Consider the following 277,714-nt stretch of genomic DNA (forward strand, 5'->3'; position numbering starts at 1 on the left):
CCAGGAGAATAATCCAGATGATTTTACCTCCGGATGACGGACCCCTGCTTTCACCAACTCTTGGCATTGTTGACCCCCTATATTAAGAAGCAGGACACATGCATGAGGCTTTTATTTTATTTTTTAGTTGAATAATGATTTGATTTGTTATATTTTTTATATTTTTGGATGCATAGAATGCACTTTTTGGTTCTATTGGCAGATATTTTATTTGTTTTCTTTTTTTAATTCACAATAAAAAAAAAAAAATTGTGGAGAATAATACTTGGCTATGTGTTTACTTCAAATGACAGTTTGGGAGTAGGCAGTTACATTTAAAGAACACAATGTAAAATTAGCAAGAAACACCAACATAGTTGTATCTTTGATATAAAAAACTACGGGATAATGGTGCTGTGGTAACTGTGACAGACTCACCCGGGACAGAGGCTATTGGAGGGGACTGAACGCAAGCCTCTTGCCCACCGATTATGGGCCCTAGCATTTGGGGGAATGGTGCTCTCTGTGAGCTGTATGCCTGGGGACCCTGGGGTTGGTGTTACTTTGGATTCAGCTCCATGTCCCCCCAAAACACACAGACTCTGGGAACCCTTTATATGCCATATTAGAATGATAAGACTGAATTATACTGTTGGGACACATCCTGTGAGGAGATGCTGGTGTCATCAACTCCAACTACCTGTGTTTATGTTAATTGAGTGAGCTGATCACATTAGCCACCAGCACTGGCTAGGAGACGAACTGTTGATGACTAGGCTGAGGAGGGGGGAGATTGTTGTTTGTATTGTTAATTGTAATTAGCTCCAGCTATTATGTTTATACTACTGTGTGACGCTCGGTGCCCACAAGTCTGTCATCTGGTCTGGGTAAATGTTTTAGTAAATTAGCTCATGTTAATTAGGTTAGCTTTGAGTCAGCCTGCTGTATAAATGTGTGTGAGATCTCAAATAAAGAGTTAGTTCTGATGTACTCCAAGACTGGTGTTGTCTAGTTCTTGGGGGTTCCTATAGCCAGATCCATTGGACTCGTGTTCCAGAACTTAGGAAGCGGTATACTGACGGAAGCACTCAAGCGGAGTGTGGGACGTTCCGTGACAGTAACAAAAAAATTTAAAAACATAATAATATTATTCTTGATATGACTAGAAAAAAAAAGCCCTTTTAAATACGTTTGGCAGAACGCCATCAGTATCACCAGCAAAGCAGGTTCATTATTATCCCATTAAAGAAGAAGAGAATACGCGCTGAGTTTTGACATAATTTGCCACATTGTGAGTGACAATTCTCCATTACGAATGCTAGTTTACAAGACTGACCACTTCTGGTTCATCCTTGCTTCCGAGCATGCGTGTTTGTACCTTGGACTTTTGTCCAACGTACTTATGTACACACGCTTGGATATTCCGACAACAGACATTTGTCCACAGAAAATTTTAAAGCCTGCTATCCAACATTTGTCCGCGGAAAACCCGACAACAATTGTCAGATGGAGCGTACAAACGATCGGATTTTCCGCCAACAGCCTGTCATCACACATTTCCTGTCGGAAAATCTGATCGTGTGTATGAGACTTTAGGCTGGACAAAAATGAACAAGGGCTCCAGTGACCATCTCACTTGATCACCCTAGATGAATTGCTGGCAAAAACCAACTGATCGCTACACATGGGAAACAATGGAGTGTAGCATGTAGTAGTGATTAATCACTAATGATAGCCCAATCCTACAAATCTGTGTGATCGATTGTTACCACATGTAAATGCACCTGGAAGCAATTGCAAATTATTTTGGTAGCACAATTGCACTAGCGAAAATTTCCTTTGTATGCTCAACCTTACAACCTTATGTTCTCACTGCCACGACTTGTCATGCGACAAAAATCGCATGACAAGTCGTGCCCTATTAACTGCAATGGAACTGTTCTAATCGGTGCGACTCAATTCTCTCCGACTTAGAAAAAAGTTCCTGCACTACTTTTAGTGCAACTTTGGCACAACTTGCATTAACTTCAGTTCCAGACCACCCACCTCACATTTACTGTGGGAGGGTGGCCAGGCTGCGCGTTACAACGTACCTGTACGTTGTGGCTTCTTCTGGGTCTAGGGCGCATGCATGCGGCGACCGACAACCACCGTGATTGGACACAGCGGGAGCCAATCAGTGGGTCCGGCAATCCGCCGATTGTTGACAGGAGAGGCAGAGCAGTGGTCTGCCTATGTAAACAAGGTAGGCCACCTTTCTGTCAGAGAGGAAGATGGAGATCTGGTGTTTCTGCTAAGCAGAAACACAGATCTCTCTCTTCCTCCAGTTAAGCCATCCCCCACACAGTTAGAAAGCACTCCCTAGGAGCACACTCTGCAAAGCAGGGACTAGGATCCATGTCTTCCCCTACTAAAAGCACCTCCCACAGTTTAGAAAAACACAGGCTAGGAACACAGTTAACCCAGTGTCATTAGTACAGCGAGAGTGCATTTTTTTTAGCACTGATCACTGTGTTAGTGTCACCAGTCCCAAAAAGTGTCACTTGGTGTCCGATTCATCCACCACAATGTCACAGTCCCACTAAAAAACGCTAATCGCCACCATTACTAGTAAAAATAAAAATGCCCGAAAAAATATCCCATAGTTTGTAGACACAATAACTTTTGCACAAACCAATCAATATAAGCTTATTGGGATTTTTTTCACTAAAAACATGTAGCAGAATACATACTGGCCTGAACTGATGAAAATATTAGATTTTTTACATTTTTTTATTCGATATGTTTTATAGCAGAAAGTAAAAAATATAGTTTTTTTTCAAAACTGTCTTTTTTTGTTTATAGCTCAAAAAATAAAAACCGCAGAGGTGATCAAATACCACCAAAAGAAAGCTCTATTTGTGGGGAAAAAGGACATCAATTTTGTTTGGGTACAGCATTACATGAACACGCAATCAGTGCCGTATCGTAAAAAATGACCTGGTCATAGTTACATAGTAGGTGAGGTTGAAAAAAAAGACACAAGTCCATCAAGTCCAACCTATGAAAGGGGGTGAAACCTTCCGGGGCTTAAAAGTGGTAAAGAAGTGGTTAAAGAAGTCGTATGCAAGTAACGGTGAAGTCATGCTGGGATGTCGGATTCAAAGTCGCGGCAGTGTGAACCGGGGCTTAAGGACACAAATTAATGCAGCTCTGTAATCAATAAATTGTATGTGTAGGACAATTTTTTTTTTATTAGTTTTCGATCAAGTGAGGAAGAATTATGTTTGAATTAAGCTTGAGCTTGTCAATGTGCTGCTCCTCCTGTTTTATCCAGTCACAAGGTAGGGAGGAGACGTGTGTGTGTGTGAAAGTGAAACTGTTGCAGAGAAAGGGGCCTTTTCTTGCTAGAGAACTAGCACTAGAACAAGGCAGAACTGTGTAAATCTCAGGACTGCATGGATAGAAATACAAATCATTTGGCAGGTAAAAAAAGTTCTCATACAGTATATGTATTTCATTTGCCTGTTTAGGTGCTTTCATAGTTATGCTTTATTATGTCGTTCTTTCAATAAATAGCCTTAGGGGCTCAGAACTCTTCATTTATAATATTACAAACATACTTATGGTTGACGGACTGGTTCTACAGCTTTTGTAGTATTTAGAAGAAAATATGCTTAGAAATATGTGCTGCAGTAATACCTTCTAGAAAATTGCAAAATGCGATTACCAGAACATTTGTGGCAAAGGTGGTTCTAATCATTTTGCTTCCTGAAACAGCAAATAACCTGAAGCACGCTCTTTACTTTTAGCTGACTTTGGAGAGAGTAAAAGCAAATGCCTCCAGGAAGCATTTGTTTGTTAGAAGAAGTGATGGAAAAGGCCATGACTAAACTATGTGCAAAGTGGCATAGCCCATAATTCACTTCAATATTTACTATGTTGTACACTTGTGGACAATTAATAAATCTGACTTGTTGCTATGGGCCATTGTTGAAAAGGAGTGCCATTTTGAAAGAGAATGCCTCCAGGTCCTTAAATTGGTCCTTGCATTAAAATGCAAGGTCTGCTTTAATTGCCCAGGCCCCTTTCCAAATCACCTATTGTTAGTAGGAGTAAAATGTACTTGTAGCGATACCCCCAAAGAAGCTGCTTAAGTTTCTTCAGTCCGTTACTCTGTCTCTCAACCCTAATAACTAGGGATGGGCCGAACACCCCCCGGTTCGGTTCACAGCAGAACATGCGAACAGGCAAACATTTGTTCGAACACACGAACACCGTTAAAGTCTATGGGACATGAACGTGAAAAATCAAAAGTGCTAATTTTAAGGGTTAATATGCAAGTTATTTTTATAAAAAGTGTTTGGGGACCTGGGTCCTGCCCCAGGGGACATGTATCAATGCAAAAAAAAGTTTTAAAAACTGCAGTTTTTTTCGGGAGCAGTGATTTTAATAATGCTTAAAGTGAAACAATAAAAATGAAATATTCCTTTAAATTTCGTACCTGGGGGTTGTCTATAGTATGCCTGTAAAGTGGCGCATATTTCCCGTTTAGAACAGTCCCTGCACAAAATGACATTTCTAAAGGAAAAAAATAATTTAAAACTACTTGCGGCTATAATGAATTGCCGGGTCTCGGCAATACAAATAAAAGTCATTGAAAAAAACGGCATGGGGTCTCCCCAAAAATCCATACCAGGCCCTTTGGGTCTGGTATGAAAATTAAGAGGAACCCTGAACCAAAATTTAAAAAAAAAATTATGTGGGGGTCCCCCCAAATTCCATACCAGGCCCTTCAGGTCTGGTATGGATAATAAGGGGAACCCTGTGCCAATTTTCTTTTTTAAAAATGGTATAGGGGTCCCCTCAAAATCCATACCAGACCAAAAGAGTTGCAAAAGAGTCTTTTTACAAAATTTCAGAATACCTTTCAGTATTGTCCAGGATTTATGTGAACATAGTGTGATGCCATTCTTGCCCAGGTCCTTTGGACAAAATATGGGGATCAGGTACGTATTATTCCTTTTTTTTTTTTCTTTATTGGAACATTTTATACCTATTAATAGTAGATGATTGGTGAAGAAGTAGATCCAAACAGTGGATCCCAAAAAAATCCAAATAAGCGTATATTGATTGGTTTGCGCAAAAGTTAGAGCATCTACAAATATATACTGGAATTTGTATTTAATTTTTTTAGTAATGGTGGCGATCAGCGACTTATAGCAGGACTGCAGTATTGTGGCACACAGTCTGACACTAACTGACACTTTTGACACTTTGTGGGAACCAGTGACACTAATTCAGTGATCAGTGCTAAAAATATGCTCTGTCACGGTACTAATGACACTGGCTGGGAAGGGGTTAAACATCTAGGGTGATCAAAGGGTCTACCCAGTGTTTGTGTATACTTTGTGTGCTGTTTTCACTAAGGGATGTGATGGATTTTATACCCTGCTTTGCAGGGAAAGAATATCCCTCACCCCTCCCCTGTCAGAACGGAGCTCTACATTGTTTTCATATGCAGAGCTCTGTCCAGCCTCTCTCCTCGACGATCTGCAAGTGCCGATGAGCATCCTTTGGCTGGTACCCACTGATCAGCTTCTGCTGTGACTAATCATAGCAGAAGCAGCATGCCCCCTACCCGGAAGTGAAGAATCACGTGTATATATATATATATATATATATATATATATATATATATATATATACATATACAGGGCTTTTTTTCAGCAGGAACTAGGGGGAACTCAGTTCCGCCACCTCTGACTCAGATCTTCTGCTCCCTGCTCACCACTATCACTTGGTAACACTGAAGTCTAGCTTCTGCATTTACAAGTGATAGCTTATCTCCCTCTGTGGTCTCCATTTTTTCCCTGGCGACCAGTTGTTGATGCTCCTACTGCATGATCTCCCTTGCAAGTGACTGTAGTATAGTATAGTATAGTATGCTGGGAGGTACTACAGCTGGATAGGTGTTTCAGCTTAATATTGCAACAAAGGTAAGAAATATGACAGATGATGAAGCTTTTGAGGAGGGGGGGGATGAGGGCAGTGAAGGGAGGGGGTTGTATGCAGAGGGTAGAGGCAAGAGCTACTATTTAATGCCATTTGGCAGGTATGTGTGTGTGGTGAGCATCATTGAGTTCCTGCACCTATTCTCTGAGAAAAAAAAGCCCTGTATATATATAAACATGTTTCTGCACAGAACGGCCACCTTGTAGCAGTAAATCTGCTATGGGGAGGTCAGCAAGTGGTTAAACAGTGTCCTAGACTTAAAACTATGGCAGCCACATACCGACCATGCATATGGTTGGTATGTGGCAGTTTCAGACAGTGCTGAAATTTGAAAGCAGGCCTAGGCAGGAAGGAAAAAAGTATCTGGTACTGAGGTAGTTAAAGAACAATGTAGAATTCACAATAGTGGGAGAAAAATAACATAAGGATCAGGGAGATTGGAGCTGGTCGTCTATGCACATTTCCAGTATAGCCCGAAGCAAATAAAATAAAAATGAGAGCAGGGCTAGCATGATATGGGACTCAGGGGACTCAGGGGAATCTGGAGGTGACAGGGTTAACAATTTTGTAGTGAAGGGGACCTTTTAGGGGATTGGTGCGGATAGTCATTTAGGAGGGGTTTCATGGGGAGTTTTGGGAGGAGAGAAAAGAGAACTTCAGACATCCAGTAAAGAAACATGGGGAAGAATGTTCCCTGCAACAGCGCGCCATCATACCGATCTCTTGGCTTACCTGCCTGCCCGCTCACCCCCACCATCTCTACGATGGTTGACCTGCTATAGCTGCATGAGCAGCTCCGCTCCATGGCGGCGATAATGGGGACCGACTGGCTGCAGGACCAGGTAGCAGCTTTGCTGGGAGCCTCTGCCACGGCTCCTTAGGTATCTTCCCCATGGCAAGCTCAGAGGGCACGTCCCCCGGAGCACTTTAGCCCTTCCAATTCCCCCCCAGCACAGTGCCATGCAGGGAAGCCGGGATCGGACCCTCCAGCCCTGCCAGCTCAGCCTCTCATGGCTGCTCGCGCGCAGCATGCTGAGAGGAATCCCCGGCGGGCGCAGAGCTCCACGGGACGGTATCACAGCTCTGTGATGGCCCCGGTTCACACTCGCCAGAGGGATCAGGAGTGGGCGGCCGCAAACCCGGCCGTATGTGTCGGCAGGTGCAGCGACCCAGCGTGGGAGGATGCAGTCTGCGGGTCCCGGTCAGTCAGTCAGAGCAGCCGGTGACCCCAATCAACCCCAGATCCAGGCATGCCCAGCAGAGTTTGGGAGCCAGCCACAGCAGCAGGGTCCCTCCTCCCAGTGGTGGGGGGGGGTGAAGAGGAGACAGCCAGTAGCAGTCAGGCAAGCAGGTATAGTGAAACAGAGGAGCAGGAGGGACAGTGCGCAGCTGCACCAGATCTTCAGCATCCAGGTGACCCACAGGATATCTCTCGATCGGAAGACGATGCTACATTCCGGTCGGCGATGGTGAATTCCGGAAATGCAGCTGTGGGATCCAGTCCTACTCAGCCTGGTAAGTCCCTGTCTAATATTGTCTCTTCTTTGCAGCTAGCTTTGTCTTCAGTAGTGGGGAGTAGAGCAGGCCAGGCTCCCGTGGGTGATCCGGGTATTCCTCCCCCTCCAGTTGTCAGGGCCCCACCCCCCAACCCCTCCCGTCCAACGGCCCCCCGGGCCCGCTGTGCAGGGTGATTCTGCAGCAGTCCATGAGTTGTTGACTGGACTGCGCTCCTTGGTGCATCATTTTGAAGCAGCTGCTTCCATGCCGGTGTCGACTTGGGTTCTGGATCCACTGGGCACTGGGCAAGCTGTGGCCCAGGTTCCGGTTGTCTCCTCGACTGCGTTGAGTCAAGGGCAAGTGGTTGGTGTGACATTGGGGGACACAGCTAATCAGGGCATGTCGGCGAAGACCTCGTTGGACTCGCCGAGGGACATTGGAAAAAGTACGAATACGGTTCGCTTGTCCAATTCGGCCAAATGCGAGGTCTATGTTTGCTTTGAAGGGCCTCTAGGAGCCCATCTTAAGTCCAAGGTGTGGGATAAGTTTTGGCGCAGGGACTATGTGGAGATTTTCACATTGTTGCCTCTAGAGAAGTTTAATCTAGATAGCTTTAAGCCCGAAGAATCCAAGAAGGAGGACGAGGAAAAGTGCGTCATTTGATTCCACAGACATTTAGCAACTGGCTCCAGGCCTTCGCCATCGTGGCAAGTGTTATTGGGGAAAAATCCCCTGAAAACTGTTCCCCCCTTTTTTGTTATCTAGATGCCATTAGCGAGGCCCATATAGTGTATGGGGGTGTGGCTTGCCTGCACTATGAAGAGAAGTTCCGTCAACGTAGGGCTATTCGGCCGTCTTTGCACTGGGATCATAAGGACATCCGTTTATGGATGAAGCTTATGTCCTCTGCGTGGGCCTCCACTTCATTTTTTCCAGCAGGGGCCGTGAGTCTGACTGACCCCGGACAGCCAGCCGCAAAACGGCAGGGTTGTTGTTGGCAGTTCAATGAGGGTTGTTGCAGATTCGGCACCGGCTGCCATTACAAGCATGAATGCTCCCACTGCGGGGGGACTCACCCCTTGTCTCGCTGTTTCAAGGCCGACAGGGCCCGTCCCAGCGATTATACAGGAAAAAGGCAATACGCCGGTGAGGGAGGACCGGATGGTTCCCTTTCTAAGTAGATATCCAGATCGGCCTGCAGTCCGTTTGTTGCAGGCCGGTTTCAAGGAGGTATTCGTGATCCCTTGCTCCCTTACTTGGATCTCTCCAGTGGCCGACAATTTGCGGTCAGCTCTTTTACACTCTGCCATGGTTTCTGAGAAACCCGCAAAAGAGGGGTCATTGGGCCGCATGTGCGGCCCTTTTGTTCACCCCCTTTGGCCAATTTAGTAGTCTCTCCTTTGGGGGTCATTCCAAAGAAGAAGCCCAATAACTTCCGCCTGATTCACCACCTGTCATTCCCAAAAGGTGGGTCGGTCAACAATGCTATTAACCCTGAGGCATGTGCGGTGTCGTATACCTCCTTTGATGCTGCAGTTTTTTGGGTACGGCGTTACGGTCAGGATGCCCTCATGGCCAAGACAGATATAGAGTCTGCCTTTTGGTTGTTGCCGCTCCACCCGAGTAGTTTTCAACGTTTAGGTTGTAGGTGGTTGGGTGCTTTTATCATTGCCTTCCTATGTTTCATTTCCTGTGCCCTTTTCAAGACTTTCAGATTTTTCCTTGAGTGGGTGGTTTGGTAAATCTCACCAAATGTGTCATAAAAAAAAAACTGTGATGCCGAAATCTTGATGATATGAACAAGTGGGGTACTTGTGCGCTACTCAAAGTGTTAGAGATTAAAATATAAATAATTAAATGTGTAAATAAATTTGTATATAGCTGCTGGACTTCTGAAGTGTCACCAGCACCAAAATTATATATTAGCAATCAAGTGAAGCAGCGCTATATATATATATATATATATATATATATATATATATACACTCTTAGATAACCAATAAAGTGCAATCTGCAAAAATAACAATATAAAGAGCAAAAGAATGCATAAAAACAGTCAAAGTACAAATGCAATAATAATATTCAAAAAAGTGCTAGATCAAAGTACAAATATGCAGTAATGTATAATGTGAAATTCAATGGCAATAATAGTCCAATCTGTAGAAAACTGTGCATAGAGCTTCACAAATAATTAATAGTCTCTTTAACTGTGCAAATTAGTGCAAAAGAGGATGGGAAGGGAAGAAAAGTGTCCAAGTGCAATAAACAGGATCAAATGTGATGAAAGCTTGTAGATCACTTTTTTCAATCTATTATAAGCACTTTTTTGAATATTATTACTGCATTTGCACTTTGACTGTTTTTATGCATTTTGTTTTTCTCTTTATATTGTGTTATTTTTTAAGCTTGTACTTTATTGGTTATCTAAGAGTGTGTGTGGCGTTGTTTCACTTGATTGCGAAATCTTGATGATGTGACTGCTCCCATGTGTCTACGTGGGAGTGGCTTCATCGTGGCCTGGACATTCAAGCGGCCAGAGAGAGCGAACCCAGAAGAAAGACCAGGAGAAAGAAGTGCCTGTGACCAATGGGAGCAGTGACAGCTTAGCCCTGGAGGGCTTTGTTTGACAGGTTACTACGGTTGTCATGATGTCCTAAAATGCGGTGCATAGTGGCACATTATGGCATAAACCACTTGGGTGCTCATTTAAAAATAAAAATGTAGCCTAATGCTGCTTTGGGGCTGGGTTCACATTTAAGCTGCATGCGGCTCACAGCAGGAGTCCAGTGCGTCTCCATTCACCATTTCAGGTCCAATTTCAGCCTGAATTTTGGGCTGAATTCGGACCTGAAACGGACCAAAAGATGTACCGGGCTACTGTGCAATTCGCACTCAAGCCGCTGCGGAGATCTGTGAATTGGCTCCATAAAGAGATGGTCACAATCTCCTGCTATGCGATTTGGATGCCCGGAAACCTGCTTCCAATTCGCAATAGTGTGAACACAGCCTAAAACTTGTGTTTATTCCATATGCAAAACCATGACTGTAGCAGCAGGGCTTACTGCAGTGATTTCCAGCTATAGTTGGGATCCCACAGGTATGACACATACATACTTACAAAGGTGCAAGTTGGATCAATGTAATTATGCAAAAATATTCATACTTGGAATTCAGCTTTATTGGTTTTCACCAGGGGCGACTCCAGACAATTTTTGTGGGGGAGTGCTGCACTGGTGCTGGGAATATAAGTGGGGGAGTTAAGTACACGCAGTGTTGAATCCCATACTATAATAACAGAATGATAAATGCTGAGAAATGCAGGCACAATGTATGGAAACCATTCCCAGAGTCCCAGTAGTCATAAGTATGCAGCAGTATTCCTTATGTTGCTGATCAACAAGCTTAAAAATTAGTTTTATATTAGGTGTCAGTAGGTGTAAAAATTAAACCATGGATGTCAATATTTGAAAAGAATTAGGAGTGACACCTTGAAGGAATTAGGAAGTTGAAAAAAAGGTGTGCTGGGTGGGCTGCCTGCTACCCACAACACCCACTGTGTGCATGTGGGTGTGGTCAAAAAAAATGGACGTGGGCTAAAGTGTAGCTTCACAGTGTATGGCTTTTAGCATGCCCCTTTACTTTGCTAGGGTATAGGGCCTGGGCATACACTGACGAGAATGTGGCAACAACATTTAACCTCTGCATTGGTGTCAGTGCCAGCAATGATAACTCTCAGCATGTGTCAGGGCAAGCAATAACCCCCAGGAGGGGGCAAAACTATCAATAACAATACCCCGCAAAAAACCCCAGCGAGTTTAAAAGCCAGCAATAACACCCAGCAGGCGACAGGGCTAGTTATGATAATCCCAAGCAATAACCCACAGCAAGTGTCAGGACCAGCAATAACACCCAGCGGGTGACAGGGCTAGTTATGATAATCCCAAACAATAACCCACAGCAAGTGTCAGGACCAGCAATAACACCCAGCAGGTGACAGGGCCAGCAATGATAATCCCCAGCACGTGTCAGGCCAACCAATAACCCACAGCACAAAAAAAACACAATAACAACCCCCGCAGCACAATAATAATCCCAGCACAATAATACCTTTGCAGTAGAATAATAACCTCAGCACAATAATAACCTCAGCACAATAGCAACCCTAGCACAATCATAACCACTGCAGTGCAATAATAAACCCAGCACAAAAATAACCCACACCACAATAGTAACCCCTAGCACAACTGCAAATCCAGCACAATTATAACCCTTGCAGTGCAACAACCCACACCACAATGCTAAACCCAGCACAATAATAACTCCACAACAGAATAATAAAACTACAGCACAATAATAACCTTCAGCACTATAATACTGTCAAATTCCAGAAGTAACCATAAGGTGGAGTCACCTGTTGGACACATTGGGGGGGGTGTTACTAAAAATGCTTTGCACAGCATATGGCCTGTGTTGCAGCTTTCCCCCAATGCTTTGCTATGTTATAGACAAAATGGGGGCCATAGAAAACACTTGTAGCTCCCTGATGTTTAGGCAGGGTTGCTCTTAAAGTTATCTGCCAAGTGATAGTTGCCTTGGCCAATTGCTAGGGGGTCAATTGATTTCACCCTAATTCTGGTATTGCTGCACTTCTCTCTTCTTTCACTAGTTGACTGGGTATCTGGTGACTAGGGATGAGCTTCGTGTTCGAGTCGAACCCATGTTCGACTCTAACATCGTCTGTTCGATCGTTCGCCGAATTGTGAACGATATGGGCCATTCGCGCAAAATTCGAGTGGCGCTTTGCGGCCCATAATTCATTGCAGCATCGCAGTGCATTGCTGGCTGATGATTGGCCAAGCATGCACTATGACCCGCATGCTTGGCCAATCACAGCGCCGTCTGTACAGAGAGCTGTAATTGGCCAAAGCCAGGGTGGCTTTGGCCAATTATGGCTCAGGGGATTTAGTACACTCCCCATACTATATAAGGCCGCCTGCATGTCGGCCCTGTGTAGTGTGTTCCGGCATTGAGAGACAGAGACAGAGAGACAGTGTCATTTGATTTAAGTTAGATAGATTAGGCAGGACAGTCAGTCAGTTAGCTGCACTTACAGTGTATTGTGTATATATATGCATCCCAGGTGTTGTATATATATATATATATATATATATATATATACACTGTATTCAGTTTAGCTAGATCCGTTCCTGTTATTATCTTCTTACTGCCAGGCAGGCAGGTGTTGTTACTGTAGTTGAAGAAAATTGCTGGTGTTCTGATCCTATTAGTCTTATTAGCTACAGTATTTACAGTTAGTGTAGTGCGTCCTCTGCACAGTGTGCACCTAAAACTACCTGTAGTAGATTGGTGGTGTTTTTCTGATCCTATCACTAACGCAGGCAGCTACATTATTTTTTAGTGTAGTGCGACCTCTGTACAGTGTTCAGCTAAAGATACAAGTTAGTGTAGTGCAACCTCTGCACAGTGTTCAGCTCAAGCTCCAAGTTAGTGTAGTGCAACCTCTGCACAGTGTTCAGCTAAAGCTACAAGTTAGTGTAGTGCGACCTCTGCACAGTGTTAAGCTAAAGCTACCTGTAGAAGGTTGGTGGTGTTTTCCTGATCCTATCACTACCGCAGGCAGCTACATTATTTACACGTTGGTGTAGTGTGACCTCTGCACAGTGTTCAGCTAAAGCTACAAGTTAGTGTAGTGCGACCTCTGCACAGTGTTCAGCTAAAGCTACAAGTTAGTGTAGTGCGACCTCTTCACAGTGTTCAGCTAAAGCTACCTGTAGAAGGTTGGTGTTGTTTTCCTGATCCTATCACTACCGCAGGCAGCTACATTATTTACACTTTAGTGTAGTGCGACCTCTGCACAGTGTTCAGCTAAAGCTACAAGTTAGTGTAGTGCGACCTCTGCACAGTGTTCAGCTAAAGCTACAAGTTAGTGTAGTGCGACCTCTGCATAGTGTTCAGCTAAAGCTACCTGTAGAAGGTTGGTGGTGTTTTCCTGATCCTATCACTACCGCAGGCAGCTACATTATTTACACGTTAGTGTATTGTGACCTCTGTACAGTGTTCAACTAAAGCTACCTGTAGAAGGTTGGTGGTGTTTTCCTGATCCTATCACTACCGCAGGCAGCTACATTATTTACACGTTAGTGTAGTGCGACCTCTGCACAGTGTTCAGCTAAAGCTACCTGTAGAAGTTTGGTGGTGTTTTCCTAATCCTATCACTACCGCAGGCAGCTACATTATTTCCTTGTTAGTGTAGTGCGACCTCTGCACAGTGTTAAACTAAAGCTACCTGTAGAAGGTTGGTGGTGTTTTCCTGATCCTATCACTACCGCAGGCAGCTACATTATTTAAACGTTAGTGTAGTGCGACCTCTGCACAGTGTTCAGCTAAAGCTACAAGTTAGTGTAGTGTGACCTCTGCACAGTTTTCAGCTAAAGCTACAAGTTAGTGTAGTGCGACCTCTGCACAGTGTTCAGCTAAAGCTACAAGTTAGTGTAGTGCGACCTCTGCACAGTGTTCAGCTAAAGCTACCTGTAGAAGGTTGGTGGTGTTCTCATACTAATAATACTACAGGCAGGCAGTTGATTTTGCTAGCTGCAGTATCAGTGTATATATATATATATATATATATATATATATATATATATATATATATCCCAGCTCAGTGTTTCTCAACTCCAGTCCTCAAGGCGCACCAACAGGTCATGTTTTCAGGATTTCCCTCAGATGAAAGGGCTGTGGTATTTACTAAGGCATTGAAACTGATCAAATCACCTGTGCAAAATTAGTGGAAATCCTGAAAACATGACCTGTTGGTGCGCCTTGAGGACTGGAGTTGAGAAACACTGTCCCAGCTTAGTGCAGCTACATCTCTCTGCAGGCCATTAGTATGTCTGGAAGGCCAACAAGGAGAGGCAGACAGTCACAAGCCAATAAAATAGGGAAAGCAGGCTCTGTGTCTAGAGGCAACAGTGCTGGTCGTGGACACTGTGCATCCTCATCAGCATGTAGCCGTGGGACACGCTTGGCCTTTTTTGCAGCAGCTGGCCGTGTTAAGCAGCAACATACGGAAGACTTGATCGAGTGGATGACCAAGCCATCATCATCCTCCTCATCCTCTCTCATCCATGCTCAGGGTACTTTGTCTGGCAAAGCAGCTGCCAACGTGGCCTCTTCCCTCGGCTCAATGGCATCAGTGACTCCTTCCCTAGCCCCACCATGTCCTCCTGAGGAGTCCCTCGAACTGTTTGACCACAGTGTTGGGTACATGCTCCAGGAGTATGCCCAGCGTTTAGAAGGCTCTGATGATGATACTGAGCTAGATGAAGGCAGTAACATGAGCACGGACAGAGGGGGTGCCCAAGAAGGACAGCAATCTGGCAGTCATGTTCCCCCTGCTGCAGCATACTGCCAGGTTTGCTCCAGTGATGAGGAGGGAGGGGATGATATGGTCACTGACTCAACGTGGGTGCTTGATAGGAGAGAGGAGGAGGAGGAGGAGGAGGCACATCACTGACGAGGCAGGATGCCCTCCAGGGGCAGCACACTGACTGCATCACACCTCAGAGCTCCGCATGTGCAGGGCGCTGCTGTCTCTGCGCGTTATTCCAAAAGTTCTTTGGTGTGGGCTTTTTTTGAGACGAGTGCATCAGATGGCACTGCTGCTATTTGCAACATATGTCTCAAGCGTATCTCGCATGGCCAAAACATCTCCCGCTTAGGCACCACATGCTTGACCAGACATATGTTGACCTGCCATGCAGTTCGTTGGCAAGCGTACCTAAAAGACCCACACCAAAAAACAAAGAGGACCTCTCCTTATTTCTCATCAGCTGGGATCTCCAACCCCACTGAGACCTGCACTGAGAGGAATGAAGGTGTAGAATTAGGTGTGTCACAGCCAAGTACTTGCGGACAATCTGCTATCGGTACACCGACGTCAGATTGTACCAGGCAAATTTCCCTGCCCCAGCTGCTGCGCCGCAAAAAGAAGTTCGCTCCCAGCCATCCACATGCCCAGCGGTTGAATGCTAGCTTGGCACTTCAACTGCTACCTTTTCAGTTGGTAGACTCCACTCCTTTCCGTGAGTTTGTGGAATGTGCGGTTCCTCAGTGGCAGGTTCCCAAATCCCACTTTTTCTCATGGAAGGAGATTCCGGCTCTCTACCGGCATGTGGAAGGCAATGTCTTGGCCTCGCTGGACAGGGCGGTCAGCGGTAAGGTGCATATTACCGCTGACTCATGGTCCAGCAGGCATGGACAGGGATGTTACCTAAGTTTCACGGCACATTGGGTGACTCTTCTGGCAGCTGTGAAGGATGCAGGACAAGGGGCAGTAGTGTTGAAGGTTGTTCCGCCACCACGCCTCCAAAATGCCACTACTAGTGATTCTGACACACCTCTCTCCTCCACCCCCACCTCTTCTTCTTCCTCCATGCCCTCTTCCTGTGCTTTGTCCTTGGAACCAGTGGTGCTCCATAGGCGTTCAAGGGACTACGCAAGTACGCAGGCCAAAAGATGCCATGCGGTGCTTGAGCTGGTGTGCTTGGGGGAAAGGAGCCACACTGGGGCAGAGGTTCTGTCAGCTCTGCAGGGGCAGGTTCAGAGGTGGTTGACGCCATGCCAACTTAAGGCAGGAATGGTGGTTTGCGACAATGGCACCAACCTCCTCTCTGCCCTCCGACAGGGACAAATGACCCATGTTCCCTGTTTGGCTCACGTCCTTAACTTGGTGGTGCAGTGGTTCTTGGGCAGGTACCCGGGCTTACAGGATGTCCTGAGGCAGGCCAGGAAAGTCTGTGTGCATTTTTTCGCCGGTCATATAATGCCAGTGCTCGGCTGGCAGACCTCCAAAAGGAATTTAACCTGCCCAAGAACCGCCTAATCTGTGACATGTCCACCAGGTGGAACTCAACGTTGGCCATGCTGCAGCGGCTGCACACGCAGCAGAGGGCCATCAATGAGTACCTGTGCGACTATGGCACCAGGACAGGTCAGGGGAGCTTGTTTTTTTTTCTGCACGCCAGTGGGCCATGATCAGGGATGCATGCACTGTCCTGTCACCATTTGAGGAGGCCACGAGGATGGTGAACAGTGACAGTGCATGCATCAGTGACACTGTCCCCCTTGTCCACCTGCTGGAGCACACGCTGCGTGGAATAATGGACAGGGCACTTGAGGCAGAACAGAGGCAGGAAGAGGAGGACTTCCTTTATCCAGACAGTGTTCCTGCGTGCCCGCCGATCACACAGGAAGAGGAGGAGGAGGATTGTGTCAGTATGGAGGTGGAGCCTGGCACTCAGCATCAGCAGCAGTCTTTAAGGGATCATTTACAGTCCCAAGAAACACATGGACTTGTACGTGGCTGGGAGGAGGTGGCTGCGGATTATGTCGTCCTTAGTGACCCAGAGGACTCCGGACCAAATGCCTCAGCAAACCTACGCTGCATGGCCTCCCTGATCCTGCAAAGCCTGCAGAAGGATCCTTGTATTTGTGGTATCAAGGAGAAGGAACAATACTGGCTGGCAACCCTCCTTGATCCACGTTACAAGGGTAAGATTGCGGACGTTATTTTGCTGTCGCAGAGGGAGCAGAGGATGAAAAATCTTCGGGAGGTCTTGCAGAAAGGTCTTTGCAATGCGTTCCCAGAGACTGGGAGGTTACAAACTCCTGTTTCTGGACAATCTGTTGCTGAGGCTTCTGTCAGTCAAAGAAGGAGCGGTGGAGAAGGTGGCCATCTGACTGATGCGTTCAGACAATTTTTTAGTCCGCAGCCCCAAGGTATGATCGGTTCCAGCAACCATCGCCAGCGTCTGTTTTACATGGTGCAGGAATATCTAGGGGCAAGATCTGACTTGGACACCTTTCCCACCGAAAATCCTCTGGGTTACTGGGTCTTGAGGATGGATCACTGGCCAGAGCTTGCACAATATGCAATTGAACTACTGGCCTATCCTGCATCCAGCGTTCTTTCGGAACACACATTTAGTGCTGCTGGAGGCTTTGTAACCGATCACAGGGTGCGTCTGTCCACCGACTCGGTCGATCGACTGACCTTCATAAAAATGAATCAGTCTTGGATCACCACCAGCTACCAAGCACCTGATGCTGATGTAACCAAATAATTTTTTTTGAAATGTCAGATCCCTTCAAAGACTATGCTGATGCTGAGTGACTATCCTGTTATGCTGAGTAATTATCCTCTTCCTCCTCAATGATCATGCTGATAGCTTGTAAGAACATTTTTGGTTCTGGGCACCGCCACCAGTGCCTAAGGCCCAATTTTTCAGCCCTTGTTTAACAGGGACATGTAATTAGAATTGTTGATGTAATATTTCACAGCAGGGCCTGTTTCTGCGCCCAACAAGAGTAACTGTGAGGACTTACAGTGTTGTGGCACCAGCACCACCACCACCACCAGAGGCCCAATTTTTCTGCCCCTGTTCAACAGGGGCATGTAATCACAATTCTTGATCTAATATTTCACAGCAGGGCCCTGTGAGGGCTTACAGTGTTGTGGCCACAACAACACCTAAGGCCCAAATTTCTGCTGAGTATATAGGGCAGGCCCCTACTTTCAAACATCCAACTTACAAACGACTCCTATTTGCAAACAGAAGGAGACAACAGGAAGTGAGATGAAATCTACCCCTAGGAAGGGAAATTCTTTCCGGTAAGAGTAAATATGGGAAAAACTTTTCTCCTTTACACTGATGCTTTATCACCAATCCTTGTTTCACTAAAAACCCCACATTTTCAAAAAACATTTGTCATTGGGACAAAAAGTGAGGTGAAATCTTCTGAAGAGGAGCACAGACAGCAAAACAAATGTCACAGGGGTGATAACCCTTTCCTATGTTTTCCAAAAAGCTTAAAATAGATTTTTTGGCTGGAGCTAAACACGTTAAAAATGCACCAGTTCAAAATTACAAACAGATTCTACTTAACAACAAACCTACAGTGCCTGTCTTGTTTACACCACCTGTATACTGCTGTTCAGAGTATATAGGGCCTGGGGGCCCCACACCTTTCTTTTTTTAATTTGGGTGCGGGGTTCCTCTTAATATCCATACAAGACCCAAAGGGCCTGGTAATGGACTGGGGGGTACCCATGCCGTTTGGCTCACCGATTTTCATCCATATTGCCAAGACCAGACATTACATTAAAGCCACAAGCAGTTTTAAATTACTTTTATTCCTTTAAAAATATAATTTTGTGCAGGGACTGTTCTAAGCACGGGAAACACGTGCCACTTTACAGGCATACCATAGACACCCCCCAGGTACGATATTTAAAGGAATATTTCACTTTTTTTTTTTTTTACTTTAAGCATCATTAAAATCACTGCTCCCGAAAAAACGGCAGTTTTTAAAACTTTTTTTGCATTGATACAAGTCCCCTGGGGCAAGACCCGGGTCCCCAAACCCTTTTTAGGACAATACCATGCAAATTAGCCTTTAAAATGAGCACTTTTGATTTCGAACGTTCGAGTCCCATAGACGTCAATGGGGTTCTAACGTTCGTGCAAATTTTCAGTCCGTTCGCAGGCTCTGGTGTGAACCGAACCATGGATTGTTCGGCTCATCCCTACTGGTGACATTAGATAAGATAAAGGCATTGCAAGGACAGATTAGGAATGAATGGGGTGTCTGAGCCAATGGGTAGGAATTTTCTTGGGTCCCTTGGCCTGCTGGGAAAACCTATTTATTTAGGTGGAGTCAGGTGATTGGGGTTCTGTGCCACCTGGACCGCTGTCTGAGTGGATATGTGTCATATTGCCCCCGGGCTGCTAGGCCAGAGACCTGAGGCCTATGCCGGGGACATCTGGCTGCTAGGCTATCTGAGGGCCTATCCAGAAGTAAGAGAGCAGTGTATTGTTGGGATTGCAGCTTGCAGTCCAACCAGAAGTAATGGTTCTGCCGGCCGGAGAACCTGTCGTGGTCGGAGGTAGAGGGGAAGCTGTCGCAACTAAGGGACCATCCACCTTGTTACCAGGGATCACTGTGTGTAGCTGAAGCAAGTTCCTGAGCAGTATTCTCAACAACCGGGGATGGTGAAGAATTGGGAAACTTCAGCAGAGGTCAAGCCAGGGACGCAGCCAGTGGAGGTGACGCTTGCAGAGAATTATTGTGTGCCAAGCCAGGGACCGAGCAGGCCAGTGGAGTGAAGATTGAAGAGTGTCTGTGAGTGTCAGGCTAGGGACCCAGCAGGGACACGGGAGGTGGCGCTTGAAGAAGATGCTCAGTGAGAAGATTGGAAGAGCTCAGGAGATCCAGTGACAGTGGAGTAAGTGAAAGAGTTCATTACAGCTTTTGTTAGAAACTGTTTGTTGCCATAGGAGACAGCGTTTCTACTCATGCAGACGTGGTGTCCGGCTGGGTGCCTTTCTCTGCATAATTGTTTACTTATAGAAGTCAGAGTCTGCTAATTAACATGGCCCTAACCCTCTCCCCCACAGTTCTGTTTAATAGAAAATAAATCTCTTTGCATTCAAAAAGTGTCTGGCACCCATTAATCTACCTTACATTACACCCACCATGCCTCATAACGCACTCTACACAGAAGTATGTCAGCTGTCCCTAACTCTGGAGGTCACCATTAGGCCTGGAGAGGCCTGGGACTTGGGTAAATTTGGGACCCAACATGGGGCAAAGGCGTTATCCTCGCAGCAGTCGCCCATAGCAACCGGCTATAGTTCCATCTGGATTTTATCTGGCTCCATGGGAAAGTGGCAAGTAACATCTCTACTTCTTATAGACTGTGTTATTATGCATTCTAACAATGTGGGGAAGAACCCCAATGCTCATGGGAGAGTACCAGCCTGGTCTTTTGATACTTCCCGCCAGTGCTGCTAGGGTTAAAACAGACTCCATTACAGATTTGGTGTGCTGCAGAAGACAAAGGCAGGCGCTAAAGTTTCCAGAAAATATCTGCACCAATCCGTTGGCAGTGGGAGAAGCCCCCACTCTGCAGAGGAGGATAAGAAAGTGTTGCCATGTGTGCCTGGTTGTGGGTTGGAGAAGATGGCGCAGTTTGGAGGTGCAATTGCGGATTGGAAGATGTGCATGCTCCGGGTGTTGGCTTTGGTCTGAGCGAGTCAAAAAGCGATCTGACTGACACCGGAGTGCGGTATACACCTAAGGGTAGTCTTGCCCTGTACACGGCAGGAGGCTATGAGGCCTTGGGACTGATCTGCGGGAAATGTTCCTGTCTGGCCATGCATCTGAGGCCTTGGATCGTCTGCGGATGTTGCGGGGAACATCTGCTTGAGGTTGTCTCACCAGCTCAACCTCCACAGATACTACAAGCAGATTGGGACAAGAATGTCGCTATCCTGGCTGGGAGTGACATCAAAAGTTCACCTGCCATCACCCGAGTTATGCAGGAACTTCTCCTCCTAGCTCAATGACTGCCCCAGCACCCAGCGCTCCAGTCGCTCCTTGAAGCCAGGGTAGGGGCCAGCTGCTCACTTTGAAGTCAGAGTGACCGAGGAAAAGTATACCGGAGTCGAGTAAGCCTGCAAGGGGTGAAAGCAGTGTGCTTGTAAGGGAGGTGATACCTGTGGCCATTAAGGGAGACAACACAGTTGTGCCAATTAAAGCCAGTGCCAAGAGCAACTATCTCCCGGCCGAAGAATGCTCCACCATTTCAGATTCTGATATCCCCTCTGACGGGATCTTTGAACTGTTCTCAGACACTTTTTTGTGGACTGGAAAGGGGAGTGAACGTTAAGAGAAGCAGTTGTGCGATTTGGGAGAGGATGAGGTTCTTCCGGGGCCTAACACAAGTGTTAGGATTGAACTATCTGCTAACACTGCCCCAACTGTGTGTTGCTCAATACTTTGAGGAGGGTCGCTGGGAGCAGTGGGTCCCTAAAGTGATTCCCTCCAAACAGATAGAAGAAACAAAGTCTGATTGGAAACCTGATGCTGTTGCAGGATACACGATTCAGTGTGCCCCAGGCGCGTGGGTTCTACCTGGATACGGAGATCCCAAGATCCTGCCTTGGTTGTCCAAGGTGCAGCGAATTATCATAAAGTAAATGGCTCAGGAATACAGATACCTGTACCCCTACATACCGGCTCACTTAGAAGAATAAACTCTCGATAAAGAGACCCAATGGGCAGATGATGCTGTGCACAGTTTCCTCCGGAACCCTTTGCGGGTGGATTTTCCAAAGCTTCACCAAAGATTGCTGAGAGATATGTTTCAGTGTTGCACACCTGGGGTTATGGTCGCAGAATCCACCTAGATTGCATGATCATCCGAAGGCCAGACAAGAAGGACATTAAACGCTCTATTACTACGGTAAATACGAAAGGAGAGGCCTTAAACTTGCCCGACCCCGGGTATTACTGGTGAGAATATTGAACTGTGTTTCCCTAACACCTCTGGATTACAAATGTGCACTTTGTGGAGATAGGACGCTATGCTGAGAAGCACTCCACCTTTGTACAGAAGTAACGAGAAATTAATTGTCAGTGGAAGAACATTCCTGTTAGCTGTACTGCTTAGATTGTGCTAGACTGAATGCTTCCGGCAGATACAGGGAGTGACCACTTGAATTGCGCTGGCCAGTACTGTGGAATTGCCAGTGTGGTTCCCGCTAAAAAGTGACCTGTGATTTCAGCAGGTTATTTTTTCAAATAACGAAGAGATCTTTCTCAGTCCCCAGCTGTCGTGCGGACAGACTGAGACTATCATTGCCAAGGACCTGCGTTCAGAAGTGCGGTCCTTTGCACCATGGCCTGGCTGCTTGTTGCGTGCTTGTAGCTGTGCCACCTGTCCCAGGAGTTATCTCTAAGAAGGGAGACTGCTGGGAAATGTGTTTCACCCAAGTGATAATATAATGGACTCTGAAGATTCAAAGACACTGGGATGTCAGTTACATAGATAGAATAGGCTATGGTAAGGAAAGGGGTGAAAGTTCTTACCGTGTATTCTGAGTAATGGACTGTTTATGATCACATATTGGCCACTAGGTGGTGTGAGAAGTGCAGGCTGAGTGAGCCTTCATATACATTATGTGTTCATCTATAGGAAACGTTAAGAGAATTTGAAGGATAGTTGTGGAAGGGGTGGCATTCTCGAATGAGAGTGGGGCCCACTTTCATTCATATATGTAGGGTTTAGATATATTATAGGGTGTACTTACACTGCTATGCTGTTCTCGGCTGAGGACAATTATCATAGGGATAGTATGCATTTGAATTGCAGTTTCTCTTTCAGGTGTTCCTGCACCATTGCGTCTTCCTTGGACAAGGAGAGACAGTGACCCGACATGGATGAGAACGTTAATTGCTCATGCTCTTAATTACTGTACATATTAGGTAGATAGTCAGGATATAAGGCTACTGTTTATGTTTTCCCTTAACCATTTGTGTGGTACACCACACATTAAATTGTGTATATATAATTTCTGGTATTTATCTACCCTGTGTGTACTGCCATTTGAACTACCATTTGCTCATGTATGTGTTACACATGTTTGCTTCATGTGGTACGCTACAGTTGCAATAAAAAGTATGTGAACCCTTTTGAAATGATATGGATTTCTGCACAAATTGGTCATAAATGTGATCTGATCTTCATCTAAGTCACAACAATAGACAATCACAGTCTGCTTAAACTAATAACACACAAAGAATTTAATGTCATCATGTTTTTAATGAACACACGATATAAACATTCACAGTGCAGGTGGAAAAAGTATGTGAACCCTAGACTAATGAGATCTCCAAGAGCTAATTGGAGGGAGGTGTCAGCCAACTGGAGTCCAATAAATGAGATGAGATTGGATGTGTTGGTTACAGCTGCCCTGCCCTATAAAAAACATTTTTCAAAAGAAGCATTGCCTGATTGTGGATTATGCCTCGCACAAAAGAGCTCTCAGAAGACCTACGATTAAGAATTGTTGAATTGCATAAAGCTGGAAAGGGTTATAAAAGTATCTCCAAAAGCCTTACTGTTCATCAGTCCAAAGTAAGACAAATTGTCTATAAATGGAGAAAGTTCAGCCCTGATGCTACTCTCCCTAGGAGTGGGCGTCCTGTAAAGGTGACTGCAAGAACACAGCGCAGACTGCTCAATGAGGTGAAGAAGAATCCTAGAGTGTCAGCTAAAGACTTACAAAAGTCTCTGGCATATGCTAACATCCCTGTTAGCGAAGCTACGTAACGTAAAACACTAAACAAGAATGGATTTCATGGGAGGATACCACAGAGGAAGCCACTGCTGTCCAAAAAAAACATTGCTGCACGTTTATAGTTTGCACAAGAGCACCTGGATGTTTCACAGCAGTACTGGCAAAATATTCTGTGGACAGATGAAACCAAAGTTGAGTTGTTCGGAAGAAACACACAACCCTATGTGTGGAGAAAAAGAGGCACAGCACACCAACATCAAAATCTCATCCCAACTGTGAAGTATGGTGGTGGGGGCATCATGGTTTGGGGCTGCTTTGCTGAGTCAGGGCCTGGACGGATTGCTATCATCGAAGGAAAAATGAATTCCCAAGTTTATCAAGACATTTTGCAGGAGAACTTAAAGCCATCTGTCCACCAGCTGAAGCTCAACAGAAGATGGGTGTTGCAACAGGACAACGACCCAAAGCATAGAAGTAAATCAACAACAGAATGGCTTAAACAGAAGAAAATATGCCGCCTTCTGGAGTGGCCCAGTCAGAGTCCTGACCTCAACCCAATTGAGATGCTGTGGCATGATCTCAAGAAAGCGATTCACACCAGACATCCCAAGAATATTGCTGAACTGAAACAGTTCTGTAAAGAGGAATGGTCAAGAATTACTCCTGACTGTTGTGACGTCTGATCTGCAACTACAGGAAACGTTTGGTTGAAGTTATTGCTGCCAAAGGAGGTTCAACCAATTATTAAATCCAAGGGTTCACATACTTTTTCCACCTGCACTGTGAATGTTTACATGGTGTGTTCAATAAAAACATGGTAACATTTAATTCTTTGTGTGTTATTAATTTAAACAGACTGTTATTGTCTATTGTTGTGACTTAATTGAAGATTAGATCACATTTTATGACCAATTTGTGCAGAAATCCATATCATTCCAATAGGGTTCACATACTTTTTATTGCAACTGTATGTGCAATGTTTGTTATTATTGTTCCTTTCCTGTTTCCTCACCCAACCTAGCTCAAATTATTTTCTGCAAACTCTGAGACGTTGTTTTTGTAGGCAGGGGGAGGATGTAGCACCCTGATGTTTAAGTAGGGTTGCTCTTAAATTTATCTGCCAAGTGATAGTTGCCTTGGCCAATTGCTAGGAGGTCAATTGATTTCACCCTAATTTTTGTATTGCTGCACTTCTCTGTTCTGTCTCTAGGTGGCCGGGTTTCTGGTGACATTAGATAAGACAAGGGCATTGCAAGGACAGATTAGGAATTAATGGGGTGTCTCAGCCAATGGGCAGGGATTTTCTTAGGTCCCTTGGACTGCTGGGAAAATCTTTTTATTTTGGTGGAGCCGGTTGATCGGGGTTCTGTGCCACCTGGACGGCTGTCTGGGTGGACGTATGTCGTATTGCCCTCGGGCTGCTAGGCCAAAGACCTGAGGCCTATCCCAGGGACATCTGGCTGCTAGGCTATCTGAGGGCCTACCCAGAAGCAAGAGAGCAGCGTATGGTTGGGATTGCGGCTTGCAATCGAATCAGAAGTAATAGTTCTGTCAGCCGGAGAACCTGTCATGGTTGGAGGTAGAGGGGAAACTGTCGCCATTAAGGGACCATCCACCTTATTACCAGAGACCACTGTGAGTAGCTGAAGCAAGTACCTGAGTAGTATTCTCACCAACCGAGGATGGTGAAGAATTGGGAAAATTCAGCAGAGGTCAAGCCAGGGACCCAGAGAAATATAAACCTTAGCGCCTTTGGATAAAAAAACTGATCGTCAAACTCCAGCTGCAGTGAAAAAAAACTCGCTAATAAGCAAATGGCAAAGAAGCAAAGTAGGAATGTAAAGACAGTTTGCTGCGCTTAGGATTTATCAAATTCATGTAAAACCTGCAGAACACGCAAAAAAAAGTGGAACACGCAAAAAAAAATTGCAGAATACACAAAGGGTTAATAAAGTCCCATTAGGTGATGAAATAAAGTGCTCGTGCTTAAATTGACATCTCCTGTGCAATGGTGTTCAGACTGGGTGCCCCACATAGATGTACACTCACCCTGGATGTTGACCAATTATCACTAGTATGGTCTAATAGACATGTAGGGATAACCCTAGGGAGCCTGTTGAAATGACGTCTCTTGCAAGCCAGAGACCCAGTCAGTGGAGGTGACACTTGCAGAGCATTATTGTGTGCCAAGCCAGGGACCGAGCAGGCCAGTGGGGTGAAGCTTGAAAAAGGTCCGTGAGTGCCAAGCTAGGGACCCAGCAGGGACGCGGGCATGACGCTTGAGGAAGTTGCTCAGTGAGAAGATTGGAAGAGCTCAGGAGATCCAGTGGCAGTAGATCAGCGGGTCTAAGTGATAGACTGGGACCTCAGTTGAGTGACGATCTAAAAAGAAGATTGTGGAGGAAGTGAAAGAGTTAATTGCAACTTTTGTTAGAAACTGTTCAAGATTGCTGCCATAAGAGACAGCCGTTCAACACATGTAGATGTGGTGTCCACCTGGGTGCCTTTCCCTGCATGACCGTTTACTTATAGAAGTCTCGGAGTCTGCTAATTAACATTGCAACTACTAAAAGGTGTCCTGGCCCTAACCCTCTCCCCCACCGCTCTGTTTAAGAGAAAATAAATCTCTTTGCATTCAAGAAGTGTCTGGCGGCCATTAATCTACCTTACCTTACGCCCACCATGCTTCGTAACCCACTCTACACAGAAGGATGTCAGCTGTTCCTGACTCTGGAGGTCACCATTAGCCCTAGAGAGGCCCGGGACTTGGCTACACACTCACTGATAAAAGAAAAGCACTGGGTTTCAAGCAGAACTAAAGTCTGCAATACTTACCTCTCCAGCAACAGTCTGAGGTACTTCATCGGTGTCGGCATCTTCTACCCAGCTTCTTCCAGGTGTCAGGCTGCAGCCATCTCCATTGGCCAGCACAGGATGACATCACTCTTGTACTTGTGCAGGAGTTCAGGATCTGTGGTGAAATGTAAACTGAGCTGCGCAAGTGCAGCTCACATACATTCCAAAGAGAACTGTGAGCAGGCAGGTGGGTTCATTTTACAGCAAAGGGGACATTGCTTGCCCCTTTTGAATTAAAGAGCCTGCCTGTTCACAGTTTAATTAGACACTTTAGTTCCACTTTAACCACTTCCTGCCTGCCATATAACAGAATGATGTGTGCAATGTGGTTAAGTTATCCTGACTGGACGTCATATGACGTCCAACAGGATAAGCCTCGATCGCGCGTGGGGGCGCGCAGCGCGCCGATCGTTGGTGTGTCAGTCTGACACACCGCATCAATGATCTTGGTAAAGAGCCTCTGATGTAAGCTCTTTACTATGTGATCAGCTGTGTCCAATCACAGCTGATCACAGTGTAAACAGGAAGAGCCGTGTATCAGCTTTTCCTCCACTTGCGCTGACAGATGCAAGTAGAGGAGAGCTGCTCTGCTGATGGGGGGTCTGCGCGGATTGATTATCAGTGCAGCCCCCCTGAGAGTGCCCACCTAAGACCACCAGGGATGCCACCCAGGGCCACCCAGGACCACCAGGTATGACCACCAGGGTTGCCAATCAGTGGCCATTAGAGGTGCCAATCAGTGCCCAGCAGTAATGCCTGCCAGTGCCTCCTTATCAGTGCTGCCTATCAGAACCATCTATCAGTGCCCATCGTGGCCGCCTATCAGTGCCGCCTTTAAGTGCCCATTCAATTTTTTAAAACAATGTAATATGAGGACACACCTAAACAATGCATTGTATTTGTGTAAAATTAGCAGGCCCTTACACAATCAGAGTGTGTAGTGTCACCTTAATGTATAACTAAAAGAAAAACAGTTTTTTTTTTGTTTTGTATAGAGTGGAGATGGATTAGAAAACATGACAGTTTTTATCACTCTCTCTATCTGTCACATTTACCATTAACATTGAAAGTGAAAGTAAAAGAAAATCCCAAATTTTGGGTTTTTCTCAGAAAAGTAACAGAGGGGAAATCTTCCAATGGGGACACTAGTTCTGGTGACCTGAGATCCCCTTAATTTGCAAGAATTTCCTCTCACTTCCTGTTTTGGCTATGGAACAGGAAGTGAAGGTGAATCTCCTCAATGGGACAAAAGTGGGAAAAAACAACCCTTACAGGAATTGTAACTCTCCCTCACTCTATCCAAAAAAAAAAAAAAAATGCCTATAGTTCTACTCTAATGCCGCGTACACACGAGCTGACTTTCCGGCATACTTGGTCCGGCGATCTTTCCAACCAACTTTGTAGTGTAAGTGCGCTGGACTTACAAACGGACGGACTTGGACACACACACGATCACTCCAAAAGTCCGATGGTTTTGAACGCGGTGACATACAGCGCGTACGATGGGACTAGAAAAAGGAAGTTCAAGCCCCACTACGCCACCCTTTGGGCTCCTTCTGCTAATCTCGTGTTTATCTCGTGTTAGTAGAAGTTTGGTTAGAGACGATTCGCGCTTTTCACGCTTCAGCTTATTTCGATCATTTTCTGCGGTTCAGTTTGTGCTTGTGAGGTTTGTATCTGCTTTTCAGTGCGTGTTGGTCAGTTCGTAACCTGCCTAGTAGGCCGTTCTGGTCCGTTCATTCCTGATTTTCAGGTCGCTCTTCATAGGCCTTGCTGTTCTTCAGTGCGTTTGTTCTAAGTTTGTTTGTCTGACCAGTGACCGTTTTGAAGCCATGTTGTGTGGACGTACTCGTTCTCGAGTTTGTGCTGTGTGGGGACTTGGTGTTGGGGTTAATACTTTGACCCGAGTCCAGTCCATGAACAGGGCGAGGAGGAGTTCATGGATAAAGAATTGGTTGCGCCAGCGTGACCAATTCTCGCACATGCCTTTGCTCCGTGAGATCCGTGAGAATAATCCTGAGGATTTCAGGAATTATCTCAGGATGACGGACCCCTTTTTTGAACGTCTGCTGGCTATGCTGACCCCTTATATCTGCAGGCAGGATACCTGCATGAGGCAAGCCATCACTGCGGAGCAGAGGCTAGTTGCCACTTTACGTTACTTGGCGACTGGGAAAAGTCTTCAGGACTTGAAGTTCTCGACAGGCATCTCCCCCCAGGCTCTGGGGATCATAATCCCAGAGACCTGTTCTGCTATAATTCAGGTCCTGCAGAAGGACTATATGAAGGCAAGTTTTAACCTTTAACATTACATGATATGTATTTAATGTTTGCTAATGTATTGTCTAAATGTCCTTGTTACCTAATTACCATGCTTGGAATATGCTGTGAATGTTCCCTTTATCTTCATGCATGCCTGGTTTTTTACATTAATAATTTTTTGGCCTACATGCATATTTACCTTCAATAACCTCCCCACCATGCAATCCTGGATCCATTTATACCTCTAGCCTATAGTCCCTTGAACAATGTATATTGTCAGCTCCATTGTACTGTTTTACCCTCCCCCACCCCCTCAAATGTTTGCAACTGTCAGGTGTGTTCTTGGCCCAAATTAGAACCCCTCCCCCCACATACAAATTGATCAATGGTCCATCAGAGGGGGTGAGTAATCTTATAAGCGGGCATTATGTTTTTTTCATTTTTTATAAAAATCACACATATTAATAATGTTCGACTGCTGTTGTTCAGCAATGTTTTTGTGTAATCTGATATCAAAGTTATGTTTAAAAGTACTTATATATTTTTTTTCTTGTTTGACTCCACAGTTTCCTTCAAACGCACAGGAATGGCAGACTGTGGCCTCCCAGTTCGCTGACTGTTGGGACTTTCCCAACTGTGTCGGGGCGATCAATGGGAAGCATGTCCGCATTGTGCCACCACCCCATTCGGGGTCTTATTACTATAACTATAAGGGGTTTCATAGTGTAGTTTTGATGGCGGTGGTCTCGGCACAATTGGAATTTATGTTCGTGGACGTGGGAAAGTACGGCCGGATGTTGGACGGAGGAGTCTTTGCACAGACCGAGCTGTGCCAGCGTCTCCAGACTGGTGGCCTGGGATTACCACCTGATGACCAGAACGTGGATGGACTCCCCTCAGTTTTCATTTCTGATGAAGCGTTTGCTCTCGGCGAGCACTTGATGAGGCTGTTCCCCCAAAGGGTCCTCACCCCTGAGAGGAGGGTATTTAATTACCGTCTGGCCAGAGCAAGAAGAGTTGTGGAGAATGCCTTTGGGATTCTGGCCAACCAGTTCCGTTTGTTCCTCTCAGCAATAAATCTTGCAGAATACAAGACCAATTATGTCATCATGGCTTGCTGCATTCTGCATAATTTTTTGAGACGTCATTCATCGACATATCTTACCTCAGTTGGGCCTGAGGCCGGACTTAGTGGGGAAGATCCACTCACAGGCCTGGATAGTGGCCGTACTGGCTTGGCCCCCCAAACCGCCTGTCAAGTGCGTGACAGATATGTCAATTATTTTAATGGTCGGGGGGCCATGCAATGCAACAAGAGCTTTAATCTTTTATTTTAAAAAATTTACAAAAATGTTGGCAAAAATCTCTTGTTTTGATTCTTGTTTGCATTTAGTTTTGTCTGTCTCCTAGTGCACTTGTAGTGGCAAGTGCATTTCCCTTTAGTTAATAAGGCCCTTTGTCACTGTAACCACACAAAAAAATAACAAACTGTTATTGATAAATAATAAGCCACACACATTGTAGTAGTAAAAACATTTTACCGTGGCAGATTGAAAGGTGCATTTTGTTTGAACGCGTTGATGTTTTTTTTTGTTTTTTTGGGGTTTTTTAGGAAAAATATATATTTTTTTTAGTTTAGGCATATTTGTATAAAATATACATTGTTTACAAAATTATGCTTGACAACAGGGTTTTTAAAAACATAAGAACCAAAAATAACAGGAACTTACAAAGTTCAACATGTTAATAACGGTGATGTCACCCATGTACAACAAAAAATTTGCAGATGCTCACAATTTGGGAGTAAAAAAGGTTCAAGTCAACATGTGCTATCTCCCATCATGGGGGAGCAATGGACGTGTTTTGTGTGTGCAATCCCTTTGTTCCTCTCACAAACTAACACGATTCTGATGAAGGGGTTGCAAACACAAAACAAGTACATTGATATCCCCTGATGGAAGATAGCACATGATGACACACCGCGTGCATCTGCTAAATTTTTAGATTAGTATTTAACAACTTGAAACATTTAAAAAAAATAAAACTTGACAATGAAATGAAGAACATGATTGATGTTTTTAGGCAAAAAGTTATTAGATTCTGCCCAAAAATCAATCATGTTCTTCATTTCCTGTTGCATGCTGTTCAGCCGATTTCTCATGGTGTCAATTTGTCCATTCCACACCATTATCTGCCCAATCAGTCTTTGTGCACTGTCTATGCTAAATGGCTCCGCCGCTTGGCCTTCCACAACCAGAACATCACCTAAAATGTGTGTAAAAAAAATTTTTTTTGAAAAATATGCACGCCTAAATAGATTGACTTAGTCACTGACTTGGTGGGGTGGAAATATCGCACACTTCCTCTACCTCTCCTTCCTCCAGCTCGTCGGGTGGGCGTGGTCTTGGGCTGGGGCTTGGGGTAATTCCTGCTTCAGGCTGGTGACTTGGGGGGGTCCTGGGATCCTCGAACTGTTGTCTGACTCTTTTCTCCACTATGAGAATTAAACAAAAGGTATAGTTAAAACAAAGTGATATTTCAGTCATGAAAAAGGAATATGAAAGGTCGGTTAGAAGTTGGGGACAATTGTCATTTTGTTTAAAAAAAAATTTGGAAGACAGGATTAAAATTCACTCTGACCAAAAATGCTAAACAATACACATTTTCATGCAAGTTTCACAGATGCAGACACCTCAGTTATCCCCTATGTGTATTACCCTCAAAAATTTTATCTGGTGTCACATAGCACACTAGTGCTCGTGAGTCCAGATGTGGAAATAGCTGCTGTGTCCTGTCCTTACATTACGCTGAATCATTTTTGAAGAAGCATTATAGTTTCAAACACATCTACACAACATCACCACATTTTTGGAATATGACAAATTATCAAGACCTAAATGTATGTCCAACCCTGTACCATCGTATTTGGCAAAAAAAAACGTCATTTTCTTAGTATCGTATGTATTTTCAAAAGAACGGTCTTTACGAACGATGCTGTATAAACGAAAAGCATATGGATCAGCATGCAAGTTAAGTATCTCAATAGGAACACACAAGTACTTACTTTTTTTAAGCAGCTTCTTGATTCGCCAATATTGTTCAGGCTCCCTAGTTTTGAGGTCAGACCACCGCTTCCTCAATTGTTCTTTAGCCCGTTTAATGCCAAATTTTTGGTCAAGAGCGGTGACAACTGAGGCCATTATTTTGTCCTTCCGCATATTGGGTCAGGTGTACGGTCCTTTTTTGCCATCATAGTCCTCCCTTCTCAATATGGACACCATCTCCACCATCTCTTCAAAGGCCATGTTGGTGGCCTTATATCTCCTCCTGGATCTGGATGGTTGTGGCTCCGGGCTTCCCTCCACGCTAGTTGCAGATCATCTCTCCGCCATCTTTCTCTATATCCTGCCACTGCGCAATGAAGAGTGAAGGGGCGGGGACAAATCGTACTAAAGAACATCAGGGACGGGTGACCAGGCGTAGCATGACACATGCGCAGTGTATATAAAGCTATTACGCTGGCCTATGTATGTCCGAGCGGAAGTAGCGAGCGTCAGAAACGAAGGTAAGATTAAACGTAGGTGTGTGTTTGGGGAATGTGTTTGGTGTGTGTGTATATATGTGTACCCTAGATTCTGCAAAAAATAATACAGGGAGTTTGGACTGACATTACAGTTTTTATCTTGTGTCTTGTCTTTCAGAACAAATGAATTCCTTTAAGGAGGCTGAATTTTTGACACGTTTCATTGATCTGTATCAAGAAAAAAGAAACCTGTGGGAGGTCAAGCACCCATTATATTCTAATAGAGATGTAAGGAATGCAACACTGGGCACACTTTTGGAATTTGTGAAGACTCGAGTCCTCCGGGCAGACCTTAAGTTTCTGGACAGTAAAATTGGTATCTTGCGCAATATGTACAGGCGGGAACACAATAAGATCCAGGATTCCCGCCGATCAGGAGCAGCAGCAAACTAGGTTTATGTCCCCAAGCTGTGGTACTACCAAAAACGGCGATTTCTGGATGACCAGATAGAAGCAAGGCAATCACTTTCGACCCTTCCCTCCACCCTTCCCTCCAGCCTCCTCTCCACCTCCACCCTTCCCTCCACCACAGCTGAGGAGTCCCAGGAAGAACTGGGCCCTATCATCCTTGATGAAGTGGATGCGCCCAGCTTCAGCCAGGTATACTTTTTTGGTGAATTTGGGATTGTGTAAATATTAATGATGTAAACGTAATGTGCTTCACCAAAAATGACTTCATCACAATTATTAATATGTAGACATATCACTATACAATAGTGGCCAAAAATATACTTCAAATATTGGTGAGCAGCTACAATAATGGTGGGGTCAAAAAAAGATAGCCTTTACTATTTATTTAGAATTATATTTGCAAGTCATGAGCTGAAAATTGTGTGTGATTGCGTAACCAAAAATTACAACTACCAGTCCCTTTTTTTTTAACCAGGATGAGCTCAGCCAGGAGGAGGCCGTGCCCAGAAGTATAGAGGAGGAGGCCTTGCCCAGTGGGAGAGGAGGAGGCCGTGGCTGGGCCCAGTAGAAGGCTCACGGAATGTCAGGTGCCTCCCCACCGCATTACCACCAAAAGGCCCAGGAAGATGATCCGAACAGAGGAGGAATCACTAGCCCTCATTCGCGAAGCCAGCCAAATCCTGAGTACACCACCCTATGCTGAAGAGGCCTATGGAACATATATGGCCACTAGGTTGCTGGAACTAGAAAAGGGGCAATGCCTCCTCTGTGAGGGTCTTATTTTTCAAGCATATCAGAAGGGCTTGGGAGGGGAGCTTACTCAAACAACCTATATAGCAGATGAAGCTACTCCTCCTGCTACTCCTCCTCCTCCTGCCCCAAGTACACCACCAGAGGCACAGCCTCCAAGGAAGGCTGCAGAGAAGCGTGGAGGGAAGGCTGCAGGACAGCGTGCAGGGAAGGCACCATGGAAGAGTCGAAGGTGATTGCCTGGCTTCTGTCTGGTCTGACTTCTGACTGTGCTCCCTAGTCGCAAGATACCAATTTTATTTTAAAAAAACCTGATGTGTGTCCTGGGGGACAAAAGGCTTCACACATTCCAAAAGTGTCTCCAGTGTTGCCTTCCTCATTTCTTTTTTTACCAAAATAAATGGATAAATGGATTTTCTTTACCTTACATTATTGACTGTGTGTTTTGATTCAAAAAGGACATTTGGTTTGTGAGTAGGCAGGTACAGGTCAAAAAGACTATGTGGGTTATTTACAAAAGGCTAAATCATTTTGCAATTCAAGTGCAAAGTACTAGTGCAAAGTGCACTTTATAAATTGCACTGCAAGTGCACTTGTTGGAAGTGCAGTCCCCGTAAATCTGAGGGGAAGATCTGAAATGAGGGGAAGCTCTGCTGATTTTATCATACAATCATGTGCAAGAGAAATGTTTTTTTTGGGGGGGTTCCTTGCATGTGCCCCTCGGATCCACAGCGAATGCACTTCCAAATGCTCTTTCAGTGCAATTCCAAGTACAATTTGCACTTGTAAAATAACCCCCCTATGTCTAATTAACAAGGGACACTAACCTCATTAAGGTTCATTAAAACAATACAAAATATTAAGGTTATTGTGGTAACTTGAAACTCCAAAAAAAAATAAAGAAAGAAACTAACATTTTGTATAATTTAGCACACATTGTAAAATAGATATTGTTTAAATCTAAAAAAAATAAAGATGAGTCCAAAAAATAATTTTCTACTTTATTTCTGGAGATCTGGCTTTTAAAAAATATAATATTAGTCATGGCATGAGGATAAATCATCAAGAAAGTAGTTTGTGAGAACTGTGTGAATATAAGCAGCAAAACAACTTCATTCCTCTCGCATTATAAATAAAAAAAGAATGCGCTGTATTAAAAGATCACAGAAGAGGAATGTGCTAGCTTCAATACGAAGGCTAGTTTTACCATACCGAGCCCTTCCGTCCTGTACTTGCTGCAGAGCATGCGTCAGTTTTGGTCCGTCAGACTAGCACACAGACGACCGGTTTGTACGCTAGAAAGCCGAGTCCATCGGACAGATTTGAAACATGTTTCAAATCTAAGTCCGTCAAACTTTTGAGAAAAAAAAGTCCGCTAGAGCCCACACACGATCAAATTGTCCGACGGACTCCGGTACCCCGGACCAAGTATGCTGGAAAGTCCGCTCGTGTGTACGCAGCATAAGTCTTGACCTGTGAGCTTGAAATACTTGCATTACAGCTTGTTGGCTATTGCAGCCTGTTTGACAGTACGCCCCATGGATGCTGTCTGAGTAAAATATGTCAATCTTTGCCATCAGCAACAAGTATAACTCCTATTGCTTTAACTAAAGTAAAGTAAACCCCTTTTTGGTGTCAGAACCTCTTCCTCTCCCTTCTTATAGGGTGCTTCAAAGTCTTCCAGTTCCCAAGCTGACTACAATGGTGGGGGCTAAGAGGCCGTAGCATTATGTGGCATTATTGCAGTGCTACAGTTACCTCTCCTGTATGCAGCCACAAAACATTTACCCCCATGCAGACACCATAGCACTACAGACCCCCCAGCCAATTCCATGCAGCCACCCCTCATCTCCCTTCACATTAGCCATCTGCATTACAACACAGAAAAACACCTCCTGAACTTCAGTGCAGACTCTGGGCATTCTCTGCTACACCTGAGGAGGGGGCATGCTGAGCCAAGACTGAGGTGTTCCTCTTTCTTCAGTGAATAAGGCCTATTTCACATGGTCTTCAGCCTGTATAAAGCTTTGACAAAGCATTTGCAGAGCTTCCAGCAAGCTTTGTGTAAGCTTTTAGCCTGGGTTCACACATGTGCAGTGCGAATTGAAGCTCAGGTTATACTGGGAAGATAAAAATCTGTTGTTCAAAGGTTCATCTGCGTTTCAGCTGTGGATCAGTGAGCAGGGAGAGGGGGAGGTGTAGTGAGGAGAAGGAGAAAATCCTTGTTCAGAACGCAATGCATCTGCGAATCAGATGTGTTCCCATAGGAGATAATAGGCTTGTAGTTCGCACCGCAATGCCCAAAAAACACACACGTTTTTTGTACAATGCGCAGTGCGAATGCAACGCACATATGTGAACCAGATACATTCAAATGAATGTATTTAAAATGTCCTGTCAATTGGATGCAGTGTAAGCCGCATCTAATTCGCATAGGTGTGAACGGGGGCTTAAAGTACCACCCCAATGGAAGTGCTAATTTATAGTTCCCAACTGCCCTTGATTTCGAGGGACTGTTCCCTGATTTGGAACCAAGTCCCTCTTCTCTCCTCATTTGTCCCTCATTTTGGTCTGATCTATATAGTTAAATATAATATGCACCTTTCTTCTTTTATCCAATTTCTAAATTGTTGCATTTGTGAATTTTAAAAGCCAGTGTAAAGGAATAGTAGTGGTAAGAAAAAGCACTTGTGGGTTTATATAATATTTTTTTTTGTATAATTCTCCTTTAGGGGGAGTCAATGTGGGTGCTAGGAGAATTTTTGGGGGTGCTGAAGAAAACCAAAGCACTCCCCTGGCGCCAAATCCTGGTTTTTACAAATATAACTGGATTAGAAAGTATTCATTTTTTTCTGTGCCTTGTTTTCCTCTCTAATGTTTAGATAAAGAAATTATCTTTTCAGATCTGGTTCAGTGTTCTTGCTAGCAGAGAGCTGTTTTTTTACTTTCCAGCAAACCATCGAGGCAGCATGCCAACAGAACACAGAAGAAACTGGTAGATGAATGAACGTAATTTACATTCACCATGAATGAATACACCAACAGCAGGAATATAGTCAGAAACCTTTCCAGTTTCGACTGATAACCAGTACTTGAGATATATTACTGCGATTTCCCAAAGCATCGTTTCATTTTAAGCAATATTTTAGGCAGCATGACCAATAAGACAAAGATCTATACCTCACTCAGCCCCCTTTACATGGCAAGGTATACTAAAAAATTATAAAAGCACATAGCACCACCTACAGGCTAAACTACAACTGTGCAGTACAAAGAAATACATTTTTTTTTGCTACAAAAATGCATTATGTGTGGAAAATTACAAAAGGCCTTTGATTTGCACTGCAAGGGTAATTTTTTCACTTAACCTGCAGTTCAGCTTTGAGCTAAACAGGGTGTATTGCTCAATATTTCTATATACAGTATATCTTTATATGTACTGTATAAGTATTATATTTTTGCACAATATGTTGCATTTTTTACTATATTATAGAGCCATTCATTGGACTGTGCATACCTTTAGACTTTAGGTCAGGTACACAAGTAGGGCATAGTTTTTAAAGCGGACCTTCACTCCCTAAAATTAATTATTTGCATCTGGCTCCAGCTCCATCCCTTTCCCAGAATTGGATCATTTTATTAATTAACTTTTATTTATTTTTTTTGTGCTGCAGGGCAACACTTCTGCCTCTCTTGCCTAGGCAAGATGACAAATGACATTGCATCCAATCTAAAACATGCGCAGGTGTGCTGAAGGGTTGTGCTAAGCCATAGCTCTCAACTGTCCCTGATTTTGAGGGACTGTCCCTGATTTGGAACAAAGTCCCTCTGTCCCTCTTTCCTTCTCATTCGTCCCTCATTTTGGTCTGATCTATATAGTTGTATATAAAATGCACTATTTCTCTTTCAAAAAGTGTGTCCCAGTGATAAACCTTTCATCCCATTTCTAAACTGCTGCATTTGTAAATTCCAAAAGCCAATATAAAGGAATAGTATGGGTTAAAAAAAAGCACTGGTGGGTTTACGTAATAGTTTTTTTGTTTGATTGTCCTTTAGGGGTGTGGCAGGGGGTATGTCCTATGCCTACATACTTTTGCTAATAGGTGTCCCTCATTCCCATCTCAAAAAGTTAGGAGGTATGGCTAAGCCTTCAGTGCCCTGGAAAAACCTTCTGCATAGGTGCATCTGCGTGCTTGTGCAAACATGTCATGATAATGAAGGCAAAGAATTGGCATGTGTGCAGACTAAACATATATTGCACCTTGGTTTTGCACTTTCAAATGCACAGATCTGGTGCAGAGCTCAGCCATGGCCCAAAGGATTATTCACATCTGCATATGCGATGGATCATCAAAGATGGTGGTTGGTGCTAGAAAGGGGGGGGGGGGCAGTAGTAAGGGGACTAAAGTTCCTCTAAAGTCCCATACACACTATTCGATTTTCTGCAGATTTTTGTCTTCAGATTTACCAAAACCATATAATTAGAGGTCAAACCATAAGAGTTTAAATTTGTCTACAATCAGGCAGGCCCTTGCACTACATGGTTTTGGTAAATCTAAAGACAAAATTCTGAAGAAAATCTAATAGTGTGTATGGAGCTTAAGTTTGGTGGGTGGCACCAAATCCCCCAACATCTGTGTTGCTCTGCAAGGCAGAAAGTGAAGCCTGATTATGAAATGAGAAAATATGTCTGACTCCATGTAAACATGAATTCTCTGTGTTAATTGGGCTGTTATTTTAATGCAACCACACATTTAATTGCTGGTAAGCTCAAGTATATTACATTTTTGTTCTAGGGTTTAGATACACTTGTATCAATGTAAAGTCTTAAGGAAGAGGTCTAGTTTAATATGAATGTAGAATAATGTTTTAAAATGAGGAACTGATAAAGCACACCCTGTCTTAACCGCTTAAGGTCAACCCTATAGCATCTTTGCTGCTACAGGGCGCCACCTCTGTGGCAGATCCTGTATATATAAGTGATCTGGCTCTTCTGAGTAGGGGGCTCACTCCTACTGTGATCACACACAGCAGGAGCCCAGAGGGAGGTACTGCGGACTCGATGTCTGCCGGCACCTGACAATCATCCAGCAGAGAGGCAGAACAGCGGTCACACAAAGGCTACAAAACACAGTTAACCCTTCTATCGCCTCTGATGTTAACCACTTCCCAGACAGTTTTATTAGTACAGTGACAGTGCATATTTTTTAGCAATGATCACTGTATTCAGGGCCAGATTAATATAGGGGCTATTGGAGCTGTAGCCCCAGGCCCCTACCTTAAGATAGGCCCATGCCAGTGAGTTATGAATGCTGTTTAGCTCTGCTCTGTGTGTGTACACAATTGTTATGAAAATCGTGGGTGGTATTGTTATCTAAATCGTGGGCAGCAGGCGGTATTGTTATGTGGGTGGAAGGAGGTATTGTTATGTAAATCGTGGGGGGCAGGCGATATTGTTATGTAAATCATGGGCGGCAGGCGGTATTGTTATGTAAATCGTGGGTGTCAGGCGGTATTGTTATGTAAATCGTGGGTGGCAGGCAGTATTGTTATGTAAATCGCGGGCCGCAGCTGAGTTCCACCCACACAATGTTAGTGTAGCACAACATAGTGGCTGACACTTCTTCCTTCCCCACACATTTCACAAAACTCCCATTTCCTCCTAACTCCTGCCCCTATAGTGACAGTCTCATTTGCTGGGCACCCACACTTGTCTTTTGCTGGTGAAGTGTGAGGAAGGATCTGATTGGCCGAGGGTACCATCAGTGAATTACACTAGCTCCGCCCCCTGTATCTTGGCAGTGCATGTGGGGGAGAACGACCGGTGTCTTGTCGAATACTGTCCCCTATCCGATAGTGTCCGCCCTGTACTGCACAGGCGCAGTACAGAGGACAAACGAGAGCCGAAAGTCTCCGAAGTTCAACAGCTGATCGTCAGCTGTACACAGCACCTGCGCTTTTATTCTTACCCTGTGTCCAGGTTCATTCCCTACTATCCAAGTGGACATAGAGTAAGAATAAATAGATGCCGAGCGCAGCGAGGCTGTGCCCGAAGCGTGGCGAGCGAAGCGTGGCGAGCGAAGCGAGCCCGCGAGGGGCCCTCTTACACAGCCATCACTAATAAGTGCCCAAGCGCCGTGTACAGCTGATGGTCAGCTGATCAACTTCGGACACTTTCGGCATCTCCTTCTCCTCCGTACTGCGCAGGCGATGCGCCTGCGCAGTACGGGGCGGACACTATCTGATAGGAGGACAGTTCTCGTCAGAACACCGGCACAAGCAAAGCAGCGCCCCAGGAGTGTTGGGAGTGGGTGCGGTGCCCAGTCTACTTTTTATGCAATCAACAGATCTATCTGTTCTATGAGCAAGAGCATTCTACAGTACTAGATGGTGAGCCACAAATGCTGATTGTTGTTACTTTACCACACTGCAAAGTAAATGATGTGTTTTGTGCAAACATCTTCTAGCTGAAAAGGTGACAGCAGCAATAATGAATGATCACCATAGTAAAGATATGAGAAACAAAAATCATGACATCTGAACATCTTCCAGCAAATTTTAACTTCATTCCTCCCTTACTATATTAGCAAGCTTTGTACATACTTTGTTTACCTTTAGCAAGAAGTATGCAGACTCACCATAAGTACAGAGAGAACTCAATCACTCTGTATGTGCTCTGTACACACCATGTATGGGCTGTGGTGTGCTGTGTAAAAATGCAGCATGTCTACATTTTTATTGCAGCACAACGTACGTCACGACAGCACATAAAGTGCAATGAATTGTCTTTCATTCATTTTGACTAGATTTAAAAAAAAAAGAAAAAACTAAACAATGCAAAGCATTTAACCAATTGCACACAACAGCCCACTGGTGTGAACAGACCCCAAGTGCTAGCAGCTGTGTCAAAGTTTCCTCTTTCCCAATGAATTGATTATCTTTATAGTGAGTGTAATGCAGGCCAGACATTACTATTTTTTTTATTTTATTCAACCAGCATGTTGAATGAAAAAAAAAAGAGCTGATTTCCCCCATCCACACAATCACTCCTGTTGTGCTTTTATATTCTGCTGGCGGGGAGCTTCCCCTGCCATCAGAATACAATGATCAGTGCTGCCGGCTATAGCACAACCCAACAGGCTGGTTGCACACAAGACGATCGATTTTGTGTACAACAAGCTAGCATGTACAGTGTACATCAATCGAAATTCACCCAGTCCCTGATGAATTGGCCAAATTTCGATCCATGTACGGCCGGCTTTAACACCCCCCCCCCAACCACAGCTAACCAAAGCAGAGGGAAGCCACAGGGCAATGAGCTGAGGGGGCCCTGTCATATGGGGTCCTGTGACTACTGCAGTCTGCCTGCTGCAATATCAGTCCTTGCACTGTGCAACTAAATTGTAGAAGGGGGAAAACAATGTGCCCAAAGACATTTTGTTGATGGCGTCTACTGATAGCAAGCTTCCTGACAAAGGTGTGCTGACAGCAGCTGTGGTATCAGTTTAGACAGCTGGCAGCACAGTGCCACTGGCTCTCCAGAAATGAAACCACCACACACACACTGAACCCTTTCCCGCACTTTGGTCACAGTGCAGGTAGTGATGTCACAGCAGGTGGGACAACAGCAAGCTCTATCATTGGTCCGGGTTGATCAGAAGCACTAATTACTGCAGGTGAGGGTAGTGGATTTGCTGGCATTCTCTGTAAAAAGTGGGATCAGCAACCCTGAATCTGGAAGAGGAGCTCCTTGAGTCAGGAGTCTGCCGAGCGAAATATACCTCTGGAGGAAGCTAGTGGTAACATTGACAAGATCCCATAATCACAACACCTCTCTCCAACCCCATCTTCATTACAATCCACCCCATCTCCTAGTCACAGCGACTCCCTGCCACCATAAATCCCCCATACCAACTCACCTTCTCTACACCCACCTCTCTCTAGTCACTGTGCCTCTCTACCAACTACCGGTACTTTAATTTACAGATCACAGCACCTCTAAATGCAAACCTCTCCTCCCCCATTATGCTACCTCCAGTCTACCCATCATTTACCTCTTCCAGACCTTCCCTCCTATCCATCTCCCCCTACCCTGTTTAATTACACTGTCTTTGTGCCATGCATCTCTCACCCTCCAGGTCATAGCACCTACCTTTCACCTCATACACCCCCCACCCACCCCAGACATCTCAAGTCTCCCGCGATGTGCGGGAGATTCCCGCATTTCGAGGGCGGCTCCCGGACACCCGCAAGTGCTGCCCAATATCCCGGGTGCGGGGCTGATCCTGGATGGTCCCCTGGTTCACAGTCGGGGATGATCGGTGCAGCAGGAGGGACAGCTGTGAACACTGATCTCCCTGTATAGCCGACATCTGCTTCTCCTTCTCTCCCTCCCGCAGCTGTCGGCTAAAAAGCTATACAGGGAGATCGGTGATCACAACTGTCCCTCCTGTTGCACCGATCATCCCCGACTGTTCCCTGTATCCTCCTCCTCCAGCCCCCTCCGTGTCCTTCTCCCTGTCCTCCACAGCCGGCTTCCCTCCTCTCCTCTACTGCCGGTTGTGGGGATCTGTCATGATGGCGAGCGGAGGAAGGGACCGGTCATTTACCGGTCCCTGCCTTTTCTGAATTGGACACAGTGAGCGAGATCGCTCCTGTGAAAACTAAGCAGAGTAACCTGTGCGTTTACTCTGCTCAGTTTATGAATGGACAGGAGCCACTGTCTTCTGTCCATCCATCTTCAATGCTGAGAAAGGGACTGGGAAATTTGTGTCCTCAGTCCCTTTTCCTGTTTCAAAGAGGAAATGTCAGGGGTCTGTTTAGACCCCTGATATCTTACCAAAGCCCCCCAAACAGGGTTGGTTAAAAAAAAAATTTAAAAAATATAAAAAAAAAATTGTAAACAAAAATTATAAAAAATTAAATTATAAAAAAAATATATAAAATAAAAAACTACTGACACCACCCCCCTGCCTTAGCAACACTGTCCACTGTCCCAACCCCCTCCCCCCAAAAAGCATTAAAAAAAATTATATTGTAAAAAAAACAATATATAAAAAAAAAAAAACTACTGACACCATCCACTGCCCTACTGACACACCGCCACGTACTCCCCACCCCTTTCCCTGAAGCACTGTGAAAAAAGTATTTAAAAAAATTATTTAAAGAAAATAATAAACAATAAAATTGTAAAAAATAATAGAGAAAATAATAACAACAAAATCTGACACTGTCCACTACCCCCACCCCAATCATTGTGAAAAACAAAAAAATAAATTGTAAAAAATAATAAAAAAAATAAAATTGTAAAAAAATAATGATAAAAATAAAGAACTACTGACACTGTCCACTGCCCTACTGACACCATCCTGCACATACTACTCACCGTTGTACATTCCACACTCCTCATATGCATATTATACCCACCTACATACACTGCGCACTCCTCTCCTGCACATACTAGCCACTTCCATACACTCTGCACTGTACATTTCCTATTTAACATTACTACATTCCATTCTGCACTGTGTAGGTCATCTCAGACTCTATAAAACCATACACTATTTAAGCCACCCTCAATATGTAGCACGGTTTAAGCCACGCCCACCTCCCTGAAATGAGTATTTGCAGGTTGGGATGTCTTCACCCCAACACCCACTTGCCAACCCTTCCCCTTTCCCTGTGCTGTGTGTGTGTGTGACGGGGGGGGGGGGGTATTGCAGCTTGGCATCTTTGCCTTGGGCACTGGATGGCCTTGTCCCAGCACTGGTGACAGGCGGCATTGATATGTAAAACGTGGGGCATATTCATAGGTATGTCATCACCACTGCTGAATGCTACTGACATTGGGGATGTAAACATGCCCTGCCTGCCACTGTCACTGAGCCTGCCATCAGTCTATACTGCAAAGGGGAGCAGATGGGGGAAGGGATGTGTCCAGAGGTTACAGAAAGGATTACAGTTTGGAGTGTTAGCGCTCTATTTTCAGTGTACATAAAATCATAAGTAATGGCAATGTTTCGTTTTTAAAATAATGATTGTGCTGAGGTTTGTATATGTCCCTGAGACTCTGGCTTACAGGATGGCATTTTCTGTATATTTTATGAGTACAAGAATGCTTTTGTTTAACTATGCCTCCTTAAGCCTCTCCCACTCTTATCCCATTGTGGACCCATCCAGTTTGCCATGGCAGGCTACAAAAGCCACATTACTACTTTACTTAAGCTACCCAGAGGCATCTTCTCTCTCCCTGTCTCTTACCCTCCTCTGTTTCATCCCCCCGCTTTCTCAGGCCTCCTCTCTCTCACCCGCCCTTACCCCCATCTCAATTTAATTTACTTTGTTTTAATAATTTATTTATTTTGACAAAAAAAATTTTGTGTTTTCATTTTATTTATTCCCAAAAAAGGCCCACCAAAATCCTCAGCACCAGGCCCACGATGCTCTTAATCTGGCCCTGACTGTATTAGTGTCACTGGTTCCCAAAAAGTGTCAGTTAGTGTCCAGAATGTCAGCCGCAATATTGCAGTTAGACTGATCGCCACCATTACTAGTAAAAATAAAAAAAATAATAAAAATATCCCATAGTTTGTAGATGCTATAACTTTTGCGCAAACCAATCAATATATGCTTATTGGGATTTTTTACCAAAAATATGTAGCAGAATACATATTGGCCTAAGATTATGAAGAAATTTGATTTTTTCAATTTTTTTATTGGATATGTTTTGTAGCAGAAAGTAAAAAAATATTTTTCTTTTTTTTTCAAAATTGTCGGCCTTTTTTATGTTTATAGCGCAAAAAAATGCAGAGGTGATCAAATACCACCAAAAGAAAGCTCTATTTGTGGGAAAAAAGGACATACATTTTATTTGGGTAGAGCGTCGATTTGCAAAAAATGGCCTGGCCAAGAAGGGGGGTAAATCTTCTGGAGGCCAAGTGGTTAAAGTGCATACACAGGCAAAATTTTGAATTAAGCAATAGAAAATAGAAAACATGGCAGCTTTACAGCCAAACATACCCACAATGCTTTATGGATAAGGGTGACAACACTGTATATAGCCTAATTATTCACAATGTTGTCACTGTTAAGTCTGCACAGACACTTCCAGGCTACAAGGCTGTGCAAGGATGCAGCTCCAGCCTTATATTAGCACAGAGGCTGTATAGGAAATATAGTGCCGGACATGTCTTGTTGTCTGATGTTGCAGTGCCACTACTGCCCCAGCCACTTACCTAGTGACGCTATAGTAAAAGAGAGAGGAAGTGGCCACATCCTAATGGGCTGCCATTTTTGGCCATATTGTTGAAATGTGAGTTGCCTGGCTGTCATGATGATCCTTTACCTCTGGGTCAGGGACATGAAAAAAGTGAAGCCAAAGAAACATCTAAAAAAGTTTAATTTAAACAAAATGATGACAAGGACAAACAGGATAAGGTTGACAACGCTCACTGTAGCCATTCTAATTCCTCATGATGTTGTCACTACTAAGTCTGCACAGACACTTCTAGGCTACAAGGCTACAATGTCGCAGCCTCAGCCTTATCTTAACACAGAGGCTGTCTAGGAAATATAGGGCCCCATTCACTAAAGCAGATTGCATGTGGTATTTATGTGTCTGGACACATTTTCCCTAAATATCGCATGCGATCCTGAAAGTATCAATTCGCTATGCCGTTTTGTGGTATTTACCGCAAAACACGAAAACGCTCGGTAAATAATAATAATGAAAAAGGCATTTAACTCAATTCACAGAAGAAAATAAATAATGAAATGTATGCGGTAATAAGTAGTGGTCCAGGCATGCAGGTAATTAAGGAATGTAAAAATTAGTAGTCTCTGCCTTTTTGGATCAGTTCTCTAAACAGCAATGCATAGAAACCTAAATATGGAAATTATTGGGGTTGATTTACATAAAGCGGTAGTAAAGTCTGCTTTGTTATTTTTACCTACATGTAAGCCTATACTAAGGCTTACCTGTGGATAAAATGTACAACTCCTAAATGTGCACCGTTTAGGAGATATTCACCCTGCATACAGCCAGTGACATCACTGGCGCATGCGCTCCAAAGGTTGGAAGAAAGACCGGGAGAAGATGTCAGGTAAGTTTTCCATAATTTGTCAGTATACGATGCATACTAGCATATTATACAATTGCATTACAGGTGTTTTTTTGTTTGGTTTTATTATTTTCTTTAGCAGCCGCATTTTACAACCACTAAACCACTAACTAAAGGAAAACATTTTTTTTTAGTTTTGGATAGAGTGAAGGTGGATTAGAACACCTGTCAGGTTTTTATTGTTATCTGTGCCCCCCAGATTCATCCTCTCTGTTTGTCCTGTTTACCATTATCATTGAAAGTGAAAGTAAAAGAAAATCCCAAATTTTGGGTTGTTCCCAGAAAATATTCAATAGACCATGCTGCGCTATAAAAAACCATCAATAATAATAAAAGTGTAAAAATGGTAAGCAATAAACATATATTGCTGAAAGTTCATATATAATATCTGTGACTGAAGTGAATTCAAAAAATCAATACATCAACAGTGCAAAAATCCAAAGTGCTTTCCTCCACCAGTCTCACAGGAACTTACCTCACATGTGAGTCAAATCAGCAGTGTTCCCCTCTGAGGATAATAGAGAAGGCTGGCGTGGTGCTGGTAATCACTTTCCTCCTCCAAATCGCTTATTCCCATGGGATAAAACCCTGATCATCTCACCAAATATGATGGATATGCAAAAGAAGGAAGGCAGAATCTAGTGCTTGCCATTTAAAATGTTTAACTAGTTGCCATCCGCCCACCATCAAATGATGGCAAGGCGGTGCGGCTCACGTTCTGGGACGCCATCTAATGACGGCGTCCCAGAACGGCAGCTCTCGCGCGCCGTGTTGCTAGGACACGGCGCGACCCGATGTCTGTAAAGAGCTGCGTCCAATCACATCCGGTCACATGTAAACACGGAGATGCTGGTAATCGGCGCTCCTCGCCTCACACTGACAGAGTGTGTGGCGAGGAGAGCTGAACAGAGGCATCTCCAAGCAGGGGGACATCTACACATGTAATCAGGGCACTGATCATCAGTGCCCTGATTACAATATAGTGCCAGCAGTGTCGCCAATCAGTGCCCACCACTTCCCACAAGTGCCACCAATCAGTGCCCATTAGCGATGGCAGTCAGTGCTGGCTATCAGTGCCGCCTATCAGTGCTGCCCATCAATGCCCATCACTGCTGTCGATCAATTCCCATCAGTGTCGCCCATCAGTGCCATCCATCAATGCCCATTAGTGCCCATCAGTACCGCTTATCATTGCCCATCAGTGCCACCTATCAGTGCTCATCAGTGCCCATAAGTGTGGCATATTAGTGCCTCCTCATCACTGCCACCTAATCAGTGCCCATAAGTGCCACCTCATCAGTGCCCTCCAGTTCTGCCTATAAGTGCCCATCAGTTCTGCCTCATCAGCGCACATCAGTAAAGGATAAAAATTACTTAGTTACAAAATTTACTGACAGAACCTAAAAAAATTCAAAAATTTCAACATTTTTGGTCTTTTTTTTTTTTTTTTTTAGTAAAAAATAAAAAACCCAGAAGTGATTAAACACCACTAAAAGAAAGCTCTATTTGTGTGAAGAAAATTATAAAAAAATAGTTTGAGTACAGTGTAGCATGACCGCGCAATTGTCATTCAAAGTGCAACAGCGCTGAAAGCTGAAAAATGGCTTGGGCAGGAAGGGGGTTAAGTGCCCTGCAGGCAAATGGTTAATAATATACAAAAAAGGGTAAGATATAAACTCACAGAGATGGCACTATAAGCCGTGCAAGCTGAAAACACACTTCAGACACAATGGGTCTCAAGATTGCCACAATATAATGTCAATACGCAGGCTCCATTCCCTAGACGCGTATCGTCAAAGCATTGACTTCTTCAGTAAGATGTCAAAGAAAAGTAACTGAGGGGACATCTTCCAGTGGGGACACAGATGGCAAAAAATTTTTTTAAACAGGCAGGGGTTATAACCCTCCCTTATGCTATATTGGGTTTAGCGTAAGGGAGTGGGTACGCTCCCTTACGCTTTATCCAAAATGAAAAAAAAAGTTGTGCCTATAGTTCTACTTTAAGGCAAATAGAGTGTGCAATTTGCAAGTTGCTCCAGAGCTTAGTATATGAGGTAAAGCTTCACTTTACAAAGAACACCCAATCATATGCAAAGAAACAAAAAACAAAATTTTTGCTTGCACATGATTGGATGATGGAGGTCGCCTTCATTTACTAAGCTCTGGAGCAACTTTACCAGCAAAGTGTCAGTCTGTGTGCATTAACCACTTGCCGACTGCTGTCAGCACATATACGTCGGCAGAATGGCACAGCTGGGCAAAGTAACGTACCTGTACGTTACTTTGAATTTCCCACTGTGCACATGCACCGGAGGTGGCCGTGAGCTCCGTGACCGTGCCCGCGGGACCAGCGGACTCGATCGCTGCTGGGATACCCGCAATCGTGTCACGGAGCTAAAGAACGGGGAGATGCCGATGTAAACAGCATCTCCCCGTTCTGCCTAGTGACAGGACACCGATCGTCTGCTCCCTGTCATCGGGAGCAGCGATCAGTGTCATGTCACTGCTAGCCCATCCCCCCCCCCCCACAGTTACAATCACTGCCCAGGACACACTTAACCCCTCCCCGCCCCCTAGTGGTTAACCCCTTCACTGCCAGTGGCATTTTTACAGTAATCAATGCAATTTTATAGCATTGATCGCTGTATTAATGTCAGTGGTCCCAAAAATGTGTCAAAATTGTCCAATGTGTCTGCAATAATGTCGCAGTCACGATAAAAATCGCTGATCGCTGCCATTACTAGTAAAAAAAAAAAATTATTAATAAAAATGCCATAAAACTATCCCCTATTTTGCAGACGCTATAACTTTTGCGCAAACCAATCAATAAACGCTTATTGGGATTTTTTTTTACCAAAAATATGTCAAAGAATACGTATCGTCCTAAACCGAGGAAAAAAATTGTTTTTATATATATTTTGGGGGGGTATTCATTATAGCAAAAAGTAAAAAATAATGCGTTTTTTTCAAAATTGTCGCTATTTTTTTGTTTATAGCGCAAAAAATAAAAACCGCAGAGGTGATCAAATACCACCAAAAGAAAGCTCTATTTGTGGGAAAAAAAGGACGTCAATATTGTTTGGGAGACACATCACACAACCGCGCAATTGTCAGTTAAAGCGACGAAGTGCCGAATCGCAAAAAGTGCTCTGGTCAGGAAGGGGGTAAATTCTTCCGGGGATGAAGTGGTTAAGTAAATCCACCCCATTACATGTAGTAAAATATGCTTATTTTTCTCCTACCATTTTACCAGATTTTTAAAGACTTTTTTGTTAACATACAAGCATATACATCATTTACTGCAAAAAAAGCTGTGTGAAGTTGGCACCCCATGTTTGTAAATCCTGAATAAAAATATACCATTCGTTTGTGCCACGTTTGTGCTGATTTGTGTCGCAAAAACAAGCGTTTTTGCCGGTTCGATTTCTGAGATATTAAACATTCAATTCAATGTAAGCCTCACCCACTTTGCACCCCATGTTGCTGAATTTTAAAAACATACACGCCATTCGTTTGTGTTGCGTTTGTTCTGGTTTGTGCCGCTTTGGTTTCGGAGATATTGTGCATTATAGTTGCTGAAACCGCGCCCACTTTGCACACCATGTTGCTGAATTTTAAAAACAAACACGCCATTCGTTTGTGCCCCGTTTGTGCTGGTTTGTGCCGCCAAAATAAATGTTTGTGCCAATTTTGTTTCGGAGATATTGTGCGTTTATATGTTGACAAACCACACTGACTTTACACCTCATTATTAAATCTTACATACAGCTAGATTTATTTGTTCCCGGTTTGTGCATATTTGCTGGATATTGTGCATGATGTTTTACTTCACATGCGTAGTTTTTCCACCCCCCGCAGGGATCCCCCCTTCCCGATCCTCTCCCTGCAGGGATGCACTCCCTCTTCCGATTCTCTAGCTCTGACTGGAAGAACAGGTGAGGGGGAACAGACGGGGGAGGGCACAACTGGCTCTGGCTGTAGTGAGGCGGAGCCAGCTGTCAATCAGGCGGCAGGGTGGATCTCAACAGTATTGTCGGGATCTGTTTCAGGTGCAGCGCGGCCCTGCACTGTCAGCATATAGTGGGCAATAGCCCACAACATGCTGAGTTTTTTTTTTTTTTCACAGGAGAACATACTTTATGTCATCTTGTGAACAAAAAGAGAACACCATACTGTAACCTAAGTTTTACAATTTATTTTCTAAACACATTTTGCACAGTGCATACATAGAATAAAAGGTGTTTAATGTACCCTAATACCCTGGATAACCCTGTGTGTAGGCAGGAAAGGTTTAAAGCATTTTTGTATGTTACTACAATGATTTTACCCTCTGGCTAACCCTGAACACAGGATGTATACAGTACATGGGGACATTAGTTATTAACACAACTAGAGTTGCCACCTGACCACTATATTAGGTTGTCTTGCTAGTGCTAGTATTGCATAAAAAATGTTTGTATACACACTGACACAAACAGCAAACACACAATCACCTATTCCAAATGTATTGTTTTCACTGCAATTGCGTACATTGCAAAGTTATTAATAAAAGGAAATAAAATTAAAGAGGTTAAAAATGTATTTACCCTGGATTCTCTGAGCTAGCAGTGAAACCATCAAGCAAATAGTTGTTCGAGCTCTAATACAGAGGACTTACTTGATTGGGGGGGTAGCCCGAGGGAGAGGAGGGGCTACATGCATTTAAGGAGAGGTGGTCCCGCCCTGGCGTCCAGAGGATCTCGCGGCACAGGTAGCAACTTGGATCCCCTGCGGGTGCTGGACGAGATGGCGGATGTGGACAGGATGCTTTCCCAGCTTAGGGCGGAGGTGGCATCCAGAGGAGCGGATTGGCTGCAGGAGCAGCTCTAATCTGTCCTGGGAGATTGAGCCTCCGGGTCAGGGACAGGGGGGCAGGAGTCCGTATGAGCTCGGAGGTCTGGGCTTCCGGAGCGCTTCTCGCCAGACTCCTCCCCCAGAGCTCAGCACAAAAGATTTTTTACCTTAAAGCGGAGTTCTACCTATTTAAAAGTCAGCAGCTACAAAAAGTGTAGCTGCTGGTTTTTAATAATCAGACACTTACCTGTCCCACAGTCCAGCGATGCGGGCAAACGAAGCCCCACTCCTCTCCCCCCTTCTCTCTGAAGCGCTGGCATTGTCACTGTGGGCGCCCGGCTGTGGCTTTGCAGCGGGCATGCACTGCCCAAGCGCGATCCACGCGCTGTGAATGGCTGGGCAATCTTCTGGGACCTGTGACGTGTCCCAGAAGATTGCAGGGAGGGAGGGATGAACTCCCTTCTGGCGCCGCGGAGCCAGAAGGAAGTGGGAGCTGGGTGCCTCTAAAAAGAGGGTATCTGCTCCCCCTCCCCCAAAAAAAATGACATGCCAAATGTGGCATATCAGGGGGTCACCATCACTTAAAGCGGAAGTTCCATTTTTGGGTGGAACTCCGCTTTAATGCATAGAATGTATTAAGGTGAAAAACAGTGAGGGTTTACAACCCCTTTAATACATATGCTGCAGGGACTGCACTGACTTGGTGAATTGGCATATTTCTATGGTTTAAACAATTGCACCTCTTTATTAGAAATAAAAACTAACAGGGGCTCTAATTCTTCTCCACTGTAGCTATTCCACTGGATACCGCATGTGATAAAATACTACATGGTTTCATAAGATAAATACTGCATATTTCAGAAGAAAACTGCAAGCAGTATTTAAAAAGAAATTTTGAGTGAAAAATGTTATGCGGTATTTCACTGCATTTCTTATATATCACTTTGTGAATGGAGCCCAGTGTGCTCAACATGCTGTCATGCTGTCTGATTTTGCAGTGCCACTGCTGCACCAGCACTTAGTGAGACCGTATCAAAAGAGAGAGAAAGCAGCCATGTTACTGCAAACACATAGACAAAAAGGAGGTATTTGCAGCCATTAAAAACTGAAAACAATTAGACATGAGTGGGTGTACAGCTTGCCCTCTATGTGAGAATATTTGTATTCAAGCTAAACGTCCGCTTTAATGGACAGCAGAGTAAAATTTTTAAATGAATAATACTTTAGCTTTTCTTCCTTCTAATGACAATGCTTTTAAAGCATAAAATATTAATAAGTATCTAATACCTTCATGTATGTGTCCACTCAAACTACATGTGGCTGCCAGAGCATCTCAGGCAAACCAACTGCATTTAGCTATGGTATATAAAGAATAGCCGTAAGGAAAAGTATAGAAAAGGAAAGATATAATTCTGCACTAGAAGGTACTGTTTTAGGGACATAATAAATAATTCTTATTTTTTTTTCAAAGAAAGGGTAGTAGTTATTTAAAATATAATGGTGCTAGGAAAGAGACCATCATATATACATGCTTTTGTAACTAATTTAAGGACATCTACAAAAAGGTTAACCCACCCGAACTGCTAAAGTACTATTAAAGAATACATTGTAAACTACTTCTTGATGTTGTCAGGTCTTCCTTTCTATTAGAACGAGCTGCTGGTCCCCAGCTGGCAATGATACCCAGATGTAGGGTGGCTTCTTAACCTTTGCAGGGTCCTCTGGAGCCACCCTTTTGTGTGTCCTATCAAATACACAGTCCCACAGTAAGCCACTTCCCTGATCCTTTCTCCCCTATCCTCCGAGCCAATTGAGGGACAGCTGCTGGCGGCTGCACCGTCTTTCAATTAGCCAATAGGAGTTTTTAGGAAGCTGCACCTTGGGACTTAGGGACACTATGTGCAGGTGCAAGTTTACCAGAGGACTTCTATTTCATTTTTTAAAGAAAAATAAAAAATAAAATCTGCTTTAATTGTTATTACTGTAATGTAGTCATTATAATAATTAATTATTATGCATAAATAATAAAGGATGTCAGTGCTTTTTTTTCTTATTCTACTAGTATGATGCAGTCATTATTACAATTCCCTGTGGTGGCACCACACTCGAGATCCAAATAGCTGCTCAGCACAGCGCACAGCAGTCTGGATCTCTAGCGAACTAACACGCCCCCTGCCCAGTGCTCCAATCAACAACACTGCATAAGGAGCGTGAGTATTGTTGATTGGAGCCCTATGCAGGAGTGTGTAGGACCTTCAGTGTGCTGCTACTACAGGGAATTTAATAAAGGCTGCAGTACACTAGTAGGTTCAATAAATAAAAACCAATAACACATCCATTACAGTTTATGCAGGTTGACTGCATTACCATAATTAAAGTAAAGGTTAACCTAAGATTTAAGCCAAATAAAAAAAAACATGTACGTCATAATGAATTGCAATCAATACTGAATTATAATCTGGACCTTAAGGTCACAGTGGTGTCATGAACTGTTCCACAACCTCAATCGGTAAAACTAGCAAATAAGTCTGAATTGTAAAAGTTACACATCTACAACTAGGTTTGTTTTACATGTGCATTCACACTTTTCCTGTAACACATACCCCTGCCAGCAAAATATGCACTTTCTACTTACATATTTCAGTTGAAGAATTGAAAATAAAGTATGACAATGCACTCGTTACCCAAAACTGGTTTTTCCTGAACTCTCAGTATCGTTTGATCAGTGAAACAACATAAGGCAAAAGGTATTCAAATGAATTTCCACAAGACTGGTAGCACTAGCAGGTACACTGACCATGTGCCTAAGGACTGTCCACAGGGAAGTTTAATTTTCTTGCACTGGAGAGGGTGGTAAAATCACTTATCGTAAGTAGGCTGCTTCTGTCCTGGGTCATTACTTTTGCTGCAGTGTTCAGTTCATTGGTGTAATTCTTCTTTGTATCACATTTCTGAACATGTTTGTTGCTCTGACATATATGATTGAGGGTATTCTATTGGAAGTGGTGTGGATGTGTTGACTGTAGCCACCAGTAATGTATTTGCTAATAGTTTCGAACCTATACTACAAAAGGCAAGGGTGGATTTTGGTTGCTATGGGCAGCACCTGAATTTTCTTTTTGCTGCATGTTTGAAGAATGTATCTGCTAATGTTTATTTTTGTCATGTTAAGATCATTGCTGTGACCACTAAGTTTTCCTCTTCTTTGCAGTCTTGATGTCATTATAGCAAGTATGTGATTTCATAAAAGGTAAAAGTTAGTGAGAGAACAGTCTTCAGCACTACATGAGAATGGAAATGTTTAGTGATGGGGGAACTGCCTTGGCTTAATCTGCAGAAGGTTCGAAGTTTTGGTAAATCTAGTCCAAAGTTCAGAAAATCCCATTGAAACCAATGGGGGCGAATTTTGGAGGGTAATACACAAACCACTGTAAAAGAAAAAAAACAGGCACAAGGAGCTGAGCACTGCTATAGGAGACATTTAACAAAAAAAAAAATCATTTTTAAAAATACCATGCAGTGGGGAGATGGCTCTTTCATTGTGACGGGGTGTGACATGGAAATTAAAAAAAAAAAAACAATCCTATAAATTACATGCTTGGAAGATACCTTTAAGATATATGTGGTGTCAGAGAACAGTACAGCCACATCACAAATTTTGGATGTGTAATCGGCATCAACACTTGATTTTTCTGTCAAGCAGTAATAGGCCCAAGGTGGACGTAGGTGCAACAACAGATCTAAAAGCTATAGGGAAGTTAAAGAGAAAAACAAAAAAACAATAGACTTCAACTTTGACAAGTTCTTTTTCACAATACCACATACAGAGCTTCGAAAAAGTATTCATACCCCTTGACATTTTTCACATTTTGTTGGGATTTTATGTGATAGACCAACACAAAGTGGCACATAATTGTGAAGTGGAAATAAAATGATAAATGGTTTTCAATTTTTTTTACAAATTAAATATGTGAAAAGTGTGGTGTTCATTTGTATTCTGCCCCCTTTACTCTGATACTCCTAACTAAAATGTAGTGGAACCAATTGCCTTCAGAAGTCATCTAATTAGTAAATAGAGTCCATCTGTGTGTAATTTAATCTCAGTATAAATACAGCTGTTCTGTAAAGGCCTCAGAGGATTGTCAGAGAACCTTAGTAAACAAACAGCATCATGAAGGCCAAGGAACACACCGGACAGGTCAGGAATAAAGTTGTGGAGAAGTTTAAAGCAGGGTTAGGTTATAAAAATCCCAATAATAGGTTAGGTTAGGTTATAAAAATATCCCAAGCTTTGAACATCTCACGGAGCACTGTTCAATCTATCATCTGAAAATGGAAAGAGTATGGCACAACTGCAAACCTAAACTGAAAGGCCCAACAAAGAAAGCATTCATCAGAGAAGCAGCCAAGAGGCCCACTATGGTAACTCTGGAGGAGCTGCAGTGATCCACAGCTCAGGTGGGAGAATCTGTCCAGAGGACAACTATAAAGCCTCGTACACACGGTACGATTGTTGGCCAGCCGAGCATCTGATTTTTTGTCAAAAGGGCATGTGCCAGGATCTTGTCTTGCATACAAACGGTACACAGTTGTTGTGCCACAAACACAAACGTAGTGACATACTATGAGGAATTTCAGCTCTTGAGCACCACCCTTTGGGCCCCTTCTGCTAATTTCGTGTTTGGAGAGCATTGATTCTGAGCATGCGTGTTTGTACTTTCGACTTTTGTGTGACGGATTTGTGTACTGACCATGCGAAAATCTGACGTCAAGCCGCTGTCCGCTGAAAATTTACTAGCCTGTCATGCAGCATTTGTTGGCCAAAAAGTGTACAATTGTCAAAAGGAGCGTACTAACGGTAAGCTTTTAGGAGAACAGTCTGTCAACAGACAATCTCCTGCCAACAATCGTACCGTGTGTACGAGGCTTTAGTCATGCACTCCACAAATCTGGCCTTTATGGAAGAGTGACAAGAAGAAAGTCATTGTTGAAAGAAAGCCATAAGAAATCCTATTTGCAGTTTTCGAGAAGCCATGTGGGGGACACAGCAAACATGTAGAAGAAGGTGCTCTGGTCAGATGACACCAAAATTGAACTTTTTGGCCCAAAAGCAAAATGCTATGTGTGGTGAAAAACTAACACAGCACATCACCCTGAACACACCATCCCCTCCATGAAACATGGTGGTGGCAGCATTATTTTGTGGGGGTGCTTTTCTTCAGCAGGGACGGGGAAGCTGGTCAGAGTTGATCGGAAGATGGATGGAGCCAAATACAGGGCAATCTTAAAAGAAAACCTAAACATACAGCCAGAGCTACAATGGAATGGTTTGGATCAAAGCATATTCATGTCTTAAATAGGCCCAATCAAAGTCCAGACCTAAATTCAAATGTGAATCTGTGGCAAGACTTGAAAATTGCTGTTCACAGGCCCTCTCCATCGAATCTGACAGAGCTTGAGCTATTTTGCAAAGAAGAATTGTCAAAAATGTCACTCTCTAGAGGTGCAAAGTTGGTAGAGACATACCCAAAAAGACTTACAGGGTGTAATTGCAGAGAAAGGTTGTTCTACAAAGTATTGACTCAGGGGGGCTGAATTTAAATGCATGCCACATTTTTCACATATTTATTTGTAAAAAAAAAAAAAAATTGAAAACCATTTATTATTTTCCTTCTACTTCACAATTATGTGCCACTTTGTGTTGGTCTATCACATAAAATCCCAATAAAATACATTTACGTTTTTGGCTGTAAAATGACAAAATGTGGAAAATTTCAAGGGGTATTAATACATTTTCAAGGCACTGTAGCAGTGTCTTAAAAATTTAATAAAATGCCAAAACAGAGTGCACAAAAACACTTCAAGACCACAACCCCACATTCCCTAAACCCCCTCCCATCCCCGCATGATCAATTATTACTAAACTTTTCATATTATAAGTTCCAGGTATTTGATTGGTATAAATTGGCTAGCATCAGCAGAGTATACAAGCACAAATAGAAAAAGACAAGGCAGGTTTTTTCTTGCAATAAAAATGTTTTTATTTGAGAGACAATAGCCACAACTACTGTTCAGTGGCTGGACAGTATGCAAGCATCTTGGTTAGGCCATAATATAAGATGAAGAGATGAGGCAAGTTTTATCTTGAAATAAACATTAATGTGTACTATTGTTCAGACAAATATTTGAGTCCCAGAGAACCAGAATGGGCTGCAAACTATAAGCCAATTAATATTTGCTATTGTTACACTGATTCTCCTCCCAGGCAATCAGGAAGTGGGTCCGGAGACCAGTTTCCCGACTGGTCGAAAGGAGAAGCAATCCTATTGGCCTAGGAGGGAGGAGATGCAAGGGAAGCCTGACCGACTGACCCACCAGCTGCCACTGGACGACGGAGGGGGGACACGGAGGCTGGGACACAGAGAAGACGGAGGGGGGAAGCCGATGGGCACCCTCCAACATGTCAGTCCGGGGGCAGCACAGGGTAAGTAAGCTGGCAACTGGGGAGGAAGTGTAGGTATGGTGCGCGGTGTGGGCTGGAGCGACAGGGGGTCAGGTCCGTTTGCTGCTCCCCTCAACCGATATAGCACCAGCCGCCACTGAAGTACTCTATACACAAGAATTTAGGTTAATCTGTGCCTAGCAGATATCTTCTACAAATTTCAGCTCATTTGCTGCTTAATTTCTTGTTTATGATTTTTTTTTTTAATTTATAGTAACAATTATTGAAAATAAAGATTCTCTTCCTTTACACCCCCTGGTAACCTCATAGCGATGAGCCAAAAGAACGTGGATCCTCTGCAGTGTTAGTGCTAGCCTTTATACCCTTCAGCACTGGGCATGCGTCTCAATGGGAGACCACATAAAAGAAGCCTAATACTAACTGGCTCTTCTACACTATAAAGGATCTTGGAAAAGGTTGTGGGCAATTAGGCAAAAAAAAAAAAAAAATGAATCTCATAGTTATGCATTCTAGTAACTGAAATATAGGACTTTGGGAGATTCCACAGTTCTAGTCCTTATTCCCTTATTCCTTCATCATTTTATTTGAATTTCATACAGGGGCATGTAAGGTAAAAAAATAAAAAATAAAAAACCTCCTCGAATACCTGCACATTTTCTTGAGCACCAGATGTACCAAAGAGCATAGTCTATCAGCACCAGTTTGCTGTTTTAAGATGGGGGCTTATAAGAGATTTTAATGAAGCAATACACTTGTTTCTGTCAAGTGTCAATTCTATAATTTCAATATACTTTTCAAAATACAGCCCACGGTGGTCACTGGTCATTCTCAGGGCTTTAATTTTTAAGGCAATCACAAGCTTTGAAAAGTATACACAACTCAAGGTATAGTGAGACGAGACAGGTAAAGTCCCCACTTTGGCAAGGTGGCCCACTGACACTCACAGACACCTGTTTTTCCAAAATCTGCTTTTGGATTATACCAGAGAAGTGACTTTTTCCATTTTGACATGTCTGCTCATAGCTATGGAACTCGCATATACATACATGAAACTTACATACACACATGCATAAAGCATACATATACACTGCATACACATACATGCAACATGCATGCACATGCATACAAAAAGCATACACACTGAATACATATGTATACAAAATGCATACGCATTGCATACTCATAAAACTATACATGCAACATACATACACATAAACGGAACATACATAAACACTGCATGCATACACATACACAAAACATACATACATATAATCCTTGACTCTGTAATACTTGACTCTGACTTCTCCTTCAGCCCCCACATCCAATCACTGGCTAAATCCTGCCGCCTTAACCTCCGGAACATCTCCAGAATTTGACCCTGCCTGACTAATGACACCACAAAGCAACTTATTCACTCCTTGATTATTTCCCACCTTGACTACTGCAACTCTCTCCTTAATGGCCTACCCTTACGCAGGCTATCCCCCCTTCAGACTTTTATGAATGCTGCTGCTAGAATAATACAGCTCACTAACCAATCCATGACTGCTGCTCCTCTCTGCCAATCCCTTCACTGGCTTCCCCTACCCCACCGTATAAAATTCAAAATGCTAACCACAACATACAAGGCCATCCATAACATTGCCCTCAGCTACATTACCAACTTCATCTGCAGATATCGGCCAAATCGTCACCCCTCGGCTCCTCCCGGGACCTCCTGCTCTCTAGCTCCCTTGTAACCTCCTCCCATGCTCACCTTCAGGACTTCTATAGAGCCTCTCCCATCTTCTGGAACTCCATGGCCCGCTATGTCCGATCAGCCCCTAACCTGTCCACCTTTAGGAGATCCCTGAAAACTCACTTATTCAGGGAAGCCTATCCCACACCCACTAAACAACTGTCCCCGAGCCACCCCCATCAAATCATTCCCCGTATCTATTACCTTTTGTACCACCACCCCCTCCCTTTAGAAAGTAAGCTCTACGAGCAGGGCCCTCCCATCCCTTCTGTATTGAACTGTACTGTAATTGTGCTGTCCCCCTCTACATTGTAAAGTGCTGCGTAAACTCTTGGCGCTATATAAATCGTGTATTATAATAATAATAATAACATAATAATATAAGCATACATACACACCACATACAACAAACATACACATTCATATAAATACATGCAACATGCATACACACTGCCTGCATATACATGCAACATACATTCTACATACACATTCATACAGCATACATACACTTTGCATACACAATTAAATACTTACCTCTTTGGTGGCATTCTCAGTTTCCTGTGTCCCAGCTCTAGCTGTCGAAAAAGCCTGGGGTTGGCAGCTGTTTGTTTTCATCCTAGGGGCATATTACCCCGGTCCTGTCAATGGCACAGCTCCAGCTCCTGCTGCTCCTCCTCACCTGGCAGCTAATATTTACTGGTATTTATTGGCAGGGCCCAGCGTGCATGACTCAGAAAAATTCCATGCATGCTAAAATAGCTTTATTTCCTGGTATTATTGGGTCATAGCCGTTAAGTCCCCAGGTATGCTTGTAACTAGCAGCATAACAAATGGTGGTGCCTCCAAAAAAAAAAAATGGAGCACCGGGGTCTTTGACCTTCATCTTGAATTTTACTATTGAGTTCTTCACTATTCTAAAACCATTACCAACACCACAGCATACCAAACACTTTCATGGTCATCTAAAAGAGCTTGCTAAGCTACTGTATGCAAACATCCTTATTTGTCTAATACTATTGCTACAGGTATTCATTACTACAGTTAGACACCATTAGTCACTCTGTGGTGCCAGACCCTACAGTATTTTCATAAATGCTTTTACCCTTGTGTACCTCCATTTTAAAATGCAAGATTTTCAGCAGATAGGAGATACGGAAAGTGTGCAAATTATTCTCAGCTTTGCTTTGCAGCTCACGACTCAGCATCCAACCAAAGCCCTGTATTCTTTAATAAAGCATAAGTAAACCCCCACAATGAATGTGTTTTATTTGGTCCCTTTTGGTTTGTTAATAATATTATTAAAAGAGTTTTGTTATATCTGTTCTGTAAGTGTAAAAAGACCTGTTGATTTTGCCAGAAACCTTGTGAGCAATTCACTTCCTGTGCTGTTTGACTCTGCTAAACTGTTATCAGTTACATTCAGTTCTGAGGTGTCTCTGAGGCCTGCAGAACCTCTCTGCACTGTGTTATGGAAAGGAGGAGAGTAGTAGAATTCTTTAATCCTATCCTAAGGTGACAATGCTGCTTTTCCACAGATATAGCATGGTGAGACAGAAAGTGTGTCAACTGGCAAGATCACCAGGTGGAAAAAACTAATGCAGCCAACTCATCTAAAGACTGGTAAACTTCAATATATTCAATTTTTGTTCTTGATATTTTATATGCTTTATCATTGTTCCAATATATCCTCCTAATACTAGTCCTTGGAAAGATCTACTTTTTATTACACAAGGCAATCACTAGTCTTGCAAGTAGTCTCACTAGTCGGCAACACAGAATTGACAGGTTTTTTTTATACCAAACCTTTTTAGCTCTTCACAAATGAAAGTAAACTTTATTATACTTTTGCAACAAACTTGACTATGTTCAGAATCATAGCCCCTATCAGGAAAGAACATAGTCCCATATCACCTGAAGATGGCAATTGCAAATAAATGGCATAAAAACTGGTCATGACCCTGTTATATGTTTTTTTTCTTCTAGGTATGAATGGCTGCAAAATAAAGAATGGGAGTTCTGCATTTCGCTAGAAACTGTGCCTGTGATTATAAAATCAACATTTCAGTCATAGTTTTTGGTGGAATGAGGATCTTAAAGCTACTACAGGAAATCACAGCCCATGAAAATGACTGTGCATGTCATGTTTCCCCATGTAGTATAGTGAGAAGCAGCGTGACGCACAGGTAAGGTTGGGCTCACTGTGCATTACAGTGCTTTTCACCATATTGGTGGGGTCCCGTATCACATTTCACCACCTCTTTGTTCTCTTTATAAGTTTCCCTCTTAATTAACTGTAGCAGGGTTGTTAGTGCTTTTGATCTAAAAAATACAAACCAAATAAATGGTAAGTAGGCTTGTACTCCACAAATTTAGTTGGTGAACTTCCCATGTTAATCAGGAGCAACTGGGAACATTGGTATGATAGCTGAACAGAGGCAGTTTATGCTAGTTTTAGTTGACAAAGGCATCTCAAACTAAAATGAGACGTGATATCTGACACTGTGTCAAGTTCAGCATAACTATGGAATACACATAAACAGTGCTGGCTAAACACCACTTTAAATTAAACCAGTCAGGTTTTTACTAATCTGTAGTGCACCATGAACCCAGTTGCAGCTCCTACTTCAGGCTGGAAGGATACTGTAAATTTCTAGTTACAGATGTGCAGGAGCATGACTGCATTGGGAGACAGTCTCTTGCTGGCTCTTGAACAACATATTTAAAGTGGCTTACGAACATCTTGCGTCACCTCCAACCAGATGAACACAGGATATTTCTGACGGCTTTTACATTTGATCTCTGATTCCTTCATGCTTATACTAACTATAAAAATGTGAGCAACAACTCTGTTTATACACAAAATAAAATTTTTAAAACGGTTTTACGCTATGGGCATCCCTTCTCTTCCACATGTTTACAATCGATAAACAACATTAAAGACACGAACCAGAGCTGCCACAAGCTGCTACACAGTGGCAAATACTGTGATCGCGCAATACCCCTGAAGGGGTGAGGCTATGTGGTGAGTGTATGCACATTAGGAGCACGATTAAGAAGCATCATCACCCAGCCAGTACTTGAACAAGAAGATTCGATTTTAACCATATTGCTTTTTTTGGAAGGATTAATCTCTCCTTGTTTTCTTAATTTATTTTTATTTTTTTCATAAAAAAAGACCTTCAAAAGCAATATCACTTTCTCAACAAGGACTGGTTATTTGTTTTTGCTTTTATTCTAGCACAAGTCACTTTGTTAACTAGCCTATTGTTGTTAATTAGCATACTTCTTTTCACTAAGCACATTTTTGCATATGCACTTTTACTAGATTCACAAATGTATTGTATGTTACATTGGTTTTTTACATATAATTAGAATTGAACATTAGCATGTCCACAGGGATGATTCATGATGGAGTACTAGAACCATAAAGAATTAATTTTCTGGTCACTGAAACCACTTCACCAATACAGCTACCAGAGGGTGTAACACCATCATAACACATTCACATTCTATCGGTTCATCCATACACTACATGTCACATTGGGCATATGTTTATACACAATACCACTAAAAAACTGAATATCAGCATGTTCACAGGGATATTCCACATATGAAATACTAGTAACACAATGAATTATGTTTTTTGTTTATTGAGATCACACTGCTAAACAGCCACCAGAGGCTGTAACACCATTCAGACCCATTTCATAACCATTGCTAAGTAGCCACCAGAGGCTGTAACACCATTCAGACTCATATCAAAGTGGGTTTACCACCAATTACCCACTCAGCTAGAACAGCGCCACACCTACATTCTTCTTACTCTCATATTTGAAGTGGCGCTGGGAACTTTCAAACTTGTAGGTGCAGTCAGATGAAGGAAAACTTTAAGCCCAAAAGCCCTCATTGGGCACCCAATAGTAGCTCAAACCAAACCATAGAAATACAGAAAGGAGCACCAGACCAAAAACAGATGAAACCGTCCAAAATTATTTTAATTGTTGGTAAATACAGTAAGTCATTTAAAAACAGACATCCATCGTTACAGTTTCAGTACAGGATAAAACTTGGATGGACTTGTAGAAAACAACCTCACTGGTGTATATTAGAACCAGTATAAAACTCTCCTCATTAGGTAGTAATGTGACAGTTGCTGCTCAGCATCATCTTGGTCTTTTCATTCATTTTTGGCCTGGCACACCTTTTCTATTTCTATGGTTGCTGCAGGTTTTCGGTGGGGAAGTTACTGGCAGTAAAGCCTATTGTGTTGAGCCAGAACCAGACCAACATGGAAATCTGAATTGCATACACGTGGTCAGGCCTAAACAGAACTTTCTCAGACAGAAGGGTTCATGAAGAAGGTTGTGACTGAATAACGGGTATACTAGACACTGTGCACAGGTGAAATTGTTATAGCATATATATGTATGCAAGGATAATACAATGAAAAAGTAAATATTTTATTGCATGGAAATTTTATTTATTATGGACCTGCCACAAGGATCTGTGGTCATTGCGGGTCGCAAAATTATGCTCTGAAAATATTCTGAAATGTCAAATAGTGTAGACTATAGATCTCCACTGTAGATGCCAAAAATATTTTGTGCTACCTATAAACAGGGCCGCTGAAAAGGGGGTACCAACAGTCCTCCTGTATGGGGCCCTGCAGTAGGAAGAATCAGATGAGGGCAGGACAGGGAGGATTATCGGTGCGGTGCAATTACATGTATCATGCCCTGTGTGTCTCTCCCTGCAGCAGCTGGAAGCTGGTTTCTCCACCTCTCCCTCCAGCCTGCTTTCAGCTCCTGCAGGGAGAGACACATAGTTCCTGTAATTGCACCCCGCCTCACCAATCATCTTCTCTGTCCTGACCACATCTCATTCCCCCTGTTGTGTGCCCCTCGCAGTGCTGCCAGTTTCCCTCTCCCGCTGCTTCAGGATCACGGGGGTGATGGGGGATGTTCAGAATTGGGAGCAGGGGTAGGGGTTGGTAAGTAATTCCTTTTCTGAATGAATGAGTGATCAGTATTGTGTGCATTCATAAGTGAAGCATAGTAAACTGTGACAGAACTTTATTAACTCAATACAATTTTATCTTTTAGATTTAGCAGGAATTTTGTAAGTTATGTTATTCATGTGGCAGCTAATAATGATTTTATTTTTAGTGAAAATATTGGTTTGATATTTTCGGTGGGGGGCTTGTCAGGTAGGCAGGCTGTTTGGGGCTCAATGGTTGCTAACAGCAGCCCTGCCTATAAAACATTTCAATCTCTGGAACGTTGGCTAATTATTCATTAGAAAAAATGTTCATAAAGCAGATCTGAAAATACTTTGGAAGTTCCGAACATGGTCTCTTTTAACTGAGTTGTTGGAGATTACTGTCAACTGCATGTACTGTTATTCCATAAATAAAATATATTTAGAACAGATTTTTTTCAATGTCTGAAAGTTTCCTTGTGTAGATGGAGCTTTTCCAGTGATGCTGACAGTTCAGAAAACTGCTTTCTTTTTTTTTATGCTTTAAATTGTTAGAATTTCTAAAGCAGAAACCCAGGCACGCAGCTATATTCACAGGTAAAATATGGATTTAAGAGCTTTTTACCTGCCAAAGGATTTGCATTTCCCCACACTCAGTTACATAGTTACATAGTAGGGGAGGTTGAAAAAAAGACACAAGTCCATCAAGTCCAACCTATGTGTGTGATTATATTTCAGTATTACATTGTATATCCCTGTATGTTGTGGTCGTTCAGGTGCTCATCTAATAGTTTTTTGAAACTATCGATGCTCCCGCTGAAACCACATCCTTGCCGCTCTTACAGTAAAGAACCCTCTACATGAGTGGCCACATGTCTTATTAAACTCCCTTCTGCTGAAAAGTTTTATCCCTATTGTGGGGTCACCAGTATGGTATTTGTAAATTTAAACCATATCCCCTCTCAAGCGCCTCTTCTCCAGAGAGAATAAGTTCAGTGCTCGAAACCTTTCTTCAGTCCTTTTATTAGCTTTGTTGTCCTTCTCTGTACTCACTCCATTCCCATCCTTCCTGAGGACTGGTGCCCAGAACTGGACAGCATAATCCAGGTGAGGCCGGACCAGAGTCTCGTAGAGTGGGAGAATTACCGCTTTATCTCTGGAGTTAATCCCCTTTTTAATGCATGCCAATATTCTGTTTGCTTTGTTAGCAGCAGCTTGGCATTGCATGCCGTTGCTGAGCCTGTCATCTACTAGGACCCCCAGGTCCTTTTCCATCCTAGATTCCCCCAGAGGTTCTCCCTCCAGTGAGTAGATTGCATTCATATTTTTGCCACCCCAATTGCATTATTTTACATTTTTCCACATTTAAACCTCATTTGCCATGTCGTTGCCCACCCCAAAAATTTGTTCAGATCTTCTTGCAAGGTTTCCACATCCTGCAGAGAAGTAAGTGCCCTCTTGATGTTAGGCTAACTTGTCTATAATTCCCAGGGATGTATTTTTGGCCCTTTTTTAAATATTGGCGCTACATTGGCTTTTCTCCAATCAGCTGGTACCATTCCCGTTAGTTGACTGTCAGTAAAAGTTAGGAACAATGGTCTGGCAATTACTTGACTAAGTTCCCTAAGGACCCTTGAGTGCAAGCCATCTGGTCCCGGTGACTTAGTAATGTTAAGTTTTACAAGTCTATCTCTAATTCTGTCCTCTGTTAGCCATGAGGGTGCTTCCTGTGATGTTTCATGAGGATAAACACTGCAGTTTTGGTTACTGAAGCCCCCTGATTCCTTTGTGAAGGCTGAGAAGAAGAAATTCAATACCTTCGCCATCTCCCTATCCTTTGAAACCAGATTTCCTTCCTCATTCTTTATGGGGCCAATATGGCCTGTCCTCCCTTTTTTTACTGTTTATATACTTAATGAATTTCTTGGGATTTTTTTTGCTCTACTCCACTATGTATCTTTCGTGTTCTATCTTGCTGCCCTAATTGCACCCTTACATTTTTTGTTGCATTCTTTGTAAAGTCTGAATGCTGATGATTCCTCAGCCTTGTATTTTTTGAAGGCCTTCTCCTTTGCTTTTATATGCATTTTTACATTGGAGTTAAGCCATCCAGTATTTTTGTTCGCTCTTTTAGATTTATTTCCCAATAGGATGCACTTGCTCATGCCCTTATTTAATATGCTCTTAAAGCAAGCCCATCTCTCCTCAGTTTTCTTTATTCCTAAGATTCTATCCCTATTTATATCTTCTAGCGAGGTTCGTAGCTTAGAAAAGTTGGCTCTTTTGAAATTCAGTGTCTTTGTATTCCCCTTATATTTCCTATTTGTATGATTTATACTGAAGCTAATTGACTTGTGATCGCTGTTTCCTAAATTGCCCCTTATTTCCACATCCGTGATCAGGTCTGTATTGTTGGTAATCAGTAGGTCTAGTAATGCTTTGTTTATAGTTTGTGTCTACCATCTGACCCATGAAATTGTCCTACAAGACATTTAGGAACTGGCAAGCCTTAGACGAATGCGTGGTTCCTTCCACCCAGTCTATGTCTGGATAATTAAAATCCCCCATTATGATGACACTTCCCATCCTTGCTGCTAATTCAAATTGTGATAGGAGGTCCTTCACCCCACCTCTCTCAGGTTAGGGGGCCTACAGCATACTCCCAATATTATTTTCCCCTTTGTTTCATCCCTTTGGAGCTCTACCCATAAGGATTCCACCTCCTCCCTTGCTCCCTTAGTGATGTCATCTCTCATATTCACTTGTACATTATTCTTGATATACAGGCATACCCCTCCCCCTTTTTTACCCTCTCTATCCCTGCGATAAAGGGAATACCCTTTATACTTGCACACATTTACAACCACTGGCAAGAATCTACCGATTCCTCCTGGGCTGTCCCTGGCTGCTGCTATTTGGCCATCTGAATGTAGCCTAAAATGAAGTGCCCCAACAAGGACCTTTATGGTAGGATCACAATGTAATTATATTAATGAAAGCTGCAAAGAAAAAAAAGACTGAAAACAACTTTGGAAATAACATTGCCATTGTAAAACATACATGAAGTGTTAGTGATCGGGTTCCTCTACTTGAAGCCTTTATCCAGTAATTAGTCTCCCTTAGAGTCAGTGCCCCCGCGGATCCTCTGACTCACCTGCAGTGCCAGGCAGCGGGCATCATTGCTCTGCAGTGCCATCCTCAGGTCCTCCAGCAGTTCCCAGAGATGTCGGTTCTCATCCTCCAGCTTCTTTAGCTCCTGGTCCTCCTCTGTCAGGGTCATCCCCGGACTCTCCCTCCTGTTCATCTTGCTCTCTTGGCTCCCAGGCAGGCAGAGGGCCCCAGCTTTGGCGTTAAAGTGCCTGCAGAGCTTGGCATGGAAGTGTCGGAAGGTGAGGTGCTCCGGCAGTTGCTCCAGCAGCCCCTCGCATTCATCCATACCGGGCTCCAGGTCCAGGACCCCGCAGAGGGTGCAGAACACTTCCCCGGAGATGGTGCCATCTCCCCTCCAATCCAGGTGATGGAAGACCTCCTGCAGGTATTGGTCCAGTCTGCCGGCCAGCACTATGATCTCATTGTCTGTCCCATGGTCCAGACCGTAGTGATGAGCCAGGATGCTGAGCAGCCACTGAGTGCAGCGGGCCAGCCCTGGGGGGAGGTAGGGGGGGGGGTCGGAGGTCTTCTAACTATGGAGAGCTCGGGCAGCAGCAGCGGTGGAGGTGTCCACTCCTCTCTAGACATGTGCACACTGAAATATTTCGTTTCGGAATTTCATTTTGTCCGAAAAATACATTTATTTAGTTACTCCCGAAATTCGTTTTTCTTTATTTTGTTTTTCGTTAAAAACTTGCATTTGTCCGAAAAGCGAAATGAATTAAGGTCGAATCCGTCATTAAAGGCTTATGGTGTCTGTCAAATGTTCAAAGTAGATTCGACGGAGCAGCTAAACTGTACGACGTCGCAATCGTACATTCCGGTCGAATTTTCCGGGATGCATTTGACCGGAAATGTACGATAGCAGCATCGTACAGTTTGTTTAGCTGCTCCGTCGAATCTTCTAACTTTCGACAGACACCATAAGCCAAAGATTTACGTTTGCATGTTTTTGTTTCTGTGTCGAATCTTCATCGTTCATGCTCATTGGTCTACTCTGCCCCAGCAGTCAGCCAACCAAACTTTCACATTCGTTTCTCAATCGGAAGTGCGGAAGTGCGGCCGCAAAATTCGGCGCTGTGTCTGGCTTAGAAAGAAAGAGATAATATGGCAATGGCAGCACCAGCAGCAACCCATGAAAGCATGGAGGAGGACTTCCTGGGCCTTCTATGGAGGCAGCATCCAAAAATGGGCGCAGGAGGGGGACACAAGCTGCAACCAGCAGGAAGCGTAACCTTATGTGGACTCACATTGAGTCCCAGGTCCTTGTAAGGGAAACGCTTCCTTGCTGGATGCAGCTGTGTGGCCCCCGCTCCAGGGAAACCACTGCGGAGTGGAAGTGGGAGAAGTGCGAAGAGATCTCCAGGAAGGTCGAGGTGACCTATCGCCATCGGCGTGACCCGACTGCCTGTCGCAAAAAATTCAGCGACATAAAACGGTAAGTAACGTGTCTGATTATTTATTTTTTTTTACATTTTAACCACTTCAGCCCCGGAGGTATGGCTGCCAAATGACAGTGCCACTTTGTGCGATTCGGCACTGCGACGCTTTAAGTGACAATTGCGCGGTGGTGTGACGTTGCTCCCAAACAAAATTGACGTCCTTTTTTCCCCACAAATATAGCTTTCTTTTGGTGGTATTTGATCACCTCTGCGGTTTTTATTTACTTTTTGCTATATAAGTATCCCCAACAAATATATAAAAAACTATTTTTTTTCCTCAGTTTAGGCCGATATGTATTCTTCTACATATTTTTGGTAACAAAAATTGCAATAAGCGTTTATTGATTGGTTTGTGCAAAAGTTATAGCGTCTACAAAATAGGGATAGTTTTATGGCATTTTTATTAACAATTTTTTTTACTACTAATGGCGGCGATCAGCGATTTTTATTGTGACTGGGACATTATGGCGGACACATTGGACACTTTTGATGCCATTTCGGGACCATTGTCATTTAAACAATGATAAAAGCTCCAAAAATGCACTGATTTTACACACACACACATAAACATATATTATTGCTATCACATGTGATGTCAGTAAAGTTAAGTGAAATTTTTTTTTAAAAAGGAATAAATAATTTTCAATTGATCCTCCCTCCTGTGAAAAACCAAATTTGCGCATAGGTGTGCCTAGCCTACACATAGTTTGCAGTTGCACATGTTATATATTATCGCCACGATCATTTTAAGAGGAATATTTCCATGCCCGTAATTTGTTCTTAGTTAGTTATCACTAAACTGAGCAGTAAGTGCTTTTAAGTTCCACTTGACCTGACCACCTGTAGGTTACGCCCCCTTTCTGAACAGGCCATATTCTGCTATTTAGCGCGTTGCAGCTTTAAATTAAACTGCACGCTCCTGCGATGTACTACCCAAATGAAATGTATGCTCTTCTCCCGCCACATATAGAGCTTTTATTGGTGGCATTAGATCACCGCTGGGTTTTACGGGTTTTACATTTTTTGTTATTGAAAAATAAAAAAGTTAAATATATATATATATATATATATATATATATATATATATATATATATATATATATATATATATAGGAAGGCCAGTATGGTGGCCTGAATTTATGGGAGGAGCCCGGGGGGGTATTTAAGCAGCCCGCTCACCTGTGGTGCTTGTCGGTTTCCTGTGCGCGATATACGTCAATAGGCCGACTATTCGTATACCAGCGTCCGCAGTTCTGATCGTGCAAGTTCCCGCACTCGCAATTTCTCCGCTCGAGAGTTTCGAAGCCCGCGTTTACCGAGTCGTACGTTCGGACCACGCGTCTGGCTTGGCTGTCGCAGGTAGGGTCCCGTCGGACTTTTGTTTTTACGCATTATAGATATCATGTCACTAAACCGTGATATCAAACTTACGAATCACTCGCAAATTTCACGAACGTACCGCAATGTATATCACTCGTACTATCGTTATGTTACCATTTCGCGTTATCTGAGAAAACCACCGCGACGCAGGCGTTGCTTCATTTCAGGCATGTCTAAGTTGTTAAACATGTGTCAGTAGACAGCCATAGCGATTCGCATCCTTATCGAACCACGTCAGTTTGATACCAATCATTTCTCATTTTTGAACATTTCTAAATACATTTCAACATTTCAAACCATTTCGAATCATTTCTTTCATTTCAGTCATGTACCGCGCTCCGATTCGAATCTAGTCGCATCTAAAGATGCACCGATTCGCTCCGGTGTGCCCCAGTAGTTACGGCCTCATTTCAGTACATGCTCCAGAGTCACGTCATTACCAGCCGCTTTCGACTCACCGATTCGTACCTCTGTCATGGTTATCATGCCACGTATCACGCTCCGTTACGAATTCAGTCGCATGGAAATGCACCGATTCGTCTCGGCGTGCCCCAGGTATTGGCCACATTTCAGTACATGCTCCAGAGTCCGATTCGCAGTCAGTCGCTATAGCGGCATGATCAATTTGCGCCTCTGTCATGGCAACAAATGTTACACCTGCACTTACCGCGCTCCGGTTCGAATCCAGTCGCATCTTCGATGCACCGATTCGTTACGGCGTGCCCCAGGGCCCGGCCTCATTTCTGGACATGCTCCAGAGTCCGGTTCATTGTCAGTCGTAGTTTGCGGCTCAACGATTCGTGCCTCTGTCATGGGAATCATTTCAACTGTCACGAATCACGCTTCGATTCGAATCCAGTCGCATCCATGATGCAACGATTCGTCCCGGCGTGCCCCAGGTATTTTCGGCCACATTTCAGTACATGCTCCAGAGTCCGGTCGTTGTCAGTTGCAATCGCGACATGATCGACTCGTGCCTCTGTCATGGCACGTGCCTCTACCATGACAAATCATTTCATTCATTTCATCATTTCACTCATCTCACTGTCACGTACCGCGCCCCAATTCGAATCCAGTAGCATCCAAGATGCACCGATTCGTCCCGGCGCGCCCCAGTTGTCTTGGCCTCATTTCATTCGTACTCCATAGTCCGACTCGTCATTTGTCGCAGTCGAAAAAAAAAAAAAAAATATATGTATATATATATATATATATATATATATATATACAAAAAAAAACATATATGTATGTATATAAATATATATATATATACATATATAAATAAAATAGTATAAATAAAACGCTTGGACCTCAGCCAACACCTGCATCAGAACTTGGTTAGCTATCAGTTGCGGCATAACCAATTCGTGCCTTTGCCAGGGCAAACATTTCACGGTTACATACCACACTCCAATTCAAATCCAGTCGCATCCGTGATGCACCAATGTAATCCGGCATGCACCAGCGTTTCTTTTGCCTCATTTCAGTACATGCTCCAGAGTCCGGGTCGCTGTCAGTTGCAGCTGCGGCACGACCGATTCGTGCCTCTGTCATGGCGAAACGTTTTTCATTCATTTCACTCTAAGGCAAACATTTCATTTATTTCATTGTCGCATGCCGCGCCCCGATTCAAGTTCAGGGCATCCGTCAGACATCAATTCATCCTGGCAAGCCCCAGTTGGCGCGGCCTCATTGGCGCAGTCATGGCACACCTATTCGTGCCTCTGTCATGGCACAAACAGTTCACTCATTTATTTAATGCCATGCACCTGTCGCTTAAACATGTTACAATTTACCTTTCAAACCGGGTAGTCAAACCCTCCACCGTTCTCATCTGTCATTTCCTCTAGGTCAGTCAAAAAAAAAAAAAAAAAGGGGGGCCCCCCCGTCTTCCTTCGAAGCTCAGTCATGGTCCCGATTCATTCGTTGAAACCTTCGCCTCGCTGCTATACCCCCTCATAGTCACAGCACATCCAACTTTTGCAATCGTCGCAAATACGCATCCAAACACAACTTCTTGCATTTCATTGCAAGCACACATCGAAACATAGCTTCTTGCTATTGTTGCAAGCACACATCCCATCATGACTTCTTGCAATCGTTGCAAGTACGCATCCAAACAGAACGTCTTGCAATCGTTGCAAGCACACATCCAAGCACAAATTCTCGCAATCATTTCAAACACACATCCAATCATAAACTTCTTGCAAACGTTGCAGGCATGCATTCAAGCATAACTTCTTGCAGTCGTTGCGAGTACGCATCCAAGCTTAAACTCTTGCAGTCTTGCAAGCACATGCAGCAATACGAACTTTTCACAGTCACTACAAACACATCTCCACCGACAGAAACCCCCTTGCAGTCGTTGCAAGCACACATTCAAGCACGAATCTTACAATTATTACAAGACACGCATCTTAGCACAACTTCTTGCAAACGTTGCAAGCATGCATCCAAGCATAACTTCTTGCAATCATTGCAAGCACGCATCCAGTCACAACTTCTTGCAAAATGTTGCAGGGACACACCCAAGCATAATTTCTTGCAATCATGGCAAGCATGCATCCAAACACAACTTTATAATCGTTGCAGACACGCATCCAAGTATAACTCCTTGCAGCCCGTGCAAGCACATGCAGTAATACGGACTTCCCGCAGTCACGGCAAACACATCACCATTGACACAAACTCCCTGGCAATTGTTGCAAACACGTATTTAAGCACAACTCTTGCAATCGTTGCAGGGCTCGCATCTTAGCAGGACTTCTTGCAATCAGTACACATTTCCAGTGGCACACAATCAGTCACACATCATTCTTCTGTGGCACCTAATCGGCCACTTGTCTCCAGTGGCATTTCATACGAGCCACTCATCAATTTCTGTGTCATTTCTCGCTTAGGTCAGTTGAGTTCAGGTTCCATCCCCGCACCAGGTATCGTATTCCCACACACAGCTGGCTCCTCATAACATCATCAGGCTATACCTAGCCAACATCCAGCATTTCTTGCCCTCACAGGACCCCAGAGAGTCATCCGTGTTTACGGCTCATACAGTAGGATCCTTTCTACGTGGCGTCCAGAAGCATCAGCCCATAGCTAAACGGCAAACGCTTGCCCATCACAACTGCCATCTTCAGGGACATGTCAAAACCTCAGACATTCCCCAGTCTAGCCATACAAGCAGCCATCTACCTGGCCCTCTGTGGTTTTCTACGGCCTAACAAATTCACTTCACTGGCACAGGCAGCCAGGTACTACGTAGACACAACTTGACTCGCTGGTAATTCCATTATGTCCTTCAGCTTGTAGTCTCAAAAAACTCAATAATCCGGAACCGAGGTCTACAATAACCTCCTCCGAGTTAACGAATACCACGCAGGCCAGCCTCCCCCTTGACAAACTGACCCGTATCAGGTTAGTTCCCCAAGACTTCACCCATACACGGGTGTGTACTAACAAGTAGCTGCAGTCTTTCCTAAAAATGTGGACCTATCAATGTCGGAAGGTCCCGTACTACGTGGATCGGTGTATCAACGATTATACCTTAACTCTAGGGTCTTATCACCACGTCGCCCTTGTCACCCCAGGTAGCGACAGATGCCACAGCCACCACAGGCATCGCGGCAATTTTTGGCCATTCATCGGTTACAAGTACATGGCCCCCAGAGACATTCCTAAAACCCCGGGTTTACCCGGACTTCCTCCCTCTTCAAGTTACACCCGGTCATGGCAACCGCTTAACTCCAGGGTCTTAACTGGACAGGACAGGCCGTGGCTTTGCCACCGACATCCGGTCCGAGGCGAGCCTCTTAATGAAGCCAGGTCCGCATCGCTCTGTGATGTCCTTCCTGCGCACGCTGGTGTAATTATCTTGGCAACACCAGTTTAATGTCCACGGCATGTTCGTTCCAGGCTGCCATCTTCTGGGACATGTCTACTATATTAACCAGTACGCTATTGGGCCTTCTCCCCAGTTTGGCCATACAAGCAGCCATTTACTTGGCCTATCACGGGTTCTGGCGGCCCAGCGAGTTCACCCGCAGCAATCCCGCAGGCCAAGTTCTGTGTAGTTGGCTCGCTGCCAACACCATTTCATCCTCCACCCTGCAGTGTCCAAAACCCAGCAATCAAGCTCCAGGATAGACATCCATCTCCATAAAGTAAACAACGTCCGGTGGCCAATAACCATACTCGACCGCCTACTGTCACTCCTACCGGAACACTCAAACTCTAGTCCCCTATTACCTTCGGCCAACCCTCGAGTGCCTGCCAGTTCATCAAACACCCGGGGTTCTTCTACGCTGCACAAACCTCGACCCCAGTCAGCACTCCAGTCACTCTTTAGTATTGGGGCAGCCTTGGCAGCATGTCGGCATGGGTCCCAGACCACGTCATCAAGAGACCTAGCAGGTGAAACTCTGCCTACCTCGCCCGGTACGTCCCCACTCCTTAGGTGGAAACAGCACAAGCATTCACCAAACTTGCTCAAATAAATAAAGACAGAACTCTTAAAACCACACCCCTACCTGAATGTTTTTGCCCCCTTATTCTGGCATACCGACCAGCAGACCAAGGCACACTTTCAGGTCCATTTCATATGGTAAGTCCACACTTCCAGGTCTATTTCCGATGGTAAGTTTTATGTTAACTACAAATGTTATCTATGTCCATATCGGACATAGGGCTCCACCCATAAGTAGGAAGGCCAGTATGGTGGCCTGAATTTATGGGAGGAGCCCGGGGGGTATTTAAGCAGCCCGCTCACCTGTGGTGCTTGTCGGTTTCCTGTGCGCGATACCCACCCTCCCATCCCCATTTCAAGGCATTAATTTCATTCATTCATTTCATTAATTTCTCTCTACAGAATAATCATTTCTTAAACTAGGGTATGCCCCCTTATTCTGGCATACCGACCAGCAGACCAAGGCACACTTTCAGGTCCATTTCATATGGTAAGTCCACACTTCCAGGTCTATTTCCGATGGTAAGTTTTATGTTAACTACAAATGTTATCTATGTCCATATCGGACATAGGGCTCCACCCATAAATATATAATATATTATATATATATACCATATTTATCGGCGTATAACACGCACCGGCGTATAACACGCACCTCAATTTAGGAGGGAATTTTAAGGAAAAAAAACTTTTAGGAGGGAACTTGAAGGGAAAAAAACTTACATTTAAATGCCCATCATTGCAGCCTTCTCAGTAAAGCCTTGCCCCAGTGCAGCCATGTCAGTGCAGCCATGTCAGTGCAGCCTTGCCAGTGCAGCCATGTCAGTGCAGCCATGTCAGTGCAGCCATGTCAGTGCAGCCATGTCAGTGCAGCCTTCCCCAGTGTCCAGTGCAGCCTTGCCCCAGTCCAGCCTTGCCCCAGTCCAGCCTTGCCCCAGGGGAGTCTTGCTGAAGCCTCTGAGCTTCAAAATCGCCGACCGCGATTTGAAAATGGCGCCGCCGGTGCCGAAATACACAGAGCCAGTCCTCGGCTCTTCTCGGCGGCTCTCGTTCACTTTCGGCTCCACTCGGACGGTGAGCGGAGCTATCCGAAACTAGCCGAGTATACTCGGCTAGGTTCGAGCGGCGCTCGAGTGAAACCGAAAGCGGCCGAGAAGAGCCGAGGACCGGCACTGTGTATTTCGGCGCCGGCGGCGCCATTTTCAAATCGCGGTCAGCAATTTTTTCGTTCTGACAGGTCAGGATCGCAGGGGATCGGCGTATAACACACACCCGCGATTTTCCCCTGATTTTAAGGGGAAAAAGTGCGTGTTATACGCCGATAAATACGGTGTATGTATATATATATATATATATATATATATATATATATATATATATATATATATATATATATATAGTGTTACGGTGGCTGGACTTAACCAGCTTGCAGACCCGTCATATGTTTAGTTACTATGGGGGGGGGTCCACATCCGCAAGTGGGTTTATGCTTTGCAAAAGAAACAAGAAAGGAAATTTTACACTATACACAGTTCACACAAGCGCGTAATAGAAAGGTGGACTGGAGTGGACACAATGGACATTTACTCGGCACAATCCCAATCCTGTCTTTTATTATTTATTGTGCACCAAAAAAGCATACGTTTTTCTTACAATAAATTTGGTTAATAAATAAATGTGCAAACCTTGTGCTACATGAAAAAATGTGCCTAATCCAAAAATTCCATTTGCATTGTTTCATTCTACGGGTTCATTCTACATGTGTTTCATGTGTTGATGTCATTTTCAGATTACAATTGTAGTTTAATTGTGGAACCCGTTTCTCTTCTCTTTTTGTTTTGCAGTTCCATAGCATATAAGCGCAGGCAGTCGGGGCGCAGAGGAAAGCAGGTACCTCTCCTCCCCCATGAGAAGGAGCTCTTAGCAGCTGTAGGAGAGGATGAGATAAGAAAGCTGCTGGCTCATCAAGGTTGGTGTCAGCATTGCATTGTGTGCAGGACATTTTTTTTGTCAAGCATGCGACGCGACATAGTCATTTACCATGATGTGTTTGATTTTATTTAAAAATCATCTCCAGGCCCAGCGCCACCGAAGGCAGAGGGCAGAGGAGCAGTTCTCCACGTCATCAACATGCAGTAAGTACTGTAGTAGTGACACTAATACAGTGGTTCCTTTTCAATTTGTCCAGCTTTCCATTGTTGATTCCAGTGTCATTGCTTCTCGCTCATGCAGTGACAGGTAGAGCCTCTGCGACGCTCTGTCAGGTAACGCAAGCGATTGCATAAATTACGTAATCTGACAGAACGTCACCGCTCTGAACTGAGGCGCCTGATCAGTGGCGGTGCACCTAGCACTCGCCGGCGCCGCTGGAATCAGGACAGGTAAGTGCCTTGTATTTGGTTTTTTTTAATGATTTTTTCTAAATGATGAATGCATGTTCCTGCCTTGTAGATAAAGGTTAGTGACCTGCCCTGTATTGCCATGCTAATGGATAATTAATTTTATCTATTTACACTACAGTATATTTATTTACGTTTATTAACGTTCATCATTTCTCCTTTATAAATAGGTGTCATCCAGTCAGAGGGGAAGACTGAGGAGGAGGCTGAGGCAGCAACGCCCACATTAAGTTAGTATAATCTTGCTGGTATCTGCTGAGTGATCATACATGTTTCAATGTTCTTGTACTAATGTGTGAGATTGCTGTACACTGCAGATTGTAATGTTCTTTTCTATCATTAATCAACAGCTACTGAGGCTGAGCAGGAGGTGGAGGAGACCTGCCCTGTAGAGGCTGCTGGGGATGCGGCAGAACAGCCAGACGCGGCAGATCCAGGGAGTAAGCATAACTTTTTTTGTATTTTCCAGGCAAATATAGTATTTTAAATATGAAATGCTGATGGCATACCTTGTCTAGAATAGCTTGTGATTTATTCTGCAAGGCTTCGGTTTAGCTCGAATTATTAATTATATTAGTTCCCCTCTGCAGCTGATTCCAGTCTACCTGTTAGCGTGACTTGTGCTTGTTAATATTTCCTCAATGTCCCTGATCACGCCACCTTCTTGCTGCAGTTCAGATTCCCAGTCTGAGCCAATCACTGTTAATTCATTATGAATAACACAGCAGGCTGGAGGGGGTGTGTCAGAAAAGAATCTCCAGCTATTGGCTGGCAGTCCCTGGACATGTTCAATCTCTGGCATGCCCCTAATGCATGCATTAACACTTTTCTCATGATGTTATACCTCCTAGCCTAGACCAGGAGTGAGTAACCTACCGAGCCTAGAACAGAAGTGGGGCTTATTCAACAATCAGTGGCCTTACAAAATTATCAACTTTAAAAAGTAGCCTGCTATATTTTATTAAACAACTTTTTATTAGGTCATCCCAAATGCAATGGCTTGAATGGCTTCTCTTTGGTGAGTGTAATGTTAAAAGCCGGGTTTGCTAATATGTTTTTCTGCAAGTGCAACTGATCTTCCATATTTGCCAAAGTCAGCCAGTCTGGATGAGGTAGATTAGTTAGCAGTAGCACTTAGGCGTCCATTACACCTTAAGATTTTCTCCAGCCGCCCGTGCGACCAAGTGGATAAAATCTTTGGGAGATTCCCCTTTGCACTGCTCGATGTGTAGAGGGGAATCCCTTTGTACTCTGACACTCAGCTCCACCCCGGTCAGAGTACAGTAAAGTAGTACTACACCTTCCTGCACAGCTCTGCAAACTTGGTATGACGCAGCAAATTGACACAGACACCACTATCTCCTACACACAAATTGATTAGGCGCATCTCACTAAGTATCAAAAATGGAAAACTGGTATGGAAGTGAAAACATCTCAAGATGTTACAGGATTGTCTACAAGGGCTGGGAGATCTTTGCCTTTATATAATGTTAGGGTGAAGAAGCCATGTGTATTGTATTATCTATCTAATGTATTTTCTTTTCTTCACAGGTGAAGTCTTCACCCTTCAATTGCACCCTGTGGACGAAGGCCTGGACCTGCCCACGTCTGGTTGAACTGACTGTCCTTCCGAGTCCCCAGTGGTTTCTACAGGGCATGTTCTCCTCCACCCTTCAACATCCCCCCACCTGGACAGTGACACACCCATTGTTGTTGCTGCCTCTTCCCCAGTGCATCCTTCACCCGCTCCAGAATAAGCAAACATCCCCCACCCTCCAGAGCCACATGTGTCAGATTATCTGGAGGCTAGGCGGTACCTTGGTGACCAGTTGGCTGGGATTAATATGTCCCTACAGCGACTGGTCACCAGGTTGGGGGAGAATGTACTTTAATTTTTTTTTTGTTTTAAGTTTTTGTTTGTTTTGTTTATGTTAAAAATAAAAAAAATTTGTTCAGAAATAATTGTTTTCTTGAGTTTTGTTTTCCTTGTTAGATTTGTGTGATGTTTATCTAAATGAACTAGTCCATATATTGTTACTAACTTACTAGAGGCCTTATAATTGTAGTTTTTCTACATTTAACCATCAGGCTGAACTTAGAAAATTGATGAGATTTCTCTCTACACTATTTCAATGTGCAAAGGGTAATCTCATGTATTGTGTCCAGTCACGCCGTTCAGCTTTCCCTCCACCAGAATACACAGCAGATAGTTACAGCAGGGGTTACTATACAGTCCTCAACAGTTCACAGGACATAGGTTGCAGGCTTGCAATCATGAGGGCAACAGTTAACTGGACAGAGGTTCACAGGCTAACGCAATCACAAGGGGCAACAGTTCAAAGGGCAGTGTCATGGTTATGCAATAGAGTTTGTCTGTCAGCATACCTATCTCCATGTGTTCATCTCTAGAGACCAGCTGACCCTCACCTGACTGCTTTTGCAAGCTCTCCTCTAGCATGGCTCCACCCCAGCTCCTATCAGGGAACCCTATATTAACCTGTGCACTGCAAGCCAGCAGTGCTGATCAACCATTGTGTGTTAGCTTTCGTGTGTACTGGCTGTGTTTCCTACGTCTGATTCCAGTTAACCGACTTTGGCCTGTTCTCTACTATTCCTGTCTGCTCATGAACCTGACCTTTGGCGTGTCCCTGACCATCCCTGTTTGCCTGTGACCCTGAACCTTGGCGTGTACTCTGTTGTCCTTGTCTGCTTGTGGCCCCGACCTGGCTTATCCCTTACTTGCTTGTTGTTCCAGCCTGCTGCCTCTTTTCTCTTCTCCTGTAGTCTACCGTGAGCATGAGCTGTGAGACCCTGGGGGCCGCGACCTGGAGCCAGACTGCAGCGCAGTCCATCCTCACCACTAGAGGCTCTGGTGAACACCTGCTGGCTCTTAGACTCCGCGCCCTGGGGAATCTATGCTCTAGCTCCCAGTGGGATCTGTGTTAGTGATCCAGTAGACCTGCCTCCTGAACCTCCCAGGGTTCAATCCACAGCAGTCAGTCCTAGGGTCCACTACCTAGCGGTGCACTTCCGATTCCTACAGAGTGCATCTGTCACATAGCCTCAAGGTGACCTGACAGGCAGTCATCATTTCCAGGGCTTGAGTAACATGGCAGCAGGGTAGATAACTCACTCACACTGGTGACTTTGGACAATTGCAGATGGTCATGAAACAGGCAGAGGATCAGAGAGGGCCCTGGTGTCCCCAGGGTCAGAGATGGTAAATGGGAGGGGTCCTGGGCATCTGGATGCAGCTCAGCGGTGACCAACTAATCTATCTTGGATAGAATCACATTTCCAACTGTATGCTTCTTTGTGCTATGTTGTGTTGGTAGCATATTCTGATCCTTGAGTTGACAGTCTCTCCATCAAGAGGAACTGTCATGCTGTTGAGGTCATCTTTAATCATTGTCTCTTATTTCCAGACCATCAAATAAAAATGGTTAAATTAGCACATGTTGCTATTTGTATTTAAAAAGACAGCAACATGTGAGCAGTAGCGCCACGTCAAGGCTTCAACCCTTGCTACTGTCCATTCACACAACATTCATTCATGCAATCACGCACACTCTAGTCACTCTACACAACATTCATTACAAAAAAGGGTGATGGAAGGAATAAAGGGAAAAATTTGGATTGCTTAAAACAATATAATTCTATTTAAATCTTGGGGTCATACCAAAGTCAAGTAGACAACTGCTATTGTGTCAAGTGGTAAGAAAATAAAAAAAATGATTTTCCTCAACATTTGGATGGTTGCTCTGAGTCCCATCTATCTTCACTGTCCATTCACACAACATTTATTCATGCAATCACGCACACTCAAGTCACTCTAGTCCCATCTATCTTCACATGGTAACAATGATTCAGGTCTCACAAGTTAAGGGTAGGGTAACCCAGCTTGGGGAGGTTAAATTTGAGGAAAGTTATTTGTTCCATCAAATGGGGTGTTAGTTGTGAACGGTGTGGATTAAGGATATTCCCAGTAATAGAGAAAACGCTCTCACTTTGCACAGTGGTTGGAGGACAGGATAGTAGTTGCTGGGCATCCAGGCAAAGACCAGGCCACAAACTTTTCTTACCATCCCAATAGGTCAAAGGGTCCTCTGTAGGAAGCAAAGGTGCTTCATATAGGTAGGCCCTGACCATTTCAGAGGCACTGCTCTCCTCTCGATTACCTGCTGCTTGACCTGCATCCACCAGATTGTCAAGTGCCTCTACCCAACATGCACATGCTCTACTCTGTTGTTTTTGAGTGATGGTGCCAGGCCTTGGAATAGCAGACATGGCAGGTGAATCTTCCAAACCGGCCTTATCCGTCGTACATCTCTGTTGCTGCAAATTCCGGACCCTTTCAATCAATTTTTCTTTCCAGTAGGAGAGGCTGTTGTCTCTGAGTGCCAGTTTACCTTTGATCCTGGGATCACACAGGGAAGCCAGCATGAGTTCAGGGCTTTTGCGAACACGGTCATTTAGCCGATCTTTTAAGTTAGCTTGTAGCTTTCTGATGAAAGACGCTACATCGGCATGAAGTGGGCTGCCACAAACAGGCTCACTGTTTTCTAGGAACGATCCCATCTTATCTATGAGACAGGTAAACAAGGGTATGACCTGTCCTAGGCTGGCAAAGCTTGATAACCCTGCTGGTCTTGCGCTGCAGACCTGCTTCTTGATGGAGTTTGAACTCTTACACCAGTTCCACCACCAACAGGCACAGTGGCCTGCCACCAGTGTGCAGTCAAAGACAGGAAAGCGTGTTGACCGCTGGGAGCTGTCCACAAATCAGTTGTCAAATGAATTGTCTGACCCTCCGCTTTGGCCATTTTTTCCTTCAATAATCCAACGCAAGAGTGGTATAGTGATGGAATAATCTTTCTGCTGAAAGTTGTTCATGCAGGAACAACGTATCGTGGAGCAAGGGCATGCATGAGCTGTTTAAATGGCTCCCCTTCAATCATGCGAAAAGAGGCTCCTCCAACAGCAATGAATTGGCCAATGAGGCGGGTGATCTTGTTGGCCTGCTGTTTTGACATGCCCTTGGAACTAAAGCCAACAAAACTATCGAGGGTAGGCTGATGATGTCCTTGGGAGGATGAGGAGCCTGATTGGGTCTGCAGTGGAACTACTGCAGGTGGATGGGTTGTATTGATTGAACCCGCTCTATTGCCTCCTGTGCTCTGAGTAAGTGGTTTGCTTGAGGAGGTACCACCAGTATAGTCAGAGTCCGTTATGCTGCTTCCTGCTCTACCATCTTTTTTTTCTGCCTCTGCCCGCAGTAAAGTAGAGTGGTGGTAATTTTTAAGGTGTAGGTTCATACCAGCATTGGTTAAATGACCTAACTTTTTACCCCTACTTACTTGCTTCCCACACAATTTACACTTGGCAAAGAACCCGCCTTCCAATGTTTGAAAGTATTTCCAAACGTTGCTGCAGCGAGATGCAGCCCCTTGACCCTGTTGATATCTATTTAGGGCTGATATAGCTGCAGCAGGTAGCACACCAGTGGTGGAAGCTGTTGCCACTACAGTTACACTTGGTGAACTAGAACTAGTGCTGCTAATGGCAGGGGTGCTGGGGACTGGGAGGTCAGTGATATCATCATCACAGGATTCTTCCATAATAACAGAGGGAGAAGGGGAGTTAGCAGCAGATGAAAAAAGTGGACTGCTACCTGTCCTACTCCTCACAGAATATCCCTCTTGCACTTTCTCCAGGTCAAGCTGTAAGTCCTGTGGGCTAAGATTGTAAAAAACATCCCCAGTGTTTGGGGAAAGAGGAGCATCACATTCTAAATCATCTTCTTGGGCCAATGAAGAAAAAGTCTCACACTCTGTCTCAGTGCAGTGGCACTGGTAGTGTGATTGGTGGTGGTGACTGTAAAGGCAACTCCACTTTACTAGGTTTCTTGCCTATTCCATAAAAATATGCAGCCATGACACCTGTAGAAGTAGAAGGAGGCGCTGCACTGGCAGTGGAAGTGGCAGCAGATGTTGGTGGTCTGGCAGGAAAAGTAATATTAGAAGAACTGTGGGTGGTGGAACTAGCTTTGCTAGTGGCACTGGCGGTTACACCCACTGCTGTGGACAGCATGTTGGTGGTGGCAGAAGTGTCATTGGCACTAGTAGCAGAGACCTTGCCACTTTTTTTAACAAGGCGTCCACCGCGACCGCGACCATGACCACTACCTCTACCAGCCTTCACCTTTACATTAGAACGGTACATTTCTGAACTTTACAGCAAGTCAGAAAATGGACTGGAGTGGAGATAGGGTATATAGAATCTCAATCTATAAATCACCCCCCCCACCACAACACGGGCAGCCTCTGAGGCTATCACAACACTAGCAGCAACACTAGTATCACTCGGATGAAAATGCATTCGGACAAAAACAAATGCACATGTCTCACCGACCTGCTTCCTGATTGGCGGGGAGGCACTGTAGTGTGAAGATAGCGAAAATTGTGCTTCACATGCTTCAAAAAAAAAACACCCCCGCCATAGGAATCCATGTGTCCGGCATCCTGAAAGGGGCCGGGCATATGGATAGGGAGGCGGCAGCAGGGAAAGGGGGGGCGGCGCCCGTGCGCCCTCAATGCACGGGCCGCCACTGTGATATACACTTCCTTCCCTTCCAATACCAACTTATTCAATAATGAAAAAACATTCAAAAAGAAATGTCTTATAAAGAATGACATACAGTACTTGTAATTATGTGAAAAATCACTTTCCTCCCAAATGAAGTGTCTCCAAATCAAAAGTCCAATGTTAAAGAGTTTAGGTTCGTAATAAGTGAAATTCAACGGTGATAAAATTGTACTTCAGTGCCAAATCTTCTAATATGTCACCAATCTACCACTAAGTGCAATGCGGGCCCACCTTAATACTTTGACCTTTGTAGGTCACATGCGCTTTAATCTGCAATTCCTGCCGGTCCACCTTCTGACTATTAGCATCCACTTCACACGTAGGGTCCCTTTAAGGGGCTGGACCTTGCCATCTCCACTTACAGTGTAGCTCAAATAAAGAATGGTAAAATATTAATTGCACAACACAGCATGTATGTTTTGGCAAATTATTATAGCAAAAATGCACACGCAAAACAATAAAAATCAATGCGCAGTGTTATATACAGACATCCAATTATTACCACATTTCCGGAAGTGACATAATCGGCTGCCGCGTTGTGTCACTGATCTTGCAACTTCCTCAAGGTCTGGCAGGACTAAACTTTTTTTTGCACTGCAGAGAATTGTGCTGCTTTTTCATCTCCTTTTTCAGTTCTGCAATACATGGACTGAAGGTGTTTGATACCAATTTAAATTATGGTTCTTACACTTTCTGCATGTAATGATTGCAGAGCTGCATTGATATGCACCTTTTCTATTTGCTTGGAGCTCAACTTTACCTATCAATTAGTAAAATACCACCATGGACATCAAAGAAGTGGGGAATGATCCTCTCTCTTCTGTCCCTCAACAAATTCAGTAAATGCTGCAATACAGTGCCCACAAAGTGCATTGTCTGCTGTCCTATCTTCACATACTTGAACAGGTTTTGCAGTTAAAGGGCACTTCAAAAAGTACTGGGTGTGAATTAAACTTTCATTAATGGCTGATGAGAAAAATTAAGAAAAGATTGCACAAGCCACCATACCAAGCCCCCCTGGTGGTGGGGGTTAGGGTTCAGACTTGCTCTGGAGTCCAAGACATTTTATATCACACGTCAGTGGCGGCTGGTGGTTTTTGTTTTAGGGGGGGCAAACAACACACCTACCGCCACCGCCCCCCCACTGGTCGAGTCACAGGTGGCACCCTCACCCCCCATCGGTCAGTTGGTCAGTCAGGGCCTCTCACTTACCCCATATCGTGGGCAACGCTCTGGGCGGCTTCACCATCCTCTTACTGGCGGCCTCTCCTTTTCAGCCAATCCGCTGAAGGGTCTCATGACCCACTTCCTGATGGACCAGGAGGAGAATCGGTGTTACAATGGCGAATATTCATTCACTATTGTAACACAACTCGATGGGCTTGAAGAACAGTGTTCTGCGCCCTGGGCCCACCCTTTTTTGAAGCCTATTAGAGCTTCTGGCTCTAATCACATGCTTCAAACCCATATAGATATATAGATCATATAGATCAGGGGGCCAGACGCATGGATGGGGGGGTAGAGCCTGTGCGCCCCTAATGAACCGGCCGACACTGACCCATGTATAGGTGTGTTTGTAAGCATAGGGAATCATAAAACTGCACCCATATGATAAAGATTTTGCATACTATACTTTGCACAGCATTGGTATGACCCTCATATTGAGCACTTTCACTTACACATAGCGGTTGGTATGCTTGCTAAAACGGAACCACTCCCTGAATTTCAAGTAATTGATTTAATCAGCATAACATAGTTAATAATTTGACACAGAGCCACAGCAAGGCAAATGTAATAGACTGTGTATGCTTTAAATGAAACTGGAACAAAGCCGTATTTGATGGCTCTTCTGAAAACACTTTAAACATGTTTGTGTGCAACTAATTTAGGAAAATCACAGTCTAAATGTTACAAGATTAACAAGCCTCCCAGTTTTGTAGTGGTGTGTAATTATATCATACTACAACCTTCAGTGTTTATTTCTTGCTTATTCTGTGAATTTAAATTGAACCATAACATAACAACCTTGGGCCAGTAATTGAGATAAACTTACAGGATGCCAGCTCTGCAAATCTCTGAATGCACCATAATTCACTTATCAGTTCTTCAGTAAACACATTACATCAGATTTGTTTAGTTGCTCTGCTCTGCTGAATAATATAAATCATATGTTATTTTAAACTACAAAGTGCTTCTTCAGCAGACTTTAATTATATGATAAACCTAAGATCTGTGTACCATATTGCCAGAGAAAGAGAAGCACTTGACGTAACAGAGTAAACACCACATTACAGATTACAGAGGAAGTATTGATCAGTTGAGGTTAAAACCCCAACAAATCACAAGCTGCTGTCTGCCATTTAGTACAAACAGCCTACAGATGGCGCACTGTCCATTTAGAAAGAAATGACATACAAGTAACTTGTTTTCACAGTGGCTCCCTTTCTAATCATACACTGAACAAATGGACAGATACAGGTAACCAAAACTACCAACTGTTTCAAGATTTGAGGATTTGTCACAGTTTTCCATTCTGACTACTTTAAAATGGTAATAAATGAAAAAAAAATTGAATAAAAAAATGTGCTAGCATGCATTGTATACTAGCACATTATGAAAGACTTACCACGGCTGTCACTGCTGCAGAGGCCTCCATCTTCACCCTGGTTTGCGGGCTGCGGCTGCTTGAATGACTGAGCCATGCAGGAGTCACGGCCACGGCACAGGTATATCATTCCTTTAGAGCACATGCGCCAGTGATGTCACCAACTGCCAGCCAAGTGAATAGCTCCTAAATGGTGCATGTTTAGGAGATATTTGTTTTACCTACAGGTAAGCTTTATTATAAGCTTACCTGTAGGTAAAAATCAAATTCAGGCGTTTACTACCAATTTAACGTGGTTGTAAACCTCAGACATGAAATATGAACAAAGCATATCCCTCTATAGGGTGTACTTGTCTCAATTTAGAGCACTACGTGTCATTTCTGTCTGCTGCTTTGTTCCTTTACTATCAGCATGAGTCACTTCTGACAAGTTTTCCTGACAACAAGAGAAAAAATGTGACAGGGGAGGGACCTCCAGCAGATTGTCAGCCTCAGCTTTGTGTTTGTGTGTGTCTGTGGGGGTGTCTCTTCCCTCCAATCAGCTCTCAGAGCTCTCCTCACCGAGCTCTGCAGAGTGGAACTTCAGCTCTCCGCCTCCTTTTTTCTGAATTCTCAGACAAGCTTAGAAATTCAGCACTTTGAACAGATGTAGAGAAGATAAGACTGCAGATAAACAGGTATTGTTTCATCTCTGTGTATCACTGGAGGCCAGTGACTTCTCTGAGAATATGTAAGGGTTTACAACCACTTTATAATTAATATACAGGATTTATATAGTGCCAACAGTTTGTTCAGTGCTTTACAAAATACAATTTAATACAAGAGGGTTAGGAGGGCCCTGCTCCTGCAAGCTTACAATGTAATAGGGAGGGGCTGGTGGAACAAAGGGTAATAACTGTGAGGGATGAACTGATGGGAGAAATAGAAGATTTGGTTATTAGCTGAAGGCAGGATAGGCTTTCCTGAAGAGATGAGTCTTCAGGGATTGCCTAAAAGTGGACAGAGTAGGAGATAGCCAGACAGATTGGGATAGTGAGTTCCAAAGGATGGGAGAGGCTCAGGAGAAGTCCTGGAGACGAGCATGGGAGGAGGAGACAAGGGAGCTAGAGAGCAGGAGGTCATGGGAGGAACAGAGAGGAAGGTTTGGGTGATATTTGGAGACAAATTTGGTGATGTAGCTCAGGGCAGAGTTGTAAATGTTTTTTGATGTTATTGTTAGTGTTTTGAATTTTATTCATTGGGCAATAGGAAGCCAGTGGAGGGATTGGAAGAGAGGGGTGGCAGACACTGAGCGGTTGGTAAGGTGGATGCGTCTGGCAGCAGCATTCATGATAGCCTGCAAAGAGGTAGGCCAATGAGGAGGGAGTTACAATAGTCAAGGCGAGAGATTACAAGGGAGTGAATAAGCTACTTAGTGGTTTCTTTCAACGGTTAAAAAGAGGCATAATGTGGAGATGTTACGGAAGGGAGGTTTGCAAGATTTGGACAGTGGTTGGATTTGGGGGTGAAAGGACAGGTCAGAGTCCAGGATTACACCTAGCACCCTGGCATTAGGGGAGAGACTGATGGTTGTATTATTAAACTTGATGGAGAATTCAGGGGAGGGGGCACAGGAAGAGGGGGGCGGGCTTTTATGAGCTCAGTTTTAGAAAGATTGAGTTTGAGGAAGTAGTGTGACATCCATGCTGATATGTCAGTTACTAAATTAGTAATCCGAGAGGAGACTGAACGAGTGAGGTGAGGAGTCGAGAGATAGATTTGTGTGTCATCAGCATAGAGATGATACTGGAAGCCATGGGTTTTTAATAAGTGGCCAAGGGAGGTGTTGATGGAAAAGAGGAGGGGTCCGAGGACAGAACCTTGGGAGACCCCTACAGAAAGAGGAAGTGGAAAGGAGGAGACAGAGTTATAGGTAACACTGAAGGAGTGCTGTGGTAGCTAGGAGGAGAACCAGGAGAGAGCAGAGTCTTGAAGGCCAAGAGAGTAAAGTTTTAAGAGGAGGAGGGGATGGTTAACAGTGTCAAAGGTCGCAGAGAGGTCTAGTAGTATGAGTATGGAGTAACGGCCATTGGTTTTAGCAGGTAGTAAATCATTCGTTTTAGTAGGGCAGTTTCAGTGGAGTGTAGTAAGTGAAAGCCGAAATGTAAGGGGTCAAGAAGGTTGTTGTCAGTGAGGTAGGAGCTCAGATGGTTGTAGACTAAGCATTTTAAAAGTTTTGATGTAAACAGGAGCAAGGAGATGGGTCTTAAGTTGTTCAGGCAGGTGGGGTCCGGTGAGGGCTTTTTAAATATGGGGGTTATCAGTGTATGTTTTAGAGGGAAGGTGCCAGTAGAGAGCGAGAGATTGAAGATGTGAGTGAGGGAGCATAGGATAGAAGAAGAGGGTGACCGTAGTAAATGTGAGGGGACAGGTGGTAAGACGGGCTTCTGAGAAAACTTTAGTCACCTCTTCTTTAGTAGCAAGGTCAAAAGAGGAAAGTGTTGAGGGTGGTTTTGTACAGGGAATGTCAAGTGGGATAGATGTCTGTGCAGTGGAGATGCCCCCCAAGAATTGCATCAACCTTGTTTTTGACGTGATTGGCTATCTTGTGAGCAGTGAGTGGATTACTGGGTGGAGGTGGTGGTGGAAAAAGTAGAGAGTTAAAAGTAGAGAAGAGGCTGGAGGACAGGGTATTAATGAGAGTGACAAAGTAGGCTTGTTTGGCAGCATGGAGGGAGGAACTGTATTTTAAGAAGGCGGATTTATACAAGGTGAATGCTTGCTGGGATATGGTTTCATGCCACAATTGCTCCAGTGCGTGGCTATGTCTCTTAAAATTTCAGGTGTCGTCAGCCTGCCAAGGTTGTAATGGGTGGGGCCCGATAATTTGTGTAGTGAGAGGAGCAAGAGAGTCCAGTGTGGATGAAAGTGAACCATTGTAGACAGAATTGGCCAGGTCAGGGCAAGACAGGGATGCAATTTTGTCACAGAGATGGTCAGTTGCAGAGTAGAAAAGAGAAAGATTAAAGTGGCAAAGGTTTCTGTGGGTAATTGTTTGCTGCTTGGAGGGACAGGTGGTTGCTTTAAGACTTACATACTTGCTTAATGCAAAAAAACTAATTTTAGAAATCAGCTCTGCAGTCAAAATGAAGAATGGAGAGGCTTGTGGTTACGGTATTTGAAATGGTGCTCAGCATTGAGATTCTGTTGCCAGACCATCCTTTTAAACAAAAAGCTTTCCATAATAGCATCCGCTACTGTTGATGGCCAACTTCGATGTGATGTCTGCAGCCCCAGTAAACTCAGAGAGGCCACTTAAAGTGTTACTAATTCAACAACAGTAAAGCATGCTGGTTATACTCACCAAGGAACCTAAGGGGTTAACCCTCTGCACTATGTAAAAAGGCTGTTTGATCCTGTCTTCTCTGATCCTTATACGAAGAGAATGGCTGCACACAGATAAAGGCCTTTTATTGAGCTATCCCATAAAAATGCATGACGCATACCACAAGTACAGCAGCTGGTACAGAGGTTGATGAGTTTCACACAACTACATTGTGCTTACTTATAACCTGATCCTCCCCTTCTTTTGCTGTCCCCAATCCATCTGCTGATAGATCAGTGCCTTGGAGGCATTTTGCATATGTTGTTTGGTGTGTATTGCTAGAGAGTTTTTTTTGGGAGAGTACATATGATCAGCACAGGGCCAATCAGCACTGCCCAGACAGAAGGTCAAGGGTCATGCAGCCCCATAGGACAGGCAGATTAAAGTTAAAATCCTCCTACAAGCTTTACCAACTTCCAGTCCGGGCCTTTTTTGGCACTTTTTGGTCACATGTAACAATCAGGTTTTTTTTTTTTTTGCTAGAAAACTACTTAGAACCCCCAAACAGTATACATTTTTTAAAAGCAGAGGCCCTAGGGCAGTGATGGCGAACCTTGGCACCCCAGATGTTTTGGAACTACATTTCCCATAATGCTCATGCACTCTGCAGTGTAGTTGAGCATCATGGGAAATGTAGTTCCAAAACATCTGGAGTGCCAAGGTTCGCCATCACTGCCCTAGAGAATAAATTGGTGGGTTTTGCAATTTTTTTTTGCCACACGGTATTTGCGCAGCAGTTTTTAAAATGCAATTTTTGGGAAAAAATACGCTTTTTCAAATTTTATTGCACAATAGGCAAATGTCCTGGCCCAGACGGGTACACCCCCCATTTCTACAAAACCTTTACCCCGCAACTAGCGCTACTTATCACTAAAGCTTTTAACACCATAGACAACTCTCATCTACCCTCTAAAGACCTGCTATCCGCTAATATCTCTATAATACCTAAACCGGGCAAAGACCCATCCCAATGTAGCAGCTATCAGCCGATATCTTTGCTCAACATAGACCTCAAGCTGTTCGCCAAGGTGTTGGCCAATCGTCTATCCCCCCTAGTCCCACGAGTGATCCATAATGACCAGGTGCGATTCGTTCCTGGCCGCAAGGCCAGGGACAATATCACGAAAACGATCCATCTCATCTCTTTTATTCAGCGCAAAGACTTAAAAGCCTGCCTTCTGTCCTTTGACGCCGAAAAGGCATTCAACAGAGTTAACTGGTGCTTCCTACGGCTTTCACTGGAACAACTTGGGTAGGGAAACACCTTTGTCTCTTGGGTGATGTCCCTATACTCACAACCTTCAGCCTCGGTCCTGGTGAATAGCACTGCCTCGGAGCCGTTCGACATTTCGAATGGCACCGGCAGGACTGTCCCCTCCCCCCCTCTTATTTGTCATAGTTAGAGCACCTAGCCTGTGCCATTCGTCAGAATGCCTCCATCCAAGGTATCCAAACACCGTCCTCCCATCATAAGCTGTCCCTCTATGCTGATGACCTCCTGGTTTACATGCAACACCCCCATACATCCCTACCGTCCCTTTTCCTGGAATTCCGCCACTTTGGCTCCTTCAGTAATTTCAAACTCAACATATCTAAAACAGAAGCCCTTAATATCTCCCCCTCCCCCCCACAATGACCTCACTACAATCGAACTTCTCCTTTCAATGGCAGGCGAAGGGTATATCTTATCTAGGGGTTACTATTCCCGCCAACCTTTCCAACCTATTTACTTTGAATTACGTTCCCCTTCTCTCTTGCATACGGAAGGATCTGGAAGAGTGGGGTGGCTCCACCTTACTGTGGTTCGGGCGGATCAACATCATTAAAATGGACTTACTGCCCAAACTTTTATACCTCTTACAAAACGATCCCTATTATGATTCCCAAATCTTTTTTTGCCTCCCTACGCTCCATCACCATCAGATTTATGTGGAACCGGGGATTACCTAGAGTAAAAAACAAGCTGCTCACTCTCTTAAAGCTACAAGGTGGGGCGGGTCTACCGGACTATGAGACCTACTATAAAGCCACACATATTGGAATGGTTCCCCCACCCCTTCCTAAAGGCTTCAGTTATGATAGAGCAGGACTTAGCTCCTGTGGACCTCCGAGCTCTCCTCTGGGGATATCGCAACGACCTGGCCCTCCTACATGCTTCCTCACCACTCACACTTGCCTCCCTCAGACTCTGGTACCACAGAGGTCTATATTCTACTTTGTCCTCTGACACCCTCCCCATTGTCCTCTCTGTTTGACAACCCCGCTTTCCCCCAGGGCATAGGAGTGACAACTTTGGGATCCTTCAAACGCTCCGACTGGCCCCAAGCGCATTCCTTTGTACACCCACAGCACGGGACACCGTCTTTGTCGGCGGGACACCGCGATTGGCTTACCACCCTCCACCTATCCACGTTCTACAAACACTTACACTCTTCCTCCCAGGTACACCGTCCTTATACTGAATTTGAAAGACTGCGCTCCCTCTCTGAAACTCCTAGACACCTTCTTTCAACCATAGTTAGTCTCCTACAAGCTCTTACACACGATGACTTGCCAGCTTATGCCAGGATGTGGTCTGCAGACTTAGGAGAGGACATATCCATGACCGGAATTGCAGACTTCGTTCCACTTCACTCCAAGAAAAGGGACAGGCGAGCCCAAGAGAGACATGGAAGATGGTGTGTGTGTCCCCCCTCCCACTGCTTGTAATGGCAATCGAGTGGCTTGTTGGCCATTCTGACTGCTATTACAAGAGCGCTGACCGTCGGCTCAAAAAAACGGTACCGAAGCGATGCCTGCAGCTGCAGGCATCATCCTGATGCAACTGCTTGAAGTCAAATGACATTCCAGGTACGTGATTTGCGGGCAAGTGGTTAGCTGGTGCTCAGTTGGACCCTGATAGAAGTAATAAGACTGCTATATACTGATTTTGAGAAAAGGTATTTAGCAGTTTATATTTACTAAAATAATTGCATTTCTATGTTCTGTGTACTGTGGAAGACCAGATATAGTTAATGCAGGGTCCTGGGTTTAGTAACACTCTATAGCAGTGTTTCTCAGCTCTAGTCCTCAAGGCGCCCCAACAGGTCATGTTTTCAGGCTTTCCATTATTTTGCACAGGTGATTTGATCAGTTTCACTGCCTTGGTAATTGCCACATCTGTTTCTTCAAAGGGAAATCCTGAAAACATGACCTGTTGGGGCGCCTTGAGGACTAGAGTTGAGAAACACTGCTTTATAGTATTCATTCACCCTCTTCTCCTCCCCCAACAGCTACATAAAAGGTTATGTAGGGAGGTGAGAGGAGGGGCAGAGTAGCTTGGCCAGCACAGAGAATAATTAGACACTTCAAGAAGTGGAAAGGGTTTTGATGTGAAAAGAGGGAGTGGGCTGAGGGCTTTCACACTGGAGTGACAGGAGAGGCGATTTGCAGGCACTATTTTTAGAGCTATAGCGCCTGTAAAGCACCTCAGTGTGAAAGTGGCCTAAGGCTGTTAGCAGATCGGCCTCTAAAAATCTGGCACAGTGCCTAAAAATATAGAGCAACTGAGCATGTGCAGAGCAGGGTGGGACAGTGCATTACTGGATTTTAAACAGTATAGGCACTTATTTTTAATGTTTTACATAGCTATACCTACAAAAGGGGCCAGCCTGAAGTTATCTAGGAGGACTTCATTTTTTGACTAAATTTCCACTTTAACTTTGCTTTTATTTGCTTTTTTTAGGTTGGTGAAAGTCTTTTTAATTGTCCTTTTTAAAATTAATATTAAATGAATATCTAAAAATTATTGAAGCCAGATACAGCCATGCATCTAGCATTTTCAAAGGGGGGGGGGGGGGGACACAATAGCAGCCCTTATTATATTTGGCTTAGTAAAGGTTTCCTTTGAAGAGACACCGTCACCTTGCCTGTGCATGGCTCAGTGGCAGTATCTCTGCAAAGGACATTTGCCAACCCTATTATACTAACCTTACCTATGCTCCCTTAAAGTTCCCTGCTCATCAACAGGTGACGGGAACCAGAGGCACTTCTGTGTATTGAGGAGCAAGTGACCTGATCTCATGTGATGGTTCCCAGGCTTAGTATCCAATCACTGGGCTAGAGCACGGTTACATGACCACAAGAGTGACCTCATCACTGCTTTGGGTCACTAACACAGGTTTAGTGCCAGCCGCAGAAGTAGTAGCAGTGAGGAAACACTGTGCTGGTAAGATGGATATACGTGGACTGGAGGATGCCCTTTGCAGACATAGCCACTTCAACTTGCATGGGCAACATGAGTGTCTTTTACACTCATATTGAGTCATGTTTGGACAGTTTAGCCACTTGACTTCCGAAAAGATTTCCCCCCTTCATGACCCTGCTTTTATTGCTATTCAGCCCTGAGCTACTTTAACTGGCAATTGCATAATAATGCAACATTACGCAAATTAAATTGATATTTTTTCACACAAATAGAGCTTACTTTTGGTGGTATTTGATGACCACTGGGTTTTTTTTATAATATAAACAGAACCTGCCACCCGCTCAAAGAAAATTTACTGTGAGCGGTTGGCAGATGGTTAATTTTTGTATTTTTAAATAAATTTTGGAGCTTCAGAATACTGGGCTTGTGTAGCGTATATGGTTCTGTAAAATAAAAATATTTTCACCTGCTTTTTTTTTTTTTTTTTGCATACATTTGCCATTAAAACAAGTTAGCTCTTTGTCAGGTCTAGCAGTATGTGAATGGAGCCAGTATTGTTTTGGTCCAACTTTTATATTTTACTGAGAGTTAATGCACATTAAAGCGTGTTAAGGCATGAAAGCAGTTCTAAAGAAAAGGCTTCCTATGACTGCTACAGAGGGATATAATACAACCTCATTATCATGAAAAATATTGCACAGTTGGGTACTTTTAATAAAGGTTTTTAATTTCAGCTTTTTAATTAAAAACAAAAAAAAAAAAAACAAACAACTCAGTTCATGTCTTTTAATAACAAATTATATATTTCTTTCACTTGAATAACAGTTGCATACACAAAGCTTGAAATGCATTATATTGAGTCTAACCAATAAGATTTGTTGATCAGGACAAGCTACAGTTAACATTCAATAAAACATTCATGAGTTCAAGGTAAGTAAATGAATACATTCAATACATGATGCTTTGGTTAAAAATATTCTGACAAAACCTGTTACATACAGCATGAACAGTCACAAAAGGAATTGCATAGATGACGTCTTGGAAGTGTGCAATTGGTAGTTAAAGGAATCAGTATGAATTTAGTTTAATTTACCATTTGTGCATTAAATACCTTTTACCGCCACTAGAATTTTCTATAAAAATGCAAGATTTCCCCAATAGAATAGCTGCCTAAACTTTGGCTAGACACACAATTACTCTTCATTTTATATTTTTTACTTGGTTGATAACTGATCCATAATTTAGGTAACGACAATCAGCTGTTATACGTTATCTAAAATGTATGAATGAAAGTTACTTTCAGTATACGTACTGTAAATATATGACGCAAAACTTACTTTCCATGCCACATATGCACTCAAACGTTTTTCTTATTTGTACAACACAATCCCCTTGTTTTCGAGAAAATTGGTTAAGGCAAGGTTCACATTGTCGTGGGTGTGGGACAGCATTTAATCACACACATTCCTGAACCTGCAGCCAAAACATGCTGCTGAGTGTGAACCTAGCTTAAAGGGGCACTGCTGATTTCAAAACTACTCATTCCAAAAGTATAGTGCTGTACAATTTGAGAGTACTGATGCTTAAACAAATTTAGAATATCACTAATCTGTAGGAACAGAGTAAAAACATACCTAAACACGTCCAAAGCCTCCTTCAATAAAGGGTTCTTATTAAAGGCTAAGCTCACATTTTGGAACATGTTCCATCTATATGGAGGTGGAACACATAACATGTTCCAGCTCCTGCAGCCTCTCCTCGCCTCAGGAGTGACAGTAGGCAGGAGGAGGCTGCAGGAGGTGAATCTTCTCCCCGCACCTGCTGTGACAATTCAAAAACAGCACGGCTGTAAGGGATTCCACCCACACGGCCATGTCATTCATTCACAGCTTCCAGTGAATGAATAGATTACAACTATCATCAGCAACAGCGGCTGATGGCTTGCATATGAATGGACTGTGAGGAAGCTGCTTGAGCCAGTAGGCATGGTCAGCTGCGAGAGCCAGCAGCCTCTAATTGCTTTCAATGGGGCGGTCTATTTGCAGCTAGTCATGGGAACGCTGGGGTTCTTGCCGCTGTTCACTGACAGGGTACATTTGCAAGTGTGAATGCACCCTTAAAGTGAAAGTAATTATGTATTGCAGACCTTAGTTCCACTTTAGGCAGAGCAGGGACTCTTTTCTTGACAAGGCCAAAAGGTTGCCATGAGGTGATCCAGCCAAGTTTGCGATAGTTATTTAAATGGGTAACTGCTAAATCATGTACAATCATTCTCTGCAGGAAAAAGTTTGTCAGGTTGGATTTTTTTTCAGACAATTTCTAGTGGTCTTCTGAGATGGCAAAATCATATACAGTTGGGCATCTGTGTGCACAAATAGCCAGCCTCTAACAATAAACATTAGTAACGTCTTCATTATGTGCCCTATTAATTGATCCTTCAATAAATTCATGAAAATAACTGCTAAATACCTGCAATTCTATGTAGTATCAGTTTCAGTCATGTGACCTGCACGTTCTTAGAGGAAGAGCTTCTTACTGTTCAGGCCATGGCTGGACTCTAATAGAAAATGAAGGAGACCGAGAAGAATGTGCAACCTGTTTGTAGTAGCACTATATCTTGGCCAACAACGAAAGTGTTAAAGGAGGAAGGTTCTACCAAATGGGGGAGCCAAATTGTGAGATTCGAGGGCCTACAGTGCTAGAAATTCAGCAGCAAGACAATGGTGTTATAGGCTAGACACAGGAAATGGATCAACGGGTAAATACTTTAAAACAAAGGGAGCAGAAAAGGTAGCAGATTTAGGAGAGCCTTAAGGAAGGCATATTTTTTATTTTAGAGAATTTTGTATTTAGCTTGAGTTACACCTTAAAGCGTCAGTAAACAGCAAAATAGAAAACAAAAAATCTTCTACCTGTAAGTTAAGAGCATAATGTGCTAGTAGCATCGCATACTAGCACAACATGAAAAATATACCTGAAAATGAAGCCCTCCTGTGGGGTCACTGTCACCGCTGACAGGGATTCCATCTTCCATTGGTCTTCCTTCTGTTTTAATGGCTGAGCCGCGACGACGTCATTCCCGCATTTGAGCGTGGGAGTCACGGCCGCAGCACAGCTCTCATCAGCATCACTGGCGCTGATAAAGTAAATAACTCTTAAATGGTGCACGTTTAGGAGATATTTACTGTACCAACATGTAAGCCTGATTATAGGCTTACCTGTAGAAGTAAAATCAACAAAAAGGCCTTTACTACTGCTTTAAGGCACTTTTTTTTAATTGCACCTGCATATCAAGCCATTGGCTTAGGTCTATGGCCACTTTTAGATCGCTAAATAAGATTATATGTCCTCTAAAGTTCTGGTGTGGGTGTATGTATGTGTGTGTCTCAACAGGTTTAATAAAGGAGTTACGTACCCCTTGCATGTTCCCTTCTTTAGTCTGTGTACTTGTTACCTGTTTCTATTAGGCGGCCAAGTATAAAAGCTGACTTATATGATGCAGTTGGTCATGCCATAATCCATACAGGTATAACAAAGGACTCTGTGACAAATTAAATGTTCTACTAGCTCACTTTCTGCAAACCATGACAGGCTGCATATCCTAAAATGTATTTATCAAACTTATTATACAATAAGCAACATTCTTAAAACCTGGGAAGCCCTTTTTAAATAGAATAGTAATACAATTTACAAAAAAAAAAAAAAAGTGTGAACATTCACTTCAATTATCCAACCATGTGAACAGCATTGGCACATGACTGGGTATTCTAAACGAACAGAAATTGGCTTTTCACAAGACTGGATACTTAAAGTGAATATTCACACAAAACCTTTAAGTAGTTCAGCCTCCATGTATTGCAATACAAAAAAAAAAAAACTCAGCTGTTGTAATATGAAACGGCAGAAATTGGATCTCAGAACTTGCAAACAAAATGTGAATTTTAAGGCCACATGCAAGCTATTCATCGACAAGATATACAGTATTGATCATTAGTAACAAGTTACAATCCAGACCCACAGTTAAATTCCTTCCAAAGCCCAAGCTAGACTGAAAGCATAGCACAGAATACTCATTAACATCAGCAATATGGAGCTTAGAGTATGCATATAAAACTGACTTAATACATTCATTCAACTGCATATAAAATATAGGGGAATATTGTAAATAAAACCAAAATAATGTAAAAAGAAAAAAAAAAAATTGTATTTATTGCTAAATTAGTATTTATAAGCATATAATAAGTACAGGACACACAAAATTGATTACATTGAAGCTTGCCCATATAGATATGCATAAAAGTCATTCCTGATCATTTGGAATGATAAAAAGAATTTTAAAATGTATATGTATAGGTTACATGCCAAAATGTTCTATGTGGTTACTTATGCACTATGCTTTATTATAGGTCATAGGAGAAAGAGGATAAGAAAGAAGGGGAGGTTCAATCAATTTCTTGCCTGATGTACACTAATCAATACAACTAAATTATATTTCTGGTCAACTGGCTTTCTATATTCTAAACTAACAAATAAAAAGCGCCTTGAAGATAAGCTGGGAAAGAACCATTTTAAAAAACGGTCACCTGTTTTTTCAGACCAAAGTGGCTGGGTCTCCCAATAGCCCACCCCTTATGACGGGTGTCCTCGCCAATCCATGCCCTCTTTGGTCTACACACTGTAGCAGTCTACCTGTATGGATGACGTCACTGACCCCCTCCGTGTGACAGTGAGCACTGTCACATGACAGAGATGGCATGTTCCATCATATCAATTAGAGCAGTAGAGTGAGGGCACCACCGGTTTGGGTAGGCAGCAACAGAGCAATATGTTTAAATTGCTGAGGGGTGGGCTACCAAGAGGCATTCCCACTTTGCCCTTCAGGCCCATTCACACCAGAATGCAGTGTGGAAAAGCCACGTTCCATGCACGTTTCCCACAGCGCGTTCAAAACACACTGCAGTTGTGATCTGCAGCGGGTGTCAATGTTAAAACGAACAACACCCGAATGCAGGTTGCAAACACAGTGCGTTTGCCTGCACCAGATCACAGTGCGTTTTTTAAAGAAGAGACTACACTACTTTTGGTGCAGTCTGGCACGATCTTCAGTTGAATGGGCTGAAATGGCACTGTACCGCGATTGTATATGAAGCACACAAAAATGCACAGCATGCTCCTGTGCGATTTGTGGTGCGAACTGGCACTCAAAGCAGCTTGGCCATGAAAAGTTTTCTATAGAAGCACGCCTGCAAACCACTACCCGCACGAGCAGAATGCTACCCAATTCATTAGAAATCCTTCCCTTACACCTGTATTTAGGGTGTAATGTAGCACGCTCCAAGCCCCCCCCTCTACCTGTGACAGCAGGTGGGGGTTCTTCTCCCCACACCCGCTGTCACATTTCAAAGATGGCAGAGCTGTGCGATTGTGCATTAATTTACAGGAATTTGTGAATGAGAAAACGACTACAACCGCAGCAGATGACTTGTAGCTCCTAATGAACTGCAAGGGCACTAATGAGCACCCTAGTAATTGATTCAAAAGCCCTGTGGCTTTCAAACAGAAAGCCCATACAGAGGTATGGGAATAAAGCTGTTGGCCTTGCTTTGTAAGCTCCTTGGGGAAAAAACAATAAAATGGACATTTTTTTTCTACAAAATATGTACATTTAATATTTTTTACCAAAGGTGAACTTCGCCTTTAAATCAACAGGGAAACCAATACTTAGCTGAGTGCCCTATCCATGAGACTGACAATTCCTGATGATTTCAGGAGATATCAGTTAAAGTCAGGGTTGCATTAAAGTAGAATTCCAGTAAGTTTTTCCTTTTATATATACTAGAAAGGTAAAAACATTTGTCTTTTTTATTGCTGACTGTATCTCTGGTCATAGCAACAAGGCATTGCTGAGCACTAAAATTTTCCTTTTTCCCCTGCCTGAGCTGCAATCTCGATATTCTTGTATGGAATCAACTAGGGGCTGACAGAGACCCTTCAGACACAGACCTTCACTGAACTTTCAGAAAAAGCCAAAACTTACCCACAGCAACCATTTTTTTTCCATCAGAAAGAATAAATCTAATTGTTTGCTATGGGCAAAGCCTCTACTTTTATTGCAGGCGTCTATGCACTAGTAATAAATATTTCCACCATATAAAATAGGCAATTTACCAACCTGTAAGCCATATTAACACAAAAAGGTTAAGGCTATATATTCACATGGTCGTTAAAATGTTACTGATTTTTTTACTCATTTTTTTTTCTATAACAAAAGTTCCTGTGTAATGATCAGTAAATACTTGTGCAAAATTGTCCTATTTTTTTCTTTTCTCTCTCTATACCTGCATCTGTCATACATGTATGTGTATGTCCTCAGACACAGATTTTTGGATTCTGTGTTATGGATCAGAATGCAGTGCATGTTTACGCACCTGCGTGGATGTTTCTATTGAAAACAATGCAGCTACGTTCAGATCCGTAAATAAAAAAAAAAACACTTTTAAATGTGATCAGCACAAAGCCAATCAGCACTGTCCAGACAGAGGGTCAGGGGTCCTGGACCCTGAAAGGACAGCTCAGTGCAGTATGAAAACTCCTCCTACAAAGCTTTACTAGGAATGAATAGAAGTCACAAGGCTGCTATATACTGCTGATGAGAAAAGGTATTTAGCAGTTTAAATTTACTAAAATAATGGCATTTCCACGTTCTGTGTACTGTGGGAGACCAGATATAGTGAATGCAGGTTCTGGGTTTAGTAATACTTTAAGCTGGCTATACACTAGTAGATTATCGAAGGAACATTTGTACAAACACGCGTTTGAAAATAATTTTTACATTTGATGACCGGACAAATGTCTTTTAAAAGTACTTCAAAATTTTGTTTGCTTTTAACATTTGATTTTGGAATAAATGCAATTCCCTGAATGAATACTGTATACACTGGCAAAAATTCATTCGTTCGAGAAACATTTTCCATCCTGCAACTTTTAAATTTTTTACTTAGGTCAAAAAAGGAACGTCGATTTGACCCCACTAATGACTAAAAAAGCGTAATGAACATTCTTTAATATCAAATTCTACCAGTATATACCCGTCTTCAGCAAAGATGTTCCTGACCTACCCCACATCCTTTTCCCGAAAGTCCCTCTTAGGGAGCATGTACAAACAAATGCAGGACAGGGAGCTTGCTTCTATGGAAATAACTCGTATGTGGTCTACACTCTTGTCCTATACAAACCATTCAGTCCTATGTGTGTACCATACTCGATGTGTCAAATGAGCATTGTGGTACTTGCAGCCTTCTAGGGAATAATTTCCTATCTCAAATGCCCATATCAAATCCCTATAAGGGCCACTTTCTTTATTCTTTAAATTATGTTTTCCTTCACATATTGCCAGAATACAAACACATAAAATAAAATATATTAAAATAAAAAAATCATGGGGTTTAACTTCTATTACACAATGAGAAATCTTAGCTTCTTAGCTATTCATTGTTGAATCTTATCCTGAGTGCTTAAGAGTATTTTACAGCCTTTAAAACAGGTTTGTACAAAAAGACATTTGAAATGAATGAATTATTTGGTGTCTTCATTAATATGCCCTTGTAAAACCAAGTATTTTCTATCAGGCCTTGAAGAGCAGGTTTAAAAATGTTTGATATCATAATAAGAGAATAGACTTAACGTAGCTCTGTTACTAAAGCAACAATTTCACCGTAATAGTAAAGGCTTTTAATGGCAGTTGAGTGCTTACAAAAGGTGCAGTCCTTATTTTGAAAGCCAGGGGATGCTTCCTAAATGCTTATGTGCCTAAATGTCTTCTCCTGTGTTTGATTATTGTTGACCCCCCAAAAAAATATAAATGCGCAGAGTGGCACCCTCCTGCAATGTTCCACCCCTTAGCCAATCAGCACCCATAGTTTGAATAAGCACGGTAGTCTGACCTAACACCATCAGTTACTCATAAAATATATGTTTTGCAAGATCTGGTTTCAGTGCATAAGGAGAGGTATTTTCTTCCTGTATATTGAAAATTGTTTTGGCACAGACTGAAATTTGAATTAACTGGTTAAAGGGGTCTTACACTTTCTAATTAGAGTCCTTCCAACAGAGAGCTTCCCAGCTGCCAGATTTTGTCGACAAGGGATCATAGGATCTTGCTGCTGATAGCGTGTTGGCAGGCTGAATTTCATCCATTCAGATACAACTCATGGTCATAGTAAACCTAAAGCTGAACTCCATGCACAAGAACTAATTTCTCTATTTTTTTTAAAAACAGATATCTCTACTTTAATAGCAGAGGATGTAAAATAAAAAAAATAAATAAATAAAAAATGAAGAGTGACAGCATAAAAAAAAGACAAAGTGGTCCATCATGTCTGCCCCATTTTTTATTATGTTTTTGTCTCAGCATAGATCAGGGTTTTTTACCCCCAAGCATGATTGAATCTGTTGACAGACTTGCTACCTCTGCTGGACCCAAGCATCAGCTACTCTCAGTAAAATAACACTTTTTAAGGTTAGTGTGTAATTTACCTTCTGATAGTTTGTGGTTACTTTGTGTGCATCAAACACCTTTGCAAACCCAAATAAAGATTGTCTGCAGAAAATAAAGGGGGGTGGGCACAAGACCAGTCACCCTGCACAAGGAATAAGAGCAGCAGCAGCTGGTTTATTACAAGAAGCTCCTGCACAGGAGCAACATTTCACTGCACAGATCTGGGGAAAAATACACAAAGCATACCAAAACTTAAATAAGAAAACTTGTGGCTCTTATATTTACACAAATTTTCCCCACCTTATAGTTCAGGTTTAAAGAGATTGTAAAGTCTTTTTTTTCCTATTAAAATAACAAACATGTCATACTTATCTGCTCTGTGAAATGGTTTTGCACATAGAATGCATTAAGATAAAAAATCTTCTGCCTTTACAACCACTTTAAACAGTGAAAAGAAGGAAAGATAACTTGGGTCTGGTTACTATGTGTTACAGCTCTGCTCTTTCTTCTATTAACCCAATGATATGTCATGCGAATCAAGAAACCAAACAAATCTGGGATCTTTCCACAAAATTGCAAAAAAGCAGTGACGACTGGGCAGTAGTACAAAGTCCCATCAAGCCAATACAGTTTGTTTCTCATGGGCCATTATGGGTTGTGTCTCTACGCATAGTATTACTGCCCTTCACATTGCTTTACTCAATGACTAAAAGCGTACCATATAAAACTACGATTAGCAAATTGTTTTGTATGGTATGTCTTTAATTTTTGTTAAAGGGTAAGTTAAACTTTGTGAACATGTTACATGTTCCACTCGATTTTAGGGTGGAACATGTCACCCGCTGCCCCCCCTCTCTGTGGCAGCAGTACGGGGAGAAGTTCCCCATACTAGCTGCTACGGTTTGAAAAAACAGTGTGGCCATGCAGGGCTCCTCGTCAGTCAGATACACAGCTCTGTGTCTAAATGAGCTACAAGCCCCGACATCTTAGTGGCTGTCAGCCTGTAGTTCAATGAACTACCACAGTGCTGTGGTAGTTCATTGAGTCTTCCTGTCAGCGAGTATTGGCTTACCCGTATGGGATGTACACTGACAGTGTGCAGGAGACCTGCATGGCACCAGTGATCTGCTGATCGATGGTGCAATGCTTTAGGCCCCTTTCACACGATCGGACTGTTCAGGTCCGCCTGTCAGTTTTGACGGCGGACCTGAACAGGCGCTCCATGTTAGCCTATGGAGCGATGGATGTCAGCGGAGACATGTCCGCTGACATCCGACCCGGTCCGATCCAAAAAAAGCAGACGGATGGCCCTACGTCCAGTTCTGTCGCTGGCGGATCGGATCGGGTGAGATCTGATGAAAACGGACACGCTGTCCGTTTTCATCCGATCCCTCCATAGGCAGCAGAGGTGCCTGACAAGCCCCTCCCCGCTCAGTGAGCAGAGAGGGACCTGTCATCCGCCGGCTCAGCGGAGATCAACGGAGAAATCTCCCGCTGAGCCGGCAGACCGAGGCGGGCTCCGTGGAAGCGGAGTCCGCCTCGTGTGACTGAGGGCTTACAGGCTCCTGCAACAAGAATAAATGCACATTTTTTTTACCTGCATAAAAATGTGCATTTATTTTTTTTTTTACAAAAGTTTAACTTATCCTTTAAAATGTACTTTCGGCAGAGGCTTTTAAAACTCATTCATTTTTTTTTATTCATATGAACTAAAACCTCCAATAAATATTTAACAGTCAATCCTATTTTTAAAGTGGACAAACATGAAACTTTGCAAGTCATGTTTAATAGTTCGCTTATTAAAAAGATACAGGAACATTTGCTTCAAAAACTATTAATTTTCTATTTTGCACAGCTTTATATTTTCTCCACCTTCACTGAGGCTGAAACTTCCAGGAACAGAAATGAGTGGTGAAGACAAAATTCACCATTGCATGGGGTGCTTACCTTTATTTTACATGGTCTACCCCTTTTATTGTCAAGGATGTGTATGTGTGAAGAAATTAAAGATTTGGTTGGAGAGGGAATGGATAAAAAAAAAAAAAAATAGACCCAAAAAAGTTTAGGCCCTATCCAAATCTACAGTGCATTGACCATATGAGCGTTACGTTGCACATTAATGTGCATTATATTAAGGCATTTAAATGGGCTGTCAATGCACCACAACAGACCAAAAATGTGCCCACACTATTTTTCCTGACACAGCACACCACAGACACAAGGTAGCTCAACACAGGAGTGTTCCTTATATGCACTGGTGTGCCATTCAAACCTAATAAAACAACCTTGGTAGATTCAAGTGCCTGTGAACATGGCTTTGTCGTGACCATCTTGCTGCATTTCATGTAACAAATGGGCTTAATATTAAAGAGCCTATTTTCCAATTCTTCTCCCACACCTGGCAACTGAGCGGTCAGTCGCTGCATTATCCTGGCACCTGGCTCTACTCTTTGTCACTTTAGAGACACTGTAAATGTACACTGCACAGTGCATGTGTAGCAGGCAGTGTATATTTAAAAAAAATATTACTGGAAAAAAGCAGGAAAAGTAGTGTTTTGGCAGATAAATGAACACCAGAGGGCGCGAATCTGAGCGTAGTAATGCACAAAAGAAAAGAACTTTAACCCCTTCCCGACCAGCCGCCGCAGTTATACTGCAGCAGATTGGCTCACCTGGGCGAACCTACGTAACTGTACATCGGTTCGCCTTTTGACCACTAGGGGGCACGTGCGCGTTGCCGAAGCTGATGTGCGTGTCCGGCGGTCATTGCCCGTGATCACTCCGCACAGAGGCAGAGCTGAGATCTGTCAATGTAAACAGACAGATCTCCGTGCTGTCAGGGGTGAGGAGAGCGATCTGCTGTTCATACTAAGTATGAACAATGATCGCTCTCCTCACCCAGTCAGTCCCCTCCCCCCACAGTTAGAATCACTCCCTAGGGAACACAGTTAACCCCTTGATCACCCCTAGTGTTAACTCCTTCCCTGACATAAAACAAAAAAACCAAAAAAAAAAACCACACAAAACATTAAAAATTGGGGATATTTATTATAGCAAAAAGTACAAAATATTGAGTTTTTTTCAAAATTGTCGCTTTTTTTGTTTATAGCGCAAAAAAAATAAAAACTGCAGAGATGATCAAATACCACCAAAAGAAAGCTCTATTTGTGGGAAAAAAAGGACATAAATTTTGTTTGGGTACAACGTTGCATGACCGCGCAATTGTCAGTTAAAGCGACAGTGCCAGATCACAAAAAATGGTCTGGTCATTGAGCAGCCAAATCTTCCGGGGCTGAAGTGGTTAATGGATAAAAGCAAAGTGGCAACTCACACGTAGCAGAAAACAGGAGCACATATTAAAATAGGTGTCATCCATGGCAGATAACTCTGCACACAGGAATGGTCCCTGCAGTCACTTCTGGTCGGCTCTGCCCTGTGTTCCACAGCCCGGTCTGCTTCCTGCTTGCCGACGTCCCAATCTGGCCAGCAGTGGTGCGCTACAACCTCTGGACCATGCCTAAGATTCCTGTGTGCAGAATTATCTATTGTGGATTACATATATTGTGATAAGTGCTACGATTTTCTGCTAAATGTGAGTTGCCACTTTGCTTTTATCCATTCAAGGATAAGTTGACCTTTGGAAACATGTTCCCCACTGCTGCAGCCTCTCCCTGATCCGCCGCCTCTAGTGACAGCAAGCCAGTCCACCCGGCCATGTCAGTCATTCACAGAGTTCTGTGAATGGGAAAACTACAACTACTATCAGCATTTGTGGCTGACAGCTTGCATTTTTTAATGAACTACCAGAGCACTCAAGGTAGTGCATTGATTGTTCCTGTCATTGTGTAATCGCCTACCCGTATGAGGTATGAGGAGACAGCTTACAGTGACAGTTTTCAGAAACCCTGCATTGCAACCACAATCTGCTGATCACTGGTGTAATGCTTTTCAGGCTCCTAATAAAAAACTAAAATTAATTTTTTTTTTTTTACTTGCAATGCAATTTAAAAAAAAAAAAAAAAGGTGAACTTATCCTTTAAAGTTTTTTGTGCATTATTACATTCAGATTAATGCCATCTGGTGTTCACTTATATATTCAAAGAGATTTCTTCCGTGTCCAAGGAGTTGCAACAAGTGTGTTAACCGTAATGGACATTATTGGACTATTTTTCCAGTCTTTATTATATCATCTTATCAGCATTTATTTACTTGTGCACCATTTGCATCATTACATGTGCTTTGGCAAAGGACATACACAAAGCTTTTTCTACCAAAAAAAAAAGGATTACGTAAAGCAGAAATTGTTTTTAACAACTTCAGCTATGCTTTAATGGACTTTTATGTAGACTTCTATTCAGCCAGCAGGTGGAGCTCTAGTTTTCTTTTCAGCATTTCAAAGCACTGTATAACTCTTGGCAGCGTTCAATGGATATAACCAAAAAGTTTAAAAACCTTTTACACTTGAATAAAATTGACCCCAAACCATTAAACTTTATCTTTAAGAAGAACTTGGTGCAAACTATGCATCTTTGTTTGCTCACGCCATTAAATAATGTTGAATGAAGCACAGGGATGAAATGTGCTGCTGGTACATAGGTGTGAAAAAATGATGTTCAGGATGAAGACCTGCTCAGCAATGGCACTGAGAAAATCAAACCACATTCACAACAACCCCACTAGCAGAGGTTGTTTTTCTTTACGTTGAATTGAGTTTTTAGAGTGAAAATCCCTTTATACTACCATTAAAAATCAGCTATATAGTTTCAGTGCAATCATGTTTACAGTTCATTATCAGGCTCATATGAAAATATGTAATCATAGACTTACACTTTCAAAAGAGAAAATTTACTTCCTAACCACCCACAAGTAGAAAGCTAATTTCCTTAACTTCTAATACATCAAAGTCAAACCTATTGCTATAAAAAAAACAAAAAAAAACCACATCTTTTAAAAAAAGGGTACTGGCATTAATATAAAAAAGTTAAGCAACATAACGTATACAAGTCTCTTTCGAATACAAAATACATTGCCATCATTACAGGTCACATTTAATGCCCTGAGATCATATTTCCAGGATGTTGTGAGCATTAAAAACAAAAACAAATCACTTTATTATTCCCATTCCCTAATGTGGACGTTCCACTAAAATGCAAGATCTAGCTATTGTATTCGCTAATGTAGAATTGTAAAGAATCATTAAATGAAATGAAATAAAAAGTCCAGAAAAAAAAATATATATCATTAGCTTTTGCACTAGAGCCTCACAGAATGCAGTCTATCCTAAATCTTACGAGAAGAGGCTCATTGCAGAGATTTGAGATCTATAGCATTACCAGAATCTTGCCAAAAGGATCACAACATCCGCTAGGTGCTGTTAGCAGAAGCCATCTATACTTTACCTAGCCAAAGCTACAATTACACATTATGGAGATGTTGCATTTTATTGCAAAGTCTGCTTTGAATGGTTTTGCCAATTGCGCCATCATACTCACATCAATGGGTTTATTTTGGAAAGACAGCACAAAATGCAGTGACAATACTACAATCCAAAACAAGCAGACTTAAGGCCCCTTTCACACATGCAGACCATTCGTTTGATCAGTTCAGTCACTTTTTTTCAAAGAAAAATAAAAACGGATGAAGTTTACATCAGTTTTTTGTTTCTTTTTCATCCGTTTTTTGCCAGCTAGAGTCCTTAACCACTTGAGTCCCGAAGTCATTTTTTTCATGCAAAAACAGACCGTTCATCTGTTTACATCCGTTTTTCGTCTGATCTGTTTTTTTTTTTTTTTTAACAGGTGAAAAATAGGGCTTTCATCCATTAAAAAAAAAAAAAAAAAAAAAAATGTTGACGGAAGCAGATAAAAATGGATGATCATCCGTTGTCATTCGTTTTTCCATAGGAATGCATTGATGTCAGTTTTTCATCCATCAACGGAAGGATAAAAAACAGACGTACCGTGCGTATGTCTGAAAGGGGCCTTATGCTGGCCATACACTATACAAAAAAATTGGCCAAACCCATTTTCGAAAAACGAACATTCAGCCGTGAGCGCAAACGATAGTGCCATCATGTAACGACCAATAAATCGTTCAGTGGACATAAATGAATGCATTTTTTGTTCGTTTTTTTTACATATACCTAGTGCAGACAGTTTGGACCGGAAACACATTAACCTTTCAATTTATCGTTCATTCAGCAGAAAATTTCCAAACTTGTCCTTCGTTTTTTCAGCTCAAAAACAGTCCAACGATTATTGATTTTGTGCCCATTAACTGGCCGAAAGATGAACGAACTGTCTAAATGACCGAATTTCGGACGATTTTTCGTATAGTGTATGGCCAGCATAAGTCTACTCTTTAGACCAGGGATATGCAATTAGCGGACCTCCAGCTGTTGCATAACTACAAGTCCCATTATGCCTCTGCCTCTGGGTGTCATGCTTCTGTCTGTCAGAGTCTTGCTATGCCTCATGGGACTTGTAGTTCTGCAACAGGTGGAGGTCCGCTAATTGTATATTCCTGCTTTAGACCATTATGAGAAGGACTTGGAATGGTCATTATGGGTATTTGTGTTCTGTGCAGTCACTGCAATTTGCATTTTCCTTTCAAACTATATCTGTACACGATAAGGTCAGTCACACGTTAACATTTCCAGCAATATTTGTGCAGTGCAGGGGGTTCATAAACAAATACACATTTGAGATTGAAGAAAATCTGGCGTCTGCAATAATAAAATGCCAATTACACCTGAAAATCTGTCTTGATTCTGGATTAGTCACATAGGTAAGGGCTACACAGGTGAGTAATCACTTTGCTATGGACATTGAATGATTTGTTGGTGATTACTTAATTTGCAACACATTGGAGTCAATGTGCCGCTAAAGAGATGATTGTAGATAAGTTGTTACATCTCTCAGTAGAAAAGACGTTTAATCACTTGTGTAGCATGTGTGTCCACATATGCGTGTGAGTCTGTATATGCTAGTTGTAACATGCCTTAACAAAATCAAGTGTTAGGTGCCATATTGTTTTCTTTTCCTGATCCTAACACACTGACAAGAATAATAAAATCCGGAAGGCTTCGTGTATGAAGGGTGAAGCTATTATTCCTGTCATACATGATGTACTTTAGTGGTTATTTGGCCCAAATAAAACAAGCTACATGATCTGTATCTAGTGAAAAACCTGCAAAGTCAAGTTTCATGAAACAGGATCCTTAAGGCTGAAGTTTAGTTATATCATAGTCATATTGGTTCAAAGCAAGTATGCAATTATTGTGGAAACTGCAAATCACTGTAGTAGCCACCCCTAGTACAGCAATCGCAGAAGCCTTCCAGGTCCACTGCTGTCATTCACAAAACACCTTGTATTTTTTTTCACTGAATACAAGGCATTCTCTGATTGGACATGGTAGCTATCGTGACATCACTGCTCCATCTCTCCACATCATTCAATTAGAGAATGCCTTGCATCCACTCAAAAATACAAGGCCTTCTGTGAGTGGCAGCAATAGCAGGACATTGACCCACTGTGGTTTCTATGCAGAATTGCAGCTGCTCAGCTCTGGACCCGGAAGACTGTTGCTATCATTCTTTGCAGCTTCCACTGGGATAGCTCAGGTATGATATATGCAAACTTACATTGGTTCAAGCTGGACCAATGTATCTATCCAATAAAATTCCTACCTAAACTTCAGCTTTAAATGACGAAAAGGCAGATTGAAAGAAATTAAGTTTCAAAGCAAAACTGCAGCCGTATTTATCTAGTCATCACAAACCCCGAGAGAGACATGCTTATTAAAATACATATTAAATCTTACATCAGACTGGCTCACATTGTAACATTAAGAATAAATATGAATACAAAATATAAAATACATGGTATTTCTGCAGATTTACACAAAACCTGACTGCTAGGAGGATACACAAACTTATGAGTACAAAATCAACAATAGAAAAATGGCACTTTAGATTTCGTTTTCTACCTGTACATGTATTGTGCAGTTTTATTTCATAACACTGGATATGGATTAAAAAAAAGGAAGTGGGATACAAAGACAAACAGAATACAGCATTGACAGGAAGTGACAAGCAGCGGTTTCCTGAGGAGATACACAAGGGAATTCACGATTGTGTAAGCAAACTACAGATTTCGGAAGGAAACCAAGGCAAGCAGCTGATCCGTGATTGGAAGCAGTTTCTACTATAGGTCATTATCTTGCAGCTACACAAACATGCATTGATGGATATGCTTAAACCAATGTGTTACATACTTTGTCATATTCTCAGTGACTGCTGAATTCATACATTTTGTAAGGTCACGCATCATGATCTTTTTAACAATGCAAAAAAAGGAGGATACTTTAAAAAGAACATGCCACTTAAATCGGCAGTGTCTTCATTGGATAAATGGTACAAAAGGAAAAGTATGTGCAAATTGAAGTTTACTAGCAGCAAGCAACAACCAGATTTCAGCCATTGTTTGTCTTGTACAGGTTGAAAACTGAACAGTTAATCTGATTGGATGCTCTAGGTAACACTTCCTGCTTTCCCTGCTTCAGTCTTAATATATGAGCTTCAAATCACCTCTAAGGAGAACTCCAGTCAAATGACAGTTTAGCAATGATTATGCAACATCATTAGCCAATTCACTAGAGAGTTTTTGGATGCATTTTTAGGAGAATAAAAAAAATTCTTAAAGAGTAGCATGAAATAAAGCCCATCCAAGAAAACAGAGGTAGCCATCACATACTGGAGTTGAAGCTTACAGCCCCCCCCCCCCCCCCCAAAAAGCTTCCATACCCAAGACCAAATCATCTATAACCATCACTGCATTGGCACTCCTATGGATATTATATGCATGTATATGTGGATTACCCTGGACTGGGAGTTTTCCTTTAACCTTAATTGTAAAAAGTCAGTAAGCAGTCACATGAAATTACACCTACATTGGCCAACTCTTTTCACTGTGTATATCTCTAGAAAAATGTTACTAAGCTGTATTTTTTATACAGGATATCAATATTTCACTAGGGCCTTCAAAGCTATGACCACCAGGTCAACTTGACCAAATTACTTTCCTTTGCTTTGACAGTGCTGCAAAAATGTTTGTGCAATACTAACTCGGCCAGCTGCTCAGAAACCAGATAATGCTGCACAGTGTTTGTCACATGTAGGGAAGACAATGGGAGGAGTACACTGCCTTGATGCTTCCACGGGTGTTCCACAAGATTCCAAGCTTCACGATCATGGACCCATGACTCACTGTCTGTGATGGGAGCCTGGAAAGAATAACAAAGAGTTACAGCATTTCATTAAATTGCAGATAGAAAAATCCTGTGTATCTGCTTACAGCAATTCGTAGATACAGAAAAGGGGAGACATTGATTTTACCATGGACTGAAAAAGGTTGCAAAATAATGAGATTTTTGTACTTCCTGTAAAATGTATTTCTTTGAGTCCATTGAGGGACACAAAGTCAAATACACTTGGTTTATACTGCTGCCTACAGGAGGATTTGACAACAGGAAAAAGAAAAATTGTAAGCCAGCATGCAATGTAACCAACCATCTCAGCATGCCTCAGTTTAATGGCAGTACTACAAACATGAACTAATAATACAGAGGGGCAGGACCAACTCAGTGGGCCTCAGATGCAAGGAATTGGCCTGTGGGCAAAAAAAAAAAGGGCTCTATAGACCTAAATTACACAGATGGAAACTACCTTTGGACCCACAATAGGGTGACCTGCACATCTGTATAGACACCAGGCCAATGCTGGATATAGGTTTAATGCTTGTAACCGTCTGCCTAAACCAGATATTTGCTCCACCCACTCTATGAAACAGCAGTCCACCTTGACTGAGGAGCGATCCATTTGGAGGGACCTAACCCAACCTGACAGATTAGTGTCGCTGTAGATGCAGTGAGGGATCACTTTGACATAATTGGCCAGCTTGAACACGTAATGCAATATACAGTGGGGATGGAAAGTATTCAGACCCCCTTAAATTGTTCACTCTGTTATATTGCAGCCATTTGCTAAAATCATTTAAGTTCATTTTTTTCCTCATTAATGTACACACAGCACCCCATATTGACAGAAAAACACAGAATTGTTGCAGATTTATTAAAAAAGAAAAACTGAAATAAATATCACATGGTCCTAAGTATTCAGACCCTTTGCTGTGACACTCATATTTAATTCAGGTGCTGTCAATTTCTTCTGATCATCCTTGAGATGGTTCTACACCTTCATTTGAGTCCAGCTGTGTTTGATTATACCGATTCGATTTGATTAGGAAAGCCACACACCTGTCTATATAAGACCTTAGGCCTCTTTCAGACGAACGATCCGTTCAGGTCCGCCAGGTCAGTTTTTTAGGCGGACCTGAACGGACCCTCCATAGACCTCTATGGAGTGTCAGATGTCAGCTGTGACATGTCCGCTGACATCCGACCCGCTCCGAAAAAGTGTAGCGGAGGAAAAACCTACTTTTCCATCCGTTATCGGATCGGGTGACGACGGACCCTACGGGCCGTCATCATCCGATCCCCCAGAAGGGAGAGCGGCACTCTGACAGGTCCGTCGCTGCACAGTGTGCAGAGACAGACCTGTCATCTTCCTGCTCAGCAGGGATAGGCGGAGCGATCCCCTCTGAGCAAGCGGATGTTCACGGGGCGGTTCATCATGGATCCGTTCCATGTGAAAGAGCCCATACAGCTCACAGTGCATGTCCGAGCAAATGAGAATCATGAGGTCAAAGGAACTGCCTGAAGAGCTCAGAGACAGAATTGTGGCAAGGCACAGATCTTGCCAAGATTACAAAAAAAATTTCTGCTGCACTTAAGGTTCCTAAGAGCACAGTGGCCTCCATAATCCTTAAATGGAAGACGTTTGGGACGACCAGAACCCTTCCTAGAGCTGGCCATCTGGCCAAACTGAGCTATCGGGGGAGAAGAGCCTTGGTGAGAGAGGTAAAGAAGAACCCGAACATCACTGTGGCTGAGCTCCAGAGATGCAGTCAGGAGATGGGAGAAAGTTGTAGAAAGTCAACCATCACTGCAGCCCTCCACCAGTCGGGGCTTTATGGCAGAGTGGCCAGCCTCTCCTCGGTGCAAGACACATGAAAGCCTGCATGGAGTTTGCTAAAAAAAACACCTGAAGGACTCCAAGATGGTGAGAAATAAGATTCTCTGGTCTGATGAGACCAGGATAGAACTTTTTGGCCTTAATTCTAAGCGGTGTGGAGAAAACCAGGCACTGCTCATCACCTGTCCAATACAGTCCCAACAGTGAAGCATGGTGGTGGCAGCATCATGCTGTGGGGGTGTTTTTCAGCTGCAGGGACAGGACGACTGGTTGCAATCGAGGGAAAGATGAATGCGGCCAAGTACAGTACACAGCTAAAATAACGAAGGAGAGGCTTCACAACAACTCTGACTGTTCTTGAATGGCCCAGCCAGAGCCCTGACTTAAACCCAATTGAGCATCTCTGGAGAGACCTAAAAATGGCTGTCCACCAACATTTACCATCCAACCTGACAGAACTGTAGAGGATCTGCAAGGAGGAATGGCAGAGGATCCCCAAATCCAGGTGTGAAAAAACTTGTTGCATCTTTCCCAAAAATACTCATGGCTGTATTAGATCAATAGTGTTCTTCTACTAAATACTGAGCAAAGGGTCTGAATACTTAGGACCACGTGATATTTCAGTTTTTCTTTTTTAATAAATCTGCAAAAATGTCAACAATTCTGTGTTTTTCTGTCAATATGGGGTGCTGTGTGTACATTAATGAGGAAAAAAAAAAAAATAAATAAATAAAAAAGGGATTTTAGCAAATGGCTGCAATATAACAAAGAGTGAAAAATTTAAGGGGGTCTGAATACTTTCCATCCCCACTGTATGTAAACTATGAATCCTGTTTTTTTAAGCAAGAGTATGCTATAAATATGTAAGGGTGAATGTGATTAGACCCTTTAGTATTCTATGTGATATATAGAGACACACACGTGCACTAAATGTTATCAAAAGTATTGGGACACCTGCCTTTCAACACACATGAACTTTAATGGCATCCCAGTCTAAAGCCTCGTACACATGATCGGATTTTTGGCAGGGAATTGATGACAGACTGTTTGCCTAAAATCCGACCGTTAGTACACTCCTTCAGACAATTGTTGTCCAATTTTCCGCCAACAAATGTTGGATGGCAGGCTAGTACATTTTTGGCGGACAACAGTCTGTTGTCAGATTTTCGCATCGTGTGTACACAAGTCCGTCACACAAAAGTCCAAACTACAAACACGCATGCTCGGAATCAATGCTCACCAAACACAACATTAGCAGAAGGTGCCGAAAGGGTGCCGCTCAAGAGCTGAAATTCCACGTAGTATGTCACTACATTCATGTTTGTTTGCTGACAATTGTGTGCTGTTGGTATGAAAGACAAGTTCCTGGCACACGCCCTTCGAACAAAAGTCTGATACTCTGTGGGCCAATAATCCGATCGTGTGTACAAGGCTTTAGTCTGTAGGGTTAAATATTGAGTTGGCCCACCCTTTGCAGCAATAACAGCTTCAACTCTTCTGGGAAGGCGGTCAACAAGGTTTAGGATTAGGTCTATGAGAATGTTTGACCATTCTTCCAGAAGTGCATTTGTGAGGTCAGGTACTACTGTGCACGAGCAGGCCTGTCTCCACTCTAATTCATCCCAAAGGTGTTCTTTCAGGTTGAGGTCAGAACTCTGTGCAGGCCAGTCAAGTTCCTCCACCCCAAACTGGCTCATCCATGTCTTTATGGGCCTGCACAGTCTTGACCTGAACCCGACAGAACACCTTTGGGATGAATTAGAGCAGAGAATTACATGCTACTGACCCTATCCTCAGTCTTCTTGACCCCTGCCCACTGCTCTGCCAACCCTTATAATCTGCCCTACATCCTACCAACCACTGTACGCTGCCCTACATCCTACTAACCGCTGTACGCTGCCCTACATCCTACCGGCCACTGTACGCTGCCCTACATCCTACCGGCCACTGTACGCTGCCCTACATCCTACCGGCCACTGTACGCTGCCCTACATCCTACCGGCCACTGTACGCTGCCCTACATCCTACCGGCCACTGTACGCTGCCCTACATCCTACCGGCCACTGTACGCTGCCCTACATCCTACCGGCCACTGTACGCTGCCCTACATCCTACCGGCCGATGTACGCTGCCCTACATCCTACCAACCACTATACACTACCCTACATACTGCTGACCGCTGTACACCAACATTCCTACTACTGACCCCTGCACTCAGCCCTACATACTATTTATACTGGGCAGAACTTAGAGCAGACAGCAAAAACTAGCATTGAGCCAAGCCAGGCAGTCAAGTAAGCAGGCAGTTTCAGCTGTTTTGCTTTCATGATGGACTCCGGTATCAGACTTGAGGGGCAGCCAATTACTCTCCAGACATGAGAAACAATTTGGAAATGAAAGTGAACGGCGAGTTTCTCGCTGAAGCTAACTTTTAAAAGGTAGGCCAAGTTTATATTTTTTACAGTATTGTTTTTATACATTTTATAAGTTTTTTTGCACGTTATCCTTACTTTTTATTTTTCCTAGTTAATTTCTTTAAAACAAAAAAACAAAAAAAACAAAAAAGAAAAAACAAAAAACAAAAAAAATGTTGATCAGGTAGATCACCTCTGAAAGGTTGTGTACTTCTGCTCTAAACCGTATAATGGTAGATAGATTTGAAAAATTCACAAAATACAGCAAGAAGTGGCTTATTTTTTGCTTGTGCTGCGTATTCATTCCCAAGGTGAGTATGGGAGCAAATATATAGAAAAGACCAATAGGTGCCAAGGCTATTGCATAATAATCAAAATTAGAAAACTATGAAGCAACACACAGACTAGTCAACCTATAATTGCCTTTTACTTTTAGAATAAAGACATGAATTTGCATAGGCTAGATCATTAGGATGGAAAAATCAAATGAGAGTAGTACTTTTTTTTTTTTTTACTTTAAAATGTTTATTAATTTTTGACAAAATACAGATGGAGTAGCACTTTTACACATAAACAGAATCAGATATAGCAGCTTGACCAATGCCTCTGAAAATAATCAATTCGAATAGATAGATAAAAAAATAAATAAACTGGCTAAGGAGAGCAAGGGACGGGGCTCATTGGGATTAACTGCTTGTTAAATAGGAGATAAAATAAAAAATAAATAAAAAAACGGCAAAAAAGGTTTCACTGTACGAGTCTGCTGTAGCTGAAATTATGGGAATAGTCTGTCATCTGCATCTAACAGCAGCCCATAATCTGCATTTAACAGCAGAAACAAGTTAAAAAGCTAAAAAAGTCAGCGATATATCTGTCAATCATTCCTCTAACACAGGCATGTCCAAAGTCCGGCCCACGGACCAACTGCAGCCCGCCTGATAATTTGGACATGTATATCTTTTGTGGCCCCTAACGAATTCCCGAACACCAGGGGCCACAAAAGATATACATGCTGGCTGCCTTGGAGGGAGGAGGCGGGATGAGTGCCATACATACAGGTGAATTTCCTGTTTGCACGGCGACCTCTGTAATAGGAAGTCCCGTCTCCTGCGCTGCCATTGGACGACTGTTCTGTCCATCATAGGAGGAGGGACTTTGTATTAACTCCTTTAGATCCGCGCTACAGCCAAATGACAGCTACAGCGTGGATCTGCTTTGCTGGGAGGGTGTCAATAGATGTCCTCCCCTTTGCAAGCTGGCCGCAAGTGCTGTGATCACCTGAGTCACTGAGACTCGGGTGATCGGAGTAAGGGGTCGATCCCGACCCCTTACCACATGATCAGCTGTCAGCCAATGACAGCTGATCATTTGATGTAAACAGAGGATTGGTAATAGTTTTTTTTTTCCTTCTCACGCTGACAGAGTGAGGAGAAAAAAAAGTTGATCACCGTCTTCTGTTGAAGGGGCAGCAGTCCCGAGCAGGGAGAGGCGAAGCCGCCTCATGTGTCCACAGTGCCCACAAGTACATCAGTGACGCTCAATCAGTGCCCACCAGTGACACCCGATCAGTGCCCACCAGTGACACCCGATCAGTGCCCACCAGTGACACCCGATCAGTGCAGCCCATCAGTGCAGCCTCATCAGCGTACATCAATGAAGGAGAAAAATTACCTGTTTGCAAAATTTATTAACAAAATATAAATTTTTTTTTTTTTTTTTTTTAATTCGGTCTTTAATTTTTTTAACAAATAAAAAACCCAGAGGTGATCAAATACCACCAAAAGAAAGCTCTATTTGTGGGAAAAAAAATGATAACATTTCATTTGGGTACAGTGTTGTATAACCGCGCAACTGTCATTCAAAGAGTGACAGCACTAAAAGCTGCAAATTGCTCTGGGCAGCAGGGGGGTTTAGGTGCCCAGTAAGCAAGTGGTTAAAGAGGCCGCCGAGAAAAAAAAAAAAAGATTCTCCTGTATGTAATCTGTTGGCACTCGTCCCGCCCCCTCCCTGTCCCATCCAAGGCTGCAGATGGGCATCAATCAGGCTGCACTTATGGTAATGGGGGAGCTGCATTCCTGGCAATGGTAAGACATGACAACGGTGGGGCTGCATTCATGGCAACGGTGGGGCTGCAGATGGGCACTAATTAGGCTGCATTCATGGGCACTGGTCCTTATTTTGCTTCACAGTTCTTTATTTAAAATGTCAGTTTTTTCCTGACACTTCCCTCTTAAAGTGAAGGTGTGTGTTATAAATACGGTATTTCCAAATAACACGCCCAAGCTCATCTCTTCACCATACATAGCCACAAAAGCAAGAGAATTCTTGTTGGGCAGTGTATTAGTGCTCGGACGAACACACTTCAGGCAAAATGGTCGGTCCTCATGCACGTTCACTTCATCAAATCTGGCCCTCTTTCAAAAAAGTTTGGACACTCCTGCTCTAACATAATGCACATGCAATGTTCATGATTTTGAGAATCACTTGTGATTATCATGCAGTTATGTTAGATGGAGGATAAGTGCTTCAGCAGTTCTAGCTGCTCATTTTGCAGGAATATTTTAATCTTCCTGCAAGCAAGGCCAACAAAGACTGAAGGATCAGACGTATGGTCCATGTGCTGCTGTCACCATTGCATAGGGATTATATTTGGTACCAGAACCGAGCATACTTGTGCAAGGGTGGACAGATCTCTTCATTATTCTTGTAACAGGTGTTCACTCTGCATAATGAAGTTAAAGTGATACTAAACACACACTGTTTAATTTAAACACATCTATTTCTGTATATGGATGATGGCACTGTAATTATTTTAATAAAAAAAAAAAACACGTCTAAGTACATCTAAGAGCTTCTAGTTCTCTGCTGCTGGTCACGTGTTCAAAAAACAGCCTTTGGAGTAAAAAAAAAAAAAATAAAAAAAAATATTAAAGTGTTTGTAGTCCCAAAAAAATAATAAAAGAAATATATACATATGTGTGAACTCCTGTTCTCTTATAGCAGGTTAAACAGCACACTGCTTGTGATGTCTAATCTGCCCCTCTCTAAACTGTGAAAAAACCTGGCTTATCCTGCAAGTTCCTGTGTTGCCCTCTGTGTTCTGACCACAATCATCATGGCTGCTGAGCCCTAATTACCATGGTCAGTTTATGTGCCTCCGTCATCCGCTGCTCTCCTGTCCCCCTCACCCCTTCCTGCTCCGTGTGTCTCTTAACCACCACCCCCCCACCTGACGCTGTTCGTAGTTAAAAAAAAAAAAAAAAAAAAGAAGATTAATTATCACTGGCAGCCCCTTTATTTTATCCAGGCATAATGCACTCTGTTTTTTTTTTTTTTTTAAAACAAAGCCTATAAATACCTTTTTTCAGCTATAGTCAGGCCTGTCACGTGACTCCTGGCTGCTTTGCTACTCCGATCCAGGGCTACAGTGGGAGAGGCCGAGCAGCCACGTGACCTCCCAGCTGACATCAGAAGGAGATCTCGGCCCCTCCCGCTGTAGCCCTGGATCGGTGTAGCAGAGCGGCCGGGAGTCACTAGACCAGCATGAACATAGCTGAAAAAAGGTATTAAGAGGCTTTGTTTAAAAAAATAAAAAATAAAAAGTAAAAAAAAAAAAAAAAAACACTTACAGAGTGCGTTATGGCTGGGTACAAGAGAGGAGCTGGAAGTGCATTTTTTGTAAGGTAACAACCACTTTAATAAACGGTTTGTATTACATACAAATATTTATTTGAATTTAAATCTTTATTATTTTGTGAAAACAACATGGTGTGGCCGGAGTTCTGCCAGTCACAGGCAGTCCCGCCCCTCCAGCCTTAGTCTTAGAATAAGAGGGAGGTGAAGCCCCCGTTAATCTACAAGTAATAACCCACCCCCATTGTGTTTAGCTGGTTAGTGGGCATGGAAGAGAAGGCAGGGAGTGAGCTGTCATTTACCACTGTACATAAGCCCACATGTGTGATGGTATAGTCACATGGGCTGCTCAGATGTGACAGGGAGGAAATGTTCAGCACAGAAACTCACTGAAAACTGAGTTGCCACCACAACTGTAAAATCCCTAGCTGAATGGACATGAACTGAAGGGGAAGATAGAGAACAGCCAGCAAGATCAACCAGGTTTTGTGCAGAATACAGTGCCAGGAGGGAAGTTATAGGCGTCCTCCCGTGATCGCGCTCTGTGATCGTTAAGTCCTTTGTACTTGGCTGATCACAGAGCAGGGTAAAGAGCCAATCACAGCAGCCCTTTACCACATGATCAGCTGTCAGGCAACGACGGGTGACCACGGAAGTAAACATACAGTGGGGACGGAAAGTATTCAGACCCCCTTAAAATTTTCACTCTTTGTTATATTGCAGCCATTTGCTAAAATCATTTAAGTTAATTTTTTTTCCTCATTAAATGTACACAGCACCCCATATTGGACAGAAAAACACAGAATTGTTGACATTTTTGCAGATTTATTAAGAAAGAAAAACTGAAATATCACATGGTCCTAAGTATTCAGACCCTTTGCTGTGACACTCATATTTAACTCAGGTGCTGTCCATTTCTTCTGATCATCCTTGAGATGGTTCTACACCTTCACTTGAGTCCAGCTGTGTTTGATTATACTGATTGGACTTGATTAGGAAAGCCACACACACCTGTCTTAATAAGACCTTACAGCTCACAGTGCATGTCAGAGCAAATGAGAATCATGAGGTCAAAGGAACTGCCTGAAGAGCTCAGAGACAGATTTGTGGCAAGGCACAGATCTGGCCAAGGTTACAAAAAAAAAATTCTGCTGCACTTAAGGTTCCAGAGATGCAGTCGGGAGATGGGAGAAAGTTGTAGAAAGTCAACCATCACTGCAGCCCCCCACCAGTCGGGGATTTATGGCACAGTGGCCCGACGGAAGCCTCTCTTCAATGCAAGACACATGAAAGCCCGCATGGAGTTTTCTAAAAAAACACCTGAAGGACTCCAAGAAGATGAGAAATAAAATTCTCTGGTCTGATGAGACCAAGATAGAACTTTTTGGCCTTAATTCTAAGCGGTATGTGTGGAGAAAACCAGGCACTGCTCATCACCTGTCCAATACAGTCCCAACAGTGAAGCATGGTGGTGGCAGCATCATGCTGTGGGGGTGTTTTTCAGCTGCAGGGACAGGACGACTGGTTGCAATCGAGGGAAAGATGAATGCGGCCAAGTACAGGGATATCCTGGACGAAAACCTTCTCCAGAGTTCTCAGGACCTCAGACTGGGCCGAAGGTTTACCTTCCAACAAGACAATGACCCTAAGCACACAGCTAAAATAACGAAGGAGTGGCTTCACAACAACTCCATGACTGTTCTTGAATGGCCCAGCCAGAGCCCTGACTTAAACCCAATTAAGCATCTCTGGAGAGACCTAAAAATGGCTGTCCACCAACGTTTACCATCCAACTTGATAGAACTGGAGAGGATCTGCAAGGAGGAATGGCAGAGGATCCCCAAATCCAGGTGTGAAAAACTTGTTGCATCTTTCCCAAAAAGACTCATGGCTGTATTAGATCAAAAGGGTGCTTCTACTAAATACTGAGCAAAGGGTCTGAATACTTAGGACCATGTGATATTTCAGGTTTTCTTTTTTAATAAATCTGCAAAAATGTCAACAAATCTGTGTTTTTCTGTCAATATGGGGTGCTGTGTGTACATTAATGAGGACAAAAATGAACTTAAATGATTTTAACAAATGGCTGCAATATAACAGAGTGAAAAATTTAAGGGGGTCTGAATACTTTCCGTCCCCTCTGTAAGCCTGTTTTTTTTTCCTCCTCACAATTTCTTTCGTGGAAGTAAACAGAAGCTGGCTATTGGCACAATTTTTTTTAAAGCAAAAATAAAAACCCAGTGGTGATTAAAAGAAAGTTCTATTTGTGTGAAAAATTTTAAAATAAAAAAAAAATTTAACAAAAATGGGTATAGCGTTGCATGACAATTGTTATTCAAAGTGTGAGAGCGCTGAAAGTTGAATTTTGGTCTGGGCAGGAAGGGGGTACAAGTGCCCAATAAGCAAGTGGTTAACATTGGAGGCAAAATCATAAAGGAGACGCAGCTTAGGCAGTGCAGTTAAAGATCATTTTCTAACGCATACCTTTATTGGAGGACTGAGACTTTGAGCTGGGACGGGGAGAGCTGTGGGAGTTACGATTTACGTAATCATTACCATAATCATCATTGTAATCATCATCATCTGGAGGGGGAGGGAGAGGCCTGTTTGAAAAGAAATACAATGTGCATTATTTCAAGTTTACATTTAAAACAAGGATTTACATAATAACAATACATTACACAATTGTGACTACCTAGAGCAGGGGTCTGCAACCCCCGACACGTGTGCCAGACATGGCACACAGCTGTGTTTATGATGGCACGCGAGCTGAGTATTTCTGTCTGCTGCTGCATGCAATCCCAGCCTCAACCATTGATTCCTGGTTAAGCTGGGCCTATTGGCTTTGCCTGAGTCCCAGGATGAAAGCGCACGTGCAGTGGCCGGTTCCAATTCCCGCTTAGCCACGCTCATTGGCTGTGCCCGAGTCCCGGGATAGCAGCGCGTGCGCAGTTGCCGGGCGTCCGCAGTTGCTGGTTCCAATCCCCGGCGCAGCTGCTCTCTTTGGCTGGGTCCCGGGATAGCGGCACGTGTGCAGTTGCCCTGGCGCCCCCCCAGAGTGACTGCCCTCTCCGGTAGCTGGTGTGTGTAAGCATTTTGTCTGTCATTTTTGTATTGTGTACTTGCTGGCTTGACTTTTTGCTTATGTTTTTTTTTCCCTACCTCTTCACTCTGGGTCCATGGGGTTTGGATTGTTTGCTCTTGGTGTCTGTTGGTTTTGGGTATGTGGCTAAGAGGCTATGAATGCAGGTGGACAGAGGTGCTTGGCACTGTATTGTTTCATGAATGGGGTGTTGTGACTTTGCAAGTTTAGTGGCTGCCGTGTGGGCAAATATGTTACGGTGTGTGTATGTATGTGCGTGTGCAGTTGTGTGTGGGTATGTGTATGCATGTACAGGAATGTTGTGCGTGCAAGTTTTATATGTTGGTGTATATGTGGTTCCGGTGTGTGCATGGGTGGGTGTGTATGCACGTGCAAATGTGTCGGCATGGAAGGTGGTGTGGGTGTTGTGGTTGGCGTGTAATAGTGCAGATTGTCACGGATGGGGTATGTGTATGTGCATGTTTTTGCGTTGGTGATTGGGTGTGGGTTTGTATGTCAGGATGCATGTGCGGGCATGGGTGGTTTGGACATGGTCATGATTATGTGGTTATGGGTGGTGGAGTTTGGGGCATTTGAGGTAATGCTGGGTTGGATAGAAGATAGGATATGCTTGGTAGAGTTATGGTTTGATGAGTGAGATTATGGTTGCATGTGGTACATGATCTAAGTATGGTGGAGTTTTTAGGGGGGCACTGGGGAACCTGATGTAATGCAGGCAACTCTGGGGACCCTAATGTAACGTGGGGAGACTCTGGGGACCTGATGTAATTGGGGGGGGGGACTTGAGGTCTCAATGTAAGGGGGGACCCTGGCGATTGATGCAAGTCTGGGAAGCCTCTGGGGACCCTAATTTAATGGGGGGGGGGGGGGGCTCTGGGGACCCTGATGTAATGGGGAGACTCTAGGAAATATGGTGTTATGGGGAGAACTCTTGGGACCCTGATGCAAGGGGGAGGGAACACTGGGGACCCTGGTGTAAGGGGGTGGAGAATCTCTTGCGACTCTGATGTAAAGGGGGGGGCTGTTATAAGGGAGGGCTCTGGGGATCCTGATGTAAGGAGGAGGACTCTAGGGACCCTGATGTAAGTAGGAGAGGAGCTCTGATGTAAGGGTGGGATTTTGGAAACCCTGATATAAGTGCTTAGTCTGATTTCTAAATGTAATAGTTAGTGAAGGTGCAGGAATAGGGGTGATCTGAGGTGTGAAGGTCTAGGAATAGGAGTGGTATGAGGGTCCAGGAATTGGGGTGATCTGAGGTGTGAAGGTGCAGGAACTGGAGTGGATCTGGGGTGTAATGGCACTGGGACTGATAGCGCAAGAATTGGGGATAATTTGGTGTTTAGAGGTGCATTCATTGGGGTTTGAGATCTAAAAGTGCAAAAATTGGGGGGGGGGGATGTGAGGTGTGAAGGTGCATGATATGAGGTGTGAGGGTGATAGGGGTGATCTGTAGAAGTCCTTAGCTGGCATATTCATTTCAACCTTACATGCCTTGTAGCACAAGGGTAAGTTATCATTGATCTTTGAAAGCGCTAATTGGAAATGTTAATTTCTTACTATTATTCAAGTAATTTTTTCTATTTCGTCATGGAGAGTGACGTTGACTGTTTTTTTAATATATATATATATATATATATATATATATATATATATATATATATATATATATATATAAATAAAAAAAAAAAAAAAAAAAAAACAAAAAAACTTGCTCTCAATTTTCTTTAAAAGAAAAGAAAAGAAAAGAAAAAAAAAAAAAAAAAAAAAAAAAGAAAATTGGCACACTGTGCTCAAAAGCTTTCCTACCCCTGACCTAGGAGTATATTAAAGTGTATTAATTACACAAGATAAAGAGTGTGATTTTAAAGAGATTTTCTACTTTCCTTAAGAAAGTAGGAAATGCTCTTGCACACATACAGATAATGATCGTCACCTACTACCGCCTTAGGTCCTCTTATCGGCCGTTTCCAGAGCAGAGAAAAATCAGTTCTGAAACTGGCATAGCGCTCAAACTCAGAACAACTTGGAATCTATTTGGCATAACACAACTGCCAAAAGGAAAACTGGATGCAGTGGATTGCATGAATACACTTAAAGCATATCTACAGTGAGGGGAAAAAAGTATTTGATACCCTGCTGATTTTGTTAGTTTGCCCACTGGCAAAGAAATGATCAGTCTATAATTTTAATGGTAGGTTTATTTTAACAGTGAGCGACAGAACAAAAAAAAAAAAAAGAATCCAGAAAAACGCATTTAAAAAAAAAAAAGTTATAAATTGATTTGCATTTTAAATGAGTAAAATAAGTATTTGATCCCCTATCCATCTGCAAAATTTCTGGCTCCCAGGTGTCTTCTATACAGGTGACAAGCTGAGATTAGGAGCATTCAAAGGAGGGAATGCTCCCAATCTCAGCTTGTTACCTGTATAAAAGACACCTGTCCACAGCAGCAATCAGATTCCACTCTCTCCACCATGGCCAAAACCAAAAGCGCTGTCCAAGGATTTCAGGGACATGATTGTAGACCTACACAAGTCTGGAATGGGCTACAGGACCATCGCCAAGCAGCTTGGTGACAGAGTGACAACAGTTGGTGCGATTAATCGCAAATGGAAGAAACACAAATGTCAATCTCCCTTGGTCTGGGGCTCCATGCAAAAAAAAAAAAACAAAAAAAAAAAAAAAAAAACAACCCACGGCGTGCCTCCCCCCCAATCCATGCCAGACAAGCCAGCGCCCCTCCTCCTGAACCATACCATGCCACAGGGCCTCTTCCCTACAACCCTGGCCGGTGGTTGTGGGGGTATGCGGGCATGGGGCTTATTGTAATCTGGAAGCCTCCTTTAACATGGGGGCCCCCCAGACCCTAGTCCCACCATGTGAATGAGTAGGGGTACATTGTACCCCTACTCATTCACCAAAAACAAAACAGACAGGTTTTTGACAATTTCTTTATTAAATATAACAAAAAACAAAAACAATGTCCCCTCCGGTGTAAATCCAGCGTCAATCTCGATGAACGGTGCCGCTGACCCAAAAAATTAAAAAAGTAAAAAAAGCTCTGCACCCGTCGCTGGCTCCTGCCATCTGCCCATGCCTTCATCTGACAGTTCTTAAATAGCTAAAGGGCCAAGCAGCGACATCTGGGGGCCCCACCCACTTGTGACATCACTGACCGAGGCATCCTGGGTCGATAAATGGATGAGGGGGACATCCCCCCCATGAAGTAAAGAACTGTGAGATGCCGGAGCGGGCATGTGGCAGGGAGCCAGCAACAGCTGAGGAGCTCGTTCATCGTGATTGACGCTGGATCTACACCGGGGGACATTGTTTTTTCTAATAAAGGAATTGTCAAAAACTGTCTGTTGTCTGCGTTTCTTAACCACTTAAGGACCAGCCGCAGTCATACTGCAGCAGATGGCTCTCCTGTGCGAATCGCCGAAGGTGTACGTCGGCCGCTTTAAGAGTGATAGGGGGCACGCGTATGTCGCCGGAGTCGATTCACGTGGCCAGCGGCCACGATGTCCGCCGGCCACCCACAATCACTCCACAGAGAGCCAGAATGGGGATCTGTCAATGTAAACAGGGAAGGAGAACCAGATCTGCTGTTCCTAGTGATTAGGGACAGCGATCTCTCTCCTCCTCCAGTCAGTCCCATCCCCCCACAGTTAGAAACACCTCCCAGGGAACACATTTAACCCCTTGTTCACCCCCTAGTGTTAACCCCTTCCCTGCCAGTGACATTTACACAGTAATCAGTGAATTTTTATAACACTGACCGCTGTATAAATGTCAATAGTCCCAAAAATGTGTCAAAAGTGTCCGATCTGTCTGCCGCAATCCCGAAGAGAAGGAGAAGGGGAAGAAGAAATAAATCTATCCCCTATTTTGGAGACACTATAACTTTTGCGTAAACCAATCAATATACGCTTATTATGATTTTTTTAACCAAAAATATGTAGAAGAATTCATATTGGCCTAAACTGATGAAGAAACTTTTTTCTTGATATTTATTTTAGCAGAAAGTAAAAAAAAAAATATAGTTTTCTTTAAAAATGTCGCTCTTTTTTTGTTTATAGCACAAAAAATAAAAACCGCAGAGGTGATCAAATACCATCAAAAGAAAGCTCTATTTGTGGGGAAAAAAAAAGGACATCAATATTGTTTGGGTATAACGTGCCGTATTGCAAAAAACGACCTGGTCATTAAGGTGGGGAAATCCTTCCAGTCCTTAAAGAGTTCCACCCCCCCCCCCCCCCCCCCCCCACAAAAAAAAAAAAAAAAAAAATTAATGTGCTTAAAAAAAATAAAAAAATAAAAAAAAAAGTTTGTAGAAAATGTTTTTTTACTCACCTCTAAATGCCTGTTGCTTCGATCCCCCGCATCGCTGAACCCTGGGACAGTTAAGTGTCCGATTATTAAAAGTCAGCAGCTGCAGTATTTGTAGCTGCTGACTTTTAATTTTTTTCTTTTCTTTTTTTTTTTAAGTGGGAACCCCGCTTTAAGTGGTTGAACAGCTAAGGAGCAGGGCCAAATATTGGCCCTGCCCCCTGGTGACGTCATCAAGCAGTGCATGCTGGGTCGATGAGGTCACAGGAGGGGTCCGCCCCTTTAATATTTCAAAACTGTGAAACGCTGGAGAAGGCAGATGGCGGGAACCAGCGATGGGCACGGAGCGATCTTATTTTATGGGGTGTGTGGTGGCATTCGTGATTGATGCTGGATCTACCCCGGGGGGACATTGTTTTTTTTTTTTTTAACTTTTTGTTGACAAAAGAGTAGGGGTACAATGTACTTTATACTCATTCCCATAGGGAAGGGGGGGAGAGCTGGGATCTGGAGGCCCCCATTAAAGGAGGCTTGCAAGTTCCGATAAGCACCCTACCCGCAGAGGCCCACAACCACCAGCCAGTGTTGTGGGGAAGAGGCCCTTTCTCATGGTGCCTTGAGGTGGGGCCTACCCCCTGCCAGGCTGCATGCTCAGATAAAAGTCTGGTATAGATTTTGGGGTGGGGAGAAACCCTACACCATTTAAAAAAAAAAAAAAAAAATTGGTGTGGGGGTTCTCTTCGAAATCCATAAGGATCTGGCATGGATTTGGGGGGTGGGGCCCCATGTATTTTTTTTTTTTTAACATTTTGGCATGGGGATCCCCTTAAAATCTGTACCAGAACCTAAAGAGCTTGGTATGGACTGGGGGGACCCCTACGCTGTATTTTTCACATTTTTTTATTGCCAGCAATGGTTTTCTTTTACATTCAGTTGTCAGCGGGGAACCTCGTCAGCTGAGGAGTCATCCGTTGTTAAGGACGCGGCAACCGGCTTCCCGACCTGATTCTTAAGAACCAGATATTATTAAAGATGCCGATGTCCGCCGGCTCCAAAAACTCATTTGAACTGTATCTAAAATCACAGCTAAACAGCTGCTTTGGAAATTCGCTGTGAAAAAGGAGGGGAAATTTGCACTGGACGTGTGTGAACCTGGCATTGCAATAGACAGAAAACATTTTTTCCTAATAGTAAATATGTTTTAATTATATACTGCACATAATGCAAACAAATATAAATAAGGTTCCTATACCTATATGGTTTGTCACTTCTGGAGCGGTGATGTTCATCCTTTGACCGTAGTCGAACACGTTCAGGTGTATTTAGCTGAAACAAAAAGCATGTTATGGTTATGAACTAAAAGTCCACTTTAAATATGAGTATACGCATACCCTTGTCAATGTGCGAGTTTAAAAAGTAATAGTACTGTGTTCTTATGTATGCATTCTGATGTATTGCTATATATACACAGTGCCTTGCAAACTTATTCACCCCCCCCCCCTTGGCATTTTTCGTGTTTTGTTGCCTCACAACCTGGAATTAACATGGATTGTTTGAGGATTTGCATCATTTAATTTACAGAACATGCCCACAACTTTGAAGATTTTTTTTTTTTTTTTTTTTTTTTTTTTAATTGTAAAGCAAACAACAAATACGACAAAATAACAGAAAACGTCAATGTGCATAATAATTAACCACCCTAAAGTCAATCCTTTGTAGAGCTACCTTTTGCGGCTATCACAGCTCCAAGTCACTTTGGATAAGTTTCTACGAGCTTGCCACATCTTACCACTGGGATTTTTGCCCATTCCTCCTTGCAAAACTGCTCCAGCTCCTTCAAGTTGGATGGTTTGCGCTTGTGAACAGCAATCTTTAAGTCTGACCACAGATTTTCTATTGGATTGAGGTCTGGACTTTGACTAGGCCATTGTAACACATTTACATGTTTCCCCTTAAACCACTCAAGTATTGCTTTAGCAGTGTGTTTGGGGTCATGGTCCTGCTGGAAGGTGAACCTCTGTCCTAGCCTCAAATCACACACAGAGTGGTACAGGTTTTGCTCAAGGACAACCCTGTATTTAGCACCATCCATCTTTCCCTCAACTCTGACCAGTTTCCCAGTCCCGACTGCTGAAAAACATCCTCATAGCAAGATGCTGCCACCACCATGTTTCACTGTGGGGATGGTGTTCTTTGGGTGATGTGATTTGTTGGGTTGGTTTTGTGCCAGACATAACGTTTTCTTTGATGGTCAAAAAGTTCAATTTTAGTCTCATCAGACCAGAGCACCTTCCTCCATACATTTTGGGAGCTTCCCACATGCTTTTTTGCAAACTCAAAACGTGCCATTTTGTTTTCTTGCTGAAAGTAATGGCTTTTTTTCTGGCCACTCTGCCATAAAGCCCAACTCATTGGAGCGTATGGCTTATTGTCGTCCTATGTACAGATATTCCAGTCTCTGCTGTGGAACTCTGCAGCTCCTCCAGGGTTACCTTAGGTCTCTGTGCTACCTCTCTCATTAATGCCCTCCTTGCCCATTCCGTGAGTTTTGGTGTGCAGCCGTCTCTTGGCAGGTTTGCTGTTGTGCCATGTTCTTTCCATTTGGTTATGATAGATTTGATGGTGCTCCTAGGGATCAAAGATTTGGATTTTTTTTATACCCTAACCCTGACTTGTACTTCTCAACAACATTGTCCCTTACTTGTTTGGAGAGTTCTTTGGTCTTCAGTGTTTGGTTAGTGGTGCCTCTTGCTCAGGTGTTGCAGCCTCTGGGGCCTTTCAAAAAGGTGTGTATATGTAATGACAGATCCAGTGACACTTAGGTTGCACACAAGTGGACATCATTTCACTAATTATGCGACTTCTGAAGGTCATTGGTTGCACCAGAGCTTTTTATGGGCTTCATAACAAAGGGGATGAATACATACGCACATGCCAATTATCAGTTTTTTATTTCTGAAAAATAGTTTTATGTATGTATTTTTCTAATTTTACTTCACCAACTAAGACTACTGTGTTCTGATCCATCACATATAATTCTGTAATGTAACAAAATAGGTAAAAAGCCAAGGGGGTGAATACTTTTGCAAGGCACTGTATTTACCCAAAGTCATTTACATTGTGACCGTAATGATGAAATTACAGGGCCCTTGCAGAGCCCACTCCTCCCGATTATATGGCCAGTGTATGGTGTGGGAAAAACGGTCACAGGGCACAATATGTTCTGTCAATTGATTTTGTTTCTTCTCTTGCCTTACTGAAAGTTAAAAAGTTGCACGTTCCACGGCAGATTCCCAACTACTTCAGCAGAGTAGTGTAAATGAGTTCAGAGGCGGTTTAACTTGCTTTTTTTTTTTTTTGTTTTTTTTTTTCCCAGATGGAACAGGTTCTACTGAGGTATGGATTGCAGACAAAGCATGTTAAACACATTTTCCTGCAAAAAGGTGAATTTTGCATTCAAACCCATCCCTTTCAACAGCTCTGCAATCAAATGGAAAATTCTACGTTCGACAAACACCTGTTTACACAAGCCTAGCTGCTACTTTCTGAAAGCGCCAATATTTTTAACAGGTACGTGATAACATTTGTCTTCATTTCTGCTACCATTTTATAATTTCTAGAGATTTAAAGGGGTTGTAAAGGTAAAAATTTTTTCACCTTAATGCATTCTATGCATTAAGGTGAAAAAACTTCTGACAGAACCGCCGCCCCCAGGCCCCCCGTTTTACTTACCTGACGCCTCGAAAGTCAGCTTCGCGTTCCCGACATCTGTTCCTCCGCTCACCCTGGCCGCTGATTGGCTGCAGTGGATGGATTGAAAGCAGCGCAGCCATTGGCTCGCGCTGCTGTCAATCACATCCGATGACGCGGCGCGCCGGGAGGCGGGGCCGAGTGATACAGCGAGCGGCTATAGCCGCCGGCTGTATCACGGGAGCGCGCCCGCAAGCACTCACCACCGTGCGAGGGAGCTCGCATTAAGGTGGTGAATGCTTGCGGGGAGGAGCTGAAACAGCCGCCGAGGGACCCCAGAAGACGAGGTTCGGGGCCACTCTGTGCAGAACGAGCTGCACAGTGAAGGTAAGTATAACATGTTTGTTATTTTTTAAAAAAAAAAAAAAACACCTTTACAAACGCTTTAAAGATTTACACTCACCTCCTGTTCATCTGCCCTTCTCCTTTCTTTTTCACGCCCTTTAGATTTCTTATAAGATTTCTCCTCTTTCTCCATTAACCAACGAGCTATTTCCTGTATAAAAAAAAAAAAAAAAAAAAGTAGGTTTATCAAATGAAATGTATGCATCTTAATATACAAGTAAGGCATTGTATTTGAACATCAGGCAGAAGCATTTAGTACATACAATTTGCTGTACACTTATTAAAGTGGTTCTAAAAGGCAGAAGGTTTTTTTACCCCAATGCATTCTCCTTTTTTTTTTTTTTTTTTTTTTTTAAACAAAGTTTTTTATTGAGCATATTGACATGTTAGAGCTCATACTTCAAGTATTAGGTTGGCATACATTACAATGATGACATCAGATTGTCTCCGCACATGAATAACATCAACGTTTGTTACTAATAGTTCTTCCGGGTTCTGTTAGACTCTCCTTCAATTCCTCCAACCTGAGTTTTAGCTCTTTTTTTTTTTTTTATATATACATATAAAAAAAATTACCAAAGAAAAAATAAGTATAATGTCAGAACCGTCGACATTAACCATAGAAACATAGTTTCAAGCATGTAAACAGTTGAATTCACTCCCCCCTTCAGTATTAATCTGTCCAGAATAATGTATGTATCCTCTCATCTATCACAGTACTGTTCATGTTCATCTTTGCCTACATTCATCCATCCCCATTGCCCCCTTCCCCCTCATCTGCTAATGTGTTTTTGGAGTCAGTCCACCTAAACTATACCTTTCTAAATTTCTTGGGGGCTCCCCTCACCTCATATGTCATTTTATACAAGGGTATATCTGTATTTATTATTTTCATCCACATTCCCAAAGTAAGTTGTTCGTCATTAATCCATCTTCGGGTTATCAATTTTCGCATTCCGAAGTACAGAAGTCTGAGAAACAATTTTGTATACACATTAATTTCTTCTTGGTCAAAGACACCCAACAGACATCTCAAGGGAGAGCATATATTTGGAAGGTCAAAGTGGTCGGATATGAACTCACCTGAGACCATAGTGGCCTTATCTTAGGACAGTCCCATACCATGTGAAAGAAAGTTCCCCCACTTCCCTGGCATTTATGGCACTCTGCAGTGTCTCTTCTATGCATTTTGAATAGCCTAGTTGGAGTGTAGTACACCTGATGTAAATATCAAAGCTGTATCATTCTATCCGTGGAAGAAATGACCGAGACAAGGTATGTATCGAGCACCTCCTGCCACATTTCCTCAGTCAGTTCTGGTATAATCGCTATCCATCTATTTCTAGTCCTAGCAGTCAGGTCGGGGCCTCCCAGTCCTATCTCTCTATAGTACCTGGAAATATGTTTAGTTGGTTCCGAGTCAATCAGGACCTTTTCCAAAGTGGTGTTTTGCACTTTCACCTCCCCCCTCCCAAACTGGGCTGTCGCTGCATGTTGCAGTTGAGCATATCTAAATTGCCAGGTTCTAGGTATGCCAAACTGTTCCCGCAGACGTGTAAAGGAGGACAGCTTACCATCTTGGTATATCTGGTGAAGATATTTTACCCCATATTTGACCCATCTATACCCATCCTCTATTTTGTAGAACTCTCTTAGGGATTTATTGCACCACAAAGGACAATTAGGTGACATCCATAAGGGGTCATCCATTATTCTCTGCGCACATAGGTGAAACACCCTTCCTGGTAACGCCATAACAGACCCCACCTTTCTCCCCGGTATCTATTTTCTAAACAGCATATTCGTAGTGTTTCCTGAGATGTGGCCACCGCAAAAATGTCAGTTAGGACGCAAAAAAATAGGATCTGATATCTGGCATAGCCAGCCCCCCCCCCCCCCCCCCGTGCTATTGGTAACTTCAGGACTGCCTGAGATATTCTGGGGGCTTTAGATCCCCACAAGAACTCCATCACAATAGAATCTATGTGTCTGAACAGTTTCACCGAGACATACACGGGCGAGTTCGAGAGAATGTACAACAACTTTGGAAGAAAGATAATTTTAAACAGGTTTATGCGACCAATCACTGTCAATGGCATGTTTCTCCAACGCTGTACCCTCTCCCGAAGAGCCCCCATGACCGGTCTCAGATTGAGGTCCAGATACCCAGAAATGGGGAGTTGAATCACCACCTCCAGGTATTTAAATGACTGGGACAGTTGAATAGGGCAATCCACCAGGACCGTCACTATGCTGTCAATAGGGAATAGGGATGATTTGGACCAATTGATACGGAATCCAGAATAGTCTCCAAATTCTTGTATCAATTGAAAAGCCGTGAACAGCAAAGCACCTGGATCTTGTAGGTATAGGAGCATGTCATCCGCATAAAGGGAGACTCGTTCCTTGATTCCTCCCACCCTAAGTCCGGTCATACGAGGATTGTCTTTCAGTTTTGCTGCCAGGGCTCTATGGCCAAGGCAAACAAAAGAGGGGACAACGGGCATCCCTGTCTGGTCCCCCGGAGGACAGGGAAAGGTTCAGATATAATTCCATTTACTCTCACCCTAATTAATGGGTCTGTGTATAACAGCTTCACCCATGAGATGAATGTACCTGTAGGTCCAAATCCCATTACCTCCAGAAGCCCAAACAGGTAATCCCACTCCACTGAATCAAAGGCCTTCTTGGTGTCCAAAGAGGCCACTACTCTCTCCCCAGAATTGTCATGCTCAGTTTGCAGGTTAACAAATAGCCTCCTAATATTCATTTGCGCACAACACCCTTTTATGAAGCCTGTCTGATCCGGGTTAACTAGTTTCAAGATTACCGATTGTAGTCTCCCTGCCAACATTTTCGCAAGAATTTTGGTGTCGACATTCATCAACGAAATAGGCCTATAGGACTCACATTCTTTAGGATCTTTTCCCCCTTTATGTATTAAGACCACTAGGGCCTCCCGCATAGAGGGGGGTAGTCTTCCCTCCCACCTAGCAGTCGTAAACACACGTAAGATTCGGGGAGCTAGTCCACCACCAAAAGTAGTACACCATTCCGAGGGCATACCATCCAGGCCCGGAGATTTCCTAGGAGCAAAGGAAGACATCCCTCCCTCAACCTCCTCCACAGTTACTGTATATCTGCTTCTAGGGTATTACAATCCTTGTTTGTTAGCCGAGGGAGATTAATGTCATCCAGATAAATTTTTCAGTGTACTACCCCCGGGAGGAACGCATGACTTGTAAAGTTCTTTATAAAAGTGGGTAAAGACCCTCAGTATGCCCTCGGAACTGCTCACCTCAACCCCACTCTGGTCATATATACTCATTATACAGGTGGGAACATAGTCTGGTTTTGTCAAGTATGCTAACAGTTTATTTTTGTCTCCGAACTCAAAATGCGTCTACGCTGCGCAAGTCTGAGCTTGGTAGTCTGGTCGGTCAGTATCTCCTTATATGCCCGCGTCTTGTCCTGAAGAGTGCGTAGTCCTTCCTTAGTCGGTCGCCTACCGTATTCTGCTTCCGCTAGAGATACCTCTCATTCCCTGTCCAGTATTGAGGAGGCCAGTTGCTTCTTGAAGCCACTCACCTCCGCTATAAATACCCCTCGTAGGGTAGCTTTGAATGCCTCCCACTTAAGTAGGTCAGATCCAGTGTCCTGGTTTTTCTTCCAGAACAGCTGGATAGCCTCTGTACATTTTATTTTAACATATTCTTCCTGCAACCAGCTAGCCTCCATCCGCCAGTGTCGGATCCCTTGTCTCTGTCCCAATGTGATATCTAAGAGCATAGGTGAGTGATCCGAGTGCACTCTGGGTAAGTATCTCGTCTCGCCCACCATTTGCAGCCCCTCAGGTTCAACCAACACCGTATCTATCCTGGACAGCGTCTTATGTGTCTCAGAGTAACAAGAATATTCCCTATGCCCTGGGTGTCTCACACGCCATGCATCACAGAAGCCATTAGCTGACAGCCATTTTGCCAGTGGTGCTGGAGTCCCCGGTGGCGCCTCCAACCTATCCAGTGTTGGATCCGCCCCCCGCGTTCAGGTCTCCTAAAATGAAAATCCTCCCCTCCGCTATCTCATAGACCGTGTGCAGCATGTCATTCAAATGAGACAAGGAGAAGGGAGGTGGTACATATACATTCACAAATGTCAGAAATCTACTATAGACTTTTATCACTAGAACAACATATCTACGCTTTGTATCAGTTTTAATCGCATGAATACAAATAGGCAAAGATTTTGCTACTAAAGTGGAAACTCCCCTAGCATATGAGAAGTAGCTGGCGTGGTACGCCCCCGCAACGTGTGCCCTTTTTAGAGAGAGATTCCTGGAGCCCTGCAGGTGTGTCTCCTGCAACAAAATCAAATGCGGTTTATATTTTTTTAGGTAATCAAACACCAATGATCGTTTAAACTTAGAATGAAGGCCTCGAACGTTCCAAGAGACTACTCTAAGGTTCACAGCCATAGTAGATAGAACAAGAGCTTCTCCTCCCCTCCCCTCCCCCCCCCGATCATGGGATAGGGTATCTTCTAGGGCTCCACCACTCCCCCTCCCTGCCCTGCAGGGCAACAGCACAGAAGGCAGATGGTTATATAATATATTTTTAAACATACTTGAGATCAAGAGCATACAGAGTACATAATGACACTTATCCCAATTTCTCCCTCCCCCCCCCCCCCGTCCCCTTCCCCCCACCCCGCACCCAACTTGCCAGGCACTTCATTCCCCAAACCTTAGTCCCAAAAAAGGGTATAACGGATGTGAGAAGAAAAGAAATCTTTTAAGAGGAGAGAAAAAAAACGTTTAGCTTCCTTTCTCTTCTTTCTGTTTCAATCTTCAAAAGAAAAAAACAAAAAAAACAAAAAAAAAAAAACCACACATCCCGAAAGGAGAATCACCTGCAGATTCCATCAATGCTATAGGTAAGATTGAGCAATTAAACAGAAAAAACGGTCATAAACCATCCAGAAAACAAGATACTGTAGTTCCCTGGACTGCCAGTTGAGTAAGGCCACCCCTCATGTCACTAGTCAGTTCATCCTGAGATTAGGGAAATATATCAAGGGAAAAAAAAAAAAAAACGAAAAAAAAACGATAAAAAAAAACAGCCCATCAGTATTTCAGGGTTCTTCCTTGTACAACTTTCAACCTCCAGGACCTTTGCCATAGTTAGATACGTAGCTAAGGGGGTCTCAGGGAGCTCCCTCCTCTCGGACGTCCTCTAGCATTCCAGCCATTCAGAAGCCTCCGTGGGGTTGGTAAAGAAATGTGCCCTGCCATTATCCACAATGCGCAATTTTGCTGGGTATAACATACTGTAAATCAAGTTCAATTCTCTAAGCCGTTTCTTTATCAGGTAGAAGGAAGCCCTCTGTTTTTGCGTGGTGGTTGAAAAATCAGGATAAATCGATATCCGGTAATTATTAAACTTCAGTTCAGGCCCTGTCCTGACCCCTTTCAGGATATTCTCTCTGTCCCTGAAGTGCAATATCTTTGCTATCATGGGTCTGGGGATTGCTCCCTTCGGTGGGGCTTTACCCGGGACTTGGTGTGCCCTCTCTATAGCAAACATATCAGTGAAAGTTCCAGGGGTCATATGCACTTTCAGCCACTCCTCCGAGAACTCCTCAGGATGGTTACCCTCCACTCCTTCAGGGAGCCCCACCAGTCTTCTATTATTCCTTCGCATGCGGTCTTCCATGTCGGCCATTTTGAGAGTGTGTTCAGAGAGGGTTTTATTAATCACTTGGGTGTCTGTGCTCATAGGTCTGACAGTGTCCTCCAAAGCAGCAATGCGGTGATCAGTAGCCTGTGCCTTTTCTCGAAGCTTCTGCATATCGTGCTTCATAAAGGAGAATTCTAACTTCAGCTCCCCAAAATGATCTAGCAGCTTGTTTTGGCACCCCTGTATGGCAGCTATAATTTGCTTGAGGGACGGCTCCTCATCCTCCTCTAAGGCCCTGTCAGTTTCATGCGTGTGCTCATCTCCCGTCCAGTGATTTCCCCCTGCGTATAGTGCAATCTCTTTGCACTCTGGGACTCATCCAATCAGGGGTAGCAGGCAGCTGTCTTTCTGTGTCCATATGCCCCTGGAGCGGTGGCCATTCCTCCTCCTCCTCTCCCTCAGGCACCATCTTGAGATCCCCAGGCATAACGAGCCAACCTCTCTCCCGGCGTTTTTGGCCAGGGTGGCCCGTATTTCACCATCACCGGAGGCTCTCCCGAGGATCCTCCACTCATGCCCCAGCAGTCCAGGTCAAAATTCAGACTTTTAGCTCACAGGATTAGGTCAGGATCCAAAATCTGCAGAGAGAGCTCCTTCCCTGCCGTCCTCACATGCTGCACGCCGGCTCCGCCCCAATGGATTCTAATTCTAATGCTACCCCCTCCCCCCCCCCGTTATACTTGCCTGAGCCAATCTCAATCCAGTGAAGTGCATGAGAGCAGCGGCTCTCCCGGGTCTCTCTCTCCTCATTGACTCACAGAGCAGCGAGAGCCATTGGCTCAATTACAGTCAGTGAGCCAATGAGGAGAGAGTAGGGAGTGGGGACAAGCCACGCTCAGCGTGTTAAAGTGACACTAAAAAGGTATTTTTTTTTTTAAATAACAAACATGTCATACTTACCTCCACTGTGCAGCTCGTTTTGCATAGAGCGGCCCCGATCCTGGTCTTCTGGGGTCCCTCGGCAGCTCTCTCAGCTCCTCCCTGCATCAGATAACTCCCTAGGAGAAGCGCTCTCCCAGCGGGTTACCATGCGGGCACGCTCCTGAGTCCAGCATTTATAGATGCCGAATGCAGGACTTGGCCCCGCCCCCCCGGCGGCCACATCATTGGATTTGATTGACAGCAGCGGTAGCCAATGGCTGCGCTGCTATCAATCTATCCAATCAACAGCCAAGAACCCCCTAGCAGAGAGAAGGCGCCAAGTTTGAGGGTTCAGGTAAGTAAAACAGAGGGGCTGGGGCAGTCACTGACAGGTGTTTTTTTCCCATAGGATGCATTAAGGTGAAAAAACACGAACCTTTACATCCCCTTGCTATTGGGGGCACTCAGGAGGCTGGTGGAATCAGGACCGCTGGTGGGGGACCCATAAAAAGGAGGACTGGGCTGTTCTGTGCAAAATCACTGCACAAAGCAGGTAAGTAAAACATGTTATTTAAAAAAATTCAACCTTTAGAACCACTTTAAAGCTGAACCCCACAGATAATATACATATTTGGGAACCGTTTGACCTGCCAAAAGCACCTTCTGCAGTGCAGTCAGGCAGATGACACACATCTTTCTCACATTATCAATCACATTATCCTTGGCTACTATGGACAGCATAGTTCCCCCCATACACGTCGATGAATACAGTAGCAATTACGTGTTAAATCTGAACTGAAAACCCCAGTAATGAAAACAGGAAAGAGCATGCAGAACATTAATTTTTGTTTAACACAAGACCGTTCTTTTTTGCTCTCATGGTTGAGCATTTTGAGTAAATTCTTACTTCATCTTGTGCCAGTTGTGCAGTTTTATAATCCACAGTGTTCACCTGAAAGAAAAGTAAACAAAGAAGCAATCTAGGTTTAAATTTGGTTCAAGATGAACTAAACAGCAATATGCCAGAAGCAAACACTATAGATCATATTATCCTGCGGTATCAGCTAAGACAATCTAATTAATGGGAAAAATAGACTGCAAGAAAGCAAATGAAATAAACATTGATTCTCTTGGCTAAATGCAGGGACTCTTGCGCAAGACCAGCTTTTGCAACAAATACGGTAATAGCAAAATACTAAAAAATACTAAAAAGGATGTTATTCTCTCTGCCATCTTCTCTCTATTTTCTGGTGCTCTTTCACTTTATATGACACTAGAGAATACTCTAGTGCGCTACACAAAACATTCATATTGTATGGAATGAGAAAAAAAAAAAAAAAAGGAGGAGTATTCTGAAGATCAGAACTCGGAGTACCTTCAAACAGCCAAATTAAATGACATATCGTGACCTCAAAAACAGTCGGTGGCCTTATGCCGCGTACACACGAGCGGACTTTACGGCAGACTTTGTCCTACGGACCTTACGACGGACTTTCCTACACACGATCAACCAAAGTCAGACGGATTTGTACGTGATGACGTACGACCGGACTAAAAACTAGGAAGTTCATAGTCAGTAGCCAATAGCTGCCCTAGCGTCGTTTTTTGCCCGTCGGACTAGCATACAGACAAGCGGACTTTTCGACCGGACTCGAGTCCGTCGACGAGATTTGAAACATGTTTCATTTCTAGGTCCGTCGAAATTTTTTGGGGAAAAAAAGTCCGCTGGCGCCCACACACGATCGAATTGTCCGACGGACTCCGGTCCGCAGGACCAATTATACCGTAAAGTTCGGTCGTGTGTACGCGGCATTAGAAATCACTCAGGTTGGACTTAACGGGGAGATTATTCATAATTAATGCAGGAGAAAAACAGCAGGCTTTCCCAAGCCAACCAATCAAAAATGGGTCTTTTTTTGTAATAGTTATGAAAATGTAACCAAACTATATATAATAAAAGTGATTAAATTGTATAGTATTGTGCACCCTTTTTTACTGAACATACGGTTTAAATCTCTGCATACATCAGGTATCACTAAATGGCAGAGTGTGGTCTGAACCTGAACCGAGTGACAGTCCTATTAGGACAGCAGCCAATGCCATTTAGCAGGCTGGGTGTCCTCTTTCGGGTGTTCTCCCCTCCCCAACTGCCATCATCCTCACTGCAGGGCAGAGGGTAAGAGGTGGGGCAGGTCTGGGCAGAGGGTAGAAGGTGCCCAACCTTTCAAGTTAACAAATGGGTGACTGGTTGCTAGGATCACCCCGCATCCTAGCAACCAATCACCTGCTGTTAACATGAAACAGTAGGTAGCTTCAGCCCTCTGTCTAGACCTGTGCACCGCCTACCTTTTGCCCTGCTGTGTAAAGTATGACTAAAAAGGCAGGCTGTGAAGGTAGGAATGTGATGTAAAAGGTATGTAGGTGGGGAGGTGTTACTGTGATGCGAAGGGGGACTGAGGGTACTGCTTTGGAGGGCGGAATGTGATGAACAAGGGGGATCGTGATGTCAGGTGGGATTGCTTTAAAAGAGCTGTGATGTAAGAGGGGGGGTTGGGGGGTCTGTGATGGGAAGAGAAGAGGCACTGTAATGGGAAGTGGGGACTGAGGACACCAAAATAAAAAGGATGGCAAGAGATGTGAAGGATCTGAGTCTTTGTACAAATATGAGATTTGGACCTCTGGACAGGGCCAGTGCTACTACTAGGCAAACAAGGCAGCCACCTAGGGCGCACTGCTGCCTAGGGCGCTCAGCCACTGTTATTCCTACTCTTCTTCTCTCTGCAGCAAGCAACTAAGTCTCAGCTTCAGCAGGCTGCCGGCGCTCTGTTCGCACATAGTGTCAGAGGCGCTGCAGGGGACTGTGTCTGTGTCCCGACTCCCGAATGAATGGAAGCATGCAAACATTCATTAATGGGCGCTGGTGTGGCTGCATTTGAGGAGCGCTGGTGAGGCTGCATTTGAGGGGCGCTTCATTAAAAAGGTGGGGACATACATGGGCAGAGCAAAGGGGGTGGAGCCGGGGGGGGGGGGGGGGGGCAGCAAAATGAGGTTACGCCTAGGGTGTCATAAATACTTGCACCAGCCCTGCCTCTGGTATACATGATCATATTCCAAAGTCTGACTGGAGATGGGATTCTGTGATCAGCATTAAAATGTTGACATACAGCGCCATCAAGCCAGGAAAACCCATTTGTTGCCTTTAACAGTGTAAGTAAAAAAAATAGGTTTACAGTAGCAAATATGGGGACCGCTTTATTTAGGAGCCCATTTACATTGATGCCCAGGGGCGGACTGACAACTCATAGAGCCCCCGGGCAATAGGAGAAGATTATGGGGCCCCTGGGCAATAGGAGATTATGGGGCCCCCAGGCAATAGATTATGGGGCCACACAGTATACACACACAGATACACAATATACACACACAGTATACACACACAGAAAAGGTACTGGAGAGGCGGGGGCAGCTATAATCTTGGAATTAAAAAAAAAAAAAAAAAAAAAAAAAAAAAACAGATTTTTACATACTGTCCCTGTTTTTTTTTTTTGAGGCTGGCAACTCTGATGGGGCCCCTTAGTGGCATGGGGCCCTTGGGCGGTGCCCGAGAGCCCGAATGGTCAGTCCGCCCCTGTTGATGCCTCATGTCAACACAGGTACAGCAATGATGAATAGGCACCATTGGGTGTGAAAAGCATCAATTTATGATCCCACTGCTTTTTAAAAAGGTAGGTTTGTACAATATAAAATGTCAAAGTGACAAAGTGACAAAAATAGAGCGGGAGCCTGTTTCTTCTTTTGTACCTGTGGTGCTGTGTGGTTTGGGCATGGTTTCCCTAGCAGTAGCAGAATATGTATTTGTCCTAACATGGTATCACAACACACAACTGTGGAGTTTTGCAGGGGAAACTGCTTGCAGCAAGCAACCAGGAATTTGACACTTATGGAAATGTCAGTTTTCCAGCAGGTTTCAATTGAGTAACATTTGGCGGTGCAAGCTGCGAGAAATTTAAAGTAAGTCCACCCCAACACTAAAATCCCTGCATCTACAGACATCCATGATCTAACACTAACCTATCTAGTCCTGTAAGAAAGAAATCAGTATACAAGAGGAGGCTCCGCAGAGGACACAGCCAACAACGGCTGTGAAATGAATGGGGAGTGACGTCACCCATAGACTTACTATGGGGCTTCCGTTGTCAGATGTGTCCTCTGCACCCGCCTCCACAGTGAAGCCCCAGCTGACAGCTCAGCGTGGGATCGGAATCTTAAAAAAAAAAAAAAAAAAAAAAAAAAAAAAAAAAAGGTATGTATACTGATTTCTTCTTTTCAGGGTTAGATAGGTTAGTGTTAGATCGTGGATGTCTGTAGATGCAGGGATTTTAGTATTAAGGTGGACTCTCTTCATTTAAAAAGACAGCTTCGTGCTCAGTTATAGTCATCTGACAGGGTCACTTTAGAATAGAATTGTTAGTAGACAACACCGTAAACTAGACGTCCTAACAAAAATCAAGCATCTTTCTTTGCCTTTACGCACCTTTAAAAACTTCATTCCAGTAGCCCTAAAACGTGTTGTAATATGCAGTTCTTGACTTTCATTATTAGGTTGAGAACTAGCTGAAGGGTTACCAATTCTTTTAGGGGCTTTTGTTTATTGACAGGTATATTTTTTTTTAAAACTCTATATATCATATCAAACAACTTTCTGAATTCTACTACATCTGTATAAAGATAGGTAGGGAGCTGCGTAGAAAACAGTGGTAACATTTTTCAACAGCAAAGAAATAAATGTTCAGTTCACCCTCAGTTCTTCTTCCTGAAGCCTTCTAGCAATCTCCGCATCGTCTTCATCACGGATTCTTCCACCTATATGAAGTTTTCCTTGAGGGCCATCTCGGTGTCCTTTTGGCCTATTACCTATGTTAGAGGCATACAATTAATGAAATATAACCACAAGTTTATTTTTTTTAGTGGTACAGTTTTAGCCTGCACTATATTGAGCAAAAGATAAATTGCCCCAACTAAGGCCAATTTTTTCAAATTTTATATATAAAAATGTCTAAACAATTATAGGTTTTACATATTGGTTGCTGCCTTTTTTGTTGCACTTGTGTTACTACACAAAATCCCCATTTTTTCTGCTGCACAAAACAGCCTAAAAGTGCATTAATTACAGCAAAGGATTTCAGTGGGTATACAGTCTCAGTCTGTACCGATTAGTGTTCTTACTAAATAAATGCATGGTGCAGGGTAAAACTGTACTAACAGCACATAAGGCAAAACCATAAAATAGAAAGATGATGCAAGATGAATCAAACATAGTAAAGCACAAGAGAAAGTAAAAATAGAATCAAAGGCAGAAAAATAAAGCTCATTTAGAAAATATAACCTGAAAAAGAAACTGAATGATTGTGAAAATATTCTTTCAAAAGATTTAGCTTGCAAGAAATGTTGATCAGATGTTTGTCTAAAGAGGTCATTACTAAAACCACCACCACCACCACCACCACCATACTGGAAGCTCAATTATACCTCCATCACTTGGCTGCCTTTCATGGTTAGGAGAAGGTGTTCTCCGTCTGTGCTTTTCATGTGCCGATTTGCTCTCTGCTCTCCTTCTGTGGCCTTCGTGTTCATTCTCACCCTCTGCTCCTTTTCCGTGCCTTTCATGTTCGTATTCACTCTCAGCTCTCCTTCTGGGCCTCTCATGTTCATATTCACTCCCAGCTCTCCTTCTGGGTCTCTCATGTTCGTAATCACTGGCAACTCTCCTTCTGGGTCTCTCATGTTCGTAATCACTGGCAACTCTCCTTCTGGGCTTTCCACGTTCATTTGCACTCTCAGTTCCTCTTCTGTCAGATGGAGAGCTGGGGCTGTGCCGTCGTCTTTGAACATCAGCATTGTTTGTGCTTAATAAGTCATGACTTTGAGACCTCCCTTTTCTTGGTACATTTTCACTAGAATATGCTCCACTAAGCTCCTTATCTTCAGGCTGCTCATGTCTGTTAGTTCTAGGCGGTGGAGGTCTATCAGGTTTTTCTTTTTTGTCAGAAGTCCTATTCATGTGATTTTCAAATTTATGAAGATCGGGGTTTTCACCTTGCCCAGACCGTGGCTCTGCTGATCTTCCACGTTTTCGATCATCATCACAGTGGGAACGCTGCTTAGATTTTGGATGGCTTTCCTCCTTTCTTCTCTCAGGTCTTTCATTTCTATGGTGTCTGTCAAATTCAGACATGTGTTCCTTAGGTCTACCCCTATGATGCCCTAAGCAATGGAGCAGCACCATAAAAGAAAAACGAGTTTAAAATATCTGGACTTAAAGAGGAACTGCAGTCTGCTCACATAATTTGTAATAAAAACATCTTTGCCATTCTGAAGCTTCCCTCCAGCCACTTTGCATATTATTTTATATATATTGTGATTTTGTACATGCCAAATATGCTGCAGACATCTCCCTCCAATGACTCTGGCTGCAACCATTTTAACTGTGGGCAGCTGAAGCTGTGCATGATGTCATAAGCCTAGGCTTTTTACCAGACAAGAAACAGGAAGTGGGCTGTATAAGGTATTTACTGGCAGAAAAAAAAAAGTGTTTTACTATCTAAAGTTAAAACAACAAGGGCAGAGGATTTCATGGAATGGATGGAAAGATGAATAAATTAGATTTTTATAATGGCTTACCTGTAAAATCCTTTTCTTGGAGTACATCACGGTACACAGAGCACCATAGTAATCACTATGTGGGTATATAGGCACCTTCAGGTGATGTATACTGGTATACCCAATACAGGAAGTTTACTCCCTATATAACCCCTCCTACCAGAAGTACCTCAGTTTTTGTAGCAAAGCAAAATACCTAAACCCCAGAAGGGGGGGGGGGGGGGGGGGCCTCTGTGTCCCGTGATGTACTCCAAGAAAAGAATTTTAAAGGTAAGCGGTTATAAAAATCCTATTTTCTTTATTGTACATCACGGTACACAGAGCACCATAGTAATCACTATGTGGGACGTCCCATAGCAATGCTATTTAAGGGGAGGGAGAGACAACCCGTAGGACACCCCCAGACTTCAGGACCTATACTGCTGCCTGCAGCACACTGCACCCAAAGGCGATATCCTCATGCCTTCTTACATCCACCTGATAAAAAAACTTGGTGAATGTATGTACCGAAGACCAAGTTGCGGCCTTACAGATCTGGGCCATGGAGGCCTGCTAAAGCACTGTCCAAGAAGCACTAACCGACCTGGTAGAGTGCGCTTTGACTTGAAAAGGTGGTATCTTACCCCTTAAATCATAAGCCTGAATTATAACTTGCCAAATCCACTTAGCGACAGTGGATTTCGACGCTGCCTGTCCTTTCCTAGGACCTTCTGGCAGTATAAATAAGACATCAGTCTTCCGGATCTGAGCAGTCATCTTTAAATAGACCTTGACTGCTCTCACCACATCAAGACAATGTAGTGATGTCTCTACCCTGGAACATGGTTTTGGAAAAAACGATGACAGGACAATATCTTGGTTCAGGTGAAAACCTGAGACCACTTTTAGCAGAAAACCTGGACGAGGGCGCAGCACCACTCTGTCCTCGTGAATAATCAACTATGGCTCTTTACAAGAAAGAGCAGCCAATTCCGAAACCCTCCTTGCTGAGGATATAGCAACCAAGAACATTAACTTCCTTGTCAGAAGGACTATGAATATAATAGGGAATATGCTGTATCGGTTCAAATGGCTGTTTTTGTAACACCGACAAAACTAAGTTCAAGTCCCAATGGTTCAAAAGGTGATATAACTGGCGGATTAAGCCGCATCACCCCTTGCATAAAACCCCGGACTAAAGAAGGTATAGCAAGCGGTCTTTGAAATAAGATCAATAAAGCTGAGACTTGGCCCTTAGTACTCAAGGTCAACTTCATCTCTACCCCTAATTGTAGAAAGGCAAGAATTCTGCCTACGATATACCTCCGAGGGTGCCAACCCTTGGATTCACACCAGGAAACATAAGCTCTCCAGACTCTATATTATATAGTTCTGGAAGCTGGCTTCCTTGCATGTATCAAGGTAGAGATAACTGACCCGGAAAGCCCACATTTCTTCAGAATGTGGGTTTCAATAGCCAAGCCGTTAAATTTAGAGTTCGTAAAGTAGGATGGAATATCGGCCCCTGTGAGAGTAGGTCTGGCCGTAGTGGAAGGGACCATGGATCCGCCACCGCCATCTTTACGGTTTCCGCATACCAGGACCTTCTGGGCCACGCTGGGGCTACCAGGATTACCGGCTTTCTTTCTAGCTTGATCCTGCAAAGAAGTCGTGGCAGCAACTGAATAGGGGGAAATGCATAAATCAACTGATCCCACTGGGTCACCAACACATCTGTTCCGCATGCGAGTGGATCCCTCATCCTAGACACAAAGTTGACCAACTTCGTGTTGAACCTGGACGCCAGAAGATCTACGGCCGGGGTCCCCCATTTCTGGCAAACAGCCCGAAAAATGTCAGGGTGAAGAGACCATTCTCCCGGGAGCAACTGCTGGTGGCTCAAGAAGTCCGCCTGCTAATTCTCTACTCCCGGAATGAAAACTGCTGATAGGCACGGAACATTCCTTTCTGCCCAAGTTAGGATATGGTTCACCTCCCTCTGTGCTACGAGACTCCTGGTGCCCACTTGGTGATTGATGTAAGCCACAGCTCTGGCATTGTCGGATTGGATCCTGACAGGACAACCCCATAACCTGAATGTGCAGACCTTTAGAGCCAGACCTGCTGCCCGGATCTCTGGGATGTTTATGGGCAAGGTCCTTTGTCCTTGACCACTGTCCCTGGACAGTTGTCTTTTCTAGCACCGCTCCCCAGCCTGAAAGGCTGGCATCTGTTACCACCTTCCAGATAACTGGTCTGAAGGATTTTCCTTTCAGCATATTCTGGGTTAGTAGCCACCAACTGAGGCTTTGAGACACCCATAGGGACAGCCACATTGGAAAGTCTAAAGCTTGAATCATTTTGTTCCAAGCAGACAGGATACTGTTTTGCAACAGTCTCGAATGGAACTGGGCATAGGGAACCACTTCGAATGAAGCCACCATCTTTCCTAACAACCTCATGCAAAAGGCGAATGGAGGGATCTCCTTTAGACCTGACCATCTGCACCAGCTCTCTTATGGAGTTGATTTTTGCCTGAGGCAGGAACACCTTTTTCTGAGCTGTGTCTATGATCAGACCCAAATACTCCAGCCTTTTTAGCGGTTTTAAGGAAGACTTCTCTAGGTTGAGAATCCAACCCAGACTTTCCAGGTAACTGGTTGTAATGCGCATGCTTTGCTCCAAATGAGCCACCGACTGGTCTATTAGCAATAGATCGTCTAGGTACGCCAAGACTGTTATGCCCTGTGCCCTTAACCTGGCTAGAGGTGGGGCCAGAACTTTTGTAAACACCCAGGGTGCTGTAGCTAGCCGGAAGGCTCCAAACTGTAAATGCTGCTGTTCTACCTTGAACCGCACAAACCTTTAGTGAGCGGGAAATATAGGGACATGCAGATATGCATCCCTGATGTCGATAGACGCCAGAAGTTCTCCTCCTTGTAGGATAGAAACCACTGACGTGATCAACTTCACGCGAAAAGAGCAGATCCTCAGGAACGGATTTCGATTGGAAAAATTAGAATCACGCTACCCATAAGATTCTGGTCAAGAATCAAAACAGTATCATAAACATAGCATATGACTGTGAAAAATAATGTGCTGATAAGTCCATAAGTGATCAGTTGATAAATTATAAACATCAGTGTTGGTAAAATAAAGATTAATATATATATATATGTGTGTGTGTGTGTGTGTGTGTGTGTGTGTGTGTGTGTGTGTGTGTGTGTGTGTGTGTGTGTGTGTGTGTGTGTGTGTGTGTGTGTGTGTGTGTGTAATATTGAAAATAGGTTGAATTTGAAAATCGAAATCTGGTGAACAAGCAAATAAGAATCACCAGTGCATTGTGAAATAAAAGTCCATAAATTTGTGCACAAGCCGTCCTCAAAATGCTGTAGGTAGAGAACTGTGTTAAACCCACCACCAGATCAGCAGAAACAAACTCTTACCAGAGTTCCATGATCCCCCATAACAGAGGATCAGGGAATGTGTGCAAGGAATCACAGCTTGGCAGCAAGGAACAGCAAACACGGTCACAAGTACCAGGCAGCCCCTTCCCGGCCAATTAGACCATCACATGGATACCGTAGTGCATAAAAGATATAAACACTCCATAGTATAAAACCTGGTGGTTGTTTATTGAAAAAAAAAAAAAGTATAACACTTACAATGTTGCAGTATTAAAAGAGCCTGAAGTCTGATGTGCCAGCCGATTTCGATTCTTTAGATCTAGAATGGGTCTGACGTCTCCATTTGGTTTTGGTACCGTAAAGAGGTTTGAATAAAACCCCAAACCTTGCTCTTCTGTGGGGATTTGTATAATCACCCCCTGAGCCAGTAATCGGTCTAGTACCCGAAACAGATTGCCTTTTCCCTGGATCTTTGGGAACGTTTGACCTCAGAAAATGAGACAGTGGAAACCTCCCGAAATTCTAGTTTGTACCCTAGAGAGACACCGGGGAGATGACCCATCTGTCCTGAATTTTCTCTTGCCAGACTTCTGAGTATTGCAGAAGTCTCCCCCCCACTCTGGTGAGGGGGGGGCATCCCTTCATAATGAGGCTTTAGAATTCTGTTTTGCAGGTTTCTGCCCCCAGGACTTCTTTTCTGCCTGGGCCTGACCCTGAGGCTTTACTCTTGAGTCTGACGGCGGAGGGTGTTTATTCCTTCTCTTAACTGGCAAAAAAAAAAAAAAAAAAAAGAGTACTTTTTTCCCCACTTGAAATCGTTTGGAAGTATTTGTCCAAATCATCCCCAAATAGCCAATCCCCATGAAAAGGAAACCCTTGTCAGCAGCTTTTTGCATGGTGCTTTGGCTGACCAATTTTTTAACCATGTGTACTACCACAAGCGCAAGGCGGGACACCTGTTGAATATAATCTTTAATGTCGTCTATGGCAAAACATAATGCTCTTGGCAGTTCTGCCAAATCCCAGGCTTGCTGTACAGGAACCTCTTTAAGGGCCTGTCTAAACTGGTCCTTTAGGGAATGACAGATGCCTATTGCAGCGACTGCAGGCTGAGTAACGGCACCTGCTAAATAAAAAGAGGATTTTAATAGGAATTCCAACCTTTTATCTGTTGCATCCTTAAGCATTTGAGCATTGTCTACTGGACAAGTTAGGCTTTTATTCACACTGGAAATCGCAGCGTCAACTGCTGGTACATTGCATTTTTTGGTGAATTTCTCCTCCATGGGATAGAGTACTGTGAATCTCTTTGGAGGGAGAAAATGCTTATCTGGGTGATCCCATTCAGCATAAATAAGCTGTTCTAGTAATGCATGGACAGGAAACGCATGCAAAGGCTGTGAAGGTCTTAAGGAACCCAAGAAAGAAATCGAACTTTCAGCTGACTCCGTTAGGGGTAGCTTGAAAGTGGAATGAACCATTTCCGTAAAGGACTGTACCAGCAATTTCTCAGATTGCGAGTCTGAAAAAGGTTGTTTCCTCTGCAGAGGAGTAATCGATTTGTCCTACCTCCTGATCGCCTGAGGGTAACACCTGATCCTCTATCCACTGTCCCCTTTGCAAAGGGTCTAAGTTGGGGGAGGGGGATCTAACACGCTTCCTATCCTTTTGGATGGAGGATGCGATTAAAGCCGCTTACCTTCCCTCGAGGCCCGGCAGGGCAAAGGAAAAGGCATCTTCAGTCACGTATACAGGGGGCTGAGATGTGAGAAGCAGCTGCACCACCAATTTGTTCCAATGACTCACCCTGGCTTGCCATATCTGGTATTTCAGGCGAGGATGACAGTGTGGAGGCATGACTGGAGTTCCTAGCGCCTGGGGGTGAAATCTTTGGTACCTTTTTGATCTTTGTGGTGTCTTTTTTGGTAGGCATAGACCTAAGCACAAAAAGCAGAGGCACTATTTAAATGCACTAATCGCTGAATATAATCTGACAGTGTAATGCTGCTATACAAGTTCAGCCTGGAAAAAGTGTCCTTTCCATATTAGGAATGCCCTTTGTAGCCCTTACGTGCCCCACCGCTCCTGTGTCCCGAGTGTAGCCAGGCTTGCTTCTCCTCGCTTACAGCCGAGGAGAGACTGCTCTAGTTAATCTCTTAACCCTGCGCTTACACCGCGCGTCCTCGTGGATGCTACATCCTACACGTCCCTAGGCCCCGCCTCCTCAGTTTTAAAATAAAAAACCCCCCAAAAAAAAACAAACGTTCCCGCGCGGCTTTCGGGTCCGCAGCACTTCTTCACTTGTGACCAACACCTTAGACACTGGCGAAAAAACTGAGGTACTCCTGGTAGGAGAAGGGGTTATATAGGGAGCGAACTTCCTGTATTGGGTATACCAGTGTCCATCACCTGAAGGTGCCTATATACCCACATAGTGATTACTATGGTGCTCTGTGTCCTGTGATGTACGATAAAGAAAAAAATGACTGAAGTTCCGCTTTAACATATCCAACTTCTTTGCCCCCCCCTTTTCCTTTTAATGCTTCTTTGTAGCGGATTGGGCAAGTAACATTCACTTTTTTTCCCACTTTCTAACTATGATTTATTAATACTAACTAATACTAATAATACTAACTACCAGTCCCCCTTGGACCCCTAAAACACAGACAATTGTTATATTTAAGAAATATTTACATCTTCAGATACTTTTGTAAATGTATTTAGCTCAGGGTTTCTCAACCAGGGTTCCATGGAATTCTAGGGTTCCTACAGAGGTTGCTAGAGGTTCCTTGAGCAATGAGCAATTTCTGCCTCTCAGTTAAGTTCCCACTGACACATTAATCTTTAAATCTGTAAGGGGGGAGGGTTCTTCCCAATGATCACAGGTGTAAGGAGCTTTCTTGCCACTGTCCATCACACTGGCAGAGGTTTATCATCTATATTTGGTACCTTGTGTTCTCATCTTTCCTGTTTAGTGCTAGTAAATTCAGTCCTAGCCAGATCCTCCCTGCTTCCACAATGTATCCTCTGTATTAGTCAGCAATGGCATAGAAAGTCATTGGGGGTTATTTACTAAAGGCAAATCCACTTTGCACTGCAATGCACTTGAAAGTGCAGTTGCTGTAGATCCAAGGGGGACATGCAAGGAAAATAAACAGCATTTTAGCTTGCACATGATTGGATAAAATCAGCTGATCTTCCCCTCAGATTTACAGTGACTGAATTTCCAAGTGCACTTATAGTGCAAAGTAGATTTGCCTTTCGTAAATAACCCCCATTGTCTTCTTACACTCAAAAGGACCGAAAAAAGTAATCTGTTCTGCACAGACTGGATCTAAGAAGGTACCTGATGTCATTACATGTATCAGCATTCGAAACAGAACACACCTGGTGTGTATTTAGCCAATTAATTTGTGCTTAAATATTTAACTGCTTAAATATACCACTTTCGCTACATGTCCAAAATTAACATAGGCAATGTGATACTATGGCACAACAATTTATCAACGTCAGTGTCAAACCCAAATGTGAGTACTTTGTAATCAGTCTGGATCAAATCCAGGATTACTGGGACTGCACAGCATTTACAAGTAAGCCCAATTTTAAAAAGGTAACCGATCAGCTCTGATGTCCTCTACTGAACATTAAGCATCTCCTTTTAGAATACAAGGATCAGGTAACTAGTCAGAAAAAATAAATTATACTTACTTTCCTTTCTTCAAATGAATTGATCATAAGAATGTTAAGATGTAATTGGGGGAAGACCCGCCAACTAACATTTTAGGTAAGACACTCCAAAATAATTTTCTTGAAGGCGCATGCAACACAGCTGTCATTCTTTTTATTGAGACAAATGAACTCGAACAAATATTGGGTTGCTTTTCACTTTATCTTTAAAAGCCTTTTAAAAAGGTGGGCTCCCCCCCCCCCCACACCAGTCACTAAGGGAAGGACAAGGACAACAGTCAGAGATTGCACCATCAAGAACAAATCAGTAATACAACTGCAATATTTCATCTCGTTCCTTTAAAGTGTAAAAGGAGTACATTGGGAATTGGGTTTAGAAAAGAAGAGGTAGGATTAAGTGTTGGGATGCGATGATAGGGACAGGTTACAGATCAGAGGACATGGATTTGAACAAAGTCATCCACATTTGTTTTTGTCACTGAAAACTACATGCCAAAAAATTTACTGTGTCAGGCTTCCAGCATTAGAATCTAACAAGAAATAGCTAATCAAACTGGTTTGTGCCAAACCAGGTAAGGTACAAAGGCAAGGTTTTCCATCACATTTGAATGGTTAATAGCCAGTCTATTGTATCCACATGCGAAGTAAAAAAATTTAACATTTTGCACACAACACTTCATACCTCCATGGTCAGGATAATATGCCTCCTCTGTGCCGTGTGGTGGGTTATGCTTCTTTCTTCTTTTTTCTTCCCTTTCCTGCAATAATCTTGCAATGTCCTAGAAAGGTAAAAAAAAAGAAGAATTGGCAAACACATTATAGCAACATTAAAAGGATAAAAATATTAACCGTGTGGGTGCTACAAACAAATTTTTTTTTTTTTAACAAATCAAAAAACAGTCTGAATAATGGAAGTCAACACCAACATGGCTGCTCTAGGCTACTGAAATCTACGGCATGTTATAATAGGCAGCAACTTTGATATCTCTACTAGTAAATATATTCTCTGCAATGTGAAAGAACTGAAGTGACCACTGTGTGCACTGCACACTGAATGAAAAAGTCCACCTTTATACAGTTCAGTAATCAAATTAGTGTTCTTGCTGATACCAGTTGAACATGAGCTGACAAGCCAATCTATTCCTGCGCTCAGAGAACACTGTACGTAGAAGACATTGTTAGAAGCAAATAAAGGATAAATAAAAACGTAATGGTCTGACTCCATGGGGAATTAGCATGTGTGTTTTGAGTAGGTTATGAAGTCATTACCTAATGGCAAGACTGAAATCTAATGAAATTATAGACATATGGCACACTGCCCAGACTCAAATACACTAGGAGATGCCAGAGTGTGCAAGTAAAACAGGAGATTTTACTAAGGAAACATTGGATTAAAACATCTTACTGCTCTTCAAGATGCAATAACCTCTAAACACACACACACACACACACACAAAACATTAAGGCTTGGTTCACACTATTGCCGCATGCGGCTCACAGCAGGGGTTCGGTGCGTCCCTGTGTACCATTTGAGGTCTGATTTCAGCCTGAATTTTTGGGCTGAATTCGGACCTGAAAACGGACCAAAAGACGCACAGGACCCCTGTGCAAATCCACCCCTCAAGCCGCAGCGCAGATATGTGAACCGGCTCTATAGAGAGCCGGTCACAATCTCCTACCATGCAAATTGGATGAGGGAAAATCCGCATCCAATTCACATAGGTGTGAACCCAGCCTAATACGCTAAAAGGAATAACACCTTTGTAAAGGCTGTTCAACCTCGGCAACCCTTGCAAGCAGTAATCAAGACCTTCGTGACCAGACTAAATTTGGTATGCAGTGGTTTACTCAAACACGTACCCGCTTTGCGTGACAAAATAGTTTTCACACTATTCGAATATATAGGGCCTTCATTTGGTGACTTGTTTTTAAAAAACCCTGAATGAAATGTTTATAATAAGCACAGAAAATGGACAAAAAAAAAAAAAAAAAAATTATTTCATGGTCATGCATAACAAATTTTGATTAATGCTATTCCAATTTTTTTTCCCTATTTAAAAAAGTGACTGTAAAGTCTTTTTTTTTTTTTTTTTTTTTTTTTTAGGTAAAAATAACAAACATGTTATACTTACCTGCTCTGTGCAGTGGTTTTGCACAGGGCAGCCTGGTTCCTCCTCTTCTCGGGTCCCTCTTCGATGCTCCTGGCCCCTCCCTCCTGTTAAGTGCCCCCACAGCAAGCAGTTTGCTATGGGGCACCTGAGCCAAGCCACAGCTTTGTGTCCATTCAGACACGGAGCCGCGGCCCAGCTCCGCTCCCTTTCTCTCCTCATTAGCTGACTGACTGATTCACAGCAGTGGGAGCCAATGGCGCCGCTGTCTCAGCCAATGAGGAGGGGGGTCCCAGCCAGATGAGTGTTTCGTGCAACATCGTTAGACCTAGATGGGATTCACGTAAGTATGAGGATGGATGCTACTGCACACAGAAGGCATTTTTATCTTAATGCATGGAATGCATTAAAGCAGAACTCTGGGATCAACCAAAAAATTCCCCATTAGTACCCCCCTCCCCACTTACACAAAACACTAAACAGTTATTACAATTGTGAAATTCCTCACATTGAAGAGAAAAGTCTAAATTAATTTCTGCCAGCAGAAGTCCAAATCACACATTTGTGCGAAGACTCCTTCACATCACCCCCCCCCCCCCCCCCACACACACACACACACACACACACACACACACACACACAGTAGTGTGCTCTGCCACCCACAGCACTGCGGTCCTAGCCACCCATCACTTGCTGGTTAATATGAAAAGCAGCTGGCAGCTCTCAATCCCATCCATTGCAGAGTCGTGTCTCCCAAAGTCTGCTTAATACCAGCACTCTGCTGATTACTCGCCCCCAATGCAGAGCTGTGCCTCCCGCTCCCGGAATATTACCACAGCGCCTCCAGACATGCAGAGAATGACAGTGGCCGAGGCAGGGGAAGTGAAGCGGCTCCTAAATGACGCGACCGCTAGTCCAGATGGGACAATGGATTAGTCCAGATCCAGCCCATGGTCCGCCATTTAGTGATGCCGGCTTTATGTAATCATTACTGAACTGTAGACACATGCCAATAATGATCTATTTTACCCGCTGTATGCTGCTGTAATTCAGTAATATAAATATTCCTCCTCTTGCTGAAGCTTTGAGATCTTCCTAACAGGAATCAGTGCTTGTATGTTGTATATGAGCACATCCCTAGTCGCACCACAGAAAGAAAGAGCCAGGCCATGCTGATGTAAAGCCGCATTTGGCACAAGTAAATGTCAGCATGAGAAAAAACATCACATATAATACACATCAAACTGAAAATGAGCCATAAAAAAACAAAACAAAAAAAAAAACAAAAAAAAAACGAAATTTTGCAGGAATGGTGGAAACCTCTCCTACAGATATTTGGCAGTGGACAATGTCCACTGCTTATCAGTGCAGCCTCATCAGTGCCCCCTCAGTGCCCATAAGTGCAGCTTCATCAGCTCAGCTCACCTGTGCCCATCAGCGCAGCAGGGATTGTTAGGAGAGCTCTCCACCTACTATAGCAAGTGGGAACAGAAGTACAAGTCCCTGCTTGCTGAAGAGGACTACAAATGGAATTCTCCTTTAAGATAAAAAACCTTCTGGACTTTACAATCAGTTTAACTTGGGCTAATGTAAGCCCAAATACGTGTAGATTTTGATACATATGCCAGTGTTGCAAGGTCGATAAAGAGGTGTGTACATTTTAGATTTGTAGATATTGTAGGCATTTTCCAGTGCAATGGTAGTAATTCACTGACCAGCCTGGGATGATGTTAATATGCAGTTGGGCCATTGCAAACTTTTTAAGTATAAGAATGTGTCAATTTAAAAGTAGAACTATGGGCAACCCCCCCCCCCCCCCCATTTTGGTTAGAGCAAGGGAGGGTTATATAACCAGTCAGATTTTTTTCCGCCATCAGTAATATATGCTTCTCTTACAATTGCAGATTTCCATTCATGTACTGTCCCATAGCCAAAACAGGAAGTGAGAGGAAATCCCTGCAAATTAAAGGAATTCCTTGGGGACCCCCAGGTCACCAGGACTAGCGTCCTCATTGGAAGATTTCCCCTCTACTACTTTTTTTGGGGGACAACCCAAAATCTGGGATTTTTTTTTTTTAACTTTCAGCGATAATGGTAAACAGGACAAATAGAGTGGGTAAATCTTAACGGGGGGCAGAGACAGCAGAAACTGACAAGCGTTCTAATTTCTCTACACTCTATCCAAAACGAAAAAAAAAAAAGGTTTTGCCTTTAGTTATGTTTTAAGGTACAGCCAAAGCTTGTTTGGCTGTACTTCTCCTGTGGATCATGGGAGTGCAAATCGATTCTGCACTCCTGTGACCCATTTTGAGGAGACAGCTGGCTGAAGCATCACAGAGCCGGTCCAGGCTGGGACAAGATCGCGACAATATGGTCGGGATCCAGCCATAATCCTGGACCCGCACCTGGCTTAGCCTCTTAGCAAGCCGCTTCTGCCCCCTCCACAGCCCAGCGCTCCTCTGAGCTTGGAGGGGGGGCAAAGTAGAGAGCCGGTGACTGACGGTCACCGGCTCTTTGCTCATGGAGCTCTGGGAACTGAGAGAACTTAGAGCCAGTTTTTGGGGCCAGATACATAAACAATGAAGTCAAGATGCTTGACATAAATTCTGGCACTCTGGACACGGCTTTAAAGTATACTTAAATTAGAAAATTAACCTGCAGGTAGACTAGTCCACCTCTAAGTACTGTAGAATTGTGTCCCCAACACGTGTCTGCACAAAATCCTGGACATGTGCACTGACCTGAACACCGCACTCCCAGCTATGCTCTCCTGATTGGAGACTCTGACTCAGCAGGAGGTGTGTTGGGACCACTGCTTCCAGAAAGAGTATGGGGCTCTCTCTACATAATAAAAAACGGAGCACTCACAGCGTTGCACACACATACAAATATGCATACAGATTCCTAGTCGCAGCTATTGGTTATTTCAAGGAATAGCAGCTAGGTACTGGCTTGCCCCTAGGTTTTAGAAATACTATACCATCACCTTGGAGCAAACGCACAGGCAGAGATTTGCCTATAATGGTACTAAATGTAGAACCACAAGTGCATGTGTGTGTTTTTACAAAGAACATAGGTGGCAGTCAGTCTCTTCACATTACAATTTTTAAAGCTAACGCTAGAGCAAGTCTTAATGGTTAGCAGCGACACCTTATTACTTACATATTGCTGAGCGAGTACTTTCCATTCAGACCAGAACATCTTCTGTTCCTGGCAACAATCCAGAAAAGGATACTTGCCTTAGGGCATACAACTTCAAAAATGTATTACAATGAATTATGAGCATGTCAAAAACTCACTGTAATATAGAAGGACAGTGGAATGCCAGCTAGAGCAATGCTTCAATTTAATGGTTGCCAGATATAAAAATCGAACTGGGATGGTCTTCAAAGTCTCAATGTGGCAGCAAGTTTCTACTTGTCTGGGCAGATTTATGTTATCAAGCATCTGTTGGCAGCCATTTCAGCACTCACACCTTCTCCCCTCTTTCTCTTTAAAAATGAAAATGCCCTATGCAGCAAAATACTCAATGGTAGTAAATCAAAAAACAAACAAGTAACCAAAAAAAAAAAAAACCCACATACAAAACCAAGTACAACATTTATTAGTCATTATACATGATTTTTGTTTTACCAGCATATACCAGCTCCTGGCTTTACACTTGTAAATCTATTAACAGCTCATGGAAAAACAAATAAAAAAATAAAAAAAAAAATAAAAAAAACAGTATACAGGCAACATACAGTTAAGTGGTTCTAAAGGTTAAAGGTTTGTTCTTTTTTTTCTACCTTAATGCATTTTCTGCATTAAAGTAAAAAAAAACAAAAAAAAAAAAAAACCAACAACCTTTGTGCAGCCCCCCTTATACTTACCTGAGCCTGATCTTAATCCAGCAATGTGGCTCTCTCGCTCCTCATAGGCTCAGACATTGGCTCCCGCTGCTGTTAATCATAGTCAGTAAGAAGGGAGCAGGGTGCCAGAGCGAGCTCCCATGATAGAGACAGAGGACAGAGAAACTCCATCCTATGATACCCTGTGGGATGGAGTTTCTCCACAGACTGAATCCTCTTCTTCCTACAGCTTCGTCTGCACCAGGGTTTGACTCTCAGCATTATCAAAGTTCAGGTTTCTGCACTTCCTATCTTGGTTCAAGAGACTGATGGATTCTCACTTGTTGATTAGGTCCTTTGCACTGGGAGTCCATCATGTATCTTCTCCTGTCTGATCTACTATGACTTTCTGGATCTGAATCTGGTTCTTTCTGCACATCAGAAGCTGCCGTTTGAACCTATTAATTACATTCTCACTCTGTTCTTACCCACAAGGTGGTACTGCTTGTAGCCATGACTTGTGCAAGGGGAGTGTTAAACTGGCGAATTTATACTGCAGGGAACGTTTTTTGTTTTGCATAGGGACAAGGCAGTGTTGAGGCCCAGGACTTCCTTCCTGCCTAAGGTAGTTTCTGCCTTTCACCTCAACCTGGACATCAATCTTCCATACCTCCGTTTAGCTCCAGATCATCAAAAGGCAAATTTACCTCCATTGTCTGTATGTGGTTTGGACTGTGAGAGTCCATCTCTCAGTCAAGGCTTCTTTCAGACCTCTTTGAGATGCAGGCAGTGACTATTTATCTGTCATTTTCTTGGCCTGTTCAGTTTATTTGCGGTGATGCAAACCCCCAAGACTGCTTTTGGGCATCCCAAAAGATAAAAGATTTCCTATGTCCATCAATGGACGAGGGGGAGAATAGGATTTTTGTGCTCGCCATAAAGTTATTTTCTTGAAAATATTGACTGATACATGTTCCACCTCTCCATGTTAACCACTTCAGCCCCAGTAGAATTTACCCCCTTCCTGACCAGAGCACTTTTTGCGATTCGGCACTGGGTCGCTTTAACTGACAATTGCGCGATCGTGCGATGTTGTACCCAAACAAAATTGACGTACTTTTTTTCCCACAAATAGAGCTTTCTTTTGGTGGTATTTGATCGCCTTTGCGGTTTTTATCTTTTGTGCTATAAAAACAAAAAAAAGCGACAATTTTGAAAAAAAAAAAAAAAAAAAAAAAAAAAAAAAAAAACTTGCAATAAGCGTATATTGATTGGTTTGCGCAAAAGTTATCGCGTCTACAAAATAGGGGATAGATTTATAGCACTTTTATTTTTTTTTACTAGTAATGGCTGCAATCTGCAATTTTTATGGTGACTGCGACATTATGGCGGACACAGCGGACAATTTTGACACATTTTTGGGACCATTGGCATTAATACAGCGATCAATGCTATAAAATTGCATTGATTACTGTTAAAAATGTCACTGGCAGTGAAGGGGTTAACACTAGGGGGCGATCAAGGGGTTAACTGTGTTCCTTGGAAGGTGATTCTAACTGAAGGGGGAGGGGACTGACTACAGGAAGTGACGGATCGTGGTTCCTAGCCGATGGGAACACACGATCTGTCACTCCTGTCAGAACAGAACAGGGAAGTGTGCGTTTACATACACTCGTCCCTGTTCTGTCTCTCCTGCACATGATCACTCGTGGCCGGCGGTCATCGCGACCTTTGGCTACGAGCATCGGCACCCCCACTGTGAGCGCACCTGCTATCCCGAGCAGACGTATAGCTACGACGGCTCGCGCAGGGGAAGGAAGCGGTTGGTTGGGAAGTGGTCAATGATCATGCTCTCAGTACTGCTTTGCTACAAAACGAAGAAATGCTGGTAGTATGAAGGATTGGTCATGGATTGCCTAGTTTTTTGTTTTGTTTTTTTGCCAGTGATCATTCTTTCTGTAGGCAGCAATAAAACCCAAAAAGATGAAAGACTTCCTGTATCCCTCAATAGACTCCATGTAAAGATTTGATAGCAAGTCGAAAATCCAACTTTTTCAATATATTGTACTGCACTTATTCACTTATTGTATTGTGCGGACAGCTGCAGCCTGCCATCTTCAGCTATCACAGGGTCTCTCTCACTTTTGCAGGTAAAGGGTCAGTGAAACCCTCATGTTCGGTTATAAACAAACACTTAGGCTGGGTTCACCCATGCCCAGTGCAAATTGTATGTCAGTTTTCACTATGAATACAAAAAAAAAAGCATTTGTTCAGCGGTTCAGGTGCATTTTTGATGCAGTTCTGATGCAAATTTGCAAGGCTCAGAATGTATTTTTGTCACAGCTGTGATTTCAATGCAGGTCAATACATAATAGATCAAGGGCGTCAACTCCTGTAGTAGAAGAGCAATCTGTGCTGACATCCTGAACCGAATCCTAAACACAACTAAACATGTTAAATTCAGAAGCGTTCCCATAAAACTCAATGAGCCTGGAATTCGCACCGCAGTGCTCAGAAAACGCACAGGACCCTTTTTAAATTCGCACTGGGGATGGACTGCATACATGTGAACAGCTTCAAATGGAAACAGTTATTTCACAAGTCGTGTGACATAGATTAACAGATCCCTTAGCATGCTGAGGAATGGTAATCTATAAATTACAGTCAGGTATGGGTTAATGAGAGTTTAAAGTGGAGTTCCACCCAAAAGTGGAACTTCCGCTTTAACCACTTCAGCCCCAGAAGATTTAACCCCCTCCTGACCAGAGGACTTTTTACGATTCGGCACTACGTCGTTTTAACTGACAACTGCGCAGTCGTGCAACAAGTTAAGGCCGATATGTATTTTTCTACATATTTTTGGTAAAAAAATATATATATATATAAAATATATCGCAATAAGCGCATATTGATTGGTTTGCGCAAAAGTTACAGCATTGTTATTTTTTTTTTTTTTTACTAGTAATGGCTGCGATCTGCAATTTTTATCGTGACTGCGACAATATGGCAAACACAATGGACAATTTTGACACATTTTTGGGACCATTGGCATTAATACAGCGATCAGTGCGATAAAAATTGCATTGATTACTGTAAAAATGTCACTGGCAGTGAAGGGGTTAACACTAGGGGCCGCTCAAGGGGTTAATGTGTTCTGTGGGAGGTGACTGACTAGGGGAGATGACAGATCGCTGTTCATACTTTGTATGAACAGACGATCTGTCACTTCTCCCTTCAGAGAACCGGGATCTCTGCGTTTACACACAGAACTCCCGGTTCTCGCCATGTTACGAGCGATTGCGGGAGTCTGGCGATCATCGAGACCACCGGGCACTCGTATCGGCTCCGGTGGCGAGCAGCGGGCCGCCTTTGGAACCGACATACCATGCCATTCTGCCGCAGTATAACTGCGGTGGCTGGTCGGCAAGCGGTTAAGCACTCCTCGCCCCCTTACATGCCACATTTGGCATGTGATTTTTTTTTTTTGGGGGGGTTTTGACAGGTACCCAGCTCCCACTTCCACTCGCGCTGCCTAGGCAACTCCTCCCTCCTCTCCCCCTCTCTCTCTCTCAAATCTTCTGGACACCCCACAGGTCCCAGAAGATTGCCCGGCCACCAAGAAGGCGCAGCACGACTCACACTTGCGCAGTGCGCACCCAGCCGAGAAGCTGCAAGCTGTCACAGCCAGGTGCCCACACTTGCAATGCCGGCACGTGGAGAGGAGCGGAAGAGGAGCGAGGCTTCCGGCGGCCGCATCGCTGGACCGTGGGACAGTCAAGTGTCTGTTTAAGGTCAGCAGTTACACTTTTTGTAGCTGCTGACTTTTAATAAACTTTAAAATGACTGAAACTCTGCTTTAAGTACACCTGATTATTCACCAATGTCTACGGTCACATTTATTATGCACCCAATTCATCCCCTCTGCCATCACCATTTCATGCATTCTCTAATACCCTTTTACTACAATGAAAAAAGAAAGAAATGCACTTACCTCATCTTTCTCCTCCTGTCTGCGTCTGCTTTCTGCTTCAATCACCAGCTTCTCTTGAATTTCCTGAGCTATTTCACTATCTAAAACTTCACTAGAAGGGGGAAAAAAAAAAAAAACTGAAGCTTTAGTGCCACAATAAGTGTCACTGTAAAACACACTTCTATGACTCAAAAATTCAACACACCAAGGTAGGCCATACGCGGTGCGAATTTCAGGGGAGAAGACCATGATTATTGCTAGCGGCTATAGCAGCTGCTTGCGATAATCGCAAGCGAATCTGGCAGGCTGGTTGTACCCAGGGTGATCGATCCAACTTGGTATATTCAGCCTGCCCATTAACGGTTCAAATCTTGGCCGCTTCCTGCTGAACCAGCTGGCCTTATTCAGGCTTTGATTGGTCATCATAAACTGGTCTATAGCTGAAGTCTCCTTTAACAAATGATCAGAAATATACTGCAGGTGTAATAGCAAAGATTGGGAAGTACCTGGATTTCTACACAAACAAAAAAAAAAAAAAAAAAAAAAAAAAAAAAAAAAAAAAAAAAAAAAAAAAAAAATAGCTCCTTACATGTTTTCATAATAATAATAATAATAATAATAATAACAAACAACAATAAAAACAAGCAGTGTTAAATATAGATGTTAAAATTACAATAATTTAAAAAAAAAAAAACTTTTTCTTGAAGTCCATTATGGGACACAGAAATCTTAGGAGTTCTTAAAAAATTGGGCTATACTGCCACCTAAAGGAGGTTGGGACACTAGCAAACAAAAAAAAATTATAGTCTCCCCCACCTCCAACCGTTATGCTTCAATTTTGTAAGCAGTACAGAAGCCAACAACACAGAGGGTGATACCTGTTTTCCTCAATACTACCTCTTAGAGAAAACCTGCAGCAAGTTTACATTGTGTCTTGCCTACTGACCCTCCTGGACAGTACAGCACCTCACAGTAATGGATACTTCCTTGCAAAGAAAAAAGTAGGGGTATTCGCGTGCAGAACCCATACTGTTCAAAGTGGGGATCATCAGAAAAGAGGATCTGAAAGACAGGATCTTGACTCTAGGAAAAACAAACAGTGTGGTTAAAAACGACACACTTAACACTGCCCAGTGTAGGGAGAAGAACAGCTGGTCTGTTGTAGAGGTAGTCCTCAAATGTTTCCAGAGGTAACAATCATGCAGCCTCCAGATGAAGACCAAACAGAGGAATCCCCTGATAATCTATTCAAGAGAACAATATTCAAGGAGTAAGCCAGAGGATGAATCCATTGGGGAAGTCCACTAAGCATAGTGGGAGGACCATTCCCACCCTGGCCAGAGTCCAGGCAAAAGCGTCCATGACTTTATGGTCTAAAGAGAAAAGCTTGATGTCTTGCCTAAATTCCAGACTCCCCAACACAAAAAGGGAGGGACAGAAAAGTACCGAGACTGCTCGAAAAGTAGAAACCATCATAAAAAGGGAATTCCCTAACAACCTCCAAAAACGTTGAGAGGGAAAAGATCTGCTATACCGCAGGACAGGGTAAAAGGTCAACAGCCATTTTTTTTTATGGCGAAGATTTGAGTCAGATGGGCCCATTCGCAGATGACCCAAGATTGTTTATACCCATCTAGACAAGGATTGCAGATGATAGCACCCTTAAAAAGGAGTTGTAAAGGCAGAAGGTTTGTTATCTTAATGCATTCTATGCATCAAGATAACAAAACCTTGTGTGTAGCAGCCTCCCTAGCACCCCCTAATTACTTGCCTGAGCCCCATCTCTCTCCAGCGATGTACACAAGTGTCTTAACCGTCCGGGACTCTCCTCCTGATTGGCTAAGACACTGTAGCAGTGCCACTGGCTCCCACGGCTGTCAAAGTTAGTTAGCCAATCAGGAGAGAATGGGGGTGGGGACAGCGGGGCTCCGCGTCTGAATGGACACACGGAGCTGTGACTCAGCTCGGGTTCCCCCATAGCAAGCTGCATGCCGTGGGGGCAGTCGACAGGAGTAAGGGGCCAGGAACAGCGAAGGGGGAACTGAGAAGAGAAGGATCCAGGCTGCTCTGTGCAAAACCAACTGCACAGAGCAGGTAAGTACAACATGGTTGTTATTTTTTTCTCTTTTTAAACAAGACTTAACACTTAAACCTTTATGAACTGCAAAAATCTAAGACAACTAGATATTTCTAAGAGGCCACTGAAGCACAGGCCGCCAGACATGTGTTCTAAAAGCTTCAAGACACAAGGGTTTGTTCTTGTGATGGAGGGGTCATTTAGTAAAAGGCCGGTGATGTACAGTGAGATGGTTCCACAAATCAAAGTCTCTGTCAGAGGACAGAGGCTTGCTTCAGTTAATTTAAACTGAGAACTGAGTAGGAAGTCTGACTTTCCATCAGTGAAATCCCAAAAAAGTAAGAAAACAATTATACCTATTGGTAGCATGCTTGTGAAGGTGCATGGCTAGAGCTTCTACAGTAGGCCACTTGACAAAAAAAAACAAAAAAAAAAAAACAAAAAAAAAAAACCACACCTTTAAAAAGGGAAAAAGCTCCTTCACATAAGGGTCCCATGAGTCTACAGGTCGTCTACATTCTTCACAGAGGAATGTTTTAAATACCAAGTGGGAAGATCTTTGCAGCCATGTTTGACTCTAGATTAGAAACTACTTCTTGAAAACCCTTGTCTTAAGGATTTTCTAAAATACTGTCTCTTCAAGAGTAGACTGAGGAATCGGAAACAGAGGTGATAATAAAGGCCTAAGGCAAATTTAGATATGGAGTAAGGTCAGAATTACATTCTGCAGTTCTGCAGTGGATGCTGATGGAGCTGACTTAAAGCTAGAAGTGCATATGGCTTCATTAACTGTGCACAAAGCAACAAACAATCCAAAGTGAACATAAGAGCCTTGTGGACACAGGGAAGATCTCAGTTTCATCTGGTAGAAATATAGAAGACTACAAAGAGGCTGACCCTATAATAGGGGTCCCAGCATCTACATTACAGAAATTGGTTCCTGCTGGGGATACCAGGAATTCACCCCCAACAGCAACAGAGAATCATAGGATAAGGTCTCCCATTGCAGCGAGACTGTTCCTTGCGTGTGAGGCAAGGCCTTACGTACATCAGTTGGTGCTGATGAGTCGTCACAGGTGAATAAGGCTTCTTGCACACAGTACCGATGTCTGAGCTTCAGCTTTTTTTGGAAGCAATTTCTGGTTTCTTTTGTGCATATTTATGCGCATATTTGCGCATTCGTACACACAATACCTTCCTAGGGAAAATTAATTCATATTTATGCTTATATGCGCGTACATTTGCATTAGCGCAAAATAATGAGCGGGAACGCAGATTTTCCTATTTTATTTTTACTGAGGAATACTCGGCACTTGTTTACGATTCAAGTCATTGAAAGTAAAATAAAAAAAAAAAAAAAAAAAAAGAAAAGAAATATCCAGTGTACCCATTAGCTTGGCTGAAGAAAAAATAAAATGAAAGTTAAAATAAAAAGGCTACCAAAAATATAATTGGACTTTATCAGCAGAGCTGAGGAAAGGACAGCCAAACTTCTAAGAAATGGGGTTATATGGGTTAATACAGTTTTGTTTGTAATTACAAAACTTGTAAAAACCAGGCCTTGCACCACATTTACAACTGAGTCTCTTCTCTTCTTCGCTCTCCATCTTATAGCTTACTACTTTTTCCCCCCCTTTAGAAAAATACCTTTTTTGATACTGGTCTATTAAAACTTCCTAATTCCTTGCCTAGGCCATGCTTTGCCCCTGGAATACGTGACATGCATACCAGATGCCTGCAGGACTGTAAATGCCAAACTCCTGCAAGATCTCCCAACACTATGGCAACATTTAACATGAAAGATGTGTCAACAGATCTCGTGCATGTGCAGACAGGGATCTTGTGCATTGCCTTTATCATGTTACAAGAGAGTGTCAGGAGATCTAGCGCGAGTTCAGCACCTACGGCCTGCAGCATTTTGGGATGCAAGATATGTATCCCAGGAGGGAAAAAAAAAAAAAAAAAAAAAATCGCCAAACACTATGGAAACAGTACTGTGAAAGACGTGGTTCCAGTCTTGGGAGGTCTAGCACCACATCATGAAGGGGCCAGCTGCAAGAACCAGGAAAAGACAGCTGGCTCCTGATAACAAAGAAAACGAAGATGGTGGTGAAGGCCGCCGGGTGTTTGCAATGGAAGAGTGGAGTGGAAGAAAGGACAATATAGGATTCACTGAGCTTGTAGGTACGTTTTTCTTGGATAAATGAACATCAAATCCAAGTTGCATATTGGGAATTATTTTCATGGTCGTGGGTAAGGTTTCTCATTAAATAAGCTTGAAAACATTAAAAAATTATATTGAAATTGCTAAAAGCAATTGCAGTATGTCTTCAAAATAGTAACATTTAACACGTCGACAGAAATCTTTAGGAAGTACTCACAGTTCATTGTGTCGGTGCTTATTCTTGGATTGTGCTATGAGGTCCTCTTCTTCCTGAAGCTGTTTGGCCACCTTTAGATCATATTTGGCCAGACGGTTCCTCTGTATATTTGTAGCTAAATGATGTTCAACTACAAAAAAGATAGAATTGTAAAAATTGGGTCTGTAACAAAATTAAATGTCAGACCCACAACTACACCAAAATTGTCAACCTATTACTCACTTTCTTGCTCCTGCAAGGTATGTGCAAGACTGTGATCTTCCAGCACTGCAAAATCACGGCAAACTGTCAAAACAAAAAATTTGAACACTTTTAATATAAAAGAGATAAGCTAAATAGCAAGAAAAAAAAAAAAAAAAAAAAAAAAGAAGTATACTTAACAAGCAATAATATCCACACGTAAAACAAGGTAACGTAAAGAACTTCCTAACATTAAATGCTATCAAATGGTTAAATGTCATAACTGCTCATTTTGCTTAAAAATTAACACAGTTCAGTGGAATAGTGGTGAGGGAATATTTTGAGAAGTTATTGCAACATTTACTTTACAGCTGAACTCTGGGAAAATGTAAAAGACTAAGTCTACCATCCACCTTTGTGACCATGTTTCATGCAACACCCATATTTAGGGTGTAACCTGAAATATGGTCATGTTCCCCCAACCCTCAAACCGCCTACCCACTTACCTGACTTGAGGGTTTTTTTCTACATGCAGTGTTATGTTTTCAGAGTAGTTGTGCTTGGCTCCATCCACAGATGGCCAATCCACAAATCAATACATAAAACAAACTTGTAAGAATACGCTTGTAATGCCTCATTAACTCATTGGACTCTGAGGCCAATACACCATGAAAGGGCCACCTGTTTATGAGTCCCTAAGCTGGGGAGGTGTTGTATGCAGGTGGTGTATTCGTGTCTGAACAGCCACAGCCACTTATCCTAATAGGACAGGCGTGTGGGTGAGCAACCCAGAAAACAGATCATGTACATTCAGGGCCACTCACCTGCACCCCTGTCACATTAGGACGAGCAGCTGCATCCGTGCAGCCAAAACATCCATATACATGAATGGGCTGCCTGCATGCAGCACTCGCTGCCTAGGAGTGCGTCAAACAGCCCACGTGAATGAGGCTAAAAATGTCAAGGCCTCTCTTTTAAAACAATATTTTGGTTAGAATGGTTTACAAATTGATTGCATCTAGGTTTTATAATTTACCATTCAAAGCGAAAGTAAACCCATCCATTTACCAGTTTCATTCTCGGTACGTGCCAGAAATGTAACACTCCCATTGGTTGTGCTCTCAACCAAACCATCCAATGGCTGGTGTCATAACTGATCACATGTGCAGCAACATGGCAGTTGTAGATTAAACAGAGGCAAAGATGGCAGCTTCCCTGACTGAAAATGATAGGGGGGGGGGGGGGTTACTTACACTTTGAAAACATTTACCAAATGGTTTTCAATCTTTAAAATGAAGCTAAATAAAAAGCTTTTTTTTTTTTTTTTTTTTTTTTTTTAAATCAATGTAACTGCTCACTTTTAGTGTCTGTTGCAGCCTTATGAATTTTCAAACAGCACCTATGCTGTGCCAACATATTTGCACCGAACAGTACATACAGGGATTGATTTGCTGAAGGCAAACAGACAGTGCACGTTGCAAGTGTAGTTGCACCAATTTTCCCCAGAGCTTAGGAAATGTGGTAAAGCTCTGCCGATTTACGTCATGCGCAGGTAAAAAGGCATTTTTCCCCCTTTTTCCTTGACCCTCATTGGGTATTCTCTAGTAAAGCTAGAAGTAAAGCTTCACCGCATTCACTAAACTCCAGGGAAAATGAACGAAACTGCAGTTGTAAAGTGCACAGTCTATTTGCCTTTGTTAAGTCAACCCCACAAAGTTGTCACGCAGCTAAGAAGTTCTCCTGATCACTTTTCGATTTAGTGCAAATATACCAAACCTGACGCTGTTCTCTCTGCCCGTTTCTACAACCCCCCCCCCCCCATCATATTGCTCCTTGCCTGCCCATCATTCCATCCCAGTCAGATCGCTCTGCTCCAAGCCTTCTATTCCACCCCCAATGCCTGCATTTAGATTACTCCTCTACCAGTCATTATCACCACCCTCCAGTCAAAACACTGCTCTACCAGACATTTTCCTCCCAGTCAGAAAGGTCCTCTCCAGGCCATGTCCCCCACAGTCAGAATGCTCCCATCCCAGTCATGTCCTCCCAGTCAGAAAGGTCCTCTCCAGGCCATGTCCCCCACAGTCAGAATGCTCCTATCCCAGTCATGTCCTTCACAAATCACAAAGTTCCTCTCCAGGCCATGTCCCCCACAGTCAGAATGCTCCTATCCCAGTCATGTCCTTCACAAATCACAAAGTTCCTTTCCAGGCCATGACGACATGTTCCCCCACAGTCAGAAAGTTCCTCTCCAGGCTGTGACTGACAATGACAATGCTCCTCTCCCAGACATTTCCACCACTGTCAGAAAATTTATTTCCCAGACGTGTCCTCCAAAGTCAGAAAGTTCCTCTCCAGGCTACATCCAACAGTCACACTGCTCCTTTCCTGGTTATGTTTGCCACTGTCAGAATGCTCCTATGCCGGCTGGTGTTTTACCAGAATTTCAATACAGAATTCTAATATACCATTCAGTGATTAGCTCCGGGCTGACCCCAGCAGTTTGAACTCCAGACTTTGCGCTTGAAAAAGTCACGTGTCAGTGATGCAAGGCGTGGGAGGAGCTTAGGACGTTCAGTGCTGCAATACACCTGAAGGTTAACAGCAGCTGTTTCTCTATGGGAAACCTCGTCCACAGCGGCTGACTGCAATCTGCATATTTGAATGCTTCTAATAGACCGGGAGTTTGTGAGTGTATCTCTTGTCCCTGTTTTGCTTATGTACTATCTAGTAAGTTCACTGCACAATGATCTATTTTTTCTTTGCTTGCTTTGCATAACACCTTTATCCTGAGAGCCGAATCACCAGCAGTATTATGGCTAAAGTGGGATGCAAGAAAAACTAAATATCCTGATACAAACGATCTAACCCAGCGAGTCAATCAATCTGGATTAAGGGAAGGAACTGTTTAATTATTTTTACTTTCCCCCACTATTTATCTCTGCCTGGACATTGTACTCAGAGTGTCATTATTATTTTATTTATATTCACCGTCACATCACCAATTTGAAGATTTATTTTGGAAATTTTAACACATGTATTAGCACCATAATTATTTATCTATTTTATTCACATGTATGCATTTTTTATTCCTGGATTTCAGTTTAGTCACAGCAGCATATTGTGCACTATTTATTTAAAGCGCATCAATTTTATACTTAGTACTATTTGTTTGGTTATCTGATCACCCTATATTGATAGCAGCTTTAATTTACTGATTTTATCATAGCACTAACTATATATATATATATTTTTTTTTAAGCACAATTTATTTATATCACACATATTTATCCACATCAGACATCAGCGCTTGGTTTTTATTCATTTTTTTTAACAAAATCACAGCAGCAGTCACACCTTTACATGGTGGGACTATTGAGGCTTTTTCACGGACTGATTACTGGGCCTCATGTACATGGCAGTTGAAAGCTGACAGCTGATAAAGGACAGTGAAAAACATCCATTTAACAAGCTTAGAAGCTTTTTTTAAAGATAACCTCAGGAGACCCTCCCAAATGTCCACAATGCAGGAAAAACATGTAAATTATTAACGATTTCAGCCATTCTGTAAGAGAAGAGAGTGCAGTCTCTCTCCCCATGTGGTGAAAATTGTGTTTCTCACATATCTTACATGTTCCTCTTTAACCATCTCAATACAGTGCATTTTAACCCCCTTCCTGCCCAAGCCATTTTACAGCTTTCAGCGCTGTCACACTTTGAATGACAATTGCGCGGTCATACAACACTGTACCCAAATGAAATTTTTATTATTTTTTTCCCACAAATAGAGCATTATTTTGGGGGTATTTGATTACATCTGCGGTTTTTATTTTTTGCACTATAAACAAAAGAATAGGGACAAGTTTGAAAAAAAAAAACAATATTTTTTACTTTTTGTTATAATAAATATCCATTTATTTTTTTTTAACAAATTTTTTTCCTCAGTTTAGGCCGATACTTAGTCTTCTACATATTTATGGTAAAAAAAATAAATAAATAATTGCAATAAGCGTATATTATTTGGTTTGTGCAAAAGTTAAAGCGTCTACAAAATAGGGGATAGATTTATAGCATTTTTTTATTTTTTTACTAGTCATGGCGGCGATCTGCGATTTTTATTGTGACTGCGATATTGTGGCGGACACATCAGACACTTTTGACACATTTTTTGGGACCATTCACATTTATACAGCAATCTGTGCTATAAAAAAGCATTGATTACTGTATAAATGTGACTGGCAGGGAAGGGGTTAACACTAGGGGGTGATCGAGGGGTTAACTGTGTTCCTAGGGAATGTTTCTAACTGAAGGGGGAGGGGACACACAAGGGGAGGAGACCGATCTGTGTTGCTCTGTACTGAGAACACAGATCGGTCATCTCTCCTCTCTGACTGGACGTGGATCTGTGTGTTTACATACACAGATCCAAGTCCTGCCGTGTTACTGGGCAATGGCGTGTGCCCGGCGGACATCGTGGCCGCCGGGCACGCGCATCGGGTGCCCAGTGACACGGCGGGCGCGCGCGATTGCCATCGGCGGCGAGCGCCCCCTGGTGGGTAGGGAAGGCGAGGGCGTCATACGACGCCCTCCCAGAACGATAGCCGCGCCACCTCACGACAGCAGGCGGGCGGCAAGCGGTTAAGAACGGTTATAAACGAAAATGTGCCTAACTCAGATTACAGATTTCCACGAGTTTACAAGCATTTGGCATTTCAAATGCCTCTGAACATTCGTCCTGAACCCATTTTTTGTGTTCCAAAAAAATGCTTCTAAAACTCAACTGCCTAGAAACATAAAACGACCCTGTGTATAGTGGGGACGGAAAGTATTCAGACCCCCTTACATTTTTCATTCTTTGTTATATTGCAGCTAATTGCTAAAATCATTTCAGTTCATTTTTTTTCCTCATTAACCACTTGCTTACTGGGCACTTAAATCCCCCTCCTGCCCAGACCAATTTTCAGCTTTCAGCGCTGACGTACTTTGACAATTGCGCGGTCATACAACACTGTACCCAAATGAAATTTTTATCATTTTTTTCCCACAAATAGAGCTTTCTTTTGGTGGTATTTAATCACAGCTGGGATTTTTATTTTTTGCTAAACAAAAAAAGATGGAAAATTAAAAAAAAAAAAAAATCATGTTTCATAGTTTGTTATAAAATTTTGCAAACAGGTAATTTTTCTCCTTCATTGATATGTGCTGATGAGGCGGCACTGGTGGGCACGGATAGGCACAGTTAAGACTGCACTGATGGGCACAGATAAGGCGGCACTGATGGGTGGCACGGATGGGCACTGATGGTCACTTATAGGTGACACTGATAGGCACTGATAGGTGGTACTGATGTGCAGCACTGTTGTTGCACTGATGTGGGTGCTGATGGGTGGCACTGGTAGGCGGCACTGGTGCCTATTGCTGTGGGGGCAGATGATCACCGTGATCGGGACTGATGTCCCTCTCACGGCCGCCAGTGATTGGGTTTTTTTTTCCTCTTCACACTGTCAGCACGAGGAGGAAAAATAGCCGATTATTAGCTCTGTTTACATCACATGATCAGCTGTCATTGACTGACAGCTGATCATGTGGTAAGGGGTCGGGACCGACCCCTTACTCTGATCTGTGATCAGGCGAGTCTCATAGACTCGCTGATCACGCGCCCTGCAGGGGGCGTGCGCGGCGCGCTCGTGCACGGGGTGACGTCAATAGATGTAGTCCCGGCAATGTAGATCCATGCTGTTGCCATCATTTGGCAATAGCGCGGATCTGAAGAGGTTAATGTACACACAGTACCCCATATTGACAGAAAAACACAGAATTGTTGACATTTTTGCAGATTTATTAACCACTTCAGCCCCGGAAGGATTTACCCCCTTCCTGACCAGAGCACTTTTTACAATTTGGCACTGCGTCGCTTTAACTGCTAATTGCGCGGTCATGCAATGCTGTAACCAAACGAAATTTGCGTCCTTTTCTTCCCACAAATAGAGCTTTCTTTTGATGGTATTTGATCACCTCTGCCGTTTTTATTTTTTGCGCTATACACGGAAAAAGACCGAAAATTTTGAAAAAAAAAAAATGATATTTTCTACTTTTTGTTCTAAAAAAAATCCAATAAACTCAATTTTAGTCATACATTTAGGCCAAAATGTATTTGGCCACATGTCTTTGGTAAAAAAAATGTCAATAAGTGTATATTTATTGGTTTGCGCAAAAGTTATAGCGCCTACAAACTAGGGTACATTTTCTGGAATTTACACAGCCTTTAATTTATGACTGCCTATGTCGTTTCTTGAGGTGCTAAAATGGCAGGGCAGTACAAAACCCCCACAAATGACCCCATTTTGGAAAGTAGACACCCCAAGGAAATTGCTGAGAGGCATGTTGAGCCCATTGAATATTTTCTTTTATTTTGTCCCAAGTGATTGAATAATGACAAAAAAAAAAAAAAAATTACAAAAAGTTGTCACTAAATGATATATTGCTCACACAGGCCATGGGCATATGTGGAACTGCACCCCAAAATACATTTAGCTGCTTCTCCTGAGTATGGGGATACCACATGTGTGGGACTTTTTGGGAGCCTAGCCGCATACGGGGCCCCGAAAACCAATCACTGCCTTCAGGATTTCTAAGGGCGTACATTTTTGATTTTACTCCTCACTACCTATCACAGTTTTGAAGGCCATAAAATGCCCAGATGGCACAACCCCCCCCCCCCAAATGACCCAATTTTGGAAAGTAGACACCCCAAGCTATTTGCTGAGAGGCATGTTGAGTCCATGGAATATTTTATATTTTGACACAAGTTGCGGGAAAGTGACAATTTATTTATTTATTTTTTTTTTTTTTTGCACAAAGTTGTCACTAAATGATATATTGCTCACACAGGTCATGGGCATATGTGGAATTGCACCCCAAAATACATTCTGCTGCTTCTCTTGAGTACGGGGATACCACATGTGTGGGACTTTTTAGGAGCCTAGCCGCGTACGGGACCCCGAAAACCAATCACCGCCTTCAGGATTTCTAAGGGTGTACATTTTTGATTTCACTCTTCACTGCCTATCACAGTTTCGGAGGTCATGGAATGCCCAGGTGGCACAACCCCCCCCCAAATGACCCCATTTTGGAAAGTAGACACCCCAAGCTATTTGCTTAGAGGCATGGTGAGTATTTTGCAGCTCTCATTTGTTTTTGAAAATGAAGAAAGACAAAAAAAAAATTTTTTTTTTCTTTTTTTAATTTTCAAAACTTTGTGACAAAAAGTGAGGTCTGCAAAATACTCACTATACCTCTCAGCAAATAGCTTGGGGTGTCTACTTTCCAAAATGGGGTTATTTGGGGGGGTTTTGTGCCACCTGGGCATTCCATGGCCTCCGAGACTGTGATAGGCAGTGAAGAGTGAAATCAAAAATTTACGCCCTTAGAAAGCCTGAAGGCGGTGCTTGGTTTTCGGGGTCCCATACGCGGCTAGGCTCCCAAAAAGTCTCACACATGTGGTATCCCCGTACTCAGGAGAAGCAACAGAATGTATTTTGGGGTGTAATTTCACATATTCCCATGGCATGTTTGAGCAATATATCATTTAGTGACAACTTTGTGCAAAAAAAAAAAAAAAAAAAATTGTCTCTTTCACGCAACTTGTGTCACAATATAAAATATTCCATGGACTCGACATGCCTCTCAGCAAATAGCTTGGGGTGTCTACTTTCCAAAATGGGGTCATTTGGGGGGGGTTTGAACTGTCCTGGCATTTTATGCACAACATTTAGAAGCTTATGTCACACATCACCCACTCTTCTAACCACTTGAAGACAAAGCCCTTTCTGACACTTTTTGATTACATGAAAAAATTATTTTTTTTTGCAAGAAAATTACTGTGAACCCCCACACATTATATATTTTTTTAAAGCAAATGCCCTACAGATTAAAATGGTGGGTGTTTAATTTTTTTTTTTTTCACACAGTATTTGCGCAGCGATTTTTCAAACGCATTTTTTGGGGAAAAAACACACTTTTTTACATTTTAATGCACTAAAACACACTATATTGCCCAAATGTTTGATGAAATAAAAAAGATGATCTTAGGCCGAGTACATGGATACCAAACATGACATGCTTTACAATTGCGCACAAACGTGCAGTGGCAACAAAATAAATACATTTTTAAAAGCCTTTACAGGTTACCACTTTAGATTTACAGAGGAGGTCTACTGCTAAAATTACTGCCCTCGATCTGACCGTCGCGGTGATACCTCACATGCATGGTGCAATTGCTGTTTACATTTGACGCCAGACCAACGCTTGCGTTCGCCTTAGCGCGAGAGCAGGGGGGACAGGGGTGCTTTTTTTTTTTTTTTTTTTCTTTATTATTTTTTTGCTTTTTTATCTTATTTTAAAACTGTTCCTTTCATTTTTTTTTTTTTTAATCATTTTTATTGTTATCTCAGGGAATGTAAATATCCCCTATGATAGCAATAGGTAGTGACAGGTACTCTTTTTTGAAAAAATTGGGGTCTATTAGACCCTAGATTTCTCCTCTGCCCTCAAAGCATCTGACCACACCAAGATCGGTGTGATAAAATGCTTCCCCAATTTCCCAATGGCGCTATTTACATCCGGCGAAATCTAAGTCATAAAATGCTCGTAGCTTCCGGTTTCTTAGGCCATAGAGATGTTTGGAGCCACTCTGGTCTCTGATCAGCTCTATGGTCAGCTGGCTGAATCACCGGCTGCATTCTCAGGTTCCCTGTTGAGACAGGAGAGCCAGAGAAAAACACGGAAGACGGTGGGGGGGGCATTCTCTCCCACTGCTTGTAAAAGCAGTCTAGAGGCTAATTAGCCGCTAGGATTGCTTTTACATGAAAGCCGACCGCTGGCTGAAAAGAATGATACCAAGATGATACCTAAACCTGCAAGCATCATTCTGGTATAACCACTCAAAGTCGTGAATGCTGTACCTGAAGACAAAAAAATGGTTAACAATAAAGCACAGTAAACGGTAAAGTATAAACAATTGCAGACCTGAAAAGCAAACATGATAAAACATAACAATAAAACATTGCAGAATAGAATACAGTAAAAAAGAGCAGAACAATAGAGAGAATAGAGAGAGAGAGAATAGAGAGAGAACAATAAAACGGCAACTATTATTTTTTATTTTATATTTTTGTTTGTGTTTTTTTTTTACACTTTTTTTGTAACTGTAACTTTTATAACTGTAACCGGTTCCAGGTTCGGGTCTCTCAAAATGCGATGGCATCTTGGGAGACCCTGTGAAAGTGTGTCCTAGTCTGTGCAATGCTGTACCCTACGCTAATACTCAACTAGTGAATGGTAGCGTTCAAAACATTCACCAAATGCAAAGACCAGGATTGTCAGGACAGGAGGGACAATAATAACGGGTGTCACGCCTATATCCGCGCTTGCTGCAGACACATCATCTTTTTTGGGGGGGGTTCGTTGGGTAGGGGTACTCGGGAGGACATAAAAATGCCTCTCATGCAGCCGACTGCATTTGGTTGGGGATGTGAATGGGGGAAGTACGGGAGCTGCAGAAGTGGTGGGTTCCCAATTAGGATTGGCGAATGCAGCAGGAAGGGCACTATGGGCACGACGGGCCTGTGTTTGTCTTCTTGGTGGCAGCGGGACACTACTTGTGCTTGCCACCTCACCAGCTTGAACTGCACTTATGGGACTCGCCACGTCACCAAGTGTTACTGCAGTGCTGTTTTGACTACGACCGGGGTGTACTAGGCCACTGGCGCTTGCCAGTTCACCAAAACGCTACCAAAAAAACTGTTAACGATCGCAGGGATCAGGCCTGACTCTGCGAACGCTGCAGTTATGCGTTTAGTGTTTTGTAAGTGACAGTGATCAATCGATACTGCACTTGGGTGGGCTGGGCTGGGCCGGGCGGAGGGGCAAAACGCAGGTGCTAGCAGGTATCTGGGCTGATCCTACTAACACTGCGTTTTTGGGAACCCTAAACTGCTGGGGACACCAGTATAGATCTGATATTGATCAGTTCAGATACTATACCACTAAGGGAGGTGTACGGTGCGTGCGTGGGTGTTAGCGCTACTGGCACTAACCTGACGCTGCCTGGGGCTGGTGCTTGCCAGTTCACCAAAACGCTACCAAAAAAACTGTTAGCGATCGCAGGGATCAGGCCTGACTCTGCGAACGCTGCAGTTATGCGTTTAGTGTTTTGTAAGTGACAGTGATCGATCGATACTGCACTTGGGTGGGCTGGGCCAGGCGGAGGGGCAAAACGCAGGTGCTAGCAGGTATCTGGGTTGATCCCGCTAACACTGCGTTTTTGGGAACCCTAAACTGCTGGGGACGCTAGTATAGATCTGATCGGATCAGATATTGATGCGTTCAGATACTATACCACTAAGGGAGGTGTACGGTGCATGGGTGTTAGCGCTACTGGCAGTAACCTGACGCTGCCTGGGGCTGGTGCTTGCCATTTCACCAAAACGCTACCAAAAAACTGTTAGCGATCGCAGGGATCAGGCCTGACTCTGCGAACGCTGCAGTTATGCGTTTAGTGTTTTGTAAGTGACAGTGATCGATCGATACTGCACTTGGGTGGGCTGGGCCGAGCCGGGCGGAGGGGCAAAATGCAGGTGCTAGCAGGTATCTGGGCTGATCCCGCTAACACTGTGTTTTTGGGAACCCTAAACTGCTGGGGACGCTAGTATAGATCTGATCGGATCAGATATTGATGCGATCAGATACTATACCACTAAGGGAGGCGTATGCTGCGTGCGTGGGTGTTAGCGGTACTGGCGCTAATCTGACGCTGCCTGGGGCGACGCATATCACCGCCGGGCGATCAGGGGGCTAAATCTTTATTCGGTAATAAACGGCGGGTGCCCTGACACTATAAAAAATAAACAAACTAACCAGCTTCACCCGTAACGGTTATACAGTGATCAGTGGTGAAAGGGTTAACTAGGGGGCCATCAAGGGGTTAAAACATTTATTCGGTAGTATATGGGGGTCCATGTCGCTATAAAACGCTGACGGCGAAACTAAATATTTACGTCCCTAACTAGCGTCACCAGCGACACTAATACAGCGATCAGAAAAATGATCGCTTAGTGACACTGGTGACGGGGGGTGATCAAGGGGTTAAAACTTTATTAGGGGGGGTTAGGGGGGTATCCTAGACCTAAAGGGGGCCTAACACTCACTGCCCTGACACTGTAACTGTCACAAACTGACACCAATACAGTAATCAGAAAAAAAAAAAAAAAAACCCTGCTTGGTGTCAGTTTGTGACGGGGGGGATCGGGGTGTTTTGTGTGCCTGGCATGTTCTACTGTGTGTGTAGTGTGTTGTGCACTTACATTACAGTCTTCTCTCCTCGGCCCGGAACGGAAAATACCGAGCCGAGGAGAGATGACATCATTTCCTCTGCCTCTGTGTACAATACAGAGGCAGGGAAATGATCCCATTGGCTCCACCGATCGCCGGGGGAGATTTGCCGACCGCCGCAGGCACCGGGGGGGGTCCGATCGGACCCCCCACCCGCGGGCAGGCAAGGACGTACATGTAAGTCCTTTTGCCTGCCCGTGCCATTCTGCCGACGTATATAGTCGTGCGGCGGTCGGCAAGTGGTTAAAAAAGAAAAACTGAAATATCACATGGTCCTAAGACTTCAGACCTTTGCTGTGACACTCATATTTAACTCAGGTGCTGTCCATCCTTGTGATGGTTCTACACCTTCATTTGAGTCCAGCTGTGTTTGATTACACTGATTGGACTTGATTAGGAAAGCCACACACTTGTCTACAGGGCTGTGTTTTGGCCTAGGGGGAGAGAGGGAGAGGGAGAGGGAGAGGGAGAGAACGAACGAACGAACGAACGAACGAACGAACAAGGGAACCCCCCGGGACAGCAGGTAAAGTCATTTAATAAATTATATCAGTGTTATGGGAACAGTATTGGCTTTGGAGGGGCACAGTGAGGCTGCGTTTGGAGGGGCACAGTGAGGCTGCGTTTGGAGGGGCACAGTGAGGCTGCGTTTGGAGGGGCACAGTGAGGCTGCGTTTGGAGGGGCACAGTGAGGCTGCAATTGATGTCTTTTTTTTCTGAATTTTTTAGTTTGTTTGCACCCCTCAAAAAATTTTGAGCACCAGCTGCCACTGGCATGTGTAAAGTGCTCCATGCATGCTAAAATCAATGCAAACCCTTTAAACAGTCCACATTTAGTGAAAGTGCATTAATATGCAGATCATGATATTGCAATAAAGTGCTCCATCAATGCAAACTCATTAAAGAGGAGTCCCGTCCCCACCCCGTGAAAACATTAAAACTCAGCAGCTACAAATACTGTAGCTGCTGACTTTTAATATTAGGACACTTACCTGTTCAGGGATCCCGCGATGTCAACACCTCAGCCAATTTTTGGATTGGCTCTCGGGGGGCATGAGTTTAGTCAGGCCTAGGGCAGCACAAAGCCTAAATACACCACTGCCTGTCTATATAAGACCTTACAGCTCACAGTGCATGTCAGAGCAAATGAGAATCACGAGGTCAAAAGGAACTGCCTGAAGAGCTCAGAGACAGAATTGTGGCAAGGCACAGATCTGGCCAGGGTTACAAAAAAAATTTCTGCTGCACTTAAGGATCCAAAGAGCACAGTGGCCTCCATAATCCTTAAATGGAAGACGTTTGGGAGGACCAGAACCCTTCCTAGAGCTGGCGTCTGGCCAAACTGAGCTATCGGGGGAAAAGAGCCTTGGTGAGAGAGGTAAAGAAGAACCCAAAGATCACTGTGGCTGAGCTCCAGAGATGCAGTCGGGAGATGGGAGAACATTGTAGAAAGTCAACCATCACTGCAGCCCTCCACCAGTCGGGGCTTTATGGCAGAGTGGCCCGACGGAAGCCTCTCCTCAGTGCAAGACACATGAAAGCCTGCATGGAGTTTGCTAAAAAAAACACCTGAAGGACTCCAAGATGGTGAGAAATAAGATTCTTTGGTCTGACCAAGATAGAACTTTTTGGCCTTAATTCTAAGCGGTATGTGTGGAGAAAACTAGGCACTGCTCATCACCTGTCCAATACAGTCCCAACAGTGAAGCATGATGGTGGCAGCATCATGCTGTGGGGGCGTTTTTCAGCTGCAGGGACAGGATGACTGGTTGCAATCAAGGGAAAGATGCATGCGGCCAAGTACAGGGATATCCTGGACGAAAACCTTCTCCAGAGTGCTCAGGACCTCAGACTGGGCCGAAGGTTTACCTTCCAACAAGACAATGACCCTAAGCACACAGCTAAAATAACAAAGGAATGGCTTCACAACAACTCTGACTGTTCTTGAATGGCCCAGCCAGAGCCCTGACTTAAACCCAATTGAGCATCTCTAGAGAGACCTAAAAATGGCTGTCCACCAACGTTTACCATCCAACCTGACAGAACTAGAGAGGATCTGCAAGGAGGAATGGCAGAGAATCCCCAAATCCAGGTGTGAAAAAACTTGTTGCATCTTTCCCAAAAAGACTCATGGCTGTATTAGATCAAAAGGGTGCTTCTACTAAATACTGAGCAAAGGGTCTGAATACTTAGGACCATGTAATATTTCAGTTTTTCTTTTTTAATAAATCTGCAAAAATGTCAACAATTCTGTGTTTTCCTGTCAATATGGGGTGCGGTGTGTACATTAATGAGGAAAAAAAATGTACTTAAATGATTTTAGCAAATGGCTGCAATATAACAGAGTGAAAAATGTAAGGGAGTCTGAATACTTTCCATCCCCACTGTACATGTCCTCATAAGAGGAGAGTTCAGGGGCAGCTAAAAAAAAAAAAAAAAAATGCCCAACTGCTCCTGAACGTTCGTTTACCAGCAGCAGAGTACATGAGGCCTAAAGAACTGACACTAAAATAGTAGAGCAGTTGCACTTTTGCTCTCTGACTGAAACATGCATTGCAAACGTTTACTGGATTGCAAAGGATGAGACGAGAATGATAAATGTCACCCACTGTATGACTACGGATTCTATTTACAGATGCATTGTACTGGTGATTTTTAAGTGGGAGCTAAAAAGAACACACCTGATATTGGAACAGTCATAGGTCTTCCTCCCTAACCTATTTGATTAACAAGATTAACGACTCAGGGAAGGAAAAACACCCCCGGCTGAAATGATTAGAAGGCATCTGTTGATATTTGATGAGGTTCACATGGTAAAGGACATGCTGTTGACAAGGGAATATATGTCATACATAAGGCAGCAGATCATGGCTGTCCATCAATCATCAACAAGCTTCAGAAAACCTACACGTCATGTACACATTGTACTCCTTCAAGAAAGACCTTCCCACACATCTCCATCAAATAAAAGAGAAAGCTTTCTAACTACTGTTACCGAGTTTTACACAAGTGTTCAAACACATCATACGTTTCCCTAGTCATATTTTCCAAACACACACAAAAAAAAAAAAAAAAAAAATTACATTGTGTATTTTTTATCCATGTTGGTCTGGAATGATGCATTTTCCTTTGTGAGAGAGAACAGCTGTAGCCCATCAGTTCCACTGAGGGAGGTATGGTTGAATTGTGACATATGTAAAGTATGAGGAGATCTCGCCGCCTCAGCCCAGCTCCATTTGCTTCTAATTTGCAAACTTGTGCTCTGCGTGTGTTACATTAGTATTATGGTCTCATTAACCATTTCTGCACAACATGTCACTTTTAGGGCTCATTCACACAGGCCCTCAGCCTCATCTTTTGTTGACAGGTACGTAGAAAACGTGTGCATGAACACAGAGCCTAAGCATCCAGGGCTGTGCAACCATCTCCGCATACCTGTCAAATGTGGCTGCGGAAGCGAGTCCGTTAGGCCCCTTTCACACTGGCACGACTTAAAAGATTTTACCATGATTTTAGGGAATGTCTGTGTAAACTTGAGGTCTATAGACCTCAACTTGCATAAAAGTCGGCCTCTAACTTGTTATATTTCCTTTGTTGTGTAACTATAGAGAACACCTATTTGTTTGAGGCTGTTAACCTGTTGCTTCTTTTATTTCGAATGCAATTCAGGGGCAGATTTCCCCATTTGGCATAGTAATTTAGTGGCTATCAAAATGAACATACTTGTGTATATTTAAAAAAAATACTTCTAAGCAGTTTTAAAATCATTGACAGTTCTGTGCTTGAATTAAATCACTGAACCAGCGATAGCACAAAAAAAAAAAAAAAAAAAAAAAAAAAAGGAGGAGGATGATGACAGTAGTCCCTACCTACCTGGTCGCACAATCATGCAAAACTAATATATATTTCTAGTATATTTGTGCACAGAACACACATGCAAAATGCTTATATGAAATGCAAATGCATTAACAAAATGTTCCCCTATGTATCTTGTGGCTTTTTCAATATGATCCCTAGCTGCTGTGCAGTGATAGCAAAAATCACCCAAGACTCTCCAAGGGCTCGTTCAGACATGCGGCTATTATCGACGCCCCTTTCAAAAGCAATCCAGTGCATCTTTTGTTAGAAGGTGCTTTACAGGCAGTGAGGAGGCAATGTCACCGCCTCAATGCTTCTTTTAACCCGTAAAATGCCAACCTACCACACCACAACCACCAGCAACCCAATAGAGTCGTGTTTGGGATGTCAAGTAAGGCCCTAAAATCTGAGTCTGCAAGTTTTATTATTATCCGAAAAGACCATGGACTGAAAAGTTCCTAAAGAAAGAGGCAGCGGTGGTGAAAGATTTGTGTCTCGGCATCTCCTGTCCCTTTGTCACGATCCAAAAACAGTAACAAGTGAAAAAAAAAAAAAAAAAATGGAATATGTCCATTTTGCTTCCAGATTTTTACACCTGATAATCATAAAGTTTGCCTGAGGCCAAAAATGAAAACACTACGCACTGAAATCTTAAAGAGAGAAGCATAATGCCACAGATTAAACTTTAAGCAAAACTAAACTCCTTAGGAAATACAAATGTTCGATTTAAAAACGAAAAAAAATAAATACAAAATGAGTCGTGTTTGGTGGCAGTAATGCCTGGCAAATGTGCCATGCCTTTTTTTGCAGCAGCAGCAGTCGTGAAGCATACCATCGCAGCTGCAGCATGTGTACAGTCCTGAGAGGCTGCATGTCTGTTTAGTTTAGGTGGTCAGAGGCCAGTATAACACACAGATCAACCATCTCTTCCTTTTACCAACCCCTGGCCGCCCATGTGAATGAGTCCCAAGGCCCTTGGCTTAAAGTGTATTTCTATTTTGCAGGCAAATTGGGATAACACCTACTTTATATTTGTTACATATTCTCATTCACATCACATAATTTTTTTTAGATGTTCTGTTCTGGAAAATTCCAACACTGTAAAATTATACATAGTTCTCTTCATTTATGAGGGGGGCTGGGCAGCTGTGTTTGCTATAATTAACCCCGTTTGTTCTGTGTGGGTAGATCTTAACTCCTTCCTGCCCGCCCCGGCATCCCTGAAGTTCTGAATGCCCAGGAGGCAGGAAGGGTTGGTGATCATGTGATCTCTATGACTGGCTGTCACAGTAGAGGGGAGATAGTCCCACTAGCTATCAATCATTAGTGGGGACCAAGAGCGGTCTTAACATGTGTTGGGAGCATGCTCTCAGCACAGAAACCTCAGCCCCCCCAGTGAAGCACACGTGCAGCGTGTGGGCGTTAAAGCCCCCTTTTACCACCACACGTGTTACACCGGTGGCAACAGGTTAAGTATCAGGTTTAGAAGCCAGGCTTCTTCAGTGTGTGTTAATGAGAGTAGACTCTGCCTTTTCTTAGGACAGACTTGCAATGTAATTGTTTAAAAAGCCTCGATTTCGGCCATAAGACTTTCTCCTGAGAAAAATCGAAATTTGGATCAGTGTATTCTGACAGCGGTGGGTTTTCTAGATCCACCCATCTATGGTCAGCTTAAAGTATAACCAAAAAGGCAAAACTTTTTTTCATTTCATTTTTTTTTAAGGGAAGAGGGACACTAATTTTGGTGACAACCAAAATTCCCCTCACTTTGCAGAGATTTCCTCTCACTTCCTGTTCTGCTCATGGCAAAAAAAACCTGACAGGGGTTAAAGCCTCCTTTACGCAAAATGGAAAAAAAAAAAATAAATAAATAAAAAAAAAGTGCCTATATTTCTACTTTCAGGCTCGGTTCACATATGACCTGCATGCGGCTCACAGGAGAGGTCCAGTGCATGCTGGTTTACCGTTTCAGGTCCGATTTCAGCTGTAATTTTGGGCTGAATTCAGACCTGAAACGGACCAAAAGACGCACAACGTTTTATTGCTAAACGCACTGGACCCGCTGCAAGATTTGTGAACTTGGATCCCCACATCCAATTCACAATGGTGTGAACCCAGATTAAAAGGAGAAGTAGGGTTAAAGCTCTTTTGGCCCTACTTCTCCTGTGGGTCACAGGAGTGCACTTAGTTCTACTTTAAAGAGGAGGTCCGCCCACCCCTGCAAAAATTAAAATCCAGCAGCTACACATACTGCAGCTGCTGACTTTTAATAATAGGACACTTACCTGTCCTGGAGTCCAGCGATGCCGGCACCGGAGCTGATGGGTGCTGCCGCCACCACTGCCGGTAAGGGAATCTGGTAGTGAAGCATTACTTCTCCAGGCCGGGTACCTACTGGGCATGCGCGAGGCACCGTTGCATTCTCTTACTGGCCCGACGGCGAGGGAAGGAGGAGGGAGCCGAGCTGTGACGTATTGCGCCGCGGCCTGGACTCAGACACGGGGATAGGATACCTGTCAATTATAGGTATCCGCTCCCCCCGAAAGGTGCCAAACGTGGCACTGGAGGGGGTGGGGGCGACGACACATGAGCGGAAGTTCTACTTTTGAGTGGAACTCCGCTTTAAGGCTACACTGACAATGGCGTTTGAATCACTATGTTCGCCAGCAGTACTGAACACTGCCTGCACACTCTCTTTGAAAAAATGTATATAGGGGGTTGTAGGAACGCTTTAGAATTTTATTTCGGGTGCAGCACCAATAGGGTCGGTGCCTACACCCAAGTCATGTACCTATCACAAACAAGTACATGAATCTGTCAATGTCTGCGCTAGAAAATGAGTCCCCACACTTGATACTCCCTTCCTCAGTGCACGCATTCCCACCCTGGCTATCACACCGACAGGTGCTTGGCCAAGGGATTTTATACTATGGCTGGACTGAGCTGGATGAGGAACTGAGAGACTAGTTCCCCATCAGGTTTGCTCCACTTTGGGAGAGGGTGTATACTGTACATGGCTGCTAGTAAGTCCAATACCAGTTTTCGAATTTGCCCACTGCTGTGCACTGGCACCATCAAAAGTGCAGCGGACAGGATGAGGAACTAGTCTCCCGATCAGTTCCCCATCAGGCACTGCCCACCAAGTGGCAAGTGTTTTCATAAATATGGACATTGACATCAGTTGTAACCTCAGCTCTTTGTTTACATTTAGCCTTTGGCCAGGGAATCTCCTGGATGAACGCTAAGTGAGGCAGGGGATACAGCCCTATGCAGGAAGTTGCCAAATATATGATAGCTTCCTATCACAGGAATGGCCAGCTCTGCATACTGGTGGACTTCTGTACACCAGATCACAGTTGCTTGTAAAATCGCTGCCAGTTTCCCAAAAAGAGATTTTCTTCAAAATTGGGAGGTAGTAAGAACTACCTGAATTTTCCACACGTGTCGGTAATGTTACCAACACTGGCATAAATGCTTGCCTGAATTAGGCACAGGTAGTTCTAAAGGGAACTAAAAATGTCAGATTATTCTGGTTGGGGTTATATTGCATTCCCCGGTCTGTCTGTCTGCAGTAGCTGTCAGTGGCAGCTATCAGATTTGTAAAATTAAAAGCCAGTGTGCATCCAGTGTCAGTGCTTCTGTGAAGTTTTGGCTGCGCACATACTGGCCACAGTTAATCAGCCAGTTTGTATGAGGCCATAGCACGGTTTTGCTGCATTCAGGCAAATACTGTGATCTTCAGCAACTCTCAAGATATCAGACATTCATACCTGAATCTAGCCAAGCTGACCAAATGAAGGTTTGCAAAACATGTAATCCCTGAATCCAAAATGTTGGATTTCCTATAACGATGTGCATTAGTCACAATTGTCTTTATTAAGTATTAATTCTGTGCATCCCATGTAAAATGTAACCAGTACTGTACCTATGGAATATGTAAATGTAATAGTTTATTTTGTTTATTGCTTTTATTCCCTTTTCTGTAGATTTGTTTTTTTTTGGATTGTGAACAAACTCTCTGATCATACAAAAACCTTTTGCGGGTCCTGAAGAAGTGGTAGATTTGCGAAACGCTTAGACCTCATTTGAAGAAAGACACAGATTGCTTGCCTTTGTGATGTATCTAACGTGTCTATATGCTTTTAAACTGTATTTAATAAAATTGTGTTTATTAACTTATATGTTCTGTAGAATTATACATAAGTGACATTAGGGGTATATTTAAAGTCCCAAAGCCTCCCTTGCCTTCCCTTTACTAAACATAATCGGGATAATACCCTGAGTCACTCAACTAGTATATATATAAAATTTATACTCCATTCCACACTAACTTTTCTGCTTAATTTACATGCTGGTAGGCTCCTGTCTAAATTGGCCCTAGTAAGTGTATGTATGAACGCGAGTTAGGGACCTTAGATTGTTAGCTCCTTGAGGACAGGGACTGATGTGAATGTATATATGTAAAGTGCAGCATCAATTGATGGGGCTATAGAAGTATCTGTAATAAATACTAGTTGAAAAACAGCAAATAAAAAAAAATGACAAAGGTTCTATCCAACAATATTTTGGACTTTTGCCTTTAAGTGATTGTAAAGTCTTGTTTTTTTTTTTTTTTTTTTTTAAAGTTATACTTACCTCTGCTGTGCAGTTGGTTTTGCACAGGGCAGCCTGGATCCTCCTTTTCTCGGGTCCCTCTTCGCTGCTCCGGGCCCATCCCTCCTATCGAGTGCCCCCACAGCCTGCAGCTTGCTATGGGGGCACCGCTATGGGAGTCACAACTATGTATCCGTTCAGACACAGAGCCCCGGCCCTGCCCCCTCTCTCCCTGATTGGCTGACTATGACTGACAGCCACAGGAGCCAATGGTGCTGCTGCTGTGTCTCAGCCAAATCGGGAGGAGAGTTCCGGACGGCTAAGTCACTCGCAGACATTGCTGGAGAGTGAAGGGGCTCAGGTAAGTAATTAGGGGAGTGCTGGGGATGCTGCTACACAAAGAAGGGTTTTTTTTTTTTTTTTTTTTTTATATCTTAATAAATAGAATGCTTAAGATAAAAAAAAAAAAAAAAAAAAAACCCACACACCTTCTGCCTTTACAACTCCTTTTAGATACAAATAGCCAAATTTCAACCCAGTGAATCACATGATATGGTATTTTGGGATAATTAGCATGAATGCAAAATAGTCACATCTGAGAATATATTTTAGTTCTATATTAACTATATTGGTAAGCACTATTGCATTCTTCCCAACCCAGAAGACATTTGTAACAGGAACTGAAATACAGATTACATTAAACTTTCTTCCTAAAGCCCCATACACACCATCAGATTTGCTGCTGGGTTTTTCCTTCAGATTTACCAAAACCATGTAGTGCAAGGGCCTGTCTGATTGCAAACACATTGAAACTCTTAAGGTTTGACCTCATACTATATGGTTTTGAAGGAAAAACTGCAGAAAATCTGTGAAACAATTCAAATAACTGAAAGGCAAAAAACATACACAAAAGGGGTTGACAAAGGGAATAAACTAAGTTTGCTCACGGTTGTGCAGATTCAGTTAATGAACAGTCCTCCCCTGGGAAAAACAAACTACAAAACAGGGCCCTTGTCCAGAAAATTCCAAGCATTTATCTATCACCATGAATTAAAAATAGCAACCCAACACAGATCAGCTACTATCTGACAAGAGCTAAACAATCTTGCATATAATTAGCCCACGTAGAAGTCAATATATTTTGACCAATTAAAAGGCTCTTTTCACACAGTCCGTCCGATCCGCCTATCAGTCTTTCAGGCGGACCTGATCAGACCCTCCATTCACCTCTATAGAGCGGCAGAAGTCAGCGGTGTGACATGTCCGCTAACATCCGCCGCTATCCGATCCTGTCTGCCAAATCCTGATGGACCTATATAGGTGGTCCTATTTTCCATCCAACTGGCAGATCGGATGAAAACGGACAGGCGGTCCGGTTTCCCCATAAAGGATAGTGGGGCCCTGACAGGTCCGTCTATGCACAGTGAGGGGAGACGGACCTGTCATTCGCCTGCTCAGCGGGGGGGGGATCAATGGAGCAATCCCCACTGAGCAGAGTCCATCAAACAAATCCACCCCGTGTGAAAGGGGCCAAACACTTTCACGCTGGTTCCTGGGGCTTTAATGCCAGGAGGCAGAGTCGTTTTGATCATGTGACTGTTGTGTTTGGCTCTCACTGTGGTCATGTGATCGGAGGGCAGTCCCACTGGCTCCTGATCTGAAGCTGTGACCCAGAGCTGTCAGAGACAGTTGTCAGTCGAGAAAGAGAGAAAGAGAAAGAGAAAGAAAAAGAAAAAAAGAAAAAGAAAGAGAAGAAAAAGAAAAAGAAAGAGAAAGAAAAAGAAAGAAAAAGAAAGAGAAAGAAAAAGAAAAAGAAAGAGAAAGAAAAAGAAAGAAAGAGAAAGAGAAAGAGAAAGAAAGAAAGAGAAAGAAAGAGAAAGAAAGAGAAAGAAAGAGAAAGAAAGAGAAAGAAAGAGAAAGAAAGAGAAAGAAAGAGAAAGAAAGAGAAAGAAAGAGAAATAAAAAAGAAAGAGAAAGAAAGAGAAAGACATACACACACTATGCAAATCAGGAAGAGGTTAATAAATAGCAGCTGTTCAAAGTGAATGTTTACAGAGCTTAGCAAAAAAAATCAAATGGTGAACACTAGAGTCAACTAATCATGTGCTTACAAAAAAAAAAACATTTTTTTCTTTTCTTGCATATGAACACAGGTTCACCTGAAGTGGACTTTCACCCTCTTTAGTATTTTCTTCCTCCTCCCCCACCTCCTGGTACACAAAAATCGGACATTAACCATTTCCGGACCTCCCACCGTCGTTATACATCAGTACTTTGAAGAGGATTATCGTTATTATGGCAGCAGCTAGATGTCATAACCCCAGTATCCTCTTCTTCAGCGGGCGGTCCGCTTTCAGAATTAAGTGGTCTCTGCGGTGGATTCACCGCAAGATCACTTTTAAAATCGGCAGCGGGAGAGGGCCTCCCGCCGCACTCTGGTGCCCTCCGCCACTTACCGGAGCCGTCGGCAGCGGCGGAGGCGATTGGATGTTTCCCCTTGTGTGACATGGAGACGAGTGAGGGGAAGATGGCCGCCACCCGTCTCCATATCATTGCAGGGCGCAAGTGACATCAAAACGTCATTTCCGACCATAGCATTTAAAAAGGCCTTTTTTTTGTATTTTTTTAAAAAATGACTTTTTTTTTATTGCATTTTAGTGTAAATATGAGATCTGAGGTCTTTTTGACCCCAGATCTCATATTTAAGAGGTCCTGAATGCTTTTTTTCTATTAAGGGATGTTTACATTCTTTGTAATAGGAATAAAAGTGACACTTTTTTTTTTTTTTTTAAAGAACAGTGTAAAAATACAAAATAAGAAAAAAAAAAAAAAAAAAAATTTTGAAACACGGCCCATCCAGACGAACTCGCGTGCAGAAGCGACCGCATACACGAGTAGCACCTGCATATGAAAACTGTTCAAACCACACATGTGAGGCATCGCCATAATCGGTAGAGCGAGAGCAAAAATTCTATCCCTGGACCTCCTCCATAACTCAAAACATGCAACCTGTAAAGTTTTTTAAACGTCGCCTATGGAGATTTTTAAGGGTAAAAGTTTGACACCATTCCAATTTTGAAGTGTGACATGTTGGATATCGATTTACTCGGCGTAACATTATCTTTCACAATATAAAAATTAATTGGGCTAACTTTACTGTTGTCTTATTTTTTTTAATTCAAAAAAAGTGTAAATAGTGTTTTTTCCAAAAAAAGTGCTACACAAATACGGTGTGACAGAAAGTATTGCAACGACCGCTATTTTATTCTCTAGGGTGTTTGGAAAAAAAAAAAAAAGTATAATGTTTGGGGGTACCAAGTAATTTTCTAGCCAAAAAAAAAAACATTTTTTAAAGCAGGATTCCGGCCAGGATAATTTTTTTTTTTTTAAAAGTCAGCAGCTACAAACACTGTAGCTGCTGACTTTAAATAAGTAGACTTACCTGTCCTGGGTGCCCTCCACTTTAACTTGTAAACAAATCTCAGAAAGAGGCTCGGTCCTTAAGTGGTTAATGTGTTTTTTGCATTTAGGAACTCCTTTTCAGGATCTGGCCCCCCCACTTTCAGCCCCCCCCCCCCCCCCAGGTAAGATGAGTTTGGTAAAAATAGGATTTTTATAACAGCTTACCTGTAAAATCCTTTACTTTTGAAGTACATCACGGGACACAGAGCCACAGTAATTACTATGTGGGTTATAGTCCACTTTCAGGTGCTGGACACTGGCACACCCTAAACAGGAAGTTGCCTCCCTATATAACCCCTCCCACTACTGGGAGTATCTCAGTTTTGTAGCAAAGCAATACAGGTGTATACTAGAAAGAGGGGCTGGACCTCTGTGTCCCATGATGTACTTCAAAAGAAAAGGATTTTACAGGTAAGCTGTTGTTATAAAAATCCTATTTTCTTTAATCGTACATCATGGGACACAGAGCCATAGTAATTACTATGTGGGATGTCCCAGAGTAATGCCAACTGAGGGGAGGGAGACACAACCAAAGTAGAGCACCATGAGATCAGAGGATTTAAACTGCTGCCTGCAGTACACTGCGCCCAAAGGCGACATCCTCATGTCTTTTTACATCCACCAGATAGAATCTGGTAAATGTATGGATTGAAGACCAAGTTGCGTGTTTGCAGATTTGAGCCATGGAGGCTTGGTGATGCACTGCCCACGAAGCACTAACAGCCCTAGAGGAGTGTGCTTTGATTTGAGAGGGTAGACCTACCTCTTTAAACCATAAGCTTGAACGACCTTCAGGCAACACAAACAAAACATCCGTTTTATGAATCTGAGCAGTCACCTTAAGTAGACTGACTGCTCTCACCACATCAACAGAATGTAGTGATATTTCTTCCATAGAACAGGGTTCTGGAAAAATGAAGGTAGTACAATATGTGGTTTAGATAAAACATACCTTCGGTAAAAAGTTAGGATGAGGACGCAATACTATCTTATCCTTGAATAATAAAAATATGGATCTTTACAAAAAAAAAATAGTTTCCCTGTCAAAAAAGGACCAAGGGAATATGTTGTATTGGCCCAAAAAAAAGGCTGTTTTATAATGCAGACAAAACTGAATTCAAGTCCCAATGGTTCAGGGGTTACCTAACTGGAGATTAAGCCTTGTTACCCCCTGAATAAAGTTACGATCCAAAGAATGCGAAGCAAGCGGTCGTTGAAATAATACTGATAAGGCCGAGACCTGTCCTTAGAAAGCACTCAAGCCCAGCCTTATTTCTCACCCAATCTGCAAAAAGTCAAGGATTCTACCTTTGACCTGTTTCCTGGGGTGCAACTCCTGGTTTCACACCAGCAGACGTAGGTTTCCCAGACGCCATAATATATAATTATGGAGGCCGGCTCCCTTGTATTAACCAAGGTAGAAACCACTGAACCTGACAGTCCACGCTTCTTCAGAGTGTGGGTCTCCATAGCCAGACCGTTAAATTTAGCATTTGTAAAGTAGGATGGAACACCAGACCTTGCAAGAGAAGGTCTAGCTGTAAGGGTAGGGTCCATGGGTCCCCTACTGCCATCTTTACGATCTCTGCATACCAAGATTTCCTGGGCCTCGCTGAGGGCCACAAGAATCAACGACTTTCCTTCCTGCTTGATCCTGCGAAGAAGTCGTAGACACAGGCAGAATAGGAGGGGAATAGGAGGGAATGCATAAATCAGCAAGAACCGATTCCACGAGAATAGCAAGGCATCTGTTCCGCATGCTAGCGGATCCTTTGTTCTTGACTCAAAGTTGTCGATTTCTTTGTTGAACCTGGACGCAAACAGATCTATATCTGGGATCCCCCATTTTTGACAAATTGACAGGAAGATAATCGGGGTGAAGGAACCACTCTCCCGGGAACAACTGCTGGCGACTCAAGTAGTCCGCCTGCCAATTTTCTATTCCTAGAATGAAGACTGCCGATAGGCAAAGTACATTGGTTTTCTGCCCAAGATAGGATATGATTCACCTTTCCCTGGGCCGCACAACTTCATGTGCCCCCTTGGTGATTAATATGGGCCATTGCTGTGACATTGTCGGATTGAATCCTGGCAGGACAATACCGTAAACTGAATGTTCAGGCCCTCAGGACCAAGAGCTCTGCCCGAATTTCTAAAATGTTAATGGGCAAGGCCATTTCTGATCTGGGCCACTTCTCTTGGACAGTTGCCTCTTCCAGGACTGTTCCCCAACCTAAACAAAAAAGGTTGGCATATGTTATTACCACTTCTCAGGTAACTGAAGGAAGGATTTTCCCCTTAGTAGATTTTTGGATATGAACCATAAACTGAGGCTCCGGCACACCCAGTCTACAGCACCTGGTATTTCAAGGTGGTCTCTCATCCGGGTACTAACCAGGCCCGACCCTGCTTAGCCTCCAAGATCAGAGGAGATTGGGCGCTAATCAGGGTAATGTGGCCGTAGGCTTTGGAGTCAGACACATTGGGAATATAGAGCTTGAACCCTTTGTTCCAAGCCGATAGGATACCGTTTTGCAGCAGTCTCGAATGAAACTGAGCATAAGGAATGGCGTCAAATGAAGCCACCATCTTTCCCAACAACCTCATGCAAAGTTGAATAGAAGAAATTCCACCACCTAAATCAGTTCCTTTATGGTGCTGATCTTTGCCTGAGGTAAGAATACCTTTTTCTGGGTGTACCTATGATCGAACCCAAGTATTTTAGCCTTCTTCATGATTTTAAAGAAGATTTCTCCTAGGTTGAGAATCCAACCTAGATATTCCAGGTAGTTGAATGTGGTGACCATACTTTGGTCTAAGCAGGCTACTGACTGGTCTATCAAGAACAGATCGACTAGGTAAACCATAATCGTTATACCTTAGGCCCTTAATCTGGCTAGAAGAGGGGCCAGAACCTTAGTAAACACTCAAGGTGCAGTAGCTGAACTGGAAAGCAGAGCTACACACTGAAAATGAAGATTTTCCACATTGAAAAGTAGATATTACTAGTGAGCGAGGAAATAGGCATATGGAGGTATGCATCTTTGATGTTGATTGACGCCATAAGTTCTCCTCCTTGTAGGATGGAGACAACCGAATTGGATTGACTTTATACGAAAAAAAAAAAAAAAAAAAAAAAAGAGTGGTTATATTCAGGAATTGAATTTAGATTTTTAAGATCCAGAATGTCCATTCGGACTTGGCACAGTAAAAAAAAAAAAAAAAAAAAAAAAAAAAAAAGAGGTTTGAATCAAACCTCAACCTCTGTTCTTACCTGGGGACCCCCATGATCACTTTTTTTTTTCTCTGGATCCTTAGAAACGTTTGATCTGAGAAAACGAGGAGACGGGAACTCTTGAAACTCCAGTTTGTACCCTGGAGCTATTGAGGAAGTTACCCATTCGTCTCGACACTGCCAGATCCTTGAGAACTGCAGAAGAATTCCCCCTATTCGATTGAACCTGACGGTGGAAGCCGCCGTGACTGCCTGGAGGCTGATGCCTCTGGCATAGGAGAAGGAGCTTTAAAACGAAAATACATTTACTTATTTTCTTAAATGGCTTTCCACTAGAATTTCTTTGGATGTATTATCAAAGAGATCCCCAAATAGCTGTTTCACCGCAAAAAGGAAGACTAGCCAGGAGCTTCTTACAAGGCGCTTAGCGAAGGGCGCAAAGGCCTGAAGGATAGAATCTCTCATAGCAACTATTGCAAACAAGCTGTCTCTGGGCCTGCTCAGCAGGATAACCTTGAACACCTGTTTAAACTGGTCTCTCAATGATTAAGCAATTACTGTCAGCGCAGGCTGAGACACTCAATCTGCCAGAGAGAAAAAAAAAAAAAAAAAAAAAAAAAGTGGTTTTCTTTTTCTCTCTCAATAGGAACTCCGCCTATTTATCCGTTGGATCCCTAAGCATTTGAGCATTGTCTGCCAGACAAGTCAAACTTATTCACAGAGGCTATAGCAGCGTTAATTGCTGGTATACCCTACTTAGTGAATTTCCTCCACCATAGGATAAAGTGTGAAAACTTTTAGGATGGATGGAAAAAAAAAAAAAAAAAAAAAAAAAAAAAAAAAATAATCCTATCTGGGTGATCCTCTCAGATACTAAAAAGCTTTTCCAGCAATGAATGGACAGGAAAAGGCCTGCATAGCTTGAGGAGGCTTTAGTGAACCCAAACACTCAGTTAAGGGTGGAGCGATCAATCACCAAGAATTGCACCATCAATCTTAAGATTGGAACAGCTGATTCTCCCGCATTTGACACCTCAGAAGAGGAGTCATCAGCCTCACCATGGTCCCGAGGGAATTAGTCTTCTCCTGCCCCTAGTCATCAGTTTGAGGGTCCTGGGTAATGGAAGAGAACCTGTCGCATTTTGACCCACACTGGGATGCAATTAAAGTCGCTAAACTTTTTTTTTTTTGTTTTTTTAAATATCATAAAATAAACAGGGGCTGCAGTGTTAAAAACAGTTGCAGACATTTCATGGCCCTGATGCCCACTCTGACCAACCACCCCCTCTCAGGGGAGGATGCCATTTGTAGAGATGAGTAGGCTTTCCAGAGCTTGAGGGAGACCCTTTTAGCTCCTTTTTGGGGTGTTTCAACCCCCCCTTTCTGACCATAGCCCGATGCACAAAGCAGAGGTACTACCAGAAGAAATTGCATCCACTGCTTGAGCAGTAGTACAGCCACAGCCGCTGCTATTAATGCTCAGCCTGATGCAAATAGTAAATGTGTCAAATAGGAAATGCCTGTATCACCAAAACCTCTTTCATGCTTTTCTTTGCTCTTATGTCTCTCCGACAATTTTGCAGCCAGCATAAATGGATTTTTTATTTTTTTTTTAAAAACACACTCCCGCGTTGGGACGCCGCACTAAGCCTCGCCCCCACCGTCGCATCGCGCCCCCCCCCTCCTTCAAAAAAATGAATAAATAAAAAGGTAGTTTTCCGTGCAAAACATGGCCTCTGATCCGACGGGATCGGCTAAGTGAGGGAGGAATGGCGTGGAGGAGACCTGGAAGCCGCCGCCATGTAGGGGCGGTGAAATAAAAAAACGGCATTACCGATCATTTTTAGTTCTCCCTTATACTCAGCCTCATGAAGAGGGGAAGAGTTCAGCTCAGGTGGGGGTGTCTGGAGGAAGCAAAACCCCCAAACTGCCAACTGCCTGCTACCCGGAGGAAAAAAGTCTGCTGCTTTTGTGACACAGCGTGACTGAGCAAAGCATGAGAAGGTACGTGCTCTATACAGCCCCCAGTGGTGACACTTATGCATGACAACATTTACTTTAACCACTTAATCACTGGGCACTTAAACCCCTTCTAACCAGAGCAATTTTCAGCTTTCGCTGCTCTCACATTTTGAATGACAATTACTCAGTCAGTCATACAACACTGTACCCATGTTAAATTTTTGTCCTTTTTTTCCCCACACAAAAATAGAGCTTTCTTTTGGTGATATTTAATCACCGTTGGGTTTTTTATTTTTTGCCCTATAAAAAGAAAAAAAAAAAAAAAAAAAAAAAAAAAAAAAGACTGAAAATTCTGTTACAAAAAATGAATTTCTTTGTTTCTGTTATAATATTTAGAAATTAGTAATTTTTCTTCATAAATATTGGCCAAAATTTATACTGCTACATATCTTTGGTAAAAATAAGTAAAATTGGTGTATATTATTTGGTCTTTGTGAAAGTTATAGAGTCCACAAGCTATGGTGCCAATATCTGAAAATTGATCACACCTGACGGCCTGTCTCATTTCTTGAGACCCTAACATGCCAGAAAAGTACAAATACCCCCGAATGACACCTTTTTGGAAAGAAGACATTCCAAGGTATTTAGAAAGATGCATGGTGAGTTTTGAAGTTGTCATTTTTTCCCACAATTCTTTGCAAAATCAAGATTTTTTTTTTTTCCTTTTTTCTTTTCACAAAATTGTCATATTAGCAGCTTATTTCTCACACACAGCATATGCATACCACAAATTACACCCCAAAACACATTCTGCTATTACTCCCGAGTATGGCGATACCACATGTGTGAGACTCTACACAGTGTGGCCACATACAGAGGCCCAACATGCAGGGAGCACCTTCAGGCGTTCTGGAGCACCCAGGCCAATTCTGACATTTCTCTCCTACATGTAAAAATCATCATCATTTATTTGCTAGAAAATTACATAGAACCCCAAAACATTATATATGTTTTTTTAGCAAAGACCCTAGAGAATACAATGGCGGTCGTTGCAACTTTTTATCTTGCATGGTATTTGCGCAGCAATTTTTCGAACACTTTTTTTTTTTTGGGAAAAAAAAAAAAAAAAAAACAGTGAAGTTAGCCCAATGTTTTTGCATAATGTGAAAGATGAAGTTACGCCGAGTAAATAGATACCCAACATGTCACCCTTCAAAATTGCACACGCTCGTGAATGGCGTCAAACTTCGCTACTTAAAAATCCCATAGGCGACGCTACAAAATTTTTACTGGTTACATGTTTTGCGTTACAGAGGAGGTCTAGGGCCAAAATTATTGCCCTTGCTCTAACGTTCGCAGCGATACCTCACATGTGTGGTGAACACCGTTTTCATATGTGGGCGGGACTTGTGGAATGGGTATGTGTTCACTTCTGCATGTGAGCACACGGGACAGGGGCGCTTTAATTTTTTTTTTTTTTTTTTTTATTTAATTTTTTTTTTTTTAATTTCATTTTACATTAATTATTTTGGTTTGACACTTTTTTCAAAAAAAAAAAAAAAAATAAAATGTGATCACTTTTATTCCTATTACAAGGAATGTAAACATCCCTTGTAATAGGAATATGGCAAGACAGGTCCTCTTTACAGTGAGATATGGGGTCAATAAGACTCCACATCTCACCTCTAGGCTGGGAAGCCTGAAATAAAAAAAAAAAAAAAATTAAAATAAATAAAAAATTATCCTGGCTTTGATCGTAGCGGTGAGTCGGTAGAAGCACCGGAGGGCGGCGGGAGGGGTGGGGGGGGGGTGCCTCCCATAAGAACGATCAAGCAATGGAACAGCCGCTATGTTCGTTCTTATGGTGTAGGGAATCGCCGGCTGAAAAAGCTGATAATCTGAATGATGCCTGTTTGCTGCAGGCATCATTCAGATATCCCCGCAACCAAGTGGTGGGGATATCCCGCAACCAAAGTCAAGGACGTCATATGACGGTGGGCGGGAAGTGGTTAAATGCATTTTTTTTTTTAACACAAGAGTTGTCCATTTATACAATATTTTTAACACATATCATGTACATACCAAAAATGACACCCCAAACAGATTCTCCTACTCCTGAGTACGGCGATATCACATGTGTGAGACTTCACAGCCTGGCCACATACAGAGGCAGAGTACAGTCGAGTATGGCTGGGTACCGTGGAGTATGGCTGGGTATCACCGAGTATGGCAGAGTATGGATGGATGGATGTGACTGCAATTGTCACAGAGCAGCACTGTGGGCACTACAGATCCAGCCAACAGTGCTGCTGCCATCCGATCTCTCCCCCTCTCCTCTCACACTGTGCCGATCGTACACAGAGGGGAGAGAGGAACCGGCATCATGACATGACGCCGATTTGTTTACAAGTGATCGCTCTGTCATTTAAAAGAGCGATCACGTGGTAAACGGCCGCGATGAGCTGTGATCCGTGATGCGCCGGGTCCTCATAGAATGCATTAAGATAAAAAAAACCTTCTGCCTGTACAACCACTTTAAAATTATTCCAGTGCATATCTAAAGTTTGATGCTACGTTCAATTTTATCTGCTTGCTCGTGCAAATTTCTCTCATTGGATTATTCATCGGGATTTAGGATTGGCGTTTTTTGCAGAGGCTTTTAGGGGCATCTGGCGTTTTTTTTTTTTGTTTTTTTTTCTGCCTCTGAACTCTCCTCCATGCCTATGTGTCCATGCATACAAAATTTTGAGGCAAAAAGCGTTTAGGAGAAGAGGCGGTTTGGTTGTAAAAACGTAAAACGCACCTAAAAGCCGCTTACACTGTAACAAGCTTTTAGCCGCATTTGGATATTAGGGAGTGTTGTTACTCCCTATTATCCAAAAAAAAAGAGCCAAAAAATGTGCATAAACGCTATTGAAAGATGCTAAAAGCGTGTTTTTAACGCTGCTTTTTCCTGGCAACAATGCTGGGTTTTTTTTTTTAAATGTCCTGTGTGCATGAGCCCCTATAGATTAGACACTAGACAAAGAAGAATGGGCATTGTGTGAATAGAGGTGGCATGAATAAACAAAACAATCACCTTTAGTTTAATCACAGAATGCCTTGTATTCTGTGAAATTAATGCTAAGACTTTTTTTTTTTTTAACGGACAAGATGTAAAGCAACAACCTGCTGTCAGAGCTGTCTCAGCTCAGATGTTTGACACTGTACAGGCTTAAAAGTTATGCCCCGTACACACGAGTGGACTTTCCGACAACAAACCATGGATTTTGTTTGAAGGTTGTTGGCTCCAACTTGTCTTGCATACACACGGTCACACAAATGTTGGCCAACAATTACGAACGTGGAAGGCGGTGACGTACAAGACGTACGACGAGCCGAGAAAAAGGAAGTTCAATAGTCAGTGCGGCTCCTTCTGCTTGATTCTGAGCATGCCTGTACATTTGTGCGTAGGACTTGCGTACACACGATCAGTAATTCCGACGACAAAGTTTTGGTCCTGGAAAATTTGAGAACCTGCTAGCCAACATTTGTTGGCGGAAAGTCTGACAACAAATGTTCGATGGAGCATACACACGGGTCAGACTTTCAGCAACAAGCTCATATCTAACATTTGTTGTCGGAAAATCTGATCATGTGTACGGGGCATAAATAGTTTTTTTCCCCAAAAGTAACAGCAGCCACACATGAAAGAGCATCAATAGGAGGTAGTTCATGGGGGGGGGGGGGGGGGGGGGGGTTCCCTGTAGTTTAGCTTTAAGGAAAAAAAAAAAAAAAAAAAAAGAGGAGGGAAGGAGGAAGGAGGAAGGAGGAAGATTTCCTTAATTACAGATGTTTTACCAACAGCAGTAAGTGTAAATCCCCTCTGGTGATAAAGAAGTCACCCCTTCTACTTGATTCCTAAAAAATGTAAAAGCCCCCAATGCAATTCCCTATCCCCTAAATAGTACTGGACTCTCCTCCTTGTTCAATGCTGCACCCGCTTCCATACACATGCAGCTGTGGGGGCAGCCTCTCCACAAAAAGCTGCTAGCTCGAAACCCCTCTGTCCTGGCATTTGCAGGATGCAACAATTTTTGTGCTCCCTAGCGGGCGTTCCAGGCTGTTCAAACTATTTGTATACACAATGTGCACCCACCTTCTCTAGCTGGAGAGCTCAGCTAGAGGAGACAGTGCACTGCACATGTGCAGAGTTCGAAAGGCCCGCACATGTTGCACAATTGTAGCATCCAGTCCATCCTGCAAATAGCAAAAGAGAGGGATTGAGGGGCTAGTGGTTTTTGTGGAAACCCCTCCACGCATTACATGTAGAAGCGATAGTACTAGTGATATTCTTTCCTAACTTGTCCAAAGAGTAGATGCAATGTACGGTATGTGCACTGCGATGATCCTTGCCTAACCACAGAACAGAACCCACTGCCATCTGCCCACACGGAGCTTTTCCAATTAATTTGTACTTCAGAACATACTTCACAGCTTTATTCAGAGGCAACATGACTAAATAATGAATGCTGCTAAGAAAAACCAAAAAACAGATAATTATAGACATTAAATGAGGACCATCTGAAAAACCAAAAAACAAAAAAAAACAAAAACAAAAACAAACAAACAATGGAGGCAGAACATGAGAAAAAGAATGTCTTTTCGGCAGATAGTTAATTTTTTTTCCAACTATTGTTTCAACTGCACAAATAAAACAGAATTAGATTATAGTTTGACACATTATTAAATAAAATAATTCACAAAGCCTTGAAGTTAACTAAACTAAAAAGGCTAAACTTTTTTTTTTAATTTTGAATAGAGTGGAGAGGGATTAGAACTCCTGTTATTACTGTCTGTGCGCCCCACCCCCACCCCCCCCGTTAGGCCCCTTTCACACTGCCGCACTTGAAAGTTGCGCAATTTTGCTGCGATTTCAGGGCAGGCCTGTGTAAACTTGAGGTCTATGGACCTCAACTCGCATCAATGATGACCAAAGTAGTACAGGGACTACTTGAAGTCGCACAGATATGAATGGTTATCACTGGGAATCATGGTCTACGACTTATGCCACTCTGATGTCCAAAGTCGCAGGAAAAGTCACACATGTGTCTAAAGGCCCGTACAGACGATCAGACTTTTTCACAACAAACAAGCAAATTAGCTGTTTTAAGGCAACATTCGACCGTGTGTACGCTCCATCGGACAAACTTTTTCGGTTTTCATCGGACTTTTTGTTGGCTGTGCAAACGGACAAACTTTCCAGCACAAAAGTCGGATGGAGCAAAGTCTGAACGTGTGTACACCAAAGCTATCGGACTTTTGTACAAACTACCTGCCCGCGAGAATGTTTCCAGTTAAGGGGAACCCCCTACACACAAAAAAAAAAAAAAAAAAAAAACCCCCCCCCCCCCAAAAAAAAACCATACCAGACCCTTATCCGAGCACGCAGCCCAGCTAGTCAGGAAAGGGGGTGGGGACGAGCGAGCGAACCCCCCCCCCCAAACCGTACCAGGCCGCATGCCCTCAACATGGGGAGTGGGTGATTTGGGGCAGGGGGGCGCCCTGTGGCACCCCCCACCCCAAAGCACCTTGTCCCCATATTGATGAGGACAAGGGCCTCTTCCCAACAACCCTGGCCGTTGGTTGTCGGGGGCTTCAGATGGAAGGCTTATCGGAATCGGGGAGCCCCCTTTAATAAGGGGGCCCCCACCCTATGTGAATCGGGGGGGGGTGGGAGTGTCAAAGAGGAAAAAAAAAAAAAAAAAAAAAAAAACACAACACTAGACAGGTTTTTAAAGACCCCGCCCTTATGACATTACAGTACCGGGGCATGATGGAACTGTGACGTCATAAGGGGCAGGGTCACTGGGTGACATCAACCGGTGACTACGCCCCAACCTACTTTTCCATCCGTATCGGATGACGACGGACCGTATCCGATCCCCCCATAGGGGAGAGCGGCGCTCTGACAGGTCCGCTGCTGCACAGCGTGCAGCGATGGACCTGTCATCTTCCTGCTCAGCGGGGATCGGCAGAGCGATCCCCGCTGAGCAAGCGGGTGTTCACGGGGCGGATCATGACTGATCTGCCCCGTGTGAAAGAGCCCTAAGTCGTTGCGCACCTCGCACACAGCATTACTGCGGGAGAGAGCGTCGCGTCAACATTGGAAGAAGAGAAGAGGGAACAAGACGACAGAGAAGACCGGGCCACCGCTAGCAAAAAAGAGCGGCAAAAGAGCAGAAATAGCGGAGAAACCCGGCAGAAGAACCAGAGAGCGGGAGGAGAGGCCGGACACCGGGAGAAGAGAACTGAGAAGAAGTCGGAAGAAGACCCCCAGAGCTGCCTAATAAAAAAAAAAAAAAAACAACACACAAACACCACACCACACTAGACAGGTTTTTAAAGTGACCCTTTTTTCCCCAAGTGAATGAGTAGAGGGTACGATGTACCCCCTACTCATTCACATAGGGTGGGGGCCGGGATCTGGGGGCCCCCTTATTTAAGGGGGCTCCCCGATTCCGATAAGCCCTCTGCCCGCAGACCCCGACAACCAACGGCTAGGGTTGTCTGGAAGAGGCCCTTGTCCTCATCAACATGGGGACAAGGTGCTTTGGGGTGGGGGGGCCGCAGGGCTCCCCCCTTCACCATGTCGAGGGCATGCGGCCTGGTACGCCTCGTGGGGTGTCTGCTCGACCCCACCACCTTTCCTGACCGGCCGGGCTGCTTGCTCGGATAAGGGTCTGGTATTGACTTTGGGGGGGGACCCGCACTCTGTTTTTTCGGTGTAGGGGGTTTCCCCTTAAAATCCATACCAGACCTAAGGGTCTGGTATGCCCTGGGGGGGGGGGAACCCATGCAGGTTTTTTTATTTAAAATTTGGTGTGGAGTTCCCCCTCATGATTCATACCAAACACCTGTCGGCAATGCTTGTCGCTCATCGCGAAAGAAAAAAAAAAAAAAAAACACACATGCTCAGAACCAATGCAGAAGATCAAACAATACAGAAGTTGACCAAAGGGTGGCGGTAAAGAGCTGAAAAAAAACACGTGATTTGGTGAAAGTTGAATGAAAAAGTCCTGCCGTGTGTATGCTTGATTAGTTAACGGCCAACGCCCTTTGTACAAAAATCCATGGGAAAGTTTGTACAAAGTCCTATCGTGTTCATGAGGCTTAAGGGGCCTTAGGGAGATCCACCCTCTATTTGTCCTTTTTACTATTATCATTGAAAGCCAAGGTAAAGAAAATCCAAAGTTTGGGTTGTCCCCAGAAAAGTAATAGAGGGGATTCCCTTAGTTTGCAGGGATTTCTTCTTACTTCCTGTTTGGTTATGGGACAGGAAGTGAAGAGAAATCTTCGAAATGGGACATATAGCAAAAAAAAAAAAAAAAAAAAAAAAAATTTGATGAAAACTTTTTTTTATTTTTTTGGATATGTATTATAGTAGAAAAGAATTGTCAGTTTTTTTGTTCATAGTGCAAAAAATAAAAACCGCAGGAGGCGATCAAATACCACCAAAAGAAAGCTCTATTTGTGGGGAAATTTTTTTTTTAAAAAATAAAAAAAAAAACATCAATTTTGTTTGGGTACAACATTGCATGACTGCGCAATTGTCAGTTAAAACGACGCAGTGCCGTATCGCAAAAAATGGCCTGGTCACTAAGGGGGTAAATCCTTCCGGGGCTGAAGTGGTTAAAGAATTAGGGTCAAAGCTCTTTTGGCCCCAATTCTTCTGTAGACCACAGGAGTGCACCTAGTTCTGCACTCTTGTGACCTGTATTCAGCTAACAGTGGGCTAAATTTCACTGACGGCTGATGTCATTCACCGGTCCACATTCTGGAGCAATCCTGATTTTAATGTTGGGACCCACTCAGATGCCTGGATCAGCAGCTGGCTTAGCCTCTCAGCGAGCTGCTGGGAGCCTGAGCCCGCCCCTCCCTAGCCGGGGGGAGAGAGGAAGGAGGGAGGAGGAAATATGAAAGAGGATAGAGGATAGAGGATAGAGGATAGAGGATAGAGGATAGAGGATAGAGGATAGAGGATAGAGGATAGAGGATAGAGGATAGAGGATAGAGGATAGAGGATAGAGGAGAGAAGGAGAGAAGGAGGGAGAGCGATGAGTCGGTGACTGTCAGTGGCTCTCTGCTCACTGAATACCGAGAACCGAGTGGTCAGCAGTCTGATCACTCGGTCTTAGAGACAGCAGGGGACAGATGCAGCATCACACCAATGCTGCATCCACCTGGGTGAGTTTTTTTTTTTTTTTTTTCCTTATGCCCTACACTTCTCTTTTGAGTTGGCAGAAATTTAGGAAGTTGCACACATCCAATGCATCCAAATCACACAGTTAGATCACATCCAACTTTATTAAAAGAGAAGTACAGACTTTTAATTTTTAGAAGCAAAACTTACCTAGGTGGATGCAGCATCATTCCGATGCTGCATCTGTCTCCCGCCGCCTCTAAGACTGAGAGCTGAGCGATCAAACACCGCTGACGGTTGGTTCTCAGTGCTCCCTGAACAGAGAGCGACTGACTCTCAGTCAGCCGCTCTCTGCTCTGCCCTAGACATGTGCAATTTGTTTAGTTCCGAATTTGTTTAACGAATTTTGACAAATTCATTAATTCTGAATTTCTCAATTTCCGAATTTCCAAAATTTCATAAATTTAAGGATCCCTCTAGAAGCTGCAAATGACTGTAGTAGACACCACTACTACAGGGATTTTTTCACTAGCTTCCGGGTCATTCACCTTGCAGCTTCCTGCTGCATTGTGGAATGCTTGGAATTTTTTCAGTGTATACAAAAGCATTCACCGATTAGATTGGAATGCAGGAGACTGGGAAGCTAGAAGAGATCACTGTAACAGCAGTGTCTATTACAGTGGTTAGTGGGATCCCACAAGTATGATATACACATAGTTACATTGGTCCAGTTTGGACCAATATAGCCATGTAAAAATATCCATACCTGGCACTGATGTACGACTTCCTGCTGAGTTTTTGTAGCATGATTGGCACCTTTTTGGTCAGCACCCCGAGTTCCAGGGGCGGAGGATTTTTATACAAACTTGGAGCAGTAACACATGTCTACTCATTGTTCGAGTAATTTTTTGAATTTTATTATGAAACCCAATTTGTGTGAGGTCTCAATATAAAATCAGACAGTTTGAGGTCCGTTTCACCAACTTCTTTCACCAAGAGTGCATGCTGTCAAGTTGCCAACACATGCATTTCCGAAGCGTTCATGCAGAGGCTTGAAGAACAGAGAGCGTGAACCTTATTTTTTTCATATCCTATGACAACCCCAAACAAATAGACAAATTAGGTTGATTGCAGACATTTTCATGCATACCTTTTTAAATGTGTTCGCCCACACATGTAATATAAGATTTAGTACTTTTTAAATTTTGTATTAAACATGAAGGTACACGCACTACACTAGCACATTTATGTGCATCTCTCAATATCAAATTATTAAAAGAGAACCAATTCTCTAGACATCTCGCCAATAATAAAAGCATGGCTTCATGTTCCATATATAGATTTCAGATTAGTCACCACCAGAGAACCTGATTCGGAATGAACGATAAACAAAACTAACTGCTGAAAGCTTCCACCAAAATAAATACTATGTTACAATGGGTAGGGCTAAAACAGATAATGGTTGTGTAAAGTGGAAATGTTACATTAGTGGGAAATTGTATGCACTGGCAACATTACTGAAACTTTTTACAAAACCTTTTAAAATGTACATTTTTTTTTTTCAATCTACAATGTTGCAAAACATGAATCATGTCAGGAGAAAAGCTGCTTAAAGTGGTTGTATAGTCATTTTTTTTACTTTTACCTACAGGTAAGCCTATAAGGCTTACCTGTAGGTAAAAAAAAAAAAAAATCTCCTAAACCTGTACGGTTTAGGAGATATTCACCTTGCAATGAGCCGCTGATTGCAGCGGTGCATGCGCACAGGGGATTCTCGGCTGAAAGCCCGGCAGACGCCGGACCTTGCCGGAAAGAAATCTCCTGCGCGCCACTCACAGCGCTGCATACTAGCTCATTATGCCTTTTAGGGGTATACAAAAAAAAAAAAAAGTGTCAGCGGGTATACAAACGATTTAAAAACACAGTAAAAGCACAATTTTAAAGATAAGGTCACTTTTTGGAAAAAAAATAAATAAATAAAAATGCACATTTTTTTTGCATGTACATTTAATTATTTTTTCAGAGCCCAGGGGTCTCAAACTGGCGGCCCTTCAGCTGTTGCAAAGCTGACCCACCATGGGAGTCAGGCTTGTAACTGTCGGCCTTGCAATGCCTCATGGGACATGTAGTTTCGCAACAGCTGGAGGGCTGCCGGTTTGAGTCCCCTGCTGTAAAGCATTGCAACAGTGATCAGCGGACGGCTGGTGCCATGCAGGTCTCCAGCAGATCTGCAGTGTATCTGCTTGCTGTACATCCCATACAGGTAAGTAGATACAATCTGACAGGAAGAATAAATGAACTACCATGGTGCTCCACAGCATCGTGGTAGTTCACTGAGAACGTCAAGCCAGCACCTTGTCATTTTCCACGTGCATGCAATCAGTGACGCGGCTGGGCGGGAGGAGCCCCTATCGGCCTTTTTTTTTTTTTTTTTTTTTAAATTGTGACAGCTAGCAGGGAGGGAGAACCACACCACTAGCTGTCACAGTGGGGATGGGAGGTGCGGGGGCCGGTCCGTTCGTAACATGTTACACTCTGAATATGGGTGCAACATGTTACGAAAGGTAAACTTATCCTTTAGGCTGCATTCACCCCCAAAAAAAAAAAAAAAAAAAAAAAAAAAAAAAAAAAAACACACCCAACAAGCAAAATCCCATTCATTTCAAATGGCACCTGTTCACATCTGAGCGTTTTGTCACCTGAAGCAAAAACACCTGAAAAAAGCCCTAAGCTCAAAAAAAGAACATGAGCTTCTTTGGGGCAGATTACAGGCGTTTTTCTGCCTTTTACATTGGTGACTAGAGGTCGGGCCGATATATCGGCCGATATTTGGTGTTTTTTACTTAATCGGCATCGGCCGATTGTGCTGATAAAAAAAGCCGATATAGCTTCAGTGTGACTTGCAAAAGACTTCTGTAATAGAAGTCAGTGCAAGTTGTCTGAAGTTTTCTTCTCTCCTCCCTGGGCAGCCTGCCAAGTCTGATAAAAAGAACCTGAAGGATACAATGTTTACACTTATGAATGAACTGAGCTCCCTGTGTAGAAGCTCTCAGTTTAACCATTTAAAGACTAAATCTTTTCTGACACTTGTTGCTTACAAGTAAAAATCCTGTATTTTCTGCTAGAAAATCACTTAGAACACCCAAACATTATACATATATATTTTTTTTAGCAGAGACCCTAGGGAATAAAATAGCGGTTGTTGCAATATTTTATGTCACACGGTATTTGCGCAGCGGTCTTTCAAATGCAATTTAAAAAAAAAAAAAATACACTAATAAATTAAAAAAAAAAACTAAGCAGTAAAGTTAGCCCATTTTTTTTTCATCCAGAAGTTTTGATTACCTGTTTTTGTGTATTTAATATTTAAGAGAGGGTTTTTTTTTTGTTTAATCTAAATTCTACATACAAGTGAACTGATTGGAGGTTTGTTTTGTTTAATAAATGTTTAAATGTAAAAAATTTTCTGTATCACTGAAGGTTGCTTTCACACTGGAGCGGGCATGCATTGACGGTAAAACGCTGCTAGTTTTAGCGGCTCTTTACCATCATTTTAGCAGCGCTATTCGGCTGCTTATAACCCAGCTAGCAGCCAAGGAAGGGGTTAAATGCGCCCCTGAAGCGCTGCTGCCGAAACGCTTTGCAGGCGCTTCGGCAGCGGTGCGCATTCATTTCAATGGGCAGGAGTGGTGGTATACACCGCTCCAAAGATGCTGCTTGCAGGACTTTTTTTTTTTTAACATCCTGCCAGCGCATCGCCTCAGTGTGAAAGCACTCGGGCTTTCACACTGAGACTGCAGGGGAGCCGTTTGACAGGCACTTTACAGGCGCTATTTTTAGCCCAAAAGCGCCTGAAAAACGCCCCATTGTGAAAGGGGTCTAACTGTTAGATTTTATGAGATGAAGGTAAAAAAAAAAAAAAAGAAAATCGGCCTAATATATCGGCCCAAAAAAAAAAAAAATCGGCATCACATATCACACCGCGATTTGTAAATATCGGCATCGGCCAGAGAAAAACCCATATCGGTCGACCTCTATTGGTTACCTAAGCAAAATCGCGGCAAAACACACAGAAAATCGCGTGACTTTGAAACGCTCAGTTGTGAATGCAGCCTTAGGCCTCATTCAAAACGAGGCGGATCCGCTCAGCGGAGTCCGCCAGCTCAGCAGGAGATCTCTCCGTTGATCTCCGCTGAGCCGGTGGATGATAGGTCCGTCTCTGCTCACTGAGCGGGGAGGGGCCTGTCAGAGCGCCGTTGATTCCTATGTGGAGATCGGACGAAAACGGACAGCATGTCCGTTTTCATCAGATCTCATGTGATCCGCCCAGACGGATGGCGAACATATCATCATAAGTCTGATTTTAGCAGATTGGATGGCAGACGGGTGTCAGCGGACACATCTCCGCTGACATCCATCTCCCCATAGGAGTCAATGGATGGCCCGCTCGGATCCGCCTGAAAAAACGGACAGGCGGATCCGAGCAGGCTTGCCGTGTTGAAAGGGGCCTTAAGCTCTGAGTGCATGTGGCTTACATGGTGTGTACAGAACATGTTTAATTTCATCTCACACATCAGGGAATTTAGTCACTTGACAAGTCGCGCTCCATTGAATGCAATGGAAACCATTCTAAAAATGGATTGACTCAAGTCACTTAGAAAAAGGTTCCTGCACTACTTGGGGGCGACTTCAGACAGAGCCCTGGTAGACAAGTGGTTAAACATGCTGCTAGTGGGCTTTAGTAAGCTTCAGAAAAGGTATTAATAACTGTAAGCGCAAATACACAAGTCCATACAGTACAGGAAATACAAATGGCTGAGCAACTTAGTCGATGATGGACAGGCTGGCAGTTCAAGGGTTAAGCAGTAACTGGCAGTGCAGTGGTTAAAATAGGCTGGTTAAAAAAGGCGGCTGCTGTCCTCAGAGAGCTGTAGTTGTTAATACTACACTCAGGTGGCGCTTCCTTCTCTACCCTTCTCCTCTTTAGTAAGCTTTTTGCTGACAGAGGCATGCATGCATTTTTGAACATTTTAGGCCTGAAGATTTGAAATCTCCAAAACAAATTTTGATAATTTTTATGACATAATAGTCCCCTCGATGTGCACAGCCCACCTGTCACTGATTACCCCTTTGTGTAACCGCAATCTGCACTACTCTGCGTCCCCTTTGAAATCCAATGGGGGAGAGCAGTAGTGATCAGGGGGCACATAGGGGACACGGAGGGAAGTAGAATGCAGCCACAGAACAGGAAGGGTCGCTGACAGGCAGGTTACAGAGCAGCGATGTTGTATGTCTGCGATCAGTGTGCGTGTTTATATTCATTTTTTCTTCTATCACATGGGGGACTGAAACCCCTGATGTGATAGCACGATGAAAGTGGTGGGTTGGGAGCCTGTTCACTGCACCTTCACAGAAGACCCAAATTATTAACCCCTGCAGCACCAGAGGTTCTGTGACAGGAAGAGGACAGGGTATCCCTGCCCAGATTATTTGTACAGGATCCAGCTGTCTGCCCAACTTCATTACAGGTAAGTCAGGTCATCAAAGCTGTACAGAAGAAGAAGTATTTTTTTTTTTCTCTTTTTGCAAGGCATCACTTTTGCTGCATTCTTCATGCATTTGTCGTCCGATAGCATAGGGCAGCCCATTCACTTTAATAGGCTGCACAAAAGTAACTTAAGCGCCTTTTGCCATGTTTTTCAAGCATTTTGTCATGCAAAAATGCAGGACTCCTACCCATGATTAGGGTGCCTTTAAGAAATAACGTAATTCTGCCTTGTTTTCTGCACGTTTCAGGAAATGCGGGGAGAAACGCGCATTTCTGCTTGTGTTCCTTAAGTGCCTATATAGGTATGAATGCAGTCTTAAATGTGTCATTCAAAAACCGGTTTGTGGTTTCACCAAAAGTCACGTGGCTGCATTTAGTATATTCTAGTTCTAATATGCAAAGGATCAAAAAAAAAAAAAAAAAAAAAGGAGAAGGGAAGGAGCGTAAACAAAGTAGCATCTAACACATTGTGACAGCACTCTCCACCACATCCAGTTCATTTACATGGCTATTGCATGATTAGTATGCATAAAAAAAAAAAAAAAAATATATATAGTCATTTAGGCTGGGTTCACAGTGGTGCGATTGCAGACATCACATATGATTCGCATGGCATTCCTGTGCACATCACATGCAATGTCTGTATGGTGTGATTTTAGCCATACAGTTTGTATCACATTGCATCCACACCAAAATGGTGCAAAACCAGTTTTTCCTCGCACCTGAATTGCATCACGTGGGTGTTCACACCCATGCAAAGCCATTCTGGCAATCGCACTGCGTTTTGCGATCCGTTTTGGGGTGTCGTTAAGAAAACATTGACAACTGCAGCAAATCACATGGACGCCGTGCGATTGCTTAGAGTGCAATGCGATGCGGGGAAAACGCAGGGCATCTTGTGCGCTTCCCACATTGCATTAGTGTGAACCGGGACTTAAGTGTCACTAAAAAGTGAAAACTTTTTCTCCCCCCCCCCCCCCCATTCTGGATAGAGTAAGGGAAGCTTAAACCCCCATTTTTGTTTTTTGGGTATTTTTTGTTCCATTGGGGAGATTTCCTTACACTTCTTATAGCAAAAAACAGGAAGTGAGAGGAATCCCTCCAAAGTGAGAGAATCCCAGGGTGTCAGAACTAGTGTCCCCACTGGAAGACTTCACCTCTATACCAGTTCCAATGTCAACCAAAATTTGTGATTTTTTTTTTTTTTACTGTCACTTTCGATGAGAACAGTAACCGGAACCAATAGAGAGGTTGAATCTCCCTAGTGGGCACACATACAGGAGCAAAAACTGACAGGGATTCTAATCCCTCTCCACGTCATCCAAAACTATAAAATAAACAAAACTTGCCTTTAAATATGGAATTTGAAAAGCTGCTGATCAAGCCAGCTTTACAATACGCTTGTATTTCTCTACAATTGGTAAAGGGATTGCAAAGGCAGAAGGTTTTTTTATCTTAATGCATTCTATACATTAAAAGGTAAAAAGCCTTCTGTGTGCAGCAGCCGCCCCAGCACCCCCTAATACTTACCCGAGCCCCCTCTCTATGCAGCGATGTCCACGAGTGCCTAGGGCCATCCTGGACTCTCCCTCCTGATTGGCTGAGACACAGCAGTGGCACCATTGCTCCCACTGCTGTCAAAGTCAGTTAGCCAATCAGGAGCCAGAGGGGGTGGGGCCGAATTGGGGTCCGTGTCTGAATGGAAACACGGAGCTGCGGCTCGGCTCGGGTGCCCCCATAGCAAGCTGCATGCTGTGGGGGCACTCAACAGGAGGGAGGGGCCAGAAGAGCCAAAGAGGAACCTGAGAAGAAGAGGATCCGGGCTGCTCTGTGCAAATCCACTGCAACAGACCAGGAAAGTATAACAGGTTATTTTTATAGAAAAAAAAAAAAAAAGACAGACTTTACAAATCACTTTAAACTTGTAGCATGAATTAACACTTTTCTATAATGGCATCCTGCTGCTCTGGATTCCGGACAGTAATATGGTAATTATACACACTAACCTGAGATCAGGAGACAATTACAGGCACCCAGAGATGCCAGACTATTATTGACCCTTGTCAGCTTCTATATGACCTGCACGCCTAGAAAGTCAGGGAGCTCCATTATGAAGACACTCATTATAGTCAAGAAGCTGGCACGCTGGCCTGTCCCCACCCATTGTATTAAAAAAAAAAAAAAAAAAAAACACACAAATATTTAGGTTGTCTCTGCCAACCTTCTGAAAAATGTTCATTGCCTGGCTTTCTCTGCCTTCAATACTTTTACACCTTCCAAAATTAAACTTTTATCTAGTGATGCCGGAATAGAGAATTCCTGATCTGTATATCCATTCATAGTTAGCTTGTCAGAGTATTGAAACTAGAAGAAAAAAAAAAAAAAGCCAGATATTTATAATTTTCAGTAGGACAGGCAGCAATGGCAGCCCCCATATTTCTCTCAGAATAGACTTCCTTCAAAGCTTAACTTCAGGCAGATGATACATACAAAAATGAATGTAGCTCTGTATTAGGTATAAATACATAATTTAAAAAAAAGGAACTCAGGGTAAAATACAAAGTTACCCTTGTAGAAGGGCTTCCCCCCCTCCCACCGTAAGGATTAATTCACACGTGTGACCAAGGCGCAAATAAAACCAGGCAGTTGAGCTGGGGTTTTACCACCACCACCGCTGACCACCCTTATGTACACCAACATGCAGCCACTAAGGGCTCATGTACACACAGACTAGGTTGACCGTCGGCCACAGAAAAATACAACACACACCGCACCGCGATTTTACCGCATTTTGTGATCGGCAGTCAAAATGTTCCTATCCCAAATGTGGGCGGGTAAAAGCGCCCCGCTAGCGGCTGAATAGCACCGCGAAATTGACAGTAAAGCGCCACTAAAAATAGCGGCGCTTTACCGCTAACACACCCACCGCCCCAGTGTGAAAGTAGCCTTAGGGCTATACACATGCCACAGCCACATTGCTGATCTTCGTGGCCGTGACAAAAGTTAACCAGCATGTTGCATTTGGCAGGCATTATCGTTAATGAACACGATCCGTGCAAGTCTATGGGGCTGTGCTGCAACCACCCTACAACCACATGCGATGCTGGTGCAGCCTTTACATGTTTAAAAAAAAGGCAGCGAGGAGGCGATATATTGCCTCCTCATCACCTATCAAAATGCCTCTGGAAAGTGATTATTATACATTTATTATTATACAGTATTTATATAGCGCCAACAGTTTACGTAGCGCTTTACAACTTGAGGTTAGACAGTACAAATACAATACAATTTGATACAGTAGGAATCAGAGGGCCCTGCTCCTTAGAGCTTACAATCTAGGAGGATCCATCACTGATTGCTTTTAGAGGGGTTGAGGGGCAGGCAAGCAAGCCCTAAGGGTTAAAGTATAATGAAAAGGTGACAAATTGTCCAAACAGATCAGAGAATATTTAAAGCAAATATTCAACGGGTCACCATTGAGAAGTTAATTATTAAACAATCCTGTGCAGTGTTTGGGTAACGGCAATGAATCACCACGGAAGCCATAGGCACAGCATACTGAGATTGGATTTTTTTCCTTTTCTTTACTCTGTGCAGAGCCCTTCCAAGTGCACCTTATTTTATTTTAAAGGCCTATTGTAAAAATGGGGTAGTTTATTTTTTTTTTTTTGTGAACCACACTGAATTCAATAGGGTTTGTTTTTCTTAATATTCAATGTCTGCCATTTGCATTTTTTTCCATAAACAAAAGGCGTCACACTTATCTGTTAGTGTAAGGCCCCTTTCACACTGGGGCGGTAGGGGGCGTCGGCGGTAAAACAGCGCTATATTTAGCGCTGTTTTACCGCGGTATTCGGCCGCTAGCGGTGCGGTTTTAACCCCCCGCTGGCGGCCGAAAAAGGGTTAAAACCCCCTCGTATAGCGCGGCTATAGCCGCGGTATTGCCGCGGTATAGCCGCGCTGTCCCATTGATTTCAATGGGCAGGAGCGGTGAAGGAGCGGTGAATACACCGCTCCTTCACCGCTCCAAAGAAGCGGCTGACAGGAGATTTTTTCTTCTCCTGCCAGCGCACCGCTTCAGTGTGAAAGCCCGAGGGCTTTCACACTGAACAAACAGCGGAGGCTGTTTAGGGGCGGTTTGCAGGCGCTATTTTTAGCGCAATAACGCCTGCAAACCGCCCCAGTGTGAAAGGGGTCTAATGGTTTTGCACAGAGCAGTCCTGATCCACCACTTCTCAGTGTGCCACAGGTGTGGGCTGGAGAGAGCAAGAGAACAATAGGAGATTTTTTTTTTTACTTTAAAGTGATTGTAAAGTTTCGTCCCCCCCTCCCCCCCTATAAAAATAACAAACATGTTATACTTTCCTGGTCTGTTGCAGTGGATTTGCACAGAGCAGCCCTGATCCTCCTCTTCTCGGGTGCATTTTCGGTGCTCCTGGCCCCTCCCTCCTGTCCAGTACCCCCACAGCATGCAGCTTGCTATGGGGGCACCTGAGCCAAGACTAGCTCCCTGATATTTTGGGATATTTATTATAGCAAAAAGTACAAAATATTGTGTTTTTTTCAAAATTGTCGCTTATTCCGAATAATAATTATATATATAGCATCTACAAAATAGGGAATTTATGGCATTATTATTTTATTTTTTTACTAGTAATGGCAGTGATTAGCTTTTTTTAGCGGGACTGAGACATTGCGGCAAACAGATTGGACACTTGACACTTTTTTGGGACCAGTGACAGTGATCAGTGCTAAAAATATGCACTGTTACTGTACTAACGACACTGACAGGTAAGGGGTTAACATCAGAGGTGATCAAAGGCTTAAGTGTGTCCCTAGGGGGTGCTTTCTTACTGTGTGGGGGTTGCTCTGACTGGGTGAAGACAGAGATCGATGTTCCTGCTTAGTAGGAACACAAGATCTCCATCTTCTCCCGTCAGAACAGCAATCTGCCTTGTTTGCATAGGCAGATCGCCATTGGGCCTCTTCTGAGAACGATCGCGGGTGGCCCCGCGGACCCGATGATTGGCATCCCCTGTATCTAATCAGCACGCGATTGTGCCTCTGGTGCTGCGTGCACCCCCTAGTGTCTATTGCACGAAATTATATGTGCATGATTACGTGCAATAGAGCTGACCTATTGCAGTAAATAGGCAGTCAGCAAGTGGTTAAAGCGGGGTTCCACCCAAATTTTGAACAATATCTGTATGTATTCTCTTCCTTGCCTAGATGCTGACATGCCGTTTAAAAAAAAATTTAAATTGCCGTAATTACCTTTTATTTTTCTATTCTTCTTTGCATTTCCTGGTTCTCCTCCCGTGGGAGTAGGCGTGTTTCTAGCCTCTCCCAGACTCCTGGGAGCTAGTCCCAGGCTTCCCAGGATGCCACTAAGCATGTGCGGGAATGAGCGGTGAATGCTGGGAGCACAGCGTTCACCACATCCAGGAAATAAATGCTTGTGGGCTTCAAATGCCCACAATGAAGATGGAAACTGCCTGCAGTGAATAATATAAGTTATTCTTTCCGACGAAATCTGACACAGGCAGACATATTACACGCAATATGTGAGTATGTAATGCTGAGAAGAAAAGTTTGTGAATGAACTCAAAAAAAAAAAAAAAAAAAAAAAAAAACCCACGATAGGTGGACCCCCGCTTTAAGGTAGAAAAAAAAAAAAAAAAAAAAAAAAGAAGTCTTTATAACCACTTTAAAGCTAAACTATACTTACCTCCACTCCAGTGCTGCAGTGTCCACGAGCTCCCTACCAGAAGCTTAGCTGGTCAATTTGCAGGTTCTGTTCTTTGGCCATTTTGATTGGCCTAGCCGAGATGTTGTCACTCCCACTGATACCTACATGTGCAGCTCAGTGTACAGTGTAAACAAGCAGGTAAGAATAACTTAACCCAAAAGATATATGACTCCTCTGCATCAAAAGCCTGTTCAACTTTTTTTTTTTTTTTTTCTCTCAATCAAAGCTCCACATTAAATAAAATGTTAAAGTCATCGGAGGGCACGACTTAGACTTTGGTTCTTCCAGGTCAACAGGCTTGGCCATCTCTGCCATTAACATTACCCTAGTTTTAAAGGCTGGTAAATGTGAGACATGACAGTTTCACTAGTTATAGGTAAGCATTGGGGGGAAAAAAAAAAAAAAAAAAAACCCACACACACACACACACACACATTTTTAAAATAGATAAAGATCTAAAACCATTTCCTTGAACACTGTCACTGCGTGAAGCCAAATGATGTTTGAGCTACAAAAACAGACTAAAGGATCCACCACATAATTCATCATACCAACACAAAGGGGTCCATTTATACATTTCACACAACTCTTAGGCTAGGTTTCCACTATTGTGACCTGAAAGTAGCGCAATTTTGACACAATTTTGATGATACTTGAAGCAATGCCTGTGTATTCTTTTTTTTTTTTTTTTTTTTTGCCACCTCAGTGATTCCATTAGAGACTTCCTCCACTTTATCAGTGTCAATTCTGTCTCTTTTGATTTTCACATCATGTGTAGCTTCTTTTTTCTTTTCTTTTTTTTCCTTCTCCCTTCTTCTTTTAAATACTTTATTTACTGTTTCTCCATAAAAAACCGAACTCAACCAAATACAAAAAAAGAAAAAGATAATAAATTCATTAACAGAGTTCATCCTACCCACCCAAAAACCCCCAATCCCGCCCACCCCTGTTCCTGCAGGAGGATCTAGATGACAGCTGCTAATACATTGATGGACTCATGTCACTGTCCACTTCGCCGGCCCCCTAAGTACTATCTATAAATTGCTCGGCAAAACTCCAAGTCTTTTTATACCTTTGCCATCCCTCCCATTTACCTTCTCCTACCTCTCCCTCCCCAGGGACAATTCCTCTGCTATCTATAATTTCAACGTTGTACACCTCGTTAACGCTAAGTAGCCAGTCCCGGATACTTGGTGCAGCCGGGTCTAGCCATTTTGTTGCTATCTGCTTTTTAGCCGCATCCAGCAGTATGGCTACCATAGAGGAGCGATAACTCCTCACCGTCTTTGACGTGCCGTGAAAAAGGCATACCCATGGATCTATCGGGATAACCTCTCCTGTAATTACCTTGATCAAACTTATGATTTTTCCCCAAAAAGTTTTAATAACGTGGCATTCCCACCACATGTGGGCCATCGAACCTATAGAGGTGCAGCCCCTCCAACATAAGTTGGATTTGGTGTTATCCATTTTGGCGAGTCTGTCTGGGGTGGCGTACCATCTTGCCAAACATTTATAGTGAGTTTCCATTCTCCTGGAATCCTGTGCTGCCAAATGTACCAATTTCAAAATCTTCTCTAGGGTGACTTCACCACATTGTGAACCTAATTCCCGTTCCCACTTTCTGATGTACGGGGGCACCTCCAGCTCCAGTCTCGTGCCCAAGATCCTATAGATTTGTGAGATAGTCCCACGCGGCTGCTCCCTCTCACAGAGCTGCTCGAGTGGTCTGTATTCCCCTTCACCCCTAAGTGGCCCTGGGAGCTTTTCAGTGAAGTGCGAGAGCTGAAGGTACCTCCACACGTCCAGAACCCCGATCCCCGAGTCTGCCTTTAACTCGGAGAATGTGCGTAAGCTTCCATTGTTACTAAGGAAGTTTTTAAGTTGGATACCTTCGTCTTTTAACCAATTCCCCCCCACCTCCCTCGTCCCTGGCTCAAAAAAAGGATTATCTTTCATGTAAATTAAAGGTGAGTTAAATGTCCACTTATTCTGTGTGTGTACCAAATCCCAACATTTAAGAGTGTTTTGTGTCAAAACCGCTGTGTTAGTGCCCAGTGCTCGATATTTTGGTGGATTCCATACTTTCCTACGTAAATCAGTGTTACTCATGTAGTGTTCTAATCTGACCCATCTTTTTTCAGTATCCTTTTTGGACCATTCAATAACCCGTGATATTGTGATTGATATGTAATATCTATAAAAGTCCGGTAGGGCCAGCCCCCCCTTTTTTTTCCCCCTACTCAAAACCACGTAAGAAATACGTGGTTTTTTGCCCCCCCAGACAAAACTCGCCACCAGTCTCCTTAAGGCTCCAAAGTAATACAGAGGAAGTGGGATGGGGAGCATCTGGAATTTAAAAAGTATCTTAGGGGTCAGTATCATCTTAACCGCATTCACGCGACCAAGCCACGAGAGCGGTCTCGTAGCTAACCTTCTAGTTTCCTGCCTAATCTCATCCAGCAGTGGTAAATAATTTTTATGGTACAATCCATTTATGGAGTTGGAGAGTTTTACCCCTAGATATTTAATTTCCTCTTTCCAGGGAAATGGAAATACCTGGGCGAGGTGGGAGGCCTCGTCCTTGTCTACGCTAATATTTAGGATCTCCGACTTTTTCAAATTGACTTTGAAATTTGATAGTTCCCCGTACCCTCTGATTACTCGGAGCAGGTTCGGGAGGGTGATTCTAGGGTTGGTAATAAAAAATAGTATATCGTCGGCAAACGCCGCGAGTTTGTGCTCCTCCCCTCCCGTTCCCACCCCGTTGCAATCTGGGTCGTTGCGAATGGTAGCGAGGAGAGGCTCAAGAGACAGAACAAACAGTAGAGGGGACAGCGGACACCCCTGCCTAGTGCCGTTTTTCATCTCCAGAGGCTCTGATAATACCCCATTGACCCTAACTGTAGCCATAGGGTGACTATAAAAGGGACCTCACCCAGGAGATATACCTCTGCCCCACCCCCATAACTTCCAACGTTTTCAACATGAACCCCCAGTCTACCCTGTCAAACGCTTTTTCCGCATCAACTGACAGGAATAGAACTGGGGGTCCCTTGCGTTTACCTAACTCCAGAAGGAGCGCTGCTCGTACACCGTTGTCTCTGCTCTGTCTCCCGGGTATGAAACCCGCTTGATCTGCATGAACCAGGGATGCCATTCTCTCCTTCAGTCTCCCAGCCAGAACCTTTGCGAAGAGCTTCACATCTGCGTTCAACAACGAGATGGGCCTATAACTGGAGCATAGCCTATCGTTTTTCCCCTCTTTTAAGATTAAAGTAATTGAGGCTAACAACGCCTCTCTTCCCATCTCGCAGTTATTACCCAGATTGTTCCAATATTGGCACAGTCTAGGGACTAATATGTGTTTCAACTTCTCCAAATATAATGTGGTGAAGCCGTCGGGGCCTGGGCTCTTGCCTTTCGGGGAGGATTTGAGGGCTGCCATGATCTCTTCCTCTCCGATCGGTCTATCCAGAGCCTCTCTCTCTTCCATTGTAAGCTCCGCCACTCCTGCCTCCCTTAGGAACTCCTCGACCCTCTTCCCCTGTGTAGGGCTGACCGTTCTATTTAGGCCTATGGAGTAGAGCGCTCCATAGAACTTTTTAAACTCCTCTGCTATACCTGTACTAGTGCTGATAAGCTCTCCTCTTTTGTTCTGTATTTTGCCTATGAAATTCCTGTCTTTTTTCTTTCTGATCATTCTGGCCAGGTGCTTGCTAGACTTATTTGCCCACAGGTAATTTTCTTTTGTTAATCTATTAAGGGATCTCTTAGTTTCCTGATCTATAATATCCCTCAGCTCCTCCCTTTTATCGACTAGTCGGTGGAAGATTTCCTGATTAAATCCCCTTCTCTCCTTGTGTTTCTGCTCCAAGATGAAAATTTCAGCGAGCAGCCTCTCCCTTTCCTCCCTTCTCTTTTTTTTAATACCCGCTCCCATGGAGATAAGGACCCCCCTGGTAAACGCCTTATGTGCTTCCCATAGAATGGAGTATGAAACCTCTCCTGTATCGTTCGCTCTAAAGTAAAAGTCAACCTCTTCTTGTATCTTCCCCAACACTTTTGGGTCTTTGAGCAGAGATTCATTCAGTTTCCACGCATAAGTCCCTTCGACCCTGTCAGGGAGCCGCAACGTTAAGGTGACCGGTGCGTGATCTGAAAGTGAAATAATCTCAATTTTAGTTTCCTGTACTTGCTCCAAGAGGCCATGGTCAACAAAGATGTAGTCTAGTCTCGAATACGTCCCGTGCACAGGGGAGAAGAAGGTAAAGTCCCTATCCTTGGCGTGTTGCGTCCGCCAAGCATCTACAAGGCGGCAGTCAAAAAGCCGCCGCCCAATTGCGGCAGTAGAGGCCCTGCTCGTCCCCTGTGCCCGGGACGTAGTATCGAGACCAGTGTCCAGGTAGAAGTTGAGGTCTCCCGCCAATACCACCTCTCCCTCTCTGAAATTCATCAGCCTCGTCAACACCTGACCGAGAAAAGACATTGGTTTCTTATTGGGGCAATATATATTCGCCAGAGTGAATATCTTATTTCCGATGTTGCCCTTCAAGAAAATATACCGGCCATCCGGGTCTGTCAGTCTATCTATTAATGAGAAGTTTGTAGACTTTGAGAAACCAATTGCCACCCCCTTTGCTCTTCTGATGGGGGAGTCACTATAAAACCATTGCGGCAGGCCCGGAGAGAAAAGCCTGATCCTAGACTCCAGCACCAGATGAGTCTCTTGGAGAAAAACTATGTCAGCCCCATAATGTTGCAATTCCTTCAGAATTTTATGTCTTTTTACGGGAGAGTTGAGGCCCTTTACATTATATGAGAGAAACTTGAGGTCAGGCATTACTTAGGCTCACGGCCCTGGCCGCTCCTCTCTGCCCTTCTAAGATCCCCCTCGCAGGAACACCCCACCCCCCCTTCATCCCCACCCCTGAACACCCCCCACCCCGGCCCCTCCCCCCATCCCCCCGGCTGCCACCCAGCCCAAGGCCCGCTTGTAGAGGATGTTCCAGATCCCGTACAGCGCGCACTGCTTCGAGGGGTGGTGCCGATAAGCCGGCAACCCGTGCCGCCCCCCCGCTACGCGGGGGAAGGTGGTGGGGAGAGAGATAAAAAAAAAAAAAAAAAAAAAAAAACTCTCCCCCCCCCCTCCCCCCCGCACGGAGGGAGGTTTAAGAGGACAAGAGGCTGGCGCCCCTACTAGGACCCACACCCCCCCCCACCCCCCGCACAGCCATCACCTTATTGCACTATAGATTGCCCAAAGTCCCGAGTCCCGTATTCTTAGTTGCTCACAACAATCCCCCGGGGAAAAAAAAAAAAAAAAAAAAAAAAAACCAACTCAGAGTCCCCCTCATACTCAAATGAGCTTAGTGGAGCGATCATTATGGTTCTTATCTCAGTTCCTCTGGCATCGTGATCCCCACGCTTGCGCAAAAATCCTGAGTCTCTTCTGGAAACCTCATCCTATGTGTTCTCCCATCTTTGACAACTAACAGGGATGTTGGGAACCCCCAGCTATACTTCAAGTTGGCCCTTCGAAGTTGATCTAATAGAGGTCTCATCTGTCTTCTTCGTGCTAGGGTTCCAGCCGATATGTCCGCGAAAATCTGTAGGTTTTTATTTTCGAAGCAAATTGGGGGAGCACCCCTGAGATTCCTCCATATTTTTTCCTTATCTTCGTACAAGTGGAACTTCACGATAACATCCCTGGGGATATCTTGATTGAGATTGGGGGGTTTCCTTACCCTATGGGCCCGATCAATCTTGAGGGCCTCCTCCACCTTTCTACCCAAAATGGGGTTGAATATTTTTCTCACTTTCTCCCCAAGGTCTTCATTCATTTGTTCCGGGATGGATCTAATTCGCAGATTTTGTCGCCTGCTCTGGTTCTCCTGCTCTTCCATTTTGTAGGACAGCATGCGATTTTCGCTCTGGATCTTGACTATTTGATCTTGGAGTTCAGAAATTGTCTTTGCTTGCTTTGCTGATACCTCTTCTACTTCTTCCACCCTATGGAGTAAATGGCCCATATCTGAGCGTACGTTCATGATTTCCGATTTTATCACTCCCTCCAGTTTAGCAAACATTTCCAGCATTTCTGTTCTATTCATGCCACGATCCATATTTCTTTGCTCTTCCGGGGTGTCACTCATCACTCCCCCCTCCAGACCCGAGTCCTCCTTAGGCCTAGCCCCCTGTCCCCCCTTCTGCTTCTGTTGTTCTTTTTTCTTTTCATTTGTTCCTGAGGGTTTCATATCCTGCCCTGGACTCTTTGGGTTTGATTCTGTAAGATATTTTTGAATGGTGCTAGTATTAAGGCTCTCTCTTGAGTTTTTAGGTTCTGCTGTTTTTTGGGACCGCCCTCTCATGCTTCCACCGGGTATCCGCTTTTGGGGTATCAGACCCCCTCTCACGACGTGTTGCTCGATCCCTCCTGGTGGTGCCTACCCACCGCGTGCACATAAAGAAAAATAGAGGGAAAAAGAAAAAACCAAAAAGAGGAAAATTGTGAACCAATGCACACAGAGTCCAAGGAGGAGCCCTCCTAGCCCTCCTCGCCTGTCGCAATCCTTATCGCCCGCCTAGGGAGGAGTCTTTACATTTATGCTGGGTTTTTCCTTAAGTTATGTCAGGCTTCCAAATAACTGGAACCTGAGAGAGTGACCTTATCGGTCCCCCTCCTTATGTCTCCTCCAGAGGCAAGGCAAGGACCCTGGGGTGATGTACTGTGGAGTATATGAGTCAGATCTCAAGCGTGCGGGGGAAGTCAAGCCACAGACATAGTACCCACAGTTTGTTCACAGATTCGCAGCCAGGTCCAGGAGGGGACACACAAAATTCCCTGCGCTCAGACACTTTTCAGACCCTGATTATGCAGGTAGTTATCCATCCATAAACCACTATGCTTTCCAGTTACTTCTCATAAGGATATGCAGAGATTCCTACCTTTTCTTCTGACGCTGTCTCTAAGCAGTAGTCCTCCTTCAGCGTAGGATCGCAGTCCTGATCTTGGGTGAAAAGCAGGGGGGGAGAGAAAACTCAGGGGGGGTCGTCAGGTGTCCGGTACGTCGGGTAGCAGTTCAGGCGGACAGCACGCTGTTTGAGCGGCTTCACTACCCTTCCTCCCGCTCTCGCTCTCTGGGCTTCTCCTCCAGCTGATAATCAGCTGTTTGTCTGCTCGTTTCCAGATCTGTCACGTCCCAGCCAACCGGCTGGGTCGTATACTGTGTATGTGACGCCGTCCGTGGGCGCGGGGAACGAGAAGGGGGGGGCCCTTCACGGGAGCCAGGACATCCCGGTGGAACACTTACACCGGGATCGCTGCAGTGTATCGCCCCGTTCGCAGCTCTCTCCCGTCCGGAGCCGCTCGCCCCAGATCCTCACACAGGCGCCGGCATCAGCCCCTCCCCCTCACGTCGCGTCCTACGTCACGTCCTCATCTCTGAGATCCCCATTCTGACTTGCCTGTGTATTCTTGAGGTCTATTGTCCTCAAGTCACATGAAAGTCGGAACAAAAGTAGTGCAGGGACTACTTTGAAGTCGCACAGATATGAACAGTACTCATTGGAAATCATGGGGTACGACTTGTCATGCGATTTTGCAGTCCCAAGTCGCATTAGTGGAAACATAGCCTTACCCTTATTCACACATTTTTCTATTGGAATTGAACTGGCAACGGTGAATCCTGGGTGAAAGTTTTGGGAATCTTGTATGGAAGCACATACAGACCCACAAGTGAAGGCACCTTAGTTCCTATTTTGGGATTATCAGTTCGGATTCATACAAATGTTGGTTGTAGGTTTAGCTTCATGCATAAACTATATGTATTGAATTAAATTTTGCACAATGTGAATTTTTTTATTAAGGAAATCTATAGTATACAGGAGTGCTTTTCATTGGAACATTGCACAGGGGTGGGGGTGGAGGGACGGAGGATAAGGATATTTATTAAAGTGGTTTGAAAGCCAGAAGGGTTTTTTTTTTTTTTTTTTTTTTTAACCTTGTTAATGTATTCTCTGCATTAGGGTAAATAACCTTCTAAATGCAGCCCTTCCTTATACTTACCTGAGCCTGATCTCAGTCCAGAGATGTGTGAGATCAGATGTTCTCTCCCTACTCATTGGCTCAGATAGGTTCAATAAAAGCCAGTGTGGGGTTGGGCCAAGAAACACTGTGCCGTATGCGGGGCTCAGGAGCAAGCATGAACGAGTGCCCCCATAGCAAGCGGCTTGCTATGGCGGCACTCGGTAGGGGGAGGAGCCAGGAGTGCCAACGAGGGGATCCAAGAAGAGGAGGATCAGAATGCTCTGTGCAAAACCACTGCATAAAAGCAGGTAAGTATGACATATTTGTTATTTCAATTTAAAAAAAAATCTAGCATCAATCTTACAAACACTTTAATGTGAATGCAGATTGTATAAAATACCATAATGAATGCAGAAAATTCAGTTGTTTGAAGTCGCTGTATCCCAATTGACATAAATGGGACTACCTGCATAGGGATGCATGGAATACCTACTTATCTCTTTGGGGGCAATCGCAGCCCTCACAAGCTTAAAGTATAAGTAAAAGGCAAAACTTTTTTTTTTTTTTTTTTAGTTTTGGATAGAGTGAAGAAGGATTTGGATTAGAATCTCTCTCTGAGACATCTGTGGGGGTTTCTGCACTGATGTCAATGGAAATCGCACCCCGAAATCACCAACAGTAGCGCAATAACTACTTTTGGAAATCGCTGCAGCGTTGCACAGATTAGGACGGTGCCATTGCCGCCACACCAATGTGAACCAGGGCTGAAAAAAAAAAAAATAATAATATCACAAATTTTGGGTTGTCCCCTCTAAAAGTAATAGAGGGGAAATTTTTAAATGAGGACACTAGTTCTGGTGACCTGCGGGTCCCCTAGGAAATCCCTTCATTTGCAGGGATTCCCTGTTTGGCTATGGGACAAGTGAAGGGAAATCTCAACAATGCGATACAGTTGGCTGGTATGTTAATATCACCATTTTTTGGCAGAAAATTACTTAAAAACAAACATTATATACTTTGTGAAACCAGGGGCCCTGGAGATTTAAATGGTGGTTTTTGCAATTTTTTTATGTTACACAATATTTGTGCAGCGGTTTATCAAAACTCAAATTTTTAAGAAAAAAATATATATATATATATATATATATATATATATATATATATATATATATATATATATATATATATATATATATATAAATTTTTTTTTTTCTTAAAAATTTGAATATATATATATATATATATATATATATTTCATTTTAGTGCACACAAACACCATAGAATATCCATTTATTTTTGTTGGTAAAATATAGAAGATGGTGTTGTGTCAAGTAAATACATACCAAACATGTCCAGATTTAAAACTGAGTACACGCCTGTAAAATGGCGACAAACTATGGTACTTAAACTCGTCCATAGGCAACACTTTACAGGTTATTAGTTTAGAGTTAAATGTGAGCTATGGTGCTAGAATTATTGCCCTCATTCCAACGTTCACAGCGATACCTCACATGTGTGGTGCAATCACCATTTACACATGTGTGCATTTGCACGTAGTACAGGGGTGCTTTCAATTTTTTTTTTTTTACTATATCGCCAGCTGTTGAAAACAATACCAGGATCATGGCTTCTGGTATAACCATTTGCTGTCCAGGATGTTTATATATGTACACTGGATGGAAAATGGTTAAAACCTTATCCCCAGCTATCATTTATTAAGCATTTACAGCATCAGTATTTTTTTCTTTTGGGATAAAGGTTTTATATGAATAAAAGCTGATCGTTGTGAGCACACCGTCAGTGTTAAATGGTTTATCTCAACCCTTTAACTGCCATTTTTTTGCTGAACAGCTTGGTCTTTTTAAGGAAGTTAAATAACAGACTAACATTTAATATATATATATATATATATATATATATATATATATATATATATATATATATATATATATATATATATATATATATATATATATATATATATATATATTTTTTTTTTTTTTTTACGTTTTCAACTTCATTTGCAAAAACCTGGTAGGTTTGGTCCTTTTTCAAATATGATTAAGCTAGAATTCCCCATAAATACCATAGCTAGCTGAAATGAAATCTTAAACAATAGAACTAATTGAAACAATTACACTACAATGCAAGCTTAGGTCTAAGCATTATATCATTGGGCAACTAAAACCACAGACCACAAAGAAAATCATAAAAAGAGACATGACAAGAGGACATCAACTACAAGAGAAAAACAAATGTCATTATAACAATACAAAGGGGTTTTCCAGATTAGTAAAGTGGAATTCCCTCTCCACCCAACAACATCAAAGTAAAATCTGGCCAGCTGCTAGCTATGGGTTATGAAACCAAGCATATTCTGGGCAGCCCTTCTCAAACTTTTCAACAGAGAGGAACCCTTGAAATACTTTTCCAACTCAGGGAAACCCTGCTAAAAATGACTATATCTACAATTTATGATGGATTATTGTGATGGTCAGTGGGAAGAAAGCACCTTACACGTGTGGTCACTGGGAAGACCTCCCTCCTACAGATAGCTAAAAAGATCAATGGTGTCAGTAGGAACATAACAGAGGCAGAATCTGCTCAAGGCATCCCTGGTAACCTCTGGAGGAAATCTTGGGTTCCATGGAGCCCTGGTTAAGAAACCCTGTTCTGGAGAATTAATGAAGAGTGTCTACGACACTTTTTCGAATTCTGTCAAGTCTCTGCACAGCAAAATGTCGGTGCACGCAAAAGATTAATGTACTTGTAATTAGGTACAAGAATTTTGGACACGCAACACATGTGGAGGCTCTGCTGAGACCAGACTATGCAAATAATTACTCCACCATAAGTGCAGCAGAGCTCCATCCTTGCCCATGCAGTTGTCACACAGACAGTGCAGCGGCTCAGGCTTGGGTGGGTGAAACCTGATGGGCACACTAGTTCCCCATCAGCTCCCTTTGAGATTGACAGCAAGCAGTGGACAAATCCATTGCCAATAGTCAGTCTGCTACTGGCTATAGAATTCCCCCACTGTCTGCTGTCAGTCACAAGGAGAGAGCGGACCTGATGAGAAACTAGTGTCTCAGATTCCCCATTACGTTCTATCCATCGTCAGCATTACTGGTTGTTAGAAGCCGACAACCAGCGACAGGTGGGACAGGAGGCTGGTAACGGCAGCAAACACTATGCCGGTCTCTGTACGCCAAGTTAGACCTGGTCTTAATTATCACCAGTTTCCATTATCTACAACCAAAGGTAATTATTTTTGAATTTACGTGTGACTATTAAGATCTACCTGAATCTGCCGTGCATAGTAAAATCACCAAAACTAGCAGCAGGGATTATTTAAGTCTTGAGCAGACCATTTTAAAAAAAGGGACATACCACCAGAAAAGTGTTGCGCTTTAGACCCCTTTCACACTGGGGCTGCGGCTGCAATAGCGCTAAAGCGCCACTCGTTTTAGTGGCGCTTTGGCACTGTATAAGCAGCGATTATCGGACACTATCGGGTCGCTTTTAACTCCAAAGAAGGGGTTAAAAACCTCCCGTGTTGCAGCACTTTGGAAGCGCTGTTCAGGAGCTTCAGAAGCGCTGCCCATTCATCGCAATGGGCAGGGGAGTTTTGGGAGCGCTGTAGATGCCATTTGCAGGCCTTTTCCGAATATCCCACAACGTGTGAAAGCACCCATTGTAATGAATGGGAGGCAGTTTTCAGGCGCCATTTCTAGCGCTAAAAACGCCTGAAAACTGCCTCAGTGTGAAAGGGGTCTTATTGAATTCTCCCTATGAAGCACCGATTTACTTTACCTTCTATGAACATGAGAAGGTTTACCACCTTCCTACATATGAGTAAAGCAGCCCATAGGATGATATAGTTTGTTTTCCATTCAACCAGTGGGTTCAACAACAAAAAACTGGCCATCCACGCACGATGCGGACAAACTTTTGTATTCTTGCAGCAGGGAGCCTTCCCCAAAGTCAGAATACACTGATCAGCGTAGCCAGCGGTATGATCAAACTGTGGCAAACTCACCCGGCAGTGGGAACAGTTACTGCTCCCCCCTGAAAGGTGCTACATGTGGCAGTGGAAGGGGAAGGCAGATGAGTGGAGCTTCCACTTTTGGGTGGAGCTCCACTTTAAGAAAAAATTCCCTTCATTTACTGTCCCAGAGACACAGCAGAAAGTGAAAACCTCTACAGTCTCAGACAATCCCCACTGGAACAGGCATTTCCTCTTACCTCTTGTTCTGATGACTGTAAAATTAAAATTTACCATCACTTTCTGTCTCAGTGATAAGGGTCAATGGGACAAATGGGGAGGTTGAAGCTCCCCAGTAGAGACAGGGGTCTAACTCTTTAAATCTTTGCTTATCAAAAAAAAAAAAAAGTAAATAAATAAAAGGGTGAAAGACGACGACGACGACATACACTTTAATTATCATACACTGATCTGTTACTTTATGTAGACACACCTTGGGTACCCATGCTGCATCTATGGCCACTCCTATGCTCTCCTATTGTTGGCCCCCAGGCTTAGCAGCCCAACTGAACATGGATGGCAGCTTACGCATACAAGCTCCAATCCAGATATACAGTATAAAACACTATAAAGTGTAATGCTTTGAAAAACGCTCTGAGTATCGAATTCTTATATATAATGCTCTGGGCAACAGGTAGTGCATGGACAAACCCCTTTGGATGATTGTCTGTAAGCCCCCAATCACACTTGAGCACAGAGATTTTTATGCATCTGTATGCACATTTTTTATGCACAGATTGAAACACAGGAGCAAAATTTTAGCCCAAAAGAATTAGAGTGTCTGAAAAAAAAAAAAAAAAAATGCACTTAAAACACACAATTTTCAAACACTCTAGGAGCCCTTTCACACTGGTTAGCGGTAAAGCGCCACTTGTTTTAGCAGTGCTTTACCAGTGCTGTGCGGGCAGGAGCGGGGCGCTTTTAACGCCAAAGAAGGGGTTAAATGTGACCGCTGCCAAAATGCTTTGCAGGCGCTTCCCATTGATTTCAATGGCAGGAGCGGTGTATACACCGCCCCAAAGACGCTGCTTGCAGGACTTTTTTTTTTTTTTTTTTTCGGTCCTGCAATCGCACCACTCATGCTTTCACACTGCGGAGGCTTGAGAGGTGCTTTTCAGACGCTATTTTTAGCACAATAACGCCTGAAAAGCGCCTTCAGTGCAAAAAGGTCTTACTCAAGTCTACATGGCAAAAAAACAAAATTCAATCCCAAAAAAGCGTGTGTACTTTGAGCTTCTTGCAACAAGTGACAACATTCAAACATGAAAGACCATTGAGAATATTAAGATTCTTCCTATCGAGCATCGGCACACATCAGGAATCGTGCAACAAAACATTAAGATGTGCATTGGGGTTAAAAAGGTATTAAGCTGGGTACATACTACGTTTTAATTTTCTTTCAACCAGCGGGCTGAACGTAAAAAATAAATAATAAAGCATATAATCAAATACCGATATTAAAATATATTAAAACAGGACGACATGTTAGCTTAGCTATTAAAGCTCAATCTAATAAAATAACTAAAGAAAAGGACAAAAGCCTCATAATGTGAGGCGCGACATGGGAGAGAGGGCAGGATGTGCCTCTTTCTTCAAATCCCCGCCAACTACACAGCTAATGACGCATTTTTTTTCTTTTTATAGATCCCTGCTCGTGCCAGGACCGTTGATGACCTTCATAAGGTAATCATAGGTAAGTAAATAAACAGACAAAAACTGGTTTAAAAACTGTAAAAAAATTTTGTCTGCCAGCATCCCATATGTGGTGGGCGGGGACATTTCATGCCCCATCCCCCACTGCTATTCTGATAGTGGGGACTCCTCCCCTGTCAATATTAGGGATGCACCGAAATTTCGGCCGCCGAAACATATTGGACGAAAATGGCCTTTTCGGCAATTTGCTGAAAGAGAAAAACGTCCGATAATAGAGCCGAAAATGGGGCGGGGCTCAGCCCACACCCCTGGTGCCACCCATCATGGGAGTGTCCTATAGCTCAGAAGAGAGGAGAGCCGCCGCCTTGTTGATTAGAGCGCCGGGAACATCACAGCTTTCATTTCAAAAGCTTTGTGTTCCCCGCTGCGCGCCGTCCCATACAGCCCTCCTCCTTGTCTGGGGAACTTTGATAGACAGATCATCCGTCCCAGGATTGGACGGGTAATCTGTCTATCAAAGTGCCTGGACAAAGAGGAGGGGCTGTATGTGACGGTGTGCAGCGGGGAAGCTTTTGAAGTGAAAAGGTGATGTTCCCGGCACTCTAATCAACAAGGCGGCGGCGGCACTCCTCTCTCTTCCCCTGCACAGGCAGGCTGCAATGGGGACGCTGGCTGGCTGCATCTGATGGGCACTGATGAGGCTGCACTGATCTATTGTACCATGTCCCCAGTCTCTGACCATCTCCTGTACCATGTCCCCAGTCTCTGACCATCTCCTGTATAAAAATATTTTTTTTAAATAAGTTTCGGTATCGGTCATTTTCGGTATCGGCCTAGTGTATTTTTTACCAAAAAACCTATTTGGTGCACCCCTAGTCAATATACACGGATTAGTGCTACAGCAGCAGCTTTTCCAGCAGGAATGATCGGCTTCTGTTGGACAGAGGGGGCTGCTACCCAAGTTTTCAGCAGAAAGCATTAGGGCCCTTTCAGACGTGCGGATCCGTAAATAGCCATCCACTTGCTCAGCAGGGATCGCTCTGTTGATCCCCGCTGAGCCTGCAGATGACAAGTCAGTCTCTGCACGCTGTGCAGGGACGGACCTGTCAGAGAGACCGCTCTACTCCATGGGGGGGGGGGAAATGATTACGGACCATCTGATTACGGACCGCCTGTCCATTTTCATCTGATCCGCCAGACGGATGCAAAATAGGTCATCCAGCCGTCTGAATTTAGCGTAGCAGATCGGATGTCAACGGACATGTCACTGCTGACATCCGTTGCTCCATAGAGATGCTGAAAAAACTGACAGGCGGACCTGAACGGCCCGCATGTGTGAAAGGGCCCTAAAAGAAGCAAACTTGTGTCGTTAATTTTAAAAGTATTACATTGTGCACACAACTGTAGGGTTGTAAACCTGAGGGACGACTGGCCTAGACAAATATGAGTAGGCTGCAGGAGCCAGACAACACTAGAGACAGTGAATATGTGCTTCAAATGGCATTAACAAAGTCTGTAAACTGCTGGCAGCAACTGTTTTTTTTTTTTTTTTTTTTAGCATTGCCACTGGATATGTGGCTCCAGCCTTAGAGACATAAACGACATTTTTCCTAACACTTGTGTTTTTCTAAGTCACACATAACAATGCAAGTCTGCCCTCTGCAAACAAAAGACAGCCTACACGTCTAAAATATGTCATCACTTCCTGACTGAAACACATGTGGATTTCCAGAATAATCCCAACTTGTCTCCTGCAAGGAAACCCAAAACATAAGGACAGCTGCACAGCTGGGGGTAGAGGAAATCAGCTTAAATAGAAATAACAAGACCACAGACTAACAAATCACTACAACATGGCCAATAGTATACAACACATGAAAAAAGAACCCACAACAAGGACCTCCATGTATATATTTATAAATCAGATGTATCCAAAATATTTCATTATGAAATAGGCAAAATTAAGGCCTCTTTCACACGGATATGCTTTTGATGTGATTTTGTGCAGCTTAGGGCCCGATGTGCTTTAGATGCATTCCCATAGTCTGAAAATGGAAGGTGCCTTTTGGTGTGCTTTTGAAAAACTGCACCAAAGACACAGCATGCAGGACTTTTCAAAGTGCACGCACACCTGAAATGTGACCAGTTACATAGAATTTAATGGGGAGTAGTTTTCAAGCATTTCTGTCACCCTGGAAAAGCCCACCAAATGTGAAAGAGCCCTATTATGTTTCATTATTAAAAAAAAAGGAACCTGCCATGCTTCGTCAAAGTTTAGCAAAGTTAAAAAGCGGCATTGCTTGCAGTGAATGGGGAGTGTCCCTTTGACTGCTGGCTGAGGAACACTTCATATTCCCGATATGTGCTTGCTGTACCATGTACTTGTATAAGAAAGTATCTTGTTCTCTTTGTATTTCCTTTGTGTAAAATCCCTGGGGTTCCTGCTAGTCCCTTTGCTTTCCTATCAAAAACTGACCACAGTAAGCAGTAGAGCACACTGTGGTCAGTTCTCTAGCTATACTGGGAACTTGGTGTACTCTCCTCCAATGATCAGACTTGTCCTGACATAGCCCCACTGTACAGCCATTCACTGGGAAGCTCAGTGTGCTACTGCTTCTCCTCCCCCCAGCTCTTATGCAGCTGAGAACAGAGGGAATGCAATCACTTGTAAAAAAATAAAATACAAAAAATGGCATTGCATAGTTCACCGCACAACATTGTGGCGATCTTTCCCTGGAAGTGGAAGCAGATACCTGGATTTGACAGGTATCTGCTCCCCCCTGAAAGGTCGCAAATGTGGCACCGGAGGGGGGAGGGGGAATCTGATCCGTGGAAGTTCCATTTCTGGGTGGAACTCCACTTTAAACTGAATGAGTTGTTTTACAAGGCGATCGTTTACATTTACTTTAAAGTTGAGGTCTTCCATTCTCTTCTTGGGCAAAACCTCAGTCAGCAAGCAAGGAACATTTTCCACTAACTGCAAGAAACAAAAACAAAAAACGCACAATACATTTTGACTAAACTTCCACTTTAATGCCCAAACCAGGGAATGGACTGCTGTGAGCTTGTTTAAAATTTGCGATTGCCTCTGAAATGGCAGTTACAGACATGGCAGTAACAAACTGTTAAAGGATATCTAAAAGGTTTTTTTTTTTTTTTTTTTAAACAAAGTGTTCATACTTACCTCCTCTGTGCAGTTGGTTTTGCACAGAGTGGCCCCAATCCTCCTCTTCTGGAGTCCCTCAGCGGCGCTCCTGGTTCCTCCTATTCTTGAGTGCCCCCTTGGAGAGCCGCTCTCCATCGGGGCACTCGTGCGGGCGCACTCCCGTGTTTTGCTGCTGCGTCCATTGACAGACAGCAGGACTTGGCCCGGCTCCCGCATCATTGATTGACAGCAGCGCAGCCACTGGCTCCCGCTGCTATCAATCAGGATCAGAGACACCGGCTGGAGATGGTGTGCTCGCCCCCGTCGCTGAAAAGACTGGGTTCAGGTAAGTAAAAGGGGGGCTCTGGGGGGCAGCTTCAGCACAGGAGGAGGTTTTTCACCTTAATGTATAGAATGCATTAAGGTGAAAAACCTCAAGGGTTTACAACCCCTTTAAAGTTAATATGACAATTTAGTGATTACATTTAGATTTGATTTAATCACTTGGCGCCCGCCATATAGCAAAATGACGGCAGCAAAGTGGTTTCAATATCCTGACTGGACGTCATATGACGTGATCAGGATATTAAGCCACTGCGCGCCCCCGGGGGCGCGCATCGCGCCGATCGTTGGTTGCGGTGTGTCAGTCTGACACACCGCAACTCCGATCTAGGTAAAGATTCTCTGACAGAGACTCTTTACCACGTGATCAGCCGTGTCTAATCACAGCTGATCACAATGTAAATAGGAAGAGCCGGTGATCGGCTTTTCCTCACTCGTGTCTGACAGACGCGAGTAGAAGAGAGCCAATCGGCTGCTCTCCTGACGGGGGGGGGGGGGGGGGGGGGGGGTTTGTGCTGATTGTTTATCAGCACAGCCCCCCCCTCTCTTTCGGATCCCACCAGGGAAGCCGCTCAGGACCACCAGGGTGGCCACCACACTGGACCACCAGGTATGCCCCCTAGACCCCCAGGGAAATACTAATCTATGCCCAGGCAGCTGCCAATCAATGCCCACTCACAATGCCTACCACTGCCACCAGGGATGCCCATCAGTGCCTCATATCAGTGCCGCCTATCAGTGCCACCCATAAGAACCCATCTTTGCAGCCTTTTAGTGCCCAGTGTCGCCTATCAGTGCCCACCAGTGCCATCCATGAGTGTCCATCAGTGATGCATATCAGTGCCCATCGTCAGTGCCCGTTCATTGGTGCCGCCTTATCAGTGCCGGTCAGTGAAAACTTACTTGTATACTAAATTTTTTAAACAGAAACAAAAGCAAAACTTATTTTTTTCAAAATTTTCAGTCTTTTTTTATTTGTTTAACAAAAAATAAAAACCGCAGAGATGATCAAATACCACCAAAAGAAAGCTCTATTTCTGGGAACAAAATGATAAAAATTTAGTTTGGGTACAGTGTTGGATGACCGCGCAATTGTCATTCAAACTGCGACAGCGCTTAAAGCTGAAAATTGGTCTGGGCGGGAAGGTGTATAAGTGCCCTGTATTGAAGTGGTTAAACAAGGAAACAGGCAGCAATGCAATCTCTTTTTTTAGTCGCCTGGGTTTTTATTGCACTTTATGTCACTTGTGTGGAGTTATACCTCCGCCTTCAAGGATTTCATCTCACCTTTCACCTGCATGCATTTGTCAGGATCATGAAAGATTGTTGATTAATATCTCGTGCCACACCTAGCCGTATGGTGCTACGATTTTGCACAACAAAAACACGCCGGGGTTGCCAAAGCATGGGGGTGTCATTAAGAATTAAGGGCACCCCTATGCATCTGCTAAAGTGCAGTGTGTTATCTGCAGGTTGGGAACACACGTGTTTCCCAGCCACAGAGATGGTAACCTAGTCTTAGGCTAGTCCCCGAATGGGACCATTTGCAATTAGCTGGGGGAAACCCAGTGGAGGGTTACCTATAATTCGCTGCAAGCAGGAAGTCCCAAAAAAAAAACATAGGGAGGCAGACAGCTCACGCAGCTATTCGTAGCCGATCGCATGTAATTGTTCATGCAGCAATTGCATGTGGATGATCAGCCCTGGAGGCAGACAGTGTACATCCAGGGCCAATCCTCTGCAGGCAATTGCTGCATGAGCCCCCACCCGCCTGCATTCTCAACTATGCAAGAGTGATGCGTCTCTGCTTCTGCAATCTCATTAGATATCTCCATCATATATCCCAGGAGGCTACAGAAGCAGGGACACTCAGCAGCAGGAGGCCAGAAAAAAAAAAAAAAAAAAAAAAAAAAAAAACCACACACACAAGTGGGGGAACGGAGGGGTGAAGTTCCTCTTTAAAGGAGGTTGTAAACTCTTGGAAAAAAAAATGAAATAAAAAAATCCTGTAAGAAAAATGAGCCAATATGCATCACATACTCATTATAAAATAAATACTTACCTTAAAAACAAAGCCTTCCAGCAGTGCCTGCACACCGCTGAGTTGGCCGACATCTTCCCCAAGTTGCTTCCAGGTTTGCGGGCTCCGGCGCTGTGACTGTCCGGAGCTGCAGGGACGTCACTCTGCACATGCACAGCCGCCAGTCATGGCACAGGGCTCTGAAGAAACGGCACAGGCCCCATTGATTTCACTGGATGCATGTACAGTAAATATCTCCTAAACAGTGTACGTCTAGGAGATATTTACACTACCTATAGGTAAGCCTTTTTATAGGTTTACCTATAGGTAGAATTCAGTAGAGTTTACTTCCTCTTTAACATTTGTACTCTGTTGACTCCAGTCTTCACACTCTTGTAGCGGTAGAACCTCTCAAGAATCTTCAGTATTTGACACTTCCAGGTGTGTGGGATGCCTATGTCCCCACGCTATGGCTCCCTTCCAGCCATTATGAAGGGACACATATTAGTGACACAGTGGCTGAGGAAGGGGGGGGGGGTAGGCACAGGAAGAAGATATAGGCACCTGACACATCTGCAAAATGACAGATAGTGAAAATTCTAGTGGCTGCTCTAGCTCTACATGAGGGGGAAGACTGCAATCGATGAAGCATGAATGGTATGTACTATACTGTACTTTCCAATACCGTCGTTGTTTGTATATTCGCCATATCATAACAAAGTCTTGTGAATTCATTCAAAAAAGGAAGTAAAAGTTTTAAAAACAGTGACATCAAAAATTACTTTAACCCCCCCCCCCCCCAAAAAAAAAAAAAACAAAAACAATCAAAAACCACACACAGGAAAGTAGAGCACTCCCAGCAAAGAAAACTTAAGGTTGGGTCAACACCTTTGCGAAGAGTTAAAGAGCAAATGTACGCACTTTACTTCACAACTTGTGTTAGGGAGCCCATTCTAATTAATAGGTTGCCATACTGCACTAAATGCGCCCAAAAAAAAAAAAAAAAAAAAAAAAAAAAAAAAAAAAAAGGGGTTCATGGATTTTTTTTTTGCAACGGCAATGCACAAGGAAGCATTGCAGTGTGCTACAACCCGTGTAAGTTGGCATTAAGAATGAATCGCAACTTCCCAATGCACAACGCGTGCACAGTCCTGTGACCACAGCCTTAAATTGGTTGTAAGCCCTCACATATACCCAGTGTTGTGATTGTCTCAAGTGATACACAGAGGTGAAATAAATCCTCCTACTTAGGTAAGATGAATTGAAGAGACAAACTTGCTGAAGAATTTTTAAAGGCAGACACTCTTGTGGATGTTGAATATCTGGTCCCCTGATGCCTGCTATGGTTGCATCCATCCAGCCCCTACATCACTATTTTGTCATGTGCTGACATGGGGGCAGCGGATGAAACCACACACTGCAGCAGGGGACCGAGATGTTAGATTCAGTGTCAAATGCAGAAGCAAGTATATCTCTTCAAAACCGCAAAGTTTGGCAGCATGTGCTCCAGAACAGGTATGTATGCAGAGATTGCTTCTTTTTTAATTTTAGAATAGCAACAGTCACTTAAAATAAACTGCAATATTAACACAAAATATGGCCTTACGGAGATACTTTACCTTTAAGGTAATCTTGCATGCAATTAGATATGCTTGGTATAGCTTTAAACAAGCATTTTGCAGATATTAATAGTGCAGCACCGATGACAGCCTGGAGTACCTTTAAAATCTAAAAATAAAAATGTGATATATTGCAGGTTAACCATCTTAACGGCTGCATTTTATTTGTGCAGGCTTTGTTTTTCCACATGGTGATCTGGCCAGTAGCACACTTCCTGTCTAAGGCTGGATTCACACCTATGCATTTTTAGTGCTTTTTGCATTTTGCAGATTTGCACTACAGAACGTGTTCCATAGGAAATCATGATAGATGGACTGTAGTGCAAATCTGCAAAATGCAAAAAGCACTAAAACTGCATAGGTGTGAATCCAGCCTAAGGCTAGGTTTACACTTATGTATTTTTCAGTGCGTTTACTGATTTGCAGAAACACACTATAGTCCATTTAACATTAGTTCCTAGTTGTCACTGGTGCATTTTTTTTGAAAGCTGTAGGGTTTTTGTTTTCTTTCCCTTTTTTTTTTTTTTTTTTTTTTTTTTTTTTTTTACAGGCTGCATTTTTGGCTCCATAGACTTCAAATGGAATTGCATAACAAAATGCATGAAATACACATGAAAATTCATTTTTGGTGCATTTCCTGCATGACAAGAGACACCTCCTCCCAGCAACATTAACACATCCCAAAAATTCATTAAAAAAATAAATAAATAAAATGTGCAGGAAAAACAGGCCTCAAAAATGCATTAACCGCACATGCATAGATGTGAACCTAGCCTTAGGGCCGGTACACACCACATGCAGTCCAGTGGGTTTGTTTTTTTTTTTCTTGCATCAAAAACGCATGGATAGTAGGTTATATGGTTTCCAATGGCATAGTTTACACCAGTGCGATCAATTCCAGAAATGTATAATATAATAATAATAATATATATATATATTTTCTTTTATTATTTTTTCTGTTATCTTTATAACAATTTAATGTCAAATAATAGTCTACCTAAAAGGCAAGAACATTTTATAATTGTTTGGGGTTTTGGTTAGTGTGGAAGGATTAGAACCCCGGTCAGGTCTTCTATTAGGGTCTGTGTCCCTGCACTTGAGCTTCAGGCTCCATTCACATGAGTGGCAGGGGAAAGTGTGCTGTGGTCACTGTAGGCAGCATAACCGCCTACAAACTGGCTGATTAGCTGCGTGCAGCCAGTAATGCCATTAAGGTCCCGTTCACATCTTGCTTTTTTGGACTGCCAGCAGAGATGGCCAAAATTCTGCATTGCAATGCTGACAAAACACACCACGCATGTCTGGGTGCCATTCATATGTAATGGTCAGATGTAGTGCGGTTTTGCGTGAAGCTCGTCACCTAAAAGAAACTCCTGTCAGCCATGGCTTGTCTCACACACACTGGGGGAGATTTAATAAAACTGGGGCAATCAGAATCTTGTGCAGCTGTGCATCGTAGCCAGCTTCTAACTTCAGTTTGTTCAATTAAAAACTTTGCCAATAAAACCTAGAAGCCGATTGGTTTCTATGCAGAGATGCACCAGACTTTGCACTCTTCAGTCTTAGTAAATAAACCCCATTGTGTAAATGCACCATTTGTTCCGCCAGCCAGAAACTACTGATTCTCGCCAACAATCACCCAAGTCACCTGTGATAATGTGGCCTCACTCTCCATTTGTTCTATCTGTAACATTCTAGGTTGTCAACAGAACAGGAAAAGAGGGGAAATCTACTCCTCACACTCGACTATCTGACCGTACAATCAATCCTAGATCTACCAAAACTGTGTAATATGAGGACCTACCTAATCTATCCAATCAATCTGTATACAACCAGACAGGGCCCTGCACTTAAAAAATGTCAGTATATTAAATGGTGGCCACACATGTATCGATAAAACATAAATTTCCTTTCTGATTGATATTTTCCGAAGATACACTCCATTTTTTTTTTTTTTTTTTTTAATTGAATCAAAAATCAAACATCAATTGCAGACATCCCAAGTCTCCCGCATTTGACTGCAAGCTCCTGGACACCCACGAGCACCAGGCAATCTCCTGACTGGTCCTGTCCCTCAGCCAAAGATAGAGCAGCCCAAGCAGCCAAATAGAGTAGGGCCACTCTGTCCTCTGTCTGTGGACAGAGGAGGGGGCGGAACAGAGCTGGGAGCGCTCCGCTGGTGGACCCTGAGGCCCATTATGTGCCCTATGCCCTGCTGTACGCCCCATTATGAGCCCCATGCCCTGCTGTGTGCCCAGTCGACAGGGTCGGCGCGAAGCATCACCTCCCTGAAATGAGTTTTTGCAGGTTGGGATGTCTGCAATTCGATAATTAAATAGAAGAGACTCTACAATCAGACTGACCCATGTGTGGTGGGCTTGTGAGGGTATGGTCCCCACTTTGCGGAAATCTGTAGACACAGCAGGATGTGAGATAACATAAGGAAGTGGAAGGAAATCTTAGATCACAGATGGCAAAAAAAAAAAAAAAAAAAAAGTGGTTTTAAAACAGTATTAGGCTTCATGCACACTGGATGACATAAAAATGCCAGTAGCATTAGCTGGAGAATGTTGCGTTTTTTAGCAAACCTTTACTCCCACAAAAGCTTGAGGCTCAAAAACGGGGTTGGGGGGGGTTGCAGCCTGGAAACGTTCCTGCCAAAAAGCGTTGAGAACAGCCTATGTATGCATGGGCACAAAGGATAACATGCTGGGGAGTTTACAGGCTGCAGAAAAAAAAAAAAAAAAAAAACCACCACACCTGACACCCAAAACAGCAGCTGCAAAAACGCCAGTGTGCATGAGGCCTTAAAGAATATGTAAAGGTTCATCTGGGGTCCCTCAGTGGCACTCCTGGCTCCTCCTCTTCTCGAGTGCCCTGTTGAAGAGCCGCTCACCCTCGGGGCACTTGTGTGTGTGCGCGCTCCCGTGTTTTGCTGCTGCATCTATTGACACAGACAGCAGGACTCAGCCCAGCCCCCTGGGTCATTGGATTTGATTGACAGCAGTGGGAGCCAATGGATGCACTGCTATCAATCTATCCAATCATGGCCAAGACACTGGCTGGAGCTGGTGTGCTCGTCCCCATTGCTGGAAAGACCGAGTTCAGGTAAGTAAAGAGGGGGCCTCGGGGGGAGGGGGCAGCTGCATCACAGTAGTTTTTTCACCTTAATGCATACAGTGTATTAAGGTGAAAAACCTCAAGGGATGACAACCCCTTTAAACCCAAAAGCAAATATTATTTTGCAGCTAAAGTTTTTGAGCAGAAGTTTTTTTAATGCATCAAGATAAAAATCCTTCTGTGTGCAGCAGCCTCCCTCAGCCCCCTTAATACTTACCTGAGCCGTATCTCTGTCCAGCGATGTTCACGAGTGTCTCGGCTGTCCAGGACCCTCCCTCCTGATTGGCTGAGACACAGCAGTGGCGCCATTGGCTCCCTGTCAATTAAAGTCAGTTACTGTAGCCAATCAGGAGAGAGAGGGAGCAGGGCCAAACCGCAGCTCCGTGTCTGAATGGACACAGAGAGGGGGCACTCAACAGGAGGCAGGAGCACCAAAGAGGGACCCAAGAAGAGGAGGATCTGGGCTGCTCTGTGCAAAACCATTTCATAGAATGGGTTTGTTATTTTTATAGGAAAAAAAAAAAACACAAGACTTCACAATCACTTTAACACTGACAGAGGTGCTTACTAGGCCACTTTCACACTGAGGGGCTTTACAGGCGTTTTAGTGCTAAAAATAGCGCCTGCAAAGTGCCTCTCCCGTCACTCCAGTGTGAGAGCCTGAGTGCTTTCACACTGGGGCGGTGCGCTTGCAGGACGTTAAAAAAACTCCTTCAAACAGCATCTTTGAATACACCGCCCCCAAAACACCCCTGCCATTGAAATCGATGGCCATCGCTGCCGAAGAGCCTGCAAAGCGCTTCGGCAACAGCGCTTTGCACCCTTTTTTGGTTGATAGCGGGGAGTTAAAGGCGCCCCACTGGCGGACAAAAAGCACCGCTAAAATGATGGTAAATCGTTGCTAAAACTAGCAGCACTTTACCACTAACGCAGCCGCCGCTTCAGTGTTTAAGTGGCCTAATGATAAACTTTTTTGCATATGTAAATAAAAGCTGATCTTATTAATAATAATAATAATAATAATAATAATGTTTGCTGTGACCTGCTAATCCACCTAACACTCCCATCCCCTAAACAGACAATTCTGCTGTGGATGTAAATCAATGATCTAAAAAAAAATAAAAAAAAAAAAAAAAAAAGAAGAAAATTTGATTTAAATCTTATTATTTTTTTTTTTTTTTTAACCAAATTTTTTTTAATAAAAGGCTTTTGGAGTAAAATCTATGTAAAGATAGCTATCTATTTAAAGATACATTAATAATTTAGTTTATTCAGCATTAAAAAAAAGGAGCTTAGTTGTGTAGCATAAGGCTGTATATTTTGCAATATTTACATTATTATTATTATTATTATTATTAAGGATTTATATAGCGCCAACAGTTTACGTAGCGCTTTACAACTTGAGGGTAGACGGTACAAATACAATACACTTTGATACAGTAGGAATCAGAGGGCCCTGCTCCTTAGAGCTTACAATCTAAGAGGGAAGGTCAAGAGATACAAGAGGTAATAACTGTGGGTGATGTGCTGATTGAGAAGATAAATGTACAGTTGTTAGGTGGGGGCCAGATAGGCTTCTCTGAAGAGATAAGTTTTCAGGGATCGTCTGAAAGTGGATAAAGTAGGAGAAAATCGGACGGATTGGGGTAGAGCATTCCAGAGGACGGGGGAGGCTCTGGAGAAGTCCTGAAGGCGAGCATGGGATGAGGTGACAAGGGAGTTTGAGAGCAGGAGGTCTTGGGAGGAGCGAAGAGAACGATTAGGTTGGTATTTTGTGACTAGGTTAGAGATGTAGCTGGGGGCCAGGTTGTGGATGGCTTTGTAAGTTATAGTTAGTACCTTGAATTTAATTCGGTGACTGAGTGGCAGCCAATGGAGGGATTGGCAGAGGGGTGTAGCAGACGCTGAGCGGTTTGTGAGGTGGATGAGCCTGGCCGCAGCGTTTATGATGGACTGAAGTGGGGATAGCCTATTTAGAGGTAAACCAATGAGGAGGGAGTTGCAGTAGTCGTGGCGGGAGATGACCAGGGAGTGGATTAGAAGCTTTGTGGTGACATTGGTTAGGAAGGGGGGTATCTTGGAGATGTTGCGGTGATTGAGGCAGCAAGTTTTAGATAGTGACAGAATGTGGAGTCGAAAGGTTAGTTCAGTGTCCAGGATTACACCTAGGACTTTGGTGTGGGGAGATGGGTTGATAGTTGAGCCGTTGATATTGACAGAGAAATCAGGGGAAGTGGCACCTGAGGGAGGAAATATCATGAGCTCGGTTTTGGATAGGTTGAGTTTGAGGAAGTGATGTGACATCCAGGCTGATATGTCTGCTAGTAAGTTGGTAATGCGTGAGGAGACAGATGGAGAGAGCTGGGGGGTGGAGAGATAGATTTGGATGTCATCAGTGTAGAGATGATATTTAAAGCCATGGGAGGCAATCAACTGACCCAAGGAGGTGGTGTAGATTCAGAAAAGGAGAGGACCAAGAACAGAACCTTGGGGGACCCCAACGGAGAAAGGAAGAGGAGAGGAGGAAGTAGAGTTGTAAGTGACACTGAAGGACCGGTGGGATAGGTAGGATGAGAATCAGCGAAGAGTACAGTCACGGAGACCAAAGGAGTGGAGTTTTTTGAGGAGGAGGGGGTGGTCCACTGTGTCAAAGGCAGCAGAGAGATCCAGGAGAAGTAGTACAGAATAGTGTCCATTGGCTTTAGCCGTTAGTAGGTCATTTGAGGAGTTTAAGGAGAGCACTTTCCATGGAGTGTTGAGGGTGAAAACCGGACTGAAGGGGATCAAGAAGTTTATTCATGGTCAGATGGTCGCTTATTTGGTTGTAGACCAGTCTTTCAAGAAGTTCGGAGGAGAAGGCGAGTAAGGAGATGGGACGTAAGTTGTTGAGATTGGTGAGGTCCAGTGAGGGCTTTTTAAAGTGGAGTTCCACCCACTTTTACAACTCTTCAGCATCCCTCACTAAACTGTGCACTGTAAACAAATTGGATATTTTTTTTATTTTCTCAGCACCTACTGTATATCTGCTGTATTCATTTTTCACTTCCTCCTCCCTGGCCTCGGCCCATCGCATCATTTCCTGTTTGCAATGCCTTCTGGGAAGGGGCGGCGACTTCCTCTGAAACTGCAGTTGCTATGGAAACCTGACCTGAAACCTGTTACACTGCACTGAGCATGTGCGAGATCTGCAAGGATGAGATCCAGGAAGAAATACAGTCTGGCTTCAGATGCCCACACTTAAAGATGGCCACTGCCTGCTGTAAGTTTATAAAATAACAAACTACTGCTATAAACTAACAAAACAGACCTTAGTTTACAGACTAACTTTACTAGAATACATTAAGCTTGTGTATTATAGGGGTATTTTTATTTAAAAAGTATAATTTCGGCTGGAACACCACTTTAAGTATGGGGGTGACTAGCGCATGTTTTAGAGAGTTTGGGAAGATGCCACAAGAGAGGGAGAGGTTGAAAATGTGAGTTAGAGAGTGTAGAATGGAGTCAGAGGGTGAGCGTAGCATTTGCAAGGGAGCAGGATCCAGGGGGCAGGTGGTTAGATGAGTGTTAGATAAAAGTTTAGCAACCTCAGTAATAGTAGCAGGGTTGAATGAGGGAAGTAATGGATTGTATCTGTGGACATGGGGTGTTGCATAGGAGAGGTTTTTGCGCATTGGCGATCTCCTCATGAATTGTATCAATTTTACATTTTTGGTAAATTCATTCAATGAATCCAAGCTCTGCAAGCTGAGACATGCACTGCATTGATGCATTCACACAATTTCACAGTAACCATGAGATAAAACAAAGTTCAGGAATATTCCATTATCCCATTGTTTTGCAAATCTATGTACACTATAAACTGTATGATTGAATCAGTACTGATGTCGCTGTTTTACTAACCTGACAGCTTATTCTAAATAGGAAACCTTCATTTTGTTTGCAAATATTAAAGATTCTAATTACCAGCAAGAATAAGTCCTTACATTTAAAGAGCACCTGTTTTGTTTTTTAAGCTAAACAAGGAGGTTTGTTAGTGACCAGATCATCATCAGATGAAAACAGAGTAAAAAAGCCGCCTCCCCCAAAAAAAGGAAAACAAATGCAGCCACCACATCGAATGACTGGTGAGCTGTAATGTATTACATTTTTGGGTTTGAGTTTAACCCCTCATTCACATTGTGTGATTTCAGAGCCGCAGTCAGTTTCAAAGCGGCACATTGGTGCAATTTGGAGGACATCTGTGTGGCTTCATGCACAGAGTTCTATGGAAGTTGCACCCAAATATCACCAAAAGTAGTGCAAATCAATGCGGCACCACAGAGTTGATGTGGCACCAATTTAAAGAGTGCGATTACCAACAATGGTTGCGACCTGTCATGCGATTTGACCTGTCAAGTGGCTCCAATGTGAACCAATACCAATAACTCTTCTCTTCTGTATCCGACATGGGACAAAAGTTTTGCCTTTATATAGAAGGTTGTCAGAGTTAGATGAACCCAGATCCAGAATAAGATCGTGCTCGGATGTACTGCACATGACAGATGTATTCCAAATACTAAGCGACGAGACAATGCTGGTGTATACACAGCACTATGGACAGGACATATAGTATGGGCAATCTCCTATACTACACACAGCGGGCCTATCACCACCACCCACAATAATACGAGTGATCGCTTGTGGGGGGATGGAAGGGTTAATAGAGAGGGGAGATTGGTGGAGGAGGGGCACACACACACACAGACCCCCCCCCCCCCCATGTACCTTCTTTGACTCCTGGCAGCTTGGAGCTGTCGATGCTGATGTCGGTCATGGTCGCAGTGTATATGCTCGGTAGGGATCCTGTCTAGTAGCAGAGGGAAGGCGATCTCCGGCTGTCATTGGTGGCCGCTGGGATCCCTGAGTGACACGATCGCTCCGATCCCTGGGATGACAGGATCCGATGGAATCGGGAGACGCCGTATGGCAACACAGACGGGACAAAATCAGTGCGGGGCGGGGCCGGCCGAACAATCGCATGACGTCACCCAGGCACGGCAGGCCGCGGTTTAACTCTTGCGTGTGTGTGTGTGTGTGTGTGTGATCCCTGTCCTTCCTATAGGTGATCCCTGTCCTTCCTATAGGTGTGTGATCCCTGTCCTTCCTATAGGTGATCCCTGTCCTTCCTATAGGTGTGTGATCCCTGTCCTTCCTATAGGTGATCCCTGTCCTTCCTATAGGTGTGTGATCCCTGTCCTTCCTATAGGTGATCCCTGTCCTTCCTATAGGTGTGTGATCCCTGTCCTTCCTATAGGTGATCCCTGTCCTTCCTATAGGTGTGTGATCCCTGTCCTTCCTATAGGTGATCCCTGTCCTTCCTATAGGTGTGTGATCCCTGTCCTTCCTATAGGTGATCCCTGTCCTTCCTATAGGTGTGTGATCCCTGTCCTTCATATAGGTGATCCCTGTCCTTCCTATAAGTGTGTGACCCCTCTCCTTCCTATAAGTGTGTGATCCCTCTCCTTCCTATAAGTGTGTGATCCCTCTCCTTCCTATAAGTGTGTGATCCCTCTCCTTCCTATAAGTGTGTGATCCCTCTCCTTCTTATAAGTGTGTGATCCCTCTCCTTCTTATAAGTGTGTGATCCCTCTCCTTCCTATATGTGCGTGATCCCTCTCCTTCCTATATGTGATCCCTGTCCTTCCTATAAGTGTGTGATCCCTGTCCTTCCTATATGTGATCCCTGTCCTTCCTATAAGTGTGTGATCCCTGTCCTTCCTATATGTGATCCCTCTCCTTCCTATATGTGATCCCTGTCCTTCCTATAAGTGTGTGATCCCTCTCCTTCCTATAAGTGTGTGATCCCTCTCCTTCCTATATGTGTGTGATCCCTCTCCTTCCTATATGTGTGTGATCCCTCTCCTTCCTATATGTGTGTGATCCCTCTCCTTCCTATAAGTGTGTGATCCCTCTCCTTCCTATAAGTGTGTGATCCCTCTCCTTCCTATATGTGATCCCTCTCCTTCCTATAAGTGTGTGATCCCTCTCCTTCCTATAAGTGTGTGATCCCTCTCCTTCCTATATGTGATCCCTCTCCTTCCTATAAGTGTGTGATCCATCTCCTTCCTATAAGTGTGTGATCCCTCTCCTTCCTATAAGTGTGTGATCCCTCTCCTTCCTATATGTGATCCCTGTCCTTCCTATGAGTGTGTGATCCCTGTCCTTCCTATAAGTGTGTGATCCCTGTCCTTCCTATAAGTGTGTGATCCCTGTCCTTCCTATAAGTGTGTGATCCCTGTCCTTCCTATATGTGATCCCTGTCCTTCCTATAAGTGTGTGATCCCTCTCCTTCCTATAAGTGTGTGATCCCTCTCCTTCCTATAAGTGTGTGATCCCTCTCCTTCCTATATGTGATCCCTGTCCTTCCTATAAGTGTGTGATCCCTCTCCTTCCTATATGTGATCCCTCTCCTTCCTATAAGTGTGTGATCCCTCTCCTTCCTATAGGAAGGAGAGAGATCACACACTTATAGGAAGGAGAGGGATCACACACTTATAGGAAGGACAGGGATCACATATAGGAAGGAGAGGGATCACACACTTATAGGAAGGACAGGGATCACATATAGGAAGGAGAGGGATCACACACTTATAGGAAGGAGAGGGATCACACACTTATAGGAAGGAGAGGGATCACACACTTACAGGAAGGACAGGGATCACACACTTATAGGAAGGACAGGGATCACACACTTACTGTATAGGAAGGAGAGGGATCACATATAGGAAGGAGAGGGATCACACACTTATAGGAAGGAGAGGGATCACACACTTATAGGAAGGAGAGGGATCACACACTTATAGGAAGGAGAGGGATCACACACTTATAGGAAGGAGAGGGATCACACACTTATAGGAAGGACAGGGATCACATATAGGAAGGAGATGGATCACACACTTATAGGAAGGAGAGGGATCACACACATATAGGAAGGAGAGGGATCACACACTTATAGGAAGGACAGGGATCACACACTTATAGGAAGGACAGGGATCACATATAGGAAGGAGATGGATCACACACTTATAGGAAGGAGAGGGATCACACACATATAGGAAGGAGAGGGATCACACACATATAGGAAGGACAGGGATTACACACTTATAGGAAGGACAGGGATTACACACTTATAGGAAGGACAGGGATCACACACTTATAGGAAGGAGAGGGATCACACACATATAGGAAGGAGAGGGATCACACACTTATAGGAAGGACAGGGATCACATATAGGAAGGACAGGGATCACACACTTATAGGAAGGACAGGGATCACACATAGGAAGGAGATGGATCACACACTTATAGGAAGGAGAGGGATCACACACTTATAGGAAGGACAGGGATCACATATAGGAAGGAGAGGGATCACACACTTATAGGAAGGAGAGGGATCACATATAGGAAGGAGAGGGATCACACACTTATAGGAAGGAGAGGGATCACACACTTACAGGAAGGACAGGGATCACACACTTATAGGAAGGACAGGGATCACACACTTACTGTATAGGAAGGAGAGGGATCACATATAGGAAGGACAGGGATCACACACTTATAGGAAGGAGAGGGATCACACACTTATAGGAAGGAGAGGGATCACACACTTATAGGAAGGAGAGGGATCACACACTTATAGGAAGGACAGGGATCACACACTTATAGGAAGGACAGGGATCACACACTTATAGGAAGGACAGGGATCACATATAGGAAGGAGATGGATCACACACTTATAGGAAGGAGAGGGATCACACACATATAGGAAGGAGAGGGATCACAGACTTATAGGAAGGACAGGGATCACATATAGGAAGGACAGGGATCACACACTTATAGGAAGGACAGGGATCACATATAGGAAGGAGATGGATCACACACTTATAGGAAGGAGAGGGATCACACACATATAGGAAGGAGAGGGATCACACACATATAGGAAGGACAGGGATTACACACTTATAGGAAGGACAGGGATTACACACTTATAGGAAGGAGAGGGATCACACACTTATAGGAAGGAGAGGGATCACACACATATAGGAAGGAGAGGGATCACACACTTATAGGAAGGACAGGGATCACATATAGGAAGGACAGGGATCACACACTTATAGGAAGGACAGGGATCACATATAGGAAGGAGATGGATCACACACTTATAGGAAGGAGAGGGATCACACACATATAGGAAGGAGAGGGATCACACACATATAGGAAGGACAGAGATTACACACTTATAGGAAGGAGAGGGATCACACACTTATAGGAAGGAGAGGGATCACACACATATAGGAAGGAGAGGGATCACACACTTATAGGAAGGACAGGGATCACATATAGGAAGGAGAGGGATCACACACATATAGGAAGGACAGAGATTACACACTTATAGGAAGGAGAGGGATCACACACTTATAGGAAGGAGAGGGATCACACACATATAGGAAGGAGAGGGATCACACACTTATAGGAAGGACAGGGATCACATATAGGAAGGAGAGGGAATCACACACTTATAGGAAGGAGAGGGATCACACACTTATAGGAAGGAGAGGGATCACACACTTATAGGAAGGACAGGGATCACATATAGGAAGGAGAGGGATCACACACTTATAGGAAGGACAGGGATCACATATAGGAAGGACAGGGATCACACACTTATAGGAAGGACAGGGATCACACACTTATACTCACACACAACTGTCCCTGATTTCAAGGGATTGTCCCTCTTCCCCCCTCATTTGTCCCTCATTTTGATCTGTTCTAGATAGGTGTATATAAAATGCACTTTTTATCTATCAAAAAGTGTTTTCCAGTGCTAAACCTTTCATCTGATTTCTAAATTTCTGCATATGTAAATTCCAAAAGCCAATATAAAGTAATAGTAGGGGTAAAAAAAAAAGCAGTTGTGGTTTTAACCACCATCTTGTTTTTTGTACAATTCTGCTTTTAAGGGGGCGTGGCAAGGGGTGTGTCCTATGCCTGCATGCTTTTGCCGATAGGTGTCCCTCATTCGCATTTCAAAAAGTTGGGAGGTATGGGTAAATAAATGTACAGTGCCTTGAAAAAGTATTCATACCCCTTTCAAATGTTCTATATTTTGCCATATTACAACCAAAAACGTAAATGTATTTTATTGGGATTTTATGTGATAGACCAACACAAAGTGGCACATAATTGTGAAGTGGAAGGAAAATAATAAGTGATTTATACAAAATACTCTTTTGTATACTGGTATTGACTAGTATTCCAATGTTTCTCTTCTCCCTCAGTTTTTCTCCATCACTTAGCTAATGAGACCCCAAAGCTGATGGAGAGGGGCAGGGGAGGGTGAAACAAGGATGATATGCAGGCGACTGACATTCTCCTTATCAACTGATGACGTCATTGGTCGCTAAGAGGTTGGCGTCTAGAAGGTTCTAATGGTGTACCAAACCTGAAGCTTTGTGTAACTAAAAGGCGCAGGCTTGATCCACTCACGAGCTTGCATATAATTTTGGGGCAATTTTTAAGCATTTTGCCAAGACACCCCTGAAGAAACCTCTGGGCACACTGGTTGAAAACGGCTGCTATAATCTATTCAAAGATCAATATAAAAATACAATGTGTTGCTAGCTATAATACTGTGAGGTGATTCCACAACACGCTCTTCCACAAGAATAACCCTAGGTTCACACCTATGCGTTTTTATAGTGCGTTTTGCAGTTTGCAGAAATGCACTACAGTCTATTTAACATAGGTTCCTATGGTACAAGTTTACATCTATGCAGTTTGTGGCCTGTGTGTTTTTGGCAAGGGTTGGGGACTTTTTTCCCAAGATTTGTGGGTAATAGACTTCAATGGAACCACACCAGAAATGCAAGTGTTGTGTTTGTGATGCAATTTTTGATGTGTTTTACATTTTGCGTTTTTTATTTTAAACTGTTTACAGCTGGTTGCTAAGCAGGGGGCCCAGGAAGCCGGCCGCTGCATCCTTAACAACCGATGAGTCATCAGCTGTCAGCGGGCTTCCCCGTTAAAAACTGAATATAAAAAAGAAAATATTGCCGGCAAAAAAAAAATCACAAAAAAATGGCATGCGGTCCCCCCCCCCCCTCCCCCCCAGGTCTACACCAGGCTCTTCAGGTCTAGTCTGAATTCGGCATGGGGTGCCCCCCCAAAATCCATACCAGTCCCTTATCCGAGCATGCCGCCCTGTAGGTCAGGAAAGGGAGGGGACAAGCAAGTGCCTCCCCCTCCTGAACCATACCAGGCTGCATGCCCTCAACATGGAGGGGTGGGTGCTTTGCTCTGCGCCCCCACCCCAAAGCATCTTGCCCACATGTTGACGAGGCCAAGGGCCTCTTCCCGACAACCCTGGCCGGTTGTCTGGGTCTGCGGGAAGGGGGCTTATCAAAATCTGGAAGCCCCCTTTAACAAGGGGGGCCCCCAGATCCTGCCCCCCCATGTGAATGGGTAGATGTACCCCTACCCATTCACCAAAAAACAGTGTAATGTCAACAAACTACAAGAGCCATTTTTTGACAAGTCCTTTATTAAATAAGAAGCCCCAAGCCATCTTCTCCCGGAGCCGTCATCTCCCGGTTCCGTCATCTCCCAGTGCCGTATTCTTCTTCGGCTGTCTTCTCCCGTGGAGCTGTCTTCTTCTTCTCCTCTGCCACTGTCTTCTTCTTCTCCTCTGCCACCGTCTTCTTCTTCTTCCTCACCACTGCCGTCTTCTTCTTCTTCCTCACCACTGCCGTCTTCTTCATCGCTGCCAGTTACCCGCTAAAAAACAAAAAAAAGACGGTCTTGTCCTGAAGCTGTCTTTCCCCATTGTGATGTTCCCGCTGTCCGATACCTCTTATATAGGCATGGGGCGTGGCCATCCACGCCCCTTGTGACGTCACATGACTCATTGGTTGGTAAGGACGTGCTGGCCGGCCCCCTGCTTAGCAACCAGCTATATATAGTACGTTTAAAAAAACCAAATGTAAAATGCATGAAAACTGCATGCAAAAACGCATAAAAAACGCGAGTTTAAAAACGCAAAACGCACTGCAAAATGTGCCTGAAAGACGCATCAAGCGCTGCCGCATAGACGTGAACCTAGACTAACTGTCCATGACTAAGGCCTAGTTCAAACCTATGCACGTTGCAGTTTGCAAATCCCAGGTGCATTTTGCATTTTTCAATTCAAGTTTTTGGTCCATTGAAGTCCATGGAACCAAAAAACATGAAAAAGTCCCTGGCTCTTTCCATAAAATGCACAGATATGAACGTGACCCATAGGAAACCATGTTAAATGGACTGTAGTGTGTTTCTGCAAGACTGAAAATGCTCAAAAAAAAATGCATAGGCGTGGACTAGGCCTAAGTAAAGCACAACACTTTTATGTGGTATACTATCAATGTGTACATATAAACATATAAAAATCTAATTCTATATAATTCTTAGGGTCAGTTCACACCATAGAAATGCAGTCTGGATGCTTTCTAGATGTTTTTCTGCATTCGCGTTTTTGATGCGTTCCAGTGCATTTCTGATGCAGTCTGGTGCATTCCCCCCCCCCCTTTTTTCTTAATCTTAAATAAGGACATGTCTTCCAGTGCATTTTTGGTGCGTTCCGGTGCGTTTTTTATGCATTTTACTGTGTTCCAGTACATTCCAGTGCAGGACTGCATGTGGTGTGAACTGGCCCTTAGTCCATGCAGAAATAGAAAAATGTAAATAAAAAATACCAGTGACAAAAAAACAAAAGGAACACAGTCCAGCACCCAAAAAGTGCAATCAGTGATCCACTATCTTCACTTCTTCATGTGACCTGTGCACCTCCACCAATCAGGTGAAATACCTGCTCACCTCAGACAAACTCAAAACAGGCCCATTGGTATCATCCAAATGGGAACCCCCCCTTACATCAGAGTCCACAGAGCCCCCCTTACATTAAAGTCTGCAGAGCCCCCCTTACATCAAGGTCCACACAGTCCCTCTTACATCAGAGTGTGCATAGTCTCCCTTAGAATTTGCAGAATTTGCACTTACACTGTAAGGGAGGAGCTCTGGGGACTCGAATGTAAAGGGTAACCCTGATTTAAGGGGGGGGGTCTGATGTAAGGGGGAATGCTGTGGACTCGTGGTAAAGGGAATTCTGATGTAATGGGGCGTACACACGGTCGGACTTTTCAGCTACAAAAGTCCGACAGCCTGTCTGACAGACTTTCGACGGACTTTCGACGGACTTGCGGCGGACTTTCTAACGAACAGACTTGCCTACACACGATCACACAAAAGTCCGTCGAATTCTTACGTGATGACGTACACCGGACTAAAATAAGGAAGTTGATAGCCAGTAGCCAATAGCTGCCCTAGCGTGGGTTTTTGTCCGTCAGACTAGCATACAGACGAGTGGATTTTTCGACCGGACTCGAGTCCGTCGGAAAGATTTGAAGCATGTTTCAAATCTAAAGTCCTTCGGATTTGAGGCTGAAAAAGTCAGTTGAAAGTCCGGAGAAGCCCACACACGATCGGATTACCAGCCAGCTTTAGTCCGTCAGCGTCCGTTGGACTTTTGTAGACGAAAAGTCCGACCGTGTGTACGCGGCATAAGGGGTGTTCTGGCATCAGAGTCCACAGAGTACCCCTTAGCCAATTTGCACTGGTGCCTCCTGGCTCTTTAAATGGTTTCTGATGCCGGGAGGCGGGGTGGGGTTTATAATTATGTGACCGCTGTGACTGGCTGTCATGGTGGTCACATGATCGCAAAGCTTCTGATCGCAAGAAGTGATCGGGAGCTCTCTGTTAGCCGCAGGTAATTGCACCAGGAGTGCGCTCTCAGTGTTTGCAGTGTGGAACACAAATATGCGGCTGCTCGATTCCAAGGCCCACCTGCTGAGAGGCTGCATATTTACGTACTGCCAGTATGAAGGGGTTGAATTTGTATATACGCTGGGAGGCAGTTTACTCGCCCCAGGATGGAGGCTCAGGCATAGGATGTCAGCAGCTTTCCTCTTGTGGCTGCTGGCTTTAAACTTCCTGCCCACACATCCCCAGGGAGTTCTCTACTCTCCTGTCTGTGTGGAGGGAGAAGGGGGGAACTGTCAGCACCGGCTCTGTGGCTGAGCTGTGTGTGGGAGAGGCACTCAGCTCAGCCCTGCTGCAAGCCGGAGGAGACACAGGCATGGCCGCATAGCGGGAAATGAACGGCGGGCGCAGTCTGTGTTAGTCCTGTCTGGACCACTTACCTCCCACTGTGCGCCCCGGCCATCAACAGGCCACGAACCGGGCGGCTCTGGCCCACCCTGCAAATGCCCGGTCTGCCCTATGGCCAGTCCGGGCCTGCTCGTGTATTCTTAAACATTATTTGGAACAAAAAAGGGAAGAACATAGTGCTCTCCATTTCAAAAAGGTTTTATTGAGGTGAGCAGGTTTTTCACCTGGTTGGTGGAGGTGCACGGGTCAAGTGAAGATAGTGGAGCACTAATTGCACTTTTTTGGTGCTGGACTGTGTTTCTTTTGCTTTTTTGTTTTTTTGTTCACTGTTATTTGTTTATTTTTATTTTTCAGTCATTTTATTTCTGCATTGACTAGGAATTATATTGAATATGATTTTTATATGTTTTCAGTGTGCTGTACACATTGATAGTATACCACATACGAGTGTTGCACTTTACTTAGTTTTGTACAAGTATTCTTATGCCGCATACACACGAGCAGAATTTCTGACAGAGTCTGATGGGAGCTCTTCATCGTATATTCCGACCGTGTGTATGCCCCATCGGACTTTTTCTGTCAAAAATTCAGACGGACTTAGATAGAGAACATGTTATATATTTTTCAGACAGAACAAATTACTATCAGAAAAAACACTTGTCTGTATGCTGTTCCGACGCACCAAAGACGACGCATGCTCTGAAGAAAGTACGAGACGGAAGCTACTGGCTATTGAACTTCCTTTTTCTAGTCCTGTCGTACGTGTTGTACGTCACCGCATTCTGGACGGTCAGAATTTGGTGTGACCGTGTGTATGCAAGATAGCTTGAGCGGAATTCCGTCAGAACTCCGTCGTAAAAACCTTCAGAGTTTATTCCGACGGGAAAACTGGTAGTGTGTACAGGGCATAAGAGTATTAACAATAATAATTAAAGTAGAAGTTTACCCTAAAACTAAAATCTCTAAATCTACTTGCATCTACAATCTAAAGCCTCGTACACACGATCGGACTTCAAACAAACTTTTCTGTGGATTTCTGTCCAAAGGGCGTTGGCCATGAACTTGGTATGCATACACACGGCAGGACTTTTTCAGCCAACTTTCCCCAAATCACATGGTTTTTCAGCTCTTTACCTCCACCCTTTGGTCAACTTCTGTATTGTTGTCTGATTTTTTGCATTGGTTCTGAGCATGCGAGTTTGTACTTTGGACTAAAGTCCGATGGATTTGTGTACACGCGATCGGACTAGCTGACGTAGGACTTTTGTTGTAGGAAAGTTTGTCTGTTTGCACAGCCAACATTTGTCCGATAAAAACTGAAAAAGTTTGTCCGATGGAGCGTACACACAGTTGGATGTTGCCTTAAAACAGGTCATTTGCATGTTTGTCGGCAAAAAGTCCGATTGTGTGTATGGGCCTTAAGACTAACCCATCAAGCCCTGTAAAGCAAAAACCTTTTCTGCAGCAACTCCGGTCAGATGCTGAGCTGTCAGTGGCAGCTTCAGTGTGTGGGAGTGTGCAGAGGAGGTAGCCGACTATGGAAGCCCCATAGTAACTGTAGCACCCTCTAGTGTGGTAGAGTAGGTAATGTTAGGATTTTTGTTAGTGTAGGCAAAAAATTTTGGCTTGGCTGGCAGCCAAGCCTGTTTTTGAATCTGGGTCAGGTGTGTGATCCAGGAAGGCTGCATGGGAGGGAGGTTAGGGGGAGCTGCCTGGAGTATTTATGAGGGCCCTGACCAATCCCCAGCGGATGGCAGCCCCCCTCAAATACTCAGGGTCAGGCCAGCAAGGGCAGGAGAGTTTGGGTGGAGGTTTGAGATGGAATGCTAGGGGGCTGTCAGTTGGCCCAAGTCTTGGGGGGGGTGATCTCGGGCCTGAAGCTTGGGTGCTGGAGGGATTCTCTGACAACCCAAGGAGGAATCCTGTCCAGTGACACGGGAGCAGGTTTGAGGACAGCAGGAGTCAGTGAGCACATCCAGGAGATCTCCAGGGAGAAGACAGCCAGGAGGGCTGGTGAGTGAGACAGTCGGGGAGGACTGGGGAGAGCAGTCTGATATGGTTGCAGATTCAGTCTAGGAGGACTATGGAGGATTAGCCAGGAGGGCTAGTAAAAGGGGCAGCTGCAGCAAGGTGGTCTGGCAGTGCCTGAAGAGTTGGTGCTGGGATTAGTAGCCACAGAGGAACAGCTGAGCACTAGGACTTTGCTACACAACCACTGGGCCTGTGGACCCTGCCTGTAATGGGCTTTCACTTCATCTGACTGAGCTCTTTCTGTCAAATCACCTAACAGTGTACCAGCTGGTCCTGGGATTTTTTTGTGCTGCAATCAAGAGTTTTGCTGGAGGAAGCTGAGGAGTGTGTAAATAGACTGTACAGAAGAAGTTGTCCTGGAAGAGTTTTGCTAAAGCAAATGGGCATCCCATAATACCCCTATACCCATCCCAGTTTATTCCAGTCAATAAAATACAAAAAAAACAAAGCACTAGACTGTTTCCTGACTGCAGTGTGCTTGTGAAAATGCGGCGTGCCTGGCTGTGCAGGGTGGAGGATCCCTTTCTACTTGCGGGTTCTTAGGGAGTGCGCTACATAACTCTATGGGTGATGTCACTTCCCAGGCATTTCCCAGCTGTTGTCAGCTGTCTCCTGCACACAGCTTTCGCTGCTGGAGACTGGACTGGATCGGCTTCAGAAAAGGTATGTATATCGATTTTTGCCTCACAGGGCTAGATAGGTTAGTCTTATAGCAGGAATACACAGAGAATCGACCGATCGCTCGACAGTGTTCCTTGGTCAAAATCGTCATCAACATTAACCAATCGAAATTTTTTTTAAAGAGCAATCGATTTCATTGTTGACCTCTCATGTACAAGTGGGGTCTTCTACTAGTTCCGCTCATGCGTGATAATGATCAAGAGCAGGGGCGTAACTAGAAATCACAGGGCCCCATAGTAAAATGTTGTATGGGCCCCCCCCTGCAAACAGCCCCCCCCCCACAAAAAATGTCGGGGCTTAAATCAAATAGTGGGCATGGCTTAAAGAGCGTGGCTCAAAGGGGGTGTGGTTAGAGTCCGAGATGAATGTGGGATGGAGGAAGGAAGAAAAGAAAGAAGGGATGGAGGGACAACAGGCCTAGATCCTACACCACAATAGCAATATGTGTATTCCAGAAAGTTTAACAATCAACAGATAAGAATACTCCAAACACCTGGTGTTGGCGCTTCAATCACCCTCACCTGTGCCCAATGCAGCATGACCAGTGCCCAATGTGGCCTGCTCATGCCCAATACAGCCTCACCTGTGCCCAATACTGCCTCACCTGTGCCCACTTGTGCCCAATGCAGCGTGGTCTGTGCCCAGTGCAGCCTCACCTGTGCCCAATGCAGCCTCACCTGTGCCCAATACAGTGTGGCCTGTGCCCAATGCAGCGTGTCCAGTGCCCAATGCAGCCTTACCTGTGCCCAATGCAGCCTCACCTGTGCCCAATGTGGCCTGCCCGTGCCCAACACAGCCTTACCTGTGTCCAATGCAGCGTGACCTGCCTGTGCCCAATGCAGCGTGACCTGCCTGTGCTCAGTGCAACCTCACCTGTGCCCAATGTGGCCTGCCTGTTCCCCATGCAGCAGGGCCTTCCGGTGCCAAATACAGCCTCACCTATGCCCACCTGTGCCCAATGCAGCCTCACCTATGCCGAATGCAACCTCACCTGTGCCCAATGCAGTGTGACCCGTGCCCAATACAGCCTCACCTGTGCCCAATGCAGCCTCACCTGTGCCCAATACTGCCTCACCCGTGCCCAATGCAGCCTGACCCATGCCCAATACAGCCTCACCTGTGCCCACCTGTGCCCAATGCAGCCTCACCTGTGCCCAATACTGCCTTACCTGTGCCCAATACTGCCTCACCTGTGCCCAATGCAGCCTCACCTGTGCCCAATACTGCCTTACCTGTGCCCAATGCAGCGTGACCTGTGCCCAATACAGCCTCGCCTGTGCCCAATGTAGCCTCACCTGTGCCCAATGTAGCCTCACCTGTGCACAATACTGCCTCACTTGTGCCCAATACTGGCTCACCTGTGCCCACCTGTGCCCGAAGCAGCCTCACCTGTGCCCAATACTGCCTCACCTGTGCCCACCTCTGCCCAATGCAGCCTCACCTGTGCCCAATACTGCCTTACCTGTTTCCACCTGTGACCAATGCAGCATGACCCATGCACAATGCAGCCTCACCTGTACAGAGGAAGAGGCGAGCCAGTGGAACTACCGGGAGGATGAGGAATGCATACTGCAGCCCTCAAATGGCTGTTGGCGAGCGTGGGGCTGCCTCAGAGTGGGGGGGACGAGCACCGCCCGCACGGTTCCCCAGCCAGGGGAAGTGAGGAGAGGAAGAGGCAAGCTGTCCTTACGAGCAGAGAGCTGTAAGAGCTTTCATTTGAATTTCCTGTGTTCCCGGGGCTCACCATCACATAGCCCCACCTCTTGGCCCGGCGTCTTTGATGACGTCACATGTCCCGCATTGGACCGGTGTTCTACCTATCAAAGGCGCCGGGCCAAGAGGTGGGGCTATGTGACGTGAGCCCCGGGAACACAGGAAATTCAAATGAAAGCTCTTACAGCTATCTGCTCGTACAGACAGCTTGCCTCTTCCTCTCCTCACTTCCCCTGGCTGGGGGACCGTGTGGGCGGTGCTCGCCCACCCCCCACGCAGTATGCATTCCTCATCCTCCCTACGGGCCCCTCTCGGCTGCGGGCCCCATAGCGCCCGTGTGGCTCGCTATGGCGGTAGTTCTGCCACTGATCAAGAGATGTTTTATGGACGACCTTCACACCAACTAGTAGAATATCGTTCATTCGCAAACGATATGACACAATTTTTCAATCAGTCTTTTTCGTTCACAATATTGATATCGGGTATTACTTGCTGGGCATCAACAAGGAGAAAATCGTCCGGTCATTTGCAAAACGGAAATTTTCGCCCGATTTTCTTATTGTGTATTCCTGTCATTAGTTTGTGCTTATATTGTGGATGCAAGTAGATTTTTAGATTTATAGTTTTAGGGTGAACTTCTAAAATATTAAAGAGCAAAAAAATAGGTAGACAGCAACAACTGGAAAATTGTAGTATTCCTTTCCATTAGAAGTTAGTAAAATGATGAAGGGTCCCTTTGGATTGGTGTTCAGTGAGAAAAGGGCCAATTTACACTGGTGGTCTTTGGAAGACGCTCCCCATTACTCTGGTGGTAACTGGGAAGAATATCCCATACATTGGTTGGCTGTCACAGAAAGGTATATTTTTCAAGACATGAATAGCTATCGTTTGGTATGTTATAACCACTGTTTGTTTTTTGTTTTTGTTTTTTACTTTTTACAAGTAGACCAAACGTATTGAAAAAAACTTTTTCCCTTTCTGTCCATTATTAAAAATTATCAAATATATTTTCCAGGACAGTACAAACACACCCAAAATGACCCCCTGTTTGGAAACTAGATACCTTAAAGCAGTGATGGCGAACCTTGGCACCCCAGATGTTTTGGAACTACATTTCCCATGATGCTCAACTACACTGCCGATTTGCATGAGCATCATGGGAAATGTAGTTCCAAAACATCTGGGGTGCCAAGGTTCACCATCACTACCCTATAGTGATCTAATTTTTTTGGGGGGGGATGAAGAAACATGTTAGTATTGAGGTAGTTACGGTGCACTTAGCCTTTAACACCCTCTAAAACAAAGTGCAAGTGTTTCCTGAATAGTGGAAGAAATTTTGCTGGAGGATGAAATTGAATTGCACTGAAATTGTATGTGATGGCTAGATGGCACACTTTAAACCACCCCCAAAATTATCCCACAAGCAATGGTGGTCAGTGGCATTTTAAAATTCCTTGGAGTGCTTCCGTTTTTTTACAATCAAAGCAACTCCCCTGGTTCTGAGGAAGGTTGTCCCTTCCAGACCACCATAATTTAACCACACCCATTTTTTGCCATGACGAGCTATGCTCGCCACTGTCCACTGTCTCCCTAAAGTTCTAAAATTGGGAGGTATGTAAATACTCTTATGAACTGTGTTTGCGGCCACTTAAAGTGGTCCTAAAGGTTGGATTTTTTTTTAATAACAAACATATTATACTTACCTGATCTGTGGAATGGTTTTTCACAGAGCAGCCCTGATCCTTTTCTTTTTGGGTCCCCCCACCTGCGGTCCTGGCTCTTCCCCCCTGCCAAGTGCCCCCAATAGCTAGCCACTTGCCATGAGGCACTCAAGCAGGTTTGCTCCTGAGCCCTGCGCTCCTGTCATTTCACACATGAAGCGTGGCCTGCCCCCGCTCTCTCCTCATTTGCTCACTGGCTGTGATTGACAGCAGCAGGAGCCAATGGCTCACACTGCTGTTTGGGCCAATGAGGAGACAGAGACCCAGGAGAGCTGCTGCTCTCATACACATCGCTTGATCGAGAGGGGGCTCATGTAAGTATAAGTGGGGGCTAAGGTAAAAAACCTTCTGCCTTTGGAACCACTTTAAGACTGCGGGGTTGATTTACTAAAGGCAAATACACTGTGCACTGTGCAAAGTGCAGGTGCATTCTACAAGTGCATTTGCCCCAGAGCTTAGCGAGGAGAAGCTTCACTTCGCAAAGAATACCCAATTACATGCAAGAAAAAAAAAAAACAGCAGTTTTGCTTGCACATGATTGGATGATGGGAGTTACTAAGCTCCAAAGCAGTTGTAAACATCCTAATGTAAACATCCTTGTGACAGCAATAGGCATATGCCAGGTACCCTTTATGGAGAAAAGACCCCAAATCTCTCCTCTGAACTTAAATGCATTCACAATCTGGTTTACTGTTATGAACAGTGGAACAAAGCTGATCCCGCCTTTGCTTGGCTGTTCGGTCAACTATCAAACTATCAAACCAAGGTTTGATAACGAAACGTGCGTAAGGCGGAGTCACCCACTGCCGTAATTTCCGGGTGTGATAGCGGTCAATGAGCCTGTGGAACGCAGCTGGAGTGCACGCTGCAAGCGAGACACACCACGGGTCTGAAGCTGTCATTTCTCCTGTAGTTGTAGGACTTTGTGAGGAGCATGCTATGGAACATTTGTTTTTATTTTTTATTTCCTATTTTTACTTTTTTTTGTCTTTCTTTTTTTACTTTTTTAACTTTGGAATAAAAACATTTCCTTATTTAAATACTACACTATGGGAACCCATATCTCATTTCTTGCATGAAAACCTTACCTATACTGGATATTGGAGAGAGCATTAGGAGAGGAGTACAGCTAGTTGATTTGGGCTTGGAGAAGGATCTTTTGCACACACAATTCGATCCAGCTGTGGGATATCCTTGGAAGGTCCGTAGAAGCTGGATACCGGTTGGAAAAGTTGGAGCCTGGTGGCATGATCGGTGCATCAAGCCTATATGCTATGCGAGATACCCCTGTAGGGGTTACTGGAGCTGGTGAGTGGGGACCCAAGAGGGGGAGCACTTAAAAATCACCTGGATTTTGTTCCTGTATATTGTCACCAAGCACTTAACTATCACATAAGACTTTGGTTGGATTGATTTTTTTTATGTATTTTCTGGACTTGGCACGCTAAATTTTTGGGGTCGTTTCATATCATTTCAACTATTTTTTAATATTTTATATTTGTCTTACACTTTTAGGACTATTTATTATTTTTATTTGATTTTTATTTGATTTATTCATTTATTTTCATATACCTGAATTTTTTATATTGTAGTATCACTTTTTTTGTATCCCTTCTAAACATTTATTTATATCTAGTTTATTTGGCAACCTAGTGAGGTTTGCAACACTAGCACATGCACATTGGTAATTTATTAGGATTGCACCATTGGTATATCTAGTTTATTTGACAATCTACTGAGGTTTGCAACACTAGCACATACACATTGGTAATTTATTAGGTTTGCACTATTGGTATATGCACATTCAATAGTCACTATAGAGGCACATAGCACCTAACAAGTGAAAAGGGTCTGTCGCCTTTCATTATATAGGTAGCGCCATTTACCCTCATACTTGCACTATTATCATTCTAGTCCCCTATTGGGGACCTAGCGGGGTAGGCTGCACACCTAATTTCCCCTTTTGGCATAGCTGCGGATATATTATTTTATTTAACATGTTACAGTCAAAACACATCAGAAAAATGTAAGCAAACAAAAAGCATAAAATTCCTCTTGGCGTTAACTTTGGTCCTGTTTTACTTGTCTGACATTTGACAATAAATAATTTCTATAAGCATTTACTTTGTTCCAGTGTGGGGCCATCTCTTCTTCTTACATACATTCTTTGGACGGTGGTGAGCCGGGGCAAGCACCTGAGGCGATATTGCACCTTGATATGCCTTAGCAGTGCATGCTCTCTGTTTTGATAAAATTCCTCTGTAGAGGATCGTGGGTACAATGCTGTGGCTCCTGCAGACTCTTCGTCCAGCTCAGTTCCTTACTGCAGTACAGGCTTTCAGTTATGGAGCTGAAGGAAATATCAATGGACGACACTGCACTTGTGCTCCGTTGAGAACTACCATGGTGGACGATGAGACTTGTTGTCTTTTCATGCACAGCTCTCTGTAAATAAATGACGCAACGTGCAGGTGAAGCCATACACAGCCAAACCAAATTCAAATATGACAGGAGCCAGCAGAAAGAAGAACCTTTGGCAGTTTGAGGGTAGGGGCTGTGAACTCTGACCATGTTTCATGTTCACAGCTGGATACTTGCTGGAATTGACCCAGCAATACTGAAACTTAGCTCAGGTTGCCAAGTTATTAGTGGATTGCTTACATCTCCAGAATTTCGATTTTTGGAGAGGTAAAAAAATCCCAGCATGCGTGATCTCATTTCTCTGAGTCATGCACACTGTGCCCTGCAAATACCGGCTGTCAGGAGAGGACTCAGGAGAGGACTAGGAGGAGGAGCTGTGCCTACCACGGGATGAGGGAAGGGAAGGAGGAGGAGGCGCTGGGGCTGTGAATCAGGTGGCAAAAAATGTTGGCAGGAGCAAGGACACATTGAAGTAAAGATGCCACCAGAGAGTGTTTGATTGTGTATGTAGGTGCATGCAGTGTGTATGTGTATGTTGCATATATGTGTATGCATGCTGTATGTATGTACTCAGGTGGTCCTGCTGTGCTACCTAGATAGCAAGCAATTATGCTGCAACTTTAACCACTTCAATACAGGGCACTTAGACACCTTCCTGCCCAGACCGATTTTCAGCTTTCAGTGCTGTCGCAGTTTGAATGACAATTGCGCGGTCATCCAACACTGTACCCAAACTAAATTTTTATCATTTTGTTCCCACAAATAGAGCTTTCTTTTGGTGGTATTTGATCACCTCTGCGGTTTTTTTATTTTTTGCGAAACAGATAAAAAAAGATTGAAAATTCTGAAAAAAATAAAAGATTTGCTTTTGTTTTTGTTTAAAAATTTTGTAAATAAGTAAGTTTTCTCATTCACTGATGGGCACTGATAAGGCGGCACTGACGGGCACTGATAAGGCGGCAGCGATGAGGTGGCACCAATGAGCGGGCACTGACGATGGGCACTGATATGCGGCACTGATGGACACTGGTAGGCGGCACTGATGGGTGGCACTGATATGCAGCACTGATGGGCATTGATAGGCGGCACTGATGGGCACTTATGGGTGGCACTGGTGGGCACTGATGGGCACTGTTAGGCAACACCTATGGGCACTGAAAGGCTGCACAGATGGGTTCTTATGGGTGGCACTGATGGGCACTGATAGGCGGCACTGATGGGCACTGATAGGCGGCACTGATGGGCACTGACACGTGGCACTGATGGGCACTGATACGCGGCACTGATGGGCAATGATACGCGGCACTGATGGGCATCCCTGGTGGCACTGGCAGTGGTAGGCATGGGAGTGGGCACTGATTGGCAGCTGCCTGGGCATTGATTGGCAGCTGCCTTTGCACAGATCAGTATTTCCCTGGGGGTCTAGGGCGCATACCTGGTGGTCCAGTGTGGCTGGTTTCCCTGGTGGTCCTGGGCGGCTTCCCTGGTGGTCCTGGGCGGCTTCCCTGGTGGTCCTGGGTGGGATCCGAGGGGGGGCTGTGCTGATAAACAATATAATAAAACAATATAATATAATAAACAATCAGCACAGACCCCCCCTGTCAGGAGAGCAGCCGATCGGTAGGCATTGTGAGTGGGCACTGATTGGCAGCTGCCTGGGCATTGATTGGCAGCTGCCTGGGCACAGATTAGTATTTCCCTGGGGGTCTAGGGGGCATACCTGGTGGTCCAGTGTGGTGGCCATCCTGGTGGTCCTGGGCGGCTTCCCTGGTGGGATCCGAAAGAGGGGGGGGGGGGCTGTGCTGATAAACAATCAGCACAAACCCCCCCGTCAGGAGAGCAGCCGATTGGCTCTCTTCTACTCGCGTCTGTCAGACGCGAGTGAGGAAAAGCCGATCACCGGCTCTTCCTATTTACATCGTGATCAGCCGTGATTGGACACGGCTGATCACGTGGTAAAGAGTCTCCGTCAGAGACTCTTTACCTAGATCGGTGTTGCGGGGTGTCAAACTGACACCCCGCAACAACGATCGCCGCGATGCGCGCCCCCAGGGGCGCGCAGCGGCTCAATATCCTGAGGACGTCATATGACGTCCAGTTAGGATATTGAAACCACTTTGCCGACGTCATTCTGCTATATGGCGGGCGGAAAGTGGTTAAAAATGACTTTCTAACTATTGCTAGATTTGCCAGGCTTCACAAGTTTGTTGCACAATTGCAGCAAGTCCGCATTGCATGACTCCAGATCAACTTTCTTTGCAAACATTCCACAAGTCTGCTGCAAGTTCTGGTTCAGTTAAGTTGAGCAATAGTCATTCCACCACAGGGGTCACTGTGACTGGATTTTCATGCTGTAGACTTGCAGAGTGCTTGCTGTAGACTTACCACTGCAACTTTACTCTTGCTAGAGACTTGCTACGCAAATTTGCTACAAATTGGAAAAGTGTCAACAAGAACTTGTGCTTCAAGTGCTCTGCAAGTGTACAACTTGCCAGTGAAAATGTGCAGCAAGTTGACAGACTTACAATTCAACACTGCTACAAATGTGTGACAAGTTATCCTTGCTATCTGGGCTATATTTTAGAGGATGGGCATAAAAATAATGTCAGGGAGTGCTGGGCTCTATATAGAATTCTGACTTTTAAACTATGTACATTAGCCCCTTCCTGATGGAGGGTAAAACAAATCCTACTGCCTGAACACAGTTTTGAAGCTTTGACATGAGTTAGTAAAACTGTAAAATAAAGAAAAAGATACAGGATTGCTCTAAAGAGTGTAAGGAGTCCAAAAAACAAAAAAACAAAAAACAAAAACACAGTCCAAGGAGAAATGTCCAAGGAAATCCTCCAGCGAAAGAGTTAATATCAAATCTAACACCACTCTCCTTGCAGCTCTGTGATCAGCAGGGAACTGACAGCTGTGAAAACATAAAGGGAGATACGAGCGCACAGGCTCATGGTGCAAATAACGTTTGTTTAATGGATAAAGGAAATAAAATCAATACACTTACAAGTGTAGATAGAACACAAGCATCTAGAATCCCCCTGTATGGAGCCCTGAACAGGGTCACATCCGAGTGCCAAGATAGATGGATGAGTACCTACTCAAGCGCTGGCTCACCAAGCAGCTGCCGACAGGCTGCGAGCAAGCCGCTCTTTGACTCCAAGTGTCGGCCGGTCAGGACAAGGCTGTGGGAACCTTCATCATGTAACCCAGGGGGAGCTTCTGATGGAACAGACTGACAGGGGCCCTTATATAGCCATTCATAAATGTCCAGGGTATTAACCCTTCTTTCTCAGGCCATTGGACTTACATCGGAGCTTACGTTTTTTCTTACATACTTTTATTTGTTTACACTTTTCTCCTCTGGCAAGGAGAAAAAGATACAATGTATATTTCTCTCCAGTTAGGCCCCTTTCAGATGGGCTTGTCCATGTACGGACCCTGCTGATCCCTGCTGAGCAGGCAGATGACACGTCCGTCTCCACTAACTGGACCTGTCAAAGCCCCGCTGTCCTCTATGGAGATCAGATGAAAACAGACCACCTGTCCGCTTTCATCCGATCCTATCCAATCCAATTCTCCAGATGGATGGAAAATAGGGTTTCCATCCATCTGGATTTCGTGGACAGGATCAGATTGGATAGTGGCGGATGTCAGTGGACATGTCATTTGCCGCTGAAAAGAGGTGCATGAAGCGTCCGATCAGTTCCGCCAGAAAAACTGACAGGCGGACCTGATCAGAAAGCCCATGTGAAAGGGGCCTTAGAGAAGAAAATAAACACAGTGGCAAGCTGAACAGTGACTGATCACTGTGATAGCCTCTGATTGGAAATCCCAGTGATCAGGTGACCGGGAACTGGGCCTAACAGTTCTTGATCGTAAGCACGAGACCCTGTGCTGGGAGCGCACAGTGTATCACACTCTCAGCACAAACAAATGCAGCCTCACTGAAGAAGACATACTTCAATGAGGCCGTATAGGCAGCGGCAAGGGGTTATATACATCTGACTTCCACACTATACGTTACTCACCTGACCCTGCACTATATACCGACATATTACCCAACCCAGACTTCTTAAATATGTATGGTACATACTTACATACAGTACATACTCTGTACATAGGCTCAAGCTTTATACCCCTCCCACTGTTAGTGGTTACACAATCACTTCCCATAATGAACGGCGCTCCAAAATTTGAGGAGGAAGACCTTTCATTCATCTGTCTTCCCTCCATTCATACAATGTTAATAATCGGTAAGTGTCTCTGGAAAGTGCTGCATCCAATAGCTAAACAGAAACATCCACCACCAGGTCGGATGCCGGAGTGTGTCTCCACACGGTCGTTTATATACAAAAGTGGCCACTTGCTTGACAGTGTGCTACTTTTACCTGTGAATGAACAGCGTCAATCTCCTTATTATGAGGGTCACGCCTCTCGTTGACTTCAGCATTATCAGGTGCTAATCTCTTCCCGGGTTGATCTGGTCAGCAATTACTTCCACACTTATTGTGACACCAAAAAACCATAGACGAGCATATCCAGGACACAATTCCGCTCCATTTTCTTGTTTTTAATATTTTGTGGAATGTTATGCATGTGACAGTTTCAGAAAACATACACATAATTGACTCTTTCACGTACCCCCGAAGAAGGAGATTTTGAAAACTCCGAAACGTGTTGGTTGAATCATAAGCAAATACTGTCAATCGTGGTGACTGTCAAAATCTACATGCAGTATTGTTAACATTCCGCCTATATTTTTTCTTCTGTATCTTAAAATGTATGTACGTTATTAATAAAATGTATGCTTTTCTACTTATAATGGAATCTTAGTGCCTTAAAAGTACAGTCAGGGGATATTTCTTCTTTCTGTCCCTCCATTCATAAAGCTCTTTTCATTGGGGGAAGTGATAGTACAGCTGCTATGAAGCAGGGGGGTGGAAAGGGCGGGCATAGCTGGCACTTTTGAAGAGCACCTGTCGCAAGTGAAGCCACTTGCATTAACCACTACAGCACCAGAAGATCACCCCTGCGGGGGAGGCATGTCCATGTGCTAAGTAAATCTGTATGGGAGTGATTTTATAATTATCAATTGGCTGCTGCACATGCAGGAATCTAATGAAGAAAATTGCAGGGTTTGCATCCCTTTAGACATGATTTCCTATTGGGAATATCTCACCAAAAATGAAATTTTTATTACAGGGGATGCCTGATATCTGACTTTTATCTTAGTGCAGACTTCTGGGAAAACCTGTAAGCCAATCACTCAAGCAGGAAATTACATTTCTGGGGGGTGTTCTGTACAGAGCTGCAGATTGAAAATTAAATATAATTTTTAAGAACATTCAATTACAATATGACATGTTGCAACTGTATATACTTTAATATTTTTTTATTTGCTTTTTTTTTCCCCACAAAAGTGGAGTTATCCTTTTAAAGAAAAGAGCAGATACCAGCAGAAGGACACTTGCCGTTCATGTAAATATTGTCCCTGGTGCTGGTTTAACCCCATGATTAAATCTTTATGATGAAACATGTCGGGGCGTGGCTACACGGCGATCTCACACGAGTACTAGAGGAGGGAGTGAAGGGGGACAGAGCGGAGCTCCAGTGAAGGGACGAGTGCTGCGGACGGGTGAGACGAACGTGAGCACACACACCTCCTGGGTCCGCCGTGGCCTGCCTGTTGTTATTTCAGTTGCTATTGCTTGCTGTGCTGTGGGAGTTCTCCATTTGCCTTGAAGTGACTTGCCTGTTATTTTATTTTAAATGTGAGTTCATTACAAGTTGTTTTATATGTGATTAAATCTTTTAAACGAGATTACACTATTGGAGCTTCTTTTATTATTTATGTCATACTACCAACCTGAGAAAAGCAGTGTTCCTATGGAGCAGTGGAGGTGTATGCTCGCATGTTAACCCCCATGTAAGTGGGTTAGAGGCTCTGTCAGGCCAAACACGAGAGTGAGAGGCCTTAACAGCTGGTGAGTTTGAATTTCAGCAGGGAGTGGATTCACGTCACAGAGGTGTGGTGGATGCTTAAAAACACATCTGAGCAGTTTTGGAGTCACCCTCACTCTTTTTTTGGACTTTCTTCAAATATTTTCACGATTATTTTTCACGATTGATTGGTTTCTGGGCTTTATAGATATTTACTGTGTTCAGTTTTCATTATATATTTTTTCTTGGATTTATATATTTGTATATCACTTTCACTGAGTGTTATAATTTATATTAGCTCACATTGAATGTATTGAATAATTTATTTTATTTAATATTAATTTTTACTTTTTGGGATATTTAGCAATATATGTTTTTTCACTTTTTCTCTAGTCACGTCTGTATTCAGCTCACTGGCTGGATAAGAGTGTCTGGCATCTCCCCACCTGGGGATAAGCGCCACTATTTCATCTATAATTTTCCTTTGGTGAATTCGGTTTATAAGGGTTTTTTTTTACATGTGCGGGTATACAACCACTTTAAGATTTGGCTTGATAGGGGTAATATTTTAGTGCAAAAATGTGACTTTTATTTGTTTACCAACAGTGGTTGTAAAAATTGACTGGCTCTTATGATGTAATAGTTTTGCAATATCGCAGTATTAACATTAATTACAGTATTCTAAAGCACCGTATGTACACTCATCTTCCAGATAACATCTGAACAAGTTTTTTCCACTATGCCTGGTATTTACTAATAAAACCAATAGTAATTCTGCTACTCCCTGGAACAAGAAGGAAGAAATAAAAAGTTATCATAGATTTTATCTGTCCTAGATGTACATATAGTACATATTGGTTTCCCACACAAGCTGACAATTTTAGATTTGTCCTGGCCTGGGTCACCAAATATTGAAAAGGATTTGTACTTTTAACCACTTCGGCCCCGGAAGGATTTACCCCCTTCCTGACCAGAGCACTCTTTGCGATACGGCACTGCGTCGCTTTAACTGACAATTGCGCGATCATGCGACGTTGCACCCAAACAAAATTGACGTCCTTTTTTCCCACAAATAGAGCTTTCTTTTGGTGGTATTTGATCACCTCTGCGGTTTTTATTTTTTGCCATATAAACAAAAAAAAAAAGCGACAATTTTGAAAAAAAGCAATATTGTTTACTTTTTGCTATAATAAATATGCCCAAAAATATATAAAAAAACTAATTTCTTCAGTTTAGGCCGATATGTATTCTTCTACATATTCTACATATTTATATTGATTGGTTTCCGCAAAAGTTATCGCGTATACAAAATAGGGGATAGATTTATGGCATTTGTATTAATAATTTATTTATTTTTATTAGTAATGGTGGTGATCTGCAATTTTTAGCATGACTGCGACATTATGGCGGACACTTTTGACACTATTTTGGGACCATTGTCATTTATACAGCGATCAGTGCTATAAAAATGCACTGATTACTGTGTAAATGACACTGGCAGGGAAGGGGTTAAACACTAGGGAACGATCAAGGGGTTAAGTGTGTCCTAGGGAGGTGTTCTAACTGTGGGAGCAGTAGATCCCTGTCATGTCACTAGGCAGAACAGGGAAATGCCTTGTTTACAAAGGCATCTCCCCATTCTGACGCTCCGTGATACGATCGCGGGACACTGGCGGACATCAAGTCTGCGGGACCCGTGGGCACAGAGTACGTGGCTGCACACGCGCACCCACAATGCCGTGATTTAAAGAGGACGTACCTGTATGCCCATTTGCCCATCCGTGCCATTGTGCCAACGTACATCGTCGTGCGCTTGTCGGTATGTGGTTAAAGTGATTCTAAAGGCTGTTTTTTTTTTTTTTTTTTTCAAATTAAAATGAAAAACATGTTATACTTACTTGCTCTCTGCAATGGTATTGCACAAAGTGGCCCCTTACCTCCTCTTCTGGGGTCCCCCCGCAACACTCTCCACTCCTCCTCTTAGTACCATCATCTTAAAGGAACAGCACCGTCCCACCTTGATTTGAGCACTTACACCCCTTACCATAGGACTGCAAATTTACTTGCGTTCTCCAACACAGGACTCTGGACCCAAACATTTAGGCTGGGTTCACACTTAAAATGGATGCGGCTGACAGCAGGGTGTGGTGGGTTCCTGTTCTCCATTTCAGGGACGAATCGGGCCCAAATTGTTGCCTGAAATCGGACCTGAAACGGAGCCAAAGACGCACAGGACTCCTGTGCAATTCACTCCACAGCCGCTCTGGAGATGTGTGAACCGACTCCATTGAGACCCTGTCACAATCTCCTGTCTTGCGAATTGGATGCGGTAAAACCCACATCCAATTCACATAAGTGTGAACCCAGCCATCAAACTCACTAGTGGGAAAAGTGTTGTCAAGCGTTGTCAGGCTAATGCTCCTACAGGCAGAAAACTTGCGTTTGTGAGAGGAGCTAGTTCCCCAAAGAGCTCAAAAGCTCTCATTAAAGCTTGAAAAAGCTCAAAAACTTTGTTCCAGCTTTTTGTTTTGTTTATACAGTGGTTAAGAAAATACTATCTAGGAAGGTTTGTGAAAAATAATAAAAATAAATAAATAATAAAACGCTCAAAGGAGCTTGAAGCAGCGCAGTGTGCATGAGCCCTTAGGCTTCATTCCCACGAGGCGGATCAGCTGCCACGGAGTCCGCCAGCTCAGCGGGAGATCTCTCCGTCGATCACAGGTCCCTCTCTGCTCACTGAGCGGGGAGGGGCTTGTCGAGCGCCGTTGGTTGCTATGGAGAGATTGGACGAAAACGGACAGCATGTCCGTTTTCATCAGATCTCACCCGACCCGCCTTAGACCTTTCATTGTCTAGGTGAGAATTTCCTTTAGATAATAATACTGAACACACTTTGTGCTTAATGTACCGGTAATACACACACAAAGGAGCTAAAATAAGGTTTGTTATAAAGATAAACAAACCATAATATAGAAAAAAACCCTGTAAACAAGTTACCTGGGTAGAAAGTGGTTACTTCAATTATAAAAGGTCGTGGTTGGGTCTAAGATAAATAAGCTGCTGTACATAAAGTGTGACCACTTTTGTTGGGGAAAAAAACATTCCTCTCTGGGTGATTTATGTACATTGCGGGGATTTTAACAAACTTTGTTGCAGATTCCTACCTTTTGTTATGCTGAAGAAATAGCTGTTTGTTTGTCTGTGCAAAATGAATGTGAATGGGAGTGATTTCATAATTATGAGTCAACTAATGTACTTGTAGTGTTCTAATGAGGAAAATTGCAGGGTCTGCATCCCTTTAGTAATAGATTCCCTTTGGGAGTATCACACCAAAAATGAAATTTTTTTACAAGGATGCCATAAATCTGATTTGTATCTTAGTGTAGACTTCTGGGAAAATCAGTAAGTCAGTCACACAAACAGTATATGACATTTCTGCCTCAATTCCCCTGCTTTCAGAGAGTTCTCTATGTCATTATACTGTGAATAAAGAATGCTGTTGTGATGCCATCTTAGAATATAGGCCAACAAGGCCCTGAACTCCCAGTATCTCCTCAGTCTTCATTCTGAGTAACACTAGACATCATTTGATCCAACAGACTGAAGATATCTTTTGGCAAAAAAAAGAAATGCTGGGGCAACAGCTCCAGATTGAAGGTAAGTACAACCCGCACTACTTTTTTTTTTATCTCCTGTTAGGCAGTCCATTCAAAAGAACTTTTCAGGAATTGGGCTTTCAGGTGATTATAAAAGTAAAATGTTTTTTACCGTAATGCATTCCCTGCACTAACATAAAAGATATTTTACCAATTGCTGTGTGTTCACAGGGCACAGAGGCAGCAGCACGAGCCATTGGTTTCTGCTGCTGTCAATCAACTCATGTGAGGAGGGAGTGGGGCGGGGTCGAGTCATGCTGTGTGTGTCTATGGACACACACAGCCTGACTTAGGAGCGCACCTACACGAGTGCACACAGATTGCTGAGGGTTTCCTTACAGTACTTTGTTTAAAGTGTTACTAAATCCAGATTCCTGTATTCACTATATCTGGTCTCAGCACAAAGAACATGGAAATGCAATTATTTTAGTAAATATAAACTTCTAAATACCTTTTCTGATCAGCAGTTAGAGCTTTAACCAGACACTTCTATCAGTGTCTGGTTAAAGCTTGTAGGAGGAGTTTTCATTCTTCTCTGACTGTCCTGTGAGGCTGCAGGACTCCTGGCCCTCTATCTGGACAGTGATAATTGGCCCTGCGCTGATCACATGCACTCTTCCAAGAAAAAAAACAAACTGAGCATGTGCAGAGTGATTCCAAAACCTCTGTCTTATCAGGAGGTGGATCGTGGACAGTGGAAGAAGGGGAGGATCAGGGAAGACAGGATCAAACAGCCTTTTTACGCAATGCAGAGAATTACCCCTTAGGTTCCACAGTGAGTATAACAAACATGCTTTACTGCATATACAGACTGATTTTACTGTTGTGGGTTTAGTAATAGAGGCTGTCTCCTGAAGACTATATCCCCCATAGTTTGAGGTAGCTCCCAGCACTCCTTTTCTTAAGTTGGCTCTTTTTTTCCCCAAGTTGCACTGCAGCCAATCACAGTGTCTCTGAATCCTGGGCAGTAGACAGGCTCTCCTCCGGCCAGGGCTGATGGAGCAGCTTGTCTCTCTCTGACTGGCTCTCTCTTCTCCCTGTGATGCCGCTCTTCATATCCTCGGCCAGGGAGGGAGAAATGACAGCTGCTGCAGCGGGTATGGCTGTGTGTGGGCAGTTGTGTAACTTGTCATGGCTCGGTCTGTCTGGCTGGGGAGTGCCATGGGTCAGGGCTACATACAGATGAGGAGAATTACATTGTTCATGCTACAGATAAATCTGCCTTTAAAGTGGATCTTCACAAATTTTTAACTCCTCTTCCCAATTTTTCTGCAATTATCAACAATTATTTTATAGGGAGGTGCCTTTTTTTTTTTGCACAGCCTGCACGTCTGTATTTCTCGCCTAATTGAGAAAGATTTCGCCCATGCCCAAATCCTTCTGGGATATAGACATCGTGGACCCCAGTAGGCTTCGGGACTGTGTAGAACCCACTGCTCATGTACAGTAAGCATTTTCAAGCAGCTGTCTCCTAGCATCTAGAAGAGATAGCTGGCCCCCTGATGAGGTCACGAAGAAGATGGCGGCATAGAACCCTGATTTTTGTGACCTTCAGGGAATCACAGCGGGACAGCGCTGGATTCACTTGGTGGATGAGTATGCTAATCCAGCTCAGCCTACCATACAAGGTAATAAGGGGTTAATAATAAAATAATCCCCTGGGGTTGAATTCCCCTTTAAGGCCTTCAGTATATGTGTATAGTTGAGTGTGTGTTTGTATAATCTAGGAAACACTCACAGGTTTTGAAACAGGAGCTAATGCAAATCAATAATGTTTATTTTACCGTTGTTTCGATAACACGCTTGCCGTCTTTCTCAAGATGTCTTTCTTCAGAAAGATGGCCAGCGCTTTCTCCAAATGTCGATGTAATAAACTATCTCCTATTTCAAGACTTGAGAGTGCCCCCAACAAATTTAGATTAGGTATACTGACTTTACTGTGTGAGTGCACCCTGGCCAATGGTCTGTATGGAGTTAGCTCTGTCCACAGGTCAGAAGGTATAAGTGACTTCTACATTTATTGTTCCCTGTAATAATAGTAACAGATATTCACATAATTCTGCATGTTGCATATAAGTTCTGTGAAACATGTCCTAATAGTTTTGTTTCCTGTGCACAGATGCAATAATTAATTTTTCTTCTATATTTATTTGTTTCAGTTCCTCTTTGTACCAGGTCATACCTCAATGATTATTGTTTGTCATTTTACATATTTATTGGATCTCACCTAGTCTGCACTCATGATATTAACAGTGTTATCTGCTAAGTAAAATGTACAACCACAAAAATAGAAAAGCAATTCCACTGCTGCTGCAAATAAAAAACCCTAAAACACTATAACACAATCCTAAAATCAGGGCGGGACTGGGAATAAAAACCAGCCTGGAAAATATTTCATACCAGCCCCATAGCAATATTATACCAGCCCAACATCCTAACATCATTATTTTCTTGTTCATGAAAGGGAAAACCATGCATTTTAAACCACATTTAAAGAGTGATAGTATATATATTATATATAGAGAAGACAGATATAAACACACATAGGGCTTTATATACAGTATATAAAAGCTATTTCCAGTTAAAGGTGTTAAAAGTGATCAATCATTAAGGGGGACCCCAAGAACTCTGGGAACATGGGGGGGGGGACTCTGTTGATCCGAGACCACCTTCCGCAGAAAGAATAGGAGGGTGGGTTACTGATATAAGGGGGAAACCTTTGTATCAGTGCCCCCTTACATTATTGTATTCACTCCCCCCTTACATCAGTGACCCCCCCCCCCTCAGACTGGCCTGGGGGCGCTGTCACTGACCTCCTCTCAGGTGCACCGTGCAGGGCTCGGTCAGTTGGGTCCAGCTTGGTGGCTCTGGTTTTATCCTATAGTCTCCTCTCCACAGTCCACACACATCTGACTTCTCCCATGACCCCCATCCTGGCGGCACTCCCACTCTCTCCAGACTCCCTCAGAGACAGCAGAAATGATATAAGACAAGAGATGATCAGAGGTTGCGGACATGATACAAGAGGTGGTTAGAGGCTGCGGACATGATACAGGAGGTGTCAGAGGCTGCGGGCATGATACAAGAGATGGTTAGAGGCTGCGGACATCATACAGGAGGTGTCAGAGGCTGCGGGCTTGATACAGGCGATGGTCAGAGTCTGAAGACATCATACTAAAGATGGTAAGAGAATGCAGACATGATACAAGAGATGGTCAGAGACTGCAGACAAGATACAAGACAAGAGATGGTCAGAGGTTGCGGACATGATTCAAGAGATGGTTAGAGGCTGCGGACATAATACAGGAGGTGTCAGAGGTTGCGAACATGATACAAGAGATGGTTAGAGGCTGCGGACATGATACAGGAGGTGTCAGAGACTGCAGACATAATACAGGAGGTGTCAGAGGCTGCGGACATGATACAGGAGATGGTTAGAGACTGAGGACTTCATACTAAAGATGGTAAGAGAATGCAGATATGATACAAGAGATGGTCAGAGTCTGCAGACACGGTACAAGAGATGAGGACATGGTACAAGAGATGGTCAGAGACTGCAGACATGGTATAAGAGATGGTCAGAGACTGTGGACTTGATACAAGAGATAGTCAGAGACATGATACAAGAGATCAATGCATCCTCACCAGTGTCCATCAAATGCAGCCTCATCAGTGCCCATCTAATGCAGCCTCACTGTGCCCATCAATGCAACCTCACTATGCCCATCAATGCAGCCTCACCGTGCCCATCAAATGCAGCTTCACTGTGCCCATGAATGCAGCCTCACTGTGCCAGTGAATGCAGCCTCACTTTGCCCATGAATGCAGCCTCACTGTGCCCATGAATGCAGCCTCACTGCCCATGAATGCAGCCTCACTGTGCCGACCAATGCAGCCTCACTGTGCCCATCATTGCAGCCTCACTGTGCCCATCAATGCAACCTCACTGCTCACTGTGCCCGTGAATGCAGCTTCACTGTGCCTGTGAATGCAGCCTCACTGTGCCCATGAATGCAGCCTCACTGTGCCCATCAATGTAGCCTCACTGTGCCCATCATTGCAGCCTCACTGTGCCCATCAATGCAGCCTCACTGTGCCCATCAATGCAGCCTCACTGTGCCCATCAATGCAGCCTCACTGTGCCCATCAATGCAACCTCACTGTGCCCATCAATGCAGCCTCACTGTGCCCATCAAATGCAGCCTCACTGTGCCCATCTATGCAGCCTCACTGTGCCCATCAATGCAGTCTCACTGTGCCCAACAATGCAGCCTCACTGTGCCCATCATTGCAGCCTCACTATGCCCATCAATGCAGCTTGACGGTGCCCATGAATGCAGCCTCACTGTGCCCATGAATGCAGCCTCACTGTGCCCATGAATGCAGCCTCACTGCCCATCAATGCAGCCTCACTGTGCCCATCAAATGCAGCCTCACTGTGCCCATCAATGCAGCCTCACTGCCCATCAATGCAGCCTCACTGTGTCCATGAATGCAGTCTTATTGTGCCCATGAATGCAGCCTCATTGTGCCCATTAATACAGCCTCACCACCCAGCAATGCAGCCTCACTGTGCCAATCAAATGCAGCTTTACTGTGCTCATCAATGCAGCCTCACTGTGCCCATCAATGCAGCCTCACTGTCCATGAATGGAGCCTCACTGTCCATGAATGGAGCCTCACTGTGTCCATGAATGCAGCCTCACTGTGCCCATGAATGCAGCCTTATTGCCCATAAACGCAGCCTCACCGTACCCATGAATGCAGCATCACAGTGCCCATGAATGCAGCCTCACTGTGCCAATGAATGCAGCCTCACTGTGCCCATGAATGCAGCCTCACTCTGCCCATGAATGCAGCCTCACTCTGCCCATCAATACAGACTAACCATTGCCTGGATCACACACACACACAGCGGGCATCTCCCGCTGTGTGTCACGGAGCTGGGTCTGTGTTCGGTGGCGCTGTAACAAGGTCCCACCCCCTAGACCGGCTTGTGTGATAGGCGGAACACTAATTCAATCAGTGTTCAATATACTATCACACGAGCTGGTCTAGGGGGGGCTGGACCTTGTTACAGTGCCGCTGAACACAGACCCAGCTCCATGACGCACAGCGGGAAATCCCCACTGTGTGTGACACATAAGGAGGCGTAGAGAGGGAGGGAGGGGAGTGCTGCAGCCACAGTTTAAAGCATCCCTAGGGCAGGCGGCTTACAGGGAAATTTTCCAGTATCCCGGTAGGCTAGCCCGGCCCTGCCTAAAGTAGATTAGAATTGATTGCAGCTGTGCCATAGATAATTCAAGTTTTAAAACATCAAAACCCATGATCAATAAAGCAAATCTTAAAGTGCCATATTGGCACTTTAGAATTTTGTGGTCTATTGATTATGGGTTTTGATTTTACATATTTTGTTATACAAAAGTATATGTAAACCCAAGAACAAATATATTGCAGTTCAGAAGTTCTTAGATGTGATGGCTGTTTACATTTTCGCAGCTATGTACATTTTCTGAAAGTACAGAGAATTTTCTTTTTATTCTGTCAGACCCGGTTCACACAGGGGCGATTTGTCAGGCGACTTAGCCGCCTGACAAGTCACGTTCCATTCTGTACAATGGAACCGTTCTAATAGGAGCGACTCAAGTCACTCCGACTTAGAAAAAGGTTCCTGTACTACTTTTGGGGTGACTTCAGGCGACTTGCATTGACTTCTATACAGAAGTCATTTTGCCAGTCGCTGCTGAAGTCGTGTGCAGGTTGCCTCTGTGAGTCGCACTGTAAGTCATGCTGCCCCTGTGTTAACCGGCTCTCAGAATTCAAGTATCCATGTAACATTCTGTGTTCTGAACTGAAATCTCAACGTTATCAATTTTCCCTGCTTCCTTTGGGTGAACTAGAGAATATCCCTCTATGTAATAAAGACGAGGAGAGGGGTAGGTGTTTGTAGTCAAGATTACCATTAGCCTAGGGTGACAATGCTTATCCTTCAAAGATACAGTATAGTAAGTAAGCGTTGTCACACTAGCACAGCAAGTTTGTTGCTGGCAGGAGCATCAGTTGAAAGTCAAGAAAAAAAGCCTAAAAAATTATAAATAAGGACTGATATGCTAAAATATATTAGGACCCCATACCTTGGCATTCCAGGAATGGCGGATTACCCGTTCCTGCACGTGTTCCAGGAAGCACACTCAAAGAACGCCAAAGCGTGCATCGCCCTTGCAGTGCCATTATTTACTAATTCTTAATGGCACTCAAACACAGGGAAGCAATTGCGTGTTTTGTTCCACAAAAAAAACTTGCATTTCAAAAATGCACAAAGCACACTACAAGTTGCAGGATCTACTTTGGCACGTTTGCTGCGCGAAAGGCAGCCCATTCAAGTGAATAGATTGGCCTATGTTATGTGTTACACGTTTTTCTTCCTGAACCCTTTATGGTGTCCTTCCTATTTATTTTCAAACATTGGCAACTTTCTCTTAATTTTGGAAGCATTCCATCAAATTGTGATTGAAAAACTGCATGGAAGTAATCTGTCCATACCAATCTGCTTCTGTGGTTTCCTTTGTTTCTTGAATGCATTATCAATCAAAAATATCTTTCAGGTGACAATTTGGTGGGTGTCATTAATTTCCATTTTGAAGGTGTGGGTGGTGGATTGCTGTGGACGGGTACATTTCATGAGATCATTTTTTTTAAATGGAGAAATTACTATATGGAAAGCATCCAGAATATTTTATTTTGTTAGAGCCTCTGTATATTCATTATTCATTGTTAACATTATGTTAACACTTATCAACAGATCACACAACCACTCCAACCAAAACCAAAGAATAATTAATAGCCATTTAAAAGATTTAAAAAAATGTTTTTCCTGCAATACTCACCTATAACTCAGAAATGTCCCCTAAAGTGTCTTTTTCTGCCACAAGATGCCCTCAGTCTTCAAGGTTGAGTGATGTTCAGCATCATTCAACCCACTTGCTCTGAGCCCAAGGTTGTAATGCACCTGCTCCTAGCTTGTAACTGGACAGCAGCTTCTTGTCAGCACATGAACTGATTGGCTGGCTGTGCTGCTTTTTCCTTTACCATATTCAGCTTTGCTGTACAAGACTGCAGTCAAATTCAGGTACTTACATTGCTTGAATTTAAAAACACATTTAGGGATCTATTAATGAAAATAAAGCTTCATTATTTTTATATCTTTTTTATCTGTATTGAGATCAGCTTTAAAGTGGTAGTAATGTCCCCACAATTTATTTGTACCTACAGCTAATCCTAAATAAGGCTTACCTTTAGGCACAGTAAATATCTCCTAAACGTGCACTGTTTAGGAGATATTTACTACAGTAGCAGCCAGTGACGTCACTGGCCCATACGCACTGCGCTCTCAATGGGCAGGATTGACGTCATCGCGGCTCGGCCAGTCAAGCAGCCAAAGCCTGCAAACCTGATGGAAGACCAGGTGAAAATGGAAGCCATGTTAGCGATCACAGCGCACCACTAGAGGGCTTCGTTTTCAGGTAAGTCTTTCATAATGTGCTAGTATGCAATGTATACTAGCACATTACATAGTATACATAGTAGGTGAGGTTTAAAAAGACACAAGTCCATCAAGTCCAACCTATGTGTGTGATTATATGCAAGTATTACATTGTATATCCCTGTATGTTGCTGTCGTTCAGGTGCTTATCTAATAGTTTCTTGAAACTATCAATGCCCCCGCTGAGACCACTGCCTGTGGAAGGGAATTCCACATCCTTGCCGCTCTTACAGTAAAGAACCCTCTACGTAGTTTAAATGGTAGCATTCACTGACCCCTTGTGCATGTGAGTGGCCACGAGTCTTGTTAAACTCCCTTCTGGAAAAAAGTTTTATCCCTATTGTGGAGTCACCAGTACGGTATTTGTATAGTGAAATCATATCCCCTCTCAAGCGTCTCTTCTCCAGAGAGAATAAGTTCAGTGCTCGCAACCTTTTCTCATAACTAATATCCTCCAGACCCTTTATTAGCTTTGTTGCACTTCTCTGTACTTGCTCCATTTCCAGTACATCCTTCCTGAGGACTGGTGCCCAGAACTGGACAGCATACTCTAGGTGCGGCCGGACCAGAGTCTTGTAGAGCGGGAGAATTATCATTTTATCTCTGGAATTAATCCCCTTCTTAATGCATGCCAATATTCTGTTTGCTTTGTTAGCAGCCACTTGGCATTGCATGCCACTGCTAAACCTATCATCTACTAGGAGTCCCAGGTCCTTTTCCATCCTAGATTCCCCCAGAGGTTCTCCCCCAACCTGCTATAATCCTGCAGGAAACCATTTTTCTGGAATTTTATTTGCGGTTTACTACTGATTTAAGTGAGAGGAAATACATTCAATGGGAGCACACAAAAGTAAAATAAATAAATAATTAAATACATTTTTGGAGGTTAAATCCATGTCAGGATTTAAAAGTTTTGGCTAGACTTATACTTTAAATGTCAAATATTGTCTTAGTAATATTGAACAACAGTTTTTAGGATTAATCAGCAAGTCCATTTATGTTTGATTGACTACCTTATAAAATATATTTAACCTGTATCTTTTAATTTGCTCAGTCAAATTTCAGTGACCCTTCCATATTTATATGAAATGTGATGTAATATAAGGATTGCGTGCACAACGATGTTGGTCACACATGCTGTCACTTTGGCTTTATTTGAATTTTCTGACACAGGGCCCCTCTTCATGTGCGGGGTCTGAGCTAGGCTTTTACCACTTCCTCAGTTTGTCTGACAGAAGACAAATTTTCAGCATTTAGATAAGGTCTGGAGGTTAACCAGAACCAATATGTGTTACAAAACACACGTACAGTATATGGCTCCTATCAACAGGAAACTTGGGTGACCCTTATTATTGTTCAACAGGAAACCCAGTTCACATACCCTTGATGTATGTTGCAGCAGGAAAGCTTTATGCATGGCACCCAGCCTTCAGGCAGACAAAAAACAGCATTTCTATTTACCTTATATTTATGTTTGTGCGTTGGTGAGAACTCTTCTATTGAAATTACAAGTCATA

The 277,714-nt window shown here is 43.6% G+C and overlaps 2 protein-coding genes, 2 long non-coding RNA genes and 1 pseudogene across 5 annotated transcripts; 1 reads left to right on the forward strand and 4 right to left on the reverse strand.

The window, feature by feature from the left end:
- Nucleotides 1-3,323: 3,323 nt before the first annotated feature.
- LOC141139859 (uncharacterized) lies at nt 3,324-79,912 on the forward strand. The gene is made up of 6 exons (XR_012243823.1): nt 3,324-3,444; nt 75,904-76,028; nt 76,137-76,194; nt 76,629-76,688; nt 76,809-76,898; nt 78,010-79,912. It is a non-coding gene; the product is annotated as an uncharacterized lncRNA (long non-coding RNA).
- On the reverse strand, nt 66,735-68,166 carry LOC141140481 (EF-hand and coiled-coil domain-containing protein 1-like). The gene is made up of 2 exons (XM_073627711.1): nt 68,157-68,166; nt 66,735-67,270 (listed from the first exon to the last, which is right to left on the reverse strand). The coding sequence occupies exons 1-2, from the start codon at nt 68,164-68,166 to the stop codon at nt 66,735-66,737; spliced, it is 546 nt and encodes a 181-aa protein (XP_073483812.1).
- Nucleotides 79,913-94,030: 14,118 nt separating the features above from the next.
- On the reverse strand, nt 94,031-242,271 carry CCDC50 (coiled-coil domain containing 50). Of its 2 annotated transcripts, XM_073626392.1 has the most exons (12): nt 242,015-242,271; nt 165,340-165,402; nt 165,118-165,247; nt 160,681-160,771; nt 151,434-151,530; nt 142,548-143,282; nt 141,817-141,932; nt 137,926-137,970; nt 130,481-130,573; nt 127,580-127,653; nt 121,380-121,498; nt 94,031-111,038 (listed from the first exon to the last, which is right to left on the reverse strand). In XM_073626392.1, the coding sequence occupies exons 1-12, from the start codon at nt 242,061-242,063 to the stop codon at nt 111,019-111,021; spliced, it is 1,632 nt and encodes a 543-aa protein (XP_073482493.1). In that variant the 5' UTR covers nt 242,064-242,271; the 3' UTR covers nt 94,031-111,018. The 2 variants fall into 2 exon arrangements, with proteins under 2 accessions (XP_073482493.1, XP_073482494.1); XM_073626393.1 differs by lacking the exon at nt 142,548-143,282.
- LOC141141705 (5S ribosomal RNA) lies at nt 190,948-191,067 on the reverse strand (annotated as a pseudogene).
- LOC141139857 (uncharacterized) lies at nt 234,306-237,252 on the reverse strand. Its single transcript, XR_012243822.1, has 2 exons — nt 234,523-237,252; nt 234,306-234,367 (listed from the first exon to the last, which is right to left on the reverse strand). It is a non-coding gene; the product is annotated as an uncharacterized lncRNA (long non-coding RNA).
- Nucleotides 242,272-277,714: the final 35,443 nt, after the last annotated feature.

The sequence above is a fragment of the Aquarana catesbeiana genome, linkage group LG04 (genome assembly GCF_042186555.1).
Source record: "Aquarana catesbeiana isolate 2022-GZ linkage group LG04, ASM4218655v1, whole genome shotgun sequence".
In the NCBI taxonomy this organism is placed as follows: Eukaryota; Metazoa; Chordata; class Amphibia; order Anura; family Ranidae; genus Aquarana; species Aquarana catesbeiana.

What these genes read in the sequence shown, in the direction of transcription:
- CCDC50 (XM_073626392.1), bottom strand. Translation starts at nt 242,063, where the DNA reads ATGACCGACATCAGCATCGACAGCTCCAAGCTGCCAGGAGTCAAAGAA. An exon ending in GACAGGAGGAGAAAGATGAG is followed by an intron (nt 151,531 to 160,680) that starts GTAAGTGCATTT and finishes TTACCTTTCTAG; the next exon opens with GACATTGCAAGATTATTGCA. An exon ending in GTCTCAGTCCTCCAATAAAG is followed by an intron (nt 111,039 to 121,379) that starts GTATGCGTTAGA and finishes TATTCTTTCCAG; the next exon opens with GCTCCCATCACAGACAGTGA.